General features: G+C 35.9%; 2 protein-coding genes and 1 long non-coding RNA gene across 10 annotated transcripts; 1 reads left to right on the top strand and 2 right to left on the bottom strand.

Moving 5' to 3' along the window:
* Positions 1–59993: 59993 nt before the first annotated feature.
* On the bottom strand, positions 59994–148933 carry LOC106558143. 2 transcript variants are annotated; one of them, XR_005382844.1, is made up of 4 exons: positions 148255–148933; positions 73973–74046; positions 62304–62395; positions 59994–60161 (listed from the first exon to the last, which is right to left on the bottom strand). It is a non-coding gene; the product is annotated as an uncharacterized LOC106558143 (long non-coding RNA). The 2 variants fall into 2 exon arrangements; XR_005382845.1 differs by lacking the exon at positions 148255–148933 and adding an exon at positions 82828–82931.
* SMARCAD1 (SWI/SNF-related, matrix-associated actin-dependent regulator of chromatin, subfamily a, containing DEAD/H box 1) lies at positions 148458–226771 on the top strand. 7 transcript variants are annotated; one of them, XM_038582123.1, is made up of 24 exons: positions 148458–148607; positions 149243–149475; positions 164541–164718; positions 172731–172902; positions 175638–175704; positions 180877–180980; positions 190211–190312; positions 191787–191868; positions 193284–193675; positions 203298–203497; positions 209067–209157; positions 211618–211717; positions 212411–212470; positions 212575–212650; positions 213781–213916; positions 214402–214539; positions 216154–216249; positions 216345–216462; positions 216683–216804; positions 217257–217445; positions 218272–218390; positions 219260–219442; positions 220345–220454; positions 225409–226771. In XM_038582123.1, exons 2-24 carry the CDS (start codon positions 149292–149294, stop codon positions 225468–225470), a joined length of 3081 nt encoding a protein of 1026 aa, XP_038438051.1. In that variant the 5' UTR covers positions 148458–148607; positions 149243–149291; the 3' UTR covers positions 225471–226771. The 7 variants fall into 7 exon arrangements, with proteins under 7 accessions (XP_038438051.1, XP_038438053.1, XP_038438050.1 ...); XM_038582125.1 differs by having other exon boundaries at positions 148463–148607; positions 149273–149475; XM_038582122.1 differs by lacking the exon at positions 148458–148607 and adding an exon at positions 148751–148946 and having other exon boundaries at positions 149273–149475; positions 180880–180980.
* Positions 226772–231224: 4453 nt separating this feature from the next.
* On the bottom strand, positions 231225–255599 carry HPGDS (hematopoietic prostaglandin D synthase). The gene is given in 6 exon segments (NM_001200044.2): positions 231225–231576; positions 235040–235138; positions 240871–240980; positions 241501–241593; positions 247977–248118; positions 255271–255599. Coding segments are annotated over 5 exon segments (600 nt in total). The 5' UTR covers positions 248110–248118; positions 255271–255599; the 3' UTR covers positions 231225–231411.
* Between the last annotated feature and the right edge of the window lie 19940 nt (positions 255600–275539).

The raw sequence follows: 275539 nt of genomic DNA, 5'->3' as shown, positions 1-275539 counted from the left end.
TTAAAATCTAAGCTTTAAGTCTTTTTTGAACATTTAGAACAATCGAGTTGAAATCATTTAATATCACAGCTCAATGAAGTGAAATTTCACAATATCCTCCATCTTGTGAGTCTTTTAAAAATCGCCCTTTTGGTAGACTTAGTGTCCAAATCCTGGTCCCTAAAACCATTTCCCACTAAAAGGAATCAGTACTCCTTGGAGAAATGGCTGAGTCCAGAAATGGGACAGAAAATATACAAGACAAGCCCAGAACATTTTGTCAGGGCAGAAGTAAGGAGGTGCTCAAAATAAATAAACAAATAATGGAGCATGTTACAAGATTCAGGAGACAGCTTGAAGGTATCCACTGGTCACATCAAGGACAACCTGAGTACAAAATAAGTACACAAACATGATAAACCATTCTAAAAAATCGGAATTTGTGAGTTCATATCAATAAGAAGTAGATAAACAAATAGGAGGGAAAGAAGTACTCTAGGGATGCCTCTGCTGCTCAGTGGTTGAGCGTCTGCTTTCAGCTCAGGTCATGATCCCCGGGTCCTGGGATCGAATCCCACATCCAGTTCCCGGCAGGGAGCCTGCTTCTCCCTCTGCCTGTGTCTCTGCCTCTTTCTCTGTGTCTCTCATGAATAAATAAATAAAATCTTTTAAAAAAAGAAAGAAATACTCTAGGTTATATTAAAATGTTAAATGCCAATTGACAAATAAGGAGGGAATAGAGTTGGAAAGTCAGCATTTGTAATCATCATACTAAAGACTGGATCAGACAAGAATCATCAATGGACAATGTATCCAGGGAAAAGTTTTGGTGAAAAGCACATCATTTGCATGCTCTTAAAGTGTCTCTCCATAGATTGCTTATTAGCTTCAAGGGAAAAGTGATATTTATACAGTGGAGAAACCAAATAACACATTGACTGGGTGATCTAAATTAACATCAAGAGGAGTATATGGACATTGTGTGCATTCAGATGAGATATCCTGAGAAAGCCATAATATCACCTATGTAGTATTCTGAACAAAAATATACAATGAAAATCTAAACATAAAATGATATCAGATACATGTTAAATGAGGAACAAATTTTCCTAAGGAAAAAAAAGATGGGCTATTGTAGTCTTCAAAAATGTTCAAGGTGTAAAAGACAGAGTATAGATATGTTCTGTATTTAAAAAGACTACAAAGACATGACAGCTAAATACAATACCACCTTCTAGAGTGGACCCTTACCTAGAGTGGAAAAAGGTATTAGAGCAGCTCTTAAAATTGAAATTATAAGGATAATAGATTTGACAAAGGTATTCTATCAATCTTAAATTACTAAAGTTGTTAACTGAACTGCAGTTATATAAGAGAATATCCTATTAAGAAATATCTGGGGCACCTGGGTAGCTTGGTTGGTTGAGTGTCCAACTCTTGATTTCAGCTAGGATCATGATCTCGGGGTCATGGGATCAAGCCTCATGTAGGGCTCTACCCTCAGTGTGGAATCTGGTTGTCCTTCTCCCTCCCCTTTTGCCCCTCCCCCCAAATAAATTAATCTTCAAAAAAAAAGAACTATCCACTGAAATATTAAGGGGTAAAGGACCAAGATATATGTAGCTACCCTGAAGTGATTCAAAAAAATATATGTATGCATATGCAGTGAGAGAGAGAGAGAGAGAGAGAGAGAATTGAGCCAATGATAAATCAAGTGAGGTAAAACAGATAGTAAGTGAATCTGTGTAGTGAATATCAGGACATTATTTGAACTACACTTATTCTTTTTTTTAAAAAAAATATTTATTCATTAGAGACAGAGGGATACAAAGACAGAGCATGAGCAGAGGGAGAGGGAAAGGGAGAAGAAGCAGACTCTCCACTGAGCCAGGAGCCTGACGTGGGGCTCTATCCCAGGACTGGGAGACCATCCCAGGACCCCACGATTAACACTTGAGCCAAAGGCAGATGCTTAATTATCTAAGCCACCCAGGCACCCCGAATTATACTTATTCATACAACTTTTCTAAAATTCTGAAATTATTTCCAAATAAAACGTTAAAAATAAAAAAAAAAAAAACAGCTCTGTGAATGAAGCAGCATGTAACAAGAAGAAAAACATTGCTGTTTCCCACTGGCAGACACCCCAGCATGTAATGGAGTATGCCCAAAGCCATTATGCAGAAAACTAGGAATTATTGTGTGTTCACATCTCAGGTGAACTTGACTCTGATTCATGTAGTAGGCAGTCTTGGTAGTTAACTAAACTGCCTTCCAATCAAAGGCAGTGTAGTACAGGTCATGGGATTGAGTTAACTGTAAAAAGCCTCGTTCTTAAGTCCCTAGGTGATACCTGACACACTCAAGCACTAACTTTGTAGGCTTGGGTACAGAAGATAAGCAAAAAGTCACACAGTGGTTCCTTTGCATTTGGCCCAGTAGCCAAGTTTAAAAGGACAAACAGGCTGTACTGCATAGAAGGTGAAATGCTTAAATGTCAGAGAAGCATTGTTAGGACCTATTTGTATGCACAGAAACTATCATGTGTTCCAAAAAGAAGAGAGTACATTTCACGAAGGGAAATGAGAATAAAAGACTGTATCCTGTTTTACCATTCCCAGAAGACTTAGAAAAAAATCTTTTAACAATTTAAATGTTGTTGACTTTACTGACCTATGCATTGTAGCAGTCTCAAAACCAAGGGAAAATATACAAAGTGTTTACCTATTTCTCATCTGGGGGCAAAATAAGGGAGCCAATCAGTTTTAGTCTTCACTTGTAAAGGGGGGCATCTACTTTCTAATCCATTTTAGTACATCACTAAGAGCTATAAATCTTGACAGATTCTTTTGCCCTATGTGCTCTCCACTAAAGGCTTTTAGGAAAGCCTGGTAAAAGATTTGTTTCACCTAAAAGACATGACAAATAAAGTTTTGGTTTGTTTTGGTTATGGTGGTGGTGGTGGTGGGTTTTGTGCCCTGACAAGATGATTTTTTTCTCTTTATTTTTTATTTCATCTTTTAAAAGTATATTTCCTGTTCAGATGGAATTATTTAGCTAAAATTATAGGTCAAGTAAGTTGATTATTTATTACACAGTGATGAAGAATTGATTCTTTAAATTTTCTCAAGAAACCGAGATAGGATGAGATTGAGCAGCTGTTCAAACTGCAGTGGAATTAGCAAGGAAAAAATGTGAATGACCAAGTACAAGAAAGAGGACAAAGAATGCTGGCACTTAGCGGAGGGGAGTTCTCTGGCTCGCTTGGATGGGGCAGCTCGGCACCACCACACAATCAGAGGGGCCCCTCTGTTACCACTTCTGAAGTACTCCCTCACGTTATAAAGAGCTCTGTTCAAAATGACAGGTTCTTTCTGTACCATCTTTTGATATTTGTTACGTTTTGTTATGAGTAAGAAGATGGCAGTTTGGTTAGTTCAGTGAAACAGAGATGGAAGGAAGATGCCAGAAAAGCCAAGGTCTTGCGATGCTTGGGTGGCTCAGTGGTTGAGTGGCTGCCTCTGATCAGGGTGTGATCCTGGAGTCCTTGGATCGAGTCCCACTCAGGCTCCCTGCATGGAGCCTGCTTCTCCTCCCTCTGCCTGTGTCTCTGCCTCTGTCTGTGTGTCTCTCATGAATAAGTGAATAAAATCTTAAAAAAAAAAAAAAAAAGGAAAGCCAAAGTCTTAAATTGCAATCCTCTATTATAACGGAGGGAAGGGGGGCATGCCCTAGGGCAAATCATTTCATTTCTTTAGGATTGTTACCTCTTATTTAAAACTTGTGAAATATAAAGAATTAAATTGTTGGAAGAGTTGAAAAATTTTACATATGTTTTAATAAGTTTATTAATAATAATTTAATTAACAAATAATAAATAATTGTATATATACATAATTGTTGTATAATTAATGATTTAATAAGTTTACTGTTAATAAGTTTTAATAATAGGTAAATCCTGAGAAAAATGGATCTCAGAACTCCCACCTTTTTTTTTAAGATTTTATTTTTTTTATTTGAGAGAGAGAGAGAGCATGAGCTCGGGGAAACAACAGAGGGAGAGGGAAAAGCAGACTCCCACTGAGCAGGGAGCCAGCAGCAGAGATCAATCCCAGGACCCTGAGATCATGCCCAGAGCCATAGGCAGATGCTTAACCCACTGAGCCATGCAGGCACCCAGAACCCCCACCTTTGTAGCTACATTTTGTTGCTTCAAGAAGTCCCAGTTTCTTAGTTTGTAGAATAATGATAATACAAATACCTGCTTCATATGTTTCTGAAAAGACTAATGACGTAGGGCCTGATCAATACTAAGTGTTAACTGATATTAGTATTGACATTTTCAATTACAATTATATGAAGATCATTCTGTGGACTGCCCATCAGTCAAGGTGATGGATCTTCTCACTCTACTTGAACTGTCCTTTCAAGACCCATTGTCCCATTATTATGTCCTTATTTTCTCCAGTTGCTATTGGGGGATTATAAATTTACGTGTCTAGTTCTTCCTACCAGGATAACATCTGTTTCAACTCTGGACTGTACAATAGAGCCCAGCCTGCACTAAACCCAGAACTTGCTAACATTTATTAGGCACTAATCAGTGCCAGGCCCTGCTGTAAGCACCTAACCTGTATTGTCTCTTTCACACATGATGTTATCTAATTCTACTTCTCTGGGGCAGAGATTACAGCATGATCTTAATTTTACAGATGAGGAAATTGAGAAGTTGAAAACATCATGAAAGTCACCCAGTAATAGTTAGAGCCAGTGATTTGACACCAGGCTGTCTTTCCAGAGAAATTACACCACTATCTATCTATCTTAGGGAATGTGCATTATATATAATAACACATAGACATGTTCCTATTCTTCTTAGGTAAATGGTAAGATCATGGACATATGCTGGAGCTCCTGGGTGGCTCAGTGGTTGAGCTTCTGCCTTTGCATGATCCTGGGGTCCTGGGATTAAGTCCCGTTTCAGGCTTCCTGCAGGGAGCCTTATTTATTTATTCATGAGAGTCACAGAGAGAGGCAGAATGTACACAGGCAGAGGGAGAAGCAGGCTCCATGCAGGGAGCCCGACGTGGGCCTTGATCCCGGGACTCCAGGATCACACCTTGGGCTGAAGTCGGCGCTAAACTGCTAAGCGACCTGGGCTGCCCTAAAATCTTTATTTTTTTTTTTAAAAAGGATGTATGTTATATCCAATAAACCAAGTGAAACCAGCTGGGGCATATGTTTGTACCTTATTCTAAGAAGAGTAAAGCAAAAGGATGCTCTTCTCATTAGATTTAGTATGGAGTAATTCTTAATTATAAAAGAGAAAATTGAAACCCAAGGATGAAGCTACCTCCCTAAGATCACTCACTGATTCAAGCTAAGCATCCCCTGGTCCAGGGATTCTCAAAACTCTAACATGCAACGGAATTACAAAGACGGCTTGTTAAAACACAAATGTGGAAACCTCATTCTCAGAGTTTCTTATTCAGTGTATTTAGAATATTTGCATTTCTACTAAGTTCCTCATAATCTCGGTCTAGAGACCACACTGAGAATCTAGTCAAAGCTCAACTTATAGTTGTATATTTGTGCCTCCATAATTCTTTGGCTTGTTACCTGAAGTCATACAACATCTGTAAATGGTTTTTTACACACAGTCCTGCATCCCTGTGTCACAGATACCTAACTATAATTTCCATTCACAAATTTAAGAAATGACATTTCAGCATCATCTCCAGCTGTACGACAGAAGCATTTTCCATGTGTCCATCAATATGATAGAATGATTAAAGTTCTCCCTGACATCAAGAAGAATAAAGTCTGATAGGCATACATGAGTTTGCCCTTTTGAATTCCCAGATTTCGTGAGAAAACAGATAAAATTGCACCGTGAACATTATATGCATTATACATTACATGGCTGAGCATTATTCTGAATAAAAGCAATGAAGCACTTATGGCAGAAAAAATATTTTTGAGCTGTAAATGACTTTTAGCCCCACTTACTTTTTTCTGCTGTTCCCTTTCTCCGTCCAGGCAAATGGTGTGCTCTCAATTCCCTTCTGTTTCTAAGGAGATATTGGGTCGTGATGATAAAATAGTTACTAATCCATCTTACTGCTTTGATCGCCTAAAATCAAATCCCTTGAGACAATGTAAGATCCCTCCAAGGCAAAATAGAGTAGACTTTCTCCCAAGACTTTAAGATTTCCCATGAGAGGATGAAGCATAAGAGAAGGTTATGAGTGCAGAGAATGTAGTCAACGGTATTGTTGTATAGCGTTGTATGGTGACAGAGGGGAGATAAGACTTGTTGAATCAATCCCTATGTGGTACACCTGAAACTAATGCAACATCGTCTGGGAACTATACTTCAACTTAAAAGAGGGGTGGGGAGGGATGGAGATTATGAGGGCAGTGGTCTGTGGGTGGTGGTGTGAAGCACCCTGCACTCTGTGCCTGGCTAGATCCCTGTGAAGCCAGAGAAGAAATGCTGCACAAAGCATTTAGGAAGATAGGCCACAAAGAGCTTCATAGATTTTCACGCTCATGCAGTTTAAAGTACCAGAAGCAATTTGCACATTACAAAGCATAAAGGAAAGTGATGGAGAACGTCGCCCAGTTTGACAGGGGCTGTAACATGAGAAACAAGGAATGTCTAAGTGGTTAGCAACCTATATAGGGGAATGAGAGGATGCCTTCAACACAGGTGATTCCTTGGTCAGATGCACACTACTCCAATGCCCTGCACTCTGTGATCCCATCCATCTTAAGTGCATCCCCCTCAAGGCAACAGGGCACGACAGGCTGACCAAGAATAATTGCCCAGAGCCATAGAAATTAATTTGCACAATTGTATCTGGGAACTGAAAATTTAGTCCAATAACAACTTCAACGGGAAAGCCTAAGCCCTTTTACTTAATAAGGAAAACAAGGTAGTGTTTACCACCTGGGGGAGGGGGAGCAGTTAGGAATTTCAGAAAATACTTCAAGGAGCCAGCATATTACTAGAAGCCAAAAATAGTTTAAACTATAGAGGAAACTCTACTAGATGAATGGCAATAGCAGTATCAGATACAGGTTTTCCTTCTGCATGTCAAAAAGTCTTTTTCCCATTTACATCAACATTTAAATCTTAGAAAACGACAGAGACATTCTGAGTGGTAATTTTAAAAATAGAGTCTCTCTGATGTTATTTACTACTCGTCTCCATTTTTCTTATATTTGCTACCAGGACAATACCAGGGTGTAATTAGCGCTACATGTAGAGAATAATATATCCCAAGATTGACTATAAAGTCATATCAGGTTTTTAACATTTTTATTATTAAGGGCAGGGATCCAAATTCTTTGTCAGGGTGATGGTTAATCCTTGCACAAAATAATATAGTCCATTTAATCTTTCCATTTTTAAAGGCATTGAATTTTCTTTACCACAAAATGCCATCCGTATTTAGCTGTCCCTTCTGGGGTACAAAGTCTTCCTCTCTAACTTTTCAGCTAATGACTGTCTTCTCCTTGCTGATTGGCGGAGTGAAAATACAGCTACTGTCAGGGCTCCCTACCCTCCAGGTAGACATCTTGGAAACACTGATAGAACTGATAACAGGCCATTTTCTAGGGACTTAAAAGCTACTCAAGAAATGAACAAGGTCCATTAGACTTTCTGTCATGCACATGATGGAAAAAAATATCCCACCATAAGATCCACTCAATTGTCCTGCTGTGACAGCAGTAGCTATTGTGTGCGAAGTTTGGGGAAGGTGGCTCCACCTTGGTGTTTATGCTCTGCTGGCCAGTGGAAGGCTCAGGTACGGCATCCTAACAGAAGGGGCTTTGTGATAGGCTATCAGTGACAAACAAGAACGACAACGTGCAGCACAGTGGTTCGACAAGAAGGAGAAGCTCAACAAAAGGAGAATGACCTCCTTCAGTCTCCCATTTCAGTCTGACATTTAGTTCCTCACACAAAGCTCAGCTTGGTGTGTTGGTGTCCAAATCACATTTGAACCTTGTACAGCGTGATGAGAGTCCAGCTGAGAGATCTTAAGTGGATTTCTTTTCTCTGTAGCCTGCTTTCAACTGCTTTTAAACCTACAGATGTCTGGCAGAGCTGCCCAAACTAAGAAGTTGAGAAAAAGAAACATGGAAAGTATGTTCCCAGATTAATGTTTTGTTTTCACACATGTGGAGTACATCTGTGTTTGTGTGTGTGTGTGTGTGTGTGTTACATATGCCCTGCAGACCATTCTCTGATATACAGATAAATAAGAGTATAATAGATAAGCTTCCTTTTTTTTCTTATAAAAAGGATTGCTTTTTCAGGGGGGTTGGGTGGTTCAGTTGGTTGAGAATCCGACTCTTGATCTTGACTCATGTCTTGATCTTACAGTTGTGAGTTGGGAGTCCCACACTGGACTCCAAGCTGCGTGTGGAGCCTACTTAAAAAAAAAAAAAAGAAAAAAAAGGAATGATTTTTCATGAAGAGCTGTATATATTCTCAATTCAATAAATCTTTATTGAACACCTACTACTCAATATTATACTGCCTCTTGATGGAAGAAACAAATGCAAAGATAACCAATATATGGTGTGGTAATTTGCTCTCTGTAAGGAAACTGAGACACATAGCAAAATAATTATAAAGCATAATACATTGTTAACAATGCCATGTTTCCTATCAAGGCACTTCCAAACTTTTCCCATATTTCTTAACTGGCTAATTCTACTTCTCATCTTCTTGCTTCTGACATATGACATTACCTGTTACCTGAGAAAATCCAACATGAGAAAAGTCACTTCACCTGTCATTATATAGAAGTTGCTTTATTTTTATTATGATTTTTTAAATTTATTCATGAAAGACACAGAGAGGGAGGCAGAGACATAGGCAGAGGGAGAAGCAGGCTTCCCGCAGGAGCCTAATGTGGGACTCGATGGCCAGAATCTCGGGATCACACCCTGAGCCAAAGACAGACGTTCAACCACTGAGCCACCCATGCATCCCTAGAAGTTGTTTTTAAAAAAGCTAAAAATGTGTCAAAGAAGCAGCATAGGTACCTGTTCAAAAGGATCTAATAGGAGCACCTGGGTGGCTCAGTTGGTTAGCCGTCTGCATTTGGCTCAGGTCCTGATCCTGGGGTTCCTGGGATCAAGTCCTGTGTCAGGCTCCCTCAGCAGGGAATCTGCTTCTCTCTCTCCCTCTGCCCATCCCCACCACTTATTCTCTCTCTCTCTCTCTCTCTCTCTCTAAATAAAGCAATACAATTTAAAAAAAAGAAAAAAACTAACAGAACCTAATGGAGATTTGGGCAAGTCCTCAGTTTTAAAGTTAAAGCTTGAATTCGATGCTACACCAACATGAGATCAGTCTTTTGTGTTCTTTTTAAATTTTCTCATCACTTATTCAGACTTTTACTTTATTTTTAGATTCTCTTGAAAGAGCAAATAAAGCAAGCAAGCATGTTGTGGTCATACTCTTGACACCAGTTTCTGTGCTACCATGTAATAATGTGTCTCATTTAATCCTCATCACACTTTCTGAGACCAGTGCTATGATATTCATGCAATGGGGGACATAGAAGCTCAGCAAGATCTCCCAGCTAGGTAGGTCTTGAACCCATGTGTGTCTGAATGTCGTGTTCTCTCTCTAGCACACTGACACTCTGCCTATCTGGTGCCTTCCATTATACATGGGACAGGAAAGGAGTCAGAAAGGAAGGAAGCTGTTGTGAATTACATCAAGTATTTCACACCATTATACTTAACACAGGTTCAAGCCTTCCTTTTTGAAAAGCAATCCTTAGGAAGTAATCAATCTGCTATCCTATATCAATCCTTACTTTTACTGACTAATTTTATTTTTTAAAATGTATAGACTTTTTAAGGTACAGTTGTAGATTTATAGAATAATTGGGTAGATAATACACAACATTCTTTAGAGCAATTCTCCATCCTCCAAACCCCCCTCCACACACACAACCTCCTTTACTTTTAACATCTTGCATTAATGGGGTTGATTTGTTAAAACTGATGAGCCAATACTAGTACATTACTATCACTGTTATTTTCTATAGTCCATAATTTACATAGGAGTTTTCTCTTGATGTTGTGCAGTTCTGCAGGTTTTAACAAGTGAATAATAACATGTATCCATCATTACAATGCCATACAGAATAGTGTCACCACAGTAGAAGTTTCCTGTGCTTCACCTACTCATTCCTTCCTCCCCTGGGTCCCCTATTCTCATCCCCCAGCAACCACTGATGGTTTCACTGTCTCTACAGTTGGTCTTTTCCAAAATGTTGTACAGTTGGAATCATGTGGTATGTAGCCTTTTCAAAGTGACTTCTTCCACTAAGCAATATACTTTTAAGGTTCCTCCAAGTCTTTTCATGGCTTGATAGCACATTCCTTTTTATTATCTAAATATCAATTCTTTCAACACAAAATTGTGGCATCTGTAACACATCAGACCCTGTGATGGGCACTAAGGATATAAAGATGAATAGCACACAACTCCTACTCTCAGGACCTTGCTGCCTATCGTTAGGGAACATAAAAAATAATAGCATTTTATAGGTGTCATAATAGAACTCCTTGGGGTCTGAAAAAGGAGCAAAGTGGGGAGAATCCAATTTCACTTGTGGAACAGAGAGTCAGGATTGATTCCCTACAGGATTTAGAGTTGCCACAGGACAGGTAAAAGCCAGGCAGAGTCCTGGGAACCAGGCTGCAAAGTGGTGGGTGGTACATCAGGACATGTTCCAAGAAACATTCGCAAGAAACCCAGGCAGAAGCTGATAGATTTGGACATGAAAATGCTAATTTCTGAGGTCCCATCTAGAGCTTGTATTCTCTCTCACTTCTTTCATGTCACATCTCAAATGTCATGTCACCTCTCTAGAGGTTTATCCAGAAGACCCTAGAAAAAAGACACCACCCTCTTCCTACCTCATATCCTTTCTCCTTACCCTCCTTCCTTTTCTCATAGCAATCACCCACTTTAATATACTGAATACATATTTTGTATTGTCTGCCCCCTCCCACCAAAATGTACAGCCTCAGAGCTGGGACTTTAGCTTTGCTAATTCCTAGCCCACAGTAGGCCTGCAATAAACATTGTTGAGTGAAGGAATACACAAATCAGTTTTATTCACGCCTGCAATCCTTCCTGTTGGGATAAAGCACCGTAAAAGGATGTATTAACTCTTACTGGTAAACAGGGGAACATTCTAATCCTAATTTATATTTTTCCAACCACTACTACTAAATCCACTGTAATTCCCCAGATTCTAATACTCTAATTGCCCAGATTTGAATATTGTTTTATTTTTCTACATTATATGGGGATGCAGAAAAAAGAATCTCAAGAGCTTTCAAAAATGTCAAATAACTTTGATCTTCTCATACTGTAATTTTGACAAAACTTTTTTCCAGTGCTATGAAGTTGTGCCCTGATAAATACCTGGTAGTTACTCAAATGAGAATGTGTTTAGTTAAATACTCAAATAATTACCCTGAAGAAAAACTGGAGATCAACACCCAATTCTTTATTTTTATACAGTACATCTTGTGATCTTCAGGGTTTGAAATTTTAAAATTATCTCTTGAGGGCTATACCTTGTGAACTTTCCACTGGGAATGCTATCTTGAAGGAGTGGGTACGAGGAAGCAACATGCTCTGAACACTGCAGTGTGGAACGTGATTCAAATAGCACCGTATCAAGCCACCGCTAAAGCCCCAGGCCCTGATATCAGTGATGAGAGTCACTGGGAGAAATGACGAAGAGATAATTCTGTTATGTGGCCAGAGTGACAGTTTCAGTTTTGGACAGAACTGCCCAGAGTATTTTTTCCCTGGGGAGCATTTTATGGAAAGCACTGTCTTTCTTCATCCCTTGCCTTCTCAGTTCTTAGATCTTCTCGCCAATCTTTTCCTCTAACTCCATTTATCATGTCCAATGCCATAACTCTGGACCTTGACATCACTAACAAATATACACAGTAAAAATGTCTCAATGTCAAGTTCCCACCTTTTAGGCATGCATCCTTTCCCTGCTCCTCCCTTTCCCACTTCCAGTGCCAGTAATTATTCAACTGAGTAGAGAAAAGCAAAGGGTTTTCCATTCCCATCATCTCACATCCTCAATTCTTACCTCTGCCAGTCTAGATTCCATGGATGATTATCACCATCAACCTGCCTTTAACTCTTTTTCCTCTCTCTCCCTCTTTTCCATTTAATTACATGCAAACAGTGGTTAAACTCAATTGTCCACTTCTTTGCACCTCTGCTGCAGAAGCTGGATGTTCCTGGAGAAAATCAACAATCATGTAGATCGATCTTTCTCTAAATTTATGAAGAGCACTCACCAGTGCTCAGGAATCCTACTGCATTTCCCATTGGAGACAAAATTCAGATCTTCTTTCTCCCCAAGGCCCCCTCCCCTCCACAGCTCATGAACTCACCTCATTCTTTTCTGAGAAAAGAGCAGCAATCAGATGGGAACTCCCTCAACTTCCCACCACCAAGTTTATTAACTTATCTACATCAACAGTCACATTCTCTGCCTTCCTCTTATTACAATGGAAAAAAAAAAGTCCCCTAGTGCCTAAAAATGCCAACCCCTCCCCTTACTTTCTGAATTTCATGCCCCCTTCCCATGTTCAAGAAATTCAAGCCTGCAATTACCCTGTGATTCCCCACAAACCATTAGACTCTTTCTGTCTACTAGATAATTCCACCAAGCACACAAACCATTAGAAAAAAAAAAAAAAACCCTCCTTTGAACTTATATAATTACCTCATTTTTCTGACCCCTTCACAACAAACTTATCGAGAGATGACCAGTCAGACTTACTGACTTCTTTTTATCATCTCACTTGTATCCTCAACCCACCCCAGTCAAGTTTATCTCCTTTCCAACCACTGAAATTGTACTTGTCAAGTAAGAATAATGTCTATGATGTGAAACTAATGGTCATTTCTCTGTCCTCGTCTGACTTGACCTTGCAGCAATTTCCTTCCTTCCCCAAACGCCTTATTTTCTTCAATTCCCTGTCACAACATTGAAAACATTGTCCATGTTTTTCTCCATGGAAATGGACTCTCTTTCAGCCTCTTTTGCTGGCTCAGACTGGGCCTCCTTCACTTTTTTATCTAGACTCTCTGCTGAGATGCCATCCAGTCCCATGACTCTCTTTCTGTGTGTTGTGCTGCTTTTGATGCCCTATTTTGAATCTCTAACTCTGAGCTCTCCCTCTGAGCTCCTAAACTTGTTTCTCTCCGTGTCTTCCCTAACTAATAATGGCCATCCCTTCCAACCATTTGTTCAAGCAAAATTCCTGGAAGACATCCTTGACTTCCTTCTATCCCTCATCCCTCTTACATCACCTGTACACATACTTCCTCATCTGGCCATCTCTACCCCCTTAAAAAGACCCTCTTTATCTCTCCTCTTCTCTCCAGCTCTGCTACCACCTGTGCCCATGTCATTGTCAGCTTTGCTGATAGCAATATTCTTCTTTTTTTCTCAAGAACACTTAAAATCTATTCTCCACACAGCAATCCAAGTAATCCTTCTATAATGTAAAACAGATCATGTTAAGTCCCTTAAAACTCACCAGTGGCTTTCCTTTGCATTTAGAACCGTTCACAAACTTCTTTTTCTCACCTAAATGATCCCTTATAATCTATCCCCATCTATTTCTCCAACCTCAGCACATCTCACTCTATTTCTGTCTATGATCCAGCCACACAGGCTGGCCTTCTTTGCATTCTTCACATTCACCAAACTCCTTCCCAATTCAAAGCTTTTGAAATTGCTTTCCCTCTGCCCAGCGTTCTCATCAGGTTTCAGCTCTATATCAAGAAATGTCATTACTAAACGTCTTATCTAACATGAATCTCCTCTCCAGTCACTATTATCAAATGATTGTTTTACGTCTCTCATAGCATTTATTATTACCTAAAATTATATGATAGCTTTAATATACTGTCTGTCCTCCTCCCTTCAGAATATGAGCCTATAACAACATGGATCTTGAATGCTGTCTCATTCACTCTCCTGTTCAACTTATTTTAAGCAGATATCCTACCAAAATGTGGTCAGAATTATTTGTTGAATGAATTAACTGGACATTGGTTCTCAGTTTTTACTGCTAACTAAGACATAAGTATTAAATATCAAAATCATTAGATCATGTTGTTCTTTTTGTCTTAGGATTAAGGCTTGAAATCCAGTGTTTGGGTTGTGACATAAGACTATACTTAAATCTTGATAAGTTTGTTGTGAAATCCAGTGTTTGGGTGGTTCAGTGGTTAAGCGTCTGTCTTCGGCTCAGGGCGTGATCCTAGTCCGGGGATCGAGTCCCCACATAAGGCTCCCTGCGGGGAGCCTGCTTCTCCTTCTGCCTATGTCTCTTTGTCTCTCATGAATAAATAAATAAATAAATAAATAAATAAATAAATAAATAAATAAATAAATAAAATCTTAAAAAAAAAAAAAAAGACCATACTTCAGGATTCCTGAGAAGATTCACTACAACAAAAACATACATCATAAATTATTTTTTACATTAAAATAAATATGTACATTATTGTTTCACATAGATTAAAATCTGACATTATGCATGCAATAATCTACAAAATAATAAAAGCTAAGACTCAGTACTTGGTAGCCTTTCTGTTATCTTTATCCCAACTACTATAAATTCTCCAGAGTTATCAGAGTTTGCAGATAGACTCCAAAGCTATAAAATGCCAGAGTTTTCATAGGAAATAAGCCCCAAGACTCATAATATCCTTCCAAGATGGTGCTGAAACTAAAGCAAGATGCTTTGAAGCCATCATTTTTGCTTAGAGTTTTGGTCTGTCAAGTTGACTTCAAACATATTTTAATTGTACTGTGTTAGCCCTAGTATCTGGTGTCTGTTTCATTAACAACACGGCCACTGTAGTAGTCTCTGCATTCAATAGTCACAAGTATAGTAAAGAATTAATGTAATATTGTAATAATCCAGATACCAGAAATAAAAAAACAAAAAAAAATCTGGAGGGAATTGCTCACAATTTTTCAAGGATTAGTTAAGAAATAATCACAAACTATCTTTAATTAGTTTTATACTATTATACTTTAGATGGTAATGATAATAAACAAAGTTAAGCTAATAATGATTTAATCTGTACAAAAGAAAAATTTGATCTACAAATCTTTAAAAATTTAATCTGATAAAATTATTGAGTAGAGAAAGTTTATTATTAAAATTGGTTATCATTTGGAATGGCTTGCAAAATTGTGAATGTACTAAATTCCACTAAACCATACTTTTAACAATTGTTAAAAGTTAACAAATTTCACCACTATTTTAAGTACTATATTAAGCAAAACAAAGTAAATAGTACAAAATCAGGGCACCTGAGTGGCTTAGTGATTGAGCATCTGCCTTCAGCTCAGGTCATGATCCTGGGGTACTGGAATCGAGTCCTGCATCAGGCTCGCCCACCTCCCCTTCCACCACCCCTCGTTCGTTTCCCAGAGTTAGGAGTCTTCATGTTCTGTCTCCCTTTCTGATAAGGAAAAGATATTTCTAAAATAAATTTGGTTGTTTTATTTCCATGCTTGCTTTGAAGGACTTTCTTTTTTTTTTTTAAGATTTATTTATTTATTTTAGAAAGAGAACATACAAGTGGAGGGCAGAGGGAGAGAATCTCAAGCAGACTCCACTGTAAGTGCAGAGCCTGATATGGGGCCCAATCTCACCACACCGAGATCAAGACCTGAGCTGAAACCAAGACGTTTTAACGGACTGAGCCACCCAGATGTCCCTGCAAGAGCTTCTATTAATGTAGAATAAAAATCAGTGGTATTGAGAGTAAGAGGAAAAGGAGGCAAATGTTCTTTATTTTCCCTTCCCATATTTGCTTCTCCTTAACCTGCCATCCTCTTCATCATCACCACCCTAAAGAATTAACAGAAAGAAAATAATCAGAATAAATGAGGAGTCCAGTTCCATTCTAGATGATAGTACCACTGAACTATCTAGATGAGAGTACCACTGAATTGTATTTGAGTTTTCTATTTCTTTTTTCTTCTGATGTCTCCTGTCTTGGATATGTATCCAGAAACCCCAGAGTTTCACACTCGGGGATGGGGCATCTGGCTGGCTCAGTTGGAAGAACCCAGTGACTCTTTATCTCTGGATAGTGAATTCGAGCCCTATGTCATAAATAAAACTTAAAAAAAAAAAAAAAAAAAGAACTGCACATTGGAGCCCAACAGAGTTTCAAGGGAAGATCTTAACTCCTCATCCAAGGAAATAAAAAGAGAATCTTCACTGGTAAAAGAGTAGGAGAAATGCTCTGGTATTTTTTTTCCCATTCTCTCCCTTGGCCATGAGGGCAAGAAAGGTGTGGAAATATGCAGCAATGCATGTAACTAAAACCCAGTGTTCTAGTAAAGGGACCAAGAAAGGTAGACTCTAGAAACTGGATGTGTTGCAGAGCTGGAGAATGGGAAGGAGTTCAAGAAAGGAACCTAATAGATTTGTGCATGAACTCCTAGACTTTATCTGGAGCTGCACATGCATGGATCTGACCATTAGCATAATACTAGGCTTTGAGAAATGACCTACAGGGTAAACAACTGCCCACATTACAGACTGTTATTGGAAACAGAAGGGGTAGCATTTCCTAACTGATTTTTTTAAAGTTTTTATTTAAGGAGTACATGGCTGGCTCAGTCAGTGGAGCCTACAACTCTTGGTCTAGGGGTTGTGAGTTTGAGCCCTACAACTGGGTGTAGAGATACCTTAAAATTTTTTAAGTTTTTATTTAAATTCTAGTTAGTTAACACACAGTGTATCTTTTAGGTGACAATAGAGTGATTCAACACTTCCATATAACACCCAGTGCTCATCACAAGTGCCCTCCTTAATCCCCAACACCTATTTCTACTATCCTCCCATCCACCTCTCCTCTGGTAACCATCAGTTTGTTTTCTATGGTTAAGAGTCTGTTTCTTGGGCTGCCTCTCTTTCCTAACTAATTTAGTGAGCCAGAACTATCCGATATGAGAATCAAAGAGACTATAAAGAAAGAACACTACAGATCCATTTCCTTCATGAAAAAATAGAGAACAGAAAAATAACATAGAAAAGCAATGAAAAAGTTGCTCTATAAGTACCTTAGCAAAATTGACAAACCTTCAGCTAGACTGACTAATAAAAAGAGAGAAGACTCAAATTAAAATTAGAAATGGAAAGTGAGGACATTACCACTGACCTTACAGAATAAAAAGGATTGAAATTAAATACTATGAATGATTATATGCTAATAAATAAGATAATCTGGATGAATGAATAAATTCTTAAAAACATACAAACTATCAACAGAGACCAGAACAAATAGAAAATATAAACACACCTATTATGAGCAAAGAGATTAAATCATTAATCAAAAATTTCCACCAAGGGAAAGGCCAGGAACAACAGAAGGTTTTACTGGGAAACTTTATCAAACATTCAAAGAATTAATACCAATCCTTCTTAAACTCATCCACAATAACATAGAGGAGGAAAAGCCTAGCTGATTTATTATATGAAGACTGTAGTACTCTGACCCCCAAACCAGACAAAGACATCATAAGAAAACTACAGATCAATATCCTTTATGCATATGGATCCAAAAATTCTCAACAAAATACTAACAAACTGAATCCAGTAGCACATTAAAAGGATTACACACCAGGAGAAGTAGGATTAAGCTCAGGAATATAAAGTTGGTTTAACATGTGAAAATCAATTTATAAAACACACCATATTAATAGAATGAAGGAATAAAAGCACCTGAACATCTCAATAGATGTAGTAAAAGCATTTGGCAAAATTCTTTTCATAATAAAAAACACAAATAGAAATTAAAAGGAAATTCTTCAACCTTATAAAGTTCATCTACAAAAAAAAATTACACAACTATCATTATACCTGATGGTGAAACACTGTATGTTTTCTCCCTAATATCAGGAACAAGAAAAGGATATCCATTCTCACTACTTCTGTAAACATCGTATGAAAGGTTTTAGCCAGCACCATTTGGCAATTTTAAAAAGTGTCTATTTTTATTCAAAGATAACATGATTTTACATACAGACAATCAGTTTAAAAATCTACAAAACAGATGATTCCCAGAGGGGAGGTGGGTTGGAAATGAGTGAAATAGGTGAAGGGGGTTAAGAGTACATTTATGAATGATGAGCACCGAGTAATGTATAGCATTGTTGAATCACTATATGGTACACCAGAAACTGACATAAAATTGTATGTTAACCATCTGGGATTTTTTTTTAAAAGATTTATTTATTTGGGAGAGAGTGAGTGAGGGGAAGAGGCAGAGGAAGAAAATCCTTAAGCAGACTCCCCACTGAACATGGAACTCAACATGGCACTAAATCCCAGGACCCATAAAATCATGACCAGAGCTGAAACAAAGAATCCAATGCCCAGTTGACTGAGCCACTCAGATACCCCTATCCTGGGAATTAAAAAAAAAATTACCAAATAACCATTGGAGCTCATAAATGATGTCAGTAAAGTTTCAGGATTCAAGATACACAAATCAGTTGTATCTCTGTACACTAGCATGAGCAATCCAAAAATGGAATTATGAAAACAACTCCATTCACAGTATCATGAAAATAAATATAATACTTAGGAAGAAATTTTATCAAGAGAATGGAAGAGGAGCACAAGTCTTGTATACTAAACCAACAAAATATTATTGAATTAATTTAAAAAATATATGGAAGACATCTGTGTTCATAGATTGGAAGACTTAATATTTTTGATACAGCAATACACCTCAAATTGATCTACAGATTTGGTGTAATCGGGATGCCTGGGTGGCTCAGTGGTTGAGCATCTGCCTTTGGCTCAGGGCATGATCCTGGGATCCAGGATCAAGTCCTACATTGGGCTCACTGCTAGGAGCCTGCTTCTCCCTCTGCCTATGTCTCTGCCTCTCTCTGTGTGTCTGTCATGAATAAATAAATAAATAAATCATTTAAATATTTTTGGTGTAATCTTTTAAAATCCCAATAACTTTAAAAAAAAAAGAAATGGAAAAGCTGATCCTCAGATTCATATAGAAATATAAGGGGCCCCAACCAACCAAAATAGTAGTGAAAAAGAAATGCAAAGTTGCAAGACAAACTTCCTTATTTCAAAACTTACTACAAAGTTACAGTTATCAAAACATTGTGGTACTGGCATAAGGTAAACGTATAAACCAATGGAATAAAACTGAGAGTCCAGAATAAACCCAAAATCTATGGCCAATTGATTTTTGACAAGAGTTCCAAGACCATTCAACAGGGAGAAAATAGTCTTGTCAACAAATTGTGCTGGGGATAATTGTCTAACTACATGGAAAAGAATGAAATTGGACTTGAATCTCACTCCATAAGCAAAAATTAAGTCAAAATAGGCCACTGAAGCATGAGTCTCTTTTACAAGAAAATATAAGAGTAAATCTTTATGACTTGAGATTTAGCAGTGAATCTAAATTCTTAGATTTAACACCAAAAGCATAAATATGTTACAACTCAACAACAAAAAGATAATTAAAAAATAGACTTGGGTGCCTATGTGGCTCAGTCGGTTAAGCATCTGCATTCAGCTCAGCTCATGATCTCAGGGTCCTGGGATTGAGCCCCACACTGGGCTCCTTACCCAGCATGAGTCTGCTTCTCCATCTCCCTTTGCCCTCCCCCCACTCATGCACTCTTTCTCTCTCAAATAAAAGAATAACATCGTTTTAAAAATAGGCAAAGGACTTGGATGAGATTTCTTCAAAGAATACATACAACTGGCAACAAATACAAAACAAAAAAAACCTCAACATCATTAGTCATCAGGGAAATTTAAATCAGAGCCACAATAAGATACCACTTCACATCCACTAGGATGGATGACTAGAATCAAAAAAGCAGAAAATATCGGGATCCCTGGGTGGCGCAGCGGTTTGGCGCCTGCCTTTGGCCCAGGGCGCGATCCTGGAGACCCGGGATCGAATCCCACATCGGGCTCCCGGTGCATGGAGCCTGCTTCTCCCTCTGCCTGTGTCTCTGCGCCTCTCTCTCTCTCTGTGACTATCATAAATAAATAAAATTAAAAAAAAAAAAAAGCAGAAAATAACAATTGTTGGCAAAGATATGAAAAAATTAGAACTCTTGTTCTTTGTTGATGGGAAGATAAAATGTTTTAGCCATCTGTGGAAAACTGTCAGTTTTTCAAAAGTTAAATATATAGTAACCATATGACCCAGAGATTTTAATCCTAGGTGTATATATCTAGGAAAAATAAAAACATGTTCCCATAAAACTTATAAACAAATGGTAATCAGCAGTATTATTCACCATGCTAAAGAAGTATAACTCATCCCCAAGTTTATCAATTGGTGAATGGACAAATAGGTGATAGATGTGTACACAGTGAAATTAGGTAAGGATACATAATCTCTCTGTATTATTTCCTGCCGTTGCATGTGTGTCTACAATTATATTAAAATAAATTATTAAATTAAATAAGTCAGTCATTTCTATGTATCAGGAATGGATAATTAAAAATTAAAAATTTTAAAACAATATCATTCATGGTAGCTCCATAAAACATTTATGCATAAGTCTAATAAAGCATATTTAGAATCTGTATGCTTAAAACTACAAATGCTACAATTTTAGTATACGTTCTGCCAAAGCGAGCACTACAAATGCTACAAAAAAAAAAAAAAAAACCCAAGGCCAAAACAAATAAGATATATATTTTGCTTATGGATTAGAAGATTTATTATATATAAGACATCAATTTATATGTTCTTCCTTAATTGATGTATATGTTTAACAGAATTCTAGTCAATATCCATCCCATTAGGACTTTTTGTAGATATGAAAAGACAATTATAACTAGTACTGAGGAAAATCTAAATAATTGTGGGTTTTTTAAGATTACATTTATTTATTTGAGAGAGAGATAGAGATAGCGGCAGAGATAGTGAGAGAGAGCACAGGCAGGGTGGAAAAAGAGAAGCAGACTCCTCGCTGAGCAAGGAGCCCCCCAAGCAGGACTCAATCCCAGGACCCTGGGATCATCACCTGAGCCAAAGGCAGATACTAAATCGACTGAGCCACCTAGGTGCCCCCTAAATTATTGTTTTAAGAATATAGCTGAAAGAGTCACACAATCCAATTTTAAGACTTACTATCATGCTACAGTTATCAAGGTAGTGTGGTATTGGTGAAGAGACAGACATTTTCAATAGAAAATATAGAGTCCAGTAAGAGAACAACATCAAATATATCTAACTGATTTTTTTTTATAATGGCACAAAGGAAATTTGGAGAGAAAGAATATTTTCAAAGCAATGTTCTGAAGCCATTGAACGTGCCAACACAGAAAAATGAAACTCAATCTAAACCTCAAAAATTAGCTCAAAAGAGGTCATATATCTAAATATAAAACATAAAACCATAAAAATGAGAAGAAACACAGGAGACAACCTTCATGACCTAAGATTAGGTAAGGAGGTATTAGATATTACACCAAAAGCGCAATACACAAAAGTAAATTAATGGACCTCATCAAAATGTAAGACTTCAACTCTCTGAAACATACTACTAGGACAATGAAAAGCTACTAACTGGAACAAAAATATTTGCAAATCACATATATAACAAAGGATTTGCATCTAGAATTCACAAATACTCTCAAAACTCAAGAATAAAAACAACATCCCACCCCCAAAATATGCAAAAATGTGAACATTTTGTCAAATAGTTGCGTGATGGCAAAGAAGCATGCAAGAAGATGTTCAACACCATTAGTCATTAAGGAAATGCAAAATAAATTTGTAATAAGATATCACTACACACATACCAGAATGACTTTTTAAAAAATGACCAAACCAAGTGTAGACAATAATGCTGATTAATTGAAACTCTTATACGTTGCCCATGGCAAGGCAAAATGGTACAACCACTCTGAAAAACAGTTTGGCAGTGTCTTAAAAACAAGATATACAGAAATTACACTCCTGGGCATTTATCCCAGAGGAATGAAAACATACCCACACAAAAACCTAGACATAAATATCCCTAATGAAATACTAAAAAACCTTAAATAGGGGATCCCTGGGTGGCTCAGTGGTTTAGTGCCTGCCTTCGGCCCAGGGTGTGATCCTGGAGACCCAGGATGGAGTCCCATGTCAGGTTCCCTGCATGGAGCCTGCTTCTCCCTCTGCCTGTGTCTCTGCCCCTCTCTCTCTCTCTCTGTGTGTGTGTGTCTCTCATGAATAAATAAATAAAATCTTTTAAAAAACCCTTAAATAATATACATGTTTGCATTATATTGCTACTGAATGGTGCAACTATAGACTTACATATTCAACTGCCTGCTATGCATCTCTTGGGTATCCTATGAGCATCTCAACCTCAATTTGATCCAGTATGGCAAAATATCCCAAATTCGACTCACTGTCTTTTCCCTAAAACCCCTTTATGATATTTTTCCTTGATTACTGGCACCATGACACTCTGTTCAAGCAAAAAATCTTACTAGTCATCTTCCACTCCTTTAAATCACTCATCAATCATCCCAATCATCCCATATTTTTTTACCTCCTTAATTACTCTCAAATCTGTACACCATTCTCTATTTTTACTACCATCTCTTTATTTCATTGTGTACTCCTATCACTGCATCATCCTAACCTAGCCCCTTTACCTTCTCTCATCTTTCCCCAATTCACACACCCCCTCAGTCTATTATTCACTCTGCTGGCAGACTAATTTTTAGACAATTCAATTTCAATCATGTAACTCTCTAACTCAAATTCCTTCTAGCTTCTAGCTTCTTTGAAATTCTAAAATAAATTCAGACTCCATAGCTTGACCTAGATAGACCTTATCATCCTGTTTCTTGCTTCTGTACTTTTAGACTGCTTTTTACTTTGGCTGGATTGTAACTCCCCAATTTTATTTTAGCTCACTTATTATCATCTCAGGGTTTTGTGTTTTTTTTTTTTTTTGAAGATTTTATTTATTTATTCATGAGAGAGGCAGAGACCTAGCAAACTCCATGCAGGGAGCCCAATGCAGGACTCAATCCTAGGACCACAGGATCACGCCCTGAGCCAAAGACAGACACAACCACTGAGCCACCCAGGCGTCCCAGTTATCTTAGATTTTGCCTCTCAGGGAAATTCTTTTTAAGTGCCAGTCTCCAAACACCCTTATATATATCTTCATCTGCCAGCACTTGAACTAGCTGCTTTCTGTTTTATTTACCAATATGTCCTGATAGACTAGATTCTCTGAAATCAGGGCCATTTTTTGCTCTTACTTTATACACCCAAAACCTGACACCTAAAGGGTTCCCTATACATGTTTATTAAATTAATGAGGAAAGGGATCTCCCTTTCTTTCCTTCTTTCTTCCATTCCTATCTATGGAGGACAATTCATAGTCTGATAAAAGTGCCAGGCATGTGAAAATAATTATAAATCAACTTAATAAGTGCTAAAAGAGGAGGAATTAGTAGTTTTATAGAAGTTATTGACATGTTTTCTATGTAAAACTTAGAACTGAGCTTTCCTTTTTTAAAAGAACTTTCAACATAATTTCCTACAAGAGGAAACTTAGGAAGAAATCAGTTGAAATCAGAAGATGTTCCTTACCAGCTTTTGCTTGTAGATGTATATAGAACAAAGTTAGACTTTCTGTCTTCTTTCTTCTTTCTCATAAGCAAAGGCAGTAGTAATTTATTTTAAACATGGGTATTACTAGTTCCTATAATTTTTCAGTCTTCATTACTATTACTATCACATCAGTCATTGTTGCTAAACTTAGAGGCAAATCTCCAAAAGCTACATTTTAAAACTTTACATTTCCATTTTGATAATCCACTTTCAACACTGGAGTTTACTCACAATCCCACTGTGTTCTTATTTGACTTGGGAAGAGTTCTTTGGGGGCGCCAAGGCACAGACTCAACTCCCACGTGGTAAAATTTATGGAGATCCTATAGTGTGCAATGTGATACCTAATCCACACACAAAACACCTATGCAGTATGAGTTATTATCCCCACTAAACAGATAAGAAAAATGGAGCCAAAATAGATAAACTGGCTTACTCCAGCAAGACCTTAGCGGTAGTCAAATGGCACACTAGGATCCAAACCAAGATCATGGAATTCCAATGCCAGCACTTTCTCCACTTGATCACGCTTTTTGTGCATTATCAGTGCATCAGATCATGGAATGTAATAGCTAATGTATTTGCACTATTAAAATCTTTTACCATAAAATAACTCAAAGAGTGCCCCTTATTGATAATTGAGTAAATTTCATTCTGGGTATAAAATGTTGTTAAACCTCCCCTCAATAAGGCAATGACCATTTTTCATAGCCTCATCAAGAGTATTGGCATTTATCTTAACATGTTCAATGGGTCTATTTGATTGGATTTTTGTATTTATGAATGTGTAATAAAAATACAAATTATCAAAATATAAATATCACGGCAATAAAAATCTGTTGGCTTATAGGAAAGAGGCCTGATGGGGCACCAGGGTGGCTCAGTAGGTTAAGCATCTTCTTTCGTCTCGGATCATAATCTTGGGGTTCTGGAAATGAGTCTTGCATTGGGCTTCCTGCTCAGTAGGGAGTCTGTTCTCCCTCCTCCTCTGCCTCTCCTCCTACTCATTCTCTCTCTTTCTCTCTGCCTCTCAAATAAATAAAATCTTAGGGACACCTGGGTGGCTCAGTGGTTGAGCATCAGCCTTTGGCTCAGGTCATGGTGCCGGGGTCCTGGGATTGAGTCCCACATCAGGCTCCCTATGGGGAGCCTGCTTCTCCCTCTGCCTATGTCTCTGTCTCTCTCTGTGTGTCTCATGAATAAATAAATAAAATCTTATAAATAAATAAATAAATAAATAAATAAATAAATAAATAAATAAATAAAATCTTAAAAAAAAAACTCAAGAGGCTTGACTTGTACCCTTATATTGATCAAAAACATACTAGCAGGAAAAGGCTTACTTTTCGTTAATGTTGAAATTTATCTCAGTAATTGAAAGTTTTTTCTGTAAGCTGTCAGCATTTATTCTAACTGTGAGTCACAACTGAAATCTTTGTAACAAATAAATAGAGGAGACACTGTCTAAGTTGAGAGAGGATAGAGGGATAGAAATGGGATGAAAAATTAGATATATTAGATCAAACAGAAGAAGGTATATTTTATTCCATATTTTGAATGGCTATAACAGACTTATTCCCTTTGTGATCCTTTGGTTTCTTTTATTTCTTCCCAGTATTCAATCACATTTTCAATACAAATTATCGTATTATTTTGCAGAAACACTTTGTGTTCCTTGGTGGATTTATTCAGCTAATTAATGTTTTAAAAAGAATTACTGAAAGCAAATATTGCAAGAAATGATTTCTAAACTGAAATTTATACACTTGAAAGCTGATTCCTACAAAAATGATTTGGCTCTATAAAAAAAGAAGCAATCCATCAGCTCCACAGACCCAGACATGGGCCTGAAAGGATTTCTTTTTCATAGGAAATTACTGCTATGACTGATTCTTGTTAACCCTAGGGAGAAAAAAAATCCAAAGGCAAGGCCTAATCAGAGACTGAAACAGAATGTTCTATTGTCTGAAATAATTATCTTTGTGTAGTAGTTGAAAGACAAATTAAATGTGTTAGAATCAAGTGAAATAGTCATTTTCCCTCTTGCTTCACCAGGCTACCTCATTTTAACTGAATTACTACTAGGTGCTTTTGCCCCTTAATTCCTTGCACCCTGATAATTAAATATATATCCCATATTTAGATTTTATTCACACTTACAGTGGAAGGCTGTCTACTGGTGAGAATTAATGTGGCCTGTCCTAGTAACCTGGCTGTATTCTCCACTTCAAACATTCCATAAAACCATCATCCCACACTACTAAGCACCGTGTCAGACACAACTCCCTGCCATGCACTCCTCTCATAGGTGGCTATTTCCCACCACAGGTGGAGCAGCTATCAGCCCCACCCTCCCAGAAGGCTCTTGCCAGCACAGGCAACAGGGTGGCAACAACATGAGAATCTTAGGTCTAGTAGTTTTTTGTACTGGTTTGTATTTAGTTGTGTTCCTACGGGTGTATGATGGCGAGGTAGCCCAAATTATATCTTTCAAGTGAAAGTACAGAGGCTCAAAACATTCCTGAATGCTAAGCCTTCTGTGCTTTTTTCTGATTTCCCAAATTCACCAGATACGCAGAGAGTATTTTTGAATGTCACAAATCCTTTTCCTTTATCTTCAACAGGAAGTGTTTATTACATAATGAAACAGTGAACTGAAATCAACACCTTTGGAGATATTTTTAAATGCTAACTCATGACTCAGTGGGTTTTCTATAGTTCAAGTAAACCATGCATTTAATCAGCAGTAAAGCATTACCTGAAGTGTTTTGTTTGTCCTAACACTTAGATTGTCAAGCTAATATTCTGTAACATAAAAATGATTATAGACAGGTTTTGTGTGCTTATGCTGAATTGACATGTTTTTCATCTGTGCTTAAAATTAATACATCTAATGAAATCAGGTTCTTCTGCCGTACAATATTCACGGCACAATGTAATGTTCAGAAGCCATCTTCTCAAATGCCTATCATTTAGATTTAGTCTTCTTCATGAAATGAGTAGCTAGTGATCCCACTGTTCTTTTTTTATACTGGCGAAATCAACATTTTCTCATTTTACCTCCTGAATACAACTGTGATTAGACTTTTGAAAGATATTTGCTTACAAAAAACAAATGAATTCATTTTCCTCTCAATCATAAGTCAAATCCTCCTGGGAATCTTGCACTTTTTCCACTCTTCTATTCTTTATTCAACATTTTAGAGAGAATTACTTTTGATATCATAATGTCTGTGCTTAGTGATGGTTGGTTTAAAACACGCACACATGACTTCTGATCAGAGCCTTCTGTGAAACAGAATTCCAAGTTGTTAAGCCACTGACTTATTTGAGGGTATTTATTTTATACTGATTCCCATGTTCCTACCAGAAACCTCTTTATTTCTTTTTCATAGGATTTCTTTTTCTATATAAACTCTCGGAATAATATGCTGGAAGCTGAAGGTGGCCCCTTAAAGCTAGCCCTTTCTTCTCCTTGGACAGTCATACAGGCAGCGGCAGGCCCCATGCTGATTTCAGAGGTCCCTGCGGTAGCTAGAGCCACTGCCATTATGTTTTATATTCTCCCTTACATGCTTAGTACATGTAGATACCACGCTTTCTTTCCCCCGCAATCATGCACCGATTTTGCATGGTTTCTTTTGAGACTTGGAACAGTTTTCTCCCCAGAAGGATTATTCTTACAGAAATATATACTGTGGGTTTGGTTTTTCATTAGTAGTTCTCTAACCTATATAGGTTACAGGCAGTCATCCACTGCAATACTTAAATACTTTAGATTTTACAGCCCTCATACATGGGTGCAAGATTCCTGCTCTAAGAATTTATTGCTACTTATTGTACCCAGAAACAAAAAAATAACTCTACCTGGTGGAACTCAATACTAGATCTACTAGATCTACTTTTTAAGTATGTTTTATTTAAAAGAACAAAATGTGTGATGTCAAAAATACTACATTGAGAAAATAAGTAGATTAACTATCTTGCAAAAAAATTAAACCTCATTCTTTCTTTCTTTTAAAATTTCTTTCCATTGAAATTTTCCATTGGGGCGAATTTTATTCTTATTTCTTGGCATTAGTGAGAAACAGAATTGTTTATTTTTATCAAATAAATTTTAAAACCTAAAAGTAATGTGTGGGGGATCCTAGGTGGCTCAGCGGTTTAGTGCCTGCCTGCAGCCCAGGGCGTGATCCTGGAGACCTGGAATTGAATCCCACATCAGGCTCTCTGCATGGAGCCTGCTTCTCTCTCTGCCTGTGTCTCTGCCTCTCTCTCTTCGTGTCTCTCATGAATAAATAAATAAAATATTATTAAAAAAATAAATAAAAGTAATGTGTATAGCCTATAAACATAGCATTTATGTCATTTGGTTGTAATTTTATTTTTACTTTTGTTTTTTATCTTTATTTGTGAGCAATATTCAAATTTGCAAAGTGCTCCCAAAGACACTTATTATGGTAGCAGTGTCACATTTTGTCCTAAATACTTTGCTCCTGAAAGAATTTTGTTATTCAAAATATCTGCACATATAAAATAGTCAATATGAAACATGTAACAATACATAGTGCATGTATTTCATTCCAACATGAAAAATGCATTGCAACATTGAAAGTATTTATAGTACAAAATGGTTCCATGTTCTCAAATATTTTGGCCATGACTGTAGTTAGCATATTCCTTAAGAAAATTCTGATAAGGGATCCCTGGGTGGCGCAGCGGTTTGGCGCCTGCCTTTGGCCCAGGGCGCGATCCTGGAGATCCAGGATCGAATCCCACATCGGGCTCCCGGTGCATGGAGCCTGCTTCTCCCTCTGCCTGTGTCTCTGCCTCTCTCGCTCTCTCTCTCTCTCTCTCTCTGTGACTATCATAAATAAATAAAAAACATTTTAAAAAAAGAAGAAAAAAAAGAAAATTCTGATAACCTTAAACCGATATGATCCTCCTCTATGCTCTTCCTCCACACCCTAGATAAGCATGACAAACTAAAGATCACTCTAATTTTCTATACTTTTATTAAACATACAGCAATTATATCATCTAATTTAAAATTTGGGATATTAAAATAAAAATAGTTCTGAATCAGTTTCATTTCATAAGCAAAATGTTACATGATTTTCTAATTTTATTTAGATTTGAATAAAGTGTTAAAGTATTAAATTTATATGTAGTTTATTCTATGTATAACCTTTTCTCCTTATATTTCATGTTCTTTTCCTTCCTCTTTTCCATTTATATTTGTATTTTATTTATCTCCTTGTGACATTTCCTTTAAGCCACCTGGAATCCTTTCTGAAATGAAGGATAGTATGAATCAGTTCATTAAAGTACATTTTGAGTAAATAATCACTTTTCCCATAGAAAAGTAATAAAGTTATTAACTGTAAAGTAATATTGTAATAAACTTATGAACTACAGAACAATGTATGCAATAAAATTAGTCACCATTTTAGTAGGAATTTATGCATATATTTTATAAGTTGAAGTGCTTTCCTTTATTTTTTTTAAGATTTATTTATTTATTCATTCAGAGAGAGCAAAGAGAGAGGCAGAGACACAGGCAGAGGGAGAAGCAGGCTCCATGCAGGGAGCCTGATGTGGGACTCGATCCTGGGTCTCCAGGATCACACCCCTGGCTGCAGGCGGCGCTAAACCGCTGCACCACGGGGGCTGCCCAAAGTGCCTTCCTTTAGAAAGCGCTAATTGTCCAGGCTCTGGCCATGCAGTGACAACCTTCACCGAAACTAAAATCCAGGATTGTGACAAGGAAGCTTGACCCAATACTAATTGCATACAATATTCCATTCCAGCTCTCCTCAGGTGAAACATAAGTTATAGACACTCTATTTCTGAATCCTGCCATGGCAAGCAAGCAGGCAAGAAACCCACTCTGCAGAGCGTATGCTTTTTTCTCTCTTTGGTGGAGGACAGCAGTCTCCGCCAAATGGCCAAATGACCAAATGACCTCTGAGTCATGGCTCAGAAGAATCAATAGAGCTACCAAGAACAAGCAGCAGCCAAGCCCTTTTGAGCTGACATAGCATTTGGCCATCAAATAAAAGATATATCCTGAGCACAAGTGAAGAAGAGAAACTATTCAAAAGTTAACCAAACCTTTTAAGCACACCACATGTTTCATAGGGAGATTTTTAAATTTACTTATCTATAAATAAAAATTTTTAACTGAGGATCTGCATCTTTCTAAAACAAAAATATAAAGACCTTGTTTCAGAAACAGGTAGTCATAGAAAAGGTAGAATTTATTTCGTACACAAGTTGAAGGTTGTTGAAATCTTCCTGACAATACCAGTTTGGCAGAACAGTAAGTCTGTAAGGAAATATGCTTTTTAAAAAAATAATTAGTATTCATAAAAAATAATAATTAGTATTCATGATGAGGTTTCTATAAAAAAAAAGAAAAGAATCTGGGCTAAATTGATGAAAGTGTGATCTATCAAGGCTTATATTGTTGACACAATTTGGACTCTTCCTTGAGAAAATGCAATAACTAACATTAAGTAATAATTCTATTTATTTGACAAGTCTTACCCTGAAAATATGTCTATTAGCTGAGTCCTAGGAAAAAGGCTAAGTTCTTTTTATGTTTTGACTTTTATTGTCAATTCATTGACAATAGATATCAAGTAGAAAAGAGAGGTCTCTGTTTCCATCAGTCTTATTATTTTGGATCTGTTTTCTACAAACAACAGCATTAGAGGACTTTGAAATAACTACGGCAATCACCTTAAACCAGTACTACATGGGTTACTGACATTTGAAACTTCCATTGCTTATAAAATCACGATCTTCAAAAGTAGTGGCTATTGGATCACTTGTCTCTAAACGCCATCACTAAAAACAATAAGCTAGATTCTCAACTCAAAAGTTCTTTTCTTCTTTTGAATCTCACAGAATGAAAATCTGACCCACTATGTAAATACTCACTTGTACATCTTTTAAAATGTACATTGGGTTGTATACAGTTTGTGCTTTGAGGCTTTTTTTTTTCTTTATCATGTCCAATAGAGATGTCTGAGAAGAGAAACTTAGCCCTTACCACACTACAATTTTCCAGGATGTCTGCCAAGTGAGTACTTAGGAGGATGGCCTGTAGGCTGGGAGGAGCGCGTTATCCTCTATCTGGGCACTAGACACAATCCAGGCGGCTCCCGGGAGGATAGGCTCTGTTATCTGATAGTTCTTTTCCATTTCTAACTAAATAGATGTCAAGAGTTTCCAAGGGGTTAATATTTCAATTTAGACCAATAAATATACTCCTTTAGCTTTCCTTGAATATAGCATGTCATATTTTAATTTTTAGTTTCTTATTCTCAGAAATGTGGATTCTATAATTGATTTCCCTAATTAAAAAAGAAAATGCACATTTTCAACCCTTCATTGAATCTAATTAACAACCTTCCAATGCCATTCCATCTGGGTTTATCAGAAAAAAGAATGGTTTTTCCCTTTGGAATTGATCACATATATAGCATGTTGGGAGCCTTGGAAATCTTATTTTGTCATAGTCATAGATGATGTTTTTAAGTCAGATGATGTTTTTAAGTAATGTTATCCTTTCTGCATTTTGTCTATTTAACTTCCCTCTGGTTGATGTCCTTTTTAAAAAGTCTTTTTACACAACTATTATTATATTTTATGATCCCAATCAAATATGCATGAACATCACAGTGACATTATGATTTAGGCCAAGGTTTATAACCATTACTGTAATAACTGAGAGAATTTTGAATACTGATGCCAAGACCTCATCACCAGAAGCCCTAACTTAATAAGTCCAGATTGGGACCCCAGCATCTCAATGTTTTTAGAAACTTTAAAATAATCTCCTTATTTAAAAAGCATTGGTGCAAATGCTCCAGGGAATTCTAATGTGCAGCCAAGGTTGAGAATCACTGGTTTAGGGCCTAAAAAGGAATTTGCATGCCTTCCTTTGGATTAGTGATTTTTTTTTTTTTCTTGAGAGGGAGAAAGAGGTAGTGGGAGGGACCGGGGAGAGAGAGAGAGAGAGAATTTCTAGCAGACTCCACACCCAGTGTGGGGTCTGACACAGGACTTGATCTCATGACCTTGAGGTCATGACCTTAGCTGAAATCAAGAGTTAGACACTGGACCAACTGAGCCACCCAGATGCCGCTGGGTTAGTGATTTCTAAAAAACTGAGTGGACTGTTTGTGAAGCCTCACAAACTATTTCAAAAAATTTAATTTTTTAAAAAATCTTGTTTCAATGTTTAACAATTAGCTTTATAGAGAACGTCAAAACATATTCCCCACCCTTTGAAGTATCTGCTTCCTGCTCCTCATGAGTAATAGAGCTATTATGTAGCTAACTTATATTTCTTCTGCCCTTTATGTCCTAAATTTTGGGACTTTCACAACCCATTAACTACTAAATCAAAAGGTAGGGAAGAAAGGAGAAAATAAGGAGGAGAAAGAGAAGGGAACCAACACTTGTTAAACTTTGACCCACCAGGAGTCAGCAGTCATCTTTTTTGCTTCTTTTCATTAACCACCATTAAAAGTCCCTTTTATGGATGGTATTAAGTCCATCTTATGGATGAGAAAAGTGCTTCAGAATGAGGATACACTTTATCCAAGGATACATCACTAATAAATGTTGGAGGAAGGATTCTAACCCAAGATTCTCTGGCTCCTAATTCATGCAATTTCCACCAATTCCAAGGAAACATCAAAGACTTATTTTGTTATTCTTCATTGGCAATAGTGGATGGATAAAGAAAAAGAGAGGAAAGGGAGGTTTTTTTTAAGATTTTTATTTATTTATTCATGAGAGACACAGAAAGAGAGGTAGAGGGAGGCAGAGGGAGGAGAAGCAGGCTCCATGCAAGGAGCCTGATGTGGGACTTGACCCCAGAAATCCTGGATCACACCCTGAGCCAAAAGCAAATGCTCAACTGCTGAGCCACCCAGGAGTCCTAGAAATGGAGATTTGAAAGAATACTTCAGTTCAAGTTTTGTGGTTATTTAGGACTTAAAGCCATAGAATTTTCTTGCCACCATACACAATGACAACTTGATTTGCAATAATGCAAAAAGTAAACTACTAAAACACATTGCAAAGCTTGGGGTTGAGAGCCATTGTGTGTGTCTATGTCCAGATGGAGGGAAAGTGTCCCTCACATGACACTAAACCCACTGCAGTGGCTTCTCCATCAGTGCAGCTCCCTCTGACTCCATTGCCTAACTGGAGGGCAATCTCAAAAAAACAGACATGGGAAATTGGGAAGAGCAATATAGAAGAAAGGAAGATTCTTACATCCCATAGCTCAAATGCAATACCCAGATTACTCTGGTTAACTCGCTCTACCCTATGTTAGGCAAGTAAAGGCTCTTCCTCATTCCCTACCCTCTTCCTCTAGACATATAGCTCTCACTTCCTCAGATTGAAGAAGAGTTTGGAGACACCATGACAGTGAGTGTGTGTGTGTGTGTGTGTGTGTGTGTGTGTAATAGAGACATGAGAGACCTCCATTAATCCTGAAATCTCATATTACCAGTGTATGAAGACAGAAACATTGGAAATCAAACTCTCATCTAGCAGGAAGAACTTGTTTAAGAACCTAGCTCCTTGGGATCCCTGGGTGGTGCAGCGGTTTGGTGCACCTGCCTTTGGCCCAGGGCGCGATCCTGGAGACCTGGGATCGAATCCCACGTCGGGCTCCCGGTGCATGGAGCCTGCTTCTCCCTCTGCCTGCTTCTCCCTCTGCCTGTGTCTCTGCCTCTCTTTCATGAATAAATACATTAAAAATCTTTAAAAAAAAAAAAAAAAAAAAAGAACCTAGCTCCTTAAAAAAAAATTAAAAAAAAAAAAAGAACCTAGCTCCTGGGGCAAGATCTTAGAACTGGAAGCCATGACAAGTCATGTAGGATCTTGGTCACCCCTTACAACCTAATGACAATTTATAATTACAAGCCAGATGATTTATATGATATCTTGGAGGAAAAGAATGAGAAATGAAAGTACAGGTATTACTAACATGTGTTTCCATGATTCAATTTAGAATACTGAAAACTTACTGTGTTGGGCAGTATAGAGGGTACCCGCAGGAATAGAACTGATTGAAATAAATCTTTGCTACAAGAAGCTCACTGTCTAACCGAAGTGATAAACATATAATAGGACATTTCAATCAAGATCCTTAAGCCCCACAACAGTGGTGAGGACTAAGTAATACAGTGAGCCTGAAAACGAGGATGGATCTGAAAACAGTCTTCATATTCTGCAGCTGGGTCTTGACAAGTGAGGCTGATTTCCCAGGTGGACACAAACACAAAACTAACCTACAGGTGAGAAATGTGTAAAGGAGTAGAAGAATGAAGCCACATAGAACTTTCAGAGAACAGAAAATAATTCTACCTGAGCCCATATTTGACCAGATAAAATTAAGCATATGACAGGCTACTGTCATATGCTTACTGTCTAGAACGGAATGAGTTCTAGAAGGAAACCAGAGGTCTTGAATTTAAGTTCTGGCCTTGACATTTTGTAGGTGCGTAAAACTCGACAAGCAAGTAGGCCTCTCAGGTTTTCCATTTCCTCTTCTGTAGAGACAATAGCATCCATGCAAACACTAGAAGTACACATAGGATACCCAACCCAATCTGGGGGAGTCGTGCCTTTTGGGGAAGTGAAGTGTGACACTAAGACCTAAAGGATGAGAAGGTGAGATAAAAGGTCCAGGCTGATACAAGGTGAGGTTTGGGTGTGAAAGATGGCACTTTGAACAATTACAAGTTTTATACAGCTGGAACATGAGGTATCGATAGTGAAATTAAGCCTGTAGGGGTATGATCGTGGAAAACCATGAGCTGGAATTTCAGTGGATGGGCTTAGGGATGAAGTAGCAAAGATTTTTTTTGTTTCTTTATGTTTTGCTGGGCTCTATTTTTGCTTTGATTTTAAAGCTGAGAAGTAACTGGATCAGATTAGCCCTTTAGAAAGATGCATTATGCTGCAGGTTGGGGAATTAATCAGAGGACAGTCAAGCTGGATTCCAACATACCAAGAGAGTAGTCTCAGTCAATCAGATGAGACGTGAAGGTGGGTTGACCTAAAGCAGTAGAAGTGGAATGAATACTCTGGTTTTTCTTCAGAGCACATGAATCTTTTGCCTTTTTCCCAGGGATCTGAGTTATGGCCACCTCTTCTCATTGTTTACTTTTCACATTGCAAAGGTTCCTATTCTTTGACCTGGCTCCTGTTTCTTGCTTTTACTTAATTCAACCTAGATTCATTTTTTAAATTTGTTCTGAATATCTTTTATAACAACATAGGAAATTATTGCAGTATTGTGAAGCTACAAAATATATTCAGAGATGTAAATGAGTGTCACCCTTGTGATGACAACCAAGAGAAAAATGGCATTTGTTCTCACTTGCAGGGTCTAATTGATTGGCTTGGAAAAGTTGTTCCCAAGGTGTGTAGACTTCAACAGCTACTGAGCAACTTTTACACCAAGCAACGTTTTCACATAACTAACTACTCCTTACCTTATTTGGAAAACTCATATATTGCATTTTTATTGCTTTGTAGGATGTATATCTTTATTCAATAAACACAAATGTTTTCAAACACTTGCTGCACCAGGATTACACTTGTGCTGGAAGAACAGGGTCATCAAGGTTATACCAAATTGCATGATGATGGATTATCCTAGACAGCAGTTCCCAAAATCTTTATACAGTATGTCACAAGCAGGTCAAAAGTCATTCTACTGGGCCCTCTATCTCCAGATGCTCACTCTTACTCTGGGCTATGTACCAGAAGAAGGCAAGAGATTTTACAGAGGTTTAGTAAGTCACATGAAAAGTCCTAAGAATACAGGCACCTAAATTACAACTGTAATATTGCCTAAGAACCTAGCAAACACACATCAAATCAAAAGCAGGCTAAGATATAAGTTAGCAGAACGGCAAATATTAAATGAGGTGGGTCTCTTCAGCAAAATGTGCAGACTGCCTTCAATTTGACTTATTATGTACAGAAAGCACAATGGTTATTTTGGCAAATGAAGAAATAGTGCTAAAACAATGTTTCTTTCATTTCTAAGAATTATTGTGCTTTCTGTGGTGTACTGCTTTATTGTGACATGGCATGATCTCTCCCTCCTAACAATTTCATATGATTTAAAGCTCTTCCATATCAAATTTTATGCCTTAATGTAATACAGAAACAAATCTTTAAAGTAAAAAGTACTAATTTGACACTTATTAATCTCATTTCACTTCAAAGCTAGGAAAATGTCACATTTTGAAACTATTTTGGCAATCTTCAATACACTAATTTTAATAGCAGCTGATAGTTGTACACAATAAATATTTTAGACTCTTGAATTAATCCACATAATACCTTATGTAAATCTACTTAATCTCACAAAATGGGAAATAGGAAAAAAATTTTGTTCACTTCTAAGTGACACAGTATGTAAATTGCTGCTATCAATTGCTGTCAAAATTGCTTTTTTATCTCAATGTAGGAAGAAATAAGTTCCTACCTATATTCCTAAGCAACCAGAATGATAATTTGCATTATGTTAATAAGAATGAGTTAACATCTTAAAATAGATATTTAAACTAATTCTGTTTTTCTATCATCAAAATGAAACAGCATTAGAAAAGACTTTAATTTCATATCTTTATAATATTTTTATGCCAGAATTGAAAACATTAGATATTTTATAAAGACTATGTTAGTTTTGCCCAAAATGAAACAACCTGTGCTTTCAAATTACAGATTAAATGTCATTTTTAATTTTTTTATTACAATGACTCTATAAAGTCATCAAAGTGTTTGCTTATTTTATTTATGCATTACTAGCCTCCACTTCATTCATTTAAAGAAAAACAATTAAAGCATCACTTCAAAATGTGTAAGAAATCACTCATATTAAATATCTGATTTACAGCATGTTATATGACAGCCAAGAACTTAAATGTGCTTGTGCTTCCAAGAGTAAGAAATCTCATCTTCAAGTAACCATTGGGACAGTGATTCTAGGGATGCCTGGGTGGTTCAGCGGTTGAGCATCTGCCTTTGGCTCAGGGTGTGATCCCAGATTTAGGATCGAGTCCCACATCAGGCTGGATGGGGAGCCTGCTTCTCCCTCTGCCTGTGTCTCTCCCTCTCTCTCTCTGTCTCTCATGAGTAAATAAATAAAATCTTAAAAAAAAAAAAAAAAAAGGACAGTGATTCTAAAGAAATTGATCCCCCTATGCTATTCCCTAGGCCAATCAACCTCTCCTAAGCTTTATAACCTCCATGAATTGACCAAAAGCTTGTATTGACTGGACACTGTCCAGAAAACTAGAAAGGGCCTACATGGAGGGGAGTGCAGGTTAGGGGATGCTGACATTGCAAAGCAGTCAGGAGCATAGACCTGGAGTGATTACTACCTCCTGAACACCTGCCTTACCATTTGCTATATGTATGATCTGGAGCAAGTCACATAACTTTTCTAATCTTCAGTATCCTAATCCATCATTCAGAGGTAATACCTATACCTTCCTCTTAGGTTTATTGTGAAGACTCAATAAAATAATCCACACATCACACTTGATATAGTGCTTGGCACAAATTATAATTAGGTCAAGTAAGGGAGATGCTAATCAAACAAAAGGCATCCCTTTCTGGCTAGAAAGTTCTAAAAGCTCAGTTTTATCTCCCAGAGAACATTAATTCTGTAGTTAGAAAATGAGTAGAGCATGTTTTCCTTAGTACAATATCTGAATATCTATATGCAAATTAAAAGCGGAGTAGTGACCTAAACATGTATCTCTCCTTTGCTTTACGGAGAAGTAGAGTTGGTCTATTTTGAAAACATAGCAAATGAAGAGAGAAATTAGTTAAAACCTCAAAGAAGATTGATAGCAGAATTGCTCCCCTTATAATCTACAATTTAATTCACTGTTCTTTGGAGATATAATATGCAAATTCAACTGTAAAAGATAGTTAATAATCCAATAGTAGGAAACTTGTTCTAGGGAAATCTTTGTGGAAGGATTTGCCATATTATTCTATACAATCCCTGCCTTGGAGGTGAAGACAATAATGGTAAATAATTACAATTACTTATTGAGAAGGTGTGTGCTGGGAACTATGCTAAGCCCATGGTATATACTATCTAGTATAATTTTCACTAAAATTCTATATGAAGGCTCAGAAAAATTAAGTAATTTTCTTGCATTTGCACAGTTATGAAGAGGTAGAACTAAGATTCAAATCCAGGAGTGATGTATTCCAAAAATCCTGTCCTTTCACTATGCTACATAACTCAGTAATCACTGAACAAGTTTGATCTCACCCATAACAAGACACTGCCTATACATTCACCCTGGCTCCCAGGACCGAGGTTACATAATGGTGTCCCGGGGACCACCCATGTTGTCAGTTCAGAGCACATTTATTGCACTTATTTTAAGACTTTTTTTTCTTCTTATGATGGGAAAAACAATGGTATTAAGCAGAAGATTTGTCTTCATTTGCAAAACAGAAACATGGGAAATTTAGCCAACACCAGAAAATCAGCCGACTTCATTATTGTTACCCAAATTATGTTGCAACAGAAATGCTTTTTTTTTTTTTTTTTAAGATTTTGTTTATTTATCTGAGAGCAGGAGAGCACATTAGCAGGGGTAGCAGCAGAGGTAGAAGGAGAAGAAGGCTCCCCACTGAGCAAGGAGCCCGATGCGGGACTCAATCCCAGAACCCCAGGGTTATGCCCTGAGCCAGAGGCAGACGCTCAACCACTGACATCCCCAGAAAGGCATTTCAGTGAAACAGCAATTCCAATTCCAAGCTTGATTTGGTCTCTCAAGTTTCTAATAATATGCTCACAGTACCAATTGTCTTCATTCCTTTTCTAATTTCCAACCACCTGCACGGCAACTACTCATCATCTCTCTTCATGTGCATTGCTCTAAGGCAAGGCTTGCTAAAGACTTTTGGACATTTTCACTGTTCACCTATAGGACCTGAGATAGTAACTTAGAGCAGATAGAGACCTGTTCTATGTTCAGTCTTTCTGTGTTGATCAGCAGTTATGTTTTTACTTCAGGATGACAGAGTGAGGCTGCCTAATTAAAATCACCTATTTCTAAGCTCATCTCAGCTCATTTACAAATAGGAGAGGTATGAATCTGATCAGCAATGGATATGAAGTGTCACTCAATTTACATTTTTTCTTATCGCATCAGGGCCAGCCCACATAATCATTAGCTTATTTTCACTGCTCAACGTGTAGCTTCTTCTGAGGCATCAAGATTTTTGAAACTAAGTGGAAATATAATCCTAAAGCAGTAACTGAAATTTTATAACTTAGTGAACTTATTCCTGCATGTTTTATTTTTTCCTGCATATTTTAGAGATCCTCTTAAGCAGTAAGCCAAATTTTTGTGTAATAGCAACTGATAAAACTAAGCTATTATCAGTAAACATGTTAATGAATATACAGGTAAAAGTCCTATGAAGATTTACACAAGTACTCACGGAATTTTCTGTTTCATTCACCTCTCATTTATTTAACATCTATTTGTTGTACTTCTAATACATGCCAGGCATTGTACTTGGCATTGGATGTACAGAAATGAACAAAGCAGATGGTATGTCTGCCCTTCTACTGACCCCTGGTATAAATGATAAAGAGGAAAGAATACTATAAGTAAATTCCTTTATCATGTACAAAATGACAAAAACACTGAAAACTATAAAGATGGCATTTATGTGAACTTATTGCCAGAAAACTAGAAACAAACAAACAAAAAAACCAATGGGTCTTCATGCACCAGTATTTGTACCCATACAGCAAGGTTTAATAGAATTTTTTAATTTTAGAGTAGAAGACATGTCAAATGCAGTTTACATTTCTCAGCCAGTAATTATATTTTCTTACAAGTGGCTATTACATTTTTAGAGACAGACACAACAAATAATAAAAGGTTTTATTTGAGAGGAGAAACAAGCATGGTGCTTTTTTTTTTTTTTAGATGAAAGGGGTATAATAAATTTATGAGACCTCACATACAGCTATAATATAATAAATTAGAAGGATTAATAGAATTGTGAGCTACAGTAACCTGCACTAGTAGAATGCCTATTTTATGGAGCTCGATAATACAGTTTATCATTGACTCCATGGGAATTCCCACAATATATTAGCTGTGGTGTAACAATAAAGCACACACAGTAAGGGGCATGTCCCTTTTGACACACATTCTCTTCCCACACTTATTTTACCAGGGAAACAACTCTGGTGCAGTTTAATTAAACTGCACTGCAATGAATTAGTCCAGGTCTTAGCCCTCTGACAGAGAGGGGCCTGGCAGTACCACAGGGGTTCGTCCCCTCATGATACCCGAGAGACTTCAGAAAACCTGGGAAAGAAAGTGTAGGGTCCCTCAGATGACAGTGTCACTGGGCAAGCCTAGAGCTGTCAATCAGTTCATGTAAGGAAGCCCTGATCCCTTTGGAGAAGTTTTTATATTTCCCCATTTGTTGACTAAGACAATCTTTTGAGAAGCATCTAAATGCCTTGGGAAGGTTATGTTCCATTTCCCTAGCTGGGGACAAGACTACCATTGCTCATTTTAAACAAAAATCACCTTGCTATTTTAAAGTCCACTGTGTATTCCTAGCTAGCTTTGGAAAGGCAAGCCAGAAAGTAATAACTGGAAATAAACTTAGGATGATGATGAGTTCAAATAAACTCTACTGGAAATCAGATATGAATAAAAACATTTTCGTTCAAAGTAAAAACTCTCCAGCTAAACATGATCTAGAATAGCCAAGATGGAAGTGTATTACAGGAGATATGTTATTTCCCCAGAGTTTCGGATCAACAGTGTAGTAAGTTTACACCCCCCAATGACACAGAAAATCTTGCATTCTTGCATTATTGATGAATATTCTTATTTTATCTGAACACTGTTTATTAATTCATGAGGGTGTTTTGGAATTGAAAGATAAAAATTTACAAAACAATTACATTTTTGATAACTGCTTCAAGCAAGATACATTGAATATTTAAGTGAACCAACACAAAGACCTCAAAAGAATTTATTAGACAATGGCAATTAGATCTCTAATAACTTGGCTCCGCTGGAATTACTGGGCTCCATTTAGATGCCAGACATGGCACCTTAGTGATGGGTACACCATGTCGCCACCCTGCCTTTGGCTGGGGACCCTGAGAAATGACAGTCCCATTAGGTGTCGTGTAAAGCAGCTGACCTCACACTCTCAGCACTTGATCTTTGCACTGCAAGTGACCATTTGTCACTGTTGCCCAGAGAGGGGATTCAGGTGACTCAATGTCACCACTGCCTTTTCAAAAGAATAAGATAATTATAAGTTTTTTCAAGTCTAGAACAGAAGATGCAAATTTGCTTAGAGAAATGGATAGGCAAATTAAAAGCAAGAAATAGAATTCTTTATTCATAGGGAAACCGCTTAATAATCATTATAAAAATTATCTGGATTTGAAACTTTTTGACCAAAAGGGAAAAAAGGGAGATTCACGGTCACCTGAAAACTTTTCCTATTTGAATCTTGATCAGAAGTAGGTAACAGACAATAAAACTATTTCTACCAGAACAAACGCATTGACATAGAGCACCCACAGAGGCTCATTCATAAAAAGTAGTGTTTCTCTTTCCTTCTCAAGCAGGGCATAGTTTTCTGGAAAATTGCAACTCACATAACAGAAAAATTTCCACCAATAGAAAGATTTCCAATAGGAAAATTTTCAAGCTCTGAAGATATTATTTCCTCTATTTATTTTGCCTCTAGAAATCCTAGAATTTAAGCTAACTAGTTAAGATAAGCTCCTCACATTTCTAGTCTTCTGGAGCCTTTTTCACCTCTACTGATTCTGGAACCTAGAGTTGATTTCATAGTAGTAGCTATTGTGCTAGTGATCATTGCATGCAGACACTGTGCTATGTGGTCTACATAGTATATTTTGTGAGTATTTCATTTTATTTTTTTTATGAATGTGTCTTTTTTTTTTAAGATTTTATTTATTTATTCATGAGAGACACACAGAGAGAGGCAGAGACACAGGCAGAGGAAGAAGCAGCTTCCATGCGGGGAATCCAACGTGGGACTGGATCCCGGATCCCCAGGATCTCGCCCTGGGCTGAAGGCGGCGCTAAACCACTGAACCACCCGGGCTGCCCATGAATGTGTCATTTTAATTCCCATTAGAAACATGGAAGTTTGGTATTACTCTCTTCTTACCTATAACCAAATTCTAATTCTAGAATTTTGGTTATTTTCCTAAAAGCAACAGGACTTTGCTTAGCAGGGCTTAGATTCAAACAGAGTGATTCTAATTTTAATTTTAATTTTAAAGTAGATGCTGTTAAGGGTGCCTAGTTTGTTCAGTCAGTAGAGCATGCATCTCTCGGTCTTGGGTCATGAGTTTGAGCCCCAGTTGGGTATAGAGTTTACTTAAAAAATAAAATAAGGGCAGCCCAGGTGGCTCAGCGGTTTAGCGCCGCCTTCAGCCCAAGGCCCTAATCCTGGACCCAGGATCGAGTCCCAGGTAGGCTCCCTGCATGGGGCCTGCTTCTCCCTCTGCCTGCGTCTCTGCGTCTCTGTGTGTGTGTGTTTCATGAGTAAATTAAAAAAAAAATCTTTAAAAAAAAACTTTTAATAAAATAAAAAAATAAAATTACCCTCATTTGGGGGTACCTGGCTAGCTCAGTCAGTGGAGAATGTGACTCTTGATCTTGGTTGAGGTGGTGAATTCAAGCCCCATGTTGAGGATAGATTTTACATTTTAAAAAAGTTTAAAATAGATGCTGTTAAATTCTCAGCTACACTATCCCTCAAAGTTAAAAGTTTGGAGATCTTTTCTCAGTATAAATATTTCCATATTGTGTCCTATTTGAAAAATGTCTAATTTTTTCAACAAGATTCCTTTTTTAAGAAATTTTTTTGGGGGGATTCCCTGGGTGCCTCAGCAGTTGAGCACCTGCCTTCCACCCAGGGTGTGATCCTGGAGACCCGGGATCGAGTCCCACGTCAGGCTCCCTGCATGGAGCCTGCTTCTCCCTCTGCCTGTGTCTCTGCCTCTCTCTCTCTCTCTCTCTCTCTGTGTCTCTCATGAATAAATAAATAAAATCTTTAAAAAATGTTTGTTTGTTTTTTTAAATAACTTCTACATTTAACATGTGGCTCAAACTCACAATCCCAAGATCAAGAGTCACATGCTCCCTCCACCAACTGAGCCAGCCAGGCACCCCTCAACAAGCTTTTTTTTTTTAAAGATTTTATTTATTTATTTATTTATTTATTTATTTATTTATTTATTTCAGAAGGAGGGAGGAGCAGAGGGAGAGGGAGAAAGAGAATCTCAAGCAGACTCCCTGCTGAGCACAGAGCCAACATGGGTCTCCATCTGGCTCGATGTCATGTGGAGGCTGGCATGGGGCTGCATCTTATGACTCTGAGTCAGATGCTTAACCAATTGAGCCATCCAGGTGCCCCCACTCCTCAAAAAGATTCTTAAGAGATTGAATTATTTATCCCTCTTGACCATCCTACTGGGTAATAGCAGAGGCCAAAATATTATTCTATTTGAAGAAGCAACTTTGTTATTTATTCTGAATTCACGTTTCTTTAGAATGATATTGTTCACATGTACTGTATTCTTGCTCTTTCTTCATGTCTCTTCAGGAATTTTTTCCACTGGAGATAGAATTCTGACACCAAAAATAAAGTATTGCCTTAATTGTCAAAGAAAGAAACAACTGAAACTCAAAATTATGATAAGCTACCTTTTACTATATTCCTCTCTATTTTTAACTGCCTCTCCCAGCCCTTGATTAGAAGAAATTAGATTGATTTACAGTTGAAAATATAATTTAATCACTTTAATTTATTGAAATTTGAATGGCAAGACCTTATTTTGGTGAATTCAACATCCCAGTTTTAATATCCATGGCCCTTGTTTTTCTAATTTATTTCATATTCCCATATTTTACCTGTTTATACTATTTATGAAAATAAGTTTGTGTCACCTCTTGAACTTTTTATTCTGAAATGTCAAGCATATCAATGAAAAGTAAAATTTTTGTTTCTATATATTTAGAACTAATACCTGGCTGACTTTGAACATAGTGGCCTTAAAATAAAATATAATTTAAAAGTATTAAAAATATTAAAATGCTAAGTACAACTATAACAGAAAGACAAAAATACATAGCTGACATCCAATGAAAGAAAGAGAAAGACCCAGGTGCCAGGGAAGGAGCCCACACAGGCAACTTATAAGAAATCAGTCAGACAAAAGTGGTGGAGTTATATGACCTAGGGGCCAGAAGCTAAGGTTTCAATTTCCATACAGGGACAAAAGACGTGGCCTTAAATATATATAATATAAAGAAGTAGAAATTAGACCTTTAATAGAGTTAGGACCCCTTCAGTGTGAGACAATCATTCCACCCAAAAGTTCCAGAGACAAAAAAAGACAGTCTCTTCCAAAGGCTCTATAAGGATTTAAAAAGTAAAAATTCATTTGAGAAAATGAAGATTCAGTTTATGTTATCTTATGTCATTAACTTTAAGCCAAAAAACAGCATGAAGATTATTCCCAACTCTTAAATTTGAAATATCTGACAGAGGAAAATGCAAAGTTACTCTGTATCAACATCGTAGAAATCTAGATTGATGGTTATTTTCCTTCAGCATTATTCTCTGTCTCAGACAAATATGCCCACAATCATCGATACACCTGACCTAGAACCCCAAATTACAAATCCTAAGAGGAAATACTCCAACATAAATGCAGTAAGCAGTGCAACAAACAAGGAGATCAGAGCTTAAGAGCTTCAGGCAATAATATAATATGAAAGAAGGCCACCTGGCTGGTTCAGTCAGTGGAGCATGTGACTCCTGATCTCAGACTTGTGAGTTTGAACCCCAAGTTGAGTGTAAAGATTACTTAAAGAAAACAAAATCTTTTTTAAAAAAAATATGAAAGCCTCTAAAAAAAAAATATGAAAGAAACTATAAAATAAGTATATTTTAAAATTATTAAGGAGATAAGAAGAAGAACAAAAACTCTAGGGAAATAACATTATTTAAAAAAATCAAGATATTGGAAAATTGATAGAACTTTTGGGGAAAAAAGAAGAAGGAAAATTTTGGAATTAAAGATTAAAATTAAGTACATAAAGGATGAATTAATAACAGCACATAGTGCTGCTGATGTTTAGATTAGAGAACTAGAGGGTAGCTCTGAGGACATGACCCAGGGTAACAGAGTAAAAAAAGAGAAGGAAGAGAAAATATGAAAGCAAACAGAAGAGGGCAGCCTGGGTGGCCCAGCGGTTTAGCGCCGCCTTTGGCCCAGGGTGTGATCCTGGAGGCCCGGGATGGAGCCTGCTTCTCCCTCTGCCTGTGTCTCTGCCTCTCTCTGTGTGTCTCTCATAAATAAATAAAATCTTAAAAAAAAAAAAAAAAAAGAAAGCAAACAGAAGAAACATGGAAAATAAAACAAAAATGTCTCACATACAAGATACAGGAGTTCCAGGAAGAGAGAATAGAAAGAATATATTCAAAACATGTTCAATGAGATGATGTTTGTTAATACTTTATTATTAAATCAATGTCATGAAAATAGTGAAAGCATAGGCCCTATGCTAGATTAAGATTTAAGAGATATAACAAATAAATGCAATGTGTTGTTTTTGGTTGGATCTGGTTTGAAAACAGAGATTAAAAATTTGGAATAATTGACAAAATCTAAATATATACTGAGTATATTAGTTATACTAGAGAATTGTTGCTAATATTTTTACACATATTAATGAAACTTTACGTCTTAGAACTGTCTTTAGAGAAACATACTAAGCTATTTGCATTTAAAGGTAAAGTAGCATGATCTCTGTAAATTTATTTTTATTTAGCTAAAGTTCATGCATGTGTGTGCAGATAGAGAGTGCACATATGGCAAAAAGTTTAAAAAATTTTAGTCTAGGTAGGCATAAGGGTGTACATAGTTTTTTTTTTTTTACTTTTCTATATGTTTGAAAATTTCATAATAAAACAATTAATAGAGGAAGGATGTGTAAATATACTCCCATTCAGACACTAGGTATTTTTTGTCACTTGCAAATAACACCGAACAAAAAAAGAATGAAAGAAATAAAACTATGAATCAAGTCACTTCAAAAGAAAGCAAGAAAAGAAACAAGAGAAAAATAAATGAAAAGTTACATATAAGATACTATAAATCAATAAAAGTACTCCAGTTATGGCTATAAGTGTAAATAGATTTTAATCACTAGTTAAAAAATTCTAGGGGCACCTGGGCAGGAGGAGGGCTCAGTTGGTTAAGCATCTGCCTTCTGCTCAGGTCATGATCTCAGAGTCCTGGGGTTGAGCCCCACATCAGGCTCCTTGCTCAGGAGGGAGTCTGCTTCTCTCTCTCCCTCTCTCTCCCTGCCCCTCCCCCTGCTCTCTCTCTCAAATAAATAAACAAAATCTTTTAAAAAGAAAGAAAAAAGACATAACCACTGGGAAAAAACTGGATGGAGGAGGGACATAAGACCTCCCTGTACTATCTATCCTTTGCAATTTTCTATGAATGTATGATGATTTCAAAATAAGGTTTTAAAAATACTATACCTTACTTTTAACTAAATATGTAAATAGCAAATGCATAAAAACATCTCAGTATTGTTTGAATTTTTCTGAATGCCACCTGCTTAATACTTAATGTTTACAAAATAACAGCAATGATGCAGAAGATAAGAATTATAATATCTTACAAACAAATAAAAATGTTTGACCCAGGAATCATGTCAGAAAATAGCATGCACAGGCAAACTAAACAAACCACTCTCTTTGTTCTGTGATAAATATTAATTCATTTAGCCAGTCTCAGAAGCTCAGATAGAATTATAATATTCCATTTTAAGCAGAGAATACAAGCAGTCCTGACTTTGCATGATTCCCATATACACGAATTTCAATTACTGTGGATCAGTTAAATAACATCTGTCCTCCAACAATTCCAATTTCAGTTACCACAGTATATTCAGCATGAGCAATCAGACAAAGTTCATTCCACACATCACTACATAAGTAAAAGGTGTGCATCATGATCAGAAAACAACTGCATCACTTCTTTTCAAAATCTGGTGGTGGCCGATCACTGAGCATCTGTTAGTTCCCACACAGACCATGAAGTATATAGTTGTGCTGTGTCTGTTTCCCAGCGACAAACTCAGGCAACGTTTTGCAAAAAATGGATAATCAAAAGAGAAAACTGGCCAATAAACATGAAAGCAGAGCAAGGAAAGGAAAGGAGGAAATGCTGAAAGTTACAATTAGACATAAATGCAGTTATTGAGGGACTCGTTGATCATGTGAATGTACACACTGGTGCCAATAGAGTCTCCAGCAAGGGGAACGTAGTGAAGGCATACATAAATAGAGAAAATGGTTGTAACGAAAAGTATAAAAATGTCCCAGAGGAAGTCACGCCAGCAAAAAGCTTCACATAAAAGGAATTCTCAAAGATATTTTCCAACATTGCAGTACATAGGATAAAATATTGGAAGTCGATCCAAACTTAAAAAGGAGTATGGCAATTAACCAACATGTAGAAAGGATTCTTACTACTTATTGTAAGTTGTAGGACAAGAAGACAAGGTTTATTCAAACTATGTTGAAGTTTTTACAAACAAAGCATATTAATATGTTTTATATTACAGTGTATTGAACATTAGTTATACTATTTTTTGTGTGTCCTTATATACATATAACCATAAACGGTAAAGATTATTTTAGTGTTTTGACAAAAAAATATTTAAAGATCACAGAACTATCATGATTTTTTTCCCATGATTTTAAGATCATTTGCACAATTACTGCCCCACACTACTGTGCAAAGTGAGGACTGCCTATATATGAAAGGGATAATTTACCTGTGCATAAATTGAATAATGACTCCACTCCCCTTGAGGAAATATACTTTCAGGACACCTGGCTGGCTCAGTCAGTAGAGCATGTGACTCTTGATCTCAGGGTTGCAGGTTCAAGCCCTGCATTGGGTATGGAGATTACTTAAAAATAAAATCTTTAAGAAAAAAAGGGGGGGATATATTTTCTACATGACTTATGAGGTAAAAAACACAAACAGGACTTACTTGTGCTTCTCTACTAACTCGGTGTGCTGTCATTTGATAGTCAAATCCTCTTTTTAATGGTCTTGCATAGATTTTAAGTAATAAAACTCCTACTTTAAATGAAATCTGAAGTGAAACAACTTATTAAACATCGGCTTACGATTACATATAAATTTATTTTGTTTATAAAGCAAATTAGTTCATTATGATGAACTAATGACTATACATAACAGCTGCAGTCATTTCAACCATTTTAATCCAATTTTATCCTATGGGGTTTTCTTTTTTAAGATCTTATTTATTTATTTGATAGTTGAGAGCACAAGCAGGGGGAGCAGCAGAGGGAGAGAGAGAAGCAGGTTCCCCACTGAGGAAGGAGCCCAATGCCAGACTCAATCCCTGGACTCCAAGATCACTGCCTGAGCCAAAAACAGACCCTCAACCAACTGAGCCACTTAGGCACCCCGAGGCTAAAAATTTTTAAAAGGAATTGACTTAAATATCCAAATTTAGATGAATGATTATGCAAAATATGATATATTCAGAATGGAATATTAAGCATCTGTGAAAATTTATGTTTAGGAAAGTTTTTTAACAATGAGAGGAGGAAATGCATATAATTTAAACAAAAAGAGTGTAAAGAGATACATCCAATGCAGCTATGTATTTCACAATGCACTAAAACACCAAATGGTAATATATTAACAACTGTCCCTGGAGGGTGAAATTGTGAATGTTTGCCTGATAAATAGGAAGGATTGATATTTACGTCTTTACACTTTTCAATACTTTCCAAAATATAAATGACAATAAAAGTATTTGAAAAAACTTCACTAATAAAAATTGTATAAAACAATTGCATAAGCCTCCCCTTCCAGACTAGAAGTGGTTCTCAAAATACCCATACAGTTTAGCAACAAAGCAAAGACTCTTCTTGGGGAGAAATTTTTTTACATCATATTCAGGTCCCATTTTCAGAGACAAAGTTCAGTAAGGAAAGGTAGGAGCCCCATGATCCCCACCAAGACAAGCTGCCAGCAAATCCTGCGGCAACTCTCCCCAGATCCCATCCTAATTCCCCACCTCCTTGCACTCATAATGGAGAATTTGCCAGAATGGAATTTGCCTGTGGCTATTTTGTAACAACTTAAGATGATGGAAAAATAAACCATGACTGACTGCTAAATTGGGTTAGAGCTTTTTTTTTTTTTTTTTTAAGGGAAGACCTTTTTTTTTTTTTTAATTTTTATTTATTCATGATAGGCACACAGTGAGAGAGAGAGAGGCAGACACACAGGCAGAGGGAGAAGCAGGCTCCATGCACCGGGAGCCCGACGTGGGATTCGATCCCGGGTCTCCAGGATCGCGCCCTGGGCCAAAGGCAGGCGCCAAACCGCTGCGCCACCCAGGGATCCCGGGTTAGAGCTTCTATAAGACTTCTTTAGGGAATGCCTGGGTGGCTCAGCAGTTGAGCGTCTACCTTTTCGCTCAGAGCATGATTCCAGGGTCCAGCATGGGGCTCCCCGCAGGGAGCCTGCTTCTCCCACTGCCTATGTCTCTGCCTCTCTTTCTGTGTCTCCATGAATAAATAATAAATCTTTAAAAAATACACACAAAACAACTTCTTTACTATTATTTTATTTAAAAAAAGCTCAGGACAATTGAGTACCCTCTTAAAAAGCCAGAAGTAAATAATCAAAACCAAACAAATGAAATGAAAGGAACAAAATCAGAGACAACTAAAAATCATCAAATATCAATTTACCCAAGTCATTTCTTAGAAGTAGTATATTTGAAAAAGTTAGATGTCAATGAACCTATATTACTTTGTTTCTCCATAGTTTATTATCAATAAGTTGGAAGTCTTTAAAAATCACTCAATTCTGTTTGTAATGTAATTGTTTACTATAAAAACTACACATGCACACGACTTTCTTTATAAATTCAAAAAGGCTGAAGGCAGTAAAAGGGGAAAATAAAAAACAAAGCTCTCTGTACTCCAAACCTAAGTCTCACAATCCAGTGATAAAATTAAGTTTCTTGGGCCTCATCATAGAAAATTTGGATATATATATACAAGAATACAAATACATACATACATATATTTATTTCATGTGTGTGAGAAATATAATATGCCTACTGTTCTGCATTATCTTTTCTCCCTTAAAAATGTGTATATTGGGAATTTTCCATGTTGGTACATGAAAATAAACTTCATTCTTTTTAATAGTTAAACGTCATTACATGTATGATTGTTCCATAATATACTTAATTTCCTATTGACATATGTTTAAGTTGCTTCCAGTTCTTACACTACAATTTGCAAAACTGGGCATTTATGTATATATATTTCTGTATGTTAGTTTAAGGGGGATAAATTCTTGATAATGGAATCGCTGGACCAAAGGCATATCTAATTATTGAGAGATATTACCAAAGTACCCTATATATAATTTAACACTGATACTCCTATAATTGGCATAGTAAATATTTTTCCCACAATTTTGTCTTGCAGCATTATTCTATAACTGTAAAACATACACCCTGAAAAATAAGTTCCATTTCATCCACCTTTAGTCAGCCAAAGATTTGATCATGAATTCTTTCATATTATTCTTGCCATTAGAAGTATTAAGCCTAGTCGTATAGTTGTTGGGGTTCTGGTTTTGGCATTAACAATGGAATCTAGCAGTACTTGGATTCTGAAAACTTCATTTTAATGGAGGGAGTAACTGTATAATCTTATTTCTAAACTCTTAAATGTGTTAAAACTGGTTCAAATGGTACATCCAAATGTGGGCATTAAAGAAATTTTTTTTTAAAAATTAAAATATAGTCATTTTGTTTTTGAATGATATCCTGATCTTCATTTATATTTTCTCCAAAATATAACTTTAGAAATGTTAGCATTCTTCATGTCCCCCAGAATAACTTTGAAATGTTTATCTCCTCAAAATACATATTTTTCAAACCTTAGTAATGAGAAATTTACTTCCTACTTATTAGCAATGTAAAAATAAACCATTTCTTACCTGAAATCCTTGATTCTGCAAGAGTTTTCTTAAATGTTCTACAGAGTAGAATCCTTGAAACACATAGCACATCCAAGAAGGAAATCTTTAAATTTTGGACACAAGCACAAAGTTGTAGCTCTTTTAGAAGAGAATTTTCTCTACTGCAAACCAGCTGTAGGCACAGTCTAGTTATAGCCCTCTGAAAAGCTGTGCTGTGATATATTAATTTACACCTACTGTGCATTAAATGAGAAGCCAAAGGCCACGTACTGGGCACATAACTTATTACCCCAACATAAAACAGATATTACATTTACTAGGAAAAATATTTAAGGTATGATGTCTAGGAATTTGCAATGTGACAAACAAGTAAGGAAACTGAGTATTTATGGTATAGTTAGCTAACCCATGATGCCAGAATATCCATAATAAATAGTAAAAGAAATGAGATCAACTAGACTTTGAAAATTTTAACCAAATAATGGAAAATTGGTAATTATTAAAATTACAAAGGCTGTAGGTCAATGTTTTTACACCAAATTTGTGAAGGATAATTGATACTACCAAAGTGGAGTGTATAATAGTTATTCTTATTCCATAAAGCAAATATGGAAAAAAGTAGTGATTCTACACTGTTTTTCAAAGTATAGAGTCCTGTATCTCAGAAGCAAAACAATAAATAACTATACCTTTCTTATTAGAAATGCTCCATTTTCATTGTGATAGCTGGACTACTTTTACATAAGAAAACACGCAGGGAAAAAAAAAAAGAAAACACACAGGAATAATACTGTATTATTCAGACAGGATGGCACCTCACATTGCTGACCGCTTCACCCACAGTGGCACATGAACGTGCCTTCTGGAACAGTGACAGCGCTGGAGAGTAAATACCCCAGGGAGAAAATGCCTTCATCCAGTGGGAAAGGAAGTCAGTCAGGAAATGTCCCAGAATCCCTACTTATTGTGGGTGATTCTGAGTTTCCTGGAGAATCCCCCATAGGATGTGCCTACAGCAGTTCCCCACGGATTCCTGCACCCTGTGTTGCCTTTTCTCTCCTGCCTTTGTTTCCTAGGATGACTTCTCAAATAAATTAACTGCAAACAAGTCCTTGTCTCAGAGTATGCTGTGGGGTAACCCAAATTAAGGAAGCAGCGTGTATGTGATAGAAGCTTATCACTCTTTCCTGAACTAGTCCCGAGGTGTACAGTCAAGGGCTGGTAGTGTAACCCTGCCGTCCTTGACATGTTGCTTCTTTATCCAGTTACAGGATAGTCTCAGTTGGTTGTTCCAACTCTCACCATATGCCACCCTGTGGAAAGGGGGAAAAATCGGAGTGCACAAGCCAGTTCTTTTAGGGACACATCTTAGAATTGTGCATATTTGTGTTCATGGATCTTTGGTCAGGACTTAGTAATATGGCTACATTTGGCCACAAGGATGACTATTGGGCAATCACGTACACAGGTAACACTCAGGAGTTCTACTGTTTAAGTAAGGGGGAGACAATATTTGTGGCAAACAAATACCTGCAACTTTATAATGTTAACTTAAACCAATTGTATTTAATGTGATTATTGGTAGGGTTAGGTTTTAGTCTGCCATCTTGATATTTATTTTCTATTTGTCCCATCTGTTCTTGATTCTCTCTTCCTCTTTTTCAGACTTCCTTCAAATTATTATTTTTTTTTTTACAATTCCTTTTTTTCCTTTCTCTTTTTCCAACTTAATTGCTATAAAATTTGTCTTATTATTTCAAAGGTAACTTAAGGGCCACCACAAAACATTCATCTTTAACTTATCCCTGTCTGTCTTAAAGTAATAATATGCAACTTCACATATAGCATCAGAACCTTTCAAGAGTATACTTCTAGGGAAGGAGGGTAGGGGGATGGGGTAACTGGATGACAGGCATTAAGGAAGGCGCTTGATGGGATAAGCACGGGGTGTTACACTATATATTGGCAAATTGAATTTAAATTAAAAAAATAGTATACTTCCATTTCTCCCCTTGCAACCTCTGTGCTATTTTTGTCAGATGTTTTAATTCTACCTATGTATTATTCCCACAATACATTATTATTAATTTTGTTCAATTATCTTTTAAAAATTTTAAATAATAAGAAAAAAAGTCATACATTTACCTGTGCGATTGGCAATTCTGTGCCCTTCATTCCTTTCTGTAGATCTGCATTTCTATCTGGTATCATTTTCCTTCTTCTTGAAGGACTTCCTTTAACATTTCTTGTGCCATAAATCTGATAATGCATTCTTTCAGCTTTGTATCTCTGAAAAAGTATCTCACTTTCATTTTTGAAAAATATTTTTGTTGGGTATAGAATTCTAGTTTTTTCTTCTGGTATCTTAGAGTTGTACTTCACTGTATTCTTATGTGAATGGTTTCTTTAAAAAAAAAAAGATTTTATTTTTTTATTCAGGAGAGACAGAGAGAGAGAGAGAGGCAGAGACCCAGGCAGAGGGAGCAGCAGGCTCCATGCAGAAGGCTGATGAGGGATTTGATCCCAGGTCTCCAGGATCACACCCTGGGCCGAAGGCGGTGTTAAACTGCTGAGCCACCCGGGCTGTCCAATGTCAATAGTTTCTTTCTTTTTTTTTTTTAAAGGGCATTTCTTGAAAGAGTTTTTTGTTGTTGCTGGGTTTTTTTTGTTTTGTTTTGTTTCTTTTTATGATAGTCAGAGACAGAGAGACAGAGAGAGATAGAGAAAGGCTCAGAGACACAGGCAGAGGGAGAAGCAGGCTCCATGCACCGGGAGCCCGACGTTGGGATTCGATCCCGGGTCTCCAGGATCGCGCCCTGGGCCAAAGGCAGGCGCTAAACCACTGTGCCACCCAGGGATCCCCCAACGTCAATAGTTTCTTAAAAAGAAATTTGACATCATTGTTATCTTTGTTCCTCTATATATCACATGTTTTTTCATTTTGGCTGCTTTCAAAATTTTCTTTTGAAAATCACTGGTTTTGAGCAACTCATGTGTCATGATATCATATTCTTCATGTTTCAGTTAATTAGAAATTGTTGAGCTTTTTGGATTATAGGTTTATGTTTTCATCAAATACGGAAATGTTCAACCATTATTTCTTCAAATATTCTTTCTAAATCCCTTTCCTTCAAGGATTTAAATTACATGTATATTAAGTTTCTTGATGTTTGTCTCATAACTAATATTTTGTTCCCTTCTCAAAGTTTTTTACTCTGTGTTCCATTTTGGGTTTTTTTCTTTTTTTAAAAAAGATTTTATTTATTTATTCATGTGAGATACAGAGAGAGAGGCAGAGACACAGGCAAAGGGAGAAGCAGTTTCCCCACAGAATGCAGGACTTGATCTCAGGACCCTAGCATCTTGACCTGAGCCAAAGGCAGATACTCAACCACCAAAGCCACTCAAGGGCCCCTCATTTTGGACAGTTTCTATTTCTACCTTTAGGTTCATGAATACTTTCTTCTGCAATATGTAGTTTGTCATTATTTCCTACAGTGTATTTTTTGTCTCAGATATTATAGTTTTCATCTCTGGAAATTTGATTTGGCTTTGTTTTTTAATATTTTGTGTCTCAGCACATTTAATATTTCCTTTAGCTTTTTAAACTATGGCATATTGTAATAAAACTATTTTAATATCCTCAATTGCTGGCACTAATATCTATACCACTCTGGGTCAGTTTTAATTAAGTGATTTTTCTCCTCATTATGCATCATATTTTCCTGCTTCTTTGCATGTCTGGCAATTTTTAATGATCCCTGAAATCATGAATGTTAGCTTGGTTGCTGAATATTTTTCTACTCCTATAAACATTTTTTAAAAGATTTTATTTATTTAATTGAGAGAGAGAACACACAAGCAGGGGGAGGGGCAGAGGGAGAAGTAGACTGCCTGCTGAGCTGGAAGCCACACACAAGGCTCAATCCCAGGATTCTGGGATTACAACCTAAACCAAAAGCAGCTACTTAACCAACTGAGCCACCCAGGTGCCCCCCACGCCCCAGTAAGGATTTTTGAGTTTTATTTAACCTTTTTGGGTCTTGCTTTTTAACATTGGTTAGGTGGGACCAATGCTGTATTTAATCTAGGATTAAACTATTATATCCAATACCCTGTGAATTATGAAGTTTTCCACTGTGACCTATGACCCTATATGAGCCCTGGTTACTGTTGTCCTAATTTTTGGTGGGTCCTTCTCCTGGCTTTAGGCAGTTCTTTCACATACTATTTAATACTCAGTTCTCTAGGGCAACCATCTGCAGATCTACTGGACATTTGTTAATCATTGTAAAGAGCCTTTTTAAAATAGAAGGAGATTTTCACCTGGTAGAGGGAGAGAGCAGGTTAATATTGGTGGCTGCAATGTAAAAAGTTCCTCTTATTCATGTTTCCATCAGTTCTGCTTGGAGCTTTAGGCATCAAGCACAGGTACAGGTACTAGGAAGCCTCAGAGATGGTAAATCACACATGGGAATCACTGCCCCTTGAAAAAATGCCACAGTACCCCTCCCTAAACTCTGAGGATGTATTCTTGCACTGCAATGGACACTTTTGCAATAGTCTACAAAAGTCTAACTAGGAAATAAGGGATGGTTTATGGACCTTTTAACCAGTTTAACTGAAGATCAAAAACTGTTAGTATAAATAGCACTTTCAACCTCATCCCTAACACTTTTTCGCATCCATTGATGTGTCCAGGAGTTTTTTTTTTTGGTTTTGGTTTTAGATAGGAAAAGAAATAAAGAACTTGAGGGATGCCTGGGTGGCTCAGAGGTTAAGTGCCTGCCTTTGGCTCAGGGCATGATCCCACAGTCCCACATCGGGATCCCCTTGAGGAGCCTGCTTCCCCCTCTGCTTACATCTCTGCCTCTCTCTGTGTGTCATTAATAAAAAATAAAATCTTTTAAAAAAAGAAGAAGAAGAACTTGAGATTGGAGCAGAACTCAGGTGGCAGAGAAGACAGAAGAAAGGATGGGTCTATCTGCTACTGAGACCAAGAGTTAGCTTTCTTGCCCCTGTTGGTTCTGGGGAAAAGTTAAAAAAAAAAAAAAAGACTTTGAAAGATTTAGGACACAATCAAAGCTACTTGAGGGCCAAAAAGGGAAATATTCTATCTTCCATTTTATTTTAAGATAGGGTTTTGTCCCAATAGAAGGCAATTTTTTAAATAACAGTAAGTATTCACAGGGAGGTGAGGAAACAAGTTCTTCCATCCAGTGCTGGGAAGATGGCAAGTGAATGAATCTTTTTAGAAAGACAATTTAGCAGAATGTTGCAAAAAATATAAGGTATACATCATTTGACCCAACAATTCCTCTTCTGAAACTCTGTCTGAAGACTATCATACACATACACAAAATTGTGCACAAGATTATTTTCAGTGTTTTAATGCCTTTGAAAGCAAAAAAAAAAAAAAAAAAAGCCCTACTACAGGTTGAATTTTGTCCCTGATAAAAGGTGAGTTAAAGCCCTGACCCCCAGTACCTCTGAATGTGACCTTATTTTTAAAAAGCATTTCTTGTTTGTTTGTTTTTTAAATATTTAATTTATTTATTCATAAGAGACACAGAGAGAGGTGGAGACATAGGCAGAGGGAGGAGCAGGCTCCCTGTGGGGAGCCTGATGTGGGACTCGATCCCAGGACCCCGGGATCATGACCTGAGCCAAAGGCAGACACTCAACCACTGAGCCACCCAGGTGCCCCTAAAAAAGATTTATTGCAGATTACTTAAGATGAGGTCATACTCAAGTAGAATGGAGCCGAATCCAATATGAGTGGTATCCCTACAAGAGAGAGAACACTTTGTAAACACCGGCACCCAGAGAGGGAAGACATTTTGAAGATACACAGCAAAAAATGGTCACATGCCTGGAGTACTGCATCTACCAGCCAAAGAACACCAAGTATCACCAGCAAACACTAGAAGTTAAAAAAAGGAAGGAATTATTCTCTCCTACAGCTGTCAGAAAGTGTATGGCCCACTGGACACCTTGACTTCAGACTTATAGCCTCCAAACTATGAGACAATAAGTTTCTTCGTAGATTTAGTGTGCATACACACATGCATATGTGTATGCATACATACGCATCACTATAAATGGATTAGAAGGATATAAACAAAAATCTTAGCTATGGTTTGTGTTACATCTTCTATATTCCCTCAATCTTTAATAATAATAATGTAATGGGGTGCCACAGTTGGTGGAACATGTGACTCCTGATCTTGGGATTGTGAGTTTGAGCCCCATATTAGGTGTAGAGATTACTTAAGAATAAACCCTTTAAATAATAATAACAATAATGATAATAATAATAATAATGTAGTTGTATATATTTTGTATAATTTTCAAAACATTTTTTAAAGTCAAGTTTAAGCACTTTCTTGAAAATCTCCTTTTAATAATTTATACTTTTGACTGAACACTGAAAGATTACAGCAAAAAAGGAACTTCTTAAATATTGTCTTCACACAGGAATACAGGTTAATAATACTGAAACTGCTATACACATATACTAGGATTGAAAAAATAAGTGCATGTATGGCTGATGGTGGGAGCAGACATTCTGTCCACTGAGAAAATGTCCTCTGGTCCACTGAGAGGACTTAGAGGCAAGGACACTCCAGTGGCAACAAACATATTCAGTACCTGGAACTTGGTTTCTAATACCATTCTCCAATAAAAGAAATCAGGGATCCTTGGTAGAATGACAAGTTCTAGGACCAAGTTAGGGAAAATACAAAATGATTCTGAAGCATCTTTTAGTGCCAGAAAGTAAAAAAACATCTGAAACCTAAATAATGGGACACAGAAGTGAACCAAAAAAAAAAAAAAAAAAAAGTCCCAATAGCTAAAACTAGAACAATTTAAGCAGCAAAATAAATACCATAGTATTGAATTATAACCCAAAGTATAAAATTAATATCTATGTCGGTACTGATACAAATAAATGATTGAATAAATAAGTTAAAGGGAAAGAGATGAATCTCCCACACAATAGAATTCCAAAATAGTTTATGTGAGTACTTTCCTCCTCAAGAAGGTGAGGCTTAACTCTCACCTCCCCTTGATTTGGGGTGGCACTTACTGACTTGTTTATAAAGAGTAGAGTATAGAAAGTAAAAGAGAGAGAGAGAGAAAGAGAAAGAGAAATAAAAGTGTAGGGGAAAAACAAAGATGGGAGAGAAGTAGGACATCTTAGTTTTGTCTGGTCCCAGAAATTCAGCTAGATTGCCATTAAATCACTCTGGACACCTATGAACTTAAATGGAGAACTAAGAAAAGAATTGCTGCAATTCTACAAATAAAAAAGTGACCACTTTCTGCAAGAATGACAAGACAGAAAAACTCACTTCAAAAAAAGAGAACAAGAGGCAGTACTGACTGCCAGGGACCTAATAAGTATGGATATAAGTAAGATGTCAGAACTAGAGTTCAGAATAACAATTATAAAGCTACTACCTGGGCTTGAAAAAAGCACAGAAGTCATTAGAGAATCTCTTTCTGAATAAACAAAAAAAAAATAAAATCGAATCAAGTCAAAATCAAAAAGGCTATTAATGAGATGCAATAAAAAATGGAGACTAACTGCTAGGATAAATGACACAGAAGAAACAATTAATGATAAAGACAAAATGAGGAAGAATAAAGAAGCTGAGAAAAAGAGAGACAACTACAAGATCACAAGGAGATAATTCAAGAGAGAAGTGATACCCTAAAGCAAAACAATTTTAGAATAATTGGGGTCTCAGAAGAAGAGGAAAGAGACAGAGTTGAGGGCAGAATGTATATTGCAGCAAATTTTAGCTGAGAACTTCCCTAATCTGGGGAAGGAAACAGGCATTCAAGTCCAGGAGGCACAGAGACCCTCAAAATCAATATAAATAGGGCAGCCTGGGTGGCTCAGTGGTTTAGCCTCTGCCTTCGGCCCAGGGCATGATCCTGGAGACCTGGGATCAAGTCCCACAGGCTTCCTGCACGGAGCCTGCTTCTCTCTCTGCCTGTGCCTCTGCCTCTCTCTGTGTGTCTCTCATGAATAAATAAACAAAATCTTTTTTAAAAGTCAATATAAATAGATCAACATTTCAACATATAATAGTGAAGCTTGCAAATCTTAGAGACAAAGAGAAAATCCTGAAAGCAGCTTGAAATAAGAGGTCCTTAACCTACAATTGTAGAAACATTAGACTTGCAGTAGACCTATCCACAGAGACCTGGCAGGCCAGAAAGGACTGGTATGATGTATTCAGACTGCTAAATGAGAAAAATATGCATCTAAGAATACTTTATCCAGCAAGGCTGTCATTCAAAATATAAGGAGAGATTTGCCCTCAAGACAAAAAGAAACTAAAAGAATTTGTGATCACTTAGCCAGCCCCACAAGAAATATTAAAAGGGGTCCTTTAAGCAAAGAGAGAGCCCCAAAATAACATGAACCAGAAAGGAACAGAGACAACATACAGAAACAGTGACCTTACAGGTAATGTAATGTCACTGAATTCCTATCTTTCAATAGTTACTCTGAATGTAAATGGGCTAAAACCCCAATCAAAAGATACAGGTATCAGATTAGATAATAAAGCAAGACCCTTTGATATGTTGTCTATAAGAGACTCATTTTAGACCCAAAGACACCTCCAGATTGAAATTGATTGGGTGGAAAACCATTTATCAGCTAATGGACATCAAAAGAAAGCTGGAGTAGCAATCCTTATATCAGATAAATTAAATTTTAAAACAAAGACTGTAGTAAGAGATGAGGAAGGACACTATGTCATAATTAAAGGGTCCATCCAACAAGAAGATCTAACAATTACAAATATTTATGTGCCTAACAGGGGAGCAGACAGTTATATAAACCAATTAATAAGAAAATTAAAGAAACACATAGATAATAATACGATAATATTGAGGACTTTAACACCCTACTCACTGCAAGGTACAGATCATCTAGGCAGAAGATCAACAAGGAAGCAAGGGCTTTGAATGACACACTGAACCAAATGGACTCCACAGATATATTCAGAACATTCCAACCTAAATCAACAAAATACATATTCTTCTCAGGTGCACATGAAACATTTTCCAGGTCTATTTTCCAGAATAGATCACATACTGGGTCACAAATCAGGTCTCAACCAGTACCAAAAGATGGGAATCATTCCTTGCACATTTTCAGAGAGGAGAACACAGGCAGCAACCACTGTTTCCTCAGCCTCAGCAACTTCTGGCTAGACATATCTACAAAAGCAAGGGAAACAAAGGCAAAAATTAACTATTGGAACTTCATCAGAATAAAAAGCTTCTGCACAACAAAGGAAAGAATCGACAAAACCAAAAGACAACCGACAGAATGGGAGAAGATATTTACAAATGATATATCAGATAAAAGGCTAATATCCAAAATCTATAAAGAACTTATCAAACTCAAAGAACAAATAATCCAATCAAGAAATGGGCAGAAGATATGAACAGACATTTCTCCAAAGAAAACATACAAATGGCCAACAGACACATGAAAAAGTATTCAATATCACTCAGCATCAGAGAAATACAAATCAAAATCACAATGTGATTCCACTTCACACTGGTCAGAATGGCTAAAATTAACAATTCAGGAGACAACAAATTTTGGCAAGGGTGTGGAGAAAGGGGAATCCTCTTACACTGTTGGTAGGAATGCAAGCTGGGACAGCCATTCTGGAAAACAATATAGAAGTTTCTTAAAAAGTTGAAAATAGAACTACTCTATGACCCAGTAATTGGGTCAAATAAATACCTAGTAGTAGGTATTTACCCTAGGTATTTACCCCAAAGATACAAATGTAGTGACCCGACAGGGCACCTGCACCCCAATATCTATAGCAGCAATGTCCACAAGCAAACTGGAAAGACCCCAGATGTCCGACAGATGAATGGATAAAGAAGATGTGGTATATATTCAGCCATCAAAAAAAAAAAAGAAAGAAAAGAAAAGAAAAGAAAAGAAAGAAAAGAAAAGAAAAGAAAAGAAAAGAAAGAAAAGAAAGAAAAGAAAAGAAAAGAAAAGAAAAGAAAAGAAAAGAAAAGAAAAGAAAAAAAAGAAAAGAAAGAAAAGAAATCTTGCCATTTGCAATGATGTGTATGGAACTAGAGGGTATTATGCTAAGCAAAAGAAGTCAGTCAGAGAAAGACAAATACCATATGATTTCACTCATATGTGGAATTTAAGAAATAAAACAGAAGATCATAGGGGAAGGGAGGGAAAAACAAATCAAGACAAAATCAGAGAGGGAGATAAACCATAAAAGACTCTAAACTATATGAAACAAACTGAGGGTCACTAGAGGGGTGAGGGGTGGGGATGGGTAGCTGGTTGATGGCCATTAAGGAGGACACATGATGTAATGAGCACTGGGTATTATACAAGACTGATGAATCATTGAACTCTACCTCTGAAACTAATAATACACTATATGTTAATTAACTGAAATTAATTTTTTTAAAAATAAAAATAATTGAAATTGTATTTACAGTGAAGAAACCTGACAAACATAACTTTGTCAGGTGGTCAGGGTTGACATCATCAGTGATAAGCCAAGTTGATAGCAAGTACACTTAATATGATGTGTTGAGAACTACATTTCATCTCTGGGACCAAACTCTCAAACACCCAAACCCCAGTTTAACCATGAGAAAAGCATTAGACAGTTATAAGTCAAGGGGCATTCTATAAAATATCTGATCAGCATTCCTCAAAAACAAAGAAAGCCTGAAAAATGTCACAGACCAAACATGCTAAGGAAACATGACAACTAAATGTAAGTTGATATCCTGAATAGAATCCTGGAAGAGAAAAAGAACATTAGAGAAAAATTACTGAAATCTGAATAAACTGCGGAGGTTAGCATTGCTTGTGACAAATGAACCATACTAATATAAGACATTAACAATACATGAAACTGGGTAAAGAGTATACAGAAACTCCCTGTACTACCTGAACAACTTTTTACTTTAAATTTAAATTTTATTTATTTTTTGGGAACACATTCATGTGGTTCCAGTTTTTTGTTTTTTGTTTTTTGCTTTTTTTTTTTTTTTGGTTCCAGTTTTTAATTGTGGTGAAAACAAATGATGCAAAATTTATGATCTTAATAATTTCTAAATTTTACATAAAGTTCAGTAGTGCTAAGATGGAATTCACACTGTTGTACAATCAGAACTTTTTCACTTTGCAAAACTAAATTTTATACTCATTAAATAACAGCTCCTCATTTCCACTTCCCTCCTGTCTCTGGAGACTACCATTCACCTTTCCATCTCTGTGATTTTGACTACTCTAAATACCTCATGTAAGTGAAATATTTTAGTATTTGTCTTTTTGTGACTGGCTTTTTTACTTACCACAATGTTCTCAAAGTTCATCCATGTTGTTCTGTGTGTCTGTGTCTTAAGTCAGCTTAGGCTGCTATAGCAAAATTCCATAGACTGGGTAGCTGAAACAATAGACATTTAATTTTCACAGTTCTGGAGAATAGGAAAATCAGGGCGCCAGCACAGTCAGGTTCTGGCGAAAGCCTTTTTTCTGGCTTGCAGACTTCCTGCTATATCCACATATGGTGGAAAGAGAAAACACTAGCCTTTCTTTTCTTATAAGGACACTAATCCCATCATGGGGTCTCTACCCACAAGACCTCATTTAGACCTAATTGCCTCCCAAAGGCCTTCCTAATACTATTACATTGGGGATTAGGGTAGTTCTATTTTTAAGTTTTTGAGGAACCTCCATACTGCTTTCCAGAGTGCCTGTACCAGTTTGCAATCCTACCAACCATGCAAGAGCATTCCCCTTTCTGCACATCCTGACCAACACCTGCTGTTTCATGTGTTGTTAATTTTAGCCATTCTGACAGGTACGAGGTGATATTTCATTGCAATTTTGATTTGCATTCCCCTAATGATGAGTAATGTTGAACATCTTTTTATATGTCTATTGGCCGTATGTCTCTTTAGGAAAATGCCTATTCATGTCTTCTGCCCAATTTTCAATTGGATTATTCATTTTGGAGTAGTTGAATTTTATAAGTTCTTTGTATATTTTGGATATTAATCCTTTATCAGATATGTCATTTGCAAATATCTTCTCCCATCCTGTAGGTTATCTTTTAGTTTTGTTGATTATTTCCTTCACTGTACGGAAGCTTCCTACTTTGATGTCTCCTAATAGTGTGTTTTGTTTTGTTTCCCTTGCTTCAGGAGACATATCTAGAAACAAGTTGCTACAGCCTTCAAAGCAGTCACTGCCTGTGTTGTTTCCTAGGATTTTTATGGTTTCAAGTATTATATTTAGGCCTTTGACCCATTTTGAGTATATTTTTTGTGTATGGTGCAAGAAAGTAGTCCAGACCTATATGGTCTATGGTCAGTTATTCTTCAACAAAGCAGGAATCCAATGGGTAAGAGAACATCTCTTTGACAATTAAAAAAAAAAAGAAACTGGAAAGCAACATGCAAAGGAATGAAGGAATATTATTTTTTAGAAGTCAGTACTTGGGAGCAGCCCAGGCGGCTCAGCGGATTAGTGCTGCCTTCCGCCGGGGGTGTGATCCTAGGGATCAGAAATCGAGTCCCACGTCAGGCTCCCTGCATGGAGCCTGCTTCTCCCTCTGCCTGTGTCTCTGCATCTCTCTCTCTCTCTCTCTCTGTCTCTCATGAAAAAATAAAATCTTAAAAAAAAAAAAAAAAAGATGTCAGTACTTGGAGGGAGAGTGCTAAATCAAAGGATATGCTCATTTTACAAGTTAATTTAGGGATGACTGGGTGACTCAGTCAGTTGAGTGTCTGATTCTTGATTTCAGTTCAGGTCATGATATCAGGGTTGTGAGAATGAACCCCATGTCGGGCTCGTGCTGGGCATGAAGCCTGCTTAAGATTCTCTCTCCCTCTTCCTCTGCCCCTTCCCACCCCTCTCTTCCTCTCTAAATAAAGAGATAAAGTTAATTTATGCCAAACTGCACTATAGATTAATATTATCAACTTATATTCAACACTGCATGTGAGGGTTTTCCCTTCTCTCCTTAGTGTGTAGTTTTATCTTTTTCATCCTTGCTAATTTGATGGACTAAAATTTGACCTTTGCTTCTTGCTCTAACTGCATTCATCTATAGTCACTTAAACCTTCAAACTAAGTGTTACATGTTCATTATCATGTAAACTTAACTAACTTTTCCCATTGTCTTCAGTGGAAATGTTACTTGGTTACAAGTTGAAGAACCTCTTGGCGGAATGAGCTCTGGGTGTTATGCTACATGTTGGCAAATTGAACTCCAATTAAAAAAAAAAAAAAAAAAAAAACAAGTTGAAGAACCTGAATCTGACTAACCTTAGCAGAAGATAATGTACAGGAAGAAAATCAGGAGAGTCATAGAATTGACAGAGGCTGAAGAATTAGTTTTTAAAATAGTAAGTGGGTGGATTCTAAGGGTAAGGCCAAAAGAACTACAGCAATGTTCCCTAAGCAATGATCAGCCCATTACCACAGATGCAACGAATAACCTTCCACTACCCTTTGTATCTTTTTTATCTTATTTTATTTTTTATTTTTGTTTAAGATTTTATTTATTCATGAGAGACACACAGAGAGAGGGGCAGAGACACAGGTAGAGAGAGAGGCAGGCTCCATGCAGGGAGCCTGACAGGGGACTTGATCAAGGGACTCCAGAATCATGCCCCAGGGCCGAGCCACCCAGGGATCCCCTACCCTTTGTATCTTTCACTCAAAATTCCAAAGTCTCGAAAGAAAGAAGTGTGTTTGGCCACGTCTAAATGATGCCCTGACTCCCTCAGTTTCCACAGTGGGAAATGAGTTCAATCTCTCATGAAGTAAACAAACAATAGAGATTCTCCAACTGAGAGAGAGAACTATTTAAAACAAAGTGGGATGTTGAGTTGCCCCCAAAATGTCAAGGGTACACTAAATGGGGGAAAAAATGCTTATGACCTAACAAACTTTTTGTGTCTATAATTGAAGATTGGATAAAGAATACTAAGTGGATTTTCCTTCAGAGTGATGTCTTGGGTATCCCTTAAACTGTGTAAGTAGATTTTTTAATTAAATATTTCAGACATTCGTTATCTTCAGTAAAAGTTAGTATGCAAATAAATATTTGAATTTATATTTCTAAAATATTAATTTCTATTGGGTATTGAAAATATAAATTCTGCTAGTGAACTCAAGGGCCTCAAAAAGGTTACAAAATCCATCCTAATAATACTCCTGAGGGAAGAAACTACTTTGGTTAAATGAATTCTGCAAGCAAATGTTTGAGACTCAGCTAACAAAACAAAACAAAAAATCATTATGACATTATGTCATTATGACAAAGTTATCTGTTCAAAAGAGACCAATCCCTAAATCTATTTGTATTTTTTTTAATGTGGCTTAATTTTGTAGGTGTTTTTAGCCTTTTTTGAGAGATTATAAGGCAAATAGTTTGCCAGAATTATTTACTTATCAGCCAGTGATTTAAACTTCATGAAAATAATTTCAAAAATGGTAGAGAAAATGTCTAAGACTCCATTTTACACCTTATTCTAAAGTAATCACCCAATCTTTGTCAAAACTTGGTTAGCCATGGATGCCTGCTTGGCTGAGTTAGTTAAGCATCCAATCCTTAATCTCAGTTCAGGTCTTGATCTCAGGGTCATGAGTTTAAGCCCTTCATTGGGCTTCATGCCAGGCATGGAGCCTACTTTAAAAACTTTTCTTTTCAGTTTTTTTAAGTTAAAAAAACCTTTGGTTGTCCAAAATGGAAATTACATCTGAGGTAAAGGATGACATCATGAGGGGAAAAGAAATGTAGATATTGTAGAATGAGAATGTCTTAGATCTAATTAAAATAATGTCAAATATTACAAAAGTTATTTTTAAAACCTCTGAATATTTTGGCAAAGGGAAAGATGAGAATTCCTTCTATTTTCAGGAAGGTAAAAAGTAGACAACTGCTCTCCCCTCAAGGCCATTTTTCTGAGAAATGCCACTTATTATATTTAGTTCCAAAAAACTTTTGATTAGAGCTATTTCCTGAAACAGAATCCACTCTCAAAGAACAAAAATTTGTGACCAAGAATATTGGGTCTATAATTCAGCTTTCACTAAAGTTCTCTCAGTGTGAGAATGTAATGGTCACACACACAGAAGTATTCTGACCCATGCAGATTCTATTTTTACTTTACATGGGAAAATTTGTCTTAGTACACATCAGTCTTGGAAAGATTAGTGCATCCTTGAGAGATTTTATCCATCAGGACAAGATAAGTTATTCTGAGATAAATTACCCATCCCACAAATCTCAGTGATTTACAACACAGGCTTCTACAGATCTTGTCTATATGATCATCACTCTGGAATCCCAGCCTTACAGAATTTCTCCTAACAGGAACATCATAGATTGTTGTTGTAGCACTAGAGAAACAGAATATGAAAATTTTCTGCCCAGAAGTAATATCAGCAAGGCAAGTTCATCTAGCCTCACATTATCATTACTCAGGAAGAAATAACAAATATTGGGAAACAATCTACTACAGATATGTCCTTACTCTTTAAGTGTTGACAAAATTCATGTTTGAGCCTGAAAAATTAAGGACAAGATTCACCAAAATATTTGCCATTTGAGGGGACATCTTGGATACTCTGGTACTCACACTCTGTTCTCTTTCAAATTTCAATGAAACATCTTCCTAATATCTACTAACTACAAATGATCTATTAACATCTATTATGAAATACATGGCATTAAAATACAGTCAAATGTTGTAGGTCCCCTGAAGCCATCACTAGACTAGCTATACAACTTTTTATCTTCAGTGAAGCAGGGGTATCCATTTCAAGATGGAGACTATAGACTACTCTTTCTGCTACTCTCCATATCTGAGAGTAAACCTAAATTACTTAGATTGTATCGAGGATCAACCAAGCATGTAGTGGATCGCATCCCATCTTCTCTTTACCCATCAAATTTGTCATCGTGCTATTAGCGTCAGAAATTTTTAGACAGTTTTAAGTTCTGAAAATGTACCTTCTTATACCTATATCATGTGTTGCTATGGCAAAATTCTAAGAATTTTTCTGTTTTTAATTCACAATATTCTTCATCATAAACATACTTGGCTACTAAGATGATGCTTAATGTTTGTCTATCAATGAGCACATTTTGTAGGCGCCCAATGATTAAAGCTAAAATAAAGTCCAGCATAAACTACAAAATGCTAGCTGATGTCATATAAGAGGTATATATATGTCATACTGCATATATACAAAAAGTTTAAGGAACCACCTAGAAGCCATCTATTACATACAAAAAAAAGAGACTTTATTTTGTTTTTTATTTTCAATTTCACATTTAAGAATGACAAGAGGCTTCAGAAATATTGGCACTAAATTGGATTAAAATGGTAAAAATACATTAATAAGCTAATTTTTTATGGATAAAAGAAATAATGAACAAATTCACAAGAGAAAAAATAATAGAAATATTAAATGATGTTTTATTTTATCAGTAATCAATGAAATATGAATTAAATTTTATTTCATTCTTATTGAAAGTTTTTTTTTAATTTTGAGTATTAATTCAAAATAAGTGGATATGTGCCTATTGTATATAACTAAAAAGTAAATTTCAGTGTGAATCTCCTCAATATAACCTATGTTGTATTCTTGACAAAATTGGTCAACCTGAATCTAATCATCAGAAAATAGAAAAATCCCAATTGTGGAACATTCCACCAGACAATTGCCTTGGCTTGGACCTTCAAAAATACAAAGATCCTGGGATCCCTGGGTGGCGCAGCGGTTTGGCGCCTGCCTTTGGCCCAGGGCATGATCCTGGAGACCCGGGATCGAATCCCACATCGGGCTCCCGGTGCATGGAGCCTGCTTCTCCCTCTGCCTGTGTCTCTGCCTCTCTCTCTCTCTGTATCTGTCATAAATAAATAAAATATTTTTAAAAAATAATACAAAGATCCTAATAAAACAAAAACAGTGGGAGCAGGAATATTCTAGATTAAAGGAGACTATTTAGACTATTTAGGCTCCTTTAATCTAATAATAACTATATGCAGTGTATAATCCTTGATTGGACTCTGGATTGAACTTGAAGAATGGAAGGAAGTGGGTAAGACAGGAGAGAAGGAAAGAGGGAGGAAGGGAAGGAGGAAAGCTATATATACCTATATTAAGAGTATTTGGGATAATTGAGGAAATTTGAATGTGGACTGTATTTCATAAACTATGATTATATTCATTTTAAATTCCTGGGGAAATAGTATTGAGATTTTGTAGGAATGTCCTTGCTCTGGGGAGACACATACCAAGATACTTAATAAAATATCATGATGACTGCAACTTGCTTTCAAGAGGTTTAGCAACAACAGTAATAAGTGATCTTTTTTTTAATAACAAGTGATTCTAATACAAGGCATGATTGTAGCCTAAATATCCACATTGAAATCTCTATATAAGGAGGTTATATATATTAAAATATCCTTATTTTTGCATTTATTTTTCCCTCACAAAACATAAGGAGCTCTAGGGGACTTTTTTCTAAAAGGTTATTTTTCAAAACAAAGTAATTTTAATGTGTTTTTTAGAGATATAAGAAGTGCCAATGAATCAAGAACCTAATGCAAAACACAGTAAGTTTCTGAAGCAGTAAACCAATTGCTCATTAATAAACTCCTTCAGATTCAAGGATTCCAAGCAAGCAAGCCACTGGCAAGTATGAGATAAAGAAACCCATGATTCCTCCCAACACTGGTTCCTGTAGTCAAACCAAGGACTAAGTAGGAAAGACATATATGAAAGGGTTAAAGCCCGGTATACACTGTGCAGTTTAAGAATGCCAAAATAAAAGATTTCAAGACACTTTCAGATATTCTGGAATAGATCAGACACCAAGCATTTATCAGCTAACACCTTACTAGCAAAATGTAAGAAATAGTCAAGAGTAGCCATGAGGAAGGAACAATAAAGTACTAAGGCATAAAAAGTCACAAAGACAAGTTTTTCCTACCACCTTTGTTTCTAGAATCAGCCCTAGCACCCACATAAAATTCCCTCTGGATTCTGTCTCATTGTACACTGAACAATGATCTCATGTCATCTTTGGCATATGTGCATAGGTTACTGATGTGTTCTATCTCCCTGTTGCCAAACAATAGGAAGAGTAGAGAGAGTTGAGTTGTAATGTCTTAGGTCTACAAATGGGACCATTTGGAAAGGCAGTTTTCCTGTGGAACCTGTCTTCTCTGACTGAAACCTATTCAATAAGACTGTTCATTCCTGACCTCCTGCCCCGTTGACACTGATCTGTCCTAAAGAGGATGCCAATATATTGTCTGTCAATTTATATTAGAAAGCCATAACATAAGGTCCCTATTTCTATATTGCACACAATGCTTTATGTCAAAGTTTGATAAACATGAAATCACATTTTCAAAGGTTAAAAACCAAGTGTCAGTCAGTCAAAAATAGTTGACCACTGTGAGTGTCTCACTGGTTGACCTTGAACTCTTCCATGACTCTGAGGTCAATGATATGTCATTAGAGGAGAAATTTCTTATAGATTTCTAAGCTCACATCTTTGACTATGAGCTTGCCATTAGAAATAGTTTTAAGTTGCCTATTTTCAAATACCTACCTAGTGAAAGAAAACATAAAAGCTATAAAGGGATCAATCTTCTTTTCAATTGTGCAGAGAACTAAAAATTTTCATGCAATGCAATTGATGTTAATAGGAGTTATACATGCATATCTACAAGACAAAGAACCCAAAGATTTCAATAGAATCTAAGACTCAATAAAAGAGAGAAGAAGGTAGAAGAAAAACAAAGAAATGTTCAGTATTTACCACAGATTTCATTTCTACCTCTATTTTATTTATATAGAATAGAAAGAAATTAGTAGGTAGAATTATGCAAGTATCTTCAAAGGTCTGATAGAACGGTGAAGTTCATCTTTTATTATATTATGGCTTTGGTATACCATTTAAATATTGCCCTTAGAATTATAACATGCCTCACAAATATATTAATTAAAGCTACCCAAAGATTGTCAGAGTCAGCTTTTAATATCAAATACTAACAGATTAAGTGCCCAGGACAAGCTTATTCTGTTTGAATGAAAGAAAGTGTCATGTACAGTTAAATACTTTCAAATGCAGTTCTTTCCTAGAAATAGTGTTTTGTTGGCTAATTTTTTTGTTTATTTGTTCACTTGGCGTTGCCTACCTGGAAAAGACAGAAAGAAGAAATAAATTTACATTTCTCTTTCTTCATTTTCTCCAATATTAAAGTTATAAGCAATCAGGGAGATTTTAAACCAATGGCACAAATCTGTCACAAACACTCGCAGATGATTATAGAGAACATTCTGTTGTTTTCTTCATTTCTTGAACATTAAAAGTTAGCTTATCATCCTCCCAGGAATGCTCAATAGATGTAAAATAGATCTTATAATTTCTCAGCCATGATCTAAAAGAAAATGTTATCCTCTTAAGTGTTCTGCAGAAGTACAGGGGCATAAAAATAGGCTTCTGTTCCTAAATACTTCTTCAGCTATGTGTTTCAAACGTTTTCAGCCATGCAATATTCTGTACTGTGGCTTTCATATCAGATGGAGTGTGACTGAATATAATGCGAGGCAGCTTTATTATTTAGCAAACACAGTTCTTTCAATCATTTGATTTTCCAACTCAGATCATCAACTTCATTACACTTTAGTTTCTATGTACATTTCCTTACTGCTATTTGTTAAGACTGAAGTAAAGATGGTCAGTGAGGGGAAGACAGCCCTTAAACCCTATACTTAGTAACTTCAGACTCACATCTACTTGCAGGAGAAATACATGACAGATCTATTGTTCTGTATTAGCAGGACATTGTCCCAGTATATGAACACATGCAAACTACTCAGGAAGGCCTTTGAATATTTAAGGCAAGACACTAGTGGCTCATCCCAGTGGGAACCACAGAAAAGGGGAACCTGATTAAATTTAATGTCATTGTCACTTTTTTTTTCATTGCGAAGAATTATATAGGTAGCCATAGCTACCACACTGTTCAGACAGCATGACCACAATATTCCCCCTCAGAGGTTGGCGTCAAGGACTGAATTATTCACTCGAAGAATGTGATTCATTGCTGAATGTGGTTCTTACAAGATTAAAAGAGTCATCAGTATATAAAATGCACATACATACTCTGGGGGCAAACGTAAAACAAACCATCGCAACCTTTTGATCACTGATTAGGCTTTGTAAGAATAATACATGAAAAAATACAGCTACTTTAGTTTAATATGAGTTCAGTTTCTTTTCCTTTTTGTTCCCCCATTTAAAAATCAACTTGAAGTTTAAAAGTTTTATTATGAACCATTGGAGTTTAGAATGAGCTTCTCTTCTTATTCTCATTTCCTTTAAAAGGGAAGTCATTGACGCGATATAATTCTGCTCCTCTGTGATATGCATACCATCTCTGGATAAAATCTACTAATTCACAAAAGACTGCTTGTTCAGCAACAGCAAATAAGCATTATAATAATCCTACAATGTTTACCACATGGGTTGTCCTTTAACAAAATATAATTTCTCTTAAGCCTCTAAATTTACAATTTTTCTTGTCTTGGGTAAATATTTCAAGTGTCGCCGGATTCTTTCTAAACACATATTTCACGCCGTTAAGTCAAACAAATATGTTTTTAGGTAAGATCATTGAAAATTAAAACCCCAGATAGTTTTCACTTACTCATCTAATAAATATTGTTATCTCCCACAGAAGAAACATGCCATTATTTAGCCATCTATGCTAAATTCCTCACCTTTCTTATCTTTTTTACTAATACGAGGCCCTGCTCTTTAAAAGACGATGTAAAATTGAATCCTAGCTACTGCCTAAGGTACTCCACAAAGGAAGTAATTGGTGGCTTCTGATAAACTCAGGGGACTAGTAATGAGCTTTCACTTGCAGAATGTCAGTTCATCAGTTCAAACTCAGTCCATGCAGGCCTGACTGAAAACCATGCCACCTGAGCGTCACTCACTGGAGTTTATAATATAAACTGGAGGCAGACCCAGTCTGATTAATGGTGGACACAAGTCTACAACCCAGCACCCACCATCATAATTGGCTCCCTCGTTTGAAGTTTCAGAAGACTGAATGGGCAATGGAATTTGAACTACCAACTCATTCTAGTCTCACCAGGGAAAGATGAAGGCTCCCTGGTGGGGCTACTTGGAGAAGCTAGTAATGCTGCTATTGTGTCTTGGACCTGTCCTATAGATAAATAGAGAACTTTCCTCTGTACACTCTTAGTCACCTTTAAACCATGAAATAATTCATTCTGCATATGCTTAGTTTAAGTAATATTCTTTTATGACCGCCTTCAAAATAAAAATGTAGTGAGCTTCTTTGTTTATTTTAATCTTATTTATTTGTTAAACTTGGTCACTATTTTGTTAAAAAATATCAATTACATTACAAAGAACTTAATTTGTTCTCTGAATGAGTCACATTGTCTTCTAGTAAAAATTTGATCTATTGAGATGTAATCACATTTAAAATTTTCTTAAATGCTATCTTAGTCCACAGTAAGAAAACATGCTAATATCAAATTCAGAGTTCATCTTTTCTATTTTTTTAAAAAAGACTTTATGTAGAATCTAACATATTGATTATTTAAATTAGACATCTACATAGATATCACTTTACTGAGAGTTGGGTTGCTTTACCATAGAATTTGTGAGAAGACAACTATAAGCAGAGGAAGCTCTGGAGATGCAACTTTGCCCCTGAAATACCAAGGGATATTCTCCTCGGTGAAATGTTAAACAATGTGCCTTCCACAATAAACTGACAATGCCTTTCCTGAGGCTTGTGGTGTGGTCACGGTGTTGATCTTGTCTTTTCTTCTTAATGTGCTCCCATACCAGAGACACTACAATGGTCATTCACAAAAACTACAGTACGGAGAAGTTTAAGATGCTTCTTCTGTAATGTTTCTTTCTTCTATCTGCAGCTGGGGGTTTACAGCTGGTGTCTTTTTTTTTTTTTTTTTTTTTTTTGGTTACCTGAATGGATTTCCGCTTCTTAACTGTACCAGCTTGCCATTCATTGTGATGATAGGTTCAATCAGAATATTTTAATGTCTTTTGGCTTCTGAGTTACCTTTCATCCTTCAATTTTAAAGTTAGTTTTGCTAATATTTGTATATTTTTCTATTTAGTGCCCTCAATTGTGTTCCTCTATAATTATCCAAAACTCTCTTATAAAATAAAATGACTAATACAAATAAAAATGATTGAGAAAGTTTTTAACTAAGGTCTGTATGTACAGTATGCTTCTTTTCAAAAGGCTATCAACAGAACAGAGGTTATGAAAAATGGAATTGCTTAACCTCAGACTGTTTTCTGATATGTGTCTGTAAATGTTCATGGCAATTACAGAAATAAGGAAAACGAGGCATAAAATAACTAAAATTAGACTCTCTGCTTTTAAGTCTATATTCTATCTAGGACTAGCAATGAAAAAGATTCAATCCAGGGTCACCACTAGGATTGCCCAAAGCAGATATTGAAACACTACAAACTTGAGTATTTTTAATAACTCTGTGACCTGCATATTTATAATAACAATAGCTACCGTGTATGGTATCCTTACTATATATCAGGCACTGTCCATAGTACTTTACATTTTCATATTAATTCTCACATTATTAAATCTTTGAGGTGGGTAAAAATATGCCCATTTTACAAAGGAGGAAACCAGTGGACTGGATAGGCTAATAAATTGCCTAGGGTCCATAATGATATAGAATTTCAACTCACATCTGCCTGACTTCAAAACTTTTGCTTTTAAATGATGCATTTTACTACTTCTCCATATTTATATACACAGTTGGATAGTCATGGACTGTAAATTTTTTTATAAACTACTGTTGAAATATTATCCTTTGTGTACTCTCCCCTGGCCTTTCTTAATATTGGCTTTGATTTGTTTTTACTGACAAACTTTATACTTACCAGATACGTGATCTTGGGTATGTCATTTTCTTTCTGAATCTCAATTTTCTCATCTCAAAAGTGAGTTAAATGACCTAGATAAATTTTAAAAGTCTGCATTAGTTAGCTTCTGCTGCATAACTGACCATGCCAAAACTCAATCACTTAAACAAAAACCAATCGTGTATTAGTTCATAATTTTGTAGGTAAGAACTTTGGATAATAGCTCAGATAATGGTTCTTCTGGTAGTCTTGGCTGGGTTCAATTATATATCTGGGATATAGTTCGTCTGGGACTGAGGTAGTTTTGAAAATATGGGACTTTACTGATAAAATTGGAAAAGTTCCAGGTAAGCCAAGATGAGTTGGTCACTTTACATATATCTGGGGTCAGCTGATGTGGAGCTTGGCTGGAAGCACATGGCAAGCGAGCCCCAAGTATGACCATTCTGGCAGGCTCACCCAAATTCATTAAATATAGGATTCCCAAGAGCAACAAGAGACACAAGCCCTAATAAACAAAATCTCTATTTCTATTACATTTGCTACTATTCCATGGTTTAAAGTAAGTTCTATGGCCCAGATTCAGGTAATGAAAGAACAGATTCCACCTCTTTGAAAGGCCATATAAAGTCACACTGTAAAAGAAAAAAAAAGGTATAAAAAGAGATAGAAAGAATTGGTAGCCATTTTTGCAATCTTCTACAGAGCATTTCCTGCCCTGAAATCAGGATTCCTGTGCTCATCTACATCCTCTATCCAAAAGCATTCATGGGAGTAATAGAAATTAAGTTAGTAAGTTATAGCCTATTGTGGTTATACTGCCCTGAGTAAAAAATATGGCTCATTAATTTGTCCCCTGACCACTTATCCCACTTGGTGAGTTTACTTGGACCTCTTAAATGAAAGACCAGAATTAAATTTGCAATGATGATCCTTTTTTTAAATCTTATTTATTTGACAGAAAGAGAGTAGAGAACTGATAGAAGGAGAAGGAGAAACTGACAACCCGCTGAGCAGGGAGCCAGAAGTGGGGCTTGATCCCAGGACCCTAGGATTGTGACCTGAGCTGAAGTCAGGTGCTTAACCGACTGAGCCACCCAGGTGCTCTTCAATGATGATCTTTATATCACTTTTCTTCTCTTAACTTCCATGAATGGATTAAGTCTGAAAAGATATTTAAAACTAGGATTATGTAGCAGTTTAATGTAGTTTTAGCTGTGCATTAAAAGGGCCCCAAAAGGGCGAGTGATGTAAGACTGTCTAAACTGAGGCAAATTTAATAAGAATTGCTTCCCATTTTAGAAAGATCTTTGTGAAGTGAAGGAGGAAAAAGAAAGGAGAGGTGCCTGTGTGGCTCGGTCATTTAAGTGTCTGCCTTGGGCTCAAATCCTGATCCTAAGGTCCTGGGATTGAGCCCTACATCTGGCTCTGCTTCTCCTTCTCCCTCTCCCCCTACCCCCGACCTGCTAGTGCTCTCTCTCTCTCTTTCTTGATTGCACTCTCTCTCAAATAAATAAATAAATAAATAAATAAATAAATTCATTAAAAAAAGAAAAAAAAGACGGATGCCTGGGTGGCTCAGAGGTTGAGTGTCTGCCTTTGGCTCAGGGCATGATCCCAGAATACTGGGATCAAGTCCCACATCAGGCTCCCATTGAGGAGCCTGCTTCTCCCTCTACCTATGTCTCTGCCCTCTCTGTGTGTCTCTCATGTATAAATAAATAAAATCTAAAAACAAAAAAAAAGAAGCAAAAAGAAGTGGATTTTTCATAAAGGAAAATATACTGTATAATTTTTATAAATAATGTGTAAGTCCACATGTACCATGTATCTATGCATATATAAACTCATGTGTATTATATATATAACATATATCTTCTTTTTATATTGTATTTGTCTTATAATTTATCTTATATCTTATTTATCTTATATATAACACAGAGATTAGGCAGATAATACAAATGAGTGAAATTAGAGAAGTAACTTGGTGCATTTAAAAATAAAGAATGGAGAAGAATATAGTGAAATGTAAGCAGATGTCCCATTGAACTCACCGATTACGTCCAAGTAGAATGGGGGTCCAATGTTCCTTTTTGTGTTTAATGAGAAGTGAAAAATACACAATTTCTCAATTTAAAAATGTTGAAAACTGAATTTTTTAAAGAATGTTCTCAGTACAAGCTAAGAAAAATACATCCAGAGCCAAATTCCCGCCACAGCCACCAGTCTCTAACTTTTCTAATAGTTACTACTGCGGATTATTTACTCATTTGCCAAAATATGAAGTCAGGACAAATATTTGAGGGAAATTTACTGGCCTGTGAGTTTACCAGGTATGGTATATTTGTATCTGTAGCAATGTTACATAATACCAGAAATTTAGCAGCCTAAAACAACACATTAGTCAACACATTCAGATAGGTAGTTTAGAAATTGCTGGTGTGGCATAGTGTGATTAGTTCTTTGCTCAAGGTCTCACTAGGCTGAAATCAAGACATTGGCTGGAGCTGCAATCTCATCTAGGTTCAGGGTCCTTTTCCAGGCTCACTCGTTATTAAAAGAATTCAGCTCCTTGTAATCCTAGGACTGAAGTCCTACTTTTTTCCTTGCTGTTAAGTGGAGTCATTCTCAGCTCCTAGGGACATCCTAGTTGCTTAGCATATGTTCCACTCCCACAACACGTGTTTGCTTTTTTAAAGCCAGGAGGAAAATCTTTCCATCTCTTGTAAGAGTTCACCTGATTAGGGCAGACTCATCCGAAGTAATCTCTCTGTTGATTAACTCAAAGTCAATTGACTAGGAATCTAAATTACATCTGCAAAATCCCTTCTGCCACATAAGGAAACATAATGACAAGAGTAACATCCTATCAGATTCCCGAACTCTGTCCACATACAAGGAGAAAGAATTATTTGGGAAGTGTACACCAGAGGATGGGAATCTCAAAGGTCATCTTAGAATTCTGCCTACCACATACAGGAAACATTAGTTTAGAGAATTATGATTCTCTAGATTAATAATACATGCATGGAACATGTTTTGTGCCTTTAAGAACTAGTTTTATCAAGATGTAATATTTCTAGTCTTCTGTTGTGTCATTTGCTTTTAATGAAAAATAATCTAAGACACAGTCTTTTGGAAACTTTGTTTTGCAGAAATCATGAAATCGTTGTCCAAATTATGCTCTATGATCCCTTTAAGAAGCTCCATATGAGGAATTTCCTTTAATACTTGCTAGGAGATATTTTGCTTTCTCTGAGGAAAAAGAAATAAAACCTCTTGTCCACTAGAGATATAAATTGACCTTATCTTTCTTTTCCTTTTGGCTGCTATGAAACATATTGCCAGATTTAAATGGGCCTTTATTTTCTGTAACTAGTGGATGGAAAGTCTTCATTTGTAGGCTCATACTCATTTTTTTTCACTGCTGATTTTAAGTGTTAATTTTATATATTTAATGTTATTGTTGTGATCATCCGAAATCAAAGAAGAGATATGTGACAAATACGTAGATTAGATAAATGAAAGGGGATAGAAAATAATAGACTAAAGATCAATGGAATAAATAGATAGCAATGAGAGAAATAGTCAAAATAAAGATCATATATTCTCATCTTGTAGACTACCTATTCAATTTCATAAATGTATTTGCCTACTCTTGTACCAATATCTTACCATTTTGTTTTAACAGCATTATGACAAATTTTATGGTCTATCAGGGTCTTGTTTTCACATTGATATAATTCTTTTGCAAAAAATCAGTAATAAAATCAACAAACATCAATAACTTAAATACTAATATAAGCATTAATGCTTACTAATGATTTCTCTCTTTTTCTTTCAATTGATTTTCTACTCTCTTTGAACACGTTGAGTCTGATGCCTTATAAATGTAACATACCAAAGTTTTAGAGATGGTGTCCCATTCTAGCATACGTTCATATTTTCCCAGTTGCAGTAGACCAATTTTAAATCTACATAGCTGCTTATTTCTCTTATAGAATATTTCTACATTGCATGCATACAACCATATTCATTACAGCATTAGACTCTATCTTTTTTACCACAAGTACACTGACCACTTCAGCAAAGGAAAGGAGTGTAGAGGGAAACAAGTTTAGTTTCAGATAACTATAATTTATTTTGTTTCCAAATTTACTTTTTATTTTTATACCTTCTTAAAAATTTTAAATACAATAATGAATAATTATTAACAATAATAAAATCTAAATATGAAAGATTATATACTATCAAGATACATATTTCAACTCTGACTAAACCCCAAGACTTACAATTCTCTAAAATCAATATAGTAATCTCCTAATAATAATTTAGATGTACATTGAAATCATTACAAGTCTAAGACTCTGAGATATTCCTAATGAATTTAAATATTCACTCCCATCTTGCAGATATAGCTTATTTCAGGTCTATGGGCCTGAAATATTTTGTGCCAGAAAGCAAGGAAGTGCTCAAAAAATAATGGAGTAGGTCAAAAGGACACTAGCGCCAGCTGAAGAGGTTCCCGTTGCCCATAATTTGACAATATATCAGAAATAATTATAACAAACAAAATGGAGATAAAAATTTTGAGTCCATAGTGTTACTCAAAATGGAAGCAGAGGTGGGAGTGGGGTTGGAACACACTTTGTTACAGGAAAGGGATAAATACAGAAGGAATAATAGAAAAATAATTAAGTGATGAAACTAGAGAAGGAGAACATGGTATCCATCAAACTGTTCTCTTGACTTCTTCTGGATTGGAAAATTTTCAAAATTAAAAAATAAATTGGTTAGTAACACAACAACAAAAGTGTATTTTAGGGCCCAGCATTATATTTTGTTCTAGAAAATAAATTATACCCTTCAGAGTTGTAGCTATATTAATTTGTTGGAAAATTGAGAATTACCTGAACATATGCATGTGTAGTCAAAATATGGTCCAAAAATATATTCCAAAATCTAGTATAAAAAAATGCAAATATGTAGAGCACCTGGCCTAGTGATCAACATTCATTCTGTGTAATTCTGAACTACTTAAAATTTTGATTAAGATTCACAACAAAGTTTTTATTTTTTAAAAAAGATTTATTTAGGGGTGTCTAAGTGGCTCAGTCAGTTAAGTGTCAGCCTTCAACTTGGATCATGATCTCAGGGTTCTGGGATCAAGCCCCACACTGGTGCTTTCTGTTCAGTGGGACATCTGCTTCTCCCTCTCCCTCTGTTCCTCCCCACTGTTCATGCTGATGTTCTCTCTCTCTCTCTCTCTCTCTCTCTCTCAAGTAAGCAAATAAATACTCTTTTTAAAAAAATAACTTAAGGGGATCCCTGGGTGGTGCAGCGGTTTAGCGCTTGCCTTTGGCCCAGGGCGCGATCCTGGAGACCCGGGATCGAATCCCACGTCGGGCTCCCGGTGCATGGAGCCTGCTTCTCCCTCTGCCTGTGTCTCTGCCTCTCTCTCTCTCTCTTTCTCTGTGACTATCATAAATAAATAAAAATTAAAAAAATAAATAAAAATAACTTAAGGATTTATTTATTCCAGAGAAAGGGGAATGGGCAGAGAGGGAAACTTGAGCAGACTCCCTGCTGAGTAGACTCCCCATTGAGCACCTGGCTGACACAGGACTTCTACCTACAACCCTGAGATCACAACCCTAACCAAAATCAAGAGTTGGATGCCCAACTGACTGAGCCACCCAGGCACCCCTTACAACATGGTTTTTAATTCAAAGCCAAAGCAGTATGATGAAAAAGTATGAGCTTTGTAGTCAGTTAAGCCTAGGTTTGAATCAGACTATGCTACTTATCATCTAAATAATCTCACACAAATTAGGTATCTTACTGGATCCTTAATTCCCTCATTTATAAAAGAAAATAGACATGATAATATCTACTTCAGAATTATGTTGAGGACCAAGTGAGACAAATATGTGGAACATCTGGCCTAGTGACTAGCATTCATTCTGTATAGTTCTGTAAGCACTTCCTTGGGCCCAGATACCCGGCAGTGAAGAAAAGAGAAAGACATCTACATTCTCCTCTTGAAACTCATAGGCTAGCAGAAGAAATAAAATAGACAAATCACTACATAATTACAATTTAGGAAATGACAGGAGAATATAACAGGAGTAATTATGTACACATATACACATATATATGATTCCATCTAAGACTGATCAATTAATCATTGGCAAATCTAGAACCAGAACTTGCACTCTTTCTCACTGCTAATATAGCATTTCTTCTGTCAAAATTATGCTTTCTAAAAGCAGTGTTTAGTGAGAAATTTATATACTAAGTACATTTACATTGCAATTCAATTTGTAAAAGATAATCAATAATGATTAGATTATAGTTCAAGAAGGAAGGAAGAGGTCATATAATTAACTGGTCACTTTCTGGGCAAGCTCTTAAAAAATTTGAGTCAGATATTCTTTTTTTGGTTTCTTTAAAATATATTTATATCTGATACATACTACAATATGCATGAAGCTTGAAGATATATTTTTTAAAGGTTTTATTTATTTATTAGAAAAAGAGAGAGTATAATTAGGCAGTGCAGAAGGCAGAAGGAGAGGGAGAGGCTGAGCAGGGAGCCCAATGCAGGGCTCCATCCCCAGGCATTGGGATCATAACCTGAGCTGAAGACAGGAAGATATTATGCTAAGTGAAATAAGCCACACACAGAAGGACAAATACTGTATGTTTCCATTTATATGAGGTACCTAGAATTGTCACATTCATACAGAAAGTTGATTGGTGGTTACCAGGAACTGGGGGGTGGGGCATGGAGAATACAGAGTAATCATCTAATAGAATTTAATAGAGAATATGAATTCTTTGTATGGGATGACTAAAAAGTTCTGGAGATGGATAATGGAGCCTGCACAACAGTGTGAATGTACTTAATATCACGGAACCATACACTTAAAAATGGCTAAAGTGGTAAATTTTACGTTATATATAAATGTTTACTGTAGTGCTAAAATACTATAGGAAAATATATATGTAACATAAATTTTACATATGTATATTTATAAGCATGAAATTATTAATATTTGTTATCTTGAACAAGAAGTATGCTGAATAGAAATATTTTTAATTTCTGTGTAACACATCTCTTGTTTAAATTACTTACATGTATATATTACATTTATACTCTGTAATATATTTCTTAAATTTTTTTAAGATTTTATTTATTTATTCATGACAGACAGACAGAGAAGGAGAGACACAGGCAGAGGGAGGAGAAACAGGCTCCATGCTGGGAGCTCAATGTGGGACTTGATCCAGGGACTCCAGGATCATGACCTGAGCCAAAGGCAGATGCTCAGCCGCTGAGCCACCCAGGCATCCCTGTAATATATTTTTTAATAAAATGTTTCAGGGTTGAATACCTATAACTGCAGAAATATGGAAATATTGTATCAATAATACATAGAAAAGATAATGCATTCAAGGATAATATACTTCCAAGAACTCTCTTATCAAAGTTGCACCATTTATACACAGTAGCTCCTATTGTTCTGATCAGTGTAGAGGTTTCTGTGGAAGTTAAGCTTGCTCAATGCCAATACCTCCCAGGCGGACCTGAAGGTGAACAAGTCCAAAACTTGAGCATTAGAGTTCGGATGGGGGGAGAACAAACTTGGAAGAATTAACAGTAATCCTACAAGGAAAGTGAGCATTTCACACAGTATCTAGGTTCCCCTACACACTTCTTGGAGAATTTGGTGAGGATGCCACTTCATGACAAGGTATTGTTTGGGATAAATGTATTCTAGCTCTCAAAGGCAACCAAGGCAAAACCTGAGTTTAGTGATGGCCTTGAAAGGGAGAGGAACTTTTCTTTTAGGGTAACAATGAGGACTAGCCAAATTTTTAATTTCTGGTTGTTTTTTTTTTTTTTTTTCACCACTTTTGTAGGAAGATTATATAAAATCCTTAGTTGATCCTACCAAAGACCAGGACTAGGGGGATGAGGAAAGGTGTGGACAGTGAAAAGAGTAGGCAAAGAAAGATATTCCCTGACCAGGAAACCCAAAAGGCCTCTGATCACCCAACATTTAGGCCTTGCTCATCCCCAAGAAGGAGATAAGGGTCTCTCAGTTTTTCCTTTGGTACTGAAAGAGCCTGAAAGGGAATGTGCATACATAACAGAGAGTTATTAAATACTATTCTTTTTTTTTTTTTTTTTGGAGCTCAATGTGGGGCTTGAACTCATGATCCTGATGATGAAAACCTGTGCTGAGATCAAGAGTTGGATGCTTAACCAGCTGAGCCACCCAATCACTCCATTAAATACTATTCTTTTAACAGTTGTAATTATTCAAATCATCACTAAGAAATTCCTTCTACAATATACACTTATCTCTATAGAAAAAGTACTAACACAAACTTATTTTCCAATTTGAGGTCCTTTGTTTAGATATTTTATTAATACTTCTATATTGTTTGAGGATTTTTAGCAATGAATATATACTATTATTAGAGTTAGAACTTTTAAGATCTTATTGTTTAAGGAGATCACTCTACCTCAAACACATACCAGGCTGCCCCATATACCTTTGATCTAACAGGATCGAGATCTAAACACATTCCAATCTTTGTCAAATGCTTTTAGTTTATCTTAGCTATAACTTAGAAAAGGAATTATTGAGGACTTCATTTATGGCTCTCTACCATATCTAGAATTATGCAAACCATATTATCAATATTTAATCATGCTCATTGCCTGGCAACTATTTTCCAGGTGATACCGGATAAAGTCACAATTTCCTTGAAAATAAGAGGGCTGAAGGTAAAGTTTGTCATTTCTGTTATTCTCAGAATTCAATGGAAATAAATTACAGTACAGATTACAGTATCCTTACCATGTAATGTCATGCAAATGAAGAGAAAAATTTTCTTTTTTGATGACTTAGTCTCTGAGTTTCCTTCACCTATAAAAAGCACTTTGGGCTTTCAGTATATACTCCTAAAGGCAATTATAAAGAAACTAGGATTAATGGCAATCTGTTCTTAGAGCAGCTTTTAGGAGGTGTTAAACATTGTCTTGTTTTGTTTACTTGAGGCCTTTTTACAAAGTCATATTTTGGCTAATCTGTATCTTCTAGTTTCCTTTGGAAAGTTATCACAAATTATGTACTTTTCCCAGTGAATTTCTATTCACTTTAATAAATGTTATTCACCTGGAAAAAATTACTGGGAAAAAAATTGAAAAAATAGGAATTTATTTTGATAACCTCCTATAATATGGATTTCCTAGTAGTTTAATTAATTTGTTAGTTTTTTTGTTGTTTAGTTTGGAGATTTGTTTGGTTGAGCTTTTTTATCCACAATAGAATTTATTCAACAAATTGTCCAGTGGTCAACCTTATGTCAGTTATCATGAGAAAGAAAAACCCTTTCATAGAAGTTACATTGAAAGTAATTTATCTGAAAATTAATCCTCCAAATACATTAATTTAGAAAAAAAAATTGTAGGCCAACTGGTAAATTCACTAGTTACTCCAGCAGCTAAAGTCAACCTAAGCGTGATTGTAAAAATCCATCATTGCATATTCCTTAGTGACCAGATATAGTAGTAAGATTCTCAAAAGATTTTGAGAATAGGGAAAACACAGTACTATAAAGTTATAATTGTCCTAGGGAAAAATTGCTTAGGAGGCTAATAATCTGGAAGAAGACAGAGGTCTGGCTTCACACTGTCACATGATTAAGGTATGTTGTTTATTTTATATCACAAAATGCTAATCTCAGATTACATTCCCATGAAAATGCTGAATTGACAAATCACAGATACATCAAATATTGTGACTCAAGCTAATAAGTATTCTGAATACTTAGTGTTATTAGGGTTGTCTCATAGTGTAGGGTGGGAACTTGTAAGATAATGCCTTGTACGTCTTCACTTGCTGAATTCTATTCACTTCATTGTTGAATTCAGCCTATCAAACATGTCAAACAAAACTGAAAGATCTTCATTTTTCAGTTTTAATCATTTTTAAAAACAAAATGGAATAGTAGTGCCCCTAGAGGAAATTCAATCACAGTTTTATTCAATATAGTTCTCTAAAAAGTTAAATTATATCTCTTTATTACATTTTGAGAAGATTGGCTTTTAACCTGTTTTTTCTTGAAAAAAGAAACAGAATGAACATATACAGGAAAAGAAAAACAAAGAATAAACATGAAAAAGAACATGAAATGTAAAAATGTAAATGGTGGAAAATCCAAATGAAACCATCTTTAGCTGTCATAGACGAAAAAAAAAAAAGTCTCCAAAATGACGTTATTTTTAAAGTCAATAAAAATAAGCTCTCTGCCCTCCTGCTAAAGGATCTCGATAGAACTTTACAAGCTAACACTATTATGCAGATTTTAGATCATCAGACATATTAATAGGAGAGGGCAGCAGAAAGAAAATGTAAAGGAAAAGACAACTGTTTGTGTTAGGGTCCTGTTACCAGATACACTAGCATCTGCATAAGCTTGCCAAGTCAAAGTACTGCTTTACTCTGCAAAGGAAGTGTGGCATCTAGTGGACATTTCGTTTCTGCAATACCTCAAATACCTCAGCGTATTCTGCAGAGAAGCAGACGTGATTCATGATTGATCTTTGTGGATTAACTGTTGTTGTTATTGTTGTTGTTGTTCTGGTAGTTTTTGTTTTAAATAAATCATGTTTTCATCTTCAAAAATTGTAATTTTTTTATACTAACTTGGCAATAAAATTCAAACTGCTTGTATGAAAAAAATGTTTAGAATCTATCGTTCTATAGAGTGTATCTCACCCAAATGTGCTTAAATTTTTAAAAATATTGCAATATGAGACTCTTAAATTATATTTACATGAAATAAAATCTTTTCTGTTTGTCTTGGAATATTAAGTTTCGCAAAATATGAAATGCCTTAGGAAAGAACTAAATATTAGCGTGCAAAATGAATTGCCTCATATAATAAAAATCTTTTATGTATCAGAGATTTCAAGAAATAAGAGGTATCGAACTTGAAATTTATAGATTTCTAAGGTACACATTGACTTTATTTTGGAAAACATTACTTTCAAAATAAAATATTTTAAATTACAAACAAGTTTCAGGCTTTGTTCACCTTATTTACTGATAAAATAAAACAGTTGGATATTGTTTAAAAAAATAAAACTACTTTACTTCTGAAAATTCATTGTCACCCAAAATACATTAATTTACTATACACTATGGAGTCATATTTCAAAATTCACCTTTGCCTTCTTGTCAAATCAATAAAATGTTTTTATTAAAACTTATAAGTGTACAACTTGGTATTTACTAAAAGTTGAACAATTTCAAAATAGTTTTATGCTTTTCTATGAATTGGCTAAACTTTCAAGTTACCAAAGATTCTAGGCAAGTGCTCTCCTCTAAAATATTGTCTAATATTCATTCTTCAGTGTTTCCATAGATTTGCTTGTGTATCCAGACAAAATTGAGTTGACCTTTTAGCAGTAGGAAACACTGAAGGATAATTTGTGAATTTCAGATGGGCAGGCTGAAATTTCAGGTGGGCAGGGTTTTTCATCACTTGGGAAAATAAACGTGTATACTCTCTGATCATGGTTTGGTCCCCTCTAGTGGACATCAAGTAACACTGTAAATTAAAATTCTTACAAAATGATCTAATGGTCAGTTAAATAATAGTCTAGTTGTAAGTTCAGCTAAGGGAAATGAAATGGTCATATCCCTGTTTTATGTTTGAATCTTACAGTTTACATTTAACCTGGTATCTAATCATCTTTGTTCAAAATGTGGATCAAAGACCTTTAAATAACCTGTAAGTCCATGAAGAAAATTATACACTTCCGAAGTTAATATCTTAATGATTTGAAAAAATATTATAATGAGTCATTTATTTGTTTGGAAACATTTTTGCTTCTGTATTTCTAAGGTAGTTAAGTAATGACCCATACTTTGTATGCAAAATTATAAATTTGGGAACACATTTCCTAAGAGATATCTCACTCTTAAGATTATGCAATGGTTTATAAAGTGCACAGTATTTCTTAAAGAGAAAGCTCTCCTTTTTTTTAATTTATGATAGTCACACAGAGAGAGAGAGAGGCAGAGACACAGGCAGAGGGAGAAGCAGGCTCCATGCACCGGGAGCCCGACGTGGGATTCGATCCCGAGACTCCAGGATCGCGCCCTGGGCCAAAGGCAGGCGCCGAACCGCTGCACCACCCAGAGATCCCTGAGAAAGCTCTTCTTTACTACACAATGATACTCCTTAGCATATAATAGTCCCTCCACACCTTTCTGGGATGCAAGAATGAATGAGAAGATAAAATGGAAAGAATCAGTGAATTTTTAATGTAATATTTATGTTTAATAAAACTTGCTCTTAATAAAATGTTTAATAACGCTTTGAAAAAAGGAACTAGAGGGAAGGAAGGGGATTGGAAGGGAGGGGAGGAAAGAACTGAATGCAATTGCTCTACAACCTCAGGGAAAGAAAGAGATTGTCTGGTGTGTGCCTTTCAGCACTGTACTGTACAAATAATTATGGCAAAATATAGCAACTTAACACAAATACATTCCACATACACAGCTGCAAATGGCTTCAGTATCAATTACAACAGGGTTTCTACCAGTATTAAGTATGAAAGTTTTCCATAATGTCTGAAGCCCTTGCACAAATACAGTATTTTACTATTAGCATTGCTGTTTTTAGCAGCAGTGATAACAGCTAAAACTTATAGTCTTACAAAGTGTTAGACACAGTCTTAAGTAGTATGTGTACATTAGTTACTTAGTCCTCACAACAACCCTACAAAGTGGGCTCTATTTCATCCTTACTTTAGATATGAGAAAAATAAGGCACAGAGAGGTTAATTGCCTGAAGCCATACAACTAGAAAATGGTAGAGGAAGGTTTTAGCCAGTAATCTTAGATCTTAAATCTGTGTGCTTAACCTCTGAATCTTTTGAAAATAACATTCGAAATATTAATAAAGGTGATAAGAATGGTAATAAATCTGGTAAGCAGTTATATTAAGTGAATATATTAAAACTAAATTATTGTGACCTCTATTTTGGGTGAATTCTACTTCAAAATTATAAGCAACAAAATCATACATTATGGATGTTGATATTATCCTCTAGATTAATTTTTACATTTGGGAAAATAAGCAGAAAAAAATGTCCTCTAGCAGAATCAGCTTGTTGCTATAGATTAATATTTAGAATGGAAACAAAAATGACAAGGCTCTGTACCAACATGTAGCAAGAAAATAATGTATTTAATCCAAGACATTCATTTATTTTTTTAAGTGTATGTGTGTATGTGTGTGTGTGTAAGTAAAGAACCACTTATAACCTTTCAAAGGCTTTGGATTAAAGAAGAGATTTACCTTTTTCTTTAAAAACAGCTTGCATGCAAAGGTCTGGAAGTTCCCTGGTTCTGAGTGATAAACAGTGCAGGTTTATACAAATATAGCATTCTTTAGGGATATTTGGAAGTGGATTAGTTATATCACATGTTAAACAATATTAATTTCAAGTTATTTCTTGACGTTATAAGGGGTCAAAACTTTAAATCCTACATAATAGTACCCTTGATACACTTTAACACCTCTTTGTGGTATTCACCATTATTTTTCCCATGATGAAAATGTCTTCCTATTTTATAATTAATTGATTTAGTTCTATCTTCTGTAATATTGTTCATTTTAGTGATGCAATCTGATATGAGGAATTACAGGGCTCAAGTTACATGAATTTTTTATAACAGAAAAGATTAAAAAATATTTTTCATAAATTTCCTCTTCTGCAATTAATATTAATAGACCTCAAAAACATAAATACCAATATATTGGAGCCAACAGCAAAAGTATCCTAACAGAGTAGGTTATTTAAAGAATGAATGACTTTGAGTGGCAAAGAAAGTGAATAGAAGCAACAATAATAAAATATCCAGAATTGCTTCAAATGTTTTAAATCAATTCTCAAACTGTGGCTATTAACCCAGCAGCATAATCATCAACAGGGTACATAAAAATGCAAATTCTCAGGCCCCTATCAGAACCACTCAATCTGAAACACTGGAGATACAGGCCAGTAATCAGTGTTTTAATGGGCCATCCAATTGTCCAATTTAATTCTCACAATGACCTTATGAAATTAATAATTTCTATATTTTACAAAGGTTAAACAATATCTTTTATTGTTTCTCTCTTTGAGAGAAGGAAAGAGACAACTGTGTGCTGTCTACAAAGGACACATTTTAGATTCAAAGACACAGGCTTAAAGCAAAAAAAGATGGAAAAAAGATATGCTATGCAATTAATAATCCTAAGAAGGCTGTAGAAGGTATACTAAAACCAGACAGAATTCACTTTAAGACAAAAAATATTTCTAGAGATGATGAGTAGTGTTTTAAGATAAAGGGGTGGCATCTGGGTGTGCAGTAGGCTAAGCATCTGACTCTTGGTTTCAATTTGAGAGAGAGAGAACACAAGAGGTGGGGTGGAGGGGGAGCAGGAGAGGGAGAAGCAGACTCTATTCTGAGCATGGAGCCTGACACGAGGCTCAATCCCAGGACCCCAAGATCATGACCTGAGCTGAAAGCAGATACTTAACCTACTGAGCCCAGGTGCCCCAATAAATAAAATCTTTAAAACAAAAAATGAACACACACATATCACAATTAATGAGATGTTGCTAAATCATTGTTCAGAGGGAAATGTATCATTGTAAATGCGTATATTAGAAAGAAAATAGAAAAACAAGATAGACCTAATAAGTAAGGAAGTTGAATTAGTTCTTAAAAATCTTCACGCTAAGAAAAGCCCAGGCCCAAATGACTTCACTGTTAAGTTCTTTTTTGTTTGTTTTTTAAGTATGCTCCCCACCCAATATTATACTTGAACTCACAATCCTGAGATTAAGAATTACATACTTTACCAACTGAGCCAGCAAGGTATCCTATATTCTATCAAACATTTAAAGAATAATACCAACTCTTCACAAATTCTTTCAGAAAACAGAAAAGGAAGTAGCATGGCTTGTTCTATGAGATGAGTATTATCTTCATATTAGAAAAGAGGAAAAGCTGAGCAAGAAAAAGAAAAAACACAAATTACCAAAATCAGAAATTAAAGGGAACATATCACTAATGATTTCATAGAACTTAAAATTATCATAAAAGAGTACTGTGAACAACTCTATCCCTACAAAAAACAAAAACAAAAACCATCTATCCCTACAAATTGGACAACTAAGATGAAATGGAAAAATTCCTAAAAAAGACAAAAATACTGTAACTAAAATTGACTCAAGAAAAATTTTAAGTCTGAATATACCTTCAACAAATAAACTGAATTAGTTACTTGAAATCATCCCAAAATGTAAAAACTCAAGCCCAGATGACCTCACTGATAAGTTCTATTTAATATTTAAAGAAGAAGAAAAAAAAAAAACAAACAATCCTTTCCAAACTCCTCCAGAAGACAAAGGAGAAGGGCATACTTTCTAGAAGGGTACCCTGATACCAAAGCCAGATAAAGATTTTTTTTTTTAAGTACAAACCAATATCCCTCATGAATTTACACAAAAAAGCCCTCAACAATATATTGACAAACCAGATTCAGGAACATACAAATGAATAATGCACCATGACCAAGCGGGATTTACACTGGGAATGCAAGGTTGGTTTAACATCCAAATAGCTATTAATGTGATATCTTACCAATAGAATAAAGTAGAAAGCACATATGATCCTCTTAATATTTGCAGGAAAGGCACTTAACAAAATACAGTCATGATAAAAACAAAATACAAACAAAAATTTAAACCTCTCAAAAAGCTAAGAATAAAAGGGAACTTTCTTAACCTCAAATGCAATTCATGAAACTCATACTTAACACCATATTTAATGATAAAAGACTGAATGCTTTCCTCCTAAGAAGAACGCAAGGAGGAACGTCTGGCTGATTGAGTGATTGAGCGTCTGCCTTTGGCTCAGGTCTTGATCCCAGGGTCCTGGGTTCAAGTCCCACCATCAGGATCCTCTCAGGGAGCCTGCTTCTCCCTCTGCCTATGTATCTTCCTCATTTTCTGTGTCTCTCATAAATAAATAAATAAAATCTTTAACCGGGCAGCCCTGGTGGCCCAGTAGTTTAGTGCTGCCTTCAGCCCAGGGCGTGATCCTGGAGACCCCGGATCAAGTCCCACGATGGGCTCCCTCATGGAGCCTGCTTCACCCTCTGCCTGTGTCTCTGCCTCTCTCTCTCTCTCTCTCTCTCTGTGCCTCTCATGAATAAATAAATAACATCTTTAAAAAAATAAATAAATAAAATAAAACCTTTAACAAAGAAGAAGAAGAAGAAGAAGAAGAAGAGGAGGAGGAAGAGGAAGAAGAAGAAGGAGAAGGAGGAGAAGGAGAAGGAGAAGGAGAAGGAGAAGGAGAAGGAGAAGAAGGCAAGGATATCCATTCCCAAAATTCTATTTAACATTGTATTGGAGATTCTAATCAGGGTAGTCAGGTGCTATCAATTGAATGTTTGTGTCCCCAAAATAAATGTTGAAACCTCAATGTTCTAATATTTGGAGGTGAGGTGTTTTGAAGTTTAGGTTTTTGGGGATTACTGTTCTTATAAAAGAGACCCAGAAAGTCATTTCACTCTTACTCCATGTGAAGACACAGAGAGAAGATGGCTGTATGTGAAATTAGTCTCACTAGACACCTAATCTGACATCCTTGATCTTGGACTTTCCAGCCTCCATAACTGTGAAAAATAATTTGTTGTTTAAGTCATTCAGTTTATGGTATTTTTATTTTATTTATTTATTTATTTATTTATTTATTTATTTATTTATTTATGAGAGACACACAGAGAGAGAGAGAGGCAGAGACATAGGCAAAGGGAGAAGCAGGCTCCATGCAGGGAGCCTGATGTGGGACTCAATCCCGGGATTTGGGGACCACACCCTGGACCAAAGGCAGGCACTAAAGTGCTGAGCCACCCAGGCATCCGGTATTTTTGTTATAGCCATCTGAATAGACTAAAACATTAAATAAGATAAATAAGTAAATAAACAAATAAAAATAAACAGTATTTATATGAGAAAGTAAGAAGTAAAAACTGTCTATTCACAAGCAACATGATATGATATATAGAAAACTCCAAAGAATCCACAACAGAACTACAAGAACTAATTAATACTTTCAGCAATGTTGTTGGAGAGACACAATTCTCCACAAATTAATGTGCAGATTCAACATAATCTTGATAAAAATTCCAGTGAGGTTTAATTTATAGGCACTGACAAGCTGATCCTAAAATATACAGAAATGCAAAAGATCCAGAATAGCAAAAGAAAATTTTGAAAAAGCAAAAAAGCTTATTCCATTTCAAAATTTTCTATAAAGCTACAGTAATCAAAGTAGTGTGATTAGTATAAAGAGAGACACATAGATCATTTAGATTAAGTTGAGACTCCAAAAATAAAATATTAAATGTATTAATTTATATTCAATTTGTTAAAGACAAATCAATGGGGAAAAGATAATCTTCTCAAAAATTGAATATCCACAAGCAAGACAGTGAATTTAGACCACTAATTCATACAATTCACAAAAATAAACTCAAAATGGATCTTAGCCCTAAACATAAGACTCACTCACTATATACATAAACTAAAATTCTTACGAAAAAATTTTTATGACTTCGGGTTAGGCAAAGGTTTCTTAGATAAAATACCAAAAGCATGATCCATAAAAAAAAAATTAATAAATGAATATCAAATTTTAAAATGTTGCCATTCAAAAGACTCCACTTAGGAAATTATAAGACAGGGGGCCTAGGTGGCTCAGTAGGTTAAGCATCTGACGATTTCAGCTCATGATTCAGGTCATGATCTCAAGGCTATGAAATCAAGTCCTCAGTCAGGCTCCACACTAGCCATGGAGTCTGCTTGAGATTCTTTCTTTCATCTTCCTCTGTCCCTCCTCCCCATTTCTCTCTTTCTCTCAAAAAAAAAAAAAGAAAGAAAGAAAAGAAAGAAAGAAAAAAGAAAAGAAAAAAAAGAAAGAAAAGAAAAGAAAGAAAAGAAAAGGAAAAGAAAAGAAAAGAAAGAAAAGAAAAAAAGAAAAGAAAAAAGAAAAGAGAAAGAAAAGAAAAAAGAAAAGAAAAGAAAAGAAAAGAAAGAAAAGAAAAGAAAAGAAAAGAAAAGAAAAAAGAAAAGAAAAGAAAAAGAAAAAAATTGGATTACTTGAAGGTAAATGTTCAGGGACTGACAGAAACAATAGTCAATGTTTTCCCCTTTAAGGTGAACTGGTTCAAGGTTGAATTACTCAGGAATAAGGCCTTTGTTAAATGGCATATAGACATTTAAAAAGGCATATAGCATTAAATCCTGATGCTCTAAAATGTAGAAATCTTTTGATTTTCATCTCAGTTGGATATCTCCACGATACATGGAAGCAAATTTAGTAAAATGGGTCAGTCAGCCTTTGGATATTCAAGTCATAACCTAGCTCTTTGGGGAAATGAAAACAGCTGTCTTTGTCTAGCAGCTCTCTACTAGAGCTTTGGCTCTAGAAACAATTCAAAGTTCAACTATTCTTTTCCTCAATCCTTAAACCTTTCCTACTCATCTCAGAATGTTTGCAGATATTGTAAAAGATCAGAACATTGAAAATGAACTATCTTGCACTTAAGAAAAAGAAAGAAAAATTTAGATGGTGATTACTCTAGACCTCTGATAATAGGCATATCTCCTAAATCTCCCTGGAGAAAGCTTGGGTATTTTCTATGTGTGTTTGTGATGTAAATTTTATACCCCATATTTTTCTATGACTTAAGAGCCATGCAACTATTTTGAAATTTGGCTAATGAAAAAGCTTAAGTCTATTCTCCACAAATACTAGTAAAAAGCTTTAGCAATCTGAGCAGGTGAACTTACCTTATCCCAACTACCAAAACAAAATTTGCATCCAACTGTTTTTTATAAACTAGCAGGGTTTACATTATTGTGTCTGATACATGGCTAAGATTTTAGAACAATAGCAGTAATTTCCCTATATCCACCTGTATGTTTATGTGTTGTAAATACATAATATTTTTCTACTTCCATATGTATTGCCAAAATTAATTTGCAAAAAAAGTTCTATTTCACTGGCTTAAAGTAAGCTTTTATATGAATTAAGTATTTTTAAACTATCAGAAATATAGAAGAAACTAGCTCAAATGTTTTTCAAGTTCACATGATCTGAGATAAACTTTGCTAACTAAAGTTATTTTGGGACACCTGGGTGGCTCAGCAGTTTGGCGTCTCTGCCTTTGGTTCAGGGTATGATCCCAGGTCTGGGGATCGAGTCCCATATGAGGCTCCCCACAAGGAGCCTATGTCTCTGCTTCTCTCTGTGTGCCTCTCACGAATAAACAAATAAAATCTTTTTTAAAAAAGTTACTTTAATTTTTTCAGTATAATTGAAATAAGTATGTCTTCAGAGTTACAGCATTAAATATAATGTAGTCATGCAACTTTTATTCTACTTTGGTTTATCAGTCAAATAAATTTATGTTATCTTTGTTACAAATTTGTCAGCAAAAAGAAATAGAATGGGATGAAAATGACTTTGTCTAAAGTCTCATGAAGTTTTTGTGAATAGCTTACACATAATTGTTAAGAGCAAATAATTTAGAGAGATATAAGATTTAGCCTAAAGTGGGATAAGAATTTTTAGGTTAACTTCTCAGCAATAACTATGTTTTATGGTATGTCTACTTAAAAATAGTTTCCCAAATCTTTTTGGTAACTTGAAATCTTATAAGTATTTGCTAATTAAAATTAAATCATTGAATTTTATCAAATATCTAGATCATTTCCACATAAGATAAATTATTGAACATTACTGAACATAGGTTCTACTTTTTACTTCCTATTACAGAGGAACTAAAGATAAATTTGGGGTCCATAGTAAACATATCTTGTGCCACACTGAAAAAGTATACGCTTCTAATATAAAGAATGCTAGTGTGACAATTCAGAATTGCTTGCTTCTTAGTGTTCATTAGAAATTAAAATTTCTAAAGGTTAAAAACTGGGATGCCTGGATGGCTAGCAGTTTGGTGCCTGCCTTCAGCCCAGGGTGTGATCCTGGAGACCTGGGATCGAGTCCCGCCTCGGGCTCCCTGCATGGAGCCTGCTTCTCCCTCTGCCTGTGTCTCTGCCTCTCTCTCTGTGTGTGTATCTCTCATGAATAAATAAAATCTTTAAAAAAAAGAATAATAATTTCTAGCTTTATTCATTTGCATGTCATTGAAAATGTCAAAATTTCATTCTTATTGATGGCTGACTAATATTCCATTATTTATGTATACCACCTAGTCTTTATCCATTCATCAGTTGATGGACACTTGGGCTCTTTCCATAGTTTGACTATTGTAGATAATGTTGCTATAAACATTGGGGGGCATGTACCCCTTTGAATTAGTATTTTTGTATCCTTTGAGTAAATACCTAGTAGTATAATTGCTGGATCATAGGGCAGTTGTAATTTAACTTTTTGAGGAATCTCCATATTGTCTTCCAGAGTGGCTGCACCAGTTTGCATTCCCACCAAAACTGCAAGAGGTTTCCCCTTACTCCATATCCTCTCCAACACCTGTTGTTTCTTGTGATACTAATTTTAGCCATTCTCACATATGTGTGGTATCTCATCATGGTTTTGATTTGTATTTCCCTGATGATGAGTGAAATTGAACATCTTTTTTTTAAGATCTTATTTATTTTAGAGGAAGATACAGAGCACAAGCAGAGGGAGGGACAGAGGGAGAAGGAGAGAGAGAATCCCAAGCAGACTCCATATTTAGTGTGGAACCGCCACAAGGCTCTATCTCAGGACCCTGAGATCATGACCTGAGCCAAAAACAAGAGTCAAACATTTACCCAACTGAGCCATCCATGTGCCCCTGAGCATCCTTCTGTTAACCATCTGAATGTCTTCTTTGGAAAACGTCTATTCATGTCTTCTGCCCATTTCTTAGCTGGATTTTTTGTTTTTGGGTGTTGAGTTTGATAATTCTTTACAGATTTTGGATGCTAACCCTTTATTAGATATGTCATTTGTAAATATCTTCTCCCATTCTGTGGGCTGCCTTTTAGTTTTGTTGTTTCCTTCACTGTGCAGAAGCTTTTTATCTTGAAGTCTCAGTAATTAATTTTTGCTTTTGTTTCTCTTGCGTCCAGCAATGTGCCTAGTAAGTCGTTGATGCAATCGAGGTCAAAGAAGTTGTTGCCTATATTCTCCTCGAGGATTTTGATGGTTTCCTGTCTTACATTTAGGTCTTTCAATCTTTGAACCTATTTTTGTGTATTGTTTAAGAAAGTGATCCAGTCATTCTTCTCCATGTTACTGTCCAGTTTTTCAACACCATTTGTTGAAGAGACTATCTCTTTTCAACTGGATTCTTTTCTGCTTTGTCAAAGATTAGTTGACCATATAGTTATGGGTCCATTTTGATTCTCTATTCTGTTCCATTGATCTGTCTGTTTTTGTGCCAGTACCCCACTGTCTTATAGCTTCATAGGATAGCTTGAAGTCTGGAATCATGATGTCTCCTACTTTGTTTTTCTTTTTCAGGACTGCTTTGGCTATTTGGGATCTTTGTGGTTTCATACAAATTTTAAGATTGTTTGTTCTAGCCCTGTGAAAAATGCTCTTGGTATTTTGATAGGGATTGAGTTAAAGGTATAGATTCCTTTGGGAAGTAGGCACATTTTAAAAATGTTTATTCTTCCAAATTTTGAGCATGAAATGTTTTTCCATTTCTTTGGATGCTAGTCAATTTCTTTCATAAGTGTTCTATAGTTTTCAGAGTATAGATCTTTTACCTCTTGGTTAAGCTTATTCCTATGTGTCTTATGGTCTTTGGTGTAATTGTAAATGGAATTGATTTCTGTACACTGATATTTTTATTTAAGATTTGATTTATTTATTCATGAGACACACAGAGATAGGAGCAGAGACATAGGCAGAGAGAGAAGTAGGCTCCCTACAGGGAGCCCAATGCAGAACTCCATCCCCAAACCAGGATCATGCCCTGAGCCAAAGGCAGACACTCAACCACTGAGCCACCCAGCCGCCCCCTATACATTGATTTTATATGCTGCAACTTTGCTGATTTCATGTATTAGCTCTAGCAATTTTTTGGTGGAGTCTTTTGACTTTTCTACACAGAGTATCATGTTGTCTGCAAATAGTGAAAGTTTGACTTCTTCCTTGCCGATTTGGATGCCTTTTATTTCTTTTTGTTGTCTGATTGCTAAATAGTAATGGTGAGAATGGACATCCCTATCTTGTTTCTGACCACAGAGGAAAAGCTCTTGGATTTTCCCTATTGAGGATGATACCAGCAGAACAAATTTTAAAAAGCCTATATATGGGGGATGCCTGGGTGGAAAGTAATGCATGTCACAGGGTGATAAGAACAAATGTTGGGGTATCTGGATTGTAATGTCAGTTAAGCATCTGATTCTTGGTTTCAGCTCAGGTTGTGATTTCAGGGTCGGGATCTAAGGGTCAGAGATTGAGTCCCACATCAGAGTCAGTGCCAAGTCTGCTGAAAAGTCTCTCCCCCTCTCCCTCTTCTTCTCTCTGCCCCTCAAATAAATCTTAAAAAAAGAAAAGTAGATGTTTAATAATTAGCTATTTGCCCTACCATACAGATGGGTCACTCAAATAAAATTTATCTGTTAATAATTCTTATTCTGGGAAAGACCCCAAACTTAAATTCTTCTGTGTGGTTAAGGTATTGCCGAGTAATTATGGAGACCCTGGGCCCTGAAGCCTCAACCCAGCCCATACCCAAATATGTTGCTGAAGTTTCTTGGTCTCATCATGAGAAAGGATTCAAGAAAAGACATAGCATAGTGGAAGAGCTATACATGTGGGAAAGTTTCTTTCTTTTTTTAAGATTTTATTTATTTATTCATGAGAGACACACAGAGAGAGGCAAAGACATAGGCAGAGGGAGAAGAGGCTCCCCGCAGGGATTTCAATGTGGGACCCGATCCCAGGACCTTGGAATCATGCATGACCTGAGCCAAAGGCAGATGCTCAACCACTGAACCACACAGGTGCCCCTGTGGGTAAGTTTTTTAAGGTAAAAGTACACTCTGGAGATGTGAGGGTGGGTGAGCTAAAAGGGGGGGTGGATGGAGGGGGGGGAGAGAGAGAGAGAGAGAGAGAGAGAAAATGCATGCCACAACCTGCACACCCTGGGATTTAGGTTTCTATCCTTTATTGACACTTGTTAACTAGGGGCTGGAATATTCATTATTTGGTGGGGCAGGGCTTCATGCCCTTTCTTCCTTATTTGGTCAGGGATTTCCTGCCATGGCACCATCATGGACCTGTCTGGTTTGATCTCATTTCTGGTGGAGTACTGCCAAGAGAGGCCTCTGACTTTCCTGATAGCTGACATGACTTCCTCTTTGCTGGCTTCAGGTATCCTGTTAAAACCTAACTTATTGCCTGCTTTAACAAAGGGAGGGACAAAAGTATCTTTTTAGCCTGTAGGATCTCAAGTGACTTCAGCTCAAAATAATCCACATGCCAAAGTGGCATATTTAGGAGAGGGGAGGGTTATCCTGAACCCCTTCATATCAGCAGAGAATTTCAAACTGCAAAAAGTACATTGAGCCCAATATATAGGAATACTGACTGGCTGTCTTCATGACTTAGATTGGGTTTATAATTTGCTCCAACCACTAATCTTTGTTTTTCTTTCATTCCTATAGAAATACCTCTTATTAAATATATCTCATTTCTAGCACAGCATGGGCCTAACTTTGGGAGCCCATTCCCACCATCACTGTCTCCTAAAATGAGACACAACTGTTTAACTGAGCTGACCTATTATCAGGATTAAGACTCGTTAAGTGAGATATAGAGCAATTTATCAATTTTGCTTCTGGATTATGAAACTACAGTTTCAAAGGTGGGGCAGAAGGAGAGCAAAATATACCTCCCCAAAATATGCCTGTAAACCTTTTTATTTTAAAGATTGTATTTATTTATTTATTTGAGGGCAGCCCAGGTGGCTCAGCGGTTTGGCGCCGCCTTCAGCCCAGGGCATGATCCTGGAGACATGGGATCAAGTCCCAGGTCGGGCTACCTGCATGGAGCTTGCTTCTCCCTCTGCCTGTGTCTCTGCCTCTCTCTCTCCTCTCTGTGTATTCTCATGAATAAATACATAAAATCTAAAAAAATAAAAAATAAAAAAAATAAAGATTGTATTTATTTATTTGAGAGAGACAGCATGAGAGGGGAGAGAGGCAGGGAGAAGCAGGCTCCATGTGGGGTTTGATCCCAAGACCCTGAGATCATGACCTTTGCTGAAGGCAGATGCTTAACTGACTGGGTCACCCAGGCACCCCAAAGCATATATATTTTTTAAAGATGTATTTATTTATTTGAGAGAGAGAAATTGAAAGAGAAAGGGGAAGGGACAGAGGTAGAGAATATCCAAGCAGACTTCGGCTGAGCACGGAGCCTGACTCAGAGCTCAATTCCATAAATCATGTGATCAGGACCTGAGCCAAAACCAAGAATCAGATTGAACCCATTGAACCACCCAGGTGCCCCAAGCCATTTTACTTTAGCTGGTTATTTTTAACAAACAGAAGACACAAGTGAAGCTCTGAAACCTGAGAAGTTACCCTCTTAAAAGAAAGTTGCATTTATAAGGCAAATCTCTGTTTGTAAGGGTTCCCCACCCCCTCAACCAGGAAGAGCAGGATGACTCTAAATCTCCAGAAATTCTTATCAAAGCAGAAGACAATGACTTAAATCTGCATAACAACGTTACCCTTGTTTACTGTGGTTTTCCTGACAACCTCCCATTACTGGCCTTTCCCCTCACCCCTCAATCTTTTGTCTTCAATTGGAGATGTTATTTAGGGTGGTGGCTTGGACCACTGGGGGACTTACTCAGTTTTCCTGGGTATCTGTCTTATATACAGGAGGTAAACTTTCTTTTTTTAATTTTTCTTGTGTATTTGTCACTTATTACAGGGGATGTCTCAGCCAAAAATCTAGAAGGGTAAAAAGAAAATTATTTTTCCTCTTCTACAACTTCTAGGAATGCAACTCTCCTCCTTGGCCTAGTCATAATCACAATATCTCCAAATCTTGATTACAGTTAGAGAACAAAGCAGAACAAGCAATGTAATGGAGATTATCTCCAGGGACTGATGTTTCAGACTTAATTCCCAAAAGGTTCAGCCTGGAGATCAGAACAAATATCAAGTCATCATCCTTTTCCAGAGAAAATAAGCTGACTTGCAGAAAATTAGAGGCAAAGGAAGATCTAGAACTAGATCTTGTTTTATTTTCCTCATCTTGGGTATCCCCCTTCTAGCCCTCTATACATAGGATGCAACTTGCCACAGTGTCTGAACACCTTGACACACAGTCCTATCACCCCTGTTCTCCTCCAAAGAAAAAGGGAGGTGGGACTCAATCCCCACCTCAGGGACCAGCTCACAGAGTAGTGACATGGTTCTCTCATCCACATATCTCCTTTACAAGGAATTAATTCCCTAAGAAAGCATACTTTTCGGATTTGGAAGTACCTACAAAGTAAAATATTTTAGCAAATATTGCTAAACAATGTAACAATTGGCTTATGAGGCTATTTTCCCCACATTTCCTTGCCAAAATACCTTTAAAATTGTGATTAGTCCATGATTATTTCTGGGTTATTATCCTTAATTTGCTAACAACTTTACTAACAAAACAGTAAAAAAAGAAGTTTGGAGTTTAAAACAATACATTTTTAAAGTGATTTGTTGGGACACCTGGGTGGCTGAGCGGTTGAGCATCTGCCTTCAGCTCAGGGCATAATCCCGGAGTCCCACATAGGGGTCCCCACAGGGAGCCTGCTTCTCTCTCTGCCTGTGTCTCTGCCTCTCTCTGTGTGTCTCTTATGAATGAATAAATAAAATCTTTTTAAAAAAATAAATAAATAAAAGTGATTTGTTTTCCTTTATTCAACAAAGTATCAGATCATATCAGCAGCCCACTCATCCTGATTTCTACTCTCCACATTTTCACTTCTCAGAGCCAGAACCTCACAGGCTGTGAGTGAGTCACTTTACCCAACACCTGCATACAACAAGAGCACCCCAATACTAATTCCATGAAGATTTTTATCTAGCTCATTTTTCTACACCTCTAATGATCCTGACTTAATAACTAAATATGGCAATATATCAGAAAAACAGTTCCTTTACAAAAAAGTGTGGGGGGGTGGATTTTCCTATGTCTCACAAAGCAGAACAAAGCAAATTTCTAATCCAATACTCATGACACTCATTCCAGATGGCCTTTCCTTTCTTGAAAGTTTTCAAATGCTCTATGCATAAAATTCATTTCTGTGCCCCCTTCCTACACATCTTTTGCCTAATTTCTAGTCATCCTTGTGGCCTCAGTTCTAAAGTTATTTTAAAGTCATTTAGCCATCTATTTATTAAAAAAAAAAAAAAAAAAAAAGGAACCAAGTGCATGTTAGAGGCAAGTTGCTATGCTGAGTTCTGAGGAATAAATGGTGGCGGGATGGGGTAGGGGTAGAACAGAGGAGCAGCATTCTGAATGAGGAAAGAGCTGAAAAGTTTGGGAGGACCTGAAAAAAAAAAAAAAAACAAAACAGTATGTTTAGTGTAAAGTGAACAAAATGGAGAAAGGCTTTAAGATGAAAGTAAAGAGATAGACCAGGCCTAGTAGGCCCTTTTGAGAGTATTAGTTTTTATCCAAAGGGTAATGGAAAGCCTCTACTCAGTTTGAAACAGGTATATAACAAAATCTAATTTACCTTTTGAAAAGATCTCAGTATTGCGTGGATTTGGGATTGGGCTAATTAAATTAAGAGTGTTAACCTCCAGGTTATTTATTTATTTTTAAGATTTTATTTATTTATTCATGAGAGACACAGAGGGAGAGGCAGAGATATGGATAGAGAAAGATGCGGGCTCCTCACAGGGAGCCCAATGTGGGTGAGACTGGATCTCTGGACCTGGGATCATGCCCTCAGCCAAAAGCAGACTCTCAACCACGTAGCCACCCAGGCATCTCTAACCCCCAGGTTATTTAAATGGGTAATTTCTTTGTGAGTAAAGCAGATGAAAAAGGAATTAGTTGTTCCAATTTCTGGTCCCCTCTAATATCTCACCCTAGGTGGAAAGAAGTAATTTCTGGACCACTTCCCTTAGGATGGATAGGACCTGTGATAGCCGAACCTTACACTTTCTAGAGGTGTTCTTTCCAACTGTCTCTTGGATCAAGTGAAAGAAAGACCCTGAGGGCATCCCCTACTGGGAACTGGAACTACTGTAAGGACTGCCCTGAGCCAGCAAGCCCCTCCCAGCCCCCACCCCTGTGACAATGATTTACTTGACCTTTACTGCCTACCCTCACTACTCACTGATCTTTTCCCCACTTTTTCTCTACAGAAACTTGGAAGAATTTCCGGCACTTTGGAGATAGTCTCTTAGATGCTAGTCCACTATTTTCTCAGTGTTGGCCTCACTGAAATAAATTCCTTTCTTATTTTACCGCTGCTCCTTTCTCTGCCTCTAGATTTTGTTAGTGGGGAGTAGCCAAACCTGATCTATGTGGACCTCCTGGCGCCTGGGAGCTCTTGCACCTAGCGCTCCAGCTAAATGGCTATGATGCTAACAATGTTTTGTTTATTGACTAATTGATTTTTATCACAGATCATGGTTTGGCTGCTATTGGGCCCCACTTTTGGTTGTATACTCAAGAGAGCTGAAGAGTGTCAATATACTAGCAGGATGCATACCACAACAACATCACCGGAACACTGTCTTCCAATAGGAGTTCTTCTGATTTCTGTTTTCAAAAGCAAGGATTTGCTCCTCGATGATGATCTCATCCCAGAGTGGAAGATCATTTCTCATTCATTAAAATGTTTCTATGTATCTGGGGGTGTCTGTCTGGCTCGCCTGGTAGAGCATGTGACTCTTAACTCAGGATCCTAAATTCAAGCCCCATATTAGGTGTGGAGCAAATGGCTACTGTTGAGATGTGCTTCAAAACCATACACGTTTTCTTTTTTTTTTTCTTTTAAGTGTTTCTGGGCACCTGGGAGGCTCAGTGGATGAGCATCTGCCTTTGGCTCAGATCGTGATCCCGGGGTCCTGGGATCCAGTCCCACATCGGGCTCCCTGCAAGGAGCCTGCTTCTCCCTCTGCCTGTGTCTCTGCCTCTCTCTCTCTCCCTCTCTCTCTGTGTCTATCATAAATAAATAAATAAATCTTTAAAAAAAAAAAAAGTGTTTCTATGTTTCCAAGAATAGCAACATCAAAGAGCCACATCAGAAACTGGCATGTTAGGGGGACCAGTGATTGCTAATCAATACAAAGATAAATCTGAGAATAAAAAGGTGAAGTGTTTTTAATCTTCCATCTTTACAAGTCCTACAGGAGACTTCTTAAAGTTCTGTTTTTTATTGTCTCACTTTGGAAGATGAAAATGGAAGGGAAAACAAATATCATGTTTATATGTTGTTATAAGAAAGCACAGTTAGAAATGAAGATTTAGAATGTCTACTTCACATGGAGAACTGTCATGATTGAAAGTGCTTCAAAATAATTCAAATTCCTGAAACTGAATGCTGTGTCCATGGGCACTCATTTAACAATTTTCTATTTTGTTTTTTAATAAAAAGCTGAAAAGTTTTACAAGTATTGAGGAAGTAGATATTCACATGTTATTAATGAGAGCATAAATTGGCAAAACCTTTCAAAAATTAATGTGGAGTGCCAGAGTGGCTTAGTTAGTTAAGTGTCCATCTTTTGATCTCAGCTGAGGTCTTAATCTCAGGGTTGTGAGTTCAAGTCCTGCATTGGGCACCACACTGGGCATCAAGCCTACTTAAAAAAAATTAATGTGGAAGTATCAATTAAAATTTAAACTCTTCTGCACAACAAAGGAAGCCATTAACAAAATGGAAAGGCAACCTACCAAATGGGAGAAAATATTTGTAAATCATATATCTGATCAGAGGTTAATATCCAAAATATATGAAGAACTTATACGATTCAATAGCAACAAAACAAACAATCCAATTAAAAAATGGGCAGGGTATCTGAATAGACATTTCTCCAGAGAAGACATACAGATGGCTAATAGATACGGAAAAATTTCTCAACATCACTAAGCATTATAGAAATCCAAATCCAAACTCCAATGAGATATCACCTCACATCTATTAGAATGACTATTATCAAAAAGACAAGAAATAAGTGTTGGTTAGGATGTGCAGGAAAGGGAAACCTCATACAAATTGGTACAGCCAATTTACATTCCTCAAAAAAATCAAAAACAGAACTACCATATGACTCAGAAATTCTCTTCTGGATATTTATCCAAAGAGTGGGATTATAGGTAATTTTTCTTTCTTCTCCTGAAATCACACACTTAGTGGCAAAGTTGAGCAATAAACCCCAGCAGTCTGGCTCCACAGAGAAGTCCTGCTTTTAACTACTCACTTAACCACCTTCAGCTAGAGTAGTATACAAAATATAAATTAATAACATTAGAATTTATTTTATTTAGTTCTTACCTATCACACCCAAAGTGACTATACATTCCTTATTCCAAATAGCTCTAACCATCCTCAAGTAGAGGGCCTTTGTTTCACAAAGACTTGACCCAAGTATTTTAGGTCCAAGTTATTCCATCAGAGACCCATTTACAGGGAATAAAGAACAAAGGCCTACAGAGCTTTAGAATAAATCTTTGTTATTTGTAGTGTCCTTAAAATTACAATTTAGTTTGGCATGTAATTAAGCCAATTATCTTGAAAATGCTACTGAAATTTTCAGTAAGCAACTACCCCTCTGGCCCCTTTTGCCTGGCTTCCCAGACATTGTTAAAGCTTCTGTTTTGAAGCACAATAGCTTCTTTGTTGCAAAGCCACAGGTAAAAAAAAAAAAAAAAAAAAAAACAACCCGCTGGTGCTCAAAGGTGACAGGATCCCTTCATCATTAATCCCAGAATGACCCCACCCCACCCTCCAGAAGTTCTCAGACTGTAAAGGTTCTCAAGTACATGCCTGTTAAAACTAAGTCCTTTTAGCCCTGTTCTTGTCTCTCTCTTCCTACCTTCTCTGCAATTTCTTCTTCCTTAAGGCATTTTATTTAAGTGGAAACACTAAGTTACATAAAGGAGGCAAAGAACATTTTCTTGCCTATCCAACTATCGGAATCCTCTTGAAATGAGTTGAGGTAGGATTAGTGAAAAGAGAAAAGCTTTTGCCAAAGAAAGCAAAAAAAAAAAAAAAAGTTAGTAGTGCCCAGAATTAATTAGATGGGCAGTTACATTACTAATTTTTTCCCGTATCTCCAGCAGTTTTAGAAGACTGATTTACCAGGCATATTTTCTTGCCAAGATTCTTTTATGGAAAACTTTTCTTTACATGAAAGCATTTAAAGCATATGTAAGATTAAGGAGGTTCCTTTTTTTTTTTTTTTTCAAAACATGTTTTAAAATTACCTGAGTCTTTTCCATTCCTTTTAACAATGTATTAGTCCAGGAGCTTGTGCACCATGCATGCTACAAACCTGAATGTGAAAATATTTTTGTTCTTGGAACTTTACATAAAACCCCATAATAGAGCTGATGAATTATTTAGGATTCATATTGGTCTTGTGATTTTGAGAACTAACTCTGCAGAAATATCTAAGTCCCATGCACATCTACATGTAGATGAAAATGGTAGTTATCTTAAAATTTTTCCCTAAAAAAAAGTCCTGGGTTAGCACATACAGTGATACTATAATGTCCAGTAATACTTACAGGATTCTTTCATCTACTCAAATTTTTGAGGATTTTTCCTCCAGAATGAAATGAATGAACAAACTTTTTCTGATCTTCATATTAAATAACTGAGAAACTGCCTGCCATGGTGGCCACTCTCCATAAGGACCAAAATGAGATAACAATTTGAGTGCAAAAAAATACCCCATTAATCCCAACTTGCTCCAGGACATGCTCAGTCACAGAAAACCCTCCAGTCTTAACAAACAACCCATCTTTCCTCTTTTGAAATGACCCCAAACTGCTTGCTTCCTCACAGCCAATCAACAACTGCCAAATGTACCTGACAAGCAATTAATAAGTTTCCTCTTCTTCTAAAATTCTCACATAGCCAATCAGACTCTGTCTTAGAATTAATTCTCTTTTCACATGATAAACTCGGGTCTTTCGAACACCATTGAAAATCTGCTGAAATTAAAGTGATAGCAGAGGCTTCCCTTGCTGCAAAGTTATGAATAAATAACCTTTGTTAATTTTGTCTCATGCTAGTTTTGTCTTCAGCATAATTGTGTATTAGATATTATGTTAAACTATCTCCTAAATACCTCCGAATCTTTTTCTCCCCATCCCCATTGTTCGTTACTCACCATGTCTCACCTAGGTGAGAAATAGTCCAGGAGATAATCTCTTTGCTTCCATGTCCTCACATTCATCCTTCTCCCACTACAAAGTAGTCTCAGTAGAAGGCAAATCTGTTAACACCTCACCCTTCCCCTATTTTAGTGGCAGTCAAAGAGCAGCTAACTATGGTAATAAAAACCAAATGCTTTCCATGAAGGGGACTTACAGCAGTAGTCATAGAAGTAGTAGAATATTAAAGTTAAAATAAATTGATATATATTAATTTGTAATGTTTCTATTAACCTCGACAGATACTCTGAAAGACAGAGAGGTCCTGTTATCCTTGCAGAGAAATCGGAGGTTTAAGGAAGCTAAGAGTCATATCCCAAATGGGGTTTATATTTATAACAAAATACCTTATACCGGGTGGTTAATAAAGAGCAGGGATTTATTTCTCACAGTTCTGGAGGACACAAGTTCAAGATGGGGGTGCCAACTCCATCAGGTGAGGGCTCTTTTCTAGACTGCAGACTTCTCGTTGTATCCTCACATTGTGGAAAGGGCCAGGTTGCTGCAGGATTTTTGTTTTGTTTTGTTTTAATTTTTTAGAAAAAATTTACTTATTTATTTGACAGAGGGAGAGAGCACACAAGCAGGGGGAGATGCAGAGGCAGAGTGAGAAGCAGGCTCTCTGCTGAGCAGGGAGTCCGATGTGGGGCTCCATCCCAGAACCCTGGGAAAATGACCTAAGCCAAAGGCAGACACTGAACTGACTGAGCCATCCATGCACCTCTTTTTTTTTTTTTTTTTAAGATTTTTTTTTGTTTATTTGAAAGAGAGAGAGAGATAAAGAAAGATAAAGAAAGACCAAGTAGGGGATCCCTGGGTGGCGCAGCGGTTTGGCGCCTGCCTTTGGCCCAGGGCGCGATCCTGGAGACCCGGGATCGAATCCCACGTCGGGCTTCTGATGCATGGAGCCTGCTTCTCTCTCTGCCTGTGTCTCTGCCCCTCTCTCTCTCTGTGACTATCATGAATAAATAAATAAAATCTTTAAAAAAAAAAAAAAAAGAGTCTGTTTCTTTAAAAAAAAAAAAAAAAAAAAAAAAAAAAAAAAGAAAGACCAAGTAGGGGAGGGAGAAGGAGAAGCAAGCTCTCCACTGAACAGAGAGCCCAATGTGGGGGAGGCTCCATCCCAGGACCCTGGTGATCATGACCTGAGCCAAAAGCAGATGCTTAACCAACTGAACTACCCAGGAGCCCCTAGGATTTTTTTAATAGAAGCATGAATCTCATTTGTAAGCACTCCTCCTGGTGATCTAACCATCCTCCTCTCACCCACTGATAACCACCACCTTTGGTGGTCAGGATTTCAACACATGAAGTTGTGGGGAACACAAACATTCAGACCACAGCATTCAGTAACTGTATCCAATGGTGTTTAAGTAGTAAGTAGCAGCACTAGAATCTGATGTATTTGTCAAATTCAAATATCTATGCTTTCCACTAAATGCCCTACCCCAGAGCCAAATTAAACTACTGCTATTCTTTCAGCATGTTATGCTGGTTCAGATGTCCTTGCCTCTGTATGTGCTCAGGCCTCTCTCACCTTTCTGTGAAGCCTTCTCTCACCTTTACTCTCTCCAGATGATTATTCCCTTTTTTTCAACTACTGCTTTGTCTGAGTCATACTTCTTTTAGAGCCCTTTATCACACTTTAATATCATTATTTCCTTATATTGGTATTTCACTAGCCTATAAACTCTTTGAGGACAAAAAAAAAAAATCCATTCCATTTTCTGGTAAAAATTTGCTACTATGACATATCAATGATAGAAATTTTCAGAGAAGGGAAAAAAACAATTTCTTATGGCCCATTAGGACTCTTTGGTGAAAGAAAAAAATGGAAATAGGAATTAGTAATTACCTTACAGGGTCATTCTGAAGACTAAATCAGTGATTCTAAAACATAATGGTATATTGGACTCTCCTTAAGAGATTAGGATAATGTAAATATCCAGATCTGATACCACATCTTCTAATTCATAATCTGTAAAAAGGGAGCTCATGAATCTGCATGTATGATCTCCTTGAGATCTACACTGAACAACTAAATCTGGCAATCACAGAGTTTAATGTTATAAACTTTATAAACCTTAAGCACAATGGGTAGCCTATGAAAATGCTCAATAAATGTTAGGATTTAAATGATAACACCTTACAAATGTCATGCCACTTTATAATTTATAAAGTACCCACCCAAGGATTATCCCATTTACTCTTCAGAGCAATACAAGGATCAACATTTAATCTCTATTGCCCCAAATTATTCAGTAGATGATGATCACTTAAATGCTGTGTCCTTCAAATGAAATGAAATAGAGAGATGGAAACCTCTTAAAAATAAGGTCTTCTTTAGCCTGAAAAATATTCACCTGCTCTTTCAGTGGCATGTTGTCTATGATGACTTTCAACTGATCATGGGATGGAGTCCATTGAGGAGCTCCCTGCTCACAGGGAGTCTGCTGAAGATTCTTTCCTCCTGCCTCCCCTTCCTCTCTCTCTCTCTCTCTCTCTCAAATAGATAAATAAATATTTTGTTAACATTTCTAATTCTAGTAACATAGAGGGAATGCCTAAAATTTCTCTGATTTCTATTAATATACAAATTTAGTCAAAGTTTATAGTTAAATGAACAGGAATTATATTCACAAATTTATTTAATTGTACTCTTTTTTTTCTTTAAAGATTTTATTTTTAAGTAATCTCTAGACCCAACACAGGGCTCAAACTTACAACTCCAAGAGCAAGAATCACATACTATACTGACTGAGCCAACCAGGTGCCCCTTAATAGTATTCCTGATCACCTAATATATAGTCTTAAAAAATAAATCAAGGAATAAAAGAGAGGAAGGCGGAGGGAAGGGAAGAAAAAGAAAAATGCAAAATTTCTGTCTTCCAAAGGCATTCAAATTGTTACCTTTTTACACTTCCCAGTTTGGGAAATATTCATTCGCCAAATATTTTACAGGTGCTCAAGTGCCAAGTCCTGTGTTAGATGCTAAAGATACAGCCCAGGATAGTACAAGAGGTACAAGTATAGTCTATATCCATGCCAAATTTAAATAGGACTCAAGTTAGAGGGACACCTTGGTGGCTCAGCAGTTGAGCGTCTGCCTTCGGCTCAGGGTGTGATCCTGGAGTCCCAGGATCGAGTCCCACATTGGGCTCCCTGCATGGAGCCTGCTTCTGTCTCTGCCCCTCTCTCTGTGTGTGTCTCTCATGAATAAATAAATAAAATCTTTAAAAAAAGGAAAGAACTCAAGTTAGAATAGACTAACAAAGTACAAAAGACAAGTAGATATTTACTTTTCTAATTTAAAAGATCTAAGTATGTTTTAATTATACACTTTACCAAACTATGTCCTAATAGATATACTGAATTCAAAGAGTAGATGTGGAAAAAATAATTTTCTATGACAGTAAATGCCTTGTAGGTGGATATTTTTTTTTATTTTTTTTTATTTATTTATGATAGTCACAGAGAGAGAGAGAGAGAGAGAGGCAGAGACACAGGCAGAGGGAGAAGCAGGCTCCATGCACCGGGAGCCCGATGTGGGATTCGATCCCGGGTCTCCAGGATCGCGCCCTGGGCCAAAGGCAGGCGCTAAACCGCTGCGCCACCCAGGGTTCCCCTAGGTGGATATTTAAAATAAACATTTCCATATATTGATTCTAGAGACTAGTTCATACTACTTATCATTATTGAACTAGGGGCAAATATAACAGAACAAAACAGACTAATTTTCCAGTTAAAGGAATGGGTTTTTAAATGGTCACAATTACTTTATGGTGGTTTAAGAATTGCTTTATAAGTTTGGACAAATCAAAGGATAAAAATTTTTCTAATCCCTAGAAATAAAATCTGAGATTATTTTTAGGCTATTAAATGCAATTTTGAAAATTCTTTCTACACAGATTATTACAGTTAGCAGATAGAGACAGAAATATTTGAAATTCAGGAGTCATTCTTGACTGATTCCTTTTTTCTGCCTCAACCTCTCAACAATATTGCACCTCTCCCTATTCTTTAGACACCATTTCACTTATTGAACTTGTGGTGATTCATTTTGAAATCATGGTTTGTTTTTTCTCATGTTGTACTCTACATTTTCTGTTGAATCAATAGAAATGATTTTCCCATAAACTCAGCCCCCAGCCTTTGATCAAGAATGGACACATTAAATTTTTTTGCTTACCTTTTAGAGGTCTCTCAAATAATCCTATTTTTTCATTCAAAGTTAAAGATCCAGTTTGGTTTCTGTAGAGCCGAAATGCTTCCTGGCACCTCCTCACTGACTCTACAATCTCCAGGCTGCACCCCGCTTTTCAAATCATTCCTTAATCTTGTTTGAGAAGACAGTGGCAGTAGTTACTATCAGCAAAGAAGCAAAGACTTGGTGCCTTATAGTTTTCAGTATTTCATATCCCACCTCTGGGACACTTGCACGAGGAACACCAAACTGACCCTATTTCTGTGTTTTCTACTGCTTGATGAGCTATTATTACTCTTTAATTTCTTTCTTTGTTCTTGGAGGATGTCTAAAAGAGCTTGGATAGAGTTATTTACCTTGCAGGAATCAGATATTAAGCAATGCCATTCCACAGAAACTCAGACTCAGCACCTGCATCTGGCTCTGATTCACATCTGTTGGCTACTATCTAGTTTAAAAACATACAAGATTTTGGTTGTTTTTTTTTTCTATTCATGGCCACATGATCAGAAATCCAAATAAAAGCAAGCAACATGAATTATCTTACTGATAACAATGATGATACAGATAAGAAGGTCTGTGTGGTAACTCTCAGTGTGATCAAATACATCTGGAGGTTCTAGCCATACTTGTTTTCCATCTATTAGTGTCTTTTCATATGCTCCAACTCAAAGTGGAATTTAATTTCAATGTCTCAAAATCTATTAATCTGCTTTAATTACAATCTCTAGTATAACATCTTGTAGCAGGCAATTACCAAGATAGTATAGAATGGTTAGGACATACTGACACCCACTTTATATATGTTCTTTAGTAGGTTTTGTATTTCATTTCTTTTTTTTTTTAATTTTTTATTTATTTATGATAGTCACACACACGGGGAGGGGGGGGGGCAGAGACATAGGCAGAGGGAGAAGCAGGCTCCATGCACCGGGAGCCCAACGTGGGATTCGATCCTGGGTCTCCAGGATCATGCCCTGGGCCAAAGGCAGGTGCCAAACCACTGCGCCACCCAGGGATCCCTGTATTTCATTTCTATTTTAAAATCTTAGGGCAGATATTCAGCATTTTGGATGCTCAGGGTCTACTTTATATTAGGAATAATAATATTGTTTTTTTATTGCCACCCCTCCTTGTTGGGTACAGATCTTATTACCCAAAAAATGTTTCATTTCAGTTCAACCACAGTTTTCATCTCAACCCCATACAATTAATACTGTGTGAAAGAGAAATGCACCTGACAATTAAGGAGATGGTTTTAATCAAGCTACTATAAAAAGGAGAGCATTAATTAATAAGGAACATCTCAGGGAAAAAAAATGGAACTAGGGTTTTATAGAGGCAGATAAACATGGGAGACATAGGGATGCCTGGGTGGCTCAGTTGGTAAAGCATCTAACTCTTGATCTCAGCTGAGGTCTTGGTCTCAGGGTCATGAGTTTAAGCTCTGCACTGGGTGTGGATCCTACTTAAAAAACAAGCAAGAGCAAACAAACAAGGGAGTCATTGAGAAAAAAATGGACATTGGTCTTACCAGGGAGTCTGTGATGGTAGGGTAGACTTTTATGGTCAGCCAATCCTTGGAACACAAAAGAGTGAAGAGGAAGGGTCCTGAATGGTGCTGGTTTCCAGGAACATAGGGCTCAAATAAAGTTCAACACTGTCAAGAAGTGGCAATTATTTAAGACAAGTGAATATCATTCATCCTGTACAACTCAGAGTTGATCATAAAGCTCTTGATAAAGCAAGGTCTAAAAAATAATCTCAGGGATTCTTGTTGGCACTGTTTCCTGTAAACTCAGTAAAACCATCTGTTGAGAGGTGGTGGCAAATGTCAATCATTCTGGACTCCTGGAGGCTTTAAAGACTTAGGCATCCTAAAAGGGGGGAATGCTTAAAAGAAAAAAAAAAGAAATAGTAGTATAAAAGTTTGTATTTAAATAAAAGAGTTTGAAGCCTGAGGGCAACCAGTTCAATGGATTCCAAAAATCTTTTGGTTATACAGAACCATTTGCTGAGTTTCATGCTATCAGACTAAAAACTCAATGCTCTTGGTGATGTCTACAGTCTTGGTTACAGCTTATATGAAGGTATTTTTAACTGAAGCATCTCTCTGAACCTCCTTAATGGTTCAGACAATGACTTGTCCAGGGAGAAATCTGGACTTTGCGTGGGCTATTGGCAGTAGTGAGTTCTTAAAGATTTTTATCATGCCTATCCTGTGGAAAGGGTCAGCTTCAAGGCAGTTTAGAGTCCTGGGGATTTGGGCAGTCAGGTTTTAGTTCTTCATGAAGTTGAGTCTAACCAGGTTAGAATCTGATAACCCAGAAGTGTATGCTATAAATGATGTAGTTTTCCATTAAAATACAAGTTTTTTTCTCTGTAGTACCCACATTTTAATAAAAAAATAATCAAAAAGAAAGATTACTCTTTTTTTTAGTAGGCTCCATGCCCAATGTGGGGCTCGAACTCATGACCCTGAGATCAAGAGCTGCATGCTCTAATGACTGAGCCAGCCAAGAGGTGCCCCAAAGAAAGATTATTCTTGGTCACAAAATAAAACTGGTATAATTACATCTAGTTTGTTTATTTACATAAGTGTAGCAATGATGGTAATTTATTTAGGCCTTTTAAATTTTGCTTTGCTGGAAGTTTTCCTTAAAAATCTCAGATTAGCCTTTTAAAGGCCTCTTGAGGCTAGGAAGCCAAGCCAAGAAATTGCTATTAAATTTCACCTGCAGTAGTTACAAGTTTAGGGTAATTCTTCTCTTCCCAATATTTGCAAATAGCTTACGATTCCTGGGTGTGCTGGAAGCAATCTTCCTTACTCATCTGAAAGGTAGAGAATACTATAAGCCAGGTAGGCACCAGGCTAGTTTTCCTAAGTGGCCTTTGTAAGCATGCTCCATAAAGTCAATTTTAGTTCCTTAAAAATGCCTGGGCATATAGAGCAAATGAACATCATTTTCAAGTATGATATTTCAGGCAAGGTCTCAGTTTTATAACCAATTCTTCTAATTATGTCCTGGGAATAGGGAAAAAAGTTTTTTTTTTAACCTATGCAAATAATTATATTGTTATTAAGATAAGAATATTCAGTAATAATTTCCCAATCCTAGAGGAGCCAGACAGGGACAAAAAGATCATTTATAAATGCTGTATTTCTGTTTTTACAAGCAGAAAATTATTATGAGTTATAAATAGCTTATGAGAAATGAGAAAGCAGTTCCTTAGATATGCAAAAAATAGAATGCCAATATTCTGAACAAAAGCCACAATTATCTCTCATTAGTTTATTCAGTCCTATGTAATTATTCTGGTATTGCTCAGTGGGTTAGCAGGCTCATGAGCCTATCTGCTTTTTGACTGGAATTCTGGAAATCCCTACTGAGTCCACTAATATGCTCTCCATGCTATTTAAGTAATGCCATCAGAAGCCTGTACCCAAAAATACCAGGCATCATCTTTTTCCACAGAGCACTGAGACAGTACTTTGTTAAGATGAAGTATTCAGGGCTGTCATTGATTTTAAGAGTTTTCAGGGAAGCATTGGAGAAAAATAAAATCTCTGTAGATGACAGACTTAAATGACTATGGTAAAATTATTATTGATAATTTTCCAAAGGGAAAGATCTGATGAGAGTTCTCAACAAGAAGAGCACAACTGACAAGGAAATTAGATTGTTTCTGTTGTATGCAAAACAAGATAATCCAGTCAACAACAACAAAAAGTTTTAGACAAAATATCTATAAACACAATTAATAATTAACCAATTTGGGCAGCCTGGGTGGCTCAGCGGTTTAGTGCTACCTTCAGCCCAGGGTATGATCCTGGAGACTTGGGATCAAGTCCTGCGTCGGGCTCCCTGCATGGAGCCTACTTCTCCCTCTGCCTGTGTCTCTGCCTCTGTGTGTGTGTGTGTGTGTGTCTCTCATGAATAGATAAATAAGATCTTAAAAAAAAAATTAACCGATTTTCAAAGAAGAATGGATTTTACATTTAATTTATGAAAATGACTAAGCATAATCTTCACAAAGAAAAAGCCATGGATATAACATATAATAATAATGAGACATAATATACATGCATACACCAAGCATATAGTTAGAACATAACAAGAATATCAAGTAAAAAGATGCTATAAGTCTGTATCATCTGTATGTTCATATAACTCCATAGGTAAGTGATATGAATCCTCAGTTGAAAACCACTTGCCTAGAAGATGCTAGATTCAATGCTAGCATTGAATGCTAGATTCAACCACTTGCCTAGAAGATGCCTAGATTCAAATCAAAGAAGTTAAATTGTGGCCAATATTTTTAAAAACTAATGAAATTATGACTGATAATACTACGGTATAGTTGTCTAATATCAGGCAAAGCAGCACCAGAACTCTCATAAATAGAAACATGTCTCAGACATTAAGGACATTAGCAATTCTCTACAAACATCCTATATAGCATAAAATTTCTAAACTATTTGTATTAATAACATTTTACTACACAAATTTATTCTAAAGAAGGTGAAGCATTTCTTCTCATATAGCAACTTCCCTTCCCCAGCCTCAAGTTCAATTCAGTAACTGTGTGCTAGGAATAAAGTCTCTGGGGATTCAAATATGAACAAAACAGAGTCCCTGTCTCCAGATATCCTTGTTTTACAGTTCAGTGGGGAAAATTTGCAGGTGAGTTACAGAAGCACAGACTAATTGCTTTGTGCCCAGCCTGGGAGGAGTAAGGAGAGTGACAAAAGGGAGGGAGATGAAGATGGGTTACATGTGGCTTTTAGAGAAATGATGCCTAGATTCAGTGGTTTGAAGAGTAAATGGGAGAAAATGAATCTGTTTAGACTTCTTTGCAAAGAGCTTAATGGAGTAGGTAAAAAGGTGATGACAAGAGAAGGAACAAGGTATGGACAAGAGAAGGAACAAGACATTTAAAGAAAAATCAAGAGCAGAGATCAAGAACACCAAAATATAAGAGTATTCAAATTTAGATACAGTGGTAGAAAAATTCCTCCTTAATCGGTAACATTTTCTCATTAGTGAGGTCCTCTGCTAAGTGTGATTCATTGTGATTCATACAGGAATTAGAGCATTTGAAGACGGTTAAATATGTTTGAAATTGTTGCCAAAGAAAATAGGAGGAGGAGGGAATGTCCAAAGCTTGTAAAAGGATTTTCCATTGGCACTGCCTCCCTATCCTTAATATTGAAGATAAAATATTTCTGGAGGTATCAAACAGCACAACATGGGACCTTTACAAGAAGGTCAAACAGCATCAGGTAGAGAAAGCAGATCATGGCAGAGTATAGAAAGATGTGAAATCTGGCATGGACTCAAGGTACACAAAACTAGTTAGAAATCAAGGCAGTAGAGGATTTAGTGCGGTTAATAATAAGAGTTGGGGGACAGCCTGAAGTAGCTGGAAGGATAGGACTACTCCAGCCCCCAGTCTGAACCTAAACTATTATCCAGAATTGGTTGTTGTATCAAATCACTTAATCCTCACATCAAGCTTGTGAGGTAAAATGACATATTTTAGAAACCACAGAATCCCAGATCTTATAGAGAAAATATTCTTCCTAGAAATTTTTATTACCCAAAGTCTTTTGAACCAACACAGACCAGAGGGTATTTTGGTAATCAGTTGGTTTTATCTTATTCCTATAGTAAACTCTTTCATATTTAAGGATTAGAGTAATTTACTCCAACACTTTAACAAATTTATTCAGACTGATGGATAAATAAAATGCAATCTAAACAAACAATAAGTAACATTTCATGATAAAAAAAAGGATGAAGTGGTGTTACACTACAGTGTGGATAAATGTTAAAAAAATAAAAGAGTTTGCTAAGTGAAAGAAACCAGACACAAAAGCAATATATTATATAATTCCATTTATATGAAATATCCAGAATAGGTAAATCTTTTTATACCAAGTAAATTAGTGGTTGCCTTCAGCTGGAGGAAAGAGAAAGGGGAATGAGAAGTGATAGGGTACAGGATTTATTTTGTGAGAGAAGAAACATTGTAAAATTAGACTGTGGTAATGGTTACACAACCTTGTGATATGCTAAAAAATACTTAATTGCACATTTTAAATGTGTACATTCTAAGGCATGTGAATTTATGTCAATAAAGCTTTTAAAAAATGTTATTCATTCAATGTTTAAGACAACTAAAATGTACTAACAATTCAAAACCATGATAGTTGTTAACAATTTAATAATATATAATGAAATATTTCATAACCTATATCATCCATTAAAAATTATGATTTATCATACCTTGAGAAAACAGTAAATCAATTATTTACTTTATTGATTTAGGAAGATTATTTATTTTAAAAATGCTATGATATTTTGATATAATACAGTCTGGGTTTTTTTTCTTGGAAGCATGTTATTGTGGGGACTACCTTATAATTTTCATAAGGTACTGCCATAATTTAAGTGATTTAAAACAAATTATATTGAATTTTACTCTATACTAATATTTTAACACTTTGGCTTCTGCTTGAACCATAATTATAACATTTTGCAGCCATTGGTTATTTTAATTTTTAATTTTTGTAATTTTTATTATTTATTTATTTATTTATTTATTTATTTATTTATTTATTTGCCATGATTATTTTAATTACAAAATATTGCTGAATGACATCCCCAAAGATTAACATGTTTCTTCAACAAGAATTGCCATACATTAACTTCCAGATATCTCCTAGTTAGTCATTTAGACGGAGCAGCTCCTCATCTCCCCAGGGCTAAAAATCAGGTTTCCAAATCAGTCTTATTTATTTCTTCATAGAAACCTTTGCTTTTTATGTATTAATTCAAACAATTTTTATTGAGCACCTCTTAGTTACCAGGTATGGGTAATATGCAACAAATAGATACTATCTCTAGAAGGTAAGAGTCTAGAAAAAATATATAATTGAATAAGTAATTACAATAGTGTAGGCATTTGGGGAGCACAAAGCAGTGAGACCTCAACAGGAATAGGTGTTAAACTAAGGCATTTCAAAGAATGTGATGTCAAAGAAGAGATTTGAAAAATGAACGGCAATTAGGAAGGCAACAATTAGAGTAGTTCAAAGGAAAAAAATATATAAAAAAGTTCAGAAATGAGTGACACCATCAAGTTTCAAAGGTAACTTTCCCATACATAGTTCAGAATTGTTTAAAAATTGATTGCAAAAGGGACACTTGGGTGGCTCATGGTTCAGCATCTGCCTTCGGCCCAGGGCATATTCTAGAGTCCCAGGATCGAGTCCCACTTCGGGCTCCCTACATGAAGCCTGATTCTCCCTCTGCCTATGTCTCTGCCTCTCTCTCTCTCTGTCTCTCATGAATAAATAAAGAAAATCTTTAAAAAAAAAAAAAAAGAATTGAGTGCAAAGGAGATATGGCTGGAGAGAACTAAACAGGTTTTGAAATGCCTAATGAGCTGTTCTACGGAATTTGGATCTTCTAAGGGCAATGGAAGTCTTTGAAGAGTTTTAAGCTGTAAAACAACAAGATAAGACCTGTGTTTTTAAAAAGATTAAGTAGGTATTTTTTTCCCCTTAAAGGTACTTCTCAAGACCAGGCAACCTCCAAAATCCTTCTAATCATGATTCCTATAAACTTCAGCAATTAGTTTTAAATATTTGACCTTTATTTCCACTTGAAAAAAGAACTATCCCAGTGCAATAATCAGTACCATCTGTGATCAAGCAATCAATTTGCATGGGGAGCTCTCCTGGCTGGGAGTTTCTAGGTATGCTGGGTCAAGTTTCATGAGTAAGAATAACCATTTTTTTTTTTTTTAAGAATAACCATTTTTAAAATTCCCACTTTGTGGAATGTTTACCTTTAAAGAAATAATGGTGCATTTGCCCTATGGAATATTACGCAATCATTAAAAATAATGAATTAGAGCTATTGACACAGACAAGATTTCAGGAATAATTCTGACAAGAAATGCAAAATGTAGTTAAGTGCTTCCATAATGCCATTTTTGTAAAACCATGACATCCCACCATATATGTTTGTGTATAGTAATATATATGTTTTATATATGTTTGCATATGATGACATGAGTCTTTATCACAGTATTTGAGCTGAGTAAATTTGCTCCCACAAGCTGAGTTGCCATTTCCTTTGGTTATATTTTTATATAAGTACATATTTGACTACACAAAACAAATAGAATCAAGTAAAAAGAGCCTTACCAATCAACTCCCACCAAGAATCTCAGATTGGTCCTGATTTTTTTTTTAAGATTTATTTGTTAAGAGAGTCAGTGGCTTAGTTGGTTAAGCATCTGCCTTCAGCTTGGGTTATGATCCCAGAATCCTGGGATCGAGCCCCACATCCATGGGGCTCCCTGCTCAGCAGGGAACTTGCTTCTCCCTCTCCTCCCCCACTTGTGCTTTCTCTCACTATCTCTGTTTCTCCCTCAAATAAATAAATAAAATCTTAAAAAGAAAAAGATTTCTCTATTTATTTGAGAGAGAGAGAGCACATGCACAGGAGCTGGTGGAGGGGCACAGGGAGAGGGAGAGAGAAAGAGAAGCAGACTCCCCGCTGAGCACAGAGGTCCACACAGGGCTCAATCTCAAGACCCTGAGATCAGACCTGAGCTGAAATCAAGAGTCTAATGCTCAACCAACTGAACCAGCCAGGCACCACAACTTAGTCCCAATTTTTAAATATGTATATCCCCCTTAAACTATCAAATGACTCTACTACCCTACTTATTGCATTCTTCACAATTCTAGTCACCTAATTACTGAAAGTAGGGATCTAAAGTATTTCAGTTTGCCCATACATTCCAGAATTTTGTATATATCCATACACACATGTGTATGATGTTTTAGAAATGCCTTGTGTTGTATGTGAAAGGAGAGGTTAGAAATGCCTTAATTGAATCATAAAGTCACTGGTATTTTTTCCCTACCATTTACTGCTCTGTTTTTATGTTTGTGTCCTCACCCTTCCTCCCCTCCATTTTACAGCACTATCAAGGTTATTATAGGATAATAACTACAAATAGAAAAATAACTGCAAATAACTTACCATTAACAGGAACTGTTCAGAATGCTTTATGCATTTAACCTTTACAACAATCTCAGATGGTAGATATTATTGTCCACATGTAATAAACAAGGAAACTCAGGCATTGAAAGATAAAGTAACTAGGGTCACCTGAGTGGCTTGGTGGTTGAGCATCTGTCTTAGACTCAGGTTGTGATCCTGGGGTCCTGGGATGGAGTTCCACATCAGGCTCTCTACAGGGAGCCTGCTCCACCTATCTATGTCTCTGCCTCTTTCTGTGTGTCTCATGAATAAATAAATACAATCTTTTTTAAAAAAAGAAGATAACTTGGCCAAGGTCACGTAGGTGGTAAGGTGGTAGGTGACAGAGACACTTAACCTCATAGTCCATGCTCCATAGGCTATGCTCTAACCACTATTCTATCCCTCAAACTTAAATTAACATAGCCTTCCATTTTTGCCTCCATGCTCCTGTCATCATATGCAAATATATATAAACATGTACATACATATATATACATACATACATAAACAGGAATGTATGGTTTTGCAAAAATGGGATTATGGAGACAATTTCCAACATTTTTTAAAAAAGATTTTATTTATTTATTCATGAGACACACAGAGAGGGAGAGAGGCAGAGACACAGGCAGAGAGAGAAGCAGTCTCCATGCAGGGAGCCTGATGTGGGGCTCGATCCTGGGACTCCAAGATCAGGCCCTGGGCCGAAGGCAGGCGCCCAACTGTTGAGCCACCCAGGCGTCCCAATTTCCAACATTTTGTCATCTTATTTTCAATTCTGCAACATTCTTTTACAACGAGACCTTCATCCTGGCATTCCTGTCCCCCTTAACTCTCTACCTTATTTTTTGGCATGAACTTACCACTTTCTAATACATGACATAATTTATTGTACTTATTTTTATTGACCTTGTTCCACTATAATGTAAGCTCCATGAGGACAGAGAACATTGTTTTATTTATTAAGGTATCCCAAGTGCCTGGAATGGTGTCTGCCCCATGAAAGGTACTAAATAAATAGGGGTTGAATAAACATACAAAAGAGAGCATTAATTATCTGACTACATACATATATTTAGTTTAAAAATAATTAAGAAGTAAGCAACTAGAAACCACTCAGGTCAAGAAATAGGGCATCACCAGCATTGATAAAAGTTCCTTATATGGCCACCCCAATGTTTTCCTCTGTCATCATTCTTTATTTTCCTCCAATGCATTCCTTTTTTTAGGTGAAATTAATAATATGCATATATTTTTTCATTAACTATAGTTGACACACAATGCTACATTGGTTTCAAGTGTACAATATAGTGATTACACAAGTTTATATATTATGCTGTGCTCATCACGAGTATATGCTGTTCTCATCTCAGGTATAGCTACTATTATAGTAGCTATACAACACTATTACAATATCATTGACTAGGTTCCCTATTCTGTGCCTTTTGTTCCTATGACTTATTCATTTCATAACTGGAAACCTTTTTCTCCTAGTCCCCTTCATGCATTTTGCCCATCCCTTCACCCACCTGCCTTCTGGTAATTATCAGTTTGTTCTGTATTTATGGGTCTGTTCCCACTTTTTGAGTTTATTTTTTTCTATCTTTTTTATTCCACATACAAGTTAAATCATATGGTATTTGTCTTTCTCTGACTTATTTCAGTTAGCATAATATCCTCTAAGTCCATCCATGTTGTTAGAAATGCGAAGATTCCATTATTTTTTATAGTTGAGTAATGTTCCATTGTGTATATATGCCATGTCTTTGTCCATTTATCTATCAATGGACACTTGAATTGTTTCCATATTTCAGCTATTGTAAATAACGCTGCAATAAACATCTGCCTATATCTTTCAAATTAATGTTTTCCTTTTCTTGGGTAAATATTCACTAGTAGAATTTATAGGATCATATGGTATTTCTATTTTTAATTTTTGGAGGCATCTTCATACTGTTTTCCACAGTGGCTGCACCAATTTACATTTCTACCAACAGTGCACAAGAGGTCCTTTTCCTTCACAGCCTTGCTAAAACTTGTTATTTTTTATCTTTTCAGTTCTAGCCATTCTGATTAATGTGAGGTGATATTTCATTATGCTTTTGACTTGCATTTTCTGATGATTAGTGACGTTGAGCATCTTTTCATGTGTCTGTTGGCAATCTGTATGTCTTCTTCAGAAGAGAGGATTCATAAATCCTCTGCTCGTTTTTTAATAGGATTATTGTTTGTTTTTTTTTTTTTTGGTGTTTAGTTGCATACGTTCTTTATGTATTTTGGACTCTAACCCTTTATCAGATATGTCATTTGCAAATATTTTCTCCCATTCAGTAGGTTGTCTTTTAGTTTTATTGATTGTTTCCCATGCTGTGCAGAAGCTTTTTATTTTGATGTAGTTCCAATAGTTTCTTTTTGCTTTTGTTTGCCTTGCTTTAGGAGACATATCTAGAAAATGTTGCCACAGACAATAATCAAAGAAATTACTGGCAGGAATTTTCTTCCAGGAGTTTATGGCTTTAGGTCTCACATTTAGGTCTTTAATCTATTTTTTTTTTAAGATTTATTTGTTTGTTTATGATAGACACAGGGAGAGAGAGAGAGAGAGAGAGAGAGAGAGAGAGAGAGAGGCAGAGACACAGGCAGAGGGAGAAGCAGGCTCCATGCCGGGAGCCCGATGTGGGACTCCATCCTAGGACTCCAGGATCGCGCCCTGGGCCAAAGGCAGGCACTAAACCGCTGAGCCACCCAGGGATCCCCAGGTCTTTAACCTATTGAGTTTATTTTTGCATATGGTGTAAAAAAGTGGTCCACCTTTATTCTTTTGTATGTAGATGTTCAGTTTTGCCAGCACCATTTATTGAAGAGACTGTCTTTTCCCCATTGTATATTCTTACCTCCAATTAATGCCTGACATTTTCAAAAGAAAAACTGGTATATCCTATAAAGGTTAGATATAACACAGCTGTGAACTCATTTGACCGAGGTGACTTTTTTAATGTTAGAGTTTAAATCACCTTTCCAATCATCTTTATGATAATTGTTCTATTTCAGTGGTTTTCATACTCTAGCATGCTTATTAAGACACAGATTAATAAGCCCCAATCACAGAGTTTCTGATTTAGTGGGTCTGAGAATTTTACTTCTAATAAGTTCCTGATGATGTTAATACTGCTGATTGAGGGACTACGCTTTAAAAACCATTGGTCTCCATAAAGAAACTTTTTTTTTCTAGGTTTTCAAACTTGTAGCCATGAAGTTTCACATAATGGTCTCATAATTTCTTTTCTACCTCTCCATCTGTGGTAATATCTCCTTGATCATGTTAAACCTTGTATACCTTTGCTTTCTTTCATTTTTCCCTAGTCAGATTTTATTTGAATGCTCTTGTGAAAGAAAAGCTTTTGGATTTTTTTCCCTATCAAAATATGTTTTGTTATTATTTCTTTAATTTCAGCCTTTTGTTTGTTTAATTTTTTGTTTATTTCTTCATAAGATTGTCAAGTTCCTTTATTTCTTACTTTTAGGATTATTTTTAAAAGTTTTTTTTTTTTTTTTTTTTTTTTCAGAAAATGTAATGCTGAGCATGTCAAAGATGTATTACAATCTTTCTGCAAGGGAGAAGCCAATTCAAAGATAGTCTCTTGGTAAAAATAGAAATAATTATTTGCCTAAACACACAAAAAATCATTTGGTATAAGGTCATTAGACTCAAATCTGGTAGTCAGTAGGAATATTGGTGGCTAGTAGTTAAATATATATTGTGGTAGCCAATTGTCCAAGATGGTCTCCAATGATCTCTACCCCTGGTTCACATATTCATGTATAGTTCCTTCCCACATAGTACTAGGATAAGTTTGTGTCAATGGAATACAGCAGAAGTGATGGCATGTCAGTGATGAGATGAGATTATAAAGGATACTTCCACCACTCTCTCTTTTAGATCACTTACTCTGGGGGATGCTAGCTGCCATTGGCCAGGCTCACCAGTGAGGAACTAAAGCCTGTATATAACCAGATGAGTGAATTTGGAAGTGGATTCTTCAGTCCTACTTGAGTCTTGAGATAATTGTAGCCTCAGCTAAAACTTGATTGCTATTCACAAGAGACCCTGTGCCAGAATCACCCAGCTAAGTCACTCCCAGATTCCTAATCCTCATAAATGGTGTGAAATAATAAATGTTTGTTGTTTTAACCCACTATGCTTTGGAGGATAGTTTGTTATGCGGCAGTAGATAACTAATACACACATTTTAAAAATGATTACAGTACCAAAGTTTCTGGGATTTAGAAAATATAATTTGTACCAATAATTAGAAGAAGATGAAGAGTGGAAGGTTATCAGAATATTAGAACATTCAGAAATACTGTATGTTTTACTTTGTTGGAATCTAGATACCTGTACAGGCAAAAGAATATAAGATTGCTTTAGAAACATTGCATTATATACATCCTTTCTCATGTCCTCAACAAATATAATTATGCTGGTTTAAACATTTCAGAACTTCTTTTCTTTCTTCTTTTATTTTTTCCAAATTAATATTCATGTAGAAACTCATCTGAGGCTGACAATCTGGATTCTAGTTTACAATTTATAGCAATACAGAATACCTATTTTTAATGATGCTGAACAATCTTTGGGGACAGGTCCTAGCACATGTGCTGTGAATGTTTTTTTCCAAGACAATGATAACTATGTCAATTTCAAACAGGAATGTGTTAGAATGGGGCTGTGTGCCAGTATTTGTTGAAAAATTTAAAACAATCATGAATCAATGACCAAAAAGATAAGATTTAAAGGAAACTGGTCTGACAGAAAACTACTCTCTCATATTATTACATATTTTTCTTATATATGCTAAAATTTTATTTTGAGATTATGTTGTTTTAAACAAATCAATATATTTTAAAAATTAATTTGGTAATTCTTACATTATTAAAGTTAGACCATGTAGATATCACAAGGAACATAAAAAAATTCTTGAGTTACAAATAGAAGTACAATAACTACGAAACTCAAAGAACAAGGGATTTACAAGAGAGCTCAGTAGCCTCAAAAATCCTAAAATGGAACACAGATATTTTTCAAACACTAGGAATCATTCAGTCTAAAGTTTTTATTTACAGATGTGAACCCAAGTAATAATAATGGTAGATAATATTTTACTGAAGGCTCATATATATCAAGCATACCTACTCACCTGATCACCCATCCCTATTTCTGATTTTCTCAATCTTACTTTACCCTTTTCTTTACAAAAGCGATTATCACTTTCTAATATACCATATAATTTACATATTTATTAGATTAGTGTCAGGTTAAGTGATTTACCTACTTTCATACAGCTTGAGGTGGGATTAGAATCTGGATTTCTGGCCAGCCTGGATGGTTCAGCGGTTTAGTGTCACCTTCAGCCCAAGGCCTGATCCTGGAGACATGGGATCAAGTCCCACGTCGGGCTCCCTGCATGGAGCTTGCTTCTCCCTCTGCCTGTGTCTCTGCCTCTCTCTCTCTCTCTCTGTGTGTGTGTGTGTGTGTCTCTCTCATGAATAAATAAAATAAGATCTAAAAAAAAAATCTGGATTTCCTTATATTCATTTGAGTCAATCTAGTCAACAAATACTTAAGAGCCTATCATGCATAACAGAATTCATCCAACAGATCCAATTGCTCCTTATTTTATAGGGAATATACTATTTTTTAGAAGAAAAATGCTTTAGAAGTGATTCTTTAAGTTTTCATTGTCTGAGAGCTTATTTAGAATATGAATGCATATTGTGAACTATTTTGTTACTTGAATACATTTTTTATTCTATTACTCTCTTTCCTAAGTATACAGAACTGTATGTAATGAAATGTCCCTTGCAGTATCAGTTCTTTTATCTTGAAATGTTGTCACGTCTATAGTTAACTTTGTGATTAGGAAATGGAATTCAGGCACAGTAAAGACCTGTTTGATTTGTGACTCACGGTGTATAGACATTGGGTGGCTTGATGCCTCTGGCAGTTCAGACCTGTAATGACAAATCAGTGCTAGAATAATGATTTTTTTTCTCCTCATTTTGAAATCCTACATCAAATGAATAAGTATCCTTAAATAGTTTAACTTAGGTAGGCTGATATGGCAAAACAAGATTTGGGATTATGCTGTTAACACACCTTTCCCATAGTGTTCACTACAAGCTCACATTTAACCAACTACATTTTGATATCAATTTTTCCCAATGATTTAATCTTAAAATTCAACCCTAAATATCAAAAGTGTTTGTATGCCAAAGTGTTAAAGTACATTTATATATTTCATAATTACTTTTCATTTAATCCAGTTAAACTTCAGAGTCTTAGTCTGAGCTCAAGGCATTGATTCCTTCATTCCCAAAATATTTATAGAGCATCTATTTTAAAAAGCACTTCAATAGGCTCTGTCATGTAACTTACAGTCCATGAGCGGTGACAGAGGATTACATAAACAATTAAATACAGTGTGATAATGACATCTGAGAGGAAAACCCTATATGATCTAAGAACACTGAGAATAATTGAAGGAGGACATGAAAGACAGTCAGCTAAATGTAGTGGGTTAAGACATCACCAGAAAGCAAGGAACAATTTTTCAGGGCAAGAGGACAGTTTGTGTAAAGGCTAGGAAGGGAGAGAGAAAATAGTGCACTGGAGGAACTGAAAGTTCAATGTGACTGGAGTAGGGGTAGAAGGGTCAAGCTTAAAGATGAGACTGGAGAGGAACCCAAAGATCAAGGGCCAGTACACCTAGAATCCTAAGGCTAAAGATTTTGAAACTAATCTTAGAGCCATAGAGAGTCACATAAGTGAGTAAAGCTGATGTGATATCTTTGCAGGATGGATTAGAGATTGGCAGAGCATGCTGTGGAGGTTAAACCCAAAAAGGAGTTGAATATATAATGGGTATTATCCAATTGAGAAGAATATGTGTGGCATTTGGAATGGTGTTGAGAAGTCTAATGATTTTGGTAGGAAGATATGGAAGTAGAAGAAATATTTCAGACAGAGAGAATGTCTGGAATTCTTGAATTTAAGGCTAATAGTAATTTCCTTTACTAAATAGGAATCAAAAGACTGTTGGGATATGTAGCAAACACTGTTGATTTGCAACATAAAAACATTCTTTTTTTAAAAATTTTATTTACTTATGTATTCATGAGAGACACACACACACAGAGAGAGAGAGAAAGAGAGAGAGAGAGAGAGAGGCAGAGGGAGAAGTAGGCTCCATGCAGGAAGCCCGATGTGGGACTCGACCCCAGGATTCCAGTATCACGCACTGAGCTGAAGGCAATGCTTTAACCACTGAGCCACCCAGACATCCCACATAAAAACATTCTTAATGCTTCTTTCTCTTTGGCACCTTCCACAGTAAATCTAGGAAGGCCAAGGTCTCATTTTCCTGGCCTCTCTTTGATCTCAGGGGGTAGATACATGACCCAGTTCTGATGAACTGATAGGGTAATCTTCCGAATGGCTTTCTAATAAGAGGCATGGAAAAAGAGAGCTCCCCACACTGCCCCTTCTCTCTTTTTGCCTTGAATGTGAATGTGATGTTTAGAATTGTGCAGCCCTCTGGCAAGTGATATAAGACCAAAATATGTAGATGAAATGCTGAGGATACTGGAGAAGTTCAGGTCTTTGCTGCTATTCTGACCCATTCTGAGACCAACAGCTGGTAGTCTTCTTGTAAAGAAAACAAGAAATGCTTTTATGGTTTAAACCACTGTTAGTTTTCTACTTTTTGCAGAAGAGCATTTCTAAATAGAAAACTGAAACAGAAAATTAGTTGAGGAAAGGAAGACAGGAAGGAATAAACTGATACCAAATTAAGACTTCTGTGTCACACAAAAGTGTGGCCTTATGTTTGATTTCTATAGGGTGAAGAAATGTTCTCCAATTCTAGAACTGTTTCCTCATCTATCTGTTGACACTCAAAATTCAATTAACTTCTTTGCTGGTTTGGTCATTCAAACCAGAGCCTTTTATTATGTAATTAAAGATAAATTTAAACTGCAAAGATACATGGCAGAAATAGCCATTGACAGTGTTGCTAGATTATTAGTTCAGACACCCAGGAAATGAGTCTTCTAGAACTAAAAGTTGGGGAGCCTAAAGTTGGGGAGCAAATGCAGGAGAGCTGGAATGTTGAACCTTTATTACATATACCTTGAACAGACAGATTTCATCCACACTTATTTTCACACCTTTCTTCAGAAGACACAGAAACATTCATAACTGAAAGTCTTATATCATCTCTTTGTTTGTCTTCTTCCAACTCCTCCTTTCAGGTCCCAACTCAATTACCATAATCTTAATGTAGGATATCTCCCAATATCCACAAAGTTCGTTGTATGTTTTCTGTGCCACCAAAGTATGTCATTTTTATCCTTTTTTTGTATATTTTTTATTGGAGTTTGATTTGCCAATATATAACACCCAGTGCTCATCAAGTGCCCCCCTCAGTGCCCGTTCATTTTTATCTTTGTAATAACACTGTGGTAATATTCTGTTGACAAGCTTGTCTCCATCATTTTATAATAAGATGTACCCCTAGCATCAAGTATTGCAACTAGCATATAAAACATAAAACTATTGGGACAGAAATCAAATCATTGGCTGACAGGAACTAGGGAAATGGGGAGAAAACTGGTAATAGACAAGATGGAACTTTTTAGGGTGATAAACATGTTTTGTATCTAGTTGTGGTATTAAAATGACCACATATATTTGTCAAAAGTCATTGAACTATACACCTAAAAGTGGTATTTTATACTGTATATAAATTATACCTCAAAATAAACATGTATTATAAAAACTATATAAGAATAAGGAAATGGTGGGACACCTGGGTGGCTCAGAAGTTGAGCATCTGCCTTAGCTTAGGCCAAGATCCTGGAGTTCCAGGATCCAGTCCCACATCAGGCTCCCTGCGTGGAGCCTGCTTCTCCCTCTGTCTCTGCCACTCTCTCTGTCATGAATAAATAAATAAAATCTTTTTAAAAAATAAGGAAATATACAAAAATAATATTTCATTAATAAAAATAAATGCAAGACACATTGCTATATTTACCTGAGATTTAATTTTCTTTATATGCTTAGTTTTTTTAAGCACCATCTAAAACCAAAGCAATGCTTAGCACAAATAAAACCTGATTGCTGGGCATTTTAGGTAAGCCAGTAAGACTTTTGGAACAAAGATATTTCTAGGAATTCTGAAATTATTCTTTATCATCTACCTAAGTAGAAAAGTGCTCAATATCTATTTTTTAGAGACAACTTTAGTATTGATTCTAACATGATATCAAGTAATTCTTCCTAGTACTCTAACTCAAAAGTACTTTGCAGTCAGTCTCGGAAATATCTTATGTTGATATTAAGAGAAGAGAGCAAGGGTACTATAGAAATTTCAAATGAAGCCAAACTCTGCATATGTAAAACTTATATTTTGTCTACACTGTATTTTATCACATTAGATTTCTGATCTTCTTACATATGTTTTAAGATTATCTGTCTAGAGAGTTAACTTTACACACTTTTAACATCATGGTAATCTTTTTTAAAAAAATATTTTATTCATTTATTCATGAGAGACACACACACAGAGGCACAGATACAGGCAGAGGGAGAAGCAAGCTCTATGCAGGGCGCCCAATGTGGGACTTGATCCTGGGACCCCAGGATCATGCCCTGGGCCAAAGGCAGGTGCTAAACCACTGAGCAACCCAGGTATCCCACATCATGGTAAACTTAAAATAAATTAAACTGATGTTGAGTTAGAGTTATGATAGATTCCTAACTTACCTTTGCTTCATAAAGACTGGGTTTCTCTTAAGACATAAATTTAAATGTTTACTACTTCTAATTACCAGTGAAAGACAGTATATACCTATGCAGGTATGAACACACAGCACCCATCTCACCCCTCTTGCATTTCAGTCTCTGCTCAGAAAAGGCACAATCCTAAAATTAAAAGTGAAACTTTAAACCTCTATAGAGTATCATTGTACATTACCTGGAGCAATGTCTGAGATCACATAAAGTTCACAGTTGTTTCATTTCTTCTTGCTCAATTTTTTTAAAGTCAGCCTTTTCTACAGCACCTGTAGGGCAGGTTTGGCCCATGTCTGTTTTCCAGTTCTGCTTATCAGCTAAAACATGGGCTGAGTTATTATCATTTAATCTTTCCAAGAGTCAATTTTTTCATTTATAATATGTACAAATAACATCTTCATGAGTATAGTTAAGATTAAATGAAATGATATCTGTCTTTTATAAACATAACATGTTCTATTATTTTTATCCTGAATTCTTATCTTAGGGCATGGACAAATCAATAACTTTGTTTTTGTGACTAGTCATAGCACAAGCTTGTTTATTGGTAGAATGAAAAGTGAACATGGGGAAATTTCAGAGATGTATTTAATTAAACATACATTTATTAAGAACTCACTATACAGCTAGATATTATAGTAGGCACCTGGGACACAATACAATCCCTGCTTTTCTGAAGTTTATTATAATATGACTAAGTCTTATCCCTGTTTTACAATGAGGAACTAAGACTCAGATAAAAAAAAATATACCAAATAATTATTTCATTGGACTGTGTAAAGACTATATGTGTAATGTATTTGTGAGTGTCTAAGATAGTTCTTGGTTTTACAATTGTCAACTACACTGAAATGTCACCCAAGGAACAATGGGTGGCTTTTCATGCAGGCCTCGCTATGTTGTGGTTATCATCAGAACTTTATAGGTCTAGAAATCCTGACCAGTGATTATTATTATCCAATGTTGTTTTCACCATCTTCCTCAGACTGGTTCTCCCCCACACTTCCTCCTCCTCCTCCTTCTCCTCCTTCCCTATCTCAAGGGAACCAACATTTATATCATTGTCCATTCCACAATTCTCCCCTCTTCTGGTCAACTCCCCTCACCACATGTGAAGCTATTAACAAATCCTGGCAATTCAACTTCATAATTTTGTTTCAAAATCTATTCTTTTTTCTCTGTCTCCACTATCAAAACTCTGGTCTAAATCATGGTCACTTCACATTTGGAATATTACAACATCCTACCTGAAGTTCAGTAGGCTTTCAGACTTATTTTCTCTCTTCAAATTCTTTTATTTTTTTAAAAGATTTTATTTATTTATTCATGAGAGGCACAGAGAGAAAGATAGGCAGAGACACTGGCAGAGGGAGAAGCAGACTCCATGCAGGGAGCCCAATGTAGGACCTGATTCCAGGTCTCGAGGATCATGCCCTGGGCTGAAGGCAGCACTAAGCCACTGAGCCACCCGGGCTGACCAAATTCTTACTCTAAATGTATAAAAAATAATATACTTAGTTCCTACATATATCTCATTTAGATTCACCAGTTAACATTTTTGCTACATTTGTTCTGTCTTTCTTCCTCTCTACATATTTGTAAATTTTTCTCTCTGAACTCTGAAAGTAATTTGCAGACATTTTTATCCCAAATGTTTCAGCATGAATTTCCTTTTTTTTTTAAAGATTTTTTTAAAAGATTTTATTTATATATTTATGAGAGACACAGAGAGAGAGAGGCACAGACACAGGAAGAGGGAGAAGCAGGCTCCATGCAGGGAGCCTGATGTGGGACTCTATCCCAGGTCTCCAGGATCCACACCCTGGGCTGAAGGCGGTGCTAAACTGCTGAGCCACCTGGACTGCCCTCAACATGAATTTCCTGATAATATTATCCTAATAAGCATAGTATCATCATTACACAAAAAAATTAATAATTCCATGATATTATGTAATGTAATATATAATAATTCATATTCAAATTCCCTTAATTGTTCCAAAAATATGTTAACAATATGAAAATATCTTCCTTCTCCTATTTAGGATCCAATCAATATTTACATATTGCATTTAGTTATTAGATTTCTTTAATTTTTTTCATTTAGAATACCCCCTCTCAACATTGTTTTGTTTTGTTTTACAAGCCTACTTGACAGTCCAGGTCAGTTGTCATAAAATGTCCTACTTCTGATTTTTCTGATTGTTTCCTTAATCTTATGGCTCCTGTATTTCCTGTAGATTGAAAGCAAGGTAGAGACCTAACTAGACTATTTTAAAGGTTTTTTGCCAAGCATATTTACAAAGGTTTGTAATTAGTTCTGTTTTAGTTTTCTAGGGGTGCCATAACAAAGTACACAGACTAGGTGGCTTATTCTTTTTTTTTTTTTTTAATTCTGGTATAGTTTACATACAGTGTTGTATTAGTTCCACATGTACAATATAGTGATTCAACAATTCTGTATATTACTCAGTGCTCATCAAGATAAATATGCTCTTCATCCCCTTCACCTATGTTCCCCATCCCCCCACCCACCTCCCCACCGGCAACCATCTCCATCTGTTTGTTCTCTATAGTTAAGAGTCTGGTTTTTTGTCTCTTTTTTCCCTTTGTTTTGTTTCTTAAATTCTATGTATGGGTGAAATCATATGGTATATGTCTTTCTTTGACTGACTTGTTTTGCTTAGCATTATACTCCCTAGATTCATCCATGCTGCTGCAAAGGGCAAGATTTCAATCTTTAAAAAAAAAAAAAAGATTTCAATCTTTTTATGGCTGAATATTTCATCATATATATATGTATACACACATATACACACATATATATCCTCATTATCCACTCATATGTTGATGGACACTTGGGCTGCTTCCAAAATTTGGCTATTATCAATAATCCTGCAATAAACATAGGGGTGCATATATCCTTTGGAATTAGTGCTTTCATATTCTTTGAGTAAATAAAAGGTACTAAGATTAGTAGATCATATGGTAATTCTATTTTTATTTTTTTGAGGAAACTCCATACTGTTTTACATAGTGGCTGCTAATCTGCACAAGGGTTCCTTTTTCTCCACATCCTTACCAACACTTGTTTTTTCTTGTATTTTTGATTTAGTGTGATGTGTGATGTGGTTTTGATTTGCATTTCCCCAATGATTAATGATGCTGAGCATCTTTTCATGTGTCTGTTGGATATCTGTATATCTTCTTTGGAGAAATGTCTGTTCTATCTTTTGGCCATTTTTAATTGGATTATTTGGCTTTTTGCTGCCTGTCTTATTGTTTCCTTTGCCTTGCAGAAGGTTTTTATTTTGATATAGTCCCAATAGTTGATTTTTGCTTTTGTTTTCCTTGCCTCAGGAGATATATCTTAAAAAATGTTGCTATGACTGATACATACTACTGATGCTCTCTTCTAGAATTGTTATGGTTTCAAGTCTCACATTTAGGTTCTTAATCCACTTTGAGTTTATTTTTTTGTATGGTATAAGGAAGTGATCCAGTTTCATTCCTTTGCGTGCTAACTGTCCAGTTTTCCCAACACCGTTTACTGAAGACTTTTCCCCACACTACACATTCTTGCTACTTTTCATGAGGATTAATTGACCTCATGATTAATTAAATCATGGGTTTATTCTAGGACTTTCTATTCTGTGCCATTTATCCATGTGTTTACTTTTGTGCCAGTTCTGTACTGTTTTGATTACTATAACTTTATAGTATAATTTGAAATTTGGAATAGTGATATCTCCAGTTTTTACTTCTTTCAATATTGTTTTGGCTATTCAGGGTCTTCTGTGGTTCTGTATAAATTTTACATTTGTTTTAGTTCTGTGAAAAATAGATGATCTGTTCATTGATGTAAGTGGGGTGTTAAAGTCCACTACTATTGTTGTACTATCAATTAGTTCCTTTATGTTTGTTATTAATCACTTTATATAGTTGGGTACTACCATGCTAGGTACATAAATATTTATAAGTATTATATCTTATTGTTGGATTATCACTTTTATGCTTATATAGTTTCTTGTCTCTTGTGACAGTCTTATTTTAAAGTCTATTTTGTCTGGGGTTCCTGGGGGGCTCAGTCAGTTAAGCGTCCAATTCATGGTTTTGGCTCAGGTCATGATCTCAGGGTTGTGAGATCAAGACCTGCATTGGACTGTATACTGGGCATGGAGCCTACTTATGATTCTCTCTCTCCCTCGTCCTTTCTGAACCCCCTCAAAAATTATTTTAAAAATTAAAAATATGTAAAATAAAGTCTATTTTGTCCAATATAAACACTGCTGCCCTGGCTTTCTTTTTCAAATCCATTTGTGTGGATGCTAAATGCTTCTCCATGCTTTACTTCCAAGCTGCATGAGTTTTAGGTCTGAAATGAGTCTCTTGTAAGTGGCATTTAGATGGGCCTTGTTTTCCTTTTAATCTATTTTGTCATCCTATGTTTTTTGATAGGAGTGTTTAGTCCACTTACATTCAAAGTAATTATTGATAGGTATGTACTCATTGCCATTTTGTTGCTTATTTTAATGGTTGTTTTTATAGTTTATCTCTGTTCCTTTCTTCCCTTGCTCTTTTCTCTCACAATTAGTTGGCTTTCTTTGGTGATATACTTGGATTCCTTTCCCTGTATTTTTTTTTCATATTTATTACTGGTTTTTGATTTGTGTTACCATTCAATTTGTATATAACATCTTCTGCATACAGCAGTACATGTTAAGTTGATGGTCGTGTAAGTTTGAACCCATTCTTTGCTCCTCAACATTTTAGGTATAAGGTGTCATACTTTATATCTTTTTATTTTATAACTCCCCTGACTGATTTTTATAAATATACCTACTTTTACTGCTTTTGTGCTTCCTACTTTTTTACTCTTACTTATGGTGTTTACTTTCCATTCAAAGAGTCCCCTTTAGTATTTTTTATAGGTCATGAACTCCTTTAGCTTCTGTTTGGGCAACTCTTTATCTGTCCCTCTATTTTGAATGATAATCCTGCTAGGTAGAATATTCTTGCAGATTTTTTTCCTTTAAGCACTTTGAATATATTGTGCCACTCTTACTTGGCCTACAAAGTTTCTGTTGAAAAATCAGCTGATTGTCTTATGCAGGAGTTTGGGGGTTTGTGCCTTTGTATGTAAATATATTCTTTTCCCTTGCTGCTTTTAACATTCTCTTTTTATCACTACTTTTTGCCATTTTAGTTACTATCTGTTTTGGTGTAGTCCTCTTCAGGTTGATTTTGTTGAGGAATCCTGCCTCGCAGATCTGAAATTTCTGTTTCCATCCCCAGATTCAGTATGTTTTCAGCTATTATTTCTTCAAATAAATTATCTTCCCCTTTTCTCTTTCTTATCCTTATGAGATCACTATAATGAGAAGGTTATAATGCTCTGGTTTACTGAGTTCCTTTAAGCTATTCTCATTTTGCATTTTTTTTTTCTCTCATCTGTTGAGATTGATTGCTTTCCATTGCTCTGTCCTCCAGGTCACTGATCCAGTCTTCTACTTCCTCTAGTCTACTATTTATTCCACTTAGTGTATATTTATTTTCATTTATTGAGTTCTTCATCTCTGACTGTTTTTTTTTTTTATGTTTCTATCAATTTGTTAGAAGTCTCTCACTGATGTCTTCCACTCTTTTCTCAAATCCAATGAATATCTTTATGATCATTACTTCAAATTCTCTATCAGGCATACTATTTACCTCTGTTTCACTTAGATCTCTTCTGTGATTTTTGTCCTGTTTGTTCATTGGGACATATCCCTCTGTCTCTGCATTTTGTCTAACTCTCTGCATCTGTTTTCTGTGTTAGAAAAGTCAGCTACATCTACTCCTGAAAGTAGTGGCCTTATGAAAAAGAGGTCCTCTAGTGTCATGCAGTGCAGCCTCCCCTCTTCACCAGAACCCGGTACTTCAGGGGTGTCTCCTATATGAGTTGCTTACCCTATTGTTGTGTCTTGGCCACTTTTTCCATTAGTTTAGTCTTCTGCAGTGGCTTTCTTTGTCTGTTGTGGGCAGTATTTGGTCCCTGTGGTATTAATGGACCAGTCTGGGGCTTGAATTAAGTTAGACCAGGCATTTGCCAGAGATGCAATAACACCAAAATGCAGGGCACTTCTCTGTGTTATCTCTGGAGAAGCTTTCATTAGTGGGTGGGGCCTGCAGTCAAACCAGCTGTTTGCCTCAGTCCACTACTGGGGGCACAGTCTGACTAGTGTGGTTATTTTTCCTTCTACTTGAAACAGGTGTCACTTTAGAGTAGTGCAGGCTTCTGTCAGGGCTGTCTGCACATTGCCAGACTTGAAGCACTGCTTTGGATGGGCTCTGGCCAAAAGTGTATTGGAGGAAGCAGATCTGCAAAGTGCACAGGGGTAGAATATGCAGTGTTAGCCAGGTTTGCATGCCCATCCTCTGCAAGAGGGGTATCCATGGGGACTGTGACAATCTTGATTGGAAGGGGCAGATCCACAGAAATGTGGAGGGTGGGGAGTGGCTTGTACAGTTTAAGGAAGTTAGGTAGTGAGTGTCAACATGTTGTTGGTTCCCACAGGTGGCTGTGTGTTTACACTGGGAGGTGGGGAGTGGGGAAGGGAAATGGCACTTGCCAGCTCCTTTGTTCCTGGACAAGTCTCCCATTAATTTCTTCCCCTTTAGACATTTTCTGAGATTAATAAAGAAATCTCCTCTGATATTTTTCAGGTGTTTTTCAAACTGCTGCTCCTATGCCATAGCTCTGCTTGTTTTTAGTTGTGCTGTCTGTTAAAGGTGAGGACTCAGTTTTCTCTTGCCTTTCTGGCTCTCCCAGAGCTAAGCCCTCTGATTTTGTTGTTGCTGCTGCTCTTTTTGGTTTGTTTGTTTGTTTGTTTTTTATGCCTCTCAGAGCAATTTTTTTTTTTTTTAAGTTTTAGGTTGTAAGTCCCACTGGTTGTGTAAACTCACAAAATTCAGCCCCTTTGTTTTTTTTTGTTTTTCTTTTTTTTTTTTTAGATTTTATTTATTTATTCATGAGATACACAGAGACATAGGCAGAGAGAGAAGCAGGCTCTCCACAAGGAGCCCAATGTGGGACTTGACCCCAGGACTCCAGGGTCATGTGCTGAGCCAAAGGCCATCGCTCAATCACTGAGCCACCCAGGTGTCCCAGCCCCTTTGGTCTTCAAAGCCAAATGTTATGTGGATTCATCTTCCCCATGTGGACTCTCTGGTGTAAGGGTCTGTTTCTCTCTCTCCTCTGTACAACGCTGGTGTCCCTCCATCTAGCATACAGTTTCATTGTCTGTTTAGTTCCCAACTACGCCTCTGCCCTTCCTATCCTCTTCAGTGTGATCTTTTCTTTGCATTTAGTTCTTCTGCCAGTCTTTTGGTCATTTTCTGGGTTATTTACACTGATTTGAGCGTTACCTAGTTGTGTCCATAGGACAAGGTGGGTCTTGGGGTTTCCTAGTCCGTCAAGATTGGTTCCTTCTGCAGGCATCTTTCCTTGAGTTGTTTATGCCCATCTTTTTCCTGTCTTTACATGCTCTTTCCTCTGAATGAATCTGTGCATTCATCTCCACTTCTTATAAGGACAAGTATTGTATTGATGAGGTCCACCCATCTGACCTCACTTTATCTTAACTACTTCTTTAGAGGTTCCATCTCCAAATACAGTCACAATCTGAAATACTGAGGCTTAGAATGTCGACATATGAATTTTGGGGAAATATAATTCAGCCCATAACAACTTCCTATTGCATTACCTTAAGAAGCACATAATGTCAAGTTCACAAGATCTCTCCATTGTAAGGCTACATATTTTGCTTTGTAATTACTAAATCATCTGTAGGACAAAAACTTGATTATCTTGTGATTATCCTGTTCCTTGCCGTCCTTTCACCCATTCACTTTACCATCATCCATTAATGATTCTTCCCTAAATTCTTATTTGAAGAATGTACAGAAGTGATTTTCTAATGTCATCATTCCTCTGCATTCCTTAGCTGTCATTCTTTTGTAAAGATAAAACTTTAGTCTTATGTATTCCAATTCAGTCTTTATATAACACCAGAGTCCATAACTGCTTAAAAACCTTTAATCCTTTCCTCTTCCCTGAAGATTAAAAACAAACTCCCTTACATGACCTCCATAGGACTTCAGCCATTTTTATCCTTGTCATAACTTTATCTCCTTTGCTGGTTTACTTCTACTCCTCCTTCATGACTTAGCTGTCACTTTCTCCCTGGCTTCCTCCACCAAAATCATAAAAAGCCCCTCTAGCACTCTATACTTTCACTATCAAAGAATAATTTGTACTATTTTGTAATTAATGGTTGTCTTCCTGACAGAAATTAAGCCCTCTGAGGAAAGGAATCACATCAGACTTGTTCATTCTTATATCTCACATCACTTCTCATAATCTTTGTCACAGTGTAGGTATACACTAATGATTAATTAAATAAATAAGAGTTACATAATATAATAAATCTATGTACTCTAATTTATTATTGATTTACTGAATTTATGAGGGTAATTTTAATTAAACACGATTTTTCACATAATTTGTTTACTGGGAGTCTAACGCCGAAACAAGGTGAATTTCACTTTAAAAACCATATATACTTGCTATTAGCTATATGCCAGGCCCTGCCCAAGCATAAATTATTTCAAATTTATTTCACAGAAACCCTTTAGTGTGGTTACTATTTTCCCTACATCACAGATGAGAAAATTGAAAGAATTTCACACCACTAATCAACAGAAGTGGTGGGATCAGGTGTCTTTAATTTCATAATAACTTTGTAATTTTGAAATTGCTTTCTTATGAAGAATTCATTGTACTTATAGATGACTATAAATATATCATCCATGATTATTTATTGAAGTCTATATCTCTGGTTCAGTAATGCTTCTACTTTCAAGAATACAGATATGAAAAAAAAGAATACAGATATGTAAAATGTAAAGCATTTATAATATTATCAAATAACTAAGTAGGAATAGTCAGTCCACAGACAACAAATATTGCACAAAAATGTAAAATGTGAAAATGAAATTTATCCTCAGAATTGTGTTTTGACTAAGTCTAAGTAGATCTGGAAGTAGGAATTTTGAATTATGTTAAGTGTTTGTGGAATTTGTAATGGCTGAAGGAAAAAGAGTAATTTTCTTTTGAAAAATCTTTGTAAAGACCAATTCAAGAAAAGATTTATATAAAGAACTGATTATAATGATATAGCTTGAATTAAACATATGGTGAAAAATGATATTTGCAGAATGGCAGATATAAAAGAATAATTTCAAAGCAAGCATTACTACAAAAAAATGAGATGACATAAGTAGAAATTTGGTTAATTTGGACTGGATGTCTGAATTGAATGATTCAAAGTATCAAAGCATCCTGATATTATAGGTGTAGAAAATGACAAAATGATGACCACATCATGTCATGAGGAAACTGTGTAAAGTTGTATGCTTGTGTGTGTGAACTCAAGTTTCTAGTTAAGAGTATCCTGACAATTTTAAGACATAATTAACCAGAAAAAGAAAAAGAGAAAAAAATAGGATAAAAATAATCAAACAAGAGAAAAGATACAGCATAAGATTTTCTCTTTAATGGGAAATTATTGAAAATCAAGCATTATGTCTTTTTAATAAAAGTAATTTTAATATTTAGTAAAATAAAACTCTATACTAAATTGGAGAATAAAAATTTTCTGACCAAACTATTCCAGAAATAGCTTTACTTCATGTTTGATTTTTATAGCAGGATAATAGAGTCTTTTTTAATTCCAAAAATATATTTTAAAATTAATATTTGAGAGTTTAATCCGTTTTCCACAAGCTTTTTTTTCCTTCCAAATATATTTTTTTAATTCTACTTAGTTAACATACAGTATAATATTGGTTTTAGGAGTAAAATTTAGTGATTCATCACTTATATATAACTCACAGTGCTCATCCTAACAAATGCCTTCCTTAATTCCCATCACCCATCTAGCCCATTCCCCATCCACCATCCTCCATCAACCTTTGGTTTATTCTCTATCATTAAGAGTCTCTTCTAGTTTGTCTTCCCCCTCACTTTCTCTCTTTTTTCCCCCTTTCCATACACCCCTCTGTTTTGTTTCCTAAATTCTACATATGAGTGAAATCAAATGGTAATTGTCTCTCTCTAACTGACTTATTTCACTTAGCATAATATACTCCAGCTCCATCCACATTGCTGCAAATGGCAAGATTTCATTCTTTTTTTTTTTTTTTTTAAGATTTCATTCTTATTGATGGCTGAGTAATATTCTAGTGTGTATATATATCCCATCTTCTTTCTTTTTTTATCCCAACTTCTTTATTCATTCATCAGTTGATGGGCACTTGAGCTCTTTCCATAGTTTGGCTATTGTTGATAAAGGCTTATGTATTTTATCACCACAAAAAACCCTGAATATTCAAATCAGTCTTGAAAAAAAAAAAGCAAAGCTGGAAGCACAATTTCAGACTTCAAATTATATTACACAGCTCTAGTGATCAAGACAGTATGGTACTGGCACAAAAATAGACACACAGATCAATAAAACAATAGAAAAACCAGAAATGGACCCATATGTATATGGTCAATTAATCTTCAACAAAGCAGGAAAGAATATCCAAAGGGAAAAAAGACAACGTCTTCAACAAATGGTGTTGTGAAAACTGGACAAGAATATGCAAAAGAATGAAGCTGGACTTTCATACACCATACACAAAAATAAATTCAAAATCAATTAAAGAGTGAATTGGAGACACAAAACAATTTAAATCCTAGGGAAGAACACAGACAGTAGTAACCTCTTTAACATTAGCCATAACAACTTCTTTCTAGATATATCTTCTGAGGCAAGGAAAACAAAAGGAAAAATAAACCATTGGGACTTCATCAAAATAAAAAAACTGCACAGGAAACAATCAACAAAACTAAAAGGTAATCTTTGGAATGGGGGAAGATATTTGCAAATGACATATCTGATAAATGGTTAGTATCCAAAATATATAAAGAACTTATAAAATTCAATACCAAAAATTAAATAATTCAATTAAGAAATGGCAAAAGACATGAATAGACATGTTCCCAAAGAAAACATACAGATAGTCAACAGGCATATGAAAAGTTGTTCAACATCACTGATCATCAGGGAAATACAAATCAAAACTACAATGAGAATTACCTCACATCTGGGGATCCCTGGGTGGCGCAGCGGTTTGGCGCCTGCCTTTGGCCCAGGGCGCGATCCTGGAGACCTGGGATCGAATCCCACATCGGGCTTCCGGTGCATGGAGCCTGCTTCTCCCTCTGCCTATGTCTCTGCCCCTCTCTCTTTCTCTCTCTGTGACTATCATAAATAAATAAAAATTAAAAAAAATTAAAAAAAAAAAGAGAATTACCTCACATCTGTCAGAATAGCTAAAATAAAAAACACAAGATACAACAAGTATTGGCAAGGATGTGGAGAAAAAGGAACCCTCTTACAGTATTGGTGGGATTGCAAACAGGTACAATCATTCTGGAAAATGGTATGGAGGTTCCTTAAAAAGTTAAAAATAGAGCTACCCTACAATCCACCAATTGTACTACTAGGTATTTACCCAAAGAATACAAAAAATTCTAATTCAAAGGGATAGATGAGCATAATGTTTATGGTAGCATTATTTACAATAACCAAATTATGGAAAAAGCCCAAGTATCCATTGACTGATGAATGAATAAAGAAGAGGTGGTTTTATATATATATATATATACACACAATGGAATGTTACTCAGCCATAAACAATAATAAAATCTTGCCATTTGGAACAACATGGATAGAGCTAGAGAGTATTATCTTAAGTGAAGTAAGTCAGTCAGAGAAAGAAAAATACCATATGATTTCATTTATACGTGGAATTTAAGAAACAAAACAAACAAAGGGAAGAGAGAGAGGAAGACCAAGAAATAGACTTTTAACTATAGAGAACAAGCTAATGGTTACAAGGGGAAGTGGATGGGTGGATGGGTTAAATAGGTGATGGGGATTAAGGAGTACAATTGTTGTGACGAGCACCAGGTGAGCATGTGTGTGCAAGGATGGGGTTGGGGCAGAAGGAGAGGTGGAGAGAGAATCTTAAGCAGGCTCCCTGCCCAGTATGAAGCCCCACACAGGGCTTGTTCTAAAGACTCTGAGATCATGACCTGTCAAAATCAAGAGTCAGATGCTTAAACAACTATGCCACACAGGCATCCCTCCATGACTTTTTTTTTTTTATGATAGTCACAGAGAGAGAGAGAAAGGCAGAGACACAGGCAGAGGGAGAAGCAGGCTCCATGCACTGGGAGCCTGATGTAGGATTCGATCCCGGGTCTCCAGGATTGCGCCCTGGGCCAAAGGCAGGCACTAAACCACTGTGCCACCCAGGGATCCCCCTCCATGACTTTTTAAAAGGCAGATTTTCAAAAGAGTTTAATGACTACTCCCTCTACCTCACCAAATTAAGAATTATTACTCTGGGAAAAGAAGCATTTTCTTACAAACTGGAAAAAAATTTATCTTAATATTGTTTATAAGGAAGGACAATCTCCTTACTTTTATGACTTGGTATCTTGCCTTTTCCATTCATATTTGTGTGTAGGAGGTAAGATTAGTTTACACAAGTTTCCATTACCAACTAGGTGTGGTTTACATTTTTTAAAAATCAAGTTAAGAAGGGATCCAGGTTTGCAAATCCTATTTTTAATCTCTGTTGCTATTTATTATTTTGTTCGGTTTCTTACTTAGTTCAAATTTGGAAGTTTCTCTTTCCTTGAATTGCTCCATGGTTTTATTTTAGTAAATATAAAGAACAAAGAAATTTAAAAATTTCCACAAAGTCTTTCCTCCTATTGAATGAAGAAATTTGAGGCTTTCTTTTTTTTTTTAATTTTTATTTATTTATGATAGTCACAGAGAGAGAGAGAGAGAGAGAGAGAGAGGCAGAGACACAGGCAGAGGGAGAAGCAGGCTCCATGCACCGGGAGCCCGATGTGGGATTCGATCCCGGGTCTCCAGGATCACGCCCTGGGCCAAAGGCAGGCGCCAAACCGCTGCGCCACCCAGGGATCCCAAATTTGAGGCTTTCTATAAAACATTTTCATTGGATCTATTTCAAAGCTAACAAGTAATTAAAAACATTTTGACAGTTGTATCAGTCAGGGGTCTATGGAGAAACAATTGGTAGGATATATATACGTATACTGAAAGAGATTTATTATGAGGGATTGGCTTACTCAATTTAGAGGCTAAGAAGTCTCTCTACAAGGTGGAGGTCTAGGAAAGCTGGTGGTGTACTTCCAGTCTGAGACCTAAGTCCCAAGACTCGAGAATAAGCTCAAAGGCAAGAGAAGATGGATGTCCCAGGTCAATCAGAGGGTGAATTTGCCCTTCTACCTTTTCCCCCCCCTCTATTCACATCTTTAAAGAATTAGGTGATGTCTACCCACATTTGTGAGGGCAATCTCCTTTAGTCTACCAATTCAAATGCTAAACTCTTCCAAAAAACACTCTCAGAGACAAACTTAGAAATATGTTTTACCAGCTAAATAGGCATCCCTTAGTCCAGTCAAATCGAAACATAAAAGTGACCATCACAGTACCCATACATCAATATTTATTTTAAAGATTAATTCTATCCTCATAGGGATGCTTGGAGTAATCATTTATTTCTGAAAGCTTAGTCACATTTGAGAAGTCCTGCTGACAAAATTCTACCTTATAGTCTATTATTCGAAGAACTTTATCTTAATTACCCCATTGAATCTCCTTATACAAATTAGAAATGTTAATGCTTTTCTGTAACTAAGCATATATTTCTAAAAAGAGGTGCCTTTAATTTCAATTGTGCTCCTGAGAAAGACAAATTAAATACTATTGTGGGAAATAATTCCTTTGGCAAAGAAGCCAGAGAGAAAGTATGAGGACACACAAACAAGGTATTAAATGTTGATTTCTAGACTCAGCTACTCCAAACTTGAAGTGAACAGGCAATGAACCTAATATTTCCAGATAGTTTCTGAGTCTAGGTATTTGGAGACAGGAAAAGAGTAACATTTTACTTCTAACTGGAAGAAGCAGTATAGTTGAGACAAATATGTAGGAAAATATTTGGATATGTTCCAATTATTATCTATTACTGCATAACCAACCAATTCCCAATTTTACTAATTCAAAATAATAGCCATTTTTATTATTTTGTAGGTCAGTAATTTAGGCCAGGCTTGCTGAGTGATTCAAGTTTTATCATTTCTTTTTCTTTTTTTTTTTTTTTTAATTTTTTTTATTTATTATGATAGTCACACAGAGAGAGAGAGAGGCAGAGGGAGAAGCAGGCTCCATGCACCGGGAGCCCGACATGGGACTCGATCCTGGGTCTCCAGGATTGCACCCTGGGCCAAAGGCAGGCGCCAAACCGCTGCGCCACCCAGGGGTCCCCATCATTTATTTTTCATTTATTAGTTGGAATTCTTCTATAAAGTCACACTTTCCTTCATTTATTTGGTTACCTAGTAGAACCCTCCAGAGTAAAAGCAATGTGAAAGCTTGATTCTTTTCCTACACTTACCAGTTTTCATAATAATGAATTATCTTTTCCTTCTATTCTCTAAAAACAACTAATTTTTTAAAAATATCATAAAGAACTCATGTATTTAAACATAGTTGATGGCTTTCAAATAATTATAATTTTTAATATTATGCAAGTTCAAACTAGTTCATCTTTGGCCAGTAGTAGGAACTTCTTAAATTAGCTCCTGAATCTTTTTGACATGATATTAGTGGTCTTTGATAACTTTCTTGCTTTTGGTATAGGAAGATATTCCAGGCTCATCTTGTACATTTCCTGTCCTAGGACAGCATCTGCTCTTTTTCCAAGAAGTGTGTGTATGTATGTGTGTGTATCTAACCTTATAGGTTCCTACAGATATTACCAGTTCAAATAAATGACCACCCTGCATTCTAGGATTTGCACTCTAATCTCTTTCTAATACATCTGTATCTCTTTTCTTTTACTTGAAAATCCTAGGTTCTAAAGAAACAGGATATAATAGAGTTATTTGCTTTATCCAAAAATGTACACACAGAAGTTTCAGAATAACAATACTAATATACATACTCCAACACAATTGCTGAAAATTTTAAAAATACTTTTTCATATTTTCCTACCATTCACTTCCAATTTTAAGAGGTGTGCACTGATAGATCATACAACCATTATATGCTACTCTTTTCCTTTTAAACCTCTTATTGTCTTTGTTCTACAAATAACCATATAGCTAATGCTCAATATCCTTTCATCATTGGTACCGTAGATATTTCGGTTTTATTAAATTCATACTCTAATAAATTCTGTAGGAGTGCTCATGAGAATAATATCCACAGAGTTCTTGTATGATGTTAAAAGTCTATCTGTGCCTTTATATTTGAAAAAGCAGTTTTGCTCAATATAAAATCCTTGGATCACAGTTTATTTCTTTGAGCCTCCTATATACAGTATTCCATTTTCTTTCATAATAAAGACTTGCTGTTAAAACTGTGATGGTGATATAATATTCTTTCCCTTATAGACCCTTATTTTTGTCTAAATGTTCAAGAAATTAAAAGTTTTTTAAGTCTAAATTCTACTAGAAGAGGTCTTGGTGTTGGCCATCTAGGTTGATATTCTAAGGTAAATGATGTGCTCTTCCAATATATGGTTTCAAATCTTCATAATTTTCAGGAAATGTTTTCTGAATTACAGTTTTTAGTTATTTCTTCCACACTTTTATTTTGGTTTTCTTCTGTAGTGATTCCTATTATAATTATGTTGGATCTTCTTTGCTTATAGTCAACATTTATTATTTTCTCTTGAAATCTGTTTACATTCCTATTTTTAAGTTTTATTTTTTCCCATTTCACTTCTTTTTTCTTTAGGCATTATTTGTTATGTTTATTTATCAACATGTTACATTTAGTTTAATCTTCATCTCTTAAATATTTTTCCTTTACTTTTCTTCCCTTCCTGAGTTGTATCACCTCTTTCCTGAGGGTTTTCTTTTTAAACTCTGGGTTAAGGGGTACCTGGGTGAATCAATTTCAAGCATGCAACTTGATCTTGTGATTTCAAGCATTATGCTGGATATAGAGCTTACATAAAAAATTAAAACAAAATTTTAATTGCAGTTTATGTTGTTTTTCCATGCTATGTAACATCTTGAAGACACTTAGCTTATTTTAAAATTTGTGGTTATCTGTATACCTAGGCATCTTATATAGTTGTTAGTATTTTTTCATTAACTCAAAACATATTTATTTAGCATCTACTATGTTCAGACAGACATTGTAGCCCAAAGTTGAACCACCTTAGCCAATCAAGTTTATTGTTTTTTTTTTTTTTAATTTTTATTTATTTATGATAGTTACAGAGAGAAAGAGAGGCAGAGACACAGGCAGAGGGAGAAGCAGGCTCCATGCACCGGGAGCCCGATGTGGGATTCGATCCTGGGTCTCCAGGATCACGCCCTGGGCCAAAGGCAGGCACCAAACCGCTGCGCCACCCAGGGATCCCAGTTTATTGTTTTATGCAACTAAAATTTTGTGGTTGTTATGCAACAAAATGTCGATGAATACATCATACTTATAATTATTAATTGTGTTAGTCTAAACAGAACACTTTCATACCATGAATTAATTAAGCTTTTTAAAGTCTATAATTGAGTAAGATTTGACGAATACATTTAGTCACCACTATAATTAGTGTACTCCAGGAAAGAGTAGAGTGAGACAAACAGGACACCAAGGATTGACTTTTGGAGAATGACCATTCTGAGGGTCAGAAGGAAGAAAAATCAGAGAACTAGTTTTAGTCCCAATTCCTGCTATCATTCCAGAAGATTTTAGGTTCATATAGAAAATTCTTCCACCCTCTTATTCCCTGTTACATGCTGAATTATGCCCCCTCCATTCATATGTTGAAGTCTTAGCCTCCAGTATCTCAAAATGTGGCTATACTTAGAAATAGGGGCTTTAAAGATGTAATTAAGTTAAAATGTGGTAATTTTTTAAAATTTATTTTTATTTTTTTTTTAAATGTGGTAATTTTAAATTGTAAAATTTAGTCACAGGTACAGAGGGAAAATTACATAAAGACACAGGGAGAATATGGCCAACAAGAGAGGCTTGAAGCAGATCCTTCCCTCATGGTCCTCAGAAGGCAATGCTGCCAACACCTTGATATCAGACTTCCAGCCTTCGGGGCTATGAGAAAATTAAATTTCTGTGTGTAACCCATCCAGTCTGTAGTACTTTGTTAAGGCAATCTGTATATTTTGTTATATACTCCCTTAACCTTTTGATCCACAATCAGACAAAATCCCAAACATGGAAAATTCTAATTCTCCCAGGTCAGCGAATGCTACAGAACCATCCCACCCTTTGAACTGGGCAAGAGTTGTTCATGCACTGCACCTACTGCTTTACAGAACACAATCTGGCTCATTTCCTGCTATACCAAACCCCAAAGAGCAAGGATCTGTGGGGCCAAAAAGACAGGTTCATTTTGAATCTGTCTTCAATTTTAGACAATGCATTTGAGTACTTGGTCTTTGAAATCTGTTCACACAGCTCCAAGAAGGCTGAGTGGCTTTACCCAGGTCCTTCTGGTGAGGGCCAACAGTGCTTCCAGTATCTAAATACTTCGACCCAACAGTAGTAAAAAAGCTCGTAGGCCCAAGAGGTGACAAAGCAGTGGACAAATACAGGGTAGCATGTTAAATTTGAATTTCAAACAGATAAATAAATTTTAATATGAGCAGGTTCTGAATATTGCATGGTACATATTTACACTAAAAAAGTATTATTTATATAAAATCCATATTTAACAAAACAGCCTTTTTTTTTTAAACAATATAGGAACCCTAGGTGGGGTCATAGTTGGACATTTGAGCTGGTGTCCATATACACAAGCACAATGGTATCAAACTGAATGGGAGAACATGATACAGGGAAGGCAGGATACAGGCACCAACCAATTTTTCTTGAACCATCCCCATTCTGTCTAATACAGGAATTCTAAATTCAACCTGGCTTTCCAGGTCATTTTCAAAATAGTACAATAAAATATATTTTATTTTTACATTTTTGTTAACTCTATTCATGTTTCAATATTCATACATATGATGTATGGGTCTCCATTTTCACTCTTGCCCCCGCTGTAAAACGTCAAGAGGTTAACAGTGGGTTGCAGAAAATTACCTTAAGAGGTCAATGGTATCATCAACCACATTTAAAAGATAAGGAAACTAAGGCTTATAGAAGTTAAATACAATTTGCCCAAAGTCATCCAGCTAGTGGAATCATTTTCAATGTTAGATCTCTCTGACTATAAAGCAAATATTCTTTTTTATTTTTTATTCTTTTTTATTTTTTATTTTATTTTTGCAAATATTCTTTTTTAAAATTACACGTACCGAATGGTGGGTGACTATAGTGAATACTGTATTGCATCTTTGAAAGTTGCCGAGAGCAGCTCTTAGAGCAAATATTCTTTGCCGCCAACAATGATTTACTATGTATGTTGATACATTCTTTAATCCCATCAGGTAACAAGCATTCATAAAGCTGGTGCATTTCATAGGAATATCAAAAATAGGTATAATGAAATCACAATTGTTCAGGCTTTGATCCCGAATTTTATGGGTCTAGATGCTCAATTCTTTAATGTGCCCGCATTTGGTAACACTGTGGGTGCATATAATTATATGGTTCAAAACACTGATCTACGGGGTCCCCGGGTGGCTCAGCGGTTTGGCGCCTGCCTTTGGCCCAGGGCGCGATCCTGGAGGCCCGGAATCGAATCCCGCGTCGGGCTCCCGGTGCATGGAGCCTGCTTCACTCTCTGCCTCTCTCTCTCTCTCTCTCTCTCTCTCTGACTATCATAAATAAATAAGTAAATAAATAAATAAATAAATAAATAAACAAACAAAAAAAACAAAACACTGATCTACATGATAGAATGCGAATTTAAGTTTACAGTGACCAGTATTTGTGGTAGAACAACGATTTGTAGACATTTCTCTTTAAAGGAAACGCCAACCAGAGACTCGAATTAAAACAGGGAATCTTGTTTAGCCTAATGCTAGAACAAAAAGGGTAAATGTTCTTAGGGAAGTATTTCCGTCAAGACAGGTGAACTGTCATAGTGCACTGTAAGAACAATCCAGGCAACAGTAGGGAGGCAGTTCATAACGCTCTGAAGCTCAACATTTTACATCTACCTATTTAAGATCCGCAGGCCCCAGTTTCCTAATTACGTAAAAAAAATAAAAAAAGGGATCCCTGGGTGGCGCAGCGGTTTGGCGCCTGCCTTTGGCCCAGGGCGTGATCCTGGAGTCCCGGAATCGAATCTAACATCGGGCTCCCGGTGCATGGAGCCTGCTTCTCCCTCTGCCTGTGTCTCTGCCTCTCTCTCTCTCTCTCTGTGTGACTATCATAAATAAATAAAAAATTAAAAAAAATAAAAATTAAAAAATTAAAAACAATAAAAAAATAAAAGGCTTCTGGTAAGGGGTTGAGATTCTTCCCGTAAAGCATCTAGCACAATGTTACCGTCACACTTCTATACATCATACAGAATATTATGCTACAGTGTATCAAATGTCATACCACTTGTTATTGTTCTGTTGCATTACCGTTCCGCGTTACCACTCTCTCGCGAACCTGGAGAAACAGGCCCTAAGCGCGCTTCCCGGGCGTAGAGGCGGGGACGAGTAACCATGGCAACAGCGCGCGCCGAGGCATCTTCCGCTCGCGCGTCGCTGGGGAAGAGAGAGAGAAGAAAAAAAAAAAAAAAAAAAAAAGGCTAGGCTGCGTGTTGCGTCATCACCGCGCGCTCGCCTGTGCTCTCCGTGGTGTTTTGGAAGGTCCCGGCCCGGCTACCGTCGCCCCTCGCCGGGAATTATCTTCCTTATTTATTTTTTGTTTCAACCTTTGTTACATCGCGTCGAGCCTGCAGGACTGTAAGTACCGAGGAAAGAAAGAGGGCGAGCGAGGCCGCTTGCAGAGAGATGCCGCAGCACACTCCCCACCTCCCAGCCCTCCCTCCCCATGGTTTCTCGATCCTATCAGCTTCCTCTCAGCTGGGATCGCGCCGCGTCAACTTCCGGGCGGGTGCCCGCCAGCTCGGCCTCCGCCGCTCCCCTCCTTTGGCCCCTTTGTGTCCCCGCAGTACCGAGGCGCGGGCCCTGGCACGTCCTTCGGCGAGGCGGGGAGCTCCGTAGCGCGGGGCGCCTCTCGCTGTGGGCGGGCGCGCGGCCCGCAGGGGGGTTGGAGTGGGGAGCGTGCCCGCGCGTGCTGGGGTAAGAGGAGGTTGCGCGAGGGTCAGCGTGTGGTTCGCGGAAGGCGGGGCGGGGCGGGGAGCGGGGAGACCGAGGGCAGCAGAAAGAGCAATGGGAATTTTTAAAAAGATCTCCCCGTCCACCTTCCCCTTCCGATTATTACTGTGGCCTAACAGCGAGGCGCAGCCATAATAGCCATTCTGTGCCCCTGGCATGTTTGCGTGCTCTTGATTGCCTTGGGAATGACCTGCCAAGGCTTTGTGTTTTATGTTGTCTTCTTGGCCTCTCTTTATGTGTTTTATTTATCTTTCCCGCAGATAGGTCATTTAAAGCTCCTCATTCCACAGGGTGGTGGTTTCTACCAATATGAATCTTTTCAACTTGGACCGTTTTCGCTTTGAGAAAAGGAGTAAGATTGAGGAAGTGCCTGAAGCAGCCCCTCAACCCTCCCAGCCTGGCCCTTCTTCACCAATCTCTCTTAGTGCCGAAGAGGAGAATGCTGAAGTTAGCAGGGCAGGCACACCTGATTCAGATATTACTGAAAAAACAGGTGAGTTACAATGTTGCAAATTGATGTAACACCAAGAGGTATTCTTTTTTTTTTTTTTTTTAAAAGATGAAAGGCAGAAGAGATTCTCGTATTCTTGATATCATTTTGATACAGTGTCTTCCACCTTACCTTTTAAAATATTATTTTGTGGCTGCCGTAGGCACCATGTACCATCAACTGAGCATCTATAGCTCCTTCAGTTTTTTTTTTTTTTTTAAGATTTATTTATTTATTTATTCATGATAGACACACACACACACACAGAGGCAGAGACACAGGCAGAGGGAGAAGCAGGCTCCATGCACCGGGAGCCCGACGCAGGACTCGATCCAGGGTCTCCAGGATCAGGTCCTGGGCCTAAGGCAGGCGCTAAACCGCTGAGCCTGAACCACCCAGGGATCCCCAGCTTCTCCAGTTTTAAATGAGTCCTTGGGATATGACCCAGTGATGGAAGGTGATACCTGAATTTAGGTCATCCTTAGGTTAGAATAGTTGCAACTGAAAAACTGGATGTTTCAGTCCAATGATGTAGACTTTGAGTCTATTATTTGGCCAGGTGTTTACATTCATTGCAGTATTTTTCCAAAAAAAATATTACTGACTTAATATGAACCAGACTTTACTTAAGGTGCCTAAAGACAACCTCTGAACAAATGAAGAGCAGATCACATTCAGATTTTGCTAGCACTTGACTTCCTGGAGACCGGTGTGCAAATGAACGAATAATTGGTATTCTTCAAGGTTGAATGAACCATTTTTACCTCTTCATCAGATGGTCACAGACAGTGAGATTTGAGAGGAAGCCAAAAATTAGCATTTCCATTTTAGTCTATGTTCTTTGAACAGTTAACAGGATATATTTGAACTCTTCTTATGTTTTAGGCACTGTTTTGAGTGCTTCACGTTCTCTCATTTAATTTGCACAGCAGTCCTGTAAGTTATCATCCACATTTTGCAGAATGAGACCCAGAGAGGTTAAGTTGTGAGGAATCTGATAGAACTGGAACTCAAATCCAACCAGTCTAGTTCCTGAGTATAAACTTTTAATTGTTTGTATTATGCAGTTTCTAATAAAGGGTGGGAGGAATATTACAAGTTTTATTTTAATGTTTATTTTAGTGGTACCTTTTTTCTTTTTTCAAAACTCAGTTTATCCCAAGCAGCTTTTATATCGATGTGGCCCTGACAAGATTGGTAATACATATGTCATTATCGTTGGCATCTTATTAGCTAGTCTTCTATTTAACTGAAACGGCAGTAGTGATGGCAGACTCCCTACATGCTATCATTTGAATAACATTTAAAAAATCATTGGCAGTAATTGGAACATGGGGGACTGATTTGATAGGTTGAATTATGTGGTAATGAGGAGTCATAATTTTGAAAGGCTTTGTATGAAAGGTGCTGAACCTGTCCAGATTCTGTGGGGAAACCACTGAAGCTTAGGACTGATGGCTCTTTGTTCATTCTTTTGATAGGTGATTACTTTGCATAACATGCTGTGGTTAATGTGCAGACATCCAGGTACTTTAATATTTTAACAATAAATATAAGAATCTGTTTCTTATGTAGTTAAAGAGGGCTGGGAAGGCCAATGTGTAGGCATGGGATTTTAAGTCCATAGGAGTCTGCTGCATCATTTTAGTTAAATGGAACATTGGACACATTACTTAAAATCTGAGATTAATATTTTTTTCAGATGTAGAATAAAAAGCACTTTGTAAACTGTAACTCAGTGGAATATTTGTCAATTTTAGTAATGTGAAATTCTTTTTTTTTTTTTAAGATTTTATTTATTCATGAAAGACAGAGAGAGAGAGAGAGAGGCAGAGACACAGGCAGAGGGAGAAGCAGGCTCCATTCAGGGAGCCTGACATGGGACTCAATCCTGGGACTCCAGGATCACGCCCTGGGCCCAAGGCAGGCGCTAAACTGCTGAGCCACCCAGGGAGTCTCAGTAATGTGAAATTCTTAATTGTCTCTTCCAATCAGAAGATCCTGCTGTACCTTTTTTTTTTTTTTCTATTTAAGGAGATTTTATTCATCTTTACTGGGATTTTTTTCCCTTTTATGTAAATTTCTCTTATAAACTGAGATTGTCTTTAGGAATCACATGGTTAGTCTTAATAACATTGGGAAATATGACTGCAAGTGGTGAGAATTCATCCTACTAGGAATAGAGAGCTATGCTCTACGAAAAGATGATTGTAGACGGTACTGTGAATTTGGGAGAATCTTGAAAACAAAGACTAGGTTTTGATTTTACATTTAGTTACTGGAGATCCATTAAAGCCTTCTCAGAAGGGTAAAATGATGAAACAGCTTTGTTAAAAAAAAAAAAAAAACTCGGTCTAGCAGTCTTCAGTACTGTACTTTGTTAGAGGGTAAGTTTTGAAGGGAGAGAATTCACTTAGGAAGTAGAAATGATGGTAGAGGTGGAGAAAAAGATGAGAAATTTCAAAGAAAGGGCAGAGTTTTACAATGAAATGTGGGAGGAATGAGAGAAATAAGAATTTTAATTTAGGTAATTGAAAAAAGTGGTAGTTTTGTACATCAGAATAGGTATAAAGTACCCATCCTAACCTGTTGGGCATGCCTTTAAAAATTCAAATAAGAATTAAATGACCTGTCTCCAATTTAGCATGTTAGAGAGGACCTAAGGCAACTTAACATAGGGATGGGGAATTCTGAATTGAGTGTTAGAGCTTGGGCCTGTATACAGGGCATGAAACTGATGCTGGTTCAGGATCCTGACTAGATACGGAGATTAGGGAATCATTGGTGGGATATGATTTTGACCTTACTTCCCTTATTATCATATGCCAACTTCTGCCATTGTGTAATAATGCTCTAACACTCAATAGAGTGTTAGGGTCTAAATCAGGTCTAAATCACCTATTTCTTAAATAGGATGGAAATTGTAAAAATTACTTGTAATGACTCTTTTAGCTTAACCCTTTTCATTTTACCAATATGAATTAAGATTTTATTTACTGCTACTCTCTCAATTACTGTGCCACAACCACACTTTTTCTTAAATATGCCAAGCACAGTGCAATCTTTCCCTTTTCTTCTTCTGCCTCCAAGACCCTTCCTGCTGATATGTGCATATGACTCTTACCTTAGTGAAATATTTACTATCTTTAGAGGGCCTTCTCCTGATCACACTCTCTGGAATAGCAACACCCCCCCCCCCCCCCCCGCCAGCTTTACTTTTCTGTATTTTTCTATATAGTTTATTAGTATTTAACGTATTGTTATATATATTTGTGTCTGCCTTATTAGAATGTAAGACCCTCATGAACAGAGACTTTTTTCCTATTCACCATTGCTCAAAGCAGTGACTGGCATGTAGTAGGCTCTTAGTAAAAATGTGTTGAAGGAGTATTGGGTGATAAGTGGGCGATACTAGAACTTTGTACAGATTTTTAAAAATATCTTTCCTCTTTAGGATCTTGAAACCATCTCACAGCCGTCAGGCATTCTTCAGCCATGGTTGCTTGAAACTACTTTTGGTCTAGGATGAACTTCCTTAATCCAGCCTTTAGATGTGAGGGCATAATTTAAATTATGGGCTTAAAAAAAAAAATAAATAAATAAATAAAAAATAAAAAAAAAATAAATTATGGACTTATTTTGCCCTGGTGGTGTCCAAAGTTATTAATGCTTATTGCTTGCTTACAAGGATTTTTTTTTTTTTTTTTTTTTTTTTTACTTTTTTGAAAGCATAGCAGGTTTCAAAGGAATAAAATAGCAGATGAGGGGATCCCTGGGTGGCGCAGCGGTTTGGCGCCTGCCTTTGGCCCAGGGCGCGATCCTGGAGACCCGGGATCGAATCCCACGTCGGGCTCACGGTACATGGAGCCTGCTTCTCCCTCTGCCTGTGTCTCTGCCCCTCTCTCTCTCTCTCTCTCTGTATGTGACTATCATAAATAAATAAAAATTAAAAAAAAAATAGATGAATGAGAGAAGACAGAGCTTATTTGCTTTATGCATAAAGGATAAAAAGAGCAAAGCTTGATTCTCAAGGAACACCAGGAAGAAGGGACATGTAAATATATATAGTTAAAATAGTACAATGTAATAATTCATGGGGGAAAATATTAAGCAGTGTAGAATCACAGTCCAATTTAGAAATGATTATTCTTCCTGGAAAGGATCAGGAAAAGTCACAAGGAGATGACTTTGAGTGGACCCTAAGCAACCAATGCTTACTTGGTGAACAAGAGATGAAATATAATTGCCTTAAAGGAGAGGTATGTCTGTGGGAAGGGGAGGTTATCTGTGAAAGAGGACTGCTCTAAAGCAGTCTAGATGAAACTGAGAAGATAGAAATGTAAACTGCTGGGCTGTGATGGACCTTTATATGCTATGCCAGGAAGGATGGCCTTTTGGGGGGCACAAACTAGAGAAAATTTTAGCATGGGAAGACCGTTGATGAATTTGTTGAATTAGTTGAAGCCTAAATATAGGAAAATCATAGTAGAATAAAGGAAGGCGTTTTAGTGAAGTTTTATATTTCAGTATTTTATGGTATTTGGTGATCAGTTAGTGGAGGGTTTAAAGATAACTCAGATGTTTATTGCTTAGACAGCTGGGTGGCACTGTCAACTGAAGTACATTTTGGAGAAAGATGCTTAAATGTGTTGAGTTCAGTTCTGTTTCAGAAATGAGGTCTAGTAGAGGATTGAACATTAGGTTTGTAGCTGAGATGGTTGGAACCTGAGAAATCAACTTTGTGGGGGTTATCACCGTGGCAGTTAACAAATATTCCCAAGAAAGACATAGTAAAAAAAATAAAAATAAAAAAAAAATCAATGTTTGGTGATAGACAAATGAAAGCAAACCAGTAAAGATAATAAAGGATAACTTGAATAGTCATAGGAAACGATAGCATCCTGAAAGCTAAAGAAAGACAGTTCCAGTTTTATCGATAGGGAACAGTATCAAATACTATAGAGAAGTCTTACCGGATGACTTTCCTTTGAAATTACACGTTATTGTTGACCTTTAACAGTTTCCGTAGAAAGATAAGGAAGTGAAGACTAGTTTTTCAAGAAGGGAAAGAGAGAAACAGCTTGACAGTAAAGCAGCGTCAAAAGATGATGTTTCAGGCTTATTGAAAAGTGAGCATATTTGTTTTCCAAAGGGGAAAAGCTAGTGGAAAGGGAAAGGATGAAGGGAGGGGAGGTATCGGAAGACAGGCATTTAGGGCAGTGAGAACAGGAGCAAGCTGGACTATTGATTGTTGCAAAGGAATAGAGACATGTTTTACCTGGGGAGAAAAAGTGATAAAATAAAAATGATCAATCAGTTTATTTTGAGGTTGGAATGGAGGAAAGTAATGCTTGATTAATTTCTTTCCTGAATGAAATAGATTCAGTTTCGGGGCACCTGGTTGGCTTGGATGGGGTGTCTGCCTTCGGCTCAGGTGGTGGTCCCAGGGTCCTAGGATCGAGTTCCGCATCAGAGTCTCCCTCTCCTTATGTCTCTGCCTCTCTCTCTCTGTGTCTCTCATGAATAAGTAAATAAAATCCTTAAATAAATAAATAGATTCAGTCTTCTAAAATGATTGCCGTTTCAGTGTGGTGGTCATATTGAGAGTAACAGTTATTAATAAGTTAGAATAAATTTTAAAATTATTCCAGTTAATCAAAAAGATTTCCAGAGAGCACTGCTCTGTTATACAGGTTGTATGATCTTGAGTAAGACATCAGCATTTTTGGACTGGACTTTCTTTGCCTAGCTGTTCTCTGAAGTCCCTGCAAGCAGAAAAAGGTAAACATCAAAGGTATGATCCTTTGAATAATGGAGCAGAATGTATCATTTTAGCATCATGATTCTGTAACCATTGGGTGATATCCAGGTTTTTTTAAAGATGTGTGTGGCCCATTGGGAATCATAACTTTATCTTCAGATAGTTATTTTGGTTTCTTAATGTCTGCATGTGTTAGTTAACATGCAGTACTTGGTAGAAGGCTAAGTGCTGAATTATTATAATAGAAGACAGTACAATGTGTACTCATACTTAAGTAAAAATCTTAAGTACATTTTAAGTGTATACTTTCATCGGTGTTTCCTTTCTCTGCCTTTTTATTCTTCATGCTTAGCTATTTTTTTTTCTCAAAATGTATATTAAAAAAAAGATGCAATATTGTCTATAATCTTTTACTTTTGGTGTTTGTTTTCACATTTTTTTTTCCTGCCTGTATATATTCCAGGTTTTTTTTTTTTTAATTTACATTATATTTATGCTATACCTTAATTTTTTTAAATGACTACAATGTCTTTTATATATATTATAATTCATGTAATTTCCTATTAGTGGACATTGGTTGGGTTTTTTCTTCTTTTTTTTAAAATTTTTATTTATTTATGATAGTCACACACACACACAGAGAGAGAGAGAAAGGCAGAGACGCAGGCAGAGGGAGAAGCAGGCTCCATGCACTGGGAGCCTGACATGGGATTCGATCCCGGGTCTCCAGGATCGCGCCCTGGGCCAAAGGCAGGCGCCAAACCGCTGCGCCACCCAGGGATCACTTTTTTTTTTTTTTTTTTTGCTATCAAAAGAAGGCTGTAGTGACTATCCTTTTACACGGATATCTTAGCTTGTGTACAATCCAAAGAAAAATTCTTGGAAATGGAATTGTCAGTTTAGAGTGAATATTAGTAATATTTTAGTAATTGCTAAGTTACCATACACAGAAGTTTTACCACTTTGCACCAGACTACAGCTTGGTTTTTAGATGTCTGCTTTTTCATACTAGCCCAAAATACTGCACACCTTTTTTATCTTTACCAGGGAATTAAATTGTTTTACTTTTATTCTTTACTTTGGAGGTTAAGTGTTATTGTCATAAATATATTAGCCTTCTGGACTTTTTCTGTGTTCTTGGTTTTTCTCTTTTTCTGATAAATGATTTGTAAGTTTTTTATTTTTTTGATTCCTTGCTTGATGCTTGCCATAGAGAAATTTTACATTTTAATGCGGTCAATTTGTTTGGCTTCTAGGGGTTAGGTCCTGATCAGACAGCTATTCCTTACTATCACATTATAAATATTTTCATTAGTATTTTATTCTAGCACATCTGTGTTAATTTTATTTTTAATTGTAAAATATACATAAAATTTACCATCTTAATTATTAAGTATACAGATCATAGGAGTGTTAGAATAATTCACATTATTGTTCAGTTAATCTTCAGAACTTTTCATCTTGTAGAAATGAAACTGTGTGCCCATTAAACACTTAACTCCTATCTCTAGCCTATGGCAACCACCATTGTACTTTCTGTCTAAATTTGACTACTCTAGGTACATCATACCCAGAAGTGGAATCATACAGGATTTGTCTTTTTGTGACTGGCTTATTTCCCTTTGCATTAAGTCTTTAAGGTTCATTCATGTTGTAGCATGTATCAGAATTTTCTTTTTAAGTCTGAAAAGCATTTTATGTACATAGTGCATTTTGTTTATCCATCTGTGGATGGATACTTGGGTTGCTTCTACCTTTTGGTTATTGTGACTGTTGTTGCTATGAAATACACAAATATCTCTTTGGGACACTGCTGTCACTTCTTTAGGTTATTTACTTGGAAATGGAGTTGATAGATGATATAAGAAACCATCACATGTTTTCCATTAATACGTACACCATTTTACTTTCCCACCAGCAGTACACAAGAGTTCCGGTTTCTCCACATTCTTGCTAACACTTGTTACTTTCTTTTTTGGTTTTTTGTTTTGTTTTGATAGCCAAACTAATGGATATGAGTCAGGTTTTGTGTTTTTATTTTTTTATTTTTTATTTTTATATTTTGTAAATAATTTATTTATTTATTCATGAGAGATACTGTAGAGAGAGAGAGAGGCAGAAGAAGCAGCATGCTCCATGCAGGGAGCTCGACGTGGGACTTGATCCCGGGTCTCTAGGATCAGGCCCTGGGCCGAAGGCGGCACTAAACCGCTGAGCCACCCGGGCTGCCCGATTTTTATTTTAATGTTAAATCTTACCTAGACTTTGTAAGGACTAAAGAAAGGATGATACAGTTTTCTCCTTTGCTCGTTGTTGCTTACTAGTCATTTGTTTCAGAATAGTTTTTTGATAAACCTTTTTTCTTCTATATGAATTATCAGTATAAATTCTCATGTATATTTGCATCTAATGGGTCATTAATCTATTTCTCTAGTTTTATATTTGTTTACCCCATTATTTTAATTTTTGTAATGTTAAGGTGTATATATGATGGGTCTTAGGTTTTGAAGTGTTATTGTTTTTTTTTCCTCTTTACCTGAAAGTTCAAAGAAGTGGTTTCTATAGCTTTTTTTTCTTTCCTTTTTTAAATTTCCAAGTGGCTAAAATTTTGCTTCAGTGTTCTTATAATATTTACTTCTAATTATTGTTTTATGACTAGAGAATATAGTCTACAGTGTTTCTCCTGTGGCTGATTTACTGAAATTTTCTTTTCTTTTTTTTTTTTTTTTTTTTTTAATATTTTATTTATTTATTCATGAGAGACACAGAGAGAGGCAAAGACAGAGGCAGAGGGAGAAGCAGTCTCCATGCAGGAAGCCCGATGTAGGATTCCATCCCGGGGACTTGGGGATCACGCCCTGGGCCAAAGGCAGACGCTCAACCACCCAGGCGTCCCTGAAATTTTCTTTGTGGCCTAATTTACCATTAATTTCTGTAAAAATTCTAAGACTGCTTGGAAAGATAACATGTATAGCTTTAATTATATACAAAATAGCAGATGTATTTTATTTGTATAATTTTTTCAGACTGAATCACTTGTGTCATAAACTCAGTTTCTTGGATTCTAATTGTATGCAACTGTTATTTTAATAGAATAGGTTGAATAGAAAATTATCAAAGTATTATTGATAGTCTGAAACTTTTATTTCAGTTATATGTGTTTAATAATATGTTTATGATCATAATCTTTTTTTTTTTTTAAGATTTTATTTATTCATGAGAGACAGAGAGGCAGAGACACAGGCAGAGGGAGAAGCAGGTTCCATGCAGGGAGCCCAACGTGGGACTTGATCCTGGGACTCCAGGATCATGCCCTGGGCCGAAGGCAGGCGCTAAACCGCTGAGCCACTCAGGCATCCATCCCTATGATCGTAATCTAAAATGTGTTTTTTACAGTGGGTCCCAATAAAAAATGTTTGGAAAGCACTACTCTATATCTTAATTATTTTGTGCCGTCTCTTAAGAGCTTGGAGAAGAGAGTTAAAGCCTCATATTTGTCTCCTCAGTTTCTATCATGTCTTTGCAGTATTTGTCTCTCATCTTTAGTATGCAGTTAAGATACATATTTTTGTTGTAGATCTAGATTGTTATTAAAAAGTATCTCAAGTTTAACACTTTTAGTTTGTCCAGTAACAGTAGCATGGCTGTGTTTTTCTTTACATACCCCCCCCTTTTTTTTTTAGCTTAAACCTAAGATGTCTCTTCTTTCTCATTTCATCTTTGAGTGATGTTTGAAACTACTCTTTAATCTTGTATTCAGTGTATTCTTGTCTTTTAGATCTTTCATCAGAGAAAGAGTTTGATTTATCTTTTAGAAGATACTAAAGGTATTTTTGTTTCTACTGTGACATTCAAATTAAGATTGCCCAGATTTTACTATCTATTATTTTGGTTACCTTTTAATTTTGATTTTTTTTAAAGATTTTAAAAATTTATTTATTTATTTGTTTGTTTATTTGAGACACACAGAGAGAGAGAGAGAGGCAGAGACATAGGCAGCAGGAGAGGCAGGCTTCAGCGGGAGAGGCAGACTCCCTGTGGGGAAGCCTTTTGCGGGACTGGATCCTGGAACTTCGGGATCACGACCTGAGCCATCCAGGTGCCCCTATTTTGGGTTGGGTTACTTAGTATTCAAAGGAATTGCCTTGAAAGTTAGTTCCCATGTTAGAAAATTGAGCCATGTAGAGCAACACAACTAGAATATCAGAAATGGCACAGTTTTGTAAGTCTTCAGGCCAGATATAAAGGTTTATCTGTTTTCATTCTACTTTGGGACATAACTTTATGGGTTATCAAGTTAATTTAGAATACTTTAGTGTGAACTATTAATCTCCTAGCAGTGATTTTTTTTTTGTTTTTGAGTGGCCCTTGATTTTGGACCCTTTGGAAAGGTGAAACCAGTATCAGACTTAAATGCTTCTTTTATTTTATGGTAGACTTAGATATGAGAATGGGTACAAGCGTACTGGAAAAATTTGGAATAAGATTGTCTTCTCTTGTGCATATCATTAATGGGGAATATTTAGTTTGGAAAAACTCCCTGGAACCTTGGAGTCTACTTGCATATGCTAATGATGTAGGTTCCCATTACCTTTTGGTAATGAGAAAATACTCCTCCTCTGTCTCTAAAATATGATAGGTTTATTTGTGGGTTTTGTATGAAAGGATAAGCTGTTTTCCCCCCATGTCCCTGTAGCATTTTGTTTATTCCTTTCTCATGGCACAAATCATATTTCATAACAGTTACTTGTGTACATGTCTGTTAGTTCTTAATATTTGTTTCTTTAGGGCAAATTGAACTTTTTTTTTCTTTAATATTCCCTACCTACTGGTTCAGTACCTTAAACACAGAAGGCAGTCAGCAAATATCAGAATTAAAAGCCTTCATAATTGAGCATTTCACCATTCTTTAATTTGTTATTTTTCTGTTTGCTCCCTCTTTTGTGCTGCTGCTTAAAAGTGTTTGTTTGCTTTGGGACAAAAACCACCACTGCATCATTTTGGCCATTGCCTTTTAGCTGTTTTTGCTGTTGCTCACTTCTGGAAATAGTCTAAACAAATCTAAGTATTAAGCACTATTCTAAATCTAAATCTAAATTATTGACTGTATTGGAGAGTTGATATATATACAAAGATTTTATTCATTTATTCATGACAGACAGAGAGAGAGAGAGACAGAGACACAGAGGGGGAAGCAGGCTCCATGCAGGGAGCCCGATGTGGGACTCGATCCCAGTTCCCCAGGATCATACCCCAGGCTGAAGGCAGTGCCAAACCGCTAGGCCACTGAGGCTGCCCGGAAAGTTAATTTTTTTATTTAAACAAGCTCTTACTGTGTCACATCAGTTTTCAAAGTGTGGTATGTGAACCTATAGGATCCCTAAGGGCAAACTACTTTCATAATAGTACTAATATATGGGGTGCCTGGGTGGCTCAGCAGTTGAGCGTCTGCCTTCAGCTCAGAGCGTGATCCAGTGATCCTGGGTCCGGAATCAAGTCCCACCCTCATCGGGCTCCCTGTGAGGAGCCTGCTTCTCCCTCTGCCTCTCTCTCTGCCTCTCTCTCTCTCTCTCATGAATAAATAAATAAAATCTTTAAAAAAAATAAAAATAATACTAAGATATTACTTGCCTTTTTACTATGTTGTTGGCATAAAAGCAATGGTAGGTAAAACTACTGGTGCCTTAGCATGAATCAGTGCCAAGACTTCAAACTGTTGTAGTAGTTATTGTATTCCTAAGATTTTTTAAATGTCATTTTCACTTAAGAATGTTTTTTGATAAAGCAGTAAAAAAAAAAAATCTTTATTTTGGTAAATCTCAACTAAGCAGTAGGTTGCTTTTTAATACTTTATGAAACAAAATGTGAACCAGCCTTTGCTGCATACTGAAGTTTGTACGTACAGTGGTCATCTCAAGGGAAAGCACTTGAACAATTGCTTTCAGTTCTGATTTGAACTTGCCAGTTTTTTCACTAAACACCATTTTTACTTAAAAGAATGACAACCTGTAGTTAAGCAGAGACTTAGGTATTTAGCAGACATTTTCTCAAAAATGGACAATGAAAAAAATTAAAAAATGGACAATGATACTAAGGAAATAACTGGCAGCATATATTGCTAGAGATAAAATTCCAGTTTTCAAAGGAAAGTTTGGATTTTGAACAGGGAGTTTGACAGTCTCTAGATATTTCAGGATCAGTGGTGATATTAATAAATCTAACCTTTTGATAAAATATTATGAGATATGTCAACATTTGGAAGATCTCCATCAGTCAGCGAGTGAGCCAGTATTTTCCAAATGACCACTGCACACAGTGTTACAAAATAATGCATGGTTTAAAAGGTCCATTAAAATGCAAGGTAGACCAGTGGGTTTTTAATGTAGTAAAATGCAAAAATTTATTCATATGGTTTCAGATTCCACATTGCAACCAACTTTTATAAAAAGTGCCACCTGTCAAATTTGGGTTTTGTATCAAAGAATAATATCCATGGTATTGTAAAAAGGAACTATGAAAATGCTATTCCTTTCCTAACTGTAAGGCATAATCTTCATAAACTGAAACAGAACCAGTATATTACAAGAGATGAATTGCAGAAGCAGATAGAATCTGTCTTCTGTTAAACCAGAGATTTTTTGCAAATATAAAACAGTGCCACTCTTCTCATTAAATTGGGAGGAGGGGAATGGTATGAGAAGATACAGTTTTCATAAAAATATTTGTTATTATGTAAACAATTTAATGAAGTTTCTCAGTTTCTGCTTTCTAATATGGTAATATAAATATAACCAACATAAGCAAAAGCTCTTTAGGGTCCTCTATTTTTAAGAGTGCAAAAGGGTTCTGTGTTTGAGAAATGCTGTTGTATTGTAATCTTCCCTTATCTTCCATATTATCAAACTACTTCCTTGGTAGTCATTTACCAGTTGGGCTATGGGGATGCCACTTAGTTCAGAGCTGTATACATTTTTAAGGTAGATTTTTAGGTAGATAGATAGGTGTGTATAATGTATATTTTATACAATGTACATCATATATAATACATTTTGTACATGAAGTGTATATATAATATGTATATTATGATGGTATATATTACGTTACCAATAAAAGCTCTGAGTAATTGAGTACATGATGGAGAGTAGGTCAAACTTCTTTATTTTTTTTCCTGTCTCATTAACTAATCATGTTAAACATTAGTTTTAAAAATTGATGGCTTCATTGTATATTTTGTATTATAATCTATAAAATAAGAGGAAAAAAATTAGAGAAAATCAAAGATGAATATTTAATCAAGTTCAAGAAACTCAAGTTTTCCTAATACTTATTAACAGATTTTTTTTAGGACCCCACCCCCCAGGCATTTAGGTATTTAAGTAGCTAATTTTCAAAAGATTATCATTTGCTTTGAATAAAGAGACTTTGAAGAAAAGCAGACAATCCAAATCACTTTGTCTTAGCTCTTTGAAAATATAAGAAAGGACACTGCCTAACATGTGTAGCTGATATGCATTAGCTTTAGGTCAGATATTTGATATAGTGAACATCTAGTTTTTAATTTTATGTATGATTTGTGATGCGTTAGGAACACTGTAAAAGCAAAATACTTTATATGAGTTGGGCTGCAATCTTATTCACATAACTAACAGAATATGTGTCTTCATGTTTACGGCAGTAAATGTAGCTGTGATTTGTTCCAAATCACATTTGTTTGTGTTCCTCATCCAGGTTCTTCGCTCAACATTTATAAAATTATTCTTTGGGGGGAAAAAGTGATCTGCTTTTCAGTAGTGTTGATAGAACTTCATTATAGGAAGTAAAGAAATGTCATTTTAGTGCCCTCCAGGTAAATAGTAGTTATATAGGCCTTGGTTAATGTTATTTACAAATATGGCTCATGAGCTTCAGTATAATGATTGCTATCATTTTGTGACATATTGAGGATGGCCTAATAGTTTTTAGAGTGTAACGATTTGGCCATTTACGCATGGATTTCAGATTTGTTACTTTTCTTATATGACTTTGGACAAGTGGCTTTATCTAAACTCATTTTGTCTATAAAATGGTGATACAATGTGTACCCTCAGGATTATTGTAAGGGTTAAAAATGTGCATCACTTGATTTGATACTGACTTCGAAAATAGTTAACCGCAGTGATTGTTTTTTACATCGACACTTTTGAACTAAAGATTCATTTGGTCACTGCTTTTTAAAACACATTCACTAGACCAAGGCATTGACTATTTAATATGAATTCCTTAAGTCTGACCTTTTCCTTTTCAAATATGTAAGGAAGAATGGTGGTTTTGCTGGGAGAAGGGAGAATAATTTTGGAATTCAGCTATTGAAGAGAAGACTGGTAAAATATTTTAAAATATTTAAAATTATTCACCTGTTACTATTCACCTTTTTTGAATGAGCCAACTTTTTTTAGCTTGTGAGGACTACCATAACAAAATACCATACTGGGTGGCTTAAACAGCACTCATTTATTTTGTTACATATGTGGAGGCTGGAAACCCAGGATCAAGCGTTTTTCTTCTGAGGACTTTTTCCATGGCTTGCAGGTGGCCGCCTTTTCACTGTGTCCTCACATGGCCTTCCCTTCATGTATGAGTCTTTTGTGTCTCTGTCTTCTTATAAGACATCATCCTGGATTAGGCCCCCACCCAGACAGCCTCATTTTAACTTAATCTCCTCTTTGAAGACCCTGTTTCTAAATATGTTATACTGGTGGTTGGAACTTAAACATAAGAATTTTGGAGGTCCCGTAATTCAGCCCATAACACCAACATTTACGTAAGAGGTAATGTATGGTGAATACTGGCTATGTGCCAATGACTGAACTAAATGCCTAATATGTATCTTCTGATATTCTGGTCACATTAGCCCTGTGATTATTAGCATTTCTATTTTACAGGTGAGGACACTGAGATTTGGAGTGATTACATAACTTGACTAAGAGAAAGGATTGAAATACAGTCTTGGGCTGTAGTGCCTGTGTTCATTTAGGTGAGAACTGAGTACTAGGAAATAAAAATACTGAGGGAAGATGACACTCAAGCACAAACCTCTCTTTTGCATTTTGCATTAGTGTCCTACAAGTAAATTAACCTGTGAAATGGAAAATCATTTAACATCAACCCTGGTTTGACTGTTAACATTTTCTTTAAAACTGATAGGAATTTTTGGTTTTACAATGGAAGCAGTGAACAAATTAGAGATTTTTAGCACATAATTATTATTATCAAAAATAAATTTATTTTCAAATTGCTCAAAATGCCTTTCTCCTTTTTTCTTTTGCAGAAGATTCTAGTGTTCCAGAAACTACAGAAAATGAAAGAAAAGCTAGTATATCATATTTCAAGAATCAAAGAGGAATACAGTATATTGATTTGTCTTCTGATAGTGAAGATATCGTTTCCCCAAATTGCTCCAGTACAGTTCAAGAGAAAAAATTCAACAAAGACACAGTGATTATAGTGTAAGCAGTTTAATAGATTCATTCATTATATTTGCCTATATAAGAGGGTTTTCAAGCCAAAGTTATTTAATTTGAAAATATCGTTTGATGACTTCTTTCTTTTTTTCTTTCTTTTTTGCCTTTCCCTATTGCATCTTCGTTATTTTTCCCTAACTCAGAACTTTAGAGAGGTATTTTGTGGATGTATGTGTGTGCATGCTTTTCCAGATAACAGTGATTTTCAATAAAAAGTTTAGTGAGAGCCAATAATTTAACTTTTTTAAGTCTCCATAGTTAGGGAAATTATTTTAATATGTACCTTTGATCATCTGTAATTGCTTTATGATCCGTTCTGGAGTCCCAGAGTCAAACCGTTTTAACATTTTTGGGGCACATTTTGTGGAGTAGAATGGAGCTTGTATTATGGTCAGGTAGAAAGACAATAAACAAATAAACAATGTAGTATAACAAATAATAAATACTATGGCCAAAAGGGAAGGAAAATCATTAATGAAGTTCAGGGGTAGGGGTATGGTTTCTAAAGAGCACAGTTGGAAAAAAAAGCTTTTTTGAGAAAATGATGCTTGAGTAGGGACCTAAAGTAAGAAAGTGTGAACCATATCGATATGAGGACTGGGGGCAGGAGCAGAGTATTCTGGTCATAGGAAATAACTTGTTCAGTGACTCTGAAGTGGTATTATGCCTGATGTTTTGTTTTCTTAATTTTTAATTTTATTATAATTTATTATAATTTTATTATAATTTTTTTAATGCCTGATGTTTCTAAGGAAAGTCAGGGGCAAATGATACAGGGAGAAAGACTTATAAGGTCACAAGTAAGCAGCAGGGTAGAAAAAGGGATTTAATTATGTTAAGCCCATAGGCCATTTGCCTATTACTATGAATGAGATAGGAAGCTAATGGAGTGTATTGAGCAGAAGAGTAAATTATCTCACTCACATGTTTAAAAGATCTTTGAGACTATAGGTGAGCATGGATGCTGTTGTAATAACCCAGGCAAGAAATGATAGACACATAGGCAAGACTACTACTTGTGGAGATGATTAGAAGGGGTTAGATTCTGTAAATACTTTGAAGTTAGAAGAACAGAGAGGTTTTATTGTTAAATTTTGGGTGGGAGAAAAAGCCGTCAAGGATGACCCTAAGATTGGCCTGAGCAACTGATAAGGAAAACTATTTTGGGTGTGGTAGGGGAGCTCTTTTTGAAGGAAAGATTGACAGTTCAATCTTGAACATGCTATGATTGAGAAGACTCGTAGATACCTAGGTGGGAGATGTCAAGTAGGCTAGGCAATTGGATTTGTGACATTTGAGTTCTGGGGGGGAGGTCTGGGTAACATCTAAATTTAGGAATTGTTAGACTATAGATTTGATATTTAAAGGCATATGATAAGATAAAATCACCAAGAGATACTGGTATAGCTGGAAAAGAGAAGGTTTTCCTGGTTTAAGGACTCAGGCTAGGGGAACTTGGGATTTTAGGAATAGGGAGATGAGAAAGAATCTGTAGAGATTCTAAGAAGGAATAGTCACTGAGGTAAGAAGTCTGTAGAGGTTGTAAGAAGGAATAGTTGTGAGGTAAGAGAAAAGTCAAAAGGGTTGTATGATCAGAAGCTAAGGGAAGAAAATGTTGCTAGAAGGAGCCAACAGAACGAGACTGTCCACTAATGATAAGATGAGAATTTCCTCTTAAATGAACTTTTTATATATACCCTTTAATGAACATGCCTTTCTCCTGAAATTCACTGTAAAATAAAAAATAGTAAGGATCTTGCATGAAAAAATAAAAAGGGTCTTGCATGATTAAATGTGTTAGATTCACATTTACCTGCTAAGAAAAATGTCATTCTCTTATATTACAAAAGAAGCATTTCAGATTCAGAAATACCAGTTAACATTGGCACAGTACAGTTATCTAATGTACGGTGCATATTTAAATTTTACCAGTTAATTCTGATAACATCCTTTATAATAGTGCTACTCAAAAGTACTGGTTTGTATATAACAAATGTGCTCTAAAATGTGAATCCGTGTACCAGTTCCTTTACTAGGAAAGTATTATAAGGAAAAATCAGCTGGACTTAAGTGATATGCTTAGTAATGTAGTTGTTTTACCTTCTTTTTTTTTTTTTTTTTAAGATTTTATTTATTTATTCATGATAGTCACAGAGAGAGAGAGAGAGAGAGAGAGAGGCAGAGCGAGAAGCAGGCTCCATGCACCGGGAGCCCGATGTGGGATTCGATCCCGGGTCTCCAGGATCGTGCCCTGGGCCAAAGGCAGGTGCCAAACCGCTGCACCACCCAGGGATCCCTGTTTTACCTTCTTGTATAAATTTCTTATCTTGTCTTTGATGGGTAACAGTGTGAGTTTAAGAACTAGCAGTCAGTCCTTGGACCATATTTTAAATAAGCTTTATAGTATTTCTTTTTTCCAGTATCATGTTGGATTTCTTTTTTAACCCAGTATCATGTGTGTCTTTATTTTATTTTTTAAGATTTTATTTATTTATTCATGAGAGTGAGAGAGAGACACACACAGGCAGAGACAGACAGAGGGAGAAGCAGGCTCCATGCAGGGAGCCCGAAGCAAGACTTGATCCTGGGACTTCGGGATCATGCCCTGAGCCAAAGACAGATGCTCAAATGCTGAGCCACCCAGGCGTCCCAGTATCATGTGTCTTTAGTCTAATTTAATCCGAAACCTGTTTCTCAGCCTTGTTTTTTGTTTTTCGTGTCATTGGCCTTTGAAGGTTAAGAGGCCATATTTTTTTTTTTTTTAAGGTTGTTTCTCAATTTGTACTTACCTGATTTTCTTCCTGATTAAATTTAGGTTATGTGGTAGGAAAGCTACATAAATGATTTTGTGTCCTCCGTGTATCATGTCATAAGGCACACTGATAGCAATTTATCTATCTCTTTATTGGTGAAGTGCACTTGGATCACTCAGAAACCTGCCAGATTCCTCCTGTAAAGTTACCACTTTCTACTTTTTAGTGATTAATCTATGGGCAGATACTTTGAGACCAGATAATGATCTTATTCCTTAGCAGACTTTCACTCAGTAGTTTTAATATCCATTGATGATTCTTTACTGAATCAGTTGTTTAAATAATGGTTGCAAATTGGTGCTATTTTAACTTAGCATTTCAGATTTTATACTTTATTTGGTATTCTAATATAAAGAAGGGTTTTATATTTTCTTCCTATTCATTCATTTATATAGTATTTATGTAGTATAAATATCAAAATGCAGTCATAGATATTTTTTTTTGTTCAGTGGGTTGTAATTCATTTACCATCATTCATTTTGGTGCTCAAATTACTAAGTTTTGTCAGGTGAGGGAACTTTTAGGCAGGCTCTGGTTTTGAGAGGTTCCTATCATTTTTAATTTTTTTTTTTTAAGATTTTATTTATGTGTGAGAGAGAGAGAGAGTGAGAGAGAGCATGAGCAGCGGAGAGAGGGAGCCCAACCTGGGGCTGGTTCCCAGGACCCCCAGGATCATGACCTGAGCCGAAGGCAGATACTTAGGCACCCCAAGAGGTTCCTATGATTTTGTGAGCCTTTTCCCTTCAGGCAAAAGATGGTCCAAAATTATACTATCCCTATCCTAGGCCTGAATTTAGAATTAGCCATTTCCCTAAAAAGCACTAGTTCCTTTTAATAGAGAATGGTATTTGGAAATCTGGGGACTGGGAGTGTTCTTTCTTTGCCATTGTGCAAGGCAAGGGGTTATGTTTTTGCCCTTTCCAGCTATACAGATTAGGAAATATGTGAGGAATGTGTGAGTGTTGTGTTTTAATGTTTTTAATTCATGAATTTTTAATGATAACCTTTAATTCTAATCTGTTACTATTAGACCTTTCCTTGCCCCACCTTCTAGATTTCCTTTTCTGACATTGAGAATTCTGGCTTCTTGCAGTATCAGTTTATTTCTTAACTTGTTCAGTCATCCAATATACATAAAATAGTTTAAGAATTGCTGTAATCATACCACTTGACCAGTAAACCTACTAAATAGTGTTCAGAATTTGTTTTTAAGTTTTATTTGATCTTTAGATTGAAAGTATATGGTCAAAGTACTTGGATTATTTAACATTTTCTCTGTTACTCATTTAAAGTATAGTTCAGTTCATTAATTTCTGTTTGTATTCCTTTTAAGGTTTTTGCCTTATCCCTCTTTTAAATTTTACTTTTGAATATTTAAAATATTAAGTAGGTTCCAGAGATCAAAACTACATGGAATGTGCTCAGAAAAGTATTATTTCCTCTCCCTTTTTCTTGCGACACCCACTGTCATCCCACCTTGGAACTAACCAGTTTAGTTTCTTGTCATACTTTTCTTTCATGTGTCTTTTTTTTTCCTTTGTTTCTTTTTCTTTTTGAGAGAGAGAGAGTGCACACTTATGTGGGGTGGAGGAAGGGAAGAGGGAGAGATAAAGAATCTTAAGCAGGCTCCATGCTCAGCAGGCTTCCCGCTCAGTGCAGAGCCCGACTTGGGGCTCATCTCACGACCCTGAGGTCATGACCTGAGCTGAAATCAAGAGTCTGAATTGGACGCTTAACCAAGAGCTGCCCAGGCATCCCCTTTTTTCTTGTTTTTTTACACAAAAGACAGCACATTACATAAATGCATACATGTATACATACTCATTTGTTCTTTGTTTTATTCACTTAGATGTATATTCTAAAAATCATATCAGTTTATAGAAATCTGTATTCTTTTTTCATACTCCATAGTACTGTACTGTGTGAATGTTCCAGTTGTTATAATTAATACCCGTGTATGGGCCATTTTGGATATCAGCATTTCTTAACCTTGGTTTGACAGTTGGGGCCAAATAATTCTTTGAGGAGCTTCTTTCCTGTGTATTGGCAGAATGTTTTGCAGAAGCTCTGATCTCTATTCACTAGATGCTACTCACTAGATGCTACTAGCACCTCCCTACTCAAAACAATCAAAAATGTCCCTGGGCATTGCCAAGTGTTCTCTTGAGGCAAAATCACCCTGCTTTTGATAAGCACTGGTGTTGATAAGAGAAACTGGCAGTTGATGAAATCACTCAAGAATTAATAGACGAGAAGGAGCTGAAGATAGAATCCTAGGTAATACAGCAATTCACAAATGTCAACAAAGGAAGAAAAGCCTTCTTTAGAGATTAAGGTCAGGTAGAGAGGTAAAGGAAAGTCAGAAGAACTAATGTTGCAAAACCCATGGGGCGAGGATGGGTGTGGGGCCACATTTTCAGAGATTTGTCAACAGTGTATAGGACTACAGAGGAGTAGATAACCAATAAAAGGTTTTTATTACATTTGACATCTTGCCCTGGTAAAGAACAATTTCACCTAAATGGTGGGGCAAAAGGTAATAAAACTTGAGAGGAGAACTCTATAGGAAATGAGCAAGTAGAAAATCAGTTTTATAAAATTTGTGAAGGAAAGGAGAATTTGCTTATTTCACTGCTATGTCACAGTTCCTAGATCTCCTGGCTCATTGAATTAGTTAATGAAGTCTTGAGCTCGTTGTAGACTCGGGAGGAAGAGCTTAGGGAGAGAGAGGAGTTGGGGTAGAGAAGATGGTAGGTAGTTGAAACAGGGTCCTTTAGGAAGTAGAAAGGGCCAAAATAAAATCCCTTAGCACTGAAAAGGGACTTTACCTTCACCAGAAGAGAAGTACTTTATCTGAGTCCAGATAAAAGAAAATAGAGTAGTCAACTCTTGTTGTTTTTAGATTTTTTCATTTTTAAATCTTCAGGCATACAAGAAAATAAAATAATAAGACAATGAACATTCATGTACCTACCACCTAGACTTAAAATTTTTGTTTCATGTTTCATCTACTATTTTTATCGTCCCAGAATATTTTAAATTATGGACATTCCCAACATTTCTACCTGTAGTACTTGGTGATGCATCTTCTTCCTCCCAAAAACCCAATACCAATCAATGAACAATTTTCTAATATCATCTAATTCCCATTTTATATTCATGTGGTTTTTTTAAAATAAAGCTTTTATTTGAGAGAGAGAGAAAGAATGGGCACAAGTGAGGGGAGGAGTAGGGGGACAAGCAGACTCCACACTGAGTGAGGAGTCAGTGGGGAGCCTGATCTGGGGCTCAGTCCCATGAGCCTGAGATCACGATCTGAGTTGAAACCAAGAGTCAGACAAAAATTTAACAGACTTGAGCCACCCACATGCCCCTATATTCATATGTTTTATAGCTGCTTTTTCAAACCAGGTTCCAAACAAGGAGCATCCACTGTATTCACATGTTATAACTCCTGGCTTTCTTTTGATCTTAAACAGTCCTCTCCCCTCCTCTTTTTAAAGGATTTTAACTTACTGCGGAAGTAGAGTCTTTTCTTAGTGTAAATAGTTTTTTCTGATTGTTTCCTCATGATGATATTGAATTTATTCCTCTCTCATTTGTATTTCCTGAGAACTGGATGTTAAATCCAAGGCATGATAAGATTGGTAGTCCACATACTTACCACAGCAAGAGGCACATGAGTTTGTCCCACCAAATGATTGTGAATCTGATCAGTAAGTTAAGGTGATGGCTAACAGAGTAAGAACCTTTGAAAGTGGTTATCTAGGCAGAAATTGTGAGAAGATTTCAACCTGAATGCTTTCATTTTCTCAGTGAACTTGGTGGCAAAATCAGGGAATGTGATCATAGTGAGGCAGAATGAGAATTCAGAGTTGAGTACATAAAGAATGAGAGGTCTGGGTGTAATGGAAAGGGAGATGCTTGTAATTACCTTCAAATATTGAAGGATACGAGGGCACCTGGATGGCTCAGTAGTTGGGTGTCCGGCTCAAGTCATGATCCTGGGGTCCTGGGACCGAGTCCCACATCGGTCTCCCCGTGGGGAGACTGCTTCTCCCTCTGCCTGTGTCTCTGCCTCTCTTTCTGTGTCTCTCATGAATAAATAAATAAAATCTTAAAAATATATATATATTGAAGGACAGGTGTAGTGACAAAGGAAGCGATTTATTTTGCCTCATTAGAGCATTTTCTCAGAGCAGGGTTCTAGATGTCTAATAAAATTTGTATTCCTGGTCTTTGGGGATCTGTCTGCTTTTAAATGTTTTGGGGAATTCTCAGGCAAAACTAGTGCCCTGACCAGTACAACTGAACTAACATGAATAGATATAGTGAAGATATTAAAATACAGACTCTTGTTTCCCAAAATAGAATTAGCTATTCTGTTCTTTAGCATAGCTATTCTTTAGCAAAGTCTGCATTCTCTGACACTAGGAATGTATTTATTAAGTTCCCACTTTCTCTGATCTTTATAACTTGTATCCATTTGTTATACTTCTACTTTCTGACCTCCAGAATGGCTACCATGGTAGAAAATTTCAAGATGAGATTTTTGTTTGGGAGATAGATGATTAAAATATGGCCCCAAATGTCTTTTATATAGGATTAACAAATATATTGAGATGGAATGAGATCAAAGTTAGTTGCATAGTAAAACCTCACATGGAGTAAATGCTCTTGTCTGCTGAAGCAATGTTTTCTTCATGGCAGAGATTCTGGTACTGAATGGAACCATTCTGATTGTAACATAGATTTGGATCACCTAGGTAGGCCATGAAAATTCTATCTTTGTATTAGTATAATTAGTATAGGCTTTATTATTTCTCAAGAGCATCCTGACATTGCTTGTCTGGTATACAGAGTATAGGTGAAAAAAGAATAGGAAAGAGAATGTGGGCATGCAATACAGGTGTGTATCTTAAAATTAATGCCAGATATTTATTATTCTTTTCCATCCCAGCCTGGATAATAGATATTTTCAACTCTGGGAATGTAGATTTATATATATAACCATGCTGATGCTGAAATGAAAAAAAGTTGTTTTAATCTTTGACAGGGATAGATTGCATTCATATTGAAAAGCACTGCTGTATTACATATGTATATATGTAATATATACATATATATGATTCTAATGAAATAATATATTAAAATACTGGTTTTTTCCTCTAAAAATATTTTTAGTTCTGAGCCATCTGAAGATGAAGAGTCCCAGGGCCTTCCTACCATGTCAGGTAGAAATAATGATGATATTTCGGAATTGGAAGACCTTTCGGAATTGGAAGACCTTAAAGATGCTAAACTTCAGACCTTGAAGGAACTTTTCCCACAAAGAAGTGATAATGATTTACTTAAGGTTATACCCTTTTATAGTAATTGGTTATTGTAGCTATAATGATGTTTAAAATTTCTCTTGTATCTAGTACTGTATTTAGTGGATAGTCATTTTTCTAATGATATCTTAAGTTTTGAGATAATTAACTTTATTTTACATAATAATAAAAGTCAGTGCCAGAGATTTACTTGTTGGAAGTCTTAAGGTTTAAATAGGTAATGTTATTCACGTATAAATAATATAATGTATAATATATCCCTGAATAGTTCACATAGCTTATGTGGTTTTTTTTTTTTTGGAGGGGGGGGGGATGGTGCTTGTATGTGTGTGTGCTTAAATAGTTGTAAAAGACTCCTCCTTCCTCATCTCCCATTAGAAAGTCTCAGAAATGTCAGGAAGCTCCCCCCCCTCTCCGTCTTCATAATGACAGAGAGTTGCCAGGGACACTAAATGCCCTGCAGTACCAGGATTGTCCTGCATAACAAAAGAGTTATCCTGTCAGTAGCACTCTTGTGGAGAAACATTGATTGTATATAGAAACAAAATAAGTGGCTGTATTTGGACTGTAATAGTTATCCTTCCTTATAAGAGCACATAAAAATTGACCATTCAATTAAATTTCAGGTAGAGAATAAATCTCTGAAGATTATTAGTAAATAGGTTATTTCTAACTCTGTCACTTATTAGTTGAATGACCCTAGGGGGATCATTTAATTGCAGGTTTACATGTTTTTCACCTTTGTATCTGTCATGATCACCACCATCTCCAATATGAACCTTAGGAGATACCGTATCTGTATGGGGTAGGCAGGTAACTTTGAAGTGATGGACACTGGCGTATCATATAGTATATGCTCTTACTGAAATGGGTAGCTACTCCATAGTGCCAACAGAATATGACCATGTGACATCAATGATAGCCCCTTTTTATCAGGTTTCAGATTTTCCAAATAAAGTGAAAAAGCTGTTATTTACTGTTGATCAATTTAGTAACTTTCTTAGGATATAAGTTAAGTGCCATGAAGATCACCTACTTAAAGTGTGTAATTTAGTGGTTTTTAGTATATTTACAAACTTGTATAATTATCATCATAATCTAATTTAAGGACTTTTAATCTTTCCAAAAAAGAAACTTCATTAACAGTCCTTCCACAGTTCCCTCCTCTAGCTCTAGGCAACCACTAATCTCTGTCTTTATAGATGCTGTCTATTCACATTTTATATAAATGGGATTATATATAATCCCATTTATATATTAAGATGTTATTTTTGTGACTGGCTTCTTTCATTTAGCAAAAGGGTGTCAGGTTCATCCATATTGTATCAGTACTTCGTTAACTTTTTATAGTAACTAATTTAAAGAAATAATACTATTCAGGCCAAAAACATGTCTGAACTGAGCTGGTCTTGGGCCTACTAGTTTAAACTCTGTAGAATAAATTATTATTATTTTCTGTTATTTTTAGCATGACAATCCCCCTCCCCAATCATTTTGATACCTTCTTACTGTTAGCTTTGGTGGTATCTTGACTCTGCACCTTGCTAGCAGTATTATTTTCCTCCCAGTGTGATTTTTTTTTTCTAGAATAAGAAGACAGTGAATGTAGCGAAGAGTACTTGCAGGGGCTGCTAACAGTGTTGGAAATAGCTTCCAACAGAATAAACATGATGGAGTATTCAGTATTCAAAGGAGTAAATTTCAGGTGAAAAATAGTTTAGCCTGATTGCTAATTGTTCATGTAGTTGAAGGGTATTTTTCATCTGTAAGAATATTTATCTCTAATTATATAATTGCAGTGGGAAAATAGGATTGATGCACAGAATTTGTATGCATGTTTCATTAATTAGTATATGAAATTTAGGGAATTTAGTGTATCACTCCAAAGCAGAGCACTCTTGAATTGCTCTGCATTCAACTGATCTCTATCTGAAATGATTTAAAGGTGACATTTATAAAGTACTCTGTAAAGGCTCTTAAACCCATGTAAAAGAGTTCAAGAAGTTAAAAAATATAAATTTAGTCCTAGACAAGTTAAGAATATGCTTTGGCTATTTTGAAAATGAAGAGGGGCTTACAGGATATTAAAGGATCCAAGATTAGGAAAACTGGTAGAAGAGAGTACTCTTACTTGATTTGAGACTGTTTAATTTAATATAAAAATAGCTTATTAAAAAATGTAAGGTCTTTTTAAAAACAACTAGCTCATTGGAAATTAGGGAAACTATAGCAAGAGAAAAATATGAGATATTTAGTTTCTTCTCAAATACAGAATGTTATTACTACAAAAATTAAATATTGATATTAGTTATATAAATATATGAATATGTTCTTGAATAAATTCAGGCAATTCAGAAAAAGAGGAAATATCAAAAAGAACCTTTCATCCCACTCATTCTTAAGAAGTATTAGATTAAAAGAAATAATTGCAGAATTGTGGTTTATTTTTTTCATAAATAAAAAAGGAGTAATACAAATGTCTACCAGTGTCCCTTCTTTCTCTCCCTCTGCCTCCTCCTTCTCTGTCTCTCACTGCTTAGACATTTAAGTAGGGAGTTTTTAAGGCGTCAGTGCAGAACCTTGCATTTAAAAAATTAAAATAACAAAACCTTGAATACACTGTATATATTTCACTACACAGGGATGATGAGTAAGTCCAATAACATTTTAAGATGCGCTCACATTGTACAGACTAATGTGAAATAATTCTTTTTTTTAATGTGAAATAAATTAAAACAGTCTTTTCTTACTCTGTTAGTTGATTGAATCAACGAGCACTATGGATGGAGCAATTGCTGCCGCCTTGCTGATGTTTGGTGATGCAGGTATGCCTGACTTAGTTTCTAGCCATGTAAATTTATTAGTTTTATAATAATAAATATCTTTACATTTTTAATAATTGCTCTACAGTATACCAAGCACCTTCATGAATTCTTACAGGAACCTTGTGAGTTATTAATAGCTTCAGTTTTTTTAAATGAAGAAACTGAAGCTTATGAAGGTTAAGTGACTTACCTGAGGTCATACAGCTATATGGGAACCATATTTTCTAGGGTGATCTTTTTTTTTTTCCCCTAGGGAGGGGGCAGGTTTTCATTGGTAATTTTGCTTGTTTTCTACAGATCAAATATCCTAACAGTGAAGTTTTGGAAGGTATATTTTCTTTCTTTCTTAAGTATCCTTTCTAATTGCATTGTGGTTTTATTTACAGGTCTACAAATCTGAGTCAGTAGGAACATAATGTCTTGTGGAAAGTCCTAGCTGGTAATCAGCATTCCTTCATTTAGTAAATATTTATGCTATGTTCCAGGCTTGGGATACAAAAATAAATGCATTTGAAGGAGCTTGCAATATAAAGCATCTCCAATTTTTTTTTTTCTTAGCAAATACTGTCTTGGTTTCTTTTTTGCTTCCTAACTTGTGTATTCCAAACAAGTAAAAATAATCTGTAATCCCACTACCAAAAAAACATTTAAGGAATGAAAGCAAACCCACACTCGTTAACCACTCTTAAATTTGCTTTGTATCATTTTCAACTTTCCCTATGCTGTACCTACCATTACAACACATGCACACACATTAAATTAGGAAATGCAGTAACAACACTGGTTTGCATTTAAAAAAAAATCATTTGATGATTTATCATGGTTTACTCTTCAGAACAATCAGATTTATCCAATTTTTAAATATGGCCCCATAACATTCCTCTATACCTACCCATATCATTGGTTTGTTAACTACTTCTCTGTTAATTAGCATTTATGTTTCCATTATTTTATTATAATACTAAAGTAAATAGCCCTATAAGAAAATCTTTATGTTACTCTTTCTGTAGGCTAAATTTCAAACTGGGATGCTGAATCAAAGGATATACACATTTAAAAGTTTAATATGTACTTCTATGTTACCTTTTTAAGGGTTGTTAAAATTCATTTTTTCATCAGCATTGTTGATGAAAATCAATGCCCATTTCCCTAAGTGGATTTTTTTTAGCTTTAAAAATTTTTTTTGAACTTTAAAATATATATGCAAAAATAGAAGATAACATAGTGTGTTCCCGTGGGCCTATCATCCCTCTTCAACAAATGTCTACCTCACTTTTACTTCCAACCAGTAGATTTTATTGGAGTGCATTCCAAAGATGAAATTGTTTCATCCATATGAAATATTTTAAATCTTTCATTTTCTTCAATTTGAGCAAGGGAATAGTATTGTGTTGTGTGGGTGCTACCTACACAGAATGTTAAGATTCTTCCTTTTCTTCCACTTACTAGCTGTGTGACCTTGGGCAGCGTTGCCTAACTCTTCCATATCTCTGTTTCCTTAGCAGCAAAATAGCATAATAATAGTACCAAACTCGTAGGTTGTTGTGAAGAAGTGATAAAGTTATGTGTGGCACATAATAAGTAACTGCGTTAACATAGTAAATGTTAGTATCATTTGTTCTTAATGGCCATCTGATGATAGAAAATGGTATAGGAGGAAGTTGACTGTATCTCTATCATTAGCGTACGTAGCCCTAGCACTTATTGTAAAACTTCCTGAAAAATATTGGACTCAACGAACATTTGTTGAGTTGCAGAATGGTTTGGGAAATTTTACATATACTTTCTTGTTAGAATATTTTAGTATTCTATAATCTTTCCAAATTTTTAGAAAAAGCTTTATTCCATAGTAGTGTCTAATCTTTTTTCTCATGAGCAACTCGTTTCATTCACCTTAGTCATTAATTTAACAAGTATTTTTTGAGCATCTACCATAGGTGCCAGATGCTATTTTAGGAATTGAGGATATGGAAGGAAACAAAATGGACAAAACATTTGCCTTCATGGAGTTTACAATCCTCATTAAATTTGAATTTCATTTGAGTTTTTTTCTTCTCATTCTTGCACAGTACATTGATATTATTTCTTATTGAAAATAAAATATTTTTGGGGTGCCTGGATGGCTCAGTTGGTTAAGTGTCTGACTCTTGATCTCAGCTCAGGTTTTGATCGCAGAGTGGTAAGTTCAAGTGCCTAATTCGGCTCTAGGCTGGGCATGGAGCCTACTTAATAATATAATAATAATAAATAAAATAAATAATTTTAAGTAGAAAGTTATAAGGAAAGAATAAATTAGGGTTCTTTTTCGCTTTTTAAGTAAACCTCCATGCTTTATCTTAGAATGGATTGAACCATCGTATCAGTCCTCTTCATCTTTAGTATATTACACTTCTGTGGTGATGTACAGAATGACAGCTTTGCCTCACCAACATAAGATAGCCTTCAATATACAGTAAGACAGGAAACTATTTTGGATATTTTGGGACAGTTTTCCCAAAAATGGCCTTTTTAAATACCTATTAAGAGATTGTGGGCAGTTCTACACATCGTGATGTTGGATATTGGTTTTAGCACAGATTATAATCTTTTATAGATAATATTTCACATACTAAACAATAGGGTTACCTATTCATTGCTTTCTGAAGGTTTTTATTTATGAATACTAGGTTATATAAACAATAGTAAATGCCTCCAAGGTTTTTACACTGTTTTTAAAGGTAATAATATGAATTTATTGATATTGCTAGGAATCTAGTTATTTCTTCCACATCTCTACGTTTGTATAAAAATAAGCAAAACATTTTTATGTGATTGTGATCTTTTTATATTTGCTGTTTTGTAACCTTTTCATTTATTAGACATCTTTCCAAGTTTATTTTTAAAAGTCTACTTGATTTATAACAGTGTGATTTATGTATATGTTCTAATTTGTTTAATATCTTGGGCATTTAGATAGTTTGCCAGAATTCTTGTATGTATAGTTCTATAGAATAAATTCCTAGAGAAATAATTGTTGGACTAAAAGACATCTAAAATTCTGAGATATATTATTTAGATTGCCTTCCAGAAAGGGCATAACAATGCAAAAAGTGTCTTTTTGCCTGTGGTCTGCTAGGACTGTCTGTTTTTTTAAGGATGAAAAATAATGGTATTTTATTTCTCCATTTAACCTATTTTTAATTATTAATGAAGTTGAGCATCTTTTCATTTTTTTACTGTTGAACTGCCTATATGTTCTTTGTTTTCTTTTTTACAGTTTCACATTTTATTTTTTATTGTTAAATACTGAACTTAGATGAAATTTATTTTCATCTGGGGTAGAAGGTACAATTTTAACTTTTTTCTGAAATTGATGGGTGCTCCCAATAAAAGATGGAAATTATGAAACACAATTTGGAAGTGATCTTTAGTGTAAGATATGAACTTTTCTTTAGGTACATGCAAGAAAAAAATATTTGTTGAAGCATAGCTAACACAATGTTGCATTAATTTCAAGTGTATAACAGTGATTCAACAACTATACCTTGCTGTACTCACCATAAGTGAGCACATCTCACAGAGTAGGGAATATTATCAGTGGTTTGTAATAGCATTGTATGGTGACAGATGATAGCTACACTTGAGGTGAGCACAGCATATAGATAGAGATATATGCAAAATTTTAAATTATAAATAGAGTAGATTTAAATGTAGGCAGTGTTGTGTGTTATGTGACATTTTTGTACTAAAATTTTAAATTTGCATTTTCTTCCACATTTATTTGCAAAAGTGTTTTGCCTCTAGCCATTTTAAATACATGTAAATATTTGGTGTCATAATATTTTCAAAAAGGAAAGATACATAAACATAATTAAGATTGAAGAATCTTTTATTGACAAAGCAAAGTTCTTGTTCTTTTAGGGAAGAAACATGTCTAGGTGACATGGCATAAATCATCTAGTTTGAAGCTTTTTTTCAGACTTAGAATATTACTAACAGTGCTTACCCTACCCCAACAAATATATAAGTGATGATCTCTTTTTAAAAAGTGGATAATGGGAATTAGTTGGTATCTGCAGAATGCACATTAACTTTTTGAAAAAATTGGAAGACAAAAATCTAACCATCACACTTACATGATATTATACTTTAAAACATTAATAACATTTACTTTGTTAAAACTATATTACAAAATTTTCAGGCTTAGAACTTAAAAGCTGTCATGTTTACATTTAGTTGGAATATTGTACTTCTACCAGTTTTTTTTATAACCGCAGTTAGGGTACTGATTTAATACTGCAGTTTTGTAAGCTTTAGCAGATGGTTTCATATTAGCAGAGCAGTATGTCGAATTTGCTCTCTAAAAGTAGCTAAGAAATAGAGAAATGTATTCAAAGTATAAATATGTAATATAGCTTGCTTTTTTTGTTTTTTAAGATTTTAGTTTTAAGTAATTTCTACACCCATTGTGGGTCTTGAGCTCACAACCCCAATATCAAAAGTCATATGCTCTACCTACTGAGCCAGCCAGGCACCCCTGTAATATAGCTTCTTGAGATCATGTAGTTTGAGTTTTTCTTTCAGTTATGACAGAATATGTAAATTTTCTATCACTGTTACAGCCTCTATGTTACAGTCTCTTGGCTTTAGGTTAAGAGCATTAATCGCTTGAGCTGTCTGTATTTCACTTCCTCCCCATTTGTTAAATGAGAGAGACTATTACCTACTTTGTAAGTTTATTGTTGAAGATAAATGAAACAACAGTTAATAAAAGCCCTTTGCAAAGCCTGGTACATAGTAAACAATTATTGGTATCAGTGATGGTATTCAAATAAGCTGCACTGATAGGGTTCAGTTTTTTTTCACTGCTGAATACTCAGTCACTGGAGAGAACCCTTTCCTTTCAATATTGCTCTGTAGAATTACTCCTCAGTTTAGTGTTGTAATTATCGTTAAATAAAGTGATGGTTTATAAATAACATCATTTCTACTTTTGAAAGACTGATAAGAGTCTCTATTTTTCCTTTAAACTCAGTTGACATTGAGTATACATGATATATAGAAGAAATAACATTGGGCCTGATGTCAAGAGAACTATCTGTACATGGATACGTTATAATAACATTTTTGCCTTTATTTTATATTAACACTTATAAAAACTGTGCAGACTTTGATTGTTCTTCTCTGTTTTAGAAGGTGGTGGACCCAGGAAAAGAAAATTATCTTCTTCTTCAGAGCCATATGAGGAAGATGAATTTAATGATGATCAGTCTATAAAAAAGAAAAGACTGGATCATGTAAGTTACATTTGAATTGTAGTATCAAACTTAGCTGTTAGGCACAGAGTATCTTGAATCTGTGGATATTAGACCTAAATGAATCAGTCCTTCTCTTTCATAGCCAAATCAGAGTTTGCATTTCTTCAATGACTTTTTGCTTTCATTTTAATTTATTTTGTATTAATTATTATCTCTAAGTTATAAAAGTAACTATTAGGAATATTCTAGTGGCATGATAAAGTAACTTTGGGAAAATATACTTTTAATACATAGTTTAACACTCACGAAAGACAGCTATTATCACCACCAGCACCATTTCCTCCTCCTCAGAGACCACTATTTATAATTCTTCTAGGTGATGTCTTTGATATTCATGTCTTATCTAAAAATAATTATGGTTATGCATTTATTGAGTTACTCTATAGTTTTCCATTAACTTTCACTTTATGAATAGAACTACAGAGAGGCTTCCCAGTGAAACCAGAGATAGTCCTCCCTGCCTGCATTCAAGACAACACAATTTCTTCTTGGTAATCAAAATCAGTTACCCCAACTTGTGTAGTAACTTTTTTTTTTTTAACCTGTAATTTAATGGAATAAGAAGCCCAAAGTAGCCAGATGGCAGTCTCTACCCTAATTTACTGAGACAATTGTTATGTCCCTACATGGAAGCATTCTTTTCTTGAGAACTAATACTGATGGGAAGTTGAAATTCTATGAATGGGTTTTTTTTTTTTTTAGGTATGAGGAACAGCTGTAGTATAAGAGACTAGGCCCACATTTTAGTTTACAGATATATGTATAATGACTCTGGGGAAAGTAGCATCATATTGATTGCTGATTCAAAGCATTTACTTTTTTCATACATTAGTTTTGTGTGTTCTCTGTAAGTTCATGTGCTGAATTTTCACTAAGTGGTACCACTGTTATCTAAGCCCACTGCTTCTAAGTTTTGAGGCACATGATGAAATCACTGAACTTGGGCATAAATTCATTGATGCACTTCTCTTAGCTCCCTGGTCAGGAACATTATGGTGTCACAGTGTACTATGTGAATTAGGTCTTCTGCATATCTGTATATGATATATTAGTCTCCTAGGGCTGCCATGACAAAGTAGCACAAACTGGGTGTCTTAAACAACAGAAATGTATTGTCTTACAGTTCTGAAGCTAGTGTATCAGAAGGGTTGGTTTTTTCTGAAGAAGGTTTTCCATTATTTTTTGTTTCTGGTGGTTTGCTGGCAACTTTAGTGTTCCTTGGCTATTTAGATCCTTTAGATTTAGAATATTTAGATTATTTAGATCCTTGCCTTCATCGTCATATTGCATGTTGCTTGTGTGCATATCTGTCTCTAAATTTTCCTTTTTATAAAGACATCAGTCATGAGATTAGGGCTCACCTTAATTTTAATTTGATTATCTCAGTCACATTCTGAGGTACTGGGTGATACTCATAACATGAATATTGAAGGTACACAATTCAACCCATAACTGGTATTTCCAGAAGCAAGTAGATAGGAAAGACAGCTTAGGATAGGTTTCTCTTACTATCCCTTCAATGAGGAAAAGGGTCCAATGTAATCAGCCTGCCACCAGACAGTTGACTGACTCCCCCAAGGAATGGTGGTATTATGGAAACTCATTGTTGGCCTTTGCTCTTGGCAGGTCAGGTATTTGTTGGTAGCAATGGTCAGATAAATCTTGGTGTGGGACTGTTTTGTTGATCTGTTGATCTGTCTGCACAGCCTCAATTCCTGTTGCCATGGCCATTTGTATGTAGACCCATTGAACAGGCCAAGTGCCTGTGGTGGTATTGGTATTCACAGAATAGATCATCTTGTCCATCTGATTACTAAAAATGTCCTATGTAGTAGATGCCCTTTGCTGAACATTCTCAAGAAAAATTCTTGCCTTTGCATTCTGTTCTCAGAAAAACTCCTGATAAATTCAACAGTGCATCTCTTTCCCAGACTTCTGGTCACCAGTCTTTTACTCTCCACTTTGGCTTCTGCCCATAATATATCATAGCTGTGTACACCTGGCCATCTCTTTTTATACAAAATGGACAGTAAGATGTACTGCCCAGAGTTGTGCACAGGACTACTCTTTTAAATGAGGTTAAATCATAGCAGTTTACTTCATTTTGGGCTTCTTTTAATGGTATGTAAGCCCTTTGAAAACTAAGGTCAAGAGTTTCCCTCACTTTATTTGATTATAAAGAATTCCTAAAAGAGCCATGGATACTAGTTGAAGGAGGGGCACAGTATAGCAGAAGTAGGTACCATGGGAGTCTGGGACAGTTGCACATGCAACTTACTTGTTCCTCCTGAACCTCCTCAAGTTCAGTTTTAAATCTTCCATTTCCACTTGGTCGGTTGTTGCTGTTCATGCTCAGTTTTAGGCTTGATGGATCAGATAATCAGATCACATAATAGCTCAAGTCTCATGGTCATTTGATGTCCCAAGGTCAACCATTCTGTTCCTGTCAGGACTCCCTATCAAGCCAGCAATTGTTTCACAAAAAGATATCAATCTGTTCTGTTTTTAAAATGTGAATTTGTTACAGTGCAATAAATATGTTAAAAAGCAATTTTAGAATAACTTAAATTTTGTGTTATTTATGTACAGTTTTGTTTATGAGAAGAACTAGATGAACACAAAACACTGACCCAGCTGCATTGGACCACATAGGAATACACAAAATGCACAGACCCCAAACATCTACTGGCTGCCTCATTTTACCATGTTTATTATCCCACAAGGCTGTGTTTTAGATATTCTTTCACATTGTGAACTTTTCTATATGAAAAAAAAGCATCCATTCAACATCCCAAACATATTTAAGCAATCTCGTTTAAAAATACCAGGCAGTAGGCAGCCTGGGTGGCTCAGCGGTTTATCGCCACCTTCAGCCCAGGGCCTGATCCTGGAGTTCCGGGATCAAGTCCCACGTTGGGCTCCCTGCAGGGAGCCTGCTTCTCCCTCTGCCTGTGTCTCTGCACCCCACCCTACCCCCGTGTGTCTCTCATGAATAAATAAATAAAATCTTTTAAAAATAATAAATTAAAAAAATACCAGCCAGTATGTACAAAAAGAAAGTTAAGTATTGGAAAAAAAACTTGAAACAAATGTTTGGGAAGAAATAAGAATATGTGCTGTATCCCAAGCAACAGGCATAAAGGAATCCACATTGTGGAACATCAGAGACAGAGCCACAAAAATAATTCAGCTGGACTGTTATCAATTGCTGGGAAGTCAGTATGGATAGGCATAAAGAAATAGAAGAAAAGGAAAAATTGTTGAGCGTTTGAATTAGAAAAGTGAAAAAATTAGGAACAACTTCTTCCATATGGATCTTTATATACAAAGCTTTTTTAAGGAAATAACTATCCTGCAGAAGTAGCTTCTTTTGGTGCTAGTAGTGGTTGATTTAATATTTTCAAGTAAGTGCTACAAATTCCTAAGCCATCAGCTGACACACAAAGTGATGAGTGCAGATAGGAAAGCTGCAAAAGAATTTTCCAACTGTGTTACAGAAGTAAACTGAAAGAACAACCATACATTGAATTAAACTGTCAATTTTAATGAAACAGATACCTCTTACAAATGCATGCCTTACAGATCCCAAATATGAAAGACAGAAAACAGGAATTAAGGCTTTATAAGATAGCATTACTGTGATGTTCAGCACTAGTGGCAAGTAGAGATTTAGAGCTAAAACCAATAGTAGTTTATTAGTTACCAAACTGAGTTGAGCTTTTTAAAAGAAAGTCAGCCTTGGAGTTCACTACAGGTATGGGAAAAGTAGATGAATTGTGCATATCTACATTGATATTTTTACTTAATTTTTCTCTGTTGTAAGAGCATTATTGTAAAAAAGAGAGAGAGAGAGAGAGAGAGAGAGAGAACATTGCTTAAAAACTCTTATAATGCATCAGGCCTGCCTATTTACAAAAACCGAACTCAACCCCATTATTTTTCTTCTTTTTGCTTCAAAAAACCACCTCTCTGAGATAGCCCTGTGATAAAAGTGTGATTATAGCATTTATCTTACTATTTAGCGTAAGCATTTAATTTGCTAATTGCTGTTACTGAAAGTGAGAATATAGATGTGGTTATAGAATTTGGGAATAGACTTAACATCAGATTGTTCATTTCTACCATTGTAAAAGCCTGGAGTGATAAAAGAGTTTGTGTTATATGGGGTAGAAAGCCCTCCTTGACTTGATTTGCAATTTTGAAAGTTTTTGATTCTTTAGAGTAGTTCTTAAAACTCAGAACAAGCTGTGTTGATATAGGAAAGCAGGTTGGATTTGAGGAAGTAGAAACTGGAGATGTTTAAGAGCTAGGGTCTTATTCTGGTGATCTAACTAATCACAGAACTCTTGCAATAATTGCTGCTGCTGGATGCAGAAGGTGATGATGATATTGATGGGAAGACTAGAAGGTTACACCATGACAGCTTAATACATCAAGTTAGCAGATGTTTTAAGTGTTACTGAAAACAGATGTACTGCTTGGAAGATAATGGCTTTAATGCTGAATGTAGTAAGAGTCCTGCATTACATTGAGGTGCATTTAGAACCATACAGACTGCCTGGGTGGCTCAGTCAGTTAAGCATCCAACTCTAGATTTTGGCTCAGGCCATGATCTCAGGATTGTGAGTTCAAGCCCTATATTAGGCTCTCTGCTCAGTGCGGAGTCTGCTTACGATTATCTGCCTCTCCATCTCTCTGCCTCTCCCTCCTTCATTCTCTCTCAAATAAATTTTTACAAAAAGAACCATACAGATAGCATTAGTATGAGAGGAGAGTCTAGCAAAGGAGCAGAAATATATTTATTTTATAATTTCTTATTTATGTCTTCAGCTACTATAGCAGAGATAACACAAGAACAGTGAGCCATGGCATTCCATAGCTGGTGTTAACAGATGTGGTCATTTTCAGTAACTCTTCTACCACTTCTCAGTAACTCACAAGCTGTAATACTTCCAGTGCTAACACCCCCAAACAGACTTCAGTTCATATTTATTATAGTATTTACATATTTCTTAACCATTTAATGTATGTGAAATTGTGCTGCCCTGTTTTTAGGATCCTTTCTCTCTTTAATGTGTTACTGATGAAGTTTTTGAATGTTGTACCTCTAACATGATTTTTCTTAAACTGCAGTTTTGTTTTGTTTTTTTTAAGATTTTTTCTTTATTTATTCATGAGAGAGACAGAGAGAGAGAGAGAGAGGCAGAGACACAGGCAGAGGGAGAAGCAGGCTCCATGCACGAAGCCTGATGTGGGACTCAATCCCAGGACTCCAGGATCACACCCTGGGCTGAAAGCGACGTTAAACCGCTGAGCCACCCAGGCTGCCCTAAACTGTAGTTTTTATTTTCATGATTTTGCACAATGCAGTAATTTTGGAATTGTGTATGTGATGTTTAGCAGAACAGACTGTAGTTTTCAGCAGAAGGTCATTTGACCTTGCTCTAAAAGCTTATGGGTCTCTGCTATGATTTTCCTATTAGGGCTTTCTAGAGACTTCATACAACATCCTTATTAGTCACAGAGCTTCAGGATCATTGCATCTGCTTGTTGCTCATGAAGCCCAAGTGGTAGAGCACCTGTACTACATCCTGGACCTGCTACAGAGCCTTCTCTTAATGTGGGCCCCACTTACAACTGTCACAGTCATAAAAGTTACTTTGTAAATAGAATAAGCACACACCATAGTGAAGTATACCTCGCCTCAGGTATCTAGAGGCTGACCAAGTATTATGCCTCTTCTTAAACAATATGCACCCTTTTTCTTTCCATTTACTTTTTTTTTCTTTCTTTCCATTTACTTTTGAATGACATTTGCAACATGCTCCTGATTGGACCCCCTCCCCGTAAAATTCATGAAAGTGGTAGTCCCCAGAATTTGAGGAGGGTTACTTCTCACTCTTTGGCATACATGCATCTTACTAAGGTACCCACAGCTACCTGCCTACTGCATCCAGTCAGTGTAAGGTCTTCAGTGTAGATGATTAAAGTGAATTCTGTGGACTGTGCAAAACTATCAGTCCTAGAGTACTGTATGAGGAAAGAACAGGAGAGTTACCATAGCCGTGAAGACACTGACCTACCCAGATGAAAACAAATTGCTTTGGCATGTACTTCTAATTGAGATGGGGACAATAGGGGCAATGGCAGCCTCTGTGGATACTGGAGGCAAGGTATACTTCACTATGGTGTGAGTTGCTTAATCTGTTTATAAAGTAACTCTTAACAATCTAACAGATTGTTATAACTGCACAGTTATATTGATTTGCTCTAGTAAAAATTCCACATCTGGTATAGTAGTTACAATTGGGGTCATCACTTCTTTGTTTATGATAACCTGAAATAATCCCCCAAAGGCCATCATCCAGTTTTTGTATAGGCCAAGGAACCACATGACATTGGAATTAGGATATGATATCCATCTCAGTTCCTTCAGGAATATGGTGCTGCTGCTGCTGCTGTGTGTGCTTCTCCTTCTCCCCCTCCTTGCCCCCCCCTCTGTCCCCTCCTCAGTTTTATGAACTTGGATTTGTTCTTTTCCTAAAAACAAATTGCTCCCTGGGCCAATGAGCTAATATGAGATTGCTGCCAGTCCTAACTATGTCTGTTCCAACTCTGCATTCTGGAATGGGAAAAATAGCCACAGGATCAGTTCATAACCCTGCAGCCCACTGGGACAGATTTAGGCCCAAGTCCATGTGTCACCTGGCATCTGTAAAGCTCTAGCGTAGCCACTGGATTGTAGAGGTGTTTTAAGTCACCAGGGATTAGCAGAGCTGGCAGAGTGTCAGATCTGAGACCAGACAGCAAGTGAGAATGTTTAATTTGGGTTGTAATATACTTGATTCCCAAAAGTTATTTACGGTTTTCCAAATAGCAAACTGTTTTTATGGAGGTGAAATTCACATAGCATAAAATTAACATTTACAGGGCAGCCCAGGTGGCTCGGCGGTTTAGCGCCACCTTTAGCCCAGGGCGTGATCCTGGAGACCTGGGAATCAAGTCCCACATCGGGCTCTTTGCATGGAGCCAGCTTCTCCCTCTGCCTGTGTCTCTGCCTCTCTCTCTGTGTCTCTCATGAATAAATAAATAAAATATAAAAAATAATTTAAAAAATTAACATTTTCAAATGAACGATTCATTGCCAGTTTGTACATTTGCAGTGCTGTGCAACTACCACCCCTGTCTAGTTCTAAGATCTTTTTATCACCCCGTAATAGCATGTCCTACCTTTTAAGGAGTTGCTCTCCTGTCTCTCTTCCCTCCTCTTCCCCCCCTGCCCCGCCCCTGGCAGCCAGTCCACTTTCTATGGATTTATCTATCCTGAATATTTCATGTGAGTAGAGAAGGCACACAATAAGTTACCTTTTGTGTCTAGCTTTCACTTAGCACAGCATTTTCAGAGGTTCATCCACATTGTAGCAAGTATCAGTACCTCTTTTTTTTTAAGTACTTCTTTTTTTAAGGCTGAATAATATAGCATTTTATGTATATACCACAGTTTGTTTATCCATTTGTTCTTTCATGGACATTGGATATTAAAACCAGGAAATGTGCTGTGTGAATGACTAAGATTTAGGAAACATTTACATGGTGGAAAAACACCCGTGTAGAGTTAGATACCGAAGTTTCTATTCCTGCCTCAGATGGTTCTTATCTATATCTGTGGCCTCTCAAAGGTTAGTTCTTAAAGTTTCAGTGTCTTCAGCTGTTAAGTGAGGATAGTAGTATGAATTTTTGAGAGCCTTGAAAGGCTTTCTCCATATTAGTGTTGTATTCCCCAGCTCCAAATCCTTTGCTTTCATAATAAAGACTGACCTCAATTTAGCACTCCAGGCCAAATGTAGTACTAGCTCTGGTTTAATTTTGCAGCCTTGTAGCCTATCCATGGTTTCTGTTCTTCAACCCAAAGGGCCATTTACTATTAGAAAAACTCATGCAGTTTTCTTCTTCCTACTCTAAACTTCCACAGTATTTTATTTGTGTCTGTCTTGTGGAACTCCATCATACCTTTGTGCAGGAGAGAAGTATCACTCACAATTTATGGGTAGTGAAAGGAAAATAACATTAGTTGTTGGATAAGAAATGAGGTAGAAGAGAAAAAAATGAGGCTGTATTTTTCTATACCTTGCTTACATGGCATGTGGTACAGTTCTAAGCAGAGTTAGAGAAATGTTTTTTTGATTGACCAAACTGCAGGATTTTTCTGAAGCATAAACCCAAAAATCTTTTTTTAAGATTTATTCATTTGGGAAGCCTGGGTGGCTCAGTGGTTGGAGTGCCTGTCTTAGGCTCAGCTTGTGATCCTGGGGTTCTGCAGTCAAGTCCCACATTGGGCTCCCTGCATGGAGCCTGCTTCTCCCTCTGCCGGGGTCTGTGCCTCTCTCTCTCTGTGTCTCTCATGAATAGATAAAATATTTTTAAAAGAACACTTATTCATTTATTTTGAGAGAGAAAGTGTGTGGTAGGGAAGGGCAGAAAGAGAGAGGGAGAGAGAAAGAGAATCTCAAGCAGTCTCCCCACAGAGCCTGTCTCATGGCTCCATCCCATGACCGTGATATCATTACCTGAGTTGAAACCAAGAGTAGAACACTTGACTAGCCACCCAAGCACTCTTTAAATGTAGAATTTTAAAGTCTTTTTTAGTCAAGTGACAAGAAAGAGATTGTATGAATAACTATAATTATTACCAGATTAATGTTTTTGTTTCACATAAGTTTATCATTGTGTTACTTTTATGTTGTGGCTGAACAATTAATATTTAAGCCATTCTGTGAATCAGTACCAAACTGAAAGTAAACTTTTATCTCTCAGTACTTGAAATTTGTATGGAGGTGTAAAATTGTAATAGATATCTGAATCTTTTTTTTTTTTTTTTAATTTGCTGTTAGCTTGGTAAGACTTCAATATACCTGAATTATTTGGAGTAATTTGAGGAACATTCTAGTCTTTTAGCAGATTTATCTCATGTTGACTGTTTTATGAAGTTTGAGTTATTAAATAGGCAGTCAAGGTCTTTTTGTAATCTTAAAGGAGCAATATTTTTTATCCTTTAAGATATATATTTGTCCGTTTTTCACAAGAAACAGGAAAACATTTTTGGATTCTTAATGTGGCAAGTTCCAAATCAAGTCAAATATAAATGTAATTGTCTTAAGACTTAACATTATAGATGATCTCCTTAATTGGTTCTTTTTTCTTTCCAATAGGGAGAAGAATCAAATGAGTCTGCAGAATCTAGTAATAATTGGGAAAAGCAAGAAAGTATTGTATTGAAATTGCAAAAGGAATTTCCTAATTTTGATAAACAGGTAGGTAGTCATGAACAGAAATTACTCAGTGTGTACTAAATGTTTGAAACAAAATAGCGTTTGAAATAAACTGTATAAAGCCTTAGGGTATGTTTTCCATTATTCTAATTAAATATACTCCTTTATCAATATTATAAAATACTTTTATACTGTTTGTTCTTTACATTATTTGCCTTAATTGCTAACTGTATCAGCATAATAACCATAATCATAACAAACATAACAATTGGAACTCATGAATAAAATGTGGATATGTAGTAAGCCAACTCAGCTGTTTTAGCTTTTTTCATATTCTTGTCCTTTAAATTTCTCATTAAGAAATTTTATTTATTTATTATTTTTTTTAATTTATGATAGTCACAGAGAGAGAGAGAGAGAGAGAGAGAGAGGCAGAGACACAGGCAGAGGGAGAAGCAGGCTCCATGCACCGGGAGCCCGACATGGGACTCGATCCCGGGTCTCCAGGATCGCACCCTGGGCCAAAGGCAGGCGCCAAACCGCTGCGCCACCCAGGGGTCCCATCATTAAGAAATTTTAAAGTGTGGGATGCCTGGGTGGCTCAGCGGTTGAGTGTCTGTCTGCCTTTGGCTCAGGGTGTGATCCTGGAGTCCCAGGATCGAGTCCCACATCGGGCTCCCTGCATGGAGCCTGCTTCTCCCTCTGCCTGTATCTCTGCCTCTCTCTGTCTCTGTCTCTCATGAATAAATAAACAGTTAAAAAAAAAAAAGAATTTTAAAGTGTTAGGGGTGCCTGGCTGGCTCAATTGGAAAAGCATGACTCTTGATCTTGATTGTGGGTTCAAGCCTCACACTGGGTGTAGAGATAACTAAAAAAAAAAATAACCTTAAATTCTTTTTTGTAAATATAGTACTGCATTTCAGCACTTCAGTATTCCATAAGCTTTGTTCTACCTGGTAAATAGTAGCAGTACTTTCAGAGTCCATATGAGAACTCATGCCAAGCTTGCCATTGCTAAAAGGGCCTCTGTTGAATCACCTGATTGTATGTTGAAGCCCATTATTTGTTTAGTATTTAGAATACATTTTACACTTGCATTGATTTATTCAGGTATGTGCACACATAGTACATTAGCCAAATTCTGATGAGCTAAATGCAAAATTTGTTATGTTGTGTCTTTACATGTGTTGAAACTGTATGTTTTGAAGTTGACACTTTGTAAAAGCCTAGCTGCATGTTGAAATTTAATTGAACAAACATTTTTGATCCTGGTGTTCAGAGCACTTCATTGGGAGAGTTGAAATGCAAAAAAAGTCTAGCTTCCTTTCCTTTGAAGACTTAAAAATTCACAGAGGTGAAATTTTATATACACAGAAAGCATTTGTAAAGCAGCATATAAACGTGAAATATTTGATACAAATTTTCAAGTGATTTACTTATTTTTAAAAGAGCATAAAAGTATTCTACAAGTTGTTAATTTTAGACTTTTAACAAAGGATCAATGACTTATTTCTAGGAGCTAAGAGAAGTACTCAAGGAACATGAATGGATGTACACAGAAGCTTTAGAATCTTTAAAAGTGTTTGCAGAAGACCAAGGTAATTAGCTTCTTTCTGTCCTAGAAAACATACTTCCCATTATGTTCTGTATTTTGGTATATAAGAAAAATGTAAACCTATTAGCTAATACAGAGAACAGTATTGCAAAAGACCTTGGAAATAATGATGTAAAAAATTTTTAAATGAGCAGTTTCAAATGTTTTGGCCTGTTCTTTAATGACAGTGTAAAATGAAATAGTTAATATCTTTTTCTATTTGGCTTTTTTTGATAGCTAAGGCTACTTTTAAATTACCATGTTTTAATTGAATGTAAAGGAAACTTTTTTTTTGTATTTTAGCAGTTCGCAGGATAGATCTTATGATTGCTGGTGGTTTATAATCACAGTAATGTAGGTGTCCTAGCCTGCTCTTACATGAATATCAAAAGCACCAGAATCAAAAACCTAAAAGATGAGTATCACTGGCTTGGAAGAAAGTCCCTAAACCTGTATTGGAGCACTTTTAACTTTTAGAACCAAATGGTAGAGGAAAAAAGTACTGAAGAAGAGTTGAATCACATATCCTTATGAAGAGCTGATCGAATTGATTCTTGTTTAATTGCAAAGCCTGCTTATAAAGCCCAGTACAGTGGCTTTAGTGTTTTTGTTTTCTAATTCTTTTACAAAATACTTAGTACTAGTGCTCTTGATGGCACACAGAATGATATTGTGTGGGGAAAAAGAAAGCCACCAATATTGCCAATTCTGAGTCTGGAGAAGTGATTCAAAAGAAGTAGATTGTGAATGTGAAGTACTTGAGGACTACTTTGTTCAATTTATTTTTCTCTCTTTTATATATGCACAATAATGAATGTATGATAATCAGTGTGTAACTCTAAAGCACTCTGAATAAAATAAGCATTGTAAATGGTAAATTACTGTGTTATAGATTGACGGTAAGAAATAACAGTATCTTCAATCACAGGCATCTTAGAAATCTATGGAATATGATTAATCAGTGATAAAGTAGCAGTGTTATATAATAATAGTGTATTTCAATAGAAGGAGATGGCAATGGAATATTAATAGGAATTATTTTAATTTAGGGTGAATATTGTTTTCCCTATACCTCTCAGTGTTGGCATAGAGATGGGGCTGCTGAGTAGCGTTTGGGATATCTTACAGATATGTAGCTGCCATTTATATTCTCAGGATGTTTGTTAGAAAATGGAGGGTTTATTCAATGTTTTTTAAAGTTATCACCTGTTTTTGAAACTAATTATTTCAACTCATTATACAGCTTCAAATTCTACTTTAGTATTTCTCTTAAAACATATTAAGATTTAACAAATTATAGTTGAATTTTATATTCCAAAGGAAAATAACACATTTAGATAGTTTTTTAATCTTATTTGAAGATTTATATTTAATTTATGTCTTTCAAACTTAGTTATTTTTGTCTTTCTTTCTACACAGATATGCAATATGCTTCACAAAGTGAATTTCCAAATGGAAAAGAAGCTTCTTCAAGAAGTCAGAATTATCCTAAAAATGCAGCTAAAACAAAACTGAAACAGAAATGTTCCATGAAACCACAAAATGGTTTTAACAAGAAGCGTAAAAAAAATGTATTTAATCCTAAAAGAGTTATTGAAGACTCTGAATATGATTCGGGCTCTGATGTGGGTAGTTCACTAGATGAGGACTATAGTAGTGGTGAAGAAGTGATGGAGGATGGCTATAAGGGTAAAATTCTTCACTTTCTCCAAGATGCTTCAATTGGTGAACTTACTTTGATTCCTCAGTGTTCTCAGAAAAAGGCTCAGAAGATAACAGAACTCCGGCCCTTTAATAGTTGGGAAGCTCTGGTAAGGCTACATTATTTTTTTTTCCCCTGTGTGTGTGTGTTTGTTTAATTCACAGTACGGTTTATAGTCAAGGTGTCTTCAGCCCAGGGAAGCATTGATGGGTGGCCTTATCCTGTGTAGAGGCAAACATTACTTTCATTGTAAGCCAATAGTATTTCAAATAGTGTCATATGACCTAATTTTGAATGAATTAAGGGGTGATTTTCCTGAAAAAACCCAACCTGATTGGCTGGGCATACTGTCACTCATTCTTTTGCATAGAAACTTGGTTCATTTCACTGCAGAAGAAGAAATTAGAGCTTACATTTAGGAAGGAGTTGTTTGCTAGCCTGTTCTGATCTGTTACTGCTGAGACACCATGCAGAAGGCAAGAATGTGGCAGAAATGTTACTACAACTACTTGAAGAGCAATAGCAACGTCCAGGGGAGCTCCATGATTGAAAATGCCAGGCTAAGTGTTTTATGCTTCACCACAAAGAAGCAAGTGTTTATTTTCTTTTTCTTTTAAAAGTGACAGCTCAGTCTCTAACATGTTTTTCTTGGTTAAACAACACGGCCATTTTATGGAGTGTAGCAGGCTGCAGCATTTTTAATTGGAAAAAATAGAAAAGTGTGTGAAGCCTAGAATTCAAGCGTTAGGTGAAGGGAAGGCATAATCAACTGGTAAGTACACTTTGCATGATCATTTTATGGAATTCCATTTCCTATAAACAAATGTTATCCAAAATACTTGCATTTTGAGTTTTATAAGTGTCAGCAGTCAGCAAATTTTATTCATACAGAGAGATATAAGAACTCTGTCTTTTAAATTTTGCCTTGACTTTTGTGAGAGAGGGGACTTTTATAGCATGAATTGTATATAGGCCCTGCTGTGAAAGCAATATGGATGATTTTTTACAGCTTTAGAAGATGAAGTACCTCTTGAAGGTTTAGAAATTTTAAGGAAGCTTTATTCCCTACCTTAGGGAATAAAGTTGCTTTTATGGTTAATTTTATACTTGTGACAATCTGTGAGAGCATAAGTTCCCTTCATAAGTATTTTTAAAGTAGCAGGATGGGAGGGTTCCTGAATAGTGGTTCTAAAAAGCATTTTTTAAAAAATTAAGACATTTGAAAAATAAAGAAACACCATTAGTAGTATTTCGTAGCTTAAAAAAATAAAATAAATAAAGCCATTCGTTTTGCCTAAAGCCTTTATTTTTCCAGAGAACATCTGTCAAAGCAAGTCCTTTCAAAACTTGTTCGGCTTTGCCTGAGTGATTTATTTGTTAAAGTATTTGCTGAAGGGCTTTCTTGTTCTTCTTTTCTTCCTTTTCTTCTTTCTTTTAATCTTTAATGGTCTCCTCTGTTATTGTAGAGTCAGTTGCTCAGGCTTGTTGGGATTCTAATTTATTTAATAAGGAATGCAATTATCTGCACCACTGTGTTTAGTAACTGTAACTACTTGCCCAAATATCTCATAGTAAAAGTAAATTATACCAGACTTATATGTGCCAGATACCTTTAAAATCTTCAACTTAATGTGTAGAAAGCATATTTCCCCTACTAATTAACTGGCATAGTTTGAATTAGTTCTCGACACGAATTTTTTGTGGATTATGCACAACCTACGTAAATCTCCTATTGCATCTTGCCCCCTCTCTAAAAATTGAACACAAAGATATTTTTTGCTAGCCATTTATTTAAATGTTGGGTATTTTATGTAACAAAAAGTAAACTTGCTACTTCATCAAAAAACAGGGCTTTGCTGTCCTGAAAAATGTAAGTAAATGAAGAGTTTGGAAACAAACAGTTAACATTGACACATCTGTGAATATAATCTTTGAATTTTCATTTGTGTAGAACTTTAAGCTTTTACTTTCAGTCACTTTAGAATTTTCAGTGTAACTTTTTTTTTTATTTAGAGAGCAATTTCATAACTTAAAATCATCAAAGATAAAGTTAATATGTGCATTCTAGTGAAAAGGTATATATGATATACTCCTTTCCTATTCAGAAAGGTTTGATAATGTATCTAGTGAAACAACTTCAGAAAGAAACAAAAGAAAAAGCATTTACTTTTGTTTTCATAGCTACTGTTTTTAGAAATTCCTATGAGAAGTAGTTGAAATTTTAATTGACACTCAGTTATACTCTAATGAAAATTGCATATTAAGAACAGCATGTAAATGTCTAGTAAAATCTTAACATTATTGTTGAAGCTTATTTAGTCTTAAGGATTGGGGAATTTGTCAGAACTTTAAGTCATCAATATTTCATTTAAAAATGCATACCAAGCCAACAAATATGGATTAATTATGGTTTTTGTTAAAACTGAAGTCTGTAACATTGGTAGGTTAAATGTAATCACTAGTATTTAATTTTCTTAAAAAAACAATGTGAAAATTATGTTAGTAGTGCCTTTTAAAACAAAATTTGAAAAAATAAATAAAACAAAATTTGAAAAGTACATCGTTATTTCATCCTAGTCAGAGAATTACACTTTTTAAACATTAAATGCTGTAAGATATTCTGTGACCCTTACTTTACATGAGTAAAATTTATTTAAATAAATAAGTGCAGTGTATATGAGTGTTTATATTTGTAATTTTACACCTATTTTCTTTGAACCAGAATTTAAATATTGTTTGTCAAGTTTTCTTCACAATTTTTCCATCTTATTTTTCTGCTTAATAATAGTAAAGTATGTGTTTATTGTAAGAAACCACATCATTAAATCCTGTAGACCTTAGAAATACAGCAAGCCAATAATGTCAGTTTAAAATCTGTTAATGTGGTATCATTGGGATTTTAATTGTCAAATTTCACACATTTGATGGCATCAGTTCACCTACCACTTACTGAGTTTTTGTCTAACCTGTGTAAAGTAGTGTAGGGATGCTATTACATCTGTGATAATCTTACGGTGTTGCATCTTTATACTTTTACCAGGATGTAATAATGTATACTGACCAAAGCAAGATTCATGAGTAACTCATGAATAACTCAACCTAAAAACTTCTCAATATGTACATCTCCTTCCTTAACATTTAGGTCATTGTAAATACAGTTTTCCTTTATCATTAACCACACAGCCAAGGTTTTTGTTCATGTCAAAACACTTAGGCTCATTGTGTCTACTAGTAACTCAGACCAAGATTATCTTTTTTGCTTTGTTTTCCCAGTGATTATTGTAAAACGTCTGCTTAAGTTTGTCACTTAAGGTTATTGTAAGATGTCTGCACAAGTTTGCAATGCGTGTTCCTTTCTGATAGGATAATTTTCAGTAAATTCAGGCTTTATTTTAAGTTTAATAAACATTTATAAAAAAAATTAGAAATGCATTTGCTTTGTCAGCTGCTTCCAGGTCTTTATAGCTGTGAATAAGATTAGGACTGTGTCCTCAAAAATGTTAACTTGTTAGGTGGAGAGTTCAGTCAGGTTTTAAACAATTCTCCCCTTCCTGTAGAAATTCGCAAATACTTATATTGTAAGAGTGACACACTGTGGCAGGAGAGAGGTACTTCAGTTTGTGACTTAAAAAAAGTCCTTAGAGTGATACTTGAGTTTTTAATCAAAGTGATAGTAATCAAGACCATATTGATACTCTTTTTTCCCCCATGTAATTATCCAGCAAATAGGAATTGTTTTTTTTCCTTCCACTCAGAAAAAAAAAAGCTTTATCATTTTTTGAGGAATGATTTTTCTTTGTCTAAAATAAAATAGTACCTGCAAGAACAAAGAAGAATGTTAAGTTAGCCAAAATTCTACCAAAGATACCCACCACTTAAGACTGTATTGAACAGGGATATCTGGGTGGTTCAGCAGTTGAGCATCTGCCTTCGGCTCAGAGCATGATCCCGGGGTCTGAGCTCCCTTTGAGGAGCCTACTTCTCCCTCTGCCTCTATTTCTCTGTCTCTCATGAGTAAATAAATATATCTTTAAAAAAAAAAAAGAACATCTATTTGTGGCATCCATTTTTATATGTATATTTCATATTATGTAAATAGGACCATGTTTTCTATGCTCATCAGTAACTTTAGATTTACTAGTAGATACAGCATTTATAGAATATTTGCATTTCTTGATCTTTTTTTGATGGGGCTAAGTCATTTATAGGATTGTTACATGCTTTTTGTCTTCAGAAAACCGTTAACAGTAGAGTGTTCTTACATATTTCCTTAAGTGCCGGCCTGTCTTTCTCTCAAACACACATAGAAACACACACACCACTAATGAAGATACTGTGGAATTACATATTGAGATTTGTCTAAGTTTTAATTTTTATTATTCATGTATTTAGATTAACAAGGTAAAGAATTCTACATGCTTACTCCCTCCAGAAATCCATATCCATCTCCTTCTCCAGCCTGTTTCTCACGCTGCAAATAACTGTTTTCACTTCTTTTGTCTAATTCTTACCACTTTCATATCTCTAGGTAATATAAGTACATTGCTATTTTTTATTTTTGTTTTAGGTCTTATCTGTTGATACGTCATTATATAACGCTATGGTGAGATTAAATCTCACTGCCAGTCTCACTTTACATGCCCATTTCCTATTCCCCAGTCCTACTAATAGAAGTTGATAACTATGATAATTTTGAAGATTACTTTTTAGTTATCTACATTGTTATGACTATATAAATGCTTTCCTTAGCTTCACCATGTAGTATGATGCATGGTTACTTTTTTTCCCATGCTTAGCATTTTGTTTTCTCTGCGTATTAGTTTTTTTGGTTTTTCTGTTTGCTTAGTTTCTATGTATTTTTTTTATTTCGACTCTAAAACTGTAGTTGTCTAAATTTCCCCTCAGCTTTTAGGCACTTCAGATATTCCGTCAGTTTCATCTTCCTAAGAAAATCTTTTCTGGGATCTTAATGATCTGCTCGGTTTACATTGTTTGGGTTATTGGCCTACTATTTAGCTGTGGCCTGGGGCTCTCATATCCCTGACATCCTGAGTAATGCTTGTTGTCTCTCTTGTGTTGGATCTCTTCTTCCTGAATTTTATGCATGCCCCTTTATCCCCTTGGTTCTGTGAGTACACACTAGGGTAGAGGTGGGTAGATAATATAGTGGAGCTAGATGGCCTGGTTTTGAATCCCATTTCTGACATTTTCAGTAATTTATCTGACCTTCAGCAGGTTCTTATTCTCCATTTTTTCATCTGTAAGTGGGGTATAATTATGGTACTCTCCTATGGGACTTCTAGGGTTAAATAAAGTAAATGTCCATTCAGTTGTCTGTTTCTTAGAAACTGTTAGCTGCAGATATCCACAATATTTTGCATTGCAAATGTTCTATGTATTACTAGTGAAATGCTAAGAAACTTGTTTTCTGCATATCCCCCATATCAGTGATAGCCATATTGAATAGAACTTCTTTGGATCAGTTTTTCATTTTAAAACTCCTTCTGGCCTTTAAACAGATTTATGGCTAGTTACATTAGCCACATATTATGACGACATTTTGCAGCCTTGTGGTAATTTGACAAATTTCTGTCCAGTGGGATGTAAGTAGAAGTATATTAGAACTTTTGGAAAATGTTCCTTAATAGGATTCCTTTTTCCTGTTAATTGAGATGTCAGTATGGTGATAGGAACCCCCATGTAATGAGAATACAAAGCAACAAAGTAGAAAAATCCTTGATTGGGGAACTATCATACCAAGCACCAGAAGTGCTTCTACAAGTCATCATTTACATGGGAGAGAAATACACTTAAATTTTATGTAAACCCCTGATGTTTTGGGTTTACTGTTACTCATGACTAACCTAATCCTAACAGCTTCATCTTTCAGTTAAACTTTTTCCTAAAAAATCTGATGTTTTACATTCATGGAGTGTATCAGTACTAGATAGATTTAAATTCTAAACTACAAACAGTAATTTGGAACATCTCTAATGTTGGTTGGACTTATATGGGAAGCAGGGTAGGGACAATAGGAAGTCCAGGGAGTCAAATTTTGACCTCAAAAATAAGCAAACGTCAAGTGCACTTAAAAAAAATAAAAAAGATTGATTGATTGATTGATTGATTGATTTAAGAGCGATAACAAGAGAAAGCACAAGTAGGGGGAAGAGGGAGAAGTAGACTGCCCACTGAGCAGAGAGCTCAATGTGAGGCTCAGTCCAAGACCCTAGGACCATGACCTGAGTTGAAGGCAGACACTTAACCAACTAAGCCACCCAGGCACCTGTTAAGTTCATTTAAAAATCTTAGTAACCAATTCAGATGATGCATTATCTTGAAATAAGAGTTACCTTTTGTTCTCTTTGTTATTTCCTCTGCAAGAATTTCAAACCTAAAAATTAGAATAGTGTGGTGAAACCCCCATGTCCTCATCAGCAGCTTCAGATCCTGGCTGATGTCTGGTCTTGTTTCACCTATATCCTCATCCTCTTCCTCTGTCTCATATTTTTTTTTTAATTTTTATTTATTTATGAGAGAGAGAGAGAGAGAGAGAGAGAGAGAGGCAGAGACACACAGACACAGAGAGAAGCTGGCTCCATGCACCGGGAGCCCGATGTGGGACTCGATCCCGGGTCTCCAGGATTGCACCCTGGGCCAAAGGCAGGCGCCAAACCGCTGCGCCACCCAGGGATCCCTCTGTCTCATATTTTGAAGCAAATCTTAGAGTTCACTTTATCCATAAAAATTTAAATACATATCTCAAAAAAATTTTTCCCTAAACATAACTACTTTGTCACACCTAATAAAAATCATCAGTAATTCCTTAATATTAGAAAATATCCATTCAGTGTTCAAATTGTGTTCCTCATAAATACCATAAATTTTTTTTCTAAGTAAGTTTGAATTAGAATCCGTTAAATAAGGTCCACATACTAAAATTTATATCAGTCTTTTAACTCTTATAACTGTAGGTTCCCCCATCCATGTCTCTCTCTCTCTCCCATCTCTCTCTCTGTCTCTGTCTCTCTTCCTCTAATATCTTTGGTGAAGGAACTGGATCATTTGTTCTACTGTTTCCCTATCTGGATTTTTTTGCTTACACCTCCCTGATATAGTTTAACACATTCCTCTGGATCAGTATCTTCTGTAAAATTACAATTAGAAGGTTAAATGCTCCCACCAGTACCATTACATGACTGTTGATGTGTTCTTTCATCAGGATTCGTTTCTTTTTTGTAATGTAAGTTTCCTCTCTAGATTCTGACATTATTGAATTGATCTTCTTTGGGCCAAAGTATTTCTTATTTCTGGCCTTATTACTCTGAAAGAACTTTCTAGATCCTAGATTACAATAGTTTCTTTGGGAAAAGTGCCCATGAAATTTTGTCCTTTCCCTTGTAAACTTGTAATACAAGTTGTTACACTTAAAATAATTTGTTGCATGTCTTTCCCAATTACTGTAAGCCATATGAGAACAAGGACTGTGTGCACGTATGAGGTGTCTTCACCAGCTACAGTAGTATGCCAAAAAATTAGAGTATAGTAAGTGGTAGTTTACAGAAAAAAACTTTTGCTTTTTTTTAAACTTTTAAGGTGGGGGATAAGTACTAGTGAAAAGAAGAAAACCGTATAGACTGGAATCTTAGCCTACTTTATGACCTTGGAAATTGAACCTTGGTTTATTCATCCAGAATTGGTGGATTGATCTGTGGTTATTGTGAAGATTTAATGAGTTAGTGAATAAAAGGCATCTAGTAGTTATATAAGGCACACAATATATATTTCTTCTTTATTTTTTGGTTATTATTGCTCTCTCACACATATACCACAACAGGCATGAGATCAATTTTTTGGTCTATAATTTTGGAGTTCCATTTAAAATTCTATTTATTTTTTAAAAAGATTTATGTAATTATTTTAGGGCGAGACCACAAGAGGCTGGGAGGGAAAGAGGGAAAGGGAAAGAGAATCCTCAAGCAGACTCCCCACTAAGTGCAGACCCCGACACAGGGCTCAATCCCAGGACCCCGAGATTATGACCTGAGCCAAAATTCAAGAGCAGGCTCTTGACCAACTGGGCTACCCAGAAGCTCCTAAAAATATTTTAATTAAAAGTTCTAATAGAACCTCCTTAAAATTTTCAAGGCTCTACTGATTTATATATCCTGTTGTTTATATATAAATCTCTTCCCTGGAAAGCACAAGGTGGAAGGTCACATTGTGAATATTGTTGTTCTTGTGAAAATGTAAAGTAGTGTGCAAATAACTTTGTATTTCATGGTGTCATTTGTGAAATGCTGTTTTTGTTTTGTTTTTTAACCCTGCAATATAATAATACCATGACTTTGGAATAGATTGGAAATTTTATTTCTTTCCAACTTTTCTAGATTAGATATAAGAAATGTATGTTATTATAATTGCATTTTGGATGAAATTATGTTAGTATATCCTATAAGTGTTGAATTTGTATTGAATTTGTATTAATTTAAGCTTCTCTGGGAACTTAGATATACTGTGATCACAAAAACTAGAGTTGTTAATGTGATTCTTATAACCTGAAAGAGTATGTTAAATAAGATGACATGAATCAAAATCATGTAGATTTATTTTAACAGTTGCTTTTACTCTGGTTTCTTTTATTCATTTCTGGATTGTGGGATTATTTTTTTGTTCAATAAGGATGTTTTCAGATAGCTGTGGGCTTTCTCTTCTTTTCAGTCACTAAAAGTATTTTTTTATGATGTTCTTCAGGATATATCTTTTCGGCTACTTCTATGTTAAAATTCTAATTCTGTTAATAGCTTTTACATGATGAAATATTCAGTGTCTTTTTTGAAGATTTATTTATTTTGGAGAGCACATGTGAGAGTCAGGGGAGAGGCAGAGAGGGAGAGAAAAGCTCAATGAGACTCCCCACTGAATGTGGAACAAAGCACGGCTCCATCACAGGGCCCTCAGATCATAACCCAAGCCAAAACCAAGAGCTGGATGCTTAAACAAATTGAACTACTCAGGTGCCCCTCAGTGTCTCCTTTAGAAAAATAAATACAAATACATTTTTGAAAGAAATTCTTTGAGCTTTCACAAAAACCATTTATACAAGTGTTGTATTGAAATTGACTTTTTAAAAAAGTTTTACCAGATTATTGAATTGGGCATAGTTAACTTTTGATTTATGCTGTATCTTTCCAAGTAATAGTCTCAGTTTAGGAGCAGAATTTAAGTGGCAAATAATAATTGGGGTTTTAAAAGCTCAAGAGGTGGTACTTTGATAATAAATAGAGAAAAAGTATGTTTCAGGAAGATTATAATCATATGGTAATATTTATGGGAAATAACAAAAATGGAGGCAAGATAATCAGGTATACAGTTATTATATTTGGTGCCATTTGGTGATAAAGACGAATGTGAGATTTTAAAAAGAAAACTTCATAGGAGATATTAATGTTTACTTGAGAGTTTCTCCTATAAGAGAACAGCTAGTAGGGGCAAAGTAGCTTGAGATTGTGCATTTTGGGGAGAAGGATACATCTTATTTTAATATGGTGAGTTTGATTCATCAAAGAGAACCTTGGGAATTCAAATGTAGACATGAAGAAACAGATTCTGTTAGCACTTGATTAAGGTCATTAGTAAAAATTAAAAATTTTTCCCTCATAAAGAGATTGGTACTGGATTTTTACTTACTAGATCTAAACTATTAAATTATTTTTCTTCTTATGCCATAGTTCACAAAGATGTCCAAAACTAATGGCTTATCAGAAGATTTGATATGGCATTGTAAAACACTGATCCAAGAAAGGGATGTAGTTATAAGGCTTATGAACAAATGTGAAGACATTTCAAATAAATTGACAAAACAAGTTACCATGCTCACTGGAAATGGAGGTGGATGGAACATAGAACAACCTTCCATTCTAAACCAGAGGTAATACATGTTGTATTTACCTATTTCTTATATTTCTCAGCTGTCTAAAAATTCTGAACTTATTTTCTTATTGTGCCTAGGGGACTTAAGTGTGTAAGTTGTATGAAAACTAATGTTAGAAGGGAAGCCCAGGGTTTCCTGTAATGACACATAAGTGATATAGGAATTGTTTTTTTATCATAACCCCCTACTCCACGAAGGGTATCTTACTCCATTATATCATTTTAATTTAGAGGGAGCAAATGTTATGGTCTTACATAACCTATATTTTCCTTATTTGGTAACACAAGTTCCTGTATGATCACAAAAACTGAAAAGGTGGACAGTATGGTGCTTCAGAAAGTCAGCTGCTTAATTGCATCAATGAAAAATTTGTCTTAGAACAGTTTCTTTTTAGTTGTGAATAAAATGAAATGATTAAAATATCCTTTATCTGTTATTTAATGTTTTAAATGCTTTGAAAAGTCCATATTTTTAAATCTCTTTTTGGAGTAGAAACACATCAAAAATGAAAAGGACACTTACTAAATAGATTATATTAAGAAAAGATTATAAGAAGTATATTTCCCCAAAACTGCTACTGTCAGTAAAATGTCTTGTCGGAATTCTTAGAAAAAATTTAAAAAAAAAAAAGACTTCTTAAAAAAATAGACACTAAATTATTTTCAATAAAAAATTCCTGCAACAACCGGTACATATTAAAATGGCATTTCATTATTATGAACACCCCCATTTTGCATGGTGTTGGGATATTGGGATGGGGAGATTATTTTGAACTTCTTATAAAAGTTTATTTTTAAGTGGTTTGGGGACTCAGAACTATTCAGAATACTTCCTTCTTAAGAAATGTATAAAATTGTTTACTGTGATAATATAGTGACAAAAACATGGAAACAATCCGATTCCCAAAGTCAGAGAATAGTTAGAATGAATTATGGTATGAAGAGTTAGAATGGATTATATGGTATATCCATGCTATGCAGTGTTATGCAACATTAAAAATGATTACATCTGTTCAGAATATTTCTGATAGATATTTAATAAGGTTAGCACTAGGGTCTTATTAAAATTAATTACCTTGGTTTTATTTACTTCTAGTATTTTTCTAGTTAATGATCAAAGCATATTTGCTGATCATTGGTTAATTAAAAGCAAGATACGGTTACTGGCCTTTAATAGTAAGCTACAATCTTTTCTGTGCCCTTCTAGGGTGCTATGGGATGGTGTAGGGAAACGTGATGCAGTTCCCACAAAGAAGCTCTTTTCTCTGTTGCATAGAAAGAACTATGGCCATGTCAGCAAATTCATCTCCTAAAAGTGTAGTTGGAGCTGCTCCTCGTTCTACAGCATTGGATATGGGGAGTTCTTCACTCTACAAGACTTACCCAGTTGAGTCTACTTTATCATAATTTGGATTTTAAAAAATCAAGTGCTTTATTGCATTACTTAAAAAATTTCTCTTAAACCCACAACCAGAGTCCTGTTACTTGTAAATAGTATGATCAGGTAATAAACTATACTTTCCATTAGGCTGAGGAATTTTTTGATGAAATATTTAATAGATGAGAAAAATAATTTTTTTTTAAAAAAGTGCTTATTGGCTCTAGCCCAAAATATAACTATTAAACATCTGTGTAGATAGTTTCTTTAGACTTTATTTAAATCCACTTTTAGGGGGTGAAATTTGTTGTCTGGTTTTTTTCTTTTAGCCAAGGTGTAAGAGTTACACAAGCAGTTTTACTTGGTGTACTGGCCAGGCATCATCACTACTTAGCATAGAAACATACAAAGTAGTTTCCTTGCCTTGGGAAAGGATTTATTAGCACAGAGGAAAATGTTAAACTATCCTCCTGATGACTAAACTATCCTACTTTTCTTAACAGAACCAACTCTTTGTAGGAAAATTGTTAACTGTTTTCTTACTACAAATTTATATGAATTATAACAGACAAAAATTGCCTCTTAGAAATAAAGGACATACAGACATACCCAAATCCTTAATAAAGTATTTGCAGAGGAAAATAAGATGTCTTGCATGTATCTCAAAGCCATTTGCATTCATAATTTTTATTTTAAAATGTCAAAACTAAAGATGGCCCAAAGTTAAAATAATACAGTGAGAGAAAAGAGAAAAAATTATTCCTGCTGTTAATATATCTATCTCTTAAACTTTAGCTATTTATCTAAAATTTATTGGCTTTAAATTATTTTAACTGAAGAGATTTCTCAGGTGTTCAGTATAAAATATATTTCATTATATGTGCCCTGTCTTTTCTGGGCTAAATCTGCCCAAGGATATTCTTATTTTGTTTGTTCTCAACTTGATAGGATAGTTTTCTATCCTGCTCTAAACAGTTTCTTTTTTTTTTTTTTAAAAAAGATTTATTTATTTATGAGAGAGAGAGAGAGAGAGAGAGAGAGGCAGAGAGAGGCAGAGACACAGGAGGAGGGAGAAGCAGGCTCCATGCCGGGAGCCTGACGTGGGACTCGATCCCGGGACTCCAGGATCACGCCCTGGGCCAAAGGCAGGCGCCAAACCGCTGAGCCACCCAGGGATCCCCTCTAAACAGTTTCTATGAAGCCATTTGACAATGATGTGAATGCAGAACAGTACTGCAGATGTGATTTGACCAACTCAAAGTATTATAATGGAAAGAAATATTTTAGTGGTTTGGATACTACTGTTAGTACAAGCTAATGTGGTACTGTTTTCAGCAGCTATGTGTCCCTAATCTTATTTCATATGAACAACTTGCAGCAAGTCTCGCTAGACTATTTCTGCATTTTAAACTGAAAGTTAGCATATTTTATGGAGTCCTGTTGTTTCCATTTCAGGCTTTTCTCACCTTTCAAAATAATTTTGATACTAGGTTCTCTGGCAGGAGATTTAAACCCAATTTAATTTTCACTCTGAAAAGAAACCAGAACTCTGTCTGGAAGGATTTTTTTTCCTCACAAAGCAAATAACCAAAATAACGTTCTGTCTCATTTTCTTTCATGATCCCAGAAAACTTAAAATCATTTTTTTCCTTAGTAGTATGAAAGAAAACCTTTCAGTTTAAAGATATTTATAGTCTGCTAATGAGAAGAGAGCACTTAACTAATTTAGAAGGCCTGGAATGTAGTTCTTGTCATTTGGGTAACCCTGATCTGTGAACTGGTGGAGTGCATATGCAGTCATGAAAATTCTTAGAAAATTATAGAAAGTCAAAATAAATGTAATAAATGGAAGGTATGATTGTACAGCATCTAAATATTAGACTCTGCTAGAGAAAGAATACAGCTGCCTTGTTTTAAAACTTTGTTATAATAAGTGAATTGGATTTAAAATGTCTTTGTCAAAGTTGCATTTTCATTGATCTTTTTGCATTCTGAAAAAAGGATCTGTTGATGGGCAGCACCTTTGGGATACTAAGCAACAAAAAGTTACTTGTAGCTTAGATAAATCCAGTAGAGAGCACACACACACACACACACACACAAGCACACACACAGAGATACTTGTATTTTTTAAAAAATATTTCAATATAACAAAGCTATTTAATGTCCTTATCATAAACAGCCACCAGAGCTGCTTTATGATTATGGATGAAACCATTTTATTTGATTGAAAAATTCTGTATAGTAGATGCTTCTCAAAATTTCTAAACCACTTTTTAAAGTTTTATGCATAGTGAAGAATATTTTAACAGTTATACTAGTTTCTCAATATTTCTTGGCTATTCGTGATTGACACTGGGATAGCATGCTGGCTCTTTAATGCATTAGTAAATGTGCTGTGTCTACGTTATTTTCATGAAATGGGAACTTTATCTGTGGTATGACTAAGTCCTTGGGAGGGACTCAAAAATAACTCCGTTTTGACCATAGAATGGGTAGGTCAGAGGGAGAGAACTTTTTCATGTTTCTCCTATGTAAAACGTCTGGATCAGACCTGGATTGAATACTGCCACTGCAGACATGGGTTTGAATCATTATATGACCTTGGGCAAGTTACTTACCTTCTCTGAGGCTCAGAGAGGATCCCATCTGTAAAAATGGGGATAATGGTATTATTTACTTTATAATGTAGATTAAGTGAATAATCCATATGAAGCCCATAGCATTATATCTGGAATAGAGTAAACATTCCAATATTAGCATTTATTTTCGCCATTATTGTAGTAGAAAGAATTCATTTGGATCTGGAAATTAAATATATATATGATATGTTTTATTTATTATTACTTTATTAGCAGCAGTAGAAATTACATTGGCCAAGAAGGCAAAGATATTTTTAAAATGAACTGCAGAGACTTCAGTAAGAGTGCTAATCTTTTTTCCTACCAATACTTTTAATTATTTGTAATGAGAAATGTATAGATTGCATTACCCCATAGTTGAAACACAGATTCTGATTTAAGATGGCTTTCTACCCCAGCTCTTTTACAGCTGTTCTAAATAAGGTACTGATTTTAGAATTTGGCCCTTTAACCATTTTATTATATCATATCTATGTCCAGACCCCTTCCCTGTGTGCAGATAGGATGTGAGTAATAGGAAATTAAGGGGATGGGTTAAAAGCTGGAGAACAAGAGGTGCATGGCCTTATCCTGGCTTTCCATCTTAATATGGGAAATATGCTGACCTAGTGAGTATGAGAATAAACTTCCAAGTGAGATAGACTTTAGTTAAAATCTTAGCCTTCCATAAAACACTGTAGCTGTGCAGCCTCAGGCAAATTACTTAGCCTTCAGCTTTTCATCTACTTAATGATAAAAGTCAGTCTTTATAGGATGTTGGAAGATTAAATGAGATGGTGCTTGAAAATGACATTTGTGTGTGTGTATAATAGGTGTTTGGTAAATAACTGCTATTAGTTTTTAACCACTTGAACTTTCAGGGGAAAAAGTACTGTTTTCATCCATTATAACCTTCCATAATACCTTCCAAACAAGTTATTTTCAAATTTTGTGTTTACAAATTAAATGAGATTTTGACACTTGCCTGCTACTTTCCACTCATGGACACTCATTGATGTCTAGCAAATTTACATTCATACATAGTTCAAAGACAAATACACACATACATATACCTTCCTGAATTACATATACCATTGATACTAGAGGTGATTGACATTTATTCAGAAAGTGTTTATTCAGTCATCCCGGCAAAGAAGCAAATTAAGCTTGAGTTGTCCTAATACTTCAGGTTCCTCGATGTGGTTAAAATTCAAATCCATACAATACCATTTTCAAGTATAAATATTAGGTTAGTAACATGTTACAGTTAATATTCTGATCATTTATGGAATTTGGTGGCATTACATTATGACTGAATATGGAAATTTTTTTATAATTCTTATAGCCAGAAGAAAAATAAATACAAAATAAAATTTGATAAAATAGAAAAAAAGTATTGTGTTTTAGGCTCAATTTCTTAATTAAATATAAATAGCTTCTATAACAGGTTAAAGGTAAGAAAGACTAGGCATAGGTATTTCAGCTTTTGTGTGATTATAAACTTAAACGTCACATCAGAAAACTAATAGAAGTACAAATCCATAATAATTGGTCACTCTCTCTACCAGTTTGTCACTCAAGCCCTATCAGAAGGTTGGTTTGAATTGGCTGGCATTGGTACATAAACATGGACTTAATGGCATTTTGGCAGATGAAATGGTAAGTGGTACTCTATTTCTGATTTGTCGTTAAAAGGCGTTCTTTCTGTCACTTAAAAATAGAAATTTTCCCTTGACCCCTGTAGTTTACTGTTCTCATTTCAGTTTTTTAGTACCCCAATCACCCCTTCTAATTTTCTATTGTTTCTCTTAGCTTTAGCCTCTTCATTGCCTCCCAGAATGAAAAATGGGCTTACTTTCTTTGATTATCAAGTTAATAAATAGGCATTTTAAAAATTAGACTATAGGAAATACAATAAAAATCAAGATCACTACCTACCTCCTTGAAATAAGTATTATTTTGATGTGTCTCTTTTCATATTATTTTCTTCTGCAGGTGTGTGTGTGTGTGTGTGCGCACATGTACACATACATATATATACATATGTATAAAATACTAAATGAGATTTTGTTATGTGTACTTTTCTATAGCTTCTTTTGAAATTTGTAGGTACCTTTAAATAAATCTACACATTTATCAGCAACATCATTTCAGCCATTTTACTTTTGTTAGATGTCCCTGAGGTGTTTTTTTCTTTTTCTCCAAATCACATTTGCTTGAAGCTAAACTAAGGAAGTTCATTACAGCCAGTAGTTCAGGTATTGTCACATAGAAACTTAACCTTTAATTTAACCTTAATGTCCTTCCTCCTTTAAAAGATTTAATAAAAATTGGTCGTGTTCATTGGAGAAAATGTTTATTAAATACACCTAAATTACATTGTATGTAATACATTGTATGTATTATCAAAATAAAAATTAACATAGTTATCCTAGTCCGTAGTTTGCTTCTAGTGATCTTTTGTATTTTAAGACTTCCCAAAAAAAAAAAAAAAGACTTCCCACATGTACATCATACTATCCTTATAACAAAGATGCTGTTTATCTGATAGAAAATTAAATAATATAGGCAGAATTTCAAAATAGTTATAGAATTAGATATAGAATATAGAACATTACAGTTGTGTAAAGCTGGACATGAGAATCAAATCTGGATGTGGGGCCCCAGCTTTGCCTTTCATGGGCTGATCCTTACAAAATGATCTAATCTCAGCCAATATTAGAAAAATGTGGTATTATTTGGCATCAAATGAGGTATAATTTGTAAAACTTTTTGTAACCTGTAAAGCACTATATTTATGTTAGTATCTTGCTTGGTCTGCTAGGGCTCCCATTATAAAGACTGGGTGGCTAAAACAACAAATTTATTTCTCAAAGCTGTGGAGGCTGGAAACCTAAGATCAAAGTGTTGGCCAGTTTGGTTTCTCCTGAGGCCTCTCTCCTTCATTTGCAGGTGGACACTTTTCACTGTGTCCTTACGTATCTTTTTCTCTGTATGCACCCATCCCTGATGTCTCTTTTTCTTAAGATGAGGATTGGGTTCCCATCCTTGTGATCTCACAACCTTAATTACCTCCTTAAAGGCCCTCTCTCCAAATATAGTCACATCGGGGGATAGGGCTTCAACACATAAATTTGGCAGTGAGGGCAATTCAGGTCTTAACAGTTGGTAATGTTTAGCTCCTCCCTAATAGCCTTTAGAAACAAAAAACAAAACAAAACAAAAAAAACCTTCATTGATGTATAATTTATTTGTAGTAAAATGCATAAATGTTCAGCTTCGTGATTTTTTTTTTAATGTATATGTGCACCCATGTGACTACCTCCCCAGATCAACATTCCCATCATCCCAGAAAATTCCCTCATGCTCCTTTTCAGTTATTACCACCACCATTATTTGGATGCCTAAACCATAGCTTTTTTTTTTTTTTTTTGAATTTTGAATTTTATATAAATAGAGCCATATAGTATATACCTTTTGTTTCTGGTTCATTTGATGCATGATAAAGTTACTGAGAATCATGTGTGTCAGTAGTTTGGTGTTTTATTGGCATGAAGTAGTCCCTAGTATAAATATGCTACAACTTGTTTATCATTCTTCTGTGGAAGGACATTTAAGTCAATTCCAGTGTTTGGCTATCATGATAAAACTACTGTCAACATTCTTACTCCGGTCTCTTTGTGGACTTATGTTCTCCTATCTCTTGAATATACTCTTAGAAGTGAAATTAGTGGGTAAGAGGATGGGCATATGTTCAAATCCAATTAGTCATTAGAACATTGTTCTTAATCTACCCAGTATGTATTAAAATTTGTTTTATATAAACTACCAAAATTATGTCCTTTAAATGCATTGCAAAGCTCTTCCATGTTCATATGTGTCACTTTTTAACTAGCACTTAGAATACAACCTGCTCGTTAAACTAAGTCATAGTATCATTTGGAGGTTATGATCTGTTTTATCTGTCACTGAGCACTAAGAACATGGTAGAGTTCTTACAGGATTGCATTATGGGGAATCAAAAATAAAATCAGAAATACTATTTTTCCTTTTGTGTTTTCCAGTATTTTTTGTTTGTTTTTAAATTTCATATATTGTCTTTTAAACATTTAATTTTAGGGCCTAGGAAAAACTATTCAAGCCATTGCATTCCTGGCATACCTTTATCAGGAGGGTAATAAAGGTCCTCATTTGATCGTTGTTCCCGCATCAACTATAGGTTTGTAATACTGTGAACAACCATACTTGACTGTATAGTGTTTTATATAGGGAGAAGGAAAACTGTTACGTGTGATTTCTTAGTTTGTGAAGGTGAATATTAATTCTGTGGTCTCCTTACACTTTTTTCCCCTTTTAGTATGTGTATGTATGTATGTTTGATTGTACCAGACATCTTTTAAAAGAAAATAACTTAAATACAAGTCAGTTATTCAGCTTTTAAATTATTATGGATCAAGGACCATCGATAAGATAATTTTTCTAATACTTAACCAGTTGTTTTAATGAAAAAAAATTTAATGAGTAATTTAAGAGAAACAAGTGCTTTTAAATTGTTAATTAAACATTTATTGAATCAGAAAGTATACAGTTCATTCCCACTGAAATTGCTCCTTTATTAATTGATTAGATGTAGACTAGCGTAAGTGAATATACGTGTGGACATAATCCAAAAAAACTCTTTAAATTGGAATTTAATCATCACCTGTAAATATAATGGTTAGTTCTCTACCTTTCATTTTCTGCCTCTTCAAAATTATTTTAAACATTAGGAGTAAAATTGTAATGGGTCTGTGATTTTTTTTTTTAAATTTTGTATTATTTTGCAAAAGAATGATTTCTGTTTAGAACTCATTTCACTGCATACATCTAACCTTTTATAGAAGATGCAAATAATGCCTCTCTTGTTTCCTAGATAACTGGTTAAGGGAAGTTAATTTATGGTGCCCCACTTTAAAGGTGCTCTGTTACTATGGTAAGAATGTCATTTTGCTTTAATTGGAAATATTTTAAAAATCCTAATAATACAGTAAAGTACAGTAAATGTAACCAGTATGGGTGTGTTGTTTTTAATTGTAGGCTCTCAAGAAGAACGTAAACAAATTAGATATAACATCCATAGTAAATATGAAGAATATAATGTAATTGTGACCACGTAAGTATTGAGAAAAAAAAAATGTTGGAGGGGAGATATTGCGTAGTTATCAAATTAAAAAAAATATATTTGCAATCTATTAGTAATATGAAGTTGGTGCTAAGAACTATGCAACAAATTAATGGAATGACTTAGGTTAAGAATTCAGGCATTTAAAAAAAAAAAGAATTCAGGCATTTTTCAGTTTTTTATTAGTATAACAGGTGGCTGGTAGTGCTTATAAAAAGGTTTTGTCCACTTGATTTTTGTCCACTGATAGCATAGTTTTATAGGACTCTTTGTATTAAAGTAAAATTTAAGATATCCCATCAAAAAGATTTGTAATATTTTAACTCATAAGTGTTAATTATTAATATTAATAATTATTAAATATAGGAGAATCTCACTCTAAATGAAAAAACATAGTTAAAATAGGATAGAATATAAAACTTTGAATAAGTTAGTCATTACTTGGTAGTAACCATTTAGTGTAAATATCTAGCAGAGAATCTAATGCTTTCATGTTGCATTTTTAAATGTAGGTTATTTCAAGCTTCATATTAACTGACAGTATTTAGTTATTATTTCCTTCTGCTGACTTCTATAGGAGGCTATGATTAAAAGATGAATCCAAAATTCATCTTTTCAACATAAAATGGACTTCATTTTCATATATAGTCTAGTACTGCTAGCTACTATTAACTTTTTTTCTTGGATGTTGTACTGTGCTAGTTTAATACAGTAGAATTATGTTCTTAAATATCTTCATTTCATGTCTTCTTTTTGTTGCTTTTGTTCTGAAAATAGAACAGTTAATGAAGCAAAGTGTTTAATAATTGTGGATTACATATAAATTATACCCAAATTGGCTTCTTCCTCATTGTGTAGAAGTTGTCTAATTATAACATTAAAATTTCCCTTTACCTACCCATTGCAGCTTTTATAACTTGGCTACATGTACCTAAATAATGATTGTATACAAGTGCATCAGAATTTTTTGAACACCTACTATGTCTAGTATCTTTCAGGTACTGGCTATTAGAAATGTATAAATAAAAATAATTTTGCAAAACATGAAGGCTCACTGTGGTCCAGGCTCCTAAAGGGATAGCCTTAGAGAATTTTTTTTTTTTTTTTTTTTTTGGTGACAGGTATAATTGTGCAATCAGCAGTTCTGATGATCGTAGTCTGTTTCGACGGCTAAAACTTAATTACGCGATTTTTGATGAGGGCCATATGCTGAAGAATATGGGCTCCATCCGCTACCAGCACCTAATGACAATTAATGTAAGAGAGTACTTTGTGAATATTTCCAATTATAATGAAGTTTTAGTTATGTTTTAATGTATTAGTACTTTATTTCAGGGGTCAGTGGATTTTTCTGTAAAGGTCCAGAAAATATTTTATGCTTTATGAGCCATCCTCTGCTACTTGTTTTTTGCTTTTGTTGTTTTGTTTTATAACCCTTTAAAAAAGTGTGTAAAAACCATTAGGTCATGAGCTTCAAATTACCAACCCCTGCTCTATATGATAAACTTTATGAATATCAAGTACAATCTAGGTACCCACTTACAAAATGAAACCATTAATTAGTTTTATATATTGTACCTTAAAATAAAATAGATGATAATTTTTCTAAATTACTAGTCTTTCATCACAGAATGTTACATTATTAATAATGGTTTTAATTTTTTCTTTCCTACTGAAGAATATAGACAAGAAGGACTTGGCTCTTAAAAAAAAAAAAGCTAATCTAAATTTTACTTTCACAGGCAAATAACCGATTGCTGCTCACAGGCACACCTGTACAGAATAATCTCTTAGAACTCATGTCACTGTTGAATTTTGTTATGCCACACATGTTTAGTAGTAGCACCAGTGAAATACGAAGAATGTTTTCTTCTAAGACAGTAAGCATAAATTTATATTTTCTTCCAAATATGTTACTTTGTGGTTTATATAGGCCATTCTTCTCTTTTGCCTTTTGTCTTTTTTTCTTTTCATAGTGTATATGCATTATCAAATAAATTTAAGTAATTGATATCCCTATACTTGGATGAATTGGGAAGTCAGCCAAAATACAATGGGAGATAAATTGCTGACTTCTGTAATTAGTATCCAGAAGTTTTGGTTTTAATATCCTAAATTTCTGAAATGACAATTTTAAATTAGTGGAGAGCTCAGATCTATAATAAATGGGGAAAGTTTGGTTATTGCATTTACCTTACAAAAATTAGGTAAATTAGTAGCATTTCTTTATAGGTACACTATAGAACTGGACAAAGGTAGAATATCTAGAAAATTCCTGTACTGGGAAATATGTTTTGAAATAAAAATCCATAAATTCAAAAGTAACAAGTTTTTAAGTTTTATTGATTGATTTGAGAGCGTGCAAATGTGGGGAGAGGGAGAATCTCAAGCAGGCTCCTGGCTGAGCCCTCGACCTGCAGGCCAGTACCTGAGCCACAGCCTCGAGGCGGACCCTCAACCTACTCTGCCACCCCAGGTACCCCAAAGTAACAGTTTCTTACAGTTACACTCAAGAAATCCTATTTCAAAGAAAATCTGAGTAATTTTCTGCATGTTGCTTAGAAAAGGTACAGTAGAGGGTACCTGGTTGGCTTAGTGGTTACGCATCTGACTCTTGATTTCAGCTCAGGTCATGATCTTGGGGTCCTGGGATCGAGCCCCATGTTGGGCTCCCAGCTTAGCAGGGAGTCCACTCGAGACTCCCACTCTCCCTCTCTTGCCACTCCCTCCTCTCAATAAATAAATAAGGCTTTTAAAAAATAAGCATTAAAAAGAAAAAGGACAGTATAGCCTTCAGGCACTTCTAAATTTTCCAGTAAAGCAATGTTTATATAGATTCGTGACTCTCTTTCAAGTCACGTATATTTTGCAAAAATTCTCTATGATACTTGTTCCACTGCAAATTAACTGCCTTTTAAACTTCCACTGATGAATTCACTCCCACTTGATGGCCTAGTAAATTATAGAATATGGAGGACTTCTTCACATCTTAGAATGAAATTTCATGTCTTTAATTCTCCAAAGTTAACAAGTCTTGACTAGGAACTATCCCTGTCTTTTAGATCACATATTTTACATCACCTGTACCAGCTTTCTTTTGGGGTCATTTTCTACAAATAAGTTTTCTACTTAACTTTCTTTCTCTTCCCCTTCCCCCCCTCTCCTCTTTAAACATACCGAGTACACATACACTTTCGTGAGAGCTTGTCTGGTAATTAGTTATATTTCATTAGTTATGACTTAAACTTCTGAACACCATCCTAGAACATTCAGCTTTATTAGCTCAGCAGAATACATGAAACTTCAAAATATATATGGAGGTTGAAGAAGTAGATTATAGTCCAGAGTTGAAATGTGAAATTCTATCCAGAATGAAGTGAGTTTCTGTGGAAAATAACTCATTGTATTGAGGATGACTTTCATGTTATATAATATTGTTACTGTGATCATTAAATGAGTAATTTCTAAAAGGATATGTTCTTTTATTTACTTAGAAATCAGCAGATGAGCAAAGTATATATGAGAAGGAGAGAATAGCACACGCAAAACAAATTATAAAACCATTTATTCTCAGAAGGGTAAAAGAAGAGGTAACTTATCTGCATATTTATTATGATTTTTTTTTTTTTTTTAAGAACTGTTTTCTTTATTTAAATGATCTGCTTGAACTGTTTTCCTTTCTCAGGTTCTCAAGCAGCTACCCCCCAAGAAAGACCAAATTGAATTGTGTGCAATGTCAGAGAAACAGGAGCAACTCTATTTGGGTCTTTTCAACAGATTGAAAAAATCTATCAATAACATTGGTATAATCTGATTTTTACAATTTCATGTGAAAAATAATCCTGTACTGGAGCTACATTTTGTTTAATCATGTTATACTGGGATTTGCTCAATTTAAAAAATTACTTAGAATTTGAAGAAATAATTTTAAACTTTATTTGCATTGAGATCTATTTCAGCAAACAGCTATCAACTTGGGTTTTGTTTGTGTTTTGTTTCTAATGTGTGCCCTTGGAATCACAGAAAAAAGCACAGAAATGTGCAATGTCATGATGCAGTTGAGAAAAATGGCCAATCATCCTTTATTACATCGCCAATATTACACAGCTGAAAAGCTCAAGGAAATGTCTCAGCTTATGCTAAAGGTAAGGATTTTGTAGTATATTAACACTTAAGCTTTATTAACACTGTTAAACATAAGGTTCAACTCATTCTCCCTTAGCACTCACCTGTAGTTCTTTATAGTCTTTGTGTTACAAGCAACTATTTTCTTTTTTAAATGTTTTTATATTATTTTAAATTTTTATGGAAAATTTTCAAACGTGCTGCAAGTGGAGAGAATTGTATAATGAAATCCTCTGCCCATTTAATAGTCACCCATTTTTTTTTTTTTACAGTTATTTAGAATGGCATTACTCTCGTTACATCTAGACTCTTCCCCAGGATTATTGTGACCCAAAGTCTAGACATTATTTCATCTCTAAATATTTTAGGATGTTATCCCTAAAACAATAAAGACTTTTACCCCTTTATTGTACCTAGAAAATAAATATTATATCTTCATTTTGAAGTGTGTACTGTTCTGTTTTGTTTTAAGGAACCTACACATTGTGAGGCTAACCCTGACTTGATCTTTGAGGATATGGAAGTTATGACAGACTTTGAATTACATGTACTTTGTAAACAGTATCGACATATTAATAATTTCCAGTTAGATATGGACTTGATTTTAGATTCTGGAAAATTCCGAGTTTTAGGATGCATCTTATCTGAATTGAAACAGAAGGTAATGAAGAATGCCACTCCTCTTGTGTTTGTCCAGTTAAACTTCTTTAAAATAATTCTGGCATGATCTGACTTTCTTGAAGTTTTAACCTATGTCTGTTATACATGTTTCTAGAAATTAGTGATTTGATCATTTAGGGGATATATTTGGGGATATGTTTTCCTGATTACTTTTCCTCTGTTGAGTCTCAGAAAAATAGAAGTTAGTAGAATACATATGTATTGATTTTTTTATTGTATTTTATTTTATTTTATTTTATTTTATTTTATTTTAAATTTTATTTATTTGAGAGAGAGAGGGAGAGAGCACAAACTGGGGAGAGAGGCAGAGGGAGAGGGTAGGGGAAAAGGAAACTCCTTGCTGAGCGAGGAGCCTGACGAGGGGCTCAATCCCAGGACCCTGAAGAAATGACCTTAGCCAAAGGCAAACACTTAACTAACTGAGCCACTCAGGTTCTCTCCCCAGGATTGATGATTTTTAAAAGATAATGTTAAATGCCATTATTTCATAAGTGACAATCTGTAAGATTGCCTTAAAATTAGTATTTTGAATATACCATGTTATTTAAGTACTACTACCCATTTATATATGAAATCGCTTAAATTTGTTATCATCATAATTTAAATAGTACTTTTGTAGTTTCATTAACTGTCTTTAAAAACCAAAACTGAAAATTAAATTTTAGGTCTGAAGTTAGAAGTTACTTATGTATAACAAGAAATTTACCTTTGCTACGATTACTTGATTTTCATTAAAGAAGCAGTTGATCATTAGATACTTATAATTTTATTTTCCCATGTATCTAATCATATATATTTTTTCACAGGGTGATAGAGTTGTATTATTTAGCCAATTTACCATGATGCTGGATATTCTAGAGGTTCTCTTAAAACATCATCAGCATAGATACCTCAGATTAGATGGGAAGACTCAGATTTCTGAAAGGTTGGTATACTTCACTTTAGTTTCAGAAAATCTCCACCTCCCTTTCAAAGAGTAAGAGTAAATGTTAGAATTTTAAATATATGTAAAATATTTGATTGAATTATATTGCTTTGAGTCTTTTGTATGGTTATTTCAAATCATTGCTTTAAGGAAAATTTTCTCAATTTCTGATCTGAATTGTATAGAAATCTATTTTGATATCTGATTAGAATTTATAATGTTTTTCTCCTTTAAAATTCATTCAGAGCCTTGAAGCACCTTACCTTGAAACCAAGATTGTTTTAAAATTTGGAGCTTTTCATATTTTAATAGTAATTGAATGAGTTTAGTTTTTTTAATTTTTTTTTAATTCCCAAAGAGTAAAAGATTGTCTTCAAAAAAGGGGGGAATACTTTTTCTAGTATGTTTAAACTGCATTATATCTTTTAGTTTATTTTTTATCAGCCAAAATGAATCTTTTTTCCCACATTAAAGATAGAAGTCATGCTAAAAGAGAATACACTGCTCTAGTTTGATCTTGAGATCTTTAGTTCATCTGGTAGCAAGAGCAGCTACTAACAGATTTCTCAGAAGGCTGAAGATTGCAAAGCCATATGCTAAATTAAGCTAGAAGTCATTCAACAAAGGAGAAAATAACTCTTTAGGACTACTCAAACCTCAATAGTTGAATTAAAGTAAGAATTAGGAGAAAGAGAAATGGTATAGAAAAGAAGTTGGTTAATTGGGAAGGTCTATCAATAAAATAACTGCAGGAAAAGTAACTATATTGCCATTTACATCATCAGGGTTTTTTTCCATGTAGTGTGATTGTTTTTAGTTTTAGTTATACACATTTTAGTGAAATTTAACCTAATATATTTATTTTATAGGATTCACCTAATTGACGAGTTTAACACCGACATGGATATCTTTGTGTTTCTACTGTCAACAAAAGCTGGTGGACTGGGAATAAACCTAACTTCAGCAAATGTTGTTATACTTCATGATATTGACTGTAACCCTTACAATGACAAACAAGCAGAAGATAGATGCCACAGAGTAGGCCAGACTAAGTAAGTGTTTTGAATTGAAATTTATTTTTAACTAAATGCTAATTTAATTTGTACAGAATAGTAGAATATTGTCTGTCTTTTAGTTAAAGCAAAATAACCTCCCCCACCCCACCCCCCCAAATAGTTCTGCAGCTGATGGAAACAAAATATTATCAATGGTTCAGCCCCTTTGGAAAAAATTAGTAGTTGAAAAGGCTTGTTTGTTAGACCATTTAAGTGCCAGATAGACTTAATAATATGTATACTGTTGCTACCCTATTATCCTTTAGGAAATACATTATTTGAGTTGTAGGTATTTTAGATGAAGGGTCATTTTGACATTGGACCAAAAAGAGGTGCAAATACCTATAAACTCAACTCTGCTATCCATGTAAGTAGCCAATAATCAGTGTCTTCTCTGTGGAATATATTACTGTATTTCTAAAAGAGATTAATAAGAACCAAAGATTTATCTGTACCTAGTATGGCACTAAAACTTCCTGTGTACTCTTTGTGGTTCACCACACTTTCTTTCTTCTCATACTGAGTAATTTAGTGGAACCTGGCAAGCAAAGCATGTTCCTTTTTATTTATATTTTTATTTTTAGTGTTTTTGTTTAGCATGTTCCTTTTAAAAATGGAATACCTATCTGAACCCAGACTGTTTGTTGTAGTAAGTTTTACCAGTAATTTTTGGAGTACAGATATCTTAGATTAATAAGAAGGGTCATTTAAAAGTTACATACACTCAGAAAATGTCAATCCTAAGTAGTTTGAATAAAAAGCAATTTATAGTTATGGATATATTTGTTATATAATCTTCAGATTATTCTTACTGAACTCTAAGGTGTTTTATGTAGCTTATATGTATCTAAATAATTTTATATTAAGTAACCAACAGACATATCTTCTTTTTTCTTTAGAGAAGTACTAGTTATAAAACTGATAAGCCAAGGGACAATTGAAGAATCCATGCTTAAAATTAACCAACAGAAATTGAAACTAGAACAAGATATGACCACAGTAGATGAAGGTAAGTTGTTTGTAAGCAGAAACTTCAGTATTTATTGAAGAAAAAGCATCAAATTAGCAGTAGCAAAAGTTTAGCAAAAATGGGCCAGATCCTTACTGCCATACAGTGTAGGAATGGCATGGTAGACGATAAGCGTACTCAATAAGTATTATAATAATTAACATTATTTTGCTAGAATTGATATAAACACTTGATTTTGGAAAATTCTGTCTCTTCCGTCCCTTATCTCTTGACACCAAAACATCCCCCAAATAAAATTAGGTCTATAATTTTATACACAATGTTATGATTTACTTAGTATATAAGTAATATATATAAATCCAAAGGATTTAAATACATGGCATAGTATTAATTTATTAAGAACTGCAACATTGATATTAATCCCATTTGACCAGCAAATACTTAATGCACTAGATTGCAATAAATGCATTTTCTTACTAAAAAATTTAAAATTTCAGATTGAAGTAGATTGGGTACTAAAAAGAACCCTCTAAGAGAACCCTCTTCATTCCATCTTTTTAAAAGGTATAATTTTTAAAGTTTTATATTTTTAAAAAGATAATACATTCACATAATTCAAGATTCAAAAGATATACAAAGCAAACAAAAGCCTCCTTCTCACCCTATCATCCAATTTCCCCATAAAAATGGTGACACATTGACTTTTATTAGCATATGACCATTTAGTTTTTGCAGATAGAAGTAAATAAGTATATGTATTCTTTCGCCCTTTTACACAAGTTATCATGCAGTCTTTTACATCTTACTTTTCTTATTTAATGTTAAATTTAATTGGATGATAAAACAAGCTGTTTTATCATTATTCTAATAAGTAAGGATATTACTAATGTTGATCATGGTTCATTTCAACTCCCCAAACTTCCACTGAATATTTACTATGTCCCAGTATTTTGCTGGGAACTCTGTACTATAAAGAGTTTGGTATATTTTTAATGTCTTTGCGGAGAGAGAGAGAGATGTTTGGTAAAATTAGTACATGTCCTTCTGTATAGCATTCATTTCAGAGTGCTTCAGGTTGGGTAGGCAGACAATAGAGAAGGTTTGAGTAAGAAGCAACTGCAATGATTATAACTTAAACAGTAGGCTTTGTGTGGAGGTGGCAACTTGCCAATTTCACATTATCTAGCAAAAGCAATAGCGTGAATGCATAAGGCCTATTCCACAACACAGCACATTTTCCTGAGTGTTTTGTTAGGGCATCTTTTCAAATTTAGTTAAAACAATTATATACCTATTCTCATTTAGCAGCTGCCACCTATCCAGATATATAGATTTTATTCCAACAGTAAGTCTTTAGATAGAACCATCATAGTTAATTGGGGTTTCAGCAGTTTAATTGTTGGACTCCCTCCCATCTTTAACTATATAGGTTGCTTTTCATGGACTGGTTCATTTCCTCCGAAACAAATTTGTCAATCTTCTGTGAAATACGGATTGTGGAAGATACAGTATATGACTACTGACTGCATTCTTAGAGCTAAGGAGAAGCAGAGGAGGGAGGGCTGTTGCCATATTTACATAGTTAACTCTCCTATTCCAGTATAGCTTCATTGTCTTCTACTAGCCCCATATCTAGCATTCTTCTGATTCAAACTTTTCAAAGAATAAACCTTCATTTGTGTATCTGGGGTAAATGGCTGGCTCTGTTGGACAGGCTTTAGATGTTCTATTCTTCAACCTGTTTTAGCTCTGTATGTTTCCTATCCTTTAGGAACCATGCATTACCTCCGTGTCTTGAGTTTGGGGGTGGGGGCACAGGCTGGGGGAAAGAATAGTGAGATTCTGAGTGTGAAGTACCTTGCGTTTTCTACCTGTGCACACTTAAGTTTTTGCTTTGTCCATTCTGCTAAAGTCAGCTTCCATTCTTCCATTTGCTTTTCATCTTCCATAATTTGTTGACAACTTTCTTCACTGTTGTCTTTTTCTTCTGTTTTTTCTCTTTTTTCTCTTTCTGTTCTCTTTTTCTTCTGTATAGTGCCCCTGATTTCTTTTTTTCATGGCATTTTAATGGTATTTCAGATGAGACCGGTGCATATCCAGTCATGTCTAGTCATAGTTCATGTAAATTATTTGTACTTCTATAAATTTGTTTAGTCTAAAATTTTACTTGTTCACATCAAGTTTTTCTTAAATTGGCAGCTTATTTCAACTATGCTTTTAGGCTGTAACCTTTAAAGTGTTTAATTATAAAGAATCGTTCCCCCATTTATCACTCTTTCTGTAGGAAATTTTCCTCTTGTTATAGCTATTTGTGTATCAGTTTTTTCCAGTATGTGTTTTATTTGGTAGGCTAAGGGTACAGTGATGTTGTTATTCTCTTAACTATAATGATTTTGTCGTCTTTGCTTTTGGTTTCATTTAAATAATTTGACACTGTCCTAATGAAAGTACACGTACTTTTTCATCTCTCATGGTGAGGTTCTTTACCACTGTAAACAAAAAGTATATTTGTAATTGATTGTCTCTGTGCTTTCTTGTTAACAATCTGTATGCCCCCATTTCCACGAAACTATGAAAGATAAATACCATGATTCCTCTCAAATGCTTGTCAGACTTTTGTGTCTCTAGAATTTTCCTTAGTGGTTTTCAGAGTGCAGTCTCTGGACCAATAGCAACAATATCACCTGGGAAATTGCCTTGAAATGCAAATTCCCAAGCCCATCTCCATCCCTACTGAGTCAGAAATTGTGAATGGAATTCAGTAATCTGCTTGGCGTACTGATACATGCTAAATTTAGTCAGAGAACCATTGCTTTAGAATAAGGATTCTGGTTTGGGTGTGTTATTTTTCTTTAATCTCTTATAATTTTCTACCTTTTAAAACTTTTACTTTTTTTAATTAATTAATTACTTAATTAATTATTTATTTATTCAGAGAGAGAGGGGGGGGGCAGAGACACAGGCAGAGGAAGAAGCAGGCTCCATGCAGGGAAACCGACATGGGACCTGATCCCAGGTCTCCAGGATCACACCCCAGGCTGCAGGCGGCGCTAAACCGCTGCGCCACCGGGGCTGCCCCTTTTAAAACTTTTAATATGGAAATTTTCATGCAAAAATGTTGAAAATATGAGTTTAGCAGTTACAAACATTTTGCGTCATCTACCTTTTTTCCCTCATGAACCATTTCAGTGAGTTGTAGACATGACAGGTCATTCTGAATATTTCAGCATTCTCTCTAAGTTGTCAGAATACCACTATTATATCCAAGAAAATTAACAGTAATTTTAAAATATTATCATATATTTTTCCCAATTAAGCCATGTCTTCTATATCTTTAAAAAAAAAAAAAAAGACAAGGTCCAGAGTTCACACATTGCATCTTATTGCATTATATCTTTGGTATCTTCAAACTTAGAAGAGTCTCCTCATCCCTATTCCTTCTTTCCACCTCTCCCTTCATTCCCAGAATACTAAATTTTGTACAGTCTTTTTTTGTCTTGTACTTTGGCATTCTTGTTGTCTTACTATCTTCTGGATCTGTCTGGTTATTCGGTCAGTTAATTTAGGACGAGTTTCAATTTAGATTTCATTGGCTATTAAGTCTATGGATGAACCTCAAGGCAAAGATGGCAGCAAACTCCTTGAGAGTTTATAAGTTTATGGAATAATCTGTGTTTCTGTGCATATGCTTTTTACTGAAAGGAGAAGAGTAAATAAAAGTACTCCTAATTTTAGATTATAATTGGGGTATGTATGGGTGACAGAGAAAAGTGATTAATTTGACTATATTTTAGCCACATCTAATTTATAAGATTATTCATTGCTATCAATGTATAAATACTTAATGAATTGCCAACTATATCATTGTCACTATAAACTAATAAATCAGTTTGTCTAAAAACTGTGTAAGTGATTAATTGAATTAATCAAGGATACCTAGATTCTACATCACTTTGATAAAAGATGTTTTCCCAATTTAGAAAATCCTGGGAGTGCCTGGGTCGCTCATTTGGTTGAGTGTCTGGCTCTTGATTTTAGCTCAGGTTATGATCTCATGGGTTGTGATATCAAGCCCTATGTCAGGTTCCATGTGCAGTGGGGAGTCTGAGATTCTCTCTCTACCTCCCCTTACTTGGGCGTGCACACACTCTTTCTCTCATTCTTTCTTGCTCTCAAATAAATCTTAAAAAAAAAAAAAAAAAAAAAGCCAGATGCTTCCTGCATAAGTGTCTAGATACCAGAGTCTCATTTAATTGAAATATGAGGGAAACATTGGAGAAGTTTATTTGCAGTGGGCAGTTTAATCTTCAACCAGTATTCCATTGTCCCAGTTTTGTTTAGATGTGCTAATTAAGTCTAAATCAGTGTTTGTGTCTTTGGATTAAAAATAAGGGTGTAGATGAATGATTTGTTTTCAGTATTCAGTTTGTTACATTAACCGTTCTTATCAAGTAAACCTGAGTAGTAAATACTGTGTGCTATATGAATAGAATATGATCCAAATTAATATGGGTATCTGTATTTATGTCAACTCAGAAACCTAGCCTCTAGATTACTGTGCTGTCAATATGAACATGAACATAGTAGAGGAAGTATCCCTAAATATATGTAGGGGTTTGTGAAGGGTTTTTATTTGTTTGTTTTGGGGTGGGTTTTATTTATTTATTTATTTATTTAGAGAGCATGCACGGTGGGTGGAGGGAGCAGAGGAAGAGGGAGAGAGAGACTTAAGTAGATTCTGCACTAAGTGGTGGAGTCCCACTCAGGGCTCAATCTCAGGACCCTGAGATCTTGACCTGACCCAGCAGCCAGAGTCAGCTGCTTTAACCAACTGCACCATGCACCACCCAGGTGCCCCTTGAACATTTTAAACAATGAGTGACACTGCAGCAAACTGAGCCTTGAAAGATGATTAGAAATTCGCCAAAGGGAGAGAAAATATGTTTCGTAAAATATTTGTGTTAAACTTTTAATGTCCCTTTCTGACCTGCAGGTGACGAAGGGACTATGCCAGCAGATATAGCCACGTTACTAAAAACGTCAATGGGCCTGTGAAATTAAGAATTGTGAATTCCTAATTGATGAGGAAATATCAACTTGGTGCACTCAAGGACATTTACATTATGATGACCATGGGGTTTACGAACATTTATAACTTTTTATAATTTCCATATTACATTTCTCATAGTATGGACAACTTTTTTGCCACTAACTGAATTCTCCAGATGCTTACATGTGAAATTTCAAAAAAAAAAAAAAAAAAAAATCCACAAATATGTAGTCCTGAAGATGTTGAATAATCATTTTACAAAACAGTTTTCTGAATGGGGATTAGTTGGTGATTGTTTGTAACAAATATGCTAATGCTTTAGAAATGTCAGTATTTTTGTAATTATTTCTACCTCCAAATATATATATATTGTCTTTCACTGGATAATGTGTGTAGATTTTTACATGTGCCTTATTTGACAATGCTTATGTCTTGTTTTTCCTTGTCTTATTTGAAGTTCTTTTTTTGTTCGTTTAAAGGATGCAGCTGTATAGATTATATAGCTTTCATTTTATTGCTATTTGAAGCAGATGTTCACCACTGTCAACAAGAACTCAACCTGAATTTAAAGGTGGCATTCCATATACTAACACCCCCAGGTCCTTCCAAGTATTTCTGTTAAAACAAATTTGTTTGGCTAGGCACTAAGTTGTTTTCCAGTGAATAGTAACAAAGAAGCCCTTATCTTGCTCCATGGGTTAATTCCTTCTGTTCATTTCCCAACTGCACTAATTGTGCTTATTACTCTGCCTATTGTTGTGCATGTTTTCATTGATTTCCCTCTCCTGGCTTTTGCTTCTCTTGAAACTGTTGCCCAGTCACTTCTGCTCCATTTCTCTTTACTCTCTAAATAGTAGTTTATTCCTGCCACGTCTCCACATATCAGCAAAGCGTGGGTGACGTTTGTCTACCCTGGCAGAAGAGATTAACAGGCTATTTCACTTCAAAGCCGACTGAATGTGACTTCATATTAAGGCAGCATTAGATACTGCATGGAAATAGGTCATTAACTTTAAACATTTCTCAAAATCTAATTTATCAGTTTCCAGAATTTCCAGTATGGGACCTCCTGAAGAGAGAGCCATTGTTCAATTCCAATTCAGTGTGGGTAACAAAGTGAAATTTAGAAGAAGTAAAGTTGTCTATTTGATATTTAACTCTTTATAAATCTTTCTTTAAATTTTTGCCTGTCAGTCTATCTTGCTGTTTTTATTATACATCAGTTTCTTTGTATAACTTGTGAGTTTCATGTGTTTTGTTTCTATTATGTAAATATCATTATAAATAAACTTATTTATAAATCACAGACTTGTGAATTTTGGAGATTGTACTTTCCAGGCATCTTGATTTGCTAAGATGCTAACGTAATAGAATCCTCTGGAGTTAGAAGAGTAATGAAGTTTGCAAAGCAATTTTCAGATATAGACTTGAAAACTCATGATTCAGTAGATTTACCCAATCTTGAAGGTATAGTGAATATAATCGATATATTTTAGTATAACAGGGCTGGAAGGAATCTGCAAATATTACTACCTCCTCCTACGTCACAGGACCCAAATCACTTAGGTTGTTGGAAATACTACCTTTTAAAATCTCATAATGGATTTCTCATAACTTTTCTTTGTTAATGTCTTCAGTAATAGGCTATTTCTTTTGTTGTTATTAAGTCCATATTATCTTTTTTGAGATGTAGTTGGGTTCTCCCTGTAATGCTCTATTATGTCTTGGGCTTAATAAAAATATTTGTGATCATAAATGGTATCCTCACACCCTTTTTAATAGTTTCTAACACTTCCCTTGATCCTTAAAAATATAATATTGAGCACAAATGAGATTATTTGTGCTTAGTATTGCCTATTTCTCAATCAACTGGAATTTATTACTTAGGATGTATTTCTACTAGTTCATTCATTGGACTGATGTCCATGTGAACATTACAATCCATTACCAGTAAAGAACATGCAAAGCCATAGTTGTTGGAATATCATCTTGACCAACTGAAGCAACTTTTATTTTTTATTTTATTTCTTTTTTTAAGATTTTTATTTACTTAATCATGAGAGACAGAGAGAGGCAGAGACAGAAGCAAGCTCCCTGCAGGGAGCTTGATGAGGAGGGACTCGATCCCAAGGTCCCGGGATCACACCCTGAGCCGAAGCAGACGCTCAGCCACTGTGCCACCCGGGTGCCCTGACAACTTTTATTTTTTAATGCAACAGCAGAAGACATATGCTTTATGTGTTTTTGTAACTGTATTCCTGATCCCATAGACTATATACACGTATACACATACACATATGCACACATACATACGTACATTTATATATGCACAAGAGATAATTTTATACCAACAGATCTTTATATTACAGCATTAACTACTGTTGTTTCTAATTCTTGGTGTTACTGTATTGAGGTTAGAGAGGAGTATTCAGAGATTTGGTTTCCATTTGCATGACCCTAAGCAAGACACTTAAACATCCATAAAAATTAAAGAACTGATTCTTTTAAGTCTTTTCTTCCCCAAATATGTTTTTTTCGGATTACAATCTGCAACTCTGATTCATTTAAATTCTCTTATACTCAGTCACTCAGCAAGGAGCCATTTAACTTGGGTACAGGATGGGATAATGGGATGTGTTGCCCCTTCAGTGAAAAAAAGATGATTTAAAGGTTAATGATGATGCTGTGAGTGAAATGAAGTATTTCCTTATGAAACCTGCTGTGGTTGCATTTTATATTTGAATTGTGATTTGTGTAAACAAGTGGGACTGATCTTACTGTGAATATTCATGTTAGGTAAGCATTGTAGTTCTCACTAAATTCTATTTTCATTAAAGCTTGTGAGTATGTAATTTTATGGCAGAAAATGAACATGCATAAGAGAAAAGTTACTACCTTCACTATCTAGAGTTTTATTTGAGTTTCTTTTATGAAAGATAACTTTTTTCTTTAAATTGCTTTGATTAACATTATACAGTACGTTGCAGTGAAATTCACTTATAACCTATTATCATTATTAACAGCCATTAGCGATAAGAAAATGTGAACCAGAGAAGCAAGTTATTTGGGAAGTACACTGTTTTTATGTATAATCCTTAATAACGTATAAAGTACTTAACATCTTTTCCATTTTATAAAACGTTGTGATGAAAGAAGCACCTTAAAATCATACACAGCTGAATTTTACTTTTCTTTTTCTTTATTCCCCTATATCCTCTCCGCATTTCTAGCTTCTCTCAACCATGTTCTCCTTCCTCTATTCTGCATTTCAAGTATATTCATCTATTTCATTAATCTATTTCTATATAGAACATGACATACTAAGATTAGACATTAATAGGAACATGCAAATTGAACTAAAATATATTCCAATGCTATAATTATGCTTTCAAATGGGTTGAGGGATAACCCACACTTACTTGGGCGATTTCTATTTAAATGGCTGTTTAAAGCCATTATACGGGCAGCTTGCTTTCGATGGTAGTGTGGGACCATAAAAATGACTGCAGGTTGAAACTGTGGAAAATAATCTTATTCATTGGAGAAAATGATTGTTCCATGACTTGTAAATTTTTTTCAACATATTAAAAACATTGTTGGTTATAAATGTATAGGTAAATGAAAAAAGTAGTAAAACTAATTTTAGTAGTAAAAGAAACTGATAGGGTATATTACTTTTGTAAAAAAAAATGTATTAATTTTAATAATACCTTCATATATAAGTAAGCGTTCTTTTTATACCTTGGCAAATTATCATAATTCTAAGTTTGGATCACCTTCCAACATTTTCTTGCATTTCCAGTGTCATGAAATACCCCTGCTTTTTTCTTTTTTAATAGACTTTCTTAGAGGAGTTTTAAGTTCACAGCAAAATTGAGCAGAAAGTAAAGAATTCCCATATACCCCTGCCACCACACAAGTACAGCCTCCCTCACTATAAACACCCCCCTCCCTCACTTGTAAACACCCCCATTCCAGAGTTACGTATTTATTACAATCAGTGAACTTACATTGACACAGTCACCCAAGGTTCTGAGTTTAACAAACCCATTATAGTATACAGAATAGGGGGACGCCTGGGTGGCTCAGTGGTTGAGCATCTGCCTTCTGTGCAGGGTGTGATTCCAAAGTCCCAGGATCGAGTGCCACATCGGGCTCCCTACATGGAGTTTGCTAGGCCTCTGCCTCTCTCTGTCTCTCATGAATAAATAAATAAAAATCTTTTTTAAAAAGTAGCATACAGAATAGTTTTACTGCCTAAAAATTCTCTATACTCCACCTGTTCAACTCTCCTTCTCCCTTCACCCCTCACAACCACTGATCTTACTGTCTCCATAGCTTTGCCTTTTCCAGAATGTTCCATAGCTGAAATCAGAGTATAAAGCCTTTTCAGGTTGCCTTCTTTCATTTAGTAATCTGCACTTGTTTCTTCCAGGTCTTTTCATGGCTTGATAATTCATTTCTTTTTTAGTGCTGAGTAATATTCCTTTGTATAGATGTACCACAGTGTACTTAACCACTTGCTACTGAAGGGCATCTTGGTTGCTTCCAAGTTATGGTGATTATCAGTAAGGCTGCCACAAACATCCATGTATAGGTTTTTGTGTGGATCTAAGTTCTTAACTACTTTGGGTAAGTACCAAAAGCATAATTGCTGGAACATATGGTAAGAGTAGGTTTAATTTTGTAAGAAACTGCCAAACTCTCTCCCAAGGCATCTTTACCTACCAGCTACCATTCCTATCAGTGAAAAAAAAAAAATTCATTTTGTTTCCTTACCAGCATTTGGCATTGTCAGTGTTTTGAAATTTTGCCATTCTAATAGGTACGTAATGGTATCTCACTGTTTTTATTTGCATTTCCCTAGTGACATCATGTTTTGCTTTTTTTTTTTTTTTTCACATGCTTATTTACCATGTGTATATCTTCAATGAGGTGTCTGTTCAGGTCTTTGGTCCATTTTGTAATTGGGTTCCTTTTGTTGGGTTTTAAGAGTTCTTTGTGTATTTTGGGTATAGTCCTGTATCAGGTCTTTTGCAAATATTTTCTCCTAGTCTATAGCTTGTCTTCTCATTCTTTTGATATCTGTTCTTTTAACCTGAAACTTTTTACCAGTCTCACTTCCTCTGGGACATCATCCTTGTGACAACTATTTTCCTCATTTCTGTCAGTAAGTTTGTCTTTGCCAAGTTCTTCTGGCTACTTATCTGGAGCCCCTTGAACTGCAGGCGCGTTAATGTTCTCATAGTCCGTTCTTACCATTTATGTGCAATTTGAATTGGGCTCCAGCATTGTTACTTTTCATTTCTTTATTGTACTTTCATCTTTGTTGATGAGTTCCCCTTTTCAATTATCCACTTTTTATAAATCTTGAGTGGATTTATCACTGAGAAACAAGCAGGCAATGCAACTACACATTTTGCTGTCTGTGCATGAATAACAGATGCGTTGTGACCAATCATTAACAGCCTTTGAAAGAACTGATGTGATTGGTCGTTGGTCATGATGTGCATCTGTTATTTACACACTGATTTGTCGACTGCAGAGCTAGCAGCAAAATCAGTATTGTATGTAATAAGAGCTGAAGTCCAGACCATTTTGGGGGGAAATGTGTTCCTTAACCATTATGACTGACATCCGTGCATGGTGAAATGGATGAAAACTAAGCCCTGCCTATATTGTAAACTTTTTTCTCAGTTGTAAATGATGTGAAATTATTCTAAGGCAAAGGGGGAGGAGGGAAGATACTGGAAACTAAATGCTCTTTTTTTTCCCCCATTTTTCCCCCTATTTTTTTGTTTTTTTAGCAGAATATGGCAAAAGTGAAACACTAGATGGAGCCTAGGGAAGGCAGTGTGTGGATGTGGATTACAGAGCAGGCTTTGTAGCTTCTTATCTGATGTAAGCAATGCTGTGAAGAACAATAAAGCTGCAAGCTGGCATTACTTAGAGTTTGGTTTGGGGCCTTTGTTGTATCCAGTCAGCAATGGCAGGGATGGCTTGAACTTTTTTCCGTAATGTTACCAACCTGGGATGGATGTCCAGCAAGTCAGGTTTAAAGACCAAAAGTGTGGTACTGCAAATTTCCCAATAGAAATCTGCCCAAGTTACCTAGTTTAAAGGAAACAAAAATTTCCATTTGAATATAGAAGGCATAAGTTATTATATCAAAAAGTTTGTTCTTAATTCAAACTTATCTTACTACAGAAGTGAAATGAGTATATGATAGAAAAGTACAGATAACACCATACTCCCAACACCCAGAGGTTGCTGTCATTAACACCTCTGTGTATAATGGTATGTTGATTCTAAAATGAGATCTTAACAGTACATACCCTTGTAACTTGATTCAATCCCCACGTCTCTTGTGACAATACATTTTTATCTAATACCCAATCAATACTTTTTCATCAGTTCCAAAAATCTTTAACAGAATCCATTCCAGGGCATGCATCTCATCTCGTTATGCCCTTTAACTCCCTTTTACTGAAGATTTCACACTACTCCTGAAGAGTGTCCTCTCTTCAGGATTTGTGTGATTCTTTCATCTTGTTTACCTTGTTCCTTTCTTGCAGAGTATAAGAGGATAGAGTGCAAGTTATCCAAAGAGTGGTCATAGTTGCCAGTTAAATATTTTTGACTGACACATTATATTGCATCACCTCAGAAGACATAGGGGTGTCTGAGCATTAGTGGAACCACAACGATGATGACAGCCTTGTCCTACCCTTGTACACATTTTCTTTGTACACTTTTTTTCCTTTATGACTGGAAACTAATGTACCTAACGTTACTTTGGCTCTAGATGAATATCCATCAGAGAGTGAGATTAAATGTGGACTCTTCTTAGTTTTCTTTTTGTATGGAATTTAATACTAAGTGCTAGCATTATATGAACCTGCATACTAAACACCTGTCAACCAGGAGGGTTTATGGGTTAGAGGATTCAGAGTTAAGTCAACAGATATTTACAGTGTACCTACTGTGCACGACATGCAGGTCTGGGTGCTGGGATGGACTAATAGCAACATGTAATATGAGCCCTTTCCCGGGTACAGCTTTTAATTTTGAAACAGGAAGACGAACATTTGTAAACAGATAGGGATGATGAAGAAAAAGCTAAGTGAGGAGAAGGACTCTCATATGGTCATGGAGGGAAAACCTTTAACAGGTGACATTTAAGCCAAGGCTTAAATGAGAACAGGATCCAGACAGGCAGTGGCCTGCATATGAAGCATTCTAGGCAGTGGGAACAGCAAGTATAAAGGCTCTTCAGTGGGAGTGAGATGTGTGTCTGAGGAACAAACAAAATACCAGTGTGTGTGGAACCCTGAGGAAGGAAGAGAGTGCTAAGAGATGGCATCAGGAGGTAGTTTGTAGAAGAATCTTAATAGAAAACAAGGAGGGGGGGGGTAAAGTTCAAGTCCTTAGAAATTGTTCATTCCATAGGGCAGAGAGAAGGATATTTTAGGAAAGTCTATTGGGGAATCAATGGGAGGAAATGCAGGGTTATGTGGTGAGATTGTAAATTGAGAATAAAGATGTGGCAAGTATCACCCAGAAGGATTCAACAGACCATGAACAGAATGAGTGCAGCCCAAAGCAGTCTGTGTCTTCTCTCCTTGAAGGCGCAGACTCCGACCTACCACAGCATTGAATCATGTTTAGATTTGAGTTTTTGTCCGTAGTACTTTATAGGTGGCAGTGTGCTCCTCTATCAGGAGGGCTGTAATATCTGGTTGTCTCACTTTTGTTTTTGGTGATATTAGCAATTATTGTTAGTCAGTGCCTAGATCCATTTCAACCATTAAGTGTTGGAAAATGGTGATAGTTTATTTTAATCTCCCCTTTTTACTTACTAACTGGAGTACTTTTATGAAGACACTTTGCACATCAGTTTTTTGTTATCTTGACATACAATTGGCATAGATAGGAAAGGCAAGGTAAATTCTTTACCCAAACCTCCCAACATTTTTAAAAACAGTTTTCAGAGTAATAATTTGGTTCTATATCATCTTCTAAAAGTAACCAATGAAGCTCTATTTGGTTTAAGGATTTGCATGTATGTGTTTGTGTTTGGTGGTGGTGGTCATCATAACCTCATGGATTCACTCATTTTTATTTCTTTCAATCCACTGCTGTTAATATTCTCAATGAAGCTTGAATTGGCCAGTGGAGGCCTCTTCAGTCCTTTTTGACACAATCCCAGTTCAGTTGTCTTTGATAATTTATTTGCTTCTGATATGACAACGTATTTCCAGCTCATTTCTTAGATTTCATGTCCCAAGTTGAGAATGAGCCATTTCTCCAAGAAGCCCTGATAACTTTTAATATTTAGAGACCAGAATCTGGGTCCTAGGGGTGTCCAGGACAATGGGGTTGGTCAATGTTTCAAGAAAAAGAGATACAACATGTTTTTTTTAATTATCCTAAGACACAGTATATCATGACTTTATCTTTTATATAGTTCACATTCAGGAATAGAAAGTTTACTTAGTTTCACTGAACTTCTTTTTCTAGCTTCCTTCTCCCACACTGAAGATCCTGGTCTTCAGTGACCTCTACACATTTTCTTATTGCTTTACCCCACAGTAGAGATATACTAATATCAGAAATACTAATAAAACAATCCGACTATACCCAGTACCACAACAATCTAATTACAGAAGCACTAGTTTTGTCGTGTTTTGCTTTATCACACATCGCAGATGCTGCACTTTTTACAAATGCTTGTAGCAACGCTTTGTTGAGCAAATCTACCTGCACTATTTTTCCAACAGCATTTGCTTACTTTGTGTCTCTGTATCACATTATTGTAATTCTTGCAATATTTCAAATTTTTTCATTATTATGGTGATCTGTGATCAGTGATTACAACTCTCTGAAAGCTCAGATGATGGTTAACATTTTTTGGCGAGAAAGTATTTTTTAATTAAGATATGTACATTGGGTTTTTTAGACATAATACCATTGCACACTTAACAGATTACAGTATAGTGTGCATATAACTATTATATATACTGAGAAACAAAAAAAAATCATTTGATGTGCTATTTACTATATTGCAGTGGCCTGGAACTGAACCTACAATATCTCCAATATATGTCTCTACTAAAAATGGTATAAGATTTCTATTTTTTTGAGAGAATATTTATAGTAAGATGTATAGTGAAATTACTGTGTTTTACAAATGATGATTTTTTTAAATGATATTTTTTAAAATGGTTCCTCTCACTAATTAAGAGTACATAGGTACTTTTCTACACACTTTATGCATCAGTTTAACATAGGTTTGTTTGCTTTGCTTTTGCTTTGCAGTGTTAGCTTTTTAAAATATTTTTGTTTTTATATAATTGTATAAAATATTTTAATTCATAGTTCCAAAGTTAAGCCTACCAAAACAGGTTTATTCACAGAGGTTTAGCTTTTATCTCTGCTATCTAATCTATTCCTTCTCAATGGGTAACTGTTTTTCCTCAATGAGTCTTTGTGAGTTTTGGCTATGTGTGTGTTTATGTCTATGTGTGTATACTTGTATTTTTTTTTTTTTTTTTACGATGTAAAACATACTCACAGAGTCACCAATAAGCCACTCCTTTTCCCCTAAGTATGTGTCCAAATCTTGTAGAAGATGAGGTCCATCATATGTAAGTAGCTCATTAAACATCTGATCCTAGGAGAGGGAGAAAAAGATCACTTTAAGGATAACAGGGGAAAAAAATAAATTACATGATTTGAAGATTTTTACTTCTTTATTCTCCCATATATATGAGTTCAGAAAGAGAAGTAGCTATGTGTTTGTTCTTGGTTGTTCTTTTGTTTTTAGTGTTTTTTTTTTTTTTTCAAATGAATGACATTATGGAGATTGAGGACTGATTCTTTATACTTAGTCATCCCTTTGTTACTCATGGATTAAAAAATAAATACTTCTGTCATCACTTCTTACAGTTTCTTTGTATATAATGACTATTTCACCCACAAAATTTTTTTATGATTTTTATCTTAATTTTTATTAAGAAAAAAATGATTCCATTATATTTTTACATTTAAAAATTGTCCTCTCTCTCTGAAGTGAAATAACTGAGGGTGAAGAAATTAATTTTACTTTGTAAGCTGGGTTCCTTCAGTTTGGCAGCCTTACTTCACCATTACACTTAACAGAAGTCATCTATAATGAATCCTTATGCTCTCAGGCCTTACGGATTTTTTCTTATGGGCTTGACATTGTGCCTTATTATGGGCTTTGTCTACCTTGAGGATCATCTACAAAACCATCATCTAGGTGCCCCCTTTTGATGCATTATAAGGTAACAATAAACCAAGTATCTTTAGAAGAGAAAAATTAACAGATATGTCCATTTTTAAAAATTGTCTGTGTTTTCCCCTGAATCTCTGAAGACCAAATAATTTACTCATGGCCTCTTTCTTGGTAAGAAGTGTTCATTTATATGTGAAAATTCTGGCTGGTGTGTATCTTCGATATGAAATGTAAGCCAAAATAGTAGAAAATATGTGCATATAATTTATTAATAATGATAATGACCTGTAATAAAATATAGCCTTATTAGGGCAGGTCAGATAGTGGATAACTACCTCACCAACTTGCTGGTTTACTTTCTGCTATTACATAACTTAGTTACGTAATAGAGATTACTGCAACATAATGCCTTAGGTTTGTAGAGGACAGTTTGTAAAAGCATCATTACATATTTACATACATTTGTCAGGTTTTACAAACTGAAACTTGGGAAGCTTGTCATTATTTTGACTTTATATTTTTCCACTTAAATTCATAAGGTTCTTTCTCTATGGTTAATATGCTGATAGTCTAAAATAAAACTGTGAGTTCTCCTGGCTCTTAGACATAATTTGTGAGCTGAGAGTCAATGGGCCCAGATCATGTGGCACTTCCCAAAGCCAGCTCAGCATACCTTGAAAAGGTAATGGCCAACTTGGTTCTCCTAGAATAGCTAGGAGTGGAATGGAATTGAATGGAACAGGATAGAGCTGCTAGACAGTTTTTTACAACTTAAGGTACAAGGACACAGATGCTTATGCATACGCGATACCAAATAAAAACATTTTCTCTGTATTGATTTCTCCTTTAGCCTAGGTTCTCAATATGTTTGGTGAACCATCTCAGTGATTCACCTCATCTAATGATATGTAAATTAGTAACCAAATAAGTATTAGTATGTAAGAGTCATTGGAAAGAATACTCCCCAAAATAACATAAAGATGATGAAATGTAATTATATATACTTTTTCCTAGACGTGTACTATTTAAAATGCATTTCCTGATAAATCTTAGGCAGCCACTCTTACACTTGGTAGACTCAGAAATTTTCTTCCCTTTCCTCCAGAGAGTTATGAGTCAAGAGGTTTTTTCAACCTGAGAAATCATTGCTATAGTATTCTATCAAATGACTTTTAGAGGAATTGTATTTCTCCAAAGCACCATTGTTAAATCCACACTACCAAAATCATTTAGTATTGGAAATGAGCCACTGACATTTATTCGATCCTGCTCATCCTCTATCCTCCCCTCCCCATTCTTTAAATGAGGAAACTGAAACAGATACTTTGAATAACCAGAAAAACACTAGTGATAAATTCAAGGATTATCAAGGTGACCAATGTCCACAAACATATTTTGCCTTCTAAATTAAACTTTATTTTTTTAATTGGAAGTAGAATTTTTAGCAACCAATACCAAAACATTTATAATTATATGTGTTTGATAGATTTTTAGGGCACATACAATAAGAGGATTATTTTCACTATCCACCCATCTTCATTGTATCAATATTCTGCTTTTGAAAATTTTACCAGACCACAAGGTGGCAGCAGGGCGACCTACGACGGCAGCCTAGGCATTGAAATGTACTAGAACTATGAGGGGTTTTCCTTGTGTATCAGCCAGGTCCTGCTTATTAATCAATATGTAGCTAAGTGCAGTATTTCTGCAACATGTCTTCCCTTCATGTGATTTATTTATAAGCTTGGATTATGTCCTGTGAATTTTTGAGGTAGGTGGTATGAAAGAGTATTGTTTTTCTAATACAAAGGGAGAATGTTACTCATATCATAAACATTCAAAGAATATTTTCCTCTGGGAAGTAGCTTCTATTATGGAGCCTCAGCCACAGAAAGGTACAAAATAAAGAAGGGGAAGCCCATAAATTGATAGATTGCCAATCAGTAGGGTGTTTGGCCTATGAAACAACAGGCTTTAAATTGGACATTGTGTATCTACTTGTTTCTGCCTTTATAACGATGTGTAAAACATAGATGCCTTGTCTGACAAAAGGAAAAACAATGAACAGTGAACTATATAATAACTTATATTAATAGTTATAATGGTTATTAATATACTATATATTTATTGAACACTTTCTACCTAATCATAGGGACTCATTCTAACATTTAATCCTCCCAACATACTTCAAAGTAGATTCCATCATATCCCTACTTCAAAGTTTGCAAAGAATTTGAATTGTTGATGGATTGTCATGTGACAAGTAAGTAGTCAGTAAGAAGGAAATCAAAATTCAAGCCTGGCAGTGTGACTCCAGAGCGCAAATATAATGCTATAGCACAGCTGAGCTTTTATTTTTAGACTTGTCCTGGTTAGTCATTTATATGTTTGTGTGTGTGTGTGTGTGTCACATCTTAACATTTATATCAAGAAATTAGTAAATGTGGATACTTTTATGTTCCAAATATCTACTGACATCAGAAGTTCCTAATTAAATAAGTAGTATTTAGCATAAATATGTTTAAGTAAATTGATAAGACTGCCATTTGTTCTGTGCTGGAACTTGCAGATATAAGCTATAGCACATACATAAATATCAACCAGGGCAGCCCGGGTGGCTCAGCGGTTTAGCTCCGCTTTGGGCACAGGGCGTGATCCTGGAGACCCAGGATCGAGTCCCACGTCAGGCTCCCTGCATGGAGTCTGCTTCTCCCTCTGCCTGTCTGTCTGTCTGTCTCTCTCTCTCTCTCTCTCTCTTTCTGTCTCTCATGAATAAATAAATAAAATCTTAAGAAAAAAACATCAACCAGCCTCTGGCTCTGTGGTGTTACAACCAGTGGTTAAGAACACGGAGTCTGAGTCAGAGTGGCTTGGCTTTGAATCCCTTGTGTACCACTTAGTAGCGAAATAACCGTATGAAAGTTACTTATACTATGTGAACTTCAATTTCTCCATCTGGAAAAATGATAAGAGTCTCTCCCTAAGGGATGCTCTGTGTATTAGTCACTAATTTAAAAGTATGCTTTGGCGATGAGGCCATGAATCTGGGCAACTCCATAGCCACTCCGATTCTCAGTTTTTTCATCTGCAAAGCAAGCATGATGGAAGAAAGCACTTATCTCATGAGAGGATTGGGAGGACTGGCCGACACCACCTGTGTAAAGGGGCTGGAGCAGCACCTGCTCACAGTGTTTGGAAAATCAGCTCTTGCTGTCTCTCATTCAACAAGTACTTAGCGCCTGCTAAGTGAAAGGCACAGTGGTAGGTGTGGGGACATGAGTGAGTAGTAAGACGTAATTACTACCCTCATGACCCATTCTACTGGAGAAGACAAATACATTTTAAAATACAGATTGTGATGAGTGCCCTACAGAAAACCACTAGGGGGCTGTAGTGGAGCATAACCAACAAGGTCTATTAAGAATTCTGGATAAAGAAGATGGATTTGACACACATATATAATTTTTTTCATCCCCAAACCACAGTAAATACATACTTTGGAAAAGATGGAACCCACAAAGAGGTGGAAAACAGGAAAGGAGACAAGAGAAAGCAAAATTTGAAGCTGTAAAAGCAAGGGGATGAGGTATCTGCAGAGGGAAAACCAACATCACCCCCAGAAAACCCTCAGATGGTTCAGGAAAAGGCAGGATATATCTAGAATTGGGAGTAAGGAGGTAAGGGAGAGGATAATGTGAGGACCAGCGGAAAGCTGTGAAAGAAGTCATTTTAGCCTAAGAGTTCCCTCTTCAGTTTACACTGCTGGACACATGCCTCTTCCCCATCTTGGGCAGACTACAGAGGGGGACATAGATGGTCTGAGCATTGGGAGCTGTCATCCATAATGTCTTCAAAATAGGTGATTAAATGAATATATGCATACTGAATGCTAACTTTTGAGACTCTTAGCCCTGTCCTCACTGATTGCTTCCCAAAACACTGGCAGCCACACCTTTATTTCCAGGCAAAAGATCAGAAGTCTTCTCTAGGGACTCTTTGTAGTCCCTAGAGATAGTAATATTGGGAAATACTCCACAAGTGGCCTAGTGATGATCAAAATCCACAAATCCTGTCCACATGCCCAGAGATCTGAGTAAACTTTTTAATTTTCCTGTTCTTTATCGTGGATTATAAAGCATGGTCTGACTCTTGGGGAAAGACAGAGACCAAAACAAAGAGGAAAAATATGATAATAAAGATTACAGGATGATAACTGTGCACTAGGTTTTTAGGGTGGTCAAACCAGACTGAGGCAGTGTGACGCATGAGACAGACATACCCATGCTATCATCATTACACCTCTTGTCATCCAGCATTCATTTTAAGTTTGGGAATCCTGGAGGATGTGCCCCAAATAAGCAAAGAAGTAAGTAAAGACAGAGGATGGCATCTAGGAAATAGGACTCCACCCTAAGAGGAAGGCATCCCTGGGATGGCAGTGAAGGGAAGTCCAGTGAGGGCAGATTGCAGGAGGCCTAGACACGTCTGCAAGAGAGGGATCTCAGCCAGATAGCTCCAAGAAAATAGTGGACGTGATAGATAATCTGACATCATTGACCTTATGGAAAATTGTATTGGCAGCCTCCTGGGTGGTGTGGGAAGGTCCAGCAATAAATGTAAAAACGAGTAAGCAAATGAAGGAAAGGGAATTACTGATTTTGAGGAGGTAAATTGAGCAAGGAAATGAAAATCAAAGTATACTACAATTGACAGTTCTGTTCGAGATTTGCCTATGCATACTAAAGTAACAACTGAATACTGATTTGGCCAAAACATTGTAATATCATTATATTGGGAGTTTGGAAGAAGGGAAGCAGAGACAATGATTACAGAAGAGATATTTATCGATTATTACTATCTCTTATTACTATAATAAGAAGCCCAGAGAAACTGTCTAAAATTAATGAATCAAAGACAGCCACGTTTACATGTTGTAAGGAATAGCTAAAAGTGATCAAAAGAGGGTTATGTCTGAGGAGGGGTTAATATGAAGAGGAAGAGCAGGGAATTTTGTTTTAAATTTTTAAATATAATTTGATATTTTAAAACTGTTTTACTTATATAAAAAGGAACTTTTCAAAGCACCCCACATAATGTCTGGCAAGTAGATACGGTTAATAGCTGTGATGACAAACTGATCACATTACTTTTATATCTTGATTTTTCTCTGCCCAAGGAAAGCGTGACATGAAATCATCCAATGTGTCCACAATCGCATCAACTTGACATTGTTCCAATTCTGTTTTTCCAGCCAGATCTATAAAATAGAGACCATTTTATGCCCAGGAAGACACTGAATTTAAGTGACTATATTAAAATGTTAATTGTTTAATAGACAATATATTCTTATGGCTCAAAAATTCAAAACAATGTAAAACTGTATCCAATGAAGCCTATCTTCCATCCATGCCCCCACCCATCTGATTGTGCTCCTTTACCATATTAGTAACCATTCTACTAGGGTTTTTTGTATTCTTCCATTATTTCTTTATAAAAATTATTAACTACATATCCCACTCAATATACACACCCCCACATATCCTACAGATCTTTCCCTGCAAGTTTGTTAAGGGCTTTGTTGCTCGTTGTTCAGCTACATGAGATTCCTGTAAGTAGAAGTGCCACAATCCGTGTGTAATCCGTGTAACAAAATTTTGTGTCTTTTGTTTCATTCTTTATGCTGTAGTGTTTGGCAATAAAGTTGTTGAATGAACAGTGAATATATGTCATATATTTTCTTCAGTTATCAAAACTCTTTAACACAATAAACATATTACCTGTGTTTTTGGTCATGTATCTTGCTATTGCTAGGCTCTGGTGAAGGTTAAGTCCATCGACTTCCAAAATGGGGATTTTACCAAATGGAAGAGCTTAAAATAAAATAAGCAAGAAAATCAACCTCTATAACAAAATCAAGTAATACTACTTCCATTTTTACTGATAATTATGGAAACAAATCATGATTTTAAAGTTACAGAATTCTTGAATATTTGTTCTAAAAGGGACAGTAGGCACCCTCTAGTGGAATCTTTATAAATTTTTAAAAAAAAGAGTTAGAAGACCTGCTACAGAGTTAGTGGCAGCACCAGGTCTGAAACGCAGGTTTATAGTGATACTACATATTAAACTGTGTTTAGTATCATAGATTTACATATACTTACTACTTAACCTTTTAAAAAACCTTTCTTTTAAAGCTTCATTAATTTTTGTACCTTTGATCAGCAATAACATTAATTATTCTTTAAAACCATAGTCTGGGGCACCTGGGTGGTTCAGTTGGTTAAGCATCTGCCTTCAGCTCAGGTCATGATCTCCGGGTCCTGGGATCAAGCGCCACATTGGGCTTCCTGCTCAGCGGGGAGTTTGCTTCTCCCTCTCCCTCTGCTCCTCTCCCCTGCTTGTGTCCTCTGACTCTCAAATAAACATTTTTTAAAAATAAGTAAATACTTAAAAACATAGTCTGAGGAAATGGAAAGTCTGATTTAAATATTGAGTTATGTAAGGAATTTAGTCAAACTCTTATTTTGATGAGGGACTATATGAGGTATATGGTAAGGCAGCAAGCAACTTGTGCAAATACAGGGCAGACTCATAGCAGATGTATTAATATTTTATCTGTCGATCCTACTTTGTTTTCTTTCTTTTTAAAAAAGATTTTATTTATTTATTCACAAGAGAGATATTCTATGCACCGGAGATACTGCAGTGAGCAAAACAGAGTCCCAAATAAAGTCGACACAAAGTGCGATGCTTTATTTGAAGCAAAGTATGGGACTGGGAATTAACATGTCTAACATTTTGAGGGATGCCTCCTTTATGCTAGGCAGTGTACTGAATATTTAACATACCCATTAGGTTTTCTAATACTTACAACTACTCTATGAAGTAAGTATTAACTATTATCTCATTTTATAAATGAGGAAGTGAGGTGAAGAGAAGTTATGTAAATAGCCCAGGTCGCATAGCTGGTAGAGGCGAAATTCAAACTGAGTTCAATTGGGATCTTTGCTCAGCTGTTTTGCTAGATCTAAGAGCCATGTGTTGAGAATACATTAAAAATCAGAGCAAACCCAGAGGATAGTATCCAAGTTAGAGAAGGGTCTGAAAACCACATTTTATGAAGATTCACTGAAGAACTTGGCACTCTTTCCTGGGGTGAGACCAAACAAAGACAAAACAAATTTAATAGCCATCTTCAAATATGGTACAGCTATCAAATGGATGAACAATTTTACTTCTTCTGATTATCTCTAAAATGCAGAACTACAACTACAAGGTACTTTTAAAGGGGGTAGATATTAATTCAAGAGGAAGAATAATTTTTTAGCATTGGAACGATTGATGATGGAATGTGTTTTCCTGTGAGATGGTAAGCTTTCAGCTTACTGGCAGCATTTGAGCCAGGCTTAGGATAATTGCCAACAGTTAGAATATTGGGCTGCATATAACAAGAAGAAATTTAAGAAGACAAATGCCAAGTCCTTCATTTGGTTCCAGAAAAAATCAATAACCTCGGGGTCATTGGAGATGTAACTGAACAGGAGCACCTGTCAAACGCCTTTAAGGAATTTAGTGATGCTGAATACAAGGCTGTGTGATCCAGCTGCCAAAATAACCCCTGTGATCTTGGTAAAATGTCTTTGGGTAGTATCTGGACCTATGCTGGGAACGGAGGTCCACTGTGCTCTGCACTATTTCCATGCCTGGGACATTGTGTTTCCCCACAGATACCACACATTAAATGACAGACATATGTCTTAACAGAAACTTGTCCTTCTTGGAGGGTGGTGGGGGGAGGAAATCCAAACCAATGGATACAAATGGATCATTCAAGGAAGAGAAGAGAGTTGTCCCTTGGACCTATATCTTGCAGGTCCCATATAGTCCGTGGGAAACAGTATCTAAATCAAAAGGCAGAGTCAAGGCTGGGAAGTTTGAACTGATATTCACAACGATGATCAGAGAAACAATCAGGGAAGTTCAAAAGTTGATAGCTAAAGGGATGGATGCATGAGTTAACTGAACTCAGTTCTGTATTTAGCCAGTGACCTTTATCTTCACTCAGAGTATTATCATTGAACTGTCTACACAGCAGTGGCTTTTTCTCCATGATATTTTAAAGATACAGAATTTCTTCAAATAATTGGATGTGAAAGAAGGAATAATCTGTTTTCTACAGATTAAAATGATAAGTCCAAGACCAATGTATGAAAGCCATGAGGAGATAGATTTTAATTTTGTGTAATGAAGATTCTTCTAAAAGTTTTCCTCCTTTCTTCCAAGAATTTTACTGAGACATTGGATATCCTAAGCTTACTGAGTCTCAATTTTTCTGATCTTTTTTCTCTTATTTTTTTCTTTCTTTTTCCTACTGTACTTTGTGGAGGAGTTCTTTATTTTTTTTATCATTCTTTAAAAACTGATTTATTTTTGTCTATATCAGATTTTTAATTTTAAAACCCTTTTTGTCTCTGAGTGTTCCTTTTTATATCATAGTTGTTCAGAATATATAGATATTTTGTCTCTGAAGATTTTATATTTTTGAAATTTTTTCTTGCTACATCATCCTGATGCCTTCAGGTGATTTTTCCCCCCTTCTGTTTCTTTGTTTATGTCTGTTTTACCCTGGAGGCCTTCTCACAAATATCTAATAATTTCTGGTTTGCCATTCCTGTTTTAAATAAGCGAAAGGAATAAAAGCTAATTGCAATCTCAATGTACATGGGAAAGGCCTGCAAACAGATTGGGCTGGGCCATGTCACTGAGACTCCCACCTGTTCAGTGTCTGTTAGACATTTCTCTTGGGCTGGTCATCTTCCCCAGAGAGAACTCTTCCTGCCAGAGGTATACTTGTCTGGTTGCAGTATTCTGATTGTGGAGCGGGGATAAGGGCTTTGGGTCTCACGATTTAGTTTCTAGACTTCCCCTGAATCCTACCTATATTGTGTCTGCAGAAATGTTTGCTGCCCTACAGTCCTCTGGTCCATCCTCCCTTGAGAGTAATTTCTATGCTTCTTCCAGGGTGGGGACGGGATCTCATGGTCAATGTGGCTGCTTCACAATCTTCCAGTCAACCTTCTGTCAGTTCAGCTTTTAGAGTTCTCTGTTGCTACCAATTCCTGAGTCTTTTGGGAAGTGCCTGATGTGATTCAGCTTGTATTCTCCTCTACCAGGCTTATATTTGGGCATCACCGACCTACTAAATCACCTTACCATTCTTTGACCTGTTTTCCAGCTTTGAAAATTTTGTGCTATCTCATTCAAACTTTATTTCCTTGTCCTTAGAGGGCTTTGCCTTTTTAAAAAGTATTTAATGTTATTTGAAAAGAGAAAAAAATGTCCACACCTGTGCAGGGTCCACCAGGTTTGACCTGGAAGAACTTTTTAATAGAAATATCCAGTGATATTTGAAGTTATCACAGAGGGAAGGTCATAGAGGGTCTCAAACACCAGAGAACATTTCTAAGTCAGATAGGAGATGAAGCTAGCTAAAATCTGTAATAAACTGCTTTTCAACTTCTATTCTTTCCTTTTTTCTCAAAGCATTAAAGTCAACATTTCCTGGCTTCCTTTGCAGGATATGTGTGACCATATGAATACGTTCTTGCCAAAGGGCTATAAGCAGAAGTGAAGTGTAAAACCTTCTGGTCATGCAGTTGAAAGAAAGAGATGTGCCTTCCTCTCACATTTTTGATGAGCTGGAATGTGGAGGGAGACAGGACTGGCTCACGCTATATAAATAAGACAACTAACTAGGGATGGCAGATCAACAGAAAAGAAGGAGCCTTATCTTTGACAACTTCATGGAGCAGAACCTCCACATCAGCGTGGGCTTTTATGCAAAAGAAATCATTTCTATCCTCTTTAGTCCATTTTTGTGTTGGGTGTCTGTTTTGTTTTTAATTTAAATTCTACTTAGTTGACATACAGTTCAATATTGGTTCAGAAGTAGAGTTCAGTGGTTGATCATTTACATACAACACCCAGTGCCCATTACAACAAGTGCCCTCCTTAATACCCAGCACTCATCTAGCTCATTCTCTACCCATGGCCCTTCATCAACCTTTAGTTTCTTCCCTATCGTTAAGAGTCTCTCATGATTTGCTTCCCTCTCTCTCTCTTTCCCCTCTCAAATGGCCATCCATTTTGTTTAAATTCCACTTGTGTTGGTGTCTATTAAAGCACTTAAAACTATATACATATAGTTTCTCCTATATGATGGTTTTCCTATCATGAACTTTAAGATCCCTTTCTACTCTAAAAATCTATGAAAATATTAAGAAAATACAGCAATTTCATTTTTCAATAACATAATGAAAAGTCAAAGATAGAATAGGGTATGAGGCACTCAAAGAACTTACATCTAAAAACCAAAAGGCAGAATTTGTTATGTGATATCTCTGCAGCTTGCTATCCATCTTAACAATTGATGGATAAATTTCACCTATTTTATGTCCACAGAATTAAAAATCCCAGGTACAAATTCTGACAGCCAGGGAAAAGTTAGGATATTACTGAGAAAGTTCCATGAGAGCAGGAAATAAGATGTTCAACCCCAGCAGGGAAGAGTTCTCTAGTAAGAAAAAGAGTGGCTACAGGGGTAATTATTTTTAAGGAACTCATGTTTCAAAAGGCATTTGGAGATATGTGTTGTTAATATACCAGTTATCATGGTGTTATTGTTATTGGCATTATCTAGGGCAAATAACATGAAATTGACCTGTGTTTGAAAAACAGTTCCACCTTGCTAGGACTGTGAACCTGGAAAAATTACATAAATTCCGCGTGCAATAGTTATCCCAGCTATAAAATAGAAACAGAATCACATCCCATGAGAGCATGCTAAAGATATTAAATGAAATCTACCAGGTATCCAAAAGTCTTCAGATACTCAATAGTTGTTTGCTTCAACTTCATTTTATGCAAATTTGTAACAATCCTAACACAAAAATGTGAATTTTAGACATATTATTAATAGTTTTTCTAGGCAGACCTGATGAACAAAAGAATTGGCTCATCTATCCTTTTTTCATTCTAAAAAAATAATAAGGGGATCCCTGGGTGGCTCAGCGGTTTAGCGCCCGCCTTTGGCCCAGGGCACGATCCTGGAGTCCCAGGATCCAGGCATGGAGCCTGCTTCTCCCTCCTCCTGTGTCTCTGCTTCTTTCTCTCTCTCTCTGTCTATCATAAATAAATAATAAATAAATAAATAAATGAATAAATAAATAAATAAATAAATCTTTAAAAAAAGATTTAAAAAAATAAAATAAAAATAAAATAAATAATAACACCTACATGATGACTTACAACTTACTGAGAGCCACACACTTTTTAATGTAGTATTTCTAATTCTTCCCCTTTGTCCTGAATGCTAACTAGCATGTTTTCATTGGATTGCCTGCCCAGCTTGTCAATTTGCTCTTCCCTCTGATTGAACAACACAGTTTTGTGCATGTATTCGCCCTTCTTTTGAATAGTCACATACTTCATGAAAATTGATTCTGACCCCAACTTCCGAGGTAGACTAGATGGTTCAAGGTTCTTCCCATCTGCTTGGTTAGTGACTGGTTCAGAAATGGACATGCGACCCAGTCTGAGCCAGTGAGACATGCCAAGTTTGCCAAGGTCTTCTGGAAATTTTTCTTCATTCTTTTGGGAATGCTTAAAGAAGCAGTGCCCTTTCTCTCTTTCTCATATGCCTCTCGATATGACTGTTCAAGGCTATGGGGCTGGGACTGCAGCAAACCTATTGCTATTAACCTCATGATACTGCCAACAGAGGAAGAAAAATGAATAAAGTCATCTCTTAAAAGCTGTCCTATTTCTGGATTTTCATTATATTATATATGTTATATTATGTGATATAATTTCTGTGTAATTTAAGCCATCTTGAGTTTGGTTTTCTGTTAGAGCAGCATATCTGACCCCTTGTGAGAAGACTGTAGTATCTGTAGTAAGCCCATCCAATTTGAGTTGTCAAGAATACAGACTTCGGTATTCCCTATTTCAGCTCTTCTGACAAAGCTTCATAGTTTTTATATACTCTTTCTGCGAAGTCTGTGTTTTCACCTTGGATATGAACATTTCTGGGCCATGGAGCATTTATTTAACTTGCCTGAACCGCTGCTTCTTAATGCAAAGCTACATGAGATTTAAAAACTTCTCTTTTTTTCATTTCCCTGAGGAAAGACAGAAAGTTTTAAAGACGTTTATTTCCCCTACATTTTCACAAACTATTATTTGTGCCACTTACTTGATTTGACTTCAGGCCAATCAGTTTGTTCTATTCTGTGGTCTTCATACTTTATGTCCAAATAAGCAAATATGTAACGAATAATTTCTGCTCTCCCCCTCATATTAAAATAAATGAGTTTATATTTTGGCATGATGTGATTCTGGAAAAAGAAAAATTGAAAGATTATTTTAACAGCCCTCTAGAGATGTTTTGACATTTTTCTTTGGGGACTTTTTGAAAACTTTATGGCATCTTTTGAGATAACTGGAAATAGAGGATATTTCAAAACCTGAATTATAAATTACTATCCTAATAATATATGAGAAAGACTTGACAGACATAAGATCATGGCGCTCTCTTTAAGAATGAACTGGAACATTCCAGTGAAATAACCAAACTCAAATTCTATTTATAAAAAAATTCCGAGTGAGAGGATATCTATACACCAACCATCAGAGGATAGAGTCCAAAACTTTCCATTTGAAGCTGTTTTTGTCCTGCCTTTACTCACTTGTAATTTGACATTTGGTTTGTTGTTTGCTTTGGTGACACAGCTGAGTTTGTGAGGACAGCTGGATAAGGATTTCAAGAACAGGGTACGTGCAAGAGGAATGTGAGCCAGCTTTGCCAACCTGAGCTGGCCACACCCTCCCCTCTGTCACCCGTGGCATTTCCCTCTAGGAATCAAAGGCTTAGGGAAACATTGCTTTCTTTTCCATGTTGTCGGGTTTCATGAGTTTGCTAGCACCATACAAACATACCCCATCTTGGTGACCGTAGTTGGGAGGTGACAATGGTAAGCCTATTTCTCCATTCCTTCTGTAGAGGAACAAGGAAGAAAGCAAGCAACTCTCCTTGCATTTCAGAGAGTTTGCTCTGGCTACTGGCTACATTGGGTAGATGTAGGTCAGGTCTTTATAATTTTTTGAGTTTTCTGTGATTTGTATCCTCTCATTTTCATTGTTTATAAACAATTAGTGATCTTAAGCACTACTAGTAGAATATATTCTAATTTTATAATGATCAGGCAACTGAGAAAGAAACACATTCATTTGAAATTCAGCTCTTCTACTTACTATTTTCCTCTGGAATAGTGAACAATATCTCTCTGAATTTCGAAGTCCACATTTTGTAAATAGAAATACTCATATGGATTTGTAGATTTCATGAGGTAATACATGTAAAGCATTTAACACAATGCTAAGCACTTAATAATCATTAGCTATTGACAGTAATAACTTTGAATTCATTCTATGGTCAAGAATAAACACTGTGAATACAGTACACTAAAAATAAATAATAATCATAGCAATTACATGAATAGAAGTCATAGATAGTATTTATTTTAAGTGGTAAGCTTAAATAGTTCATTCTCTGCTAATTTCAAGGATATTAATAGAATATTAGCAGAAAGAAAAGTTGGGCTGAAGTCTCAAATCAAAATTCTACCTGAAATCATATAACATAAAAAAGGTCATGCACAAACCATAAATATCTACATTGCCAACTTCATGCATTCACAGTGTCCCTCTATAGACCACCGCAAAGAACTATCTGATTGCCTATCTAGATCTGCTTTTCTGAAGATCCAGAAAATTATGATGATGGTGATTTCTGGTGAATCCATTTCTCTGGGCCTTAGTTTTCCCCCATCCAGATGTTGTGGGTGGAGGTGGGACTCCTCGCTAGAAAAAGAGTCACCCTAAGCATCCCATGCCCCATTTCACTCCTGTTAGCAAGACCAGTCTGCACCCACATGAAACATGACACATGCCACACACGTCAATATGTGAGGGAGTGCTTTCTGTAGAGGGAAGAATTTACTAGAGGGAACTAATGAAAATTCCAAGATTTATAGCCCTCAATTCTTTGGGGGAGAAATATGAATAGAAGGAGTTCAAATTTGGGGTTAGGACTACATGAAGCTTAATGTTGAACTTAGAAATAAATAGTGAGAAAAATCTGAGAGTATGTAAATAGTCCATAAAAAATGTAAAGTAGCAAGCTTCCTTCTGCAAAAAGGAAATTTTTTTGATTATTTAATATGAATAATAAAGGGAATGTTCTTATCTAGGAAATAAAAAGCATAATTATTACAATTACTTGATCTATCTGTTTTAAATTTCAAAAGAACAAAAAAAGCCTTCAGAGTGGAAAAAGTGTCATTCTTGGTTGCAGTTTTTATTTGGAGAATATGTTACACAGCTTGTTTTTATTGATTTTTGCTGTCATAGGGTCAATTTTTCCTCAGCAACAAAGATATATGTATTTTCCTTACAAACATTATATGAATTATATAGAGTCATATACATCCATTATGATCAATATTAAAAATTAAACATATAACCTTTTCTCATTTGGTCAAATGCCATGTAAAGATCAATGTCCACCTCCTAATTCTGCACAAAAACACAAGGATTATTTGTTGTTCATTTGCAAAAACATGCCATTTTATGTTGTATTTAACTCAAGTAAAGAAGACGTTAAAAAATCTTTAGCATAAGTTGGCAGCTATCTATAGTTCTCTGCAAATATGTCTTTAAATCTAAGATTTGGCACAGGTCCATGAACATCTGACAAATGCTTATCTTTCCTTTTAGAACATCCTTTCAACAGTCTTAACTCATTAATGAAGCTGTACTTCCACAACACATTCCTCTAGTTACTTGCATAATTATATTTTCTACTGGTCAAAAAAGTCTAGTTTCTTGATTTTTATGGCTACAAAATTCTAAATTCAAAGACTTTTGTTTTTCAGGGTGTATGTGCACATTTGTGTGATGTGAAAAATAAGTAAACGTAAATTCAATTGGAAACGTTTACAGATTATTAAAATCTTTTCTATATTTTATAAAGCTTTTGTATAAAAACTAACAGAAGAAATTCCATGTAAATGTTTGTATGGTGAAAACTGATAAGTTTACAATATAAGCTAATGATAACTATAGAGGACAGTACATTTTTTTTTCTTCTTCAGGCATTAGTGGTGTATTTCTGGTCCAATAACCTTACTTTGTTAAAGCTTTTATTTCGTGAAGATGAAGAGTTAAAAGGATGAAAGTAAGACATATCCCACTCCCACTGAGAGATGCAGTGAGGAACAAGTTCAAGGGCAGAGCAGGTCAGTGGTGAAAGGAATGTGTGATTGTGGGGTCACCCCTACCACTTACTATCTAAATGGCCTTGGGCAAGTCACCCATCCCTCACTTTAGTTTCCTCACCTGTAACATGGTAATGAAGATATTGTATGTAAAGTACCAATGCAGTGCTTCTCACATAGTATATGTTCAGAAAGAAATGCAAGAAGAATAAAAAGGGAGAGAAGGAGAGACAAAGACAGGGAAAGACGGTTCCCACTGCAGTCAAGGTTAAAGTCCAGCTCTCTGTAAGTTGATGGGACTTAAATTCTCAAGCATGTGTCCTTTGATAAACCCATCCTCCTGAAAGCACATAAAAATTAAAAAAATCAAATATAAAAAGAAAAATAAATGGTGAGGATTAAAAGCAAGAAAAATTTTGCCTGGACCAAAGTGAACAGAAACCAAATGCAGTAAGCATGCGGGACCCCGAATTCTGAGAGCCAGTGGCCATCCAGGAGGGTAGCTCCTTCAGAAAAGATAAGAGAATAAAATCTCCCACACAAATGGGAGACTGTATAGGCATGCACTGCTTGAAACTAGGGCCTGGCAGGCTTTTATAAAAGGTCAAATTGTAAACCTCTAGTAAAACTGGGAACAAAGAAAATGTATGAAAAGTCACAAAAATTAATATTATACACAAAAGGGTTCATAACAGCAGATGAAACAGATGATTAAAAATCATAAGCTAACATGGCAAATAACTTTATGTCCTTGGATCTGAACCCATTTTTAAATGGGAAAATTTTGAGAAGTATGTATGTAAACTAACACAATCAAATAATAATTAAAAAAAAAACCTGAAAGCCTGCTTTTAATACTAACCAGTAAAGAAACTGAATTGGTAATTAGTTACATTCATGAAAGATACCAGGCACAAAAGAAAATAGAGTCTCTACAAAGAAACTTAGAGCAAACATCACACAAAATGGGGAGCCATTCTTTAACATCAGGAATGAGAACCCCACTATTATCCTTACCATTCGACATAGTCCTGGATGGCCTAGCTAACTCAGTAATTTGAGACAATAAACAATCTACATAAGGAATGGAAAGGAAGAGACAAAACTGTCCTTATTTGCCATCAAAATTATCATTTATATTTAAAATTCAAGAGAGTCTGGGGATAAACCTGAGCCTAAATTTCAAATGGAAATGCTAAGGACTGAAATAGCCAAGACAAATTAATAAACAGGAGAGGACTTGACCTACCAGAGTGCAAGACTTATATTAAAAACAAACAAACAAAAAAAAAACAAAAACAAACTTGTAATTAGGCTAATGTGATCTTTGTTCAGGACCAGACATACAGGGGTGCATGGTATCTCAGAACATAACCTCAGATGTAGGACAGACATACCATTACGGTGGGGACATAATGGGACCAGAGTGAGACGGAGATGAAAACTATACAGAATTAGATCCCAACTCCACGTAATACAAGAAATAGCACCCAGATGCATGATAGACCTAAGTATGCTTCGACTGGCCTGGGCAAATTCCAGTGTCATGCTGTTCCCTGGGAGCTTCTTTTCTGAGCCCTTCCACTGTCACTCTGTGTTAGGAATCCCATGTAGGGAACACTGCAAAATATTTCCCTAAATGATACAGAACAAGAAATCAAAAGGGAAGCTCATCATGCTTAACGCTTTCCTTTACAACTAAAACTAAGGACTGGCTTCCTTCCACTCTGAAGAAAGTCATTTAAAGTTTCTCATTCAAAGGGCACCAGGGTGGCTCAGTCGGTTAAACATCTACTTTCAGCTCCGGTCATTTTGGCAGGGTCCTGGGATTCACTTCCACCCCCTGCTCAGCGGAGAGTCTCTCATGTATGTACTCTCTCTCTTTCTCTCAAAAAAATAAATAAAATCTTAAAAAAAAAAAAAAAAAAAAGCATCTGCCTTTGGCTCAGGTCATGATTTCAGGATTATGGGATCAAACCCCAGGGCCTGCTCCTTCCTGCTTCCTGCTTCCTTTCTCCTTCTCCCTCTGCCCCTCCCTCCTCATCATGCACTCTCTCTCTCTCTCTCTCTCTCTCTGTCTCTCTCAAATAAATTAAAAATCTTTTAAAAAAAATAAGGTTCCTGATTCACCAGCTAAATAAAAAAACCCACTGAGAATTGTGTTTGAAAAATAAGATACACAGTTTCCCAAAGAACATACAAATGAGGATTCATAAAACCCCTGGATAGACACTTTCATCTCTGAACTCGGATGGAGCCGTTAAATACAAAAGATGATTTAGCTTTTACTATATGCTAACCTTATTTAGAAAGTAAATCTTTCGGAATGCCTGGGTGGCTCAGTGGTTGAGCATCTGCCTTTGGTTCAGGTTGTGATCTCAGGGTCCTGGGATCGAGTCCCTCTTCAAGCTCCCCACAGGGAGCCTGCTTCTCCCTCTGCTTATGTCTCTACCTCTCGCTGTGTGCCTCTCATGAATAAATAAGTAAAATCTTAAAAATAAAGTAAGTCTTTTACACGGGAAATAATAGGTTTGAAAAGTTCTGTCTTGGAGGCCTCCTTTCTCCTGACTTGCAGCTCTTTTTATTTTATGTAACCCTGGTACTTCTCAACTGATTAACAACCACAAAACACAGGAGCATTCAATCCCAGAGGCAATTTTAATACAGTCATTGATAAAAAAAAAAAAGCTATAATAAAACCATTTCGTCTTAGCTGAGCTAATATTCTAATCTGTATGTTGCTGTAAGAGCACAGTAAAACATAATATCAAAAATGCTAGTGTCTATGCCAGAAAGGAGCTAACCATCCAAACTCAATTCTGGCAAAGGAGGCTAATATTCATTTACTATGTTATACACCTTCAAAATTTCAACAGATAACTGAAAAAGGAATTGCATTTTGGGAGTAATTTTGATGGATAGAAAATGTTCAAATAAGGAATTAAATATTAACCATTTTACAATTTGCTTAAAAACCCTAACACTATCTTTATTTTACTCCTAAAAATGTTCATCTATGTGAGCCCTTACTCTTAAATTAAAGGAGCATCAAACATACTCGAGAATTTCAGATACAGTTTTATATATGCCTAGTAGTAATACAATAACCTGTGGGTTTGAAGTATAAAAACAAAGATTACTTGTGAATTTGCTGATAGCACTTTGCTATATCTCAACTTGACCAGTATTTAAACTATACAAGATGTACCAGCAGAGTACAATGTTTGTACTCCCATTATATAGACTGTAGTGTTTTGAAATGTAAAAATTGGATTTAAAGAGCAATCACACAAGATGCTGTTGTCTACATAAGAAGTTGTTATGACATTATGACATTAAATGACAGCATTGCATTACTCGCTAACAGTTGGTGGTAAAGAATGTTGATTTCCCTCCTTCACAGGGTCCCTGAGCATGTCTAGTTTGGTTCTGGAAAAGTTGCCAGGTTGGAGTAAGTTGTGGACAATAAAGAAACATAAGCATTTTTGTTACCTGAGTAAAATACTGATTTCAGTCAAACCCTGAATGTTTCATTTTACATTGGCAAGCCAGGATCTCTCTTTTCCCATCAAAAACCAACTAAATATCATTTTAAATGCTTGCCTCAAAGAGGAATAACAGAAATATCCTTTGGGAGCTGTGAGCTCAGATTCTTAGCCTGTGGTAAATGCCTCCAATTACCTTTGAAACCAAATGATGATAGAATACAATTCTTGGCAAAACATGGAGACGCTTCAACAAAATGAGCCTTAAAGTGGTAGAAAATATTAGAAAGAAAATTCCTTAGCAGAAAAAGAGAAATAAAAGAAAGAGGAAAGGAAGGAAGGAAGGAAGGAAGGAAGGAAGGAAGGAAGGAAGGAAGGAAGAAAGAAAGAAAAAAAAAGAAAGAAAGAAAGAAAGAAAGAAAGAAAGAAAGAAAGAGAAAGAAAGAAAGAAGAAAGAAAAGAAAGAAAGAAAGAAAGAAAGAAAGAAAGAAAGAAAGAAAGAAAGAAAGAAAGAAAGAAAGAAAGAAAGAAAGAAAGAAAGACTATTGTATGATTTCTACTTGGCCACTAACAAAGAGGCTCTGAATGAGACCCGAATGAGTGGCATGGTGAAATTATGTCATCAGTTGCTCAGTCACATGTAAAATATGACAGTAATAAAAATAAACACTAAGATGAAGAAAGAACACTATCTCATTTCTTATCTTTGTAAAGTCTTTTCACTTACTTGTGCTGTCTCCGTGGAGTCTCTAGTATCTTCTGTGCTCTCAGAAGTGACTACATCTTGGGTTTATATGATGAGTAAGTGACCGCCACAAGCCAATGAGAGATGAAGTGACTTACTTCCACCTAAGTCTCTTTCTTCATTTCTTAGATGAAATATGCCTGCCAAACAGTCCAATCCTGCAGAGACTTCTGGTTATTCTTGGCATTTTATAGGATCTCTGTGTGTAAATAACCTAACCTATTTGCATTCAGTTAGTAAAATCAAAGTTACAGGTGCTGATGTGTGCCTATTGCTACGTGCTCATTTCTGTTTAAAACCTTACACCATAGGCTCCTGGGGAATGAAAGAGAGTGAACACAAACAAGCCTTGTTTTCAGATATGCACGTGGCTGGCTTCCTCAATTCATTAGGTCTCCTTGGAGAATGTTTGGCTGACCATGTTCTCACTGGAACCCTCCTCCAATCTCCTTCACCTGCTGTGTGTTTCTTCATTATCGTGTCTGACAGCATAGTGTATATTCTTGGTTGGTTTTCACCCTCCCCCAGCAGAAGGTGAGCTCTGTCCGGGCAGGTACTTCATTATTCAGTTTACCCTGGTGCCCTCATTATGGAAAGGAATGCCAGGTACACCATAAGCGCTAATAGTATTTTTGCTGAATGAATGATCTCAATTTATATTTCCCCACAAATCACATTTTTACGAGGACTTCTTAAGTTCTCATTACTGCTAGAATATTTCACTTACCTTCTTTTTCTCAGAAGAGCCATACTGTTGAAAGTAAACCTGGGAAGAGGGTTGCCTGGGTGGCTCAGTCAGTGAAGCGTCTACCTTTGGCTCAGGTCGTGATCCCAGGGTCCGGGATCCTGAGCTGAAGGCATCAGGCACTGTGCCTCAGGCACTGTGCTCAGTGAGGAGTCTGCTTCTTCTTCTCCCTCTGCCCCCTCCCTGCTTGTGTGCACACGCGTTCTCTATCAAATGAATAAATTAAAAAATTAAATTAAAAAAATAATTAAATTTAAAATAAATTAAAAAAAATAAAGTAAACCTGGAGTGGAAGGTTCTAACATCCCTTGTTGATAATTCTTACATAGATTAGTAACAAATGCCTAATTGTTTTAGAAATTTATTTTTTTTCACTCCAATTAATTCCAGCTATAATATTGGGACAGTTCAGTGAAACGATCCAGCGAAATACCTGCTTGTGCATTACTGGACCTACAGATCACTAAAACATTTTAATGACAGGCTGGCTTTCAACTTCCAGATAATTACACTCACAAACAGTTATAGAAACCTATCAATCATGTAATAGTTCCCATTTATAACTGCTTTAAACTTTCAAAAATATGTTTATGTCCATTGATTGTAAGCATAAGAAATGAAAAACTATATAAATATTTTTTTGGTCTGTGAAAAGTTTAATTAGGCTACAAATACAGCTCCTTAGTCACCAAAAAAAAAAAAAAAAAGAAAAAAGTATGTAAGTCAAAATTAAGTGCAAAAAAAAAAAAAAAGGAACTATACAAAATTAGCATATTGTATTTATTATCTTTCACTGAGTTTTAACTTACATTTAAAAAAATCTTTTGCGGGGGGATCCCTGGGTGGCGCAGCGGTTTAGCTTTTGGCCCAGGGCACGATCCTGGAGACCCGGGATCGAATCCCACGTTGGGCTCCCGGTGCATGGAGCCTGCTTCTCCCTCTGCCTGTGTCTCTGCCTCTCTCTCTCTGTGTGTGTGACTATCGTAAATAAATAAAAATTTTAAAAAAATTAAAAAAAAATCTTTTGGGGGGAGTACCTGGGTAGTGGTTAAGTGGTGAAGTGTCTGCCTTCAGCTCAGGTAGCGATCCTGGGACCCTGGGATCGAGCCCCACATCAGGCTCCCTGAGTCTTGTTCTCCCTCTCCCTCTGCCTGCCACTCCCCCTGCTTATGCATGCGCTTTCTCTCTCTCTCTCTCTCTCTCTCAGTCAAATAAATAAAATCTAAAAAGAAAAAAATCTAAAAGGAAAAAAAATCCTTTTGTCCTACCTCAACCACATTCAATCCTCATTTTATAGATGAGGAAACAGACATAGGGAAATTAGATAAATTGCCTAGGAATTTGGGATGAGACAAACTAGGATCAATGCTTATGCCTTCTGATGACACATTTAATATTCTCTCCCTATATTAAATATGCTTTGGTTTAAAAAAAATCAAATAGGCATGAAGTAGCACTTCCTTCTTTCCTATAACAAGGCTCTGATTTACAACCAACTTTTCTTGGTTGGAGGAAGACCAAGTAACCAATCATCGATTAGGGGAGGAGTGGCCCTTCAATTCTTGGTCATTGGTCAACACCAGCTGCCCAGGAGGTGGCCCACTGCCCTTGTGTGCATGGCCGTCATACCAGCAGCTCTCTGCCCCTTCTGCAGTATCCTCTCTCTACCACTCTCTTGCCCAAATATGGCACTTTAGTCACTTATAATGCTGCACACCACCCAACACAGCCATTTCTTCAAAGTGGTCTTGCCACTCCCCTGGCAGCACAGGATGGTCCCAGGGCCCTTGGTTCTCAGGAACCACACATTACCCCTCCTCTTGCTTCTCCCATCCTTGGCCCAGGTGGGGAGGCTTTGAACTCTCCAAGTCTGACCAGCTTTCGGACTTTGGGCAGGTTATTAACTTCTCTGTGCCTCAGTTCCTCCATCTTTACATGGGAATTTATTCTACAATCAATATCTAGTGACTACTTGATCTTTGCTAGGTACCATTCTGGATAATAGAGGCAAAGCAGTGAAAAAAAAATTTTTTTTTAATTTAAAAATATTAAAAATAAATAAAAATTTTAAAAACCCATAAAATTCTTTGCTCTCTGGGAGCATTCTTAACCGTATTAGTAACAAAAACCTTATAAGGTTTTGAGAGCATTAAATGAGTGCATAGCTGTGTGTTTAAAAAGATGTGTGTGGGGCACCTGGGGGGCTCATGGTTGAGCATCTGCCTTCAGCTCAGGTCGTGATCCTGGGGTCCTGGGATCAAGTCCCACATCAGACTCCCTGCAGGGAACCTGCTTGTCCCTCTACCTCTGTCTCTGTGTCTCTCTGAATAAATAAATAAAATCTTAAAAAAAAAAATGTGTGCATCACCTCCCTGCTTACACAGAGGTGATGAGTGTTAGTGATGGTCAACACTGTTGGCGGTCCATCCGTGGGGAGGACTGTTTCCCTGCACCAGTGTCTGCTGAAGAGTTCTTGCTCTCTCCGTGGTTAGGCCTTGGAGTAAAAGCCAGAAAGAGAAGCTGTGACCAAACAAATTTTACTTTTTACCCTGCTTCATCGTCTCCTGAGGAAATGAGCTGTGTCAATGATCTGCTTGAATGTGGGGAAGGTAAATGAAGAAACGCAGGGTGAACACCCCTCATGGATTTTGTCAATTCCGTCCCGGCTAGCAGGTCTTCTGCATGCCCCATGCCCTTCACGGACAGTTCTGTGCATCAGATTGGACTGTGCAAGAAAGAACTCTGAATAAATGTGACGATCTGTATGATAATGTCCCCACAAGCATGTGAAGGACTATGATAACTGGATATCATCTTCTCTGGCAGCTCCAGAATTGGAGCACTCTTACACCCTGTGGTATTTAATTAGCGAGTTCCTCACTGCTGTTCGAGATAAAACAGTTCCCCAGAGTCCCAATTTGTTCTTGTTTTTTTTTTTCTTATTTTGCAACCAGTGTAGTAGTCATGCGGTCATCAAGGTCCCCATGAAGACTTCCAGCCTGGACTGACTGCTTCCCTGACACTGGAATCTCAACCCTTCCACTTTGAGCTCTGGAACTTTAAGCAGACCAACACCCTCATCTGTAAAATGCAAATGATAAAAGTAATTCTGATTTCTCAGAATTGAAAGAATTAAACAAGTTAATAAATTTAAATCATTCAGTGTATCACGGCACGTAGTCGCTGCTTGATGAGTATCAAATTATTATATATTTCTTTAATAATGGAAAAATAGGGGTGCCTGGGGGGCTCTGTTGGTGAAGCATCTGCCTTCAGCTAGGATCATGATCCCGGGGTCCTGGGATTGAGCCCCAGGTTGGACTCCCTGCTCAGCAGGGAGTCAGCTTCTCTTTCTCACTCTCTCTCTCTGTGCTCTCTCTCTCTCTCAAATAAATAAATCTTTTTAAAAAATGGAAAAATAAAAAAAAGGAAAAATAAATATAATATTTAAGAAATAGCCCACATATCAGTTCCTCTTTTTTTTTTTTTAATTTTAGTAAAGAGGAAGTGTTCAAACACACCCATTTCTACTTTTCCAGCTGCTCTGTTGATGGAGAAAGAAGGAAGTCTCCAGGAGAAGCCCACAGAGCTTCCTTTACTCAGCTTCCTGACTTCTCTTTCACAGTTATTTGAGAAACTAAAAACAATAGAAACTAAATTATTTAAACCCGGGATGGAGCAGTCAAAAAGTGAAGAATATGTTTCTCTTTCTGCTTCTAACCTATTTGGGTAATTGAAATGTGCTTTTAAATCTTTAGTGTCTGTGTTTCCCACATTCCAACAGGGATAACACTATTCTTACCTGACTTTTCAGATTCTGTGAAGAATAATACAATAATTACCTGCAAGATAGTCAGTAAATATTTTTCTGCCTAGCCTTGTGGCTGAAAGAGGATTCCCAGAGATAAGTAAATAATAGTCATATAAATAACCAATATTTTTTAACCGATTCCTGTGAGCCAGGCAAAATGCTTGGCATGTATTATCTCATTTAATGCCTCTCAAATAACATCACAATTGGTGTTCATATCCTTCAGTATGGTTACATAACTGCCTAGGGCATGTCTTGAAAGCATTTCTAGATGGAAAATTCCTCAAATATTTTCATCTCATTCATGAGTTTTCGTGTTTATTCTTCTGTCAAGAGTGGGGGAAATAACCATTACACCAGAGTAAGTTGACTTGCTCTTCAAGACTTTTCCAGAATCAATTACTGCCCTCTTTGTATCATTACAACATACACTGTGGGAGGTCGGCATGACTTACATTCTCCTCTGCCTTTACCCTGTCATGTTACCCAAAAATATCTCATCTCCTCTCAAAACCCCAGTTCATAGAAAATAAAAGAATTGGCCTAGTGACCTCTGAAGTCCCTTTCTGCTCTATTAAATATTCAATGACATAATTTTCTCCCTGAACACTTTTCTTACATGAAAACTAGGACCAAAGGGACACAGAGTCCTTGGACTGAAAGTTATAGGGACACAAACTATCTCTGTCCCCAAATTTAGCAACAAAGAAAAAAATGCTCAAATCAGAGGAAGGCCACCTTCCCTGATAATCCCAGTTCACAGGGATTCACTATTTACAGGTTCTAAAGTGATGCAGGCCAATGTGTAATTTAGAGAATTTTGGGGGGTAAGATTAAAACATTTTCCTGGAATTTATCAAGAAGCAGGCAACAAAAATGTATTTATTAAAATAATTTGTCTATTTGGATTTTTCACATATTCTGAAAATATATTAAACTAAAGAGGTGTGTTTTCTTCATGAAATCTAGAAAAAAAGAGATTTTGGTGTGTTTAAGTTTTAATTAAAATTCCAGTTAACATACAGTGTAATATTAGTTTCAGGTATACAATATAGTGATTCAACACTTCCATACGTCACCTAGTGCTTATCACAATGAGTGTACTCCTAGTAAAAGGAGATTTTGGAGAATAAGAATGTGTCAGAAAATTTCCAGGACTCTATAGGGGACTAATAATAATAACAAACTCTGATATCTATGCCTACCATGTACCTGGTACTCACTTTGTAATTTGCCAAAGTCTCAGAGCCAGGGAGAAGAGCCAATATCTGAGCCAGCTCATAGGCTTTCAGAGTCTTTGCTATTAATCACTGCGTTAGATTATCTCATAAATGTATATAACTTTAGTGATACATATTTATTTACATATATTTCTCAGTCTATCCAGCTTCTATCATTTGCTGACATCATTTTTTGGAATTATTCCACTTCTTTAGCCTGACTGTACGTATCAAGTAAATTTCTGATCTAAATTCTTTCTCCTAAGCAGGTTTTTTCACCATTTCATTCTAGAAATTGATTTTGCATGCCTTCATATCAAACATGTAAGATTTCTGGCAGAATTCTTTCCCACTGGCCTGTAATGCAGAGGGGAAATAGCTTAGAACAAGGAAAATCAAGAAATCTTGGTTCTGCTAATACAACTAACACCAGCGGCCCTGTGTCTATAAGGGGAGCAGAGCTCTAATGGGAAGAAAATTCTAAGCAATGACTACAGAAATTGATGAAGCTTCAAACCTTAGAGCACAGACTTATACAAGAATACAAAAAATCTCCCAGCTTTTATAAGCCAAGGAGAAGCAGTTTTTATCTACAACAAAGTAACAGAAAGGTCCAAAAAACAATAAACAAAGTTATGCTGACATATTTTTCTGGCCTTCAAGATACAATTTTGCTATATGAGTACTTTGGTTCTTCATGAGTCTGAGCCATATGGAGAGAAAGTATCAGCTGTTTTCAAAATGCTGGGACCTAATCCATGAAGGCTGGGAATGGTATGTTTTCTGGCAATATGGACATTTTGTTGAGGTCGCAGTTTCAATAGCTCATGCGAAGCTGTGAGCCTCAATTAGGAATGAACCACCACAGTCTGGGAAAAGATCCAGAATCATCAGCATCAGTCTGGGGTTTGAAGGAATTTATATAAATGATTAGCTTGTCATCTGTGGACACCGACTGAAAGAAGATGTGTACATGTGATTCTGAAAATAATTGCTTCCTAAATATTAATACAGTCCCAATGGCTTATGTAATAAATGTCAGGTACAATAGTGCTGTGATCACAGCATCTTTCTCTAATTGCTTGCTAGGGTGTTTCGACCATTTGGCTAGTCCCTTCCTTCCTCAAAATGCTTTTGATTTCCTCTGAAAGTGCTATGTTCTTTCAAAGAGAGCAACCTGAGCCAGCTAAAAATTTCTGTTAAATCAAGAAATGAAAAATATGCATATAAAGGGGTAATTATGCACTTACTCCTTTTACATGAATTGTCACTCAATTAACATTCATGTAACCAACATGGAATGAGCACTGGTACCAGCACTCTAAGATGTCTGCTATAAAGATCAGCAGGTAGTCTGCTCCTCCCTCACCCTCTCCCCTCCCCTTCCCTTCCCCCTCGCCTCATACTCACTCATGCTCTCTCTCTCAAATAAATAAGATCTTTAAAAAAATCATATCTCTGCCTTTTATTTCTTTGGATGTAGTGGTAGTCATCCATCAACTGTAAATTTCTACTTGTTTCCTGTTTTAGGACAACCGAGGAGAGATAAGTACACTCTGGACTACAGCAAAGCCTCTTCAGTTACACAGTTCAAGCAAAATGCTGTTCCGACACATGCTAGCCACCCAGATTAAGTTGCTGTTCATGGTTCATTTTTTTTCAGTTCTAGCAAATGCAAAGTATTACATTCTTTTCAAAAAAATCAAAGGCATCTTTTATCAAAGTCAAAGACATCTTCTAGCACCCTTCAAATTTCAAAAAGTAAAGTTTGAACTTGGGCACGTTGAGTGTTTAGATTTAGTTCTCATTCTTTGGATCCTGTTTATTAAGCCCTGTTTACAAATTCAAAGAGTAAGGAGAGCAAAATTCCTGAAAAATGTGTTTTTTTTTTAAATTTTTTAAAAATTTACTTATCAGAGACAGAGACAGAAAGAGAGGGAGAGAGAGAGGCAGAGACACAGGCAGAGGGAGAAGCAAGCTCCATGCAGGGGGCCCAAAGTGGGACTCAATCCCAGGTCTCCAGGATCAGGCCCTGGGCTGAAGGCGGCCCTAAACCGCTGAGCCACCCAGGCTGCCCGCTTTTTTTTTTTTTTTTTTTTAAGTGTTCAATCTTCTTTCTGCATCATCTTCAGTGTTAGATCACGGAAGTGCTCAAATTATATGTACGGAGTGATCTCCAGAAACTGAAAAGTTGTAATTCTTACACTTCCTTTACTTGAAGTTTTAGAAATTGCTCTTTTTTATTATTCATATCTAGTTTTAAATCCTATTGTTTAAGTTTCCCAACTTGTTTCCAAAGCAGCTGGTTAAGCATGACATATTAACAGCACGTGTTAATATGCTAAGCCCCATTGAGAGGACAGTAGAAGTATGTAAAAGGTATAGGCATCAAGGACAAAGAGAAAGAGGAGAAGTAAAGAGTATGGGACACATTTCAAAAATCATTTGGGCAGACAGGGAGCAAATGGAGGGGTGATGCTTGATCAAACCCATGGAGTCAAAGTTATGGCCAAGTTTCTCTAACGGTGGAGAGGAGAACATACACTAAGGAGACACCATCTCAACAGCCCTGAAGAACCCAGGAGACACCAGGGCAAAAAGACCCATAAAAGTGGACTTGAGATTCAGGACTGAAAACAAGGGAATTATCTAAAAGTCAGAGGAGAAAGTCTTAGACCTCTGGTGGCCCTACCTCTTCTCAACCTCCCCACCTCCTCCCACCTATCAACCCCTCAATCTTAAAAAGAGAAGGAAGGAGGAGAATCTTGGGAAAACAGAGACCGTGTAGAGTATGGGATATCAAATCGAATACTATTCTTACAGATGTGTAGTTTTGAAAATAATTTCCATGAAAGTTTAAAGTGTGAAAATACAGTCAACTCAAATATTTGGTATGCTTATTTCATAATAATGATAGTTGGGGAGCTGTTCGATGCATGTGGCAAGTTTGTAATGCATATATAATTAGACCCACTGTACAGATGAGAAAATTATGGTTTAGAGTGATTAAGTTTACCCAACCTCATACAGCAATTAGGTTGCAGTATGAGTGCTCAAACTCAATTCTGTTGATTAATTACAAGCCTATACTTTTACAACTACCCCAAAATGCTTGACAGAGTTTTGGTTTATAATCACTCGACACAGAGGGAAGGTTCTTCGGGATGAGGAAAGAAGTGTTAAGGAACATTCCCTACAAGCTTAGAACTTCTCTAATTACTTCATTGTTTAACTAGACTGATTAGCTTGAAATCCAGAGGCTAGTATATATAGTCTCAAACATTATGTTTTCCCTAAAGCTTCAAATGCACAAAATTAAATTTAGAAATACAAATTCAACTGAACAATGCGAGTCAGTCTTACCAAGCCCTACTTATTTCTTTTTTTTCTTTCTTTTTTTTAAAAGATTTTATTTATTTACTCATGAGAGACAGAGAGAGGGAGAGAGAGAGAGGGAGGCAGAGACACAGGCGGAGGGAGAAGCAAGCTCCATGCAGGGAGCCCGACGTGGGACTCGATCCCAGGGTCTCCAGGATCAGGCCCTGGGCTGAAGGCGGTGCTAAAGCACTGAGCCACCCGCCACCCGGGATGCCCCCTACTTATCTTTTTTCCATTAGTTATTTCCCCTGAAACTATTTGTTTCTGTGCCTAATGTGTCCTGGACTCATCAAAGTTGTGATCTGGCTAATAGTTGGGACCAAAGTACTTAATATGATTTCTACTCATTTATGTATTAGCTTAATATATTTTTTTACCTTTTTTACCAACTTTTTGTTCTTTGTCGGGTGGTCCAGACAGCAACTTGCATGTTCACATGTTGTTTTGAGATTTCTATTTTCTTTATATGAAGAGTTGGGTGAAGCCATCCCTCATGAGGGAGACTTGAGCAGAGGTGTGGGGTGGAGATTTGGGTAGAAAGGGTGGGAACGTGGATTTGTGGAAAGATCTGGAAGGAAAGATCTTACTACTGTCTTTTGTCCACCTGCCACACCCAGCAATTTGTAGTTGGTAAAATAAAATGCAAAGTATAGCAAGAGTAACGGTAAAGAAGGGGAAAAAAATCTTCACATCTAAGTGCTTTGTGAAGATAATATGCAAATAGAAGAGGGCAGCATCACCCTGTGTAAGTCAGGTGATGTTAAGGAAGGAGGTGAAGTCCCTGACTGTGTTCCAGCCTTGACAGCCTGTTAGGAGCAACTGGGATGCTCTTCCTCCCCCATGCCACCCCGTGCTTTCCCGATTGGGAAGACCCTCAAAATAATGAGCCTGGACTTAACCACCCCAGGTCACCCTTTACTAGAGACTGCTTAAAAATTCTCTACATCAATTATGCTACACATCTTTTCCTCCCATCCATTTCATAATATCCGTTAAACAGATTCCTGACAAAGTGTGTTAGAGGCTAAGGCTTATAATCTCCATGTAAGATGCAATGAAAGTCAACCATTTTAAAGGTCCACAATGAGACCCGGAAAGCATGGTATATGAATTGCCTGATAACCGTTCTCTTTTCAATTTTTTTTCTGCTTTATCTTTCTTTTTCTATCTCATTTTCTCCTTCCTGTAGAGATGATTTTTAATGTTTCACAGTAAATGCACGTTCTTTAGCGCAAAAAAGAAATTCATTATGTTGTTGGTGGTAAATGTGTTACTTTACCAGTAAAGTTAATCTACTATGCCACTGTGCAAAATTTGTTATTAGATGTTGCAGATGAAGGGATTAACTTAGCTCTGCCATGTACATAAGGATAATGTTCAGACAAAAGCAAGAGAACAAATAGCTTTTCTTTAAGTCGTTTGCCATTTTTTTCTTTTTTACCCATAGTAAATATTTTGTACATAGATCTTGGCACAACCTTTCTTTCTTTCTTTCTTTCTTTCTTTCTTTCTTTCTTTCTTTCTTTCTTTCTTTCTTTCTATCTTTCTTTCTTTCTTTCTTTTTTTCTTTCTTTCTTCCTTCCTTCTTTTCTTTCTTTCTTTCTTTCTTTCTTTCTTTCTTTCTTTCTTTCTTGATAAATTCCTAGAATTGCTGAGTAATTGGTTATATGCATTTTAAATGATAATACCTATTGCCAGACTGACATCTAGAAAGCTTGCACAAATTTATTCTGTAGCTAAAATGAATTAATGTTATTTTATTCTTTTCCAATCTCATAGGTAAAAAATATGTCACAGTGTTTTAAATTAGTATGTCTTTGATTACAGATAAGATTGAACACAAGGTGAGCATCCTATGCTTCTTTATCATTTATACTTATTCTTTGTAAATTTCCTGCATTTTTTCCTTTTGGGTTTTTCATCTTCTTGTTGATTTTAAGGATTCTCTCTATATGTGTTATAGACATGCTACAGAATTATTTTTTCCCATCCTTCTTGTGGATTCACTGTAGACATGGTGTTCTTTTCCACCACTTGACTTAGGACTTGGCTATGTGATTTCCTGAGTCCAAAGTATAATACTAAGTTGGAATGAAGGAAGGATTCTCCCTCTTTCTTTGTGGGATGCAGCATGTCTCCAATGCCCAGAAAACTGAAATATATACTATGTCATTTGCTATACTCAAGATTTTTCAGCCACAGGAGCACCAGGACCAGCACTCTTGTCTGGGGCAGCATCATGCTCACATTCTCCCACTGCTTAGCCACAACAGTGAGAATAAGGAGACACTCCCTCAAGCTGCTATGGGCCACAAGGCAGCAGCACAAGGAAATTAGGTCAGCAGAAGAGGAGCAGACTTGTTCTTACACACAACTGAGACACATTTGGGGGATGGCTACAAAAACCTGCAGGAGATTTGGAAAGAGGAAGGCTAATAACCATCCATCAGGCAGATAAGGCCTTGAGCCTGTTGAATTTGAGTAATGAATTTTAACATGATCTTATTTGTACCTTCTTACTGGTAGAAACAAGAATGTGTGTGTGTGAGAGTGTGTGTGTGTGGGGGGGTGCATAGGGATTGCTCTTTAATTCTAGAAATATTTTTTGAGTGTCTTCTCTATGCCTGACACTATTCCAGAAGTATAAGTGTGAACATGATTTTTTTCCCTCAAAAATTACATAGCTGAGTTTCTGGGAAGTAACAAAGACCTAGAATATAATCTTGACGTTCTTGAGCTCCATAGGTGTTACATCTAAGGATTCTTGATCTCTGTGAACCAGCCCTTAAATAGATTCAGAATCAACTCTACAGCCCAGTCGATGAGATTAGAATGATTGTCCCCAGCTAAACTCAAAGCACAAGGAACTTCTCTAAACCCAAGAAATCATAAATTATTAGCTCTATTAATTCTATTCTATCCAATAGTTGGAGACCAGCTCTCACCCTGAAATGAAATATATGGTTTTCCAACTTGGCTAGGGAAATGGAGACTGAATTCTTGGCATCAAACTATTGGTGTTTTCTTTTTTTTTTTTAATTACTTCAGATGAACCTTGAAAAAATAGAACCACCATGATAGCAGATCCAAAAATTATTTCCTAAGTGGAATACTGGTCACTCATGTGTGTAAACGCCATCACTATTTTTGAACTTTCACACTACTTTACCTGGGATGAAAATATAATCCAAAGTGATTTCTTTGCCATACAGTAGGGTTATTTTCTAATGCTCCCAAGCAGAGAATTAAAGCACAGAAAAAGCAAAACATGTATTTAACAAGCTTAACTCATATGATAAATTCAAATACACATTCTTTTAGGGAATTATGAAGTCATCAAAAGTTTCTTTAAAAAGATATTTTCAGGGAAGCAGCATTGTAAAAAGCCAAACCTGTATGTATTCTAAAGCCACCCATCTGTTGGAATGATGAAAAATTTCTGGAAATGGTGATGATGGCTGCCCAGCAATGCAAATGTGCTTATACACTGAGCTGCCTACTTAAAAATGGCTAAAATGGTATATTATATGTCACATATATTTTACCACAATAAAAAAAACTATTTTTGAAATTTATTTATTTATTTTTGAAAGAGAGAGAGCATGTTAGTGGGAGGAGAGGCAGAGGGAGAGAGAAGAAGGATCCTTAGCAGAGTCCCCGCTGAGCCTGGAGCCTGGTTGCCGGGGCTGGGAGATCATAACCTGAGCCAAAATCAGGAGCCGGTCGCTTAACTGACTGAGCCACCCATGTGCCCCTAAAAAATATTTTTTAAAAAAGTTTATCTTAAACAAAACCAAACTTGAAAATATTCTTCAGATTGAGCTTGAACTTTCATTATATGTTATTAGGATTAAAGCCTTGACTACCATGCCAGTGATTCCTAAGTTCCTGCCAAAATCTTTCTGAGTATATTTGTCTTGGTTTGGAAGAATAATATTTATATTGGATACACAAAATATAACTCATGTCCTTACTTATTCATTTAAACAAACAGACAGACAGACAGACACACTGTCCAAATTGAGCTCAGTTTTGAATTAAAAGTCATATCCCTAGCTCCAAGAAAATGCCTATTGCTTTTCTAGCATATGTGTTCAACACTTGTATTTCTGTTTGCCAGACAGTCATTCCTCCAGAGATACCATATGACTGCTTTTAATTGAAATATGTTGGACTGTTTTATCTGATGTCCAAATCTTGCAAAACATATTTTTATGGAAAACTGGCTAGTGGTTCAATGTCCATCTTCAGGCCAAGGTATGTACATAGCTCAAAGAATGTTCAACTCTAGTGCATTGGGATCAATGCTCAATACAGAGTTGATGGTCCTGTGACCTGGGAGATTAATGTCAGGTGTCTCAAGTAGGATCCTTAAGCCAAATGGCTGTGTGTTTTAATATAAAACTGACCCAGGTTTACATCTGTCATGGACTCAGGACATTGTTTTCCAAGATCTTTTTATGATAGAGAAGCTATTCTGCAATAGGTCTAGGTAGAAATTACCAAAAATTTTGGTAGATTTTGTTTTTATTTGAACAGTTTTCTTTTATGAACAATTTACTGTAATTCCAGTTCATTGCAGGTATTTTTATTAATTTAAATGTGTGTTTAATTCTGATCATATATAAAGTGATTACTATTCTACTAAGTTCAAATGGTTTGTTGCAAAAGTAATGTTTAAATTCTTGGTCGGTGGTGCTTATCTTAAGGGTTTTTGTTTTTCTTTTTAAAAAATCTCATAATCTGGGAAGCCCTGGTGGCTCAGCAGTTTAGCGCCGCCTACAGCCCAGGGCGTGATCCTGGAGACCCAGGATCGAGTCCCAGGTCGGGCTCCCTGCATGGAGCCTGCTTCTCCCTCTGCCTGTGTCTCTGCCTCTGTGTGTGTGTGTGTGTGTCTCTCGTGAATAAATAAATAAAACTTAAAAAAAATCTCATAATCTTCTCCAGTGTAGTTTATGACAGATAATTAGTGGCACATTATGCAGAACATCACTCTTGATGATGATTCTAGTTAATCTTTCAATCAGTTACCAAATAATGACCTCTGATTAAATATATTAATTCTTCAGAACATCATTTTTGGCTTTTTGTTTTGAAATACAGTGGCCACAGTTATAATTTGATTAAGTTATTGTTTTGTATTTCCTCTTAATAATATTCATGGTTTATGTATCTTACTGACACTAGGCATTTTATAAGCACTTCATATGAATTAATTAATTTAATCTCCACAAACCATTATGGAGTGTTATTATTATTATCCCTATTTGATAGTAAGGAGATGAGGCTTGGAACTTGCCCACTTGCACACAGAATTGTGTGTGAAGTGAAAGAGTTAGGATCTGAATCTAGGCAGTCTGTCATTAAAAGTGGTGTTATCTCTAAATATAATATAGGCACATCCTGGTAGATTTCCTTTGTGGCTTTGCCTCTTTGCACTCTATGTTCATATATTACAAGACTTTTGATTGTTTTTGTTTTGTGTTGTTTCTGGCCTCTATGATACTTATTTTAGTTAGTAAAAAGTATATGCCAGAGGACAGAAGAATATTCCTGATTCTATGGCTTTGCTCCAAGTGGCTGAGTCTTGGTCTCCTCGTCATTTGTGACTAGTAGTCAATAAGGATTGCTAAAGTGACTTTGTCATATGGAAATCAGCTTTTGTAGAAAAGCAACAGAATAAAAGATATGACAAGTATATTTTTCAAGTATTCCCTATGGAGTTATTAAACTTACTTGTAAAGGTACTCTAGGTAAGCACCGTAATAAAGAAAAGAAAAATGGAGGTTCAGCATCATTCGTAATTTGTGAGCCTGAGTATGGTGAGCCTGAGACCTGGCAGCAAAGCTGATAACAGAGGCTCCCTCTTTGGACTCCCCATGCAGTGCTCTTGCGACTCTGCCCTCAAGAATGCATAGTCGAACAGTGGGTGCTGGGAAGTAAAAAGCTGAAAATGGGAATGTGTGGACGTGCACACAAAATGGAAAATGGAATCCAAATGGGGAGTGGAGAAAACATTTCTCAAAGGAGATGACACAAGACTTTAGAGTTAATGAGATAAAGGAGAAGGGAAGAATGCTCCAAGCAGGAAAGCAGTGGATTTAAAACTCCCAGATCTGGGTGAGTCAGCCTATCGTGAGGTTGCAGGTCACCCAGACGTCCACCTGAGCTGCAGTGTGGGATGGAGAAGGGTGGAGAGAGAGGAGAAAATAATAAGAGCCTGCTAGGTCACACCAAAGAACCAAAGAATTAAAACCATAGGCAGGGAATCCCTGGGTGGCTCAGCAGTTCAGCCTGCTTTTGGCCCAGGGCCTGATCCTGGAGACCTGGGATCGAGTTCCACGTCAGAATCCCTGCATGGAGCCTGCTTCTCCCTCTGCCTGTGTCTCTGCCTCTCTCTCTCTCTCTCTCTCTCTCTCTCTCTCCCATGAATAAATAAATAAAATCTTAAAAAAAAAACTGTAGGCAAACTTTTGGCGATGACGTTGGGGGATTTTATACAAGGACATGTTGTGATCAGATTTGCATTTTTTAGAAAGAGTGCTGTGGGAGGAGAATGTACGGACTCAGACACGGGACTTGGGGAGGGAGGGCTGTGAAGACTATCTGCAGGGTGCAAAGGGACTAGACGAATCGTGCAATGGAGAGAAGAAAGCAAATTCCAGAGACAGTAATGAAACAGTGATATTATGGAAATACATGCCATACTCCTCTGTTGCAGGACACCAAGTCAAAAATGTAGGATGAGGAGCATCCCAGGAGGTTCCCCTTAAAGTGATCACCAGACATCTAAGTGCAAACATCCTGCTGATAATATGGTTCTGTGCTTCTGGTGCTCAGGAGAACATGAGAGAGAGAGAGAGACAGACAGACAGAGAGACAGAGAGAGAATGAGAGAGAGGTAGAGAAAGTCAATCATTCATTCATTAAACATTTAGTGAGCATTTACAAAGTGCTAGGAATGGAGACAGGCTCTGGAATTCAGAGGTGAATTAAATCAGAGTCCAGTCTTGTCTCCCAGATGTGCATAATTTAAAGAGGAGGCAAGGAACATGTGCAGAGTCAAAGGAAGGAAAAAAAATCATAGGTTCTACTACACAGTCATGTCCAGAGCATGGTGGGGTAGGCAGTTCTCGCAGGGGAAAGTCAATTTTATGCACTGCTTTGAAGTTATATCCTTAGCATCCTTGAAAGAATAGTTTGCATTAATGGTAAAGTGCTAACTTGCTCAGAATTTTCCTTTGACTTTTGATCCTAATGAGTAACATACTCACTGGGGAGTTTATCTAAACCCCATTGTCTCAGGAATAATAACAGTAGCTAACATTTATTGATGGTCTACTACCTGTCAGACAATCTTCTTAATATTTCAAATGTATCTTCTTATTTAATCCTCCCAATGACCCCAAGAAGTTGGTATTAATATTATTATAATTTCCATTTTACATATGAGAGAATCAAAGCACAGAAAGACTAGGTAACTTACCCAACATCACCAATTAGAAAATGGCTGATCTAGAATTCAGGCATACAGATTAACTTCATATATTATGTCTCCTTATAGGAAAAGTAAGAACTCGTGGCAATAAGAAAGATAATAAAATGCTTTTTCATCACCAGTGTATATTAATGTTAACTTTTGTTATCTTCCTTTTTTCAAATATTCCTATGGGGTTTTTTCAGAAGATCATTACTGTTTTGTCTTAATAAGCACCCCAGCCCCCTCCTTTTACATGTATGAACTGCCAGAATTTAGCTAGGTCCTATTCTCCATAGGTCTACATGCAGATCTTAAAGGATCTCTTTAACAAGAAAGACTTTTGACAACGATGTTTAATTTTTTATAAAGAACTAATCAGTTCTAAAGAACTAAACTGGTATGGTAGTATAGTATAGAACTGATTAGTTCTTTATAAAAAATTAAAGAACTGATTAGGGCAGCCCAGGTGGCTCGGCGATTTGGTGCCGCCTTCAGCCCAGGATGTGATCCTGGAGACCTGGGATCGAGTCCCATGTCGGGCTCCCTGCATGGAGCCTGCTTCTCCCACTGCCTGTGTCTCTGCCTCTCTCTCTCTCTCTCTCTCTCTCTGTGTCTTTCATGAATGGATGAATAAAATCTTTAAAAAAAAGAACTGATTAGTAAAATATATCTATTGATAATTATTTTGGCCAAGAGAAATATTGTATAGAGAAAGTTACAGTTCATTAAAAAAAATCATTGTGTGTCACGCGCTGTGCTAGACTCTAGAGAAACATACACATAAAATATGGTTTCTATCCACATATTAGAAGGAAATAAAGATTAATACATTCAATTCTGTTTCTCTATAAAGAAAGCCCATCCATAGAATATACACAGTGCATAATGCTTAATGGGTGAAATTGGGAGAAAAATCATATACTTGCATTACTAGTACTTACCTATTACATTAAGACACAACACTCAGTTTGGTTTCCAAAGTAAGAGCCATTATTAGACCCTTGGAAGTTTTCTTCGGTTTGTGCCATTAATTTTCTGTGTAGTCCAGCAAGTTTTACTTTATAGCTTTACTCTTTTATAGAACAAACACTTAACCTTTATGCCCTGGATCTACATGTTTGGATATATTTAATTGATTGAGAATCATTGACGTGTGTGTGTGTGTGTGTGTGTGTGTGTGTGTGTATGCAGGAAAGTAGATTATTCTTTTGATTTCCTTGGTTGTATTTGCTTTTGCTCATTTTTAGGCTTCCAACATACTTAATGACTAACCAAGAATGTGACCACCCTTGTTGTTACCACGTTGAAAGGCCTCTTTCACTGGCATCTTTATCATTCATCTTTTTTAAAAAATCAATTCTTGAGGCATTTCCTTTTAGTATCTTATTTTCTCTTATGGCTACCACTCTTAATTCTTCTGTCAATATAGTTTTTGTTCCAGACAAAAGACAGGGATCCTTAGCAACACACTCAATCTCTGAACACTGTGGCAATACAAGTTGTGCAACCTGCACCTCTCTTGGGCTGCTCTCAGGACTGAGCGTTATAATGGGGAAGAAGATCTAACACTGAGGCATTGAACACGTATTTACATGCAGTGCTATAAGGACAGACATGTAAACTTTTCCTCATCTCCTGACTTGAATTTCCTCAAAAGAAAAGAATAGGAATAGGAAATTTTGCAAATGAATATGAAACATACACACAGAAACAAACAGAAAGTTACTAAATTTTCTGCTTTCATTCTCTTAGTCTGGACCACAGTACTCTGGCTACAGCAATTGTAATCTGAAAGTGAAATTAATATTCAGTTCATTAGATTGCACTGTTCCAGGCCTGCTGATAATTTTTTTAAAGTTATGTTTGAATAGTTGATCAACTTTTTGATTATGATTAAGAGTCACAATAAATATATTTTTATAGAAGTTATTTTGGGCCATGACTTCATTATATATAAATTTTCAAAGATCTTATTTATTTATTCATGAGAGACACAGAGAGAGACACAGGCAGAGACATGGGCAGAAGGAGAAGCAGGCTCCCCATGGGAAGCCCAATGCGGGACTTGATCCCAGGATCAGGACCTGAGCCAAAGGCAAACACTGGACCACTGAGCCACCCAGGTACCCCTGGGTCATGATTTTAAAAGCATAGTTGAGGAAGCCACCTCATTGACATCCTGTAACAGATGCTAACTCCAATTTAACTGTCCAATTGGACTTTTCAGGTGTGATAGAAATTGTCGCTAAGCTATATTTGGGGACACAGAGGAAGCTGTTCTGAATGCTGAGTTAGATCATTAGAAGACAGTCTTTCTGCCTCCAGTCTTGCTCCTGCAGATCCATCCTGGATTTTACAATTAGATTAATTTTTCTAAATAGCAGTATAATCTTGTTACTCTTTGGCTCAAAAACTTCAGTAGCTCTTTATTGTCTACAAAAAGACACTTGATTACAGTATTGGTTTCCAAGGCTTTTTTTACAACTAGCTATGCCTAAACAGCAAAAAAGAAAAAAAAATTATGCAAGCAAATATGTAATTCCTCCATATGAAATTGTACAACTGTATTACTATAATTATTTAATATCTTAAAATATAATTATAATTTAGCATGGAGCTTATTGCTAATTATAATGGTTTAAATTCATGTGTCAAAGGTCCTTCTTGATTGACTAATTTTATTAGACTACCTCCTCATCTTGTATCCAATTAGAATATCACTTACTTTTTACCTCCATAGTTGCCAAAGAAGGGTAAGAGAAAAGTCAGTTTTGTAATTTCCTTTTGTCTGCCTGTGCTTGCATTTTAATATTTTCTACTTGCTGTTCTTTTACAGGGATCTTTTCATGAATTTTCCATTTATGATGGTATAAAATATGTAATTCATTAGTTCATATAAGCATTCAAACAATGGACACATAGGCAGTCAAATAATGTACAGTATGTAAAAACTTTAAGATCTGATTCCTGATAAAATATCCAATCTCAACTTTGTTTCTGGAAATATGGCAAACTAACATTCAGAGAAATTCTTCCTAGCAGAACAATCTGTGCAAAATAGTTTTCAAAAAGGATTACTGATTAATGCTGGCAGAGGAATTAAGGAATCTTCAGAGGCCACAAACAACAAGAAGAGCATTGGGTTTTAATGAACCACCCACAAAGCTCAGGCCCTGACTAGTGCAAATGTTTAGACCTGAGGCCTTGGCCATAGAGTCTGGACACTTAAAGAACAATATCCTTACTAAGCAAAATAGGAAAAAACTAGTCATCCTCACGGAGAGAGATAACTGCTACATTCTGGGGTGATTGCAAAAAAAATAAAAAATAAAAAAGGAAAGAAAATAGTTTCAATAATTCTTAATCCCGAGTCTGTATTCACAGTAACTTTGTACCCCCTTCTCCCAAAAAACAGATAAGAAAATCATATTACAGCAATTCCAGGTTGTGTGCTCCCTAACTAAGATTAGTTGTCAAAGAAATCTCACAGATGAAGTTTCAAGGAAAATCAGCTCACAATAAAAAATTAGTAAATATGCATGAAAGGAAGATACTGTGAGAGTCTACAGAAATCAAACTACTGTATTCACATTTTAAGAATGGCAGTTCTTAGAATT

Source organism: Canis lupus, chromosome 32, assembly GCF_011100685.1.
Source record: "Canis lupus familiaris isolate Mischka breed German Shepherd chromosome 32, alternate assembly UU_Cfam_GSD_1.0, whole genome shotgun sequence".
Classification (NCBI taxonomy): Eukaryota; Metazoa; Chordata; class Mammalia; order Carnivora; family Canidae; genus Canis; species Canis lupus.
Note: the sequence above shows the minus strand (reverse complement) of the source record. Positions and strands in the feature narration are given on the sequence as shown.

Bases quoted from the DNA above. Each gene is read 5' to 3' on its own strand.
- SMARCAD1 (XM_038582123.1), top strand. From the start codon at position 149,292: ATGAATCTTTTCAACTTGGACCGTTTTCGCTTTGAGAAAAGGAGTAAG. The intron at 193,676-203,297 runs GTAAGGCTACAT...CTTATGCCATAG, and splicing joins TTAATAGTTGGGAAGCTCTG to TTCACAAAGATGTCCAAAAC. The intron at 203,498-209,066 runs GTAATACATGTT...TCTCTCTACCAG, and splicing joins CCTTCCATTCTAAACCAGAG to TTTGTCACTCAAGCCCTATC.